The sequence below is a fragment of the Meles meles genome, chromosome 6, assembly GCF_922984935.1.
Source record: "Meles meles chromosome 6, mMelMel3.1 paternal haplotype, whole genome shotgun sequence".
Lineage (NCBI taxonomy): Eukaryota > Metazoa > Chordata > Mammalia > Carnivora > Mustelidae > Meles > Meles meles.
In genome coordinates, this window is record NC_060071.1 from 16,055,395 (window position 1) to 16,343,752 (window position 288,358).

General features: G+C 37.9%; 1 pseudogene; it reads right to left on the bottom strand.

Moving 5' to 3' along the window:
• Positions 1 to 161,121: 161,121 nt before the first annotated feature.
• LOC123945279 lies at positions 161,122 to 161,204 on the bottom strand (annotated as a pseudogene).
• Between the last annotated feature and the right edge of the window lie 127,154 nt (positions 161,205 to 288,358).

Consider the following 288,358-nt stretch of genomic DNA (forward strand, 5'->3'; position numbering starts at 1 on the left):
TCTTTTTATTTAAGATTTATTTATTTATTTTAGAGAGAGTTCACACGCCAGTGGGGGAAGGACAGAGGAAAAGAGAGAGAATCTCCAAACAGACCCCTCACCGAGTATGGAGGCTGACACAGGGCTTGATCCCAGGACCCAGAGATCATAACCTGAGCCAAAATCAAGAGTAAGGTGCCCAACCAACTGAGCCACCATGGTGCCCCTGTATCTATTATTTTTATTCATCTGGGAAAACTGGCCACCTCTCCTTCTTGTTTCTCAACCCTTGTGGTAGAAGATAACTAACCTACAAGTTTACATTGCATAGGTTTCTCAACACCAGCCATACGCCGAACTAACTAGTTTTCTCTTCCTTCCATTCACAAAATCTGGAAAGCTCATCTGATAAACCAACCCAGGAAATCCCTGAACTCAACAGTTTTGTCCTGGGACATGGATAATAAGGCTGTATCACAAAAATATGGCTGCAAGTTTACCCAGATGGAGGAGAGGCAGAGAGAGTAGGGTAGCTACAGATCTGGAGAGACAACTTGAAAAATATCAACTAAAAAATCATTGTCTAAAATTCTTTGGTTCTTTGGATGATACTAGGGCAATGATTAAAAGTACATTTTCTTTTTTTGCCAAAGCCCTACTCCGTATAAAAATCAATGGGTTGGCTCGCCTCCCCTTCCAATTTCCCTCAAAAGAGACTATGGACTCTGAAAAACAACCTGAGGATTTTGAAGGGGCAGGGGTGGGAGGTTGGGGGAACCAGGTGGAGCACTGGGTGTTGTGCAAAAACAATGCATACTGTTATGCTGAAAAAAATAAATTAATTAATTAAAACTGCAAAAAAGAAAAAATCAATGGGTTGTTCAGTGTTGGTGGTTACCACAGATTTTGATAGCAGGCAGGTCTGGATGCCATTTTGGCTCTGTCATTTTGGGCTCGGTCATTACGTTTTTGACCAAGATCTTTATACCCTTCCAGTATCCTTTTCCCTGTGTGTAAGATGAAGAAAATCATGCCAACCATGCAGTGTTGGAGCATGCATAAAATAAGAAAATACAAATAAAATAATCAAAATAAAATACACAGTGTAATATCTGATACCAAGTGGATGTTCGATACTGGCTAATGAAAGAATTATTTATTAAGCATATTCCATTATGACAGTAAGTTACTAGACCAAACACATATTAGCACTGGCCTATGTTGTCATTTCCACGGCCAACATTTTGGGTTCATATATTGGAATAAGATAGGATTTTAACAATATCCTGATAGGTCAGGGATTCCAATGATAGTGATGGGATCAAGCTAATTCCATTTCCCAACTTATACATCCTCACCATAAAACAAAACAAAACAAAATAAAATAAGGAAAAACTACAATGAAATGGAACAGTGACCTTGCCAGGTACACAGAAGGTAGGGTCCGTGTTGCCTGGTTATATATTGTAAGAAAAGTTAAAAGTAGGTTGTCAAAATTTAACTAAGAAACCAGAATCCCCAATTCACTATATTGACTTGCTGACATTATCACAAAGAGGACGTGTGATGACCTTTTACCAGATGAGCTCACCCAAAAGCATGACGGAGATAACACTAAGTAAGCATTTTTTAAAGAGAAAATGTCTTTTATACCTGATAAGTTTTGAGTTCGCTCTCTCTCTCTCTCTCTCACACACACACACACACACTCACACACACAAGGTAAAATATGGGAAAGCACAGGTATAAATAGTGGTTTCTGTTTTCTTTGTGCTACAGGATGCAATGCCAGGACAAATCATCAGGTCTCAGAGTGAATTTTCTAGTTACCGTGGATGATGTATTCAGTTGGCCATGGTGACAGATTGTTGGTATTAGTGGTCCTGAGTGTGATTAATAAGGCTGCTCTGTCTCTGACAGAGTGGGTATAGGACCACTAAAACTGAATGGAGGTGATCCTACTAAAATCTATTAGGGATGCTGCTTGGGTGGGTGAGGGGTGGGGGGAGGATGGTACAAAGGAAGTACCAGAAGTAGAAGTCAGTTCACCAGCTGTAGCCATAGAGATCAAAGCAAGATGGCAACATCCCATTAACCAGAAGGCCCTTTTGCCTCTCAATTGGACTTCCTCACAGTGAACAAGCCCACATTCCACCCCTCCCTCTACAGCTATCTTTAAGTCGTACCATGTATATATACTTGTGTGAACTCTTACCTATATAGATAAGAGGAAAAAATCAAAATGAGAATATTTTGCTATTGAGTACATTTTTAGAATTGACTACATTTTTGTTTTAAAATGTGTTAACTATCAGGTTTGATAAGAGAGAGAGAGTGCAACAGAGGGGGTCGATCTTTGGTCTATTAACAGATGTGTTCAGGGGCGCCTGGGTGGCTCAGTCAGTTAAGTGTCTGCCTTCGGCTCAGGTCATGATCTCAGGGTCCTGGGATCGAGCCCCACATCGGGCTCCCTACTCAGCGGGAAGCCTGCTTCTCCCTCTCTCACTCCCCCTGCTTGTGTTCCCTCTCTCACTGTGTCTTTAAAAAAAAAAAAAAAAACCAGATGTGTTCAATATACAGAGTTGAGCCAGGGTTTTTATGACGCAAAATGAAAATATATTCTCTTATGACAGTGTATCTCTCGTCACCATTGCAACACAATAAACCTGTATGTAGGAAGAAAGGAAATATTTGAAAAGTTGGGCGAAGCTATGTCATATTTTAAGAGTTAGTATAAAAAGGTTCTGTTTTTAGTTAAGCTGCATCAGGAGACATAGAGTAAAATATACATTTGTCCATCTCTCAGAGCTTCAGAAATCAGGACGCCTGCTTCTGAAATCAAAGACAACTGTTCTTATTGATAATCTCTCTAGAAGGACTGACAGTGCAGAGCTTGCTACTTTGCTCCTGGGCAGAGTAGCAAGGGCTTACAAGGTGCTGTTACTGATCAATTGCCCCATACGATCAATGAAGACTTTTCAATACTATACTGAGAAATGTCAATAATACCTCAACATAATTGCTGCTTAAGGGTGGTGGAGTCTTGTAGAACAAAACCTTTAGTGACAACATGATCAACATAACGACGATCTACAAGATGCTAGTTGAGCTTCTATTTGTTCTAGATGAAATTCTCTGCCTACAATAAATACAACCCCAGCAGTCTGGAGCCTTGCTTGCAAGCAGACACTGTGGGAACATTCCTTTTATAAACGATGATTATTTTACTGTGTTCACTTCTTCTCTCTCTCTCTTTTTTTTTTTTTTTCCTAGTTGCAACCAGGATAATTTAACAATGGGAATAATCTATACATTTGTGACACCTTATAGTTGGAAAATATATTCTCTATTTGTGGTTTCATTTGAGCATTGCAACTTTTTGAAATATGCTGGGCTTCCCCGTATATGTTCCCCCTTCATTTTTTTTTTTTTTTTCCGTACATAGTATTCAAGTCTGGGAGAAGGAAGAGGGAAACATGGAGGCTTCTCATGCCCAGCAGATGCAGAGATGGTCTGAGATTTGGAAGTTGTTCACAGGTAGGTTAACTGAGGAGCAAGTAAGGTGTTAAGTTGACATGTTTTCACCTAATGACTGATTATTCCAGCATCTTACAGATGCATCTCCTATTTTGCTTAAATGATGGAGTTAAGATGTTAACTCATTATACTCAGGGTAAGAGCTATTTTCTTAAAGATCTGGAGCGCATTTAACAATATTCTTAGACACATTTTCATTTGTGTGTGCATTTCTTTACAAACATAATTAAACCCCCCATCCTTGTCAGCTACAACTCTCCCTAAGACAGATCAGGTCCACAAGAGAGAACTATGCAGGTGGCTTTTATTAAATACTAGTTTCCAAAGGTGGAAGCAGATTCTGCCAAAAAGCTGTCCCTGCAGCAAACTCAGGAAAACACTCGGTTCTTATAAACACATGTATGTGCTTTATTAAGTTCAAAATAGTTGACCTATATTTAATGTTTCAAGTGATAGAAATATAAAGGTTTACTTTAAAGTGTTTCAGTAAATACAAGGGTTCATGAATGCATGTGATTCGAAAAAACCAGTAACTACCTACCACATATCAATCAGGGTCTCTATTTATAAATTAAATGTCTTGGCTTCCATGTGATCAACAAATGTGAATGTGTTCTCTTGCTGCACTTACCAACCAAGGCACCCTGCCCCTGTGGACACTTGGGGAAACATCCCTCAGAGTTTTCTTATACATGGAAGTAGGACATAGATAGTGGATTTCAGGGCATGCCAGGCAATCTCATTCTGACACTGTTCCATGGACACAACATGGGTGGGCCAGGCATGACAAGGCAGACGTCACGTGTGACAGTGAGGCTGGAGGGGACTTGATCCAGGTGTACCAGGAGGTCAGAATGTTCGGTTCCATCTAGCTAGGTCTGTCTGTGTTGTCCAGGTTCACCACAGTATCGGGCATCTGTATCTCTAGCATCTCTTGGAGAAAGTACTAATCCTCAAACAAGGAGGAGGATTTTAGGGTTGTGTTGGCCCACATGGAGGTAGGGAAGATAGTGGGCAACAGGCTTTTACAGAAACTGGGTTTCCCACTGCCTCAGTGAGTTGCCACCACCAAGCAATTGGCACTTTCAAGGAACTGCCCTCAGTATGGGGAATATGCCACTGGTCCTGCCCAAGGTCCTGCCCAAGGTCCATGTTACCACTTTTAACTCAGCTTCTCTAAAGCAAGAAGTGAGAACAGAGCCTAGTCTTGGAAGGCTCCTTCTCCCCTCCCCCAATGGCTGCCAAAGCTTCTGTCACAACCTTCTCCGCTCATGGTCCTGTGGGTCATAAGAGCCCTATGACACAACTTAGGGCTAGTTGCCCATAGAAGTCAGCACTGAAGCTCTAGCACTGACTACATACCAGGGCAAGTCACCTAGACACTTTGGACCTCCTTCATCATCTATAAATAAAACAGAGATAATAGTAATACGGAGGTAATTTTGTCAGAGCAAAGAACTAAAGTGCTTTGAAATGAGTAAGCTCTCAAGAAACGGAAGCTATTAACTTCCTAAGTCATTATTAGCATGAATCTATAAAATAGGTACACCGATTGCTCCAAAGGCTACTCTAGTATGTTTTCCCTCCTGGAAATTTGATGTTTAGTGAGTGGAGCTAACACTTTCTCATTTTATTCTCACTGACTGCCATTTTTACCAAGGTTTACTTATTTTTCTTTTTGAATGTCACCGTTGTACTAATTATGTTGCCACTATTTGTTGGACTTTCTTGTTTCAACGTTGAGATTATGAGACCCACTCTGGGTAATATGGAAGTCTCTATAAGGTGTTAGTTTTGTCACACATGGAAAAAAATCTTAGCAGCTTTGAAAGGACTATAATAATCCTGTTGAAATAGAGTTTTGAGTCCTCTGTGTCATGGCTCTCCTCCATAAATGTTGGCAGTAGAATGGCCAGGTTGTATCTTTTTAATCTGTCCAGACTGGGGCAGAATCGGGATGAGGATGTATAAGTCCTGGCATTTTAGTCCCTTAAAACTACCCAGCTGTCCTACCATAACAGTTAAAGGATTTTCAGGAAGAGCCATAATGAGGTCACTATAACTCATCTCAAATGTCATATATGGCAATCTGTGGCATGCCACAGAATTAATTTTCTTCTCTAAGAGTTACCATTGGTTTTCCTCTTTGCACACTGAGACTTGGTTACATTTTTATTTGAAATGGTAATGGTACCTTCTCACAGTCTCACTGGAAAGGAATGTTTATAAGCAACAATACGTGGCCTTATTTCCAGGCCTGTGGACTGTATTTGTCAAGTTCCCTCCAAGTGCTCACTTTGTTCAAAGTAAAGAGATCACTTTTCATCTTCTCAGAGATGATCAGGTCACCTCTCACTTTGAACCAACTTTGTTTATTGTTCATTCTTGGTATTACCCAGTATCAGGAATTGTCAGCAAAAGGGAAAAAAAATAACTGTAATTAACACTGACTAAAGAAAAAAATCTGTCAAAAATGTCTGAATGGACATGAATCATTCCTGAAGGATTAGCTACCGTGAGTCTTGGGCCAAAAGAAATTGAATTAAAAAGGGAAGGAGGAGGCCCTGAAATGACCATACTTTGGTTAAGGCAAAGACATATAGGAAACGGTGGGGAGAAAATTTGTTGTATCCATGACCTGCAGATAGTCAAAGTGAACAAGAAGAGAGGAATACTATGACACTTTCTCAGGTATGATCACAGAGTGTCAAAAAAATTCTATGGAATAATCCATCAGGCAGATAAACACCAAAAGACATTTTGGCAAACCTGTTATTTTGTAAGCTTCCCTTAGGAGATGGGGGCCACTTGCGAAAACTCCACATAAAATGATTGCAGATGTGCAGACATAGTCAGAGGTCAATACTTGTGTCTGTGTCCAGAGCATAAGTATTGAAAGCTGAGTGATCTTAGAATTTCTGTCATCATGTTTCTCAGATCACTGAGAAACTAGGAAGGTAGAGTTGGGTTAGCTTCATGGACACAAACCCAATGGTTTGCACTAACCTGGGCTGCCAGTTGAGTTGAACACTAACCTTTGTATCCCAGTAGACTCCCAAAACATCTGAAACAGACAACAGAGAACTATCAGAAACAAAGAGTTGAGACTGAGAGAGACAAAGAAAGGAACAAGTGAGATAAGGTGAGCCAAGAGCAAAGTGGGAAAGAGGGAGTGACTGGGGACAACCTCTGTTGTTACTAGTGAGAACAAAGAAACAAAACATTGAGAAAGTTGATCCAAGTCTAGCAGGGGCATACCTTCTGTGTAATGGAATCATTTGTTCAAACTGCTCATCTAATGTAGAGGAAGGCATTCAATGAAGAGTTATTTCCTTATGGCTTTTTTGAATCACCCAGTTTTACCTGCATTGAAGTGCAAGTGTAAACACAAAACAGTGAATTGTAGTGGATTACAGCTTTCCTCTTACTGCTTCTGGGCTTCTCCTCAGAATTTGGCATTAACGGAGCTGCTGGTGTTCTACTTAAAAGAACATCATCTTATAGTGTCAAGAGATTCCATGATACACAAAACACCGGTGGACATTTTTTTTTTTTTCAAACAATGGTGCTAAAGAATAGCAGGACAATGTCCAACCAGCTTTTGACACAGAGAATTTTCTGAAATAAAAGCAAAGACAAGATTGTGTCTTTCATCTCCTTTTTTGAGGAGGATGCATGAGCTGTGGTTGTTTTATGATGTAATCCAAAGCTGAATCTTGAACAGGGCAAAAGCCGTTGTGTATTTATTAGAAATGCTTTATTTCTAAAACCTGTTGGGGAAACCTGTTGCAAAGTTATTTGAGTATTTATAAATTTCCAGCCCAGGAATAACTAACATTTATTGAGATCTTACACTAGCTCATGACCTAGCTCATGCTAAGGACTTGACTTTGATAATGTCATTAAATCATCATAACATCTTTGCGAGTTCATTTTTAGCCTCATTTTACAGACTTGCTATGTAAAATAATCGGCATTTCCACACATACCCATACATATGAAATCTTTAAAATAATATTCCAAGTCTATACAACTGGTAAGTACAATATCATGATGCTTTTCTCTATTAGATGTCAAGAAATGCTTTTTTTTTTCAGATGTTTAAAAAAGATTTTATTTATTTATTTATTTATTTTAATTTTTATTTAAATTGTACAACACCCAGTGCTCCATGCAAAACGTGCCCTCCCTATTACCCACCACCTGTTCCCCCAACCTCCCATCCCTGACCCTTCAAAACCCTCAGGTTGTTTTTCAGAGTCCATAGTCTCTTATGGTTCGCCTCCCCTTCCAATTTTTTTTTTTATAAACATATAATGTATTTTTATCCCCAGGGGTACAGGTCTGTGAATCGCCAGGTTTACACACTTCACAGAACTGCTTTTTAAAGATTTCATTGATAAGCTTTATTTTTTAGGGAAGTTGTAGGTATACAGAAAAATTGAGCAGAAAGTACAGAGTTCCTACATACTCCCTCTTTAACACATAACTCCCCTGTTATTACTATGATGCATTAGTGCTGTACATTTTTTACAATTGATGGAGCAATATTGACACATTGTTATTAACTAATGTCCAAAGTTTACATTGGGGTTTACTCTTTGTGTTGTATATAGTTCTGTGGATTTTCTCAAATGTATAATGACCTGTATCCACCATTATCATATTATACAGAATAGTTTCACAGCCCTAAAGATACCCTGTACTCCGCCTAATTATTCCTCTGTGCCTACTCCCTAATCTTTATTGCTGTTTTCATAGTTTTGCCTTTTCCAGAATGTGATGTAGTTGAAACCATACAGACCATCTTATACTTTAGATATCTTTCATTTTCAATAAAATATGCACTTAAGTTTCTCCACATCTTTTCCTTGCTTCCTCTTATTTCTTTTTCATACTGAATAATATTCCATTGTATGGATGCACCATGGTTTACTTACCCATTCAGTCTACTGAAGGACACCTTGGTTGCTTCCAAATTTTGGCAATTTATGGATTATAAAAGAACTGCTTTTTACCTGGTGAGTCCATGATCTGCATTATCAAGCATTTATCATATCATCTCATAAAAAACCATCATACTATTTTATTAAATAATTGATCAAATACATAATTTCAAAATCAGTGATATGACTCATCATTCCAGATTTTTCAGCCTAAAGTATAAGGAATTAGACTGAGATATGCTAAAATTAGATGGCCAAATAAAGGGAGTCGACTAGTTCTTACATTTTCAATAAATATACAACTTAAAAGTAAACGGGCAATTATCTGTTCATAATGGAGTAGACCTACATTAAAAGTATTTGATGTAATAGTATAATACCATAAAATAACAACCAAAAAAGGTTTATTTATTTATTGTAGTCATGAGACTCATATAGAGAATAAGAATCAGGGGAAATAGGCACTTTTTTCCAAGGAATATTTAGATATTCATGGAGCTGTAACTTGCCAAGTTCAGGAAAAGATGAGGAAATTTGAAGTAGAAAGAAAGGATGTTGTACATACATGAAATAATTCATACTTTTAATGTCAGAATAATTTTAAAAGTCTGACTTTTGGGTATGGCATCTTTAATGTATTAGAGACTAGACACCTCACAAACAGCACTTCTTTTACCCAATGAGACAAGGGTCTCATCTTATTAATTAAAGATAAACTGGTGCATAGGGAATACGTGTTCTTGGAAAAAATATTTTTCTGATGATGCTGGTTTTGACTTTGGAAAAAGTATTTTTCTGATGATGCTGGTTTTTCTGGCAATCAAAAGCCAAATCAACCAAACCAAACAAAAATAATCACACAGGCAAAAATGGGGAGACTGGATGTCCAGTGATTTGCACAGAATAGTATCAGGTTACTCGCAAAATGATTGGAAATGTTTGTCTTTGGATAATCTATTTTTTTTTATAATAAAAGGAACAAATTTCCAGTGTCTATAGAAATAAGAGAAGAGCATATAGATACATATACTCAAAATAGAATCAGAAGGAAAAACTATTAAACCAAATCCCGAATATACTCAGAGTATTTCCTTCACATACAAGTCAGTAAAGCCATTATCTGGAGATATCAGCCAAATCATGTTTCCATATGATCAGATTACAATTGTGAAGTAAAATGGTCGTTTTTTGTACCCACTCCTCATTTACCAGAAAAATAATGCTCTATGCTTTGTTCATCACCATATTCCTTGTGCCTAGATTAGAGCTTGGAATGAAATAGGTTCTCACTTAACAATTAATTAATTGATTGGTTCTCTTCTAGTACAACTCTGGGGGGAAACTGTAAGCCAAATCTCAGAATAGTGGAAACGAAGAGGGAAACAGTGTTTCCTCAGCCTATTAGATACCCAGCAGCCTGCTCAGAGGCTTGAAATTAGGAGTATCATATAGTGTCACAGGGTATGGGCTTACAAAGTCATTGGTAAATATTCAATCTGCCCCAGCTATCTCAGCTGTGAATAAATGATGTGCAGCTTGTCTAAGCTGGTAAAAAAAAAAAAAAATCCAAAATTATAGACTAATGGATATTGTCCTTGTTGCTCACTGCTTTCCAAATGCAGATCTTGGCTAAAGCCCATGTGTACATATGATAATCATATGCCCACACAAAAATGACATCCAATTTCTAGTATAAGCACTCACACAGTAGCATCTGTCATTAGAGGACGTAGCGTCGGGGGAGGGGGAAACACAATGTAGCCACACCGGAGTGGATGGGGACCTTTGACCCAGTGTCCTATGGCTGTGTTATCATGCTTTCCATTTCTCTCTCTCTCTCTTACACTCACTGTCTCTAGGGATCGAGACCAATTCACAGAGTGGTACTGGCTTTGGGAAAAAAAAATCAATGACCTATTCTCTTGGTCAGAGCACGAAGTGTTGTGAAGGCAGCCAGCCCAGCAGGAGATGGAGAGGAAAATGAAATAAAAGGATGCAATATCAAAGCATGGGGGATATAATTATGCTTGCAGAAAAGTACGCTCAATAAGCAGATTGCTGGGGAGTGGCAGAGACTGGCTTTTCATAAATATGAAACTGGAATTGGGTTGAAACATTAGGACACTGGAGCTCTTTCTCTGAGTAAGGAAGGCATGATAATAGAGGTTATTTCCATGTCATTGCTACCTGCCATTTGTCAATCACCTAATTACACTTGGTAGAGGGGGCTACTACTAAAGTTCTCCATTGTGTTAAAAACCTGGGTGAGGGGGCTGGTTTACTTTGTTTTATATTTGTTTTTGTTTTTGTTTTTTTATGTTGAACTGTTTTGGGGGAAACTGAGGGAAAAGGGAAAAGAAAAAGAAAAGGAAGGAAGGAAAGGAGAGAGGAAGGAAGAAAAAAAAGGAGGGATGAAAAGGAGGGACAGGGGAGGAAGGAAAGACAGGAGGAAGAGGGGAAGGAAAGAAGGACAAGAAGGAGAAAGAAAATGCAAGGGAGTGACCAGAACAGGCTGTTCAGGTCTGTGAGGAAAAGTACATCTGGCTCAGACCAAGCTTTGGGAACTCAGCCACTCCCCTTTAGTCATTACAGAAAGAGAGCTGCCAAGATGAGAAATTACCACAGGAGGGGTTGGATATTAGGATTAATTGTCTTGAACCAGAGCACTGGAGCAGGTATGCAAGGCGGGTAGAGATAATGATGCCAATGAGCAGTCCTCACTGCATTTTTTTCTTCCTTTTTCCTAAAGAAAAGTAAAAATTTAAGGAATGACTCCTCCACGTTCACCAGAAGTAACAAAGTTTGGAAATATTAAGTAAGACAAGATAATGGTTTGTCAGTTTGTTACTAATTTGCATTAAAAGAAGACACTTCCTTGAGCAGCCTGAAATGTGTGTAAATCTATTATAGCCCATGATTTCTTGTTCTCTCCCCCTTGGCCCCTATGAAATTGGTTTTACTTTTCTATATTTATATTGACCACTGACCTCTTCCTTTACAAGTTTAGGTTCCTTTAAATTATTCTAACCAACACTTTCAGGATATTACTCATGGACCAAGAGATACTTTGGAGTCATTTATATTAAGGCTAGGGAATGAGCCTGGAGGGGTTCGTCTGTAAAATATTAGTTGCTTTTGCTTACAAATGCGAATGCTCCCTTGTAACAGAACGATACAAAGGGTTTCAGGTGATGTGTGTATTTTGTTGAGGTATCTACTTTCACAAAAATAATTTAAAAATTCTATGTAGCCACTGTCTTAATGTGGGGCTGTCCTGAAAATCCCTTTGCTCTTTTCCTGATGTTTTCTTGCCTGGGGTCCAGAGTAACAGTTGAGACCATTGAGCCATTGTTGTGCTGTTTTCTGTCTATTTTGTTCACATTATTTGTGGATAACCTGGATACTCCAAATTCAGATGAGCTGTAGATTTTCTCCTTTGCATGAACTATCAGCAATGTGTTCCTATTCAGTGAATACTGATAATTCATCCCAGGAAGTCTAATGGAAATTAAATATTTGTTGATAAAACTCTTTGTGTACCTGTTTTTCTCTTGCTGCTATAGGAAATATCACACTTAGTGGTTTAAAACAAAAAAGTTTATTATCCTACAGTTTAGAGCAGAAGTCTAAAAAAATTGGCAGGACTATGTCCTTCTCCTAAGGGTTCTCCTAGGGGAGAACGCATTCCTTGTTTGTTTTTTTGTTTTTTTGGTTTTTTTTTTTTGCATTCCTTGTTTTTTCCCACTTCTAGAAGTGACCCACATTCCTCCGCTCATGGCCCCCACCACTCAAACTTCTACTTCCATCATCATACCTTCTTATCTCTGACCCTGACCCTGACCCTCCAGCCTCCATGCATAAGGACGCTCGTGATTGCATTGGACCTACCCAAATAATCCAGGGCAATATCATATCCAACAAGAATTAATTTAATCATATCTATAAAATCTCTTTTGCCATGTAACACATCCCAAGTCTAGCACATGAATACCTTTAGAGGGCCAATATACTGCCTAGCACGGCACTCAAAATTAAAATAAATGAGTTCATTTTTCTTATTTTAGCACATCTGTTGAGAGACTCTACTTTCCTTTGAAGTGCATTTAAAAACATATTTTAGTTTAGTTTGGTTGTGTGTATTAGAAATAAGAATGTGACTTTTTGAAGACATAACTTTCAGTACATCAAAAGTCATTCATTCACTGCCTATGATGTACCCTGAGGAGCTCAGGACTGGGGATAGGGCCTGGTTTGTTCCCCAAATGTCTTTGTGGATTCCTAGAGCTTTGATTTTTTAAACTAATATTAAGGCTTATTAACATGTAAATATATGCAAGGGAAAATACACTTTATCGTATTCTAGGTGCTCTTTTAGGAACTGACTTTTTACTGCTGAATTTCTAGTATTTAGTGCAATAACTGTCATGTAGTAGATTTGCAACCAGTGTTCTCATTGGTGTCTTGGCTTTCCCTTATGCTCACCCATTAAAATTCCTTTTTAATGATCAGGTAAAAAGAAATATGGCAAGGCTATAGAATTATTGGTGTCCATTGATTGATCCTTGGGGTGGTAGAGTCCTGGGGAATGCAGGAATGCAAGCTTTGGTAAAGGCAGCTCTGGTGAGTGGAAACTCCCCAAAAAAGGGGGACTTTGCCAGTTGGTGAGTTCATTCACAAGATAAACTCAGTACCTGGGTTTGGATCTTAAGAAGAAGGAGCTGCCGAAATCAGGGTGGAAACTGAATAGGATTGGGCTCTAGCTTTGAATTTACTTTAGTAAATTCAAACAGTGAGGCTGGAGCTCAGCAGAATTGATGGAAATATTACTGGAGAGGAATGACAAGATGAGCCAGGTGGCAACAGGGATCTTATGTATCCTGGGAGGGCCTAGAGGTCAAGGTGGGGCTGAGCGTGAAGGTTGAACTACTACATCTCATTCAGATAAGCTGTGGAAGGCAGAAGTTGACATGACCATTCAGGAAGTATTTTTAAATTACTACTATGATCCTCAGAGAAAGTATGTCTTCACCTCATTGGTAATTTAGAAATGAATAATGTTGAAACAGGTGATGAAGCTGGTGGGTATTCATGCTATCATCAATGAACAGACTGTCAAGAGTCTGACTGAGTACACATTCAGATCTTAAAATTTTTTGTTTCCTTAGGTGAGGGGCGGGGGTTGGAAAAAATGATTTGTTCATATCCTCAAAGTATCTTTCTTAGACTTTTAGTCCCTATTTTTTTGAATAGGCAACATTGGCTTGTGCTGTGTCCAACAGAGATCAGAGGCCCTGTCTAATTTGGAAGAGTGCAGCCGTCCTTGTCAAAGCCAGGAGAAGCTCCAATCGGATTCTCTGTCAGAGCCTGACCCTGTCGATCAGAGTGGTCGGAGGTCACAATTTTCTGGGAAACATAGAGAATCAGCATCTACAGTAAATCTGTTGCCTACACTGTCTTCATACCATCTACATTTTATTTAAAATTTGGGTGTTAGTCTTCTATTGCTTTTGTGTCTTTAAACTTTGAATAACAACATCTAATTGAAGAGTAGCCAAGCCAACTACAGCTGAAAAATTCTGATAATAATTTGCACGTTTTAACTTTTTGGTTATTTTGAATAAAAATGCTTGCAGTAAATCAACATCTCATAATTATCAAAAAACTTTCCATGTGCAAGACACTATTAAGACAAGGGCAGGCATGGAGATATAGTCCTGGCCTCAAGTGTCTCGATATTGCTGGAAACAGTCATGTTTTTAAATTCACTGCTAGGCTTTGACAAGAAGACCAATCCTGAGGACTGAGGGAAGAAAAGGAACTTTCTAGGCATATATCACGCATGAGTGGAAGTGTGGAGGTTAAAGAAGATATGGCCCCTTTAGATGGGACAAGTAACCTGGTGTGGTTACTGTCAGGAAGGCCAGTTAGCAGGAAGAATCATATGAGTTGGGATGCCTGGGTGGCTCAGTGGGTTAAGCCTCTGCCTTCAGCTCAGGTCACAGTCTCAGGGTCCTGGGATTGAGCCCCACATTGGGCTGTCTGCTCAGCGGGAAGCCTGCTTCTCTTCTCTCTCTGTCTGCTGTTCTGCCTACTTGTGATCTATCTCTCTGTCAAATAAATAAATAAATAAATAAATCTTAAAAGAAGAAGAAGAAAAAGAATCATATGAGCCTGGGAAAGTAAGTTGGCACCAGATTGCAAAGGTTTTAGATTGACTTGGTGCTAGAGGAGAGAGGGCTAAGTGACAAAGGAATTTGGGGGTAAACTAAACAATGAGGAACTCATGATGCCCTGTGACTTCTGTCTCAATGGACTTGGTAGAACACTTACCCCTGAAAGTAAAAACACAGTCATTGTTTTAAAGATATGTAATGCATACACACATTAGAACAGATTCTTAGGATAAGACAGCTCCTTAGAATATCAAATAATGCAATTCACTTTACTATTATTCAGACCGATCTCTCCATAGTGTACTGACAAAATAGTCAGCCAGCCTTTGTCTTAAGATGGACCTCATGGTCTGTTGATGACCAAGTTCTCTAGTATGCTCAACCAAATCTGCCGGTAGATTTTCCCTAGCCAGTTCAGTCTTGCTCTCTAAAATCACATGAATAGTTCTCAACTTCTTCATACATTATAGATCTGCAATTATTTTTAAAAAACGGCTTGTCCCTTAGACATATTCTTTCCTCCAAGCTACTTCCCACAAGACATAACCCTTTTTTATCATACATCAAGTTCTGTTTTCTTAAAGAATGGATCCTAAAAATGAGCATGTATATATCTCCTTGTGCCCTGATGAAAGAAAGTAGGATGTAACTAATTCTCCCTGCCCCCTGCCCCCCAGTGATCTTTATTTCTGTAAGAATTCAACAGTTGTACATTATTGAGCCAACACCCTACCAAAAGCCTAGTATCACTCACTGACAATATTAGTATCTCTGAATTGAGTGCCAGGGAGGCCACATAACTGGCCTAGGCTCATGCACAGAGCAAATGATGGAGTAAAAATTTAAATCTAAGCCAGACTCACTTCAAGGTCTACCTCTTTTCATCATGCCATGATGTCTTTGATTTGCTGGCCACAGTACATCAGCAGGTCTCTGTGAAATGAATGTGGGCACATCTAGGAATGCACTATTCAACTACAAATATAAAGGAATAATCAAAGCCTCTCAGTCTAGTTCAGCTTCTTACTATAGGGTGAATTGTAAATAGTCCTCAGGTGTAAGTAGCCTTGGTAAATGAAATAGACTAATGGTCTTTAGTATATGGTAATGTCAAGGAAAGCATTGGGTTTAAATGGATTGAATTGAGATGTTGTAAGAGGAAATGGGGCACTGGGAGGTGTGTTCTTGCCAATTAAGGCACTAAAGTGGTTTAATTTTCATTTCCAGAAATATTCAGAAAATGTGGGCTGTTTTCCCAGACAATTTTCCTTGAGTTCAATGGCCGCAAATAGGGGCAGGTGTCCCTTGACAAGGTCAATGTGATTCGCAATACACCATCCTGCAAGCCATGTACATTTTGTTCTTGTAAATTTGACCTTAGAAGCTATTGTTAGCAAATAAGGAGATGATACTTTCACTACTCAGTAGCAATATAAGGTAAACTTATTCCTTAATATGCTAAGAACTAAGAAAAAATTTAAAATAAGAAATCATTTTGGCATGGCATGAGCAAGCAGAGGCATCGTCAGTGTTTTAAGCAAATTATGGGAACCATTTATGGAACATATTTATTTAAGATATTTTGGAAAATGTCCTTTGATCTGTGACCAATCTAAACCTTTAGGGTAATGAGTTGTGCTATGATACATTCTATTCAGCCAAGAAAGCATTTTTCTTATCTACTTGCAATAAAAAGACCAAAGTTTTATTTGTCTTTTTTTTTCCACTTCCATTTATAATTTCAGAAGACACTATTTTCCATATTCTCAGTATTGCACATATTTGTGGTTTTAGCCTCTATGTTAGTGAATATCTGTGACAAAAATAATTTCCACTGATTCATTTTGGCCTAAGAACAATAACATAATTGGTTATAGCAGAAGAAAATTTAGTTAATAGATAATACAATCTTATATTGGACCTGGGGTTCTAATATTCTGGCTATTCATTGCCAATAACACAAAACTCAATTTCAAATAAATTTTAGAAAATTTTAAAAATTAGCATATGATTTCTAACTGTCATTCTAAATGTCACTTTGAAATCTAATGTTTAAAAAATATGGTAAGTCTTTGGGGCTTAGTCACTATAGAGAAACGTGAGAATTAGAACTTTTGTTGAATTGATCATAACTCTTGCTTAATTTTTAGCCAGTGTATGAGAAAAAGAAAATACAATTCTAAGATAGACTTTTTGACTTTTTAAATTTTAGATATACATATTTATTCTAATAAACACAAGCATAGTTTAATCAATAAATGGATGTTCAATGTGGTGGTGTCTCATTGCTGCTTTTAACTGGTGTGTTTATTGATAATCAACAGAATTTTTATGTCATGAAAATACATAATACAAAATTCATAAAATACATGGATAAGTGAGGGACAGTTTTGAACAAGGTGGTCTTGCTAATTGTGAGGCCTATTGGAATTTTTTTCTCCTTATGTATTTAAACTAGATCTGAATATTAATATTTACTCTTCTGAGAAGTATGTTTTTGTGTTTCTAACAGTTACTGACTGACTTGACAGAATAATGAGGTATATACTTAGGTCCCTTGTGAGAAAAAGATGTCATTAGAGATCTACCACCATGGGACACTATCAACTTGGGAAAATGTACTGCTCATGTAGAATAACTAATGTTTGTGCTATGTGAAGGGGCCATCTCAAAGGAAAGGTAGCCAGAGGTGGATCCTGGCCCCTGCTTCTAAATAATCACATGAGTTCAAATGACCCCACCAGAGCAGTTTGGGTTCTGAAAACATCCTTGCCATACAATAAGGACAACCTTCAGATGAATCTTGAAACTTCAGTAATATTATTAGGGATCCCGAGAAGATACATTGTTCAAGAGTAGATGTTTCAGACAAAGGAAAATAAGGGAGGGTATCTATATAGTTTTGTTTAATTCACCAGAATGGCCCAACACTCAAGTATGCCTTAGTAGCTGCTAAGAGGGTGTTGACCTTGGAAAATAATATCTGCCAACACCATCTGACATGAATTTTTTTAAAGAATGTTAGCTAACTTTTCATAGAAAGAGAAAAATCAAGCATATATGACTCAGAATTCCCTCAAAAGATACTCTGCATATCCGTATCAGCCTTGCAAAACTACTTCCTGATTTCTGAATTTCTCATGGTATTTCTCTTTCTTTTATTTACATATAGCCATTTCCAGAATATATTTCCTTAAATTCTGTCCAACCAGCTTTTAATGGTTAAGATGTTGCCAAATATCATCTTCTGTATGATCCTGTCCCAGACCTTCTGAAAAAGAAACCCCTTCCTCTTTGCTTCTCTCCTAGCCCCTGTGCCGTCTCTTATCTAACAATAAGTATTTCCTTATATGCATAGTTTCTTCTGATATCATGAGTAGATAAACCATATGTTAATAATTTTTGCATCCTTCAAGCCTATGTTTGTAGTTGTCATTGGCATTTGGTAAATGTTTATGAATAAGTAAATGAACACATGCCTAAACATGGGTCACCTTCAAAATATTAGAAGAACACATGGAATGGTAGACATATAAGTGGCCACCTGTGGAAATACAATCTGCCACACACTTAGATTTCTTAAGGTGATAACGATAAACTCACTAGCTCCTTCCTTCATACCTTCCTTCCTAAATACTTGTTTTCCAAATCTTTATTGGATAGTTATTCTATGTCAGGCCCTATCAGAGAGTGAGAAAAGAGAGGATTTAAAAGTGGTGTCTTAGAGGGATGCCTGTGTGGCTCAGTCAATAAATGCTTGCCTTAGGCTCAAGTCATGATCCCAGGGTCCCTCATTGGGATCCTTGCTCAGCAGGAGGTCTGCTTCTCCCTCTGCCTGCCATTCCCCCAGCTTGTGCGCTGTCTCTTTCTGTCTCTCTCTCGCTCTCTTTCTCTCTCTCTATCTCTCTCTCTCTCTCTCACACACACACACACACACACACACACACACACACAGAAATAAATAAATAAATAAATTCTTATACAAAGAAGTGGTATCTTAGAGCAACCACAATCTAGCAGGTTTGGGCTGAGATATAAAGAGATCATCATAAAATGTTATTGGAAGTATGGAAAGTATTGAAAAGTATAGAGGATGGGCCCATTGTGGAGATGATACACAATTAGATATTGCTTCCATGGAGGACATGACACATGCAATGTATCTTAAAAGATGAATAAGCCTGTATTAGAATAAAACAAGGAAAAAGAACAACCAGGAAGATAGTACAGAGATTTAAAAAAAAAATGTGGAAGATGAAAAACAAATAATTGAAGAGTATTATGTAGGCACAGGAAAATATAAGTTGTTTATTGGGTTGAAATATAAGCAGTGAGTCATGGAGTGATAAAATGTAATGAATGTTCGCAAGGTTGAAAGGGAAAACATTGTGAGGAATATTTTATACTATATTGAAGACTTTGATCTATTCCCTCATTCGATAATGTCTAAGCAATGATTGAACATAATAAATTTATTTATGCACAGTGAATGGTTAACTTCATGTGTAGGACAATGGTGGTTACAATCATTCACAAGAGAAAGGAGGATGTAGATTGGAAGAATTAGGAATAGAGCATCCAACTCTTGATCTTCTGGGTGTAAGTTTGAACCCCATTTGGGGCATGGAAGTTACTTTAAAAAAGGGAATTAAAATTCAGATTTAAAATATTATATATTTTTGTATAATATAATATATAATATGAATATTAAAATATTCAGAACATAAATGAGGACTAGTTGTTTTATTAGATGAAAGGAAAGAGAGTCGAATCAAGAATGATCTCTAATGTTTTAGCTTGAACGACAGTAGGCTTTGGTGGTGCCATAATTAAGTTAGGAAAAGAAAGAAGAGTTGATTTTGAAAAGGTGAGATGTTAAGATGGCCATGCTGAACTTGAACGTCTGTGGTCTCTCTAAACGGAGAAATGTAGAAGCAGGGAAATGTATATAGGTCTGATGATTAGGGGAATAGTTTAGACTACAGTGACAGGTTTAATTAGACCTTTGAAAGTGGATAAAATTAGCTAGATAAATAGAGGAGTGAGAAAAGCAATGAAATAAACTATAGAGAATACCAACGTTTTGATCTAATACACAAAGAGGGGATGGAGAAAATTTTGTCAACGATTCAAATAGTACAAGTAGAAATTCAAGAGGTCCAGAAGGTTAATCAAAATAAATATTCACTACATTTGACAGTTTACTATAACATAGGGTTCAAGGGAGTTGAGATATTATGGTTCTTAATTGTTTTTTTTTCATTGCTTTATCCCTAGTGGTATTTAGAACAATGCCAGGAATGTAGTCAGCTCTCAGTATTTATTAGGAAGTTGCTCATAGTCTTAGGATTGAGAATTTCAATACAGCAATGGGGTCAAATGCCAGATGGGTCAGAAAGTAAGTAGTAAAGCAATCAACACTCTAGCAGTAAAGACTCTTCTTCCAGGAATTTTAGGTGATTGGAAGAGAGAGAACATTGAGAGGGCATGAAACAAAGTAATTATTTTCATTTTAGAAAGTGGGAGCCTTAGAATTACAGTTGTCCCCTCACCTTATCCATGAAGTATAGGTTCCAAGATCACGTGAATGCCTGAAACCAGGGATAGCACCAAACCCAACATTTTCCCCTATAAATCCACACCTATGATAAAGTTTAATTTATAAAGCAGGTACAGTAAGAAACTAGTAACAATAAACTAATAATAAAATGGAACAATTCTAACAAAACACTGTAACAAAATTTATTTGAAAGCAGTCTCTGTCACCCTCAAAATATCTTTTTAAAAAAATGTATGTATTTATTTATTTTGGGAAGAAGGAGAGAAAGAGACAGGAAGTTGGAGGAAGGGCAAAGGGAGAAGGAGAGAGACTCCTCAAGCACGTCGCCCCTCCCCCCGCACTGAGTGCAGAGCCTGATGCAGGGCTTGATCTCAGGACCCTGAGAGGATGACCTGAGCCAAAATCAAAATTTGGCTGCTCAACTGACTGAACCACCCAGGTGCCCCTCAAAATATTCTATCATACTGTATGTACCCTTCTTCTCATGATGATATGATAAAATGCTCATGTGATGAGATGATGTGAAATGAAAGTCATGTTAGGATACTACTGAGCTTCTGGCTATATGTCAGACAGAGAAACATCTGCTTTCAAACCACAGTAGACCACAGGGTAACTGGAACCACAGAAAGTAAAACTGTGGTTAAGAAGGTACCACTGTATTTATAGACCGAGGTAAATCTGATTTATAGGAAGTCTTATAGACTTATAGGAAGTCTATAAATTCCAACTTCCTTCCATTCTGGAAGAAGACAGCCTGGATACAAGAGCACAGTCGCTGAAAAGGCAGGGAATAAAATCAAGAGCTCAAACAAGTGAATTTTTATTTTTTATTATTTTTTAAAGATCTTATTTATTTATTTTACATATATGGAGAGAGATCACAAGTAGGCAGAGAGGCAGGTAGAGAGAGAGGGAGAAGCAGGCTTCCTGCTGAGCAGAGAGCCTGGTGTGGGATCACCACCTGAGCAGAGGCTTAACCCACTGAGCCACCCAGGTGCCTCACAAGTGAATTTTTAATAGGGAGGAAAGAACATTGCATTGCTTGAGATATTAAAAGGGAAGGACATGATAAAGGCAAATTTGTTGATGGATGAACGCAGTACCGTATTGAGAACTCTTGGGAGAGCATCTCTCTTTTAATGAATAAATTGAGAAAAAGGGGAATAAAGTCAAGGACAATGCCTCAGCAGAGTGGTCAAGTTTTGTGGTAGACTTTGAGGGAGTTGCCCCATAAATGGGACTATTAGTGAAGCCAACTGTCAGAGCCATACATATTTATAGGGTTCCAAGCTGCGAAGTTTGCTTTAATGACCCAGGGCATTCATTCCAGGCAAAGTGCATAAAGGCATATTTTAAGAGCATTTCTTGTTTGAGGTTTGGCGGGTTATACTGGACATAAAGAAAGGAATGGACAGAGATAGAACATTCTGAGCACCTATGTGGACCAAACAAGAATGGGTAAAAATAAGGACAAAGTATCCTGAGGCCAACAAGAACACTTAGTCGAAATGAGGTTACAAGAAAAATGACATTCATCCTTCATCATGCAATTGGCTATTGAAATTTAAAGGTCCAAGGTGAATCTGCTAGAGAAGATAACAAGTTTTACGATGTGGCTTAGGTAGTGGAACAGATGGGGTATGAAGTAAAATGGTGGTTGAGGTGTTTGGAGTTAGCCAGCCCCATTAAAAGTATAAATTAGACAAATGATAAGTGTAGTGTGTAGACATGTTTGGCTAATTTAGTAGATTACTGGAGAATATATCAATCGATTTGAAAGAAGACAGCACAGAGAATGACAAGAAGACTAAATCTGAGGAAAAACCAAAACAACTTGTTTTCTCCAACAAACCAGAAGTGAGTTTCTAGCTCTTTGTGTCTGCACAGGTGGATAAAAATATTAGTGATGGGGTCTGAGTGGTGGAAGCCATCATCTGGAGAGCACTTGCCTCTAAGTAGACTTGTGCCCCCAAAAGAGATGGTATAACATCATTAGTAACCCTCATGTCCATTTGTAGACCCTGGGCATACTGTGGATTTAAGAAAATGGTGACTTTTTTATATGAAGATATTAGCTAACCTCTAGAGTCCTTAATATTTTTGCACAATGACAGGAGCCTTCCTTGTTCACCTCAGTTTTATCTTTCTGAGGCAATTTATATGGAACAGCCTCGTAGCATTAGGAATCCTTCCAGATTTCTTGAGGCACTGAGGTCTATGAAGCATTCAAAATTAGTCTGTGATGGGAGCTATTTTAACCCCATAAGATATGCCCTTAGATTTTTACTCCACATTTTTTTCCCCTTTAAAAAACACTGGCCATAAAAATGTTTAATTGGCCGGAAGTCTCTCTAGAGGCACGGTGTTTCATTAACTCAAGGAGACATCAGAGACATTTTAAGAGATAAATCTGACCTGATGAACGCTAACATTTCGTAAGATTAGAAGCCTAGACTATAAAAGCAGTTTGCCAGGACATACATTTATAGCTTTTACTTGATAGACTTCTATCTTCTCCTTCTTTGGGTGAAGTCTCTTCCTGCCCTCATACAAGCGACATGAAAAATGTAAATAATTAAAAGTGTAGAGAGATCCCATCCCATGTTTCTGAGAAATCAGTTGAAGGAGTTGCTGTGCTTGCCATTTTATCTTAAGGATGCCCTGAAATCTAACACTGTCTTTAATGTCAGCGGCATGTGAGGGTCTCTGTAGAAAGGTGATCAAAAGGACTCTCCTGGCTTAGGTGCCCTTTGTCTCAGAGGAAGGTGATCCTCAGCATCTGGAGATGATGGAACGCATGATTAACATTACCACAGAGAATGATTAATATCTTCTTAAAGCACCTACTTCCAGATTATCCATCATTTCATTAGAGTGAAAAAAGTTCCCTGTGAAAAGGGGCTGGCCCTCTGAACCATGAATAACTCACCCACCCCTTGACATGTTTACTAATTGAGTAGCAGAGCGGGCTTAATACTTTAATATATTTATACTAAGCAAATTATGACTTTTTTTTTTGCAAGACTCAGGGTGAGTTCAGAATTGTAGTGAAATAACAAAGTGCTTTTTGTTTGGCAATTAAAGGTCATTTTATGATTAATACTAAACTTAACCCTTATTCTTGACAGAAAGCATTAATTTTTTTGTCATAAACCATTGACCAGATTTCTTCTGAGGGATTTTCGCAATGCAATATTGGTTAATTTGCACTGTAGATGTGACATTTAAAAGATTCCTCATTAACCAGAGCCTTTGAAAGCATCTAGTTTTAGCGTGGGTCCCGAGTCCATGAATTTATTTAGTGTTTTACTTAAAGAGAGATTATGTATTCAGGTGAAGAAAGTGCAGGGATGATGTCAGATTTTCTGTATTTTCCTCATTCCCACTGGAGAATGAAATATATCCTTAATGGAGTGGCAGTGCCTCCATATAAGGAACCCCCTCCGAGGGTCTTAAAAATATAATATTTATACTATAGGGAAAGCCATTTCAATGCATGTAGCTCTTTTTGGTCGAGAATCAAGGAAATTATTTGTGCAAGTTAAACAACCAATTCTTTTTTTATTTGCTGAACTCAGAGTATTTATTTCTATTTCTGTTTCAATAACTTGATAATGGTCAAGTTATTGTCAACTTTTTACTTTTGACTAGGTAAAAATTCTAGAAAAATGCCAAGTTCGTGTTTGTTGTCAGGGACCATGTCTATCCTGCCGAATTTCCAAACCACGGACTGGCTTAAGATTTTGCTTTTCCACCAGTACTTTTGGATCATAAGAATATGTCACAGCTCCTGGAGACACATTCTTTTTTGTTTTTTTCTTTTTTTAAAATTAACATATAATGTATTATTAGCCCCAGGGGTACAGGTCTGTGAATCGCCAAGTTTACACAGTTCACAACACGGAGACACATTCTTATTAAGACAACTTTGAGGAGCTTCAGGAACCAGTCAGTATGGACAGTGTTACGTTCTTGGAGCCTAAGGGTGGGTCACCAAGGTGAGGGTTTAGACTACTGTTGCTCTGCTCATCAGCTGTTTAAATTCACTTCTAGTCTCTTAGTACACTGTAAACTGAAAGCCTGGACTAAATGATCACTTGGTTAATGATACAGATTCACTGACCGAGAGTCTGATAACTTTTACATTACTCTCTTACGTTAAATTTTATTTCACAGTAAATAAATTCTTCTTATGTTTCCAACAGGATAACTCATTTTGGTGTCATGCTAAACAAATATTACATATTATTTGTGTAATGTCCACATGGATATATACGTCTTATAAAGCCTCAATTCTTAGAAATTAAATTGCATTACCCTTTAATTAAAGTGTCACTTATACATTTTATATACATTTTGTGAAATGAACCAATTGATTAGAAATGCTTTTATTTCAGGGGAGGGTCAAAAGAGAAAATGTGAGAGGACACATTTTATCTCTCATTTCTACAAATAAAATGTTTTGTTGCTGCAATAATCTAAAAGACCATGCATTATTTAAACCAAATTCAAATGTGTCTACTACGCTGCTCAGTTCCCGCCAAAACTTGGAAATAGAGCCAATGACATAAGACCCATTTCCTAAGTAATTGTAAAGCACTATTCTGTGGACTTTTGGAAACACAAATTAAAAAAACGAACAAACAAATGTACTCAAGTGCTTGTTAGAAATGCCAAGCTACACACAGTTTAATCAATTTCTTTATGATAAGAGTTTTCAGGTCCTTGTGAATTTTCAAGAAGGTGACATGGTTCATAATACTTCCCAAACTAATTTGGCAATACAATGGATGGATGGATTGATTTATTTATATCTAGTTTTCAGACCAATAGTAAGTGGAAATAATTGCATATACACAGATATGCATAAATGTGTATGTAACTATACCGTTCTTTACCTGTTTCTTTCTATAAACAAAGTCATAGTGATGATTGATACATTTAAAGATTATGCCTAGAATAGAGAGTCAGAAAATATTTTTCTTGTAAGTGTGAAGAAATGAATGACCCAATTATAGACATGAAATCAAGAATGACAAGCATGGGGGCACCTGGGTGGCTCAGTTGGCTAAGCGACTGCCTTCAGCTCAGGTCATGATCCCAGAGTCCTGGTATCGAGTTCCCCATTGGGCTCCCTGCTCCTTGGAGAGTCTGCTTCTCCCTCTGACTTTCTCCCCTCTCATGCTCTCTCTCACTGTCTCTCTCTCAAATAAATAAAATCTTTAAAAAAAAATGACAAGAATGGCTGTGAGACAAAATGTAAACGTAATGTAGGGTTGGTAGACATAATTGTAGCATTGGTTGAATGATTCATTGTTTACAGCTACATCCTTTGACAGTCTACTGTATACAAATGTATCTGACTGAGTCTAGGATAAGAAAGTGAGGTGAGACTTTCGGCATTGGCTTTATCTTTAGTGAGCAAATTCCAATGACCTGGGTGGAGTGGTGTCTTTAAGGTCACGTCGAGTGGCACCTGGATGGTTCAGTTGGTTATGCAACAACACGGTTTCGGCTCGGGTCATGATGTCAACATAGCCTTCTTTCCATGTTTTGGCCAAGCTTCAGAAGATTGCAGGAGGAGGTGCTATGAAACCTTTAGAAGAAAGTGATATGGACAATTAGACTCTGTCAGATCAGGTGGTCTTGGCACAGTATTCTCAACTGTGCCAATAAATGCTTCTACTCTAAACATCTGTCTCTGTGGCCAGGAGAGACCACCCTGCTACTCAGGTGGTTGGTCCTACGTGGCTGGCTCTGTCTATAACCAGGCTATTTCATTTAAACAAATTATGTCTGTGAATACTTCAAGAATTACTCCTTTCATCCTACTATGGCCCCAAATCTCTGAAGAGGCAGACTGACTCCTTAACTCAGGGACACTGAAGACCATAAGAAGAGCCCAGTCTGCCCCTGAGATGAAGTGTCATTTCAGAGACTTAGTTTTTTACTTCTGTGAAGACCTTCACAGATCTTTGGAGACAGAGTGCCACGTACTCATGTGACAGACCCCGAAGTATAGGGGATGCATCAGTTTTGTGGCTAAGCATCCCTGAGTTCAAAACCTGGCTCTGCCCCCCACTACTTCTGTATTTGGTAAACGTTACCACCTAAGAGATATGGCTGAGCCTTGGTACTCAAAATTGGGTCTATGAATGAGCAGCATTGAAATCGGCAAGGAGCTTGTCACAAATGCAGGATCTCAGCCCCTACCCAAGACCTGCTAAACAAGAATGGGCATTTTGACAAGATATCAAGTGATTCGTGTATATGTCAGAGTTTGGGAAGCCCTTTAGACGATGATAATGTTGAAAATATTCTAGAAGTCCTATGTGAAAGGCTCTGGCAAAGCACAAAAGAAATACATTGTTATAATGGTTTTATTACTGAGGTCAAATCATCAAAAGTCCTTGGACTGGACTATTAGATAATGTCATGTCTCCATTGTGTTTTCATTTGCTCAGAACAGGATACCCTCACCACCTCCTGTTGGAATCTACAGTCAACTTTATATCTCAGCATTTTGCTTCTCCTTCTTACCTTCTGATGTTACCTTGGGATTTTTCCTTGGATGTTTCCTTGAGATTCATCACCTCCCCACAGAGTATAGTATAGGTAACAGTGCTGATTAAAGTTACTTCAGGGGCGCCTGGGTGGCTCAGTGGGTTAAAACCTCTGCCTTCAGCTCAGGTCATGATCTCAGGGTCCTGGGATCGAGCCCTGCATCAGGCTCTCTGCTCAGCAGGAAGCCTGCTTCCTCTTCTCTCTCTCTCTCTCTGCCTGCCTCTCTGCCTACTTGTGATCTCTGTCTGTCAAATAAATAAATAAAAATCTTTAATAAAAATAAGTTATTTGGCCTTCAAGATATTTTTCAAATTTACATGTTTTCCTTCACTTTTTTTTTCAGTTCTAGAATTTTAATGTGAAGTCAAGTTTTATACAAATGGCTTTCAGTCCACCATATTTAAAATCATTATCCAATAAACCAATAACTATAGGTTTGGATAAACCTTCCTTCCTTCTGTAATTCTTTCGCTTAGCATCATTTCAGTGCTGCGGCATGCTAGGGAGACATTTTTGTTGGCCGTATGAACATTGTAATGAGGGAAGGAATCACCTGATAAAGAAAATGTGACAGTTATATTTGTCCCAGGGCAAAAGTCCCCCGGCCTTCTGTTGGTGAAATAGGAGACATTAGAACATATCAGCTTGCCTTTCGCTATAGGCAGTCAGTGTGTGTGTGTGTGTGTGTGTGTGTGTGTGTAACAGAACTACGGCTGGAAATGTTTGAAAATCCTTTGCTGATATCCTTGTATTAAGAGAGAATCAGAAAAGAAAAAAGAAAGAAAGAAAAGAAATATCTGGCCAAAATCTTTTGAAAAGAAGGACACAAGAGTTACTGAATGGAAACTACAGCAAATAGCAGGAGTTGGTTAGCAAACTCTTAGCAGAAGTTGTTTCTTCGTTTTTGTTTCTTTTTTTTTTTTTTAAGATTTTGTTTATTTATTGGAGAGAGAGCTTATGAGGTGGGGAGGGGCAGCAGAAGGAAGAGGGAGAAGGAGACTCCTTGCTGAGCCCGGAGCCCCATAAGGGACTCAATCCCAGGACCCTGAGATCATGACCTGAGCTGAAGGCAGTCACTTAACCAACTGAACCACCCAGGGGTCACTGTTTTTTGTTTGTTTGTTTGTCTGTTTTAATCACTGAGGAATCAGTTTGGTTTGGTAGAAGAGTGGAGGTTTGTGAGTCCTAGACCCCTGTAGTACCTATTAGTTATGTAACTTTGAGCAAGTTACCGACTTCCCTGGACCCCAGTCTTCCCCTATGAAGAAGAGGAAATTAACCCCCATTACCTCAGGCTGAATAAAGTTCTATGTTAATCACACAGCAGTCATACCGTAAATACCACAATTCTTCAAGATCGCTTGCTGTCTCTGGAGTGGCCTCTATATAACCCTCAAAGATTCAACTCTAGCTTCTTTCTACCCCTCAGGATCACAGCCACTGGGGCTCAGGTGCATGTGTGTGGACGGCCCTAAGCGTTACTTAAGGGGCAGTTTAAGAAGACCTCTGGCCGGTTCAAACTCCTCCCCGGGCGTTCCCTGCCTCAAGTACTCCCCCTCGGGTGGCTCCTCGTCCTCCTCTTTGCCCTCTCTGCCCCGTTGCAATCATCCCAGATTTTCCCTCTCTGCAACTGCTGTCCAGACCAGCTGCACCCACTACATCTTCAGCAGTGGACCGAGAAGGGTATTAATCATATTTTTGAGGAGGACACTCTGCTATTTATCTCCCTGACACCTCCAGCGATGGGCCGCCAGGCCTGCCCACAGCCCATTGACTGGTGAGATTACACATTACCTTGCTTCATTGCCTCTCCCTACCCTCTCCATTGACTGGCTGTTCAACAGTGGAGTTGTGTTTGTTCAATCAGACATAATTTATACCTTTTTTGTTCTTTCTGGAGAGTGCATGTTAATTTTTAGTTGAAGTGCAGCCTTTTTTGGTCTCGTTTCAGGTTAAGCAAAATTGAGACGAAGGATGTTAAAAATGCTTCCTTGGGCCTCTTCTACTGCCATCCAGCTACCGTGGGAATTAGGGGGACATGCGGGCTCCCACCGGCAGCTGCATTCACTGAATGTATGATTGGGTTTCCCAGCTACCATGTTTGGTTGTAAATTGGGTACAGATGTGCATTTCTACGTAGCCTCTGCCTCGGAGTTGCGATCTCAGCAGAGAAGTAGCCGGTCCTTCACTGGCTCGCGTACTGCCGTGTAATTCCTTGCTTCCTTTATGCGTAATCTCTCGTTACAAGGCCTTCTGGTTTGTTTGGCTTATGCCTCTTGCAGCTTGATTTGCCACTTATCTTCTCACTTCTTAACTGTCTTATTTTATTTTACAATGCAAAGGAAGGGGGAGGATAGCCGGGTTGTTTAATAGCCACAATAATCCAAATATGTAAATAGCATTAATAATTAAAGTAATTACTGATTAGCTAATCACAAAGTTCAAGAATAAACTGGCTGCAGGGGGACAAAAGGCTCTGCCACTATACACCAACGCGACTGGGTTCTTTGTTTTCAAAAGCATTGTTCTCCTGAACGCATTCCCGTTTCCATCCTTAATAATGGGCTCAAATCTGCCCCATCATGCTGACGAGGCTGGTTAAAGAAAAGAAAAGAAACATTCCATCAAGAGTTCTCTGAATTGTTCTTACATTTACTCAGCAAGAAATTATGATGTCCCTACTATGTGCCAAGTGCTGTGGAGCAGCCGAATTTATTTTGGCTTTGCATACCCAAGCACGCAATCACACACACACACACACACAGAGTTTGATTTCGTTTTTTGCTGAGTTGTTGTAGAATGACACGATGGTTTTCAATCTTAATCTACATGTGGAAATGCAAAACTTCCAAATGCTATGCATGCATTCCAAATGCATGGCTTGTATGCCGTACAATCAGAAGGTGGACAATTCCATCATTTGGCTAGTGCTTAGTAGCACTGAACATGGCGGAGGACCAGTGCACAGAACACTGGATTGAGAGCTGGATTCGATCACGTCAGAATACTGCTTCTGTGTAATAGACACTTGCTTTTGGTTCCCTAATCCCTATGAACCTCAGTTCTCACTTCTAAAAACTAGGGATAATACCAATACCTTAGTGGATTGTAATGAGAGCAAATTAAAATAAATGCTCTAAGGGGCACCTGGGTGGCTTTCTCGGTTAATATTTTGACTTTGGCTCAGGTCATGATCTCAGGATACTGGGATCCAGTATCCCAGTGGGCTTCCCTGCTCATCTCAAAGGAAGTTCTGCTTCTCCTTTTCCCTTTGCCCTTCTCTACCATCCCCTTCCTGATGGTACTCTCTCTCTCTCCCAAATAAATAAATAAAATCTTTTAAATAAATAAATAAATAAATAAATGCTTAAAGAGTTGGGCATATAGAAAATTCATTCATTCGGGGCGCCTGGTTGGCTCAGTGGGTTAAAGCCTCTGCCTTCAGCTCAGGTCATGATCTCAGGGTCCTGGGATCAAGCCCCGCATCGGGCTCTCTGCTCAGCAGGGAGCCTGTTTCCCCCTCTCTCTCTGCCTGCCTCTCTGCCTACTTGTGATCTCTGTCAAATAAACAAATAAAATATTTTTAAAAAGAAAGAAAATTCATTCATTCAACTCATGTCATATTGAGGTCTTTATGATCTTTATAAAACAGACCTATTTCATAAAACATTTGATTATACATATAATAGCAAGCATGCCCATTTTACAGAAAGCCTTGGGAAATGCATTGTGTCACATAGACGTGCTGAGCAAATTTTATATTAGTCTCTGATGTGTTGCCCTTCTCTGTATTGAAGCTTCTTGAGGGGTTCAGCTAGGTAGACTGGCTCCTTGTCCATGGCTTTCCCCTCTGGGCATAATCATTGGCATTCTCCACTGTTTGCGAATCAACCCTTTTCCCTCGCTTTCAGGGTCCAGAGTGTATCAATTTTTTTTTTCTGATGGTGCCTCCTATCTCACATTTTATTTGTGATTATATCTATACAATAACCTACATACTCTTACACACACACCCACATCATTATGTATCTCATTGGCTATCATTCTTGACGTATTAGGAGAAAATTGGAAGCAAGGGCTGAATGCACATTCTTGAATCAAAATCCGTCATTCTGGATCTTCGTAGCTACACTGTCATCCACGTCCTACCTCATTACAGGCGATAACCTACTGGGGTGGATAGTCTTGCAGGACAAAATCACTTTCCCTGGAAGGTGATGCTTTGAAATTGATCTGGTTTCACATAAAGTCTGGCTCCACCCCTTTTGCTATGTCACCATGATGACTTTCCTAAGATTCAGGTTTTTCTCATATGCAGAAAAAATAAAAATGCCAGTTCTGCTTTTCACTGTTATGGGGACTGAATGAAGTCACTGTAAAAGCACCTGGCAGATCATAGGGCCCCACTAAGTGCCCTTTCCTTTCTTTCCTTCCTCCCTCCATTCTCCTTTCCCTCCCTTCCTGCTCCTCTCACTTCCTCCCTCCCTTTCTTTCTTTCTTTCTTTCTTTCTTTCTTTCTTTCTTTCTGCCTTGCCATGGTTAGTGTAGTTAAACAACACCATATACTGAAAAGGCTATGAGATTTGGAATTGAAATTTCTTTCTTTAAATCTTATATTCCCCAATTACTTTGGACAAATTGTTGGATACTTCTGATCTCAGTTTTCCTATCTCTAAAATGGGTATAATTGTGCCTATTTTCGAGGCAAAGTGAAAATTAAATTTGATGAGGGTATGACACCCATCCTGTTCCCCATAAGGAATTCATGTGTTGTCTCTGCTTTCCTTCTTCATTTCTTGGGAGGAAATGGGAACAGAGTTTCCATTCCCATTATATTTCCTAGTGACTCAGTTAAGTAGTCAAACATGTTAAAAACAGAAGTTCTGTTCAACAAGCTCACATGAGAAAGAGAAAAAGAGTATTATAAGAGCATCTGCATTGTCTCTTTAGAGAGCTTAGTGAATGGAAGGACTTACAGTAAAGAACTGATGGGCCTTCCACGCAACATAACTGGAAAGACAAAAATTGTTGCCCTGCTCTGGCCTTCAGGATCATTCACACCTCTGGATTTCTCCCACAAAGGCCTATTTTTTTTTTCCTTCTGTATGGTGACTATCATACCTAGTTCTACATAAGGACTGCTCAGCTACTCCCACATCGGTCTTCTTCCTTTTGCATCTGTAATTGAAACTTAAAAAAAAAGAGAGAGAGAGAAAAAGAAGATCTGATTGACATCCTTCATCATCTTTAAGGAAGGATTCTACATGTCCTGGGCCTTTTACCAGCTTATTCATGAGTCCCTGATGGGGGTGGGTCATGCTATCAGCAGTCATTCCCTTAGCAGAGACCAATCCAGAAGATTCCCTGTCCAGGGGTGAGTGGGAGAGTTTAAACCAGAAGTAGAACTCCAGATTGACAGGCAAACTGACATCCAGCTACTCCAGGCACTTGACTATCTTTTACTAATAAAATAAATTGGCCTACCTTCTGTTAGTACCCAGTCTCTATAGGTGGGATCAAGGTAGATAAAGAAAACTGAGAGAGAAAAAAGGAGAATTTTTAAAAAATTATTCCAAGAGAAGCCCAAAGAAAAATCTTTCAACAGTGTTTCATAATTTTCTTTAGAACCAGCAGATTCTCTGCCAATTAACTTTAGTTTAGAAGAGATTTTCCAGACTGGGTTGTAGGCAATTTCTCTGCTGGCAGAGATAATATCTAAATAACACAGTGAAGCTTTTCCACCCTAATTGTAATAAGGCTTTGACCTCAACAAAAGAGCTTGACAGAGGTGAGAAGATAGGCCCCCTGCAAGCATGCTCAAGGGGTGACCATGTGGCTCAGGCGATTTCCGGGAGGTTGGCATGTCAGTACCACCCTCATTAGGGGACTTCAGCTACTGAAGCAAGGCCTGGACCACACGTTCCCCACGGACAGGCAGGGACTTCAGAAGGATGCAATAAAGGAGGAGGGAAGATTCCAGAAGGCAGTAGGGATGTTTGAAGAAATGAGTAAGAACCAAAGTCTCCCGTCCAGTCAGGAGCTGAATTATGTTTATCCTCTTGTCCACTTCAAAGTAGAGATTTCACAGCCTAATCTCCCCACATTCAGCAGGTAATTTCAAATTACAAGTTCTTTAGATGCTATGAATTATCAGCGACATTCAAAAAATACCCATAATTAAGGCAGACTTTTCTCCCTTGTGGCATTCTTGGGAGACTTCTCCTTTCTCAAGACTTGGTGATTGAAAGTTGCAAGCAGAGGGGTCTAAATAGCCCTTTAAAGTTAAAGGTTTTAGGGGCACCTGGGTGGCTCAGTTGATTAAAGCCTCTGCCTTCGGCTCAGGTCATGATCCCAGGGTCCTGGGATCGAACCCCACGCCGGGCTCTCTGCTCGGCAGGGAGCCTGCTTCCTCCTCTCTCTCTGCCTGCTTCTCTGCCTACTTGTGATCTCTGTCTGTCAAATAAATAAATAAAATCTTAAAAAAAAAAGTTAAAGGTTTTAGGTTTTCAGCAGGCAAAAAAGACGGAGGAATCACAAAAAAAATTTTTCGTTGATGATGAGAATTATACCTGACTAAATTCACGACGGCTCACATCAGACTCCCTTGGAGTGTGTAAAAGCTGTGTGTGGTTCCTTTTAATAAAGTCTCATCAGTGTTTGTCCATAATGCCTCTTAAATAAAGGGAATTTCTTTTCATCTGTTTGCAAATTTGGAGATCAGAGATTGCCTGGCTCAGGTGAGGGTAAAGTCAATTGCAGATAATTGGCCTTAAAATGTTCCTGCCACATGATTTTATAAGATCCTTTCTCTTAGATGGCTTTCAGTTCCAGAATTATGCACTGTGATTGTAGACCAGATTCTTGTGTATTCAATTTCTAGACTCGGCCAGATAGGAAAATAGCAGTGCATTGATAACTTTCCCCAGGATTGTCTGACGGCGTCTGTATCTATGATTAAAATCTCACAACAGATCCAATGCTTCTACTTGTCCTGGGCCTTGAATTCAGTGTTTGCAAACAGGTAATAGAGAGATGGAAAGATTGGAGTTGAGTTTATTACTTAACCCACCTGATTTGGAACATTTTATGTAAAGGCATCAGGATAAACCTTTTCCTAAGAATAACTGAGTCTTCCTGTGTTTTAGCAAGTGTAGCACACCAAGGAACTGACTTCAAAGGCGGCCCCTGAGATTTCATTTGAGAAAAACCAGCTTGAAACTTATGAACAGGTCTGGCTACATCCTTTGTGGAACCTGGTGCAAAATGAAAGGGCAGAGCTCCTTGTTCAAAAAATAGGAAGAATTTCGATATGGGAAGTGCCAATCATTAGACCAAGCATGGGATCTTAATGAACTTGGGGCCCCCTTGAGCTGCCTTGCTACTGACCCATTGTGGCGTGACTGAATGTAGCAATTTCTCTTCTGCATTTTCTGAAGATCCAACTAAGAATAGTAAGAGGCTGATTAATAAAAGTAAGTAGCAGAGTTAAAATTTCAGAATCCACTAAGTAAGGGCACCTCATCTTGCCGTTTGTGTACCCCCAGGCATTAGGTGAAGGCCTCAGGGGTGTGGGCGGTGGGGAATGCAAGGGAGCATTATGAGCTCTTTCCTTTAGGAATAAGACCATGCTTATGCGCCATTGTAGGTACCCTGTCCCACTGGGGATACAGTGCAGTGTTAACAAGGTCACATGGCTCATGCCAGGAATCCCAGCAGATGTACCTTTGAGTAGTGCCATAGCCTTCTCCACCTGGCCATTCAGTCCAAAGGAAGTAGGAAGAACCCTACAGGCATAGAGTCGAATCAAAGCTGGACCATCCTAGGGGCAAGCATGTCACCAGCCAGAATGGTTTTCTCATATGGGGCAATTGGAATCTTCACAGTGGAGGTTTCTAAGAGCTTCCAAAAGCTAACCCATGGGAAGAGGGCGACACAGAACTGCCATATAATAAGGCTCCGTGAATGTCAGTTCTTCTCATTCTTCTAAAACAGGAATCCTATTTTCATTTACATTTTCAAGAAAAAAAGCAGACAAGATGTCAAAACTGCCTTAGTGACCCTGATTTTTTTTTTGGGGGGCCATTCTGTCTCATCTGAAAAGTCTTTGAACACCAAAAAGAATAGGATATTGACTTGTTTGGAGGTTTTGCTCTTCAAGGGTCCCTGGAAGTTGAGATAGTTTTATGACCATGACTTTAGGGCTGAAAGGAACATTTTTTTTTTTAAATCAACATTTAAATTGTAAAAGTTGTTGATTTAAAGAAAAATTGCTAAGATAGTAGAGGTAGTTTCCATATACCCCACATCCAGTGTCCTCTATTATTAAAATACTAAATTAGTAATGCCACAGTATAAAAATTAATGAACTGACATTGACACATTATTATGAACTGAATAAATAAATGAACTAAAATAAAGACCATAGTTTCTTCAGATTTCTTTAGTTTTTCCCTGCTGTTGTTGTTGCTTTCTCTGTTTTAGTTTCACATTTAGGATTTCACATTGCATTTCATCGTCACATCCCCGTAGGTCCCTATTGGCTGTGATGGTTCATCAGACTTCTCTTGTTTTGGATGACTATTAACAACTTTGAAGAATCCTTGGGAGGGAATTTGTAGAAAGTCCTTCGATTGGGACTTGTCTGATCATTGTCTTGTGATCAAAATGGAACTACGGGCTTTGGGGAAGAGGGGCACAAATAAATAAATAAAAACTTTTAAAAATATTTTATTTATTTATTTGAGAGAAAAAGAATGAGAAGGAAAGAGCATGAGAGAGGAGAGGTCAGAGGGAGAAGCAGATTCCCCGCCGAACAGGAAGCCTAATGTGTGACTCGATCCTGGGACTCCAGGATTGTGACCTGAGCCAAAGGCTGTTGCTTAACCAATTGAGCCACCCAGGCAACCCAATAAATAAAATCTTAAAAAAAAAAAGTTAAGAGTTCCAGATTCCAGAAGAAGAGCATAACACAATAGCATTCCTGAGTATCAGGTCCTTGCCAATCTATAGGTGAGTAAATCTGCCTCATCTTTCATGGACTCTAGCATCTGGAAGGCACTCCATGAGTGTCTGATGGGTCCATGAGGGAGTAGTGGCCTAGGAATATCACTATCTGGTGAACTCTGCTATCATTTTTCATACTCACGTGGCACAGGTATCAGACTGTGTCCACAGAGGTTAAATAAGTCCACCCAAGTTGCAAACTAACCAATCAGAATTCAAATCCAAGCAGTCTGGGTCCAGAGTCAAAGTTCGTAGACTTGCAGTATTTCCAAAGCTCTTATTGAAGGTAGGAACATGCTGCTTGAACTGATCTTGTTAGGAAAGATTTTAAATTTTAGATCATCCTAGGAGAAGTCCTTTTATGAGAGAGTGTTCTTTACTACACAAAAGATGTGAAAAACAGAAGTAAAGCCTGGCTTTTAATAAGTGCTGACACTCTCTGGATTGCTAAATAATCATGTGGATATATTTACTTCAAAATATTTTAGCAAGGGCTTCCCTCAGTGAAGCCTCTGCTTCTATCTGCTTTTAAAAGAGCTGTGAGAGTGTCCATTCAAGGGTAAATCTGACTAGAATGTAACGAAAATGGGATCAAGTAAGCCAAATAAAATAAAATAAAATAAAATAAAGAAGAAGAAATATCACTATTAAGAACATTATTTAAGAAATAGGATTTCAAGTCACATTTTAATTTAAACTTGAATTTAATTTAAAAATATTTAAATTTAATTTAAAAATACACATTTTTTTTACACCTTTGGCTCCAAGTTCACATCTATAAATATTAATTTTCCACAACATGAATTCTGTCATCAAATAGTTGCAGTTTTTCTTAGGTTGCCTTTTTAAAAAAAAAATTCTGTAAATTATCAGACACGAAAGGTATCTTATGGAGATGCCATACCACACACACACACACACACACACACACACACACACACGCATGCACACACATGCCTCAAAGATATCATACATACCATAAGCAACCCTCATGCAGTGATAAGCCCTGGATTGCCTTAGCTTCAGGTAAAACTGATACTTCTCTCCATGGTGTTGGCAGGTTCTGTATATATTAGCACATTTTGACATTTTCCTTCTTCAGCTTTATGAGTCAATCAAGTTGTATTAAATCCTAATCAGAAATTACTATTCCTTTTCAAGCTTATAAAACTCAAACACAACTAATGGCACTTACCTACATATTTGAAGAACAGATTTTGCTTTCAAACATGCACTTGTAGTTATTATTTAGGGACAAAATGATTGGCCAGAACATATTTAGCAAACTAAAAATGTCTTAGTCTTAATATTTGTACACATGAAATATACAGTTTGAAATTTTATACAAACTTCTACCTTTCCTTTTTTCATTTATTTATGTATTTTTCCACAAAAACTGTATATATTTAAGGTATGCAATTGATGATTTGATATACATATAGTGAGATGATTATTACAATTAAGCCTATTAACATATAATTTCCTCATATAGTTATCACTTTTGGTGTGTAATGAACACATCTGAAATCTCCTCTCTTAGCATATTTCCAGTGTTCAATAGAGTATTATTAAATATTAGTCATCATGCCTATACTTTATATATCTAGACGAATTTGTTCTATGTAATTTTAACTTTGCAACTTTTACCAATATCTTCCCCATTTCTCCACTCTCCACCCCCACAGCTGCTGGTCACCACCATTCAACTCTCTGTCTCTATGAGTTTAACTTTTGTTTTCTAATTACACATATAAGTGAGATCATACAAATTTGTTTTCTCCATCTGTTTTATTTCGCTTAGTAAAATGTCCTCAAGTTTCAACCACTTTGTCACAAAAGGCAGGATTTCCTTTTTTCTCATGGCTGAATATTCTGTTCCATATATATGTATATATTAATATAATATAAATATAAATATATAATATAATATAAATATAAATTATGATTTATAATATATGAATTTATAATATAAATACTATATATAATATAGTATGTATTATATAATATAGTATATATACTATATATACTATATAGTATATATACTATATTATATAGTATATATATACTATATATAGTATATAATATAATACTATATATAATATACACTTATATTCATTCATAATATGCAAATATTATAAATGACTATCTCATATAAATATATTTATATATTAAATGTAATGCATTATGTAAATAAATGGTATGATATATGGTTTGTATAATATATAATTATAATTTTATATGTATATATTGTATACATACATTATATACACACACAGACATACATATATATCCTTCTTATCAATTCTTTCTTATCCATTCATTTGTCAATAGACATTTGAGTTATTTCCATATTTTGACTATTATAAATAATGTTGCAATAAGCATGAGAATGCAAGTATCTCTTTGAGATAGCAGTTTCATTTCCTTTGGATATTTATCCAGAGTGGCATTGCTGGGTCGTATGTTCTATTTTTAATTTTTTTGAGGAACCTCTATACTATATTCTATAATCAGTGTACCAATTGACATTTCCACCTAAGAGTGGACAAGGATTCCCTTTTCTTCACATCCTCACCATTCTTTTTGACTATAGTCATTCTAACAGAGATGAGGTGATATCTCATCATGATTTTGATTTGTATCTCCATTATGATTAGTGAGAGATGGGAGCCATGTCAATGTTTTCTTTGAGAAATGGCTAGTCAGGTGCTTTGCCCATTTTTAATTGGGTTTTTGTTTTGTTTTCTTGAATTTTTTGTTTGCTTGAATTTCTTATATACTTTGGATATTAACTTAGATCATATATAGGGCTTGCAAATATTTTCTCCCATTTCATAGGTTATCTCTTTGTTGATTGTTTCTTTTAATTTTTTTTCATTTAAATTCAATTAATCAAGGTATAAGTACATCATTGCTTTTTGTTATAATGTTCAGTGATTCATTAGTTGAGTATATCACCCAGTGCTCATCATATATTCTCTTTAATGCCCATCACTCACTTACCCCACCCCCTTCCCTTTCTGCAACCCTTAGTTTGTTTCCCAGAATGAAGAGTCTCATATGGTTTGTCTCTGGCTCTGATTTCTTCCCATTCACTTTTCTCCCCCACCCTTATTGTCCTTAAGTTCCAAATATGAATGAAACCATATGATAATTGTGTTTCTCTGATTGGCTTATTTCACTTAGTATAATATCTTTCAGTTCCATCCTTGTCAATGTAAATGGTAGATATTTATCCTTTCTCATGGCTAAGTAATATTTCATTGTATATATGAACCACACCTTCTTTATCCATTTGTCCATTGAAGAACATCTCAGCTCCTTTCACGTTTTTACTGTTGGGAACATTCCTGCTATGAACATTGGGGTGCATGTGCTCCTTCTTTTCACTACATCTGTATCTTTGGGGTAAATACCCAGTAGTTCAATTGCTGGGTCATAGGGTAGCTCTACTTTTAACATTCTGAGGAATCTCCATACTGTTTTCCAGAGTGGTTGTACCAGCTTGCATTCCCGCCAACAGTGTAAGAGGGTTCCCCTTTCTCCACATTATTGCCAACATTTGTTGTTGCCAGTCTTGTTGATTGTTCCTTTTGCTGTACAGAGTTATCTTGGTTTCATGCAGTCCCATTTGTCTACTTTTGCTTTTGTTTACTGTGCTTTGGGGTTATATCTGAAATTGATTGTCCACAACAATATCAAAATCTTTTCCTCTGTGTTTTATTCTAACAATTCTATGGTTTCAGATCTTATATTTAAATCTTTAATTCAATTTGAGTTGATTTTGTATGTGTGGAGTAAAATAAGAGTCTTATTTTATTAAAATAAAGACTTCAAGTTTGTTTTTCAAAAACAAAGTTCAATGAAATTAAGGGTTGATTTTTTTTAAAGATTTTATTTATTTGAGAGTGATAGAGATAGCAAGAGAAAGCATGAACAGGGAGGAGAGGGAGAAGCAAGTTCCCTGCAAGCAGGGAGCCTGATGTGGGGCCTGACCCCAGGACCCTGGGACCATGACCTGAGCTGAAGTTAGACTTTTAACTGACTGAGCCACCCAGGTGCCCCAAGAGTTGATTTTTTGAAAAGATAAACAAAATTGACAAAACCTTAGCTAGAATAATTAGCTAAGAAAAAGAGCAAAGACTTAAATAAATAAAATTATAAATGAAAGGAGACATTATAACTGATACCACAGAAATACATAGATCATAACAGACTACTGTATTCAACTGTAAACCAAAAAAATTAAAAAAAAATTGTATAACCTAGAAGAAAAGGTTAAATTCCTAGAAATATAAATAAACCAAGACTGCTTCATGAAGAAATAGAAATTCTGAACAGATCAATAATGAGTAAGGAAATTGAAATAATAATAAAAAACAGATTGATATCAATCTCTCTTAAACTCTTCCAAAAGTTTTCAGAGAAGGAAAAATGTCTACACTAATTTTATGAGGCCAAGATTGCCCTTATTCCAAAGCTAGATAAGGACATTACAAGAAAAGAAAATTATAGGACAATATCCTTGATGAACACAAATACAGAATTCCTCAACAAAATACTGGCAAATGGGATTCATCAGCACATCGAAAGGATCATAAATCATGATCAAGTGGGATTTATCCCTAAATGAAAGGATAATTCAACACACAAAATCAATAAATGGGATATTCCATATTAACAGAATGAAGGTTAAAATTGTGTGACCATCTCAAAAGATATAGAGAAAACATTCAACAAAATTCAATACTCTTTCATGACAAAAACTTTTCACTAATCAGGTATAGAATAAATGTAACTCAACATAACGAAGACCATATATGATCATGTATCATTCTCAATGGCAAAAAACTGAGAGATTTTTCTCTAAGATTTAGAGGAAAAACATGGGAAAGCCCGCTCTCACCACTGTAATTCAATGCAGTGCTAAAAGTCATAGCCAGAGCATTTAGACAAGAAAAAGAAATTAAAGGCCCTCAAATCAGAAAAGAAGAAATAAAATTGTCTCCGTTTGCAGATGACATTATCTTTATATAGAACACACTAAAGATTCCACCAAAAAACTGCTAGAGCATAAGAGATAGCTTAGTGAAGTTGCAGGATACAAAATCAACATGTAATTATCAGTTGCATTTTATATACACTAACAACAAACTGTCCAAAAAAGAAATTAAGAAAAAAATCCCATTTACAATAACATCAAAAAGGAAAAAAAAAAACTTAATGTTAAATGTAACAAAAGAGGTGAAAGACCTGTAAACTGCAAGCTATAAAACACTAATGAAAGAAAATGAAGAAGACACAAACAAATGGAACAATGTCCCGTGTTCATGGACTAGAAGAATTAATAATTTTAAATGTCCATACTATCCAAAATAATTTAAAAAGTCAATAGAATCTTCATTAAAATTACCTTGGTATTTTTCACAGAAATAGAAGCGACAACCCTAAAATTCATATGAAATCAGAAAAGACCACAAATAGCCAAAGCAATCTTGAGCAAAAAGAACAAAGTTCAAGGCATCACACTACTCACTTTCAAAATTTACTACAAAGATATAGTAATGGAAACAGCATGGTGTTGGCATAAAAATAGGCATATCAAACAATGGAACAGAATAAATAACCCAGAAATAAATGTATACATTTATGGTCAATTCATCTTTGACAAAAGTATCAAGAACACACAATGCAGAAATGACAGTCTCTTCAAAAAATGACACCAGAAAAAGTGATTTTCCATTTGCAAACCTCTACCTCTTACACATGTGGGTACCATGTGAGACAAAAAATGTCAGTGTTCAGATGCCATCCTACATTGTCTGCTCAAGCCTTCCCCCAAATTACTCACTGGGGGAATAAAAGACAAATCACTGAACCAGTCACCTGCTTTAGCGGAACTTAGTTTAAAAACTAGGTACCGGTTGCATGTCACAAGTTTGAAGTCAAAACTTTTTTCCTTTAAAGATTTTACTTATTTATGGGGTGCCTGGGTGGCTCAGAGTGTTAAAGCCTCTGCCTTCAGCTCAGGTCATGATCCCAGGGTCCTGGGATCGAGCCCCACATCGGGCTCTCTGCTCAGCAGGGAGCCTGCTTACTCCTCTCTCTCTCTGCCTGCCTCTCTCCCTACTTGTGATCTCTATCTGTCAAATAAATAAAATCTTTAAAATAAATTAAAAAAAAATAAAATTAAAGATTTTACTTATTTACTTAGAAAGAGAGAGAGAGAGAGAGCGCGAGCAAGAAGGGGAAAGGGCAGGGGGAGAGGGAGAAGCAGACTCCCTGCTGAGCTGGGAACCTGACAGGCCTCAATCCCAGAACCCTGAAATCATCACCTGAGCTAAAGGCAGACACTTAACCAACTGAGCAGCCCAGGTACCCCAAAGATTTCTGGCTTCATTCCATACAACATACAATATATTTTCTTACTCTTGGTTACCATTTAATGTTTGTCCTTTGATTTCTTTTCTTTTTTTTTTCTGGTTTAAACATTTTATTTTATTTTGTTTTATATATTTTTAATTAATTAATTAATTTTTATTTTTAACATATGATGTGTTATTTGTTTCAGGGGTACATGTCTGCGATTCATCAGTCTTATACAACACATAACACTCACCACAATTTCTTAGCAGTAATAGTTTACAAATGTAAGCCACCATTTGGAGCATCAACTGTAGAAATAAGATATCTAGAGTAGGAAGCATTTGATCACTGAGAACAAATAATATGTGACTTGGCATAGAGCATGGTAGCAGATAAAATGGTGCTTTCTGCTCAAGTCTGATTCGGTGAAGGCCAGTACTTCAATAAAAATATTCCAATATCATAAAGTCATTTCAGTGTGATTTAAAATATCACTTTTGACTCTTGATGAAGAGCTAGACAAATCTTGTCTTGCCACTAGCCATGTGCTCCCAGCTTGACCTTCCCCATCTGTAGAATGCTTGAAGGATTTGATAAAGAGTACTTAAGTAAGTACTTAGTAAAATAACTAGGAGGGTGTAAGCAGTCAACAACTAGTAGTAAGCAGATTATAAATTATCATTCCATCAGATAATCAGATGTGTATTAGAATACATTTTGTACAATGCCCTTGACACAATGCACAAAGGAATTACTGACTCTGATCATTTGGGGAAAATGCTGGAGCAGCTTCCTGGAAATTTCCAAACCATACTGTCTATACTATAGAAAGCCATTTAAAGTTTTTTAACCCAAATTTCCCAAATACATTTTGCCAAGGCACTCTTTCTAAAGTGACCGCCACAGTCATCCAAATTATTCATGTGTTCTTTGCACCATATTTTGAAAAATCATGATAGTGCAATTTTAACAATCTGTTGATATTTAAGAAGAGAAAACCTCTGATTTGAATATAGAAAAAAATTAATCAAAATTTATGTTTTTTTTTCAAATTCTAATTTTGAACTTAAAGTGTTTTTGTTAATGAGAGACTAGACCTCTTTGGAAATCAGAATAATTGAATTTTTAATGGCAGAGGAACTTCCACACTGAATCATTCCCAGCACATTTATATACAACACAAAATTTTTCTGGAACAGGGTGGGAATGAGGAAAGATCATTGGGTTCTGAAAGGCTGGGAGGCCCCAGTCCATGGGGCAGGAGCCATGTCTCTTGCAATACCTTTGCCCACGGAGTGCTCAATTTGCACAATAGGGCTCAATTTGCACATCTTTCAACATGTTAGGCAGTTGAATCAAAAGCACACAGGACTTTATCAATAAATACACATTTAGAAATCAAGAGGGAATTAGTGGTAACATTTTCATTTGCAATTCTCTTGAAAACGTTGTGATAAGAAAGGATAATGCAGTCTTTCCAAATGTGTAGTTTATTGGTACATCCAGATACCACTATTTCATCCAATTACTCTGATTATGTAGTTTAGCATATTTACATAGTGTATACAGTCGCACATTTCCTATATATCAGTGAATGTATGCATACATATATAGAGTGTGTATACATTTACATGTAATACAGTATGTTACTGTGTTCTCAAATCCCACCATCATTCAATGTCTTGCCAAATAGCATTACAGGCAAAGCGCCAGATCTTTTCACTTCCCCACTGAAGTCACTTGGAACATATCTGAACGTGGCAAAATACATTTGCCACGTTATGTGCATAAAAACATCCTTTGATCTTTCAGAGTCATAAATATGTAATAAACTACATGATTGCCCTACTGATCTGCCCAACATCAATCTTACCTTCCCTTTTTATGGGTTCATCAAAATAAGATATGATCAAGGTACAAAAGAGTTAAAGAAGCTATTTATTTTAATGTTTCCTTGGAGAGCGTGCTTGTTATTGTGAGTACAAATTATATATATAATATTTCATGAATGATGTTGAAGCATTAAAAATCACCTCTGCTCTTGAAGTTAACACAAAACTCTGGCTCTCTGCCAATACTCCCCTCGTCCCCTTATGGCCTACTACAAGATGCAGTGTCATTTTTCCAGGATGATACTGAAGTGCCTCTCAAAATTCTATTTTTAAGTCAGAGACCAGATTCTTAACATAATCCCTTTATTTTTAACGTCCAGAAAATTGCACGCTAAGCAACTGTTTGGTTTGAGTGAGAGTATTAATCAAAATTAGGAATTATTCAAATATTAACAGATGTCAAAATAAGTTTTGTGGAGAAAAACAAGGGGAGACGAGATGATGAACAGAGATGATGCCAGCAAAGGACAAGACATTTTGTTGTTGTTGTTTAATCTTTAAAAGTGCACATCTCTGGCTTCTGTGCCCACTAGTGGTTTATTGAGTGTTTTTAACACCAAGCTGCATACGTAGGTTACATCAAGTGAGGAGATCTTTAAATTGACCATTGTGAAATATTGTAGGAAAGCAGAAAAATTATGCAAGCCATAAACTGAGTGAATGATGGAGTGAGTGGTAAAATCCACATTTTTTTTTCTCACAAGGGACAAATAAGATTGAACTAAGTGTTTTAGTCATTAGAAGGATGTAAGTTTTAGCTCATAGCAAAACAAAATAATTATCTGAGTTATTCTGATCAATTTAGGCAGTGAAAAAGGATGACTTAGGTCAACAGAAACATTTTCACAAGTGTGAGCTGTATACGTTATTCATGGTAACATAAAATGGACTGGGGTTAGTGTATGATTAGTCATAAACCAGGAAGTTTTCTCCAATGCACATAATTCTTCTATCGGAGAAGGAAGAAAAGACTCTAAAACAATTCAATGGAACTGAATAGCATGGACTTATATCACAAGATTTTAATCTCACTATTCATTAGGCAACTTATTAAAAATATGAATTTAATTGAATTTAAAAAAAAAAAAGAATGTCTCACTCTATTCAAGATGACTTTAAGCTCTGCCCAGAACTCTGTTCAGGGCACCCCTGCACAAGAGGTTTATGCTGTTCTGCTTTTATGCCCATCTTTCATCTCACATTTTCCTCTAATTAAGATCTGGTTTCCCTCTGCCTTGGTTGTTTTAAACACATTTGAGCTCCAAACCCAGCCTTTCCATGTTTACTGAGAACTCATGAAATAACTACCTTGACTAAAAAAAAAAAATGAACACCAATATCTTGAATTTCATAAAACATGGATTTTCACCATTTTTCTCTTATTCTATTGGAATAAGAAAATATTACTTCTATTACTTCTCTGCAATGGAAAATACTTTCATTTCTTTATTCCATTCCTTCAATGAAACAAGTTTTATTACTTGTTTCATGAAACAAACACTCAGTGATACTTTTCCAGCACAAGGATCTGAATTAGACTCATTTTGGGAGAGGAACATGTGCACTGCCCTAAAGGGGGTACTACCTTAATATGGGGAATATACTCTCCATAGAAGAAATTAATAATAGAGGAGTCTCTAAGGAATTTCAATGTGGTGTGATAGAAGGCTATCTAGGTTTATAGAAGAGAATAGTTTCTAGAGAAAAAAGAATACTGAGTTGTCTTCACTCCTGCCTGCTTCAAGATGAGAGACAAGGATTTAAAAGGCCAGTGTCAAAGAGATGAGCCATGAACGTAGGCTGGGGAGTATAGATCTAATTTGTCAGGCAATAGGAAAATCTTGTCTAGGGATCTTTATGTTATGCTGTATTTTAAGGTTTCTTTTTTAAACAATAACAATTTTCTCCTCTTGAGCAATTCCCAGTGTGACAGAATGAGAAGGTGAACAAATCCTGTCCTAAACGGTAATTATAAATCTGGATGAGACTGTCAAAAACAACCTTTTTAGCAATCTGGAATTCGACTAAAGATATGGAATGAACAGAGAAATATTTATTCATGGAAACTACTGAAATTCTTATAAGAAGAGTGAAGAGTCTGATACATTTTTGGCTGGGACTGCTCCCACTCTCCATCCCACCTTACTGGTTCTGCAGTTTAACCAGGGTGGACCAGGTTATGAAAATGGTAAATGTACCCCCACTGGCAAAGGGAGGCTGTGGTCAGTTAAAGTAGTAATCTTCATGGCAAACAAATGAGAAGAGCCAGAGACTCCATTTCCCTGAGATTGCAGGATGATTTGAGTTAAGCAACAGAAGACAGGACTAGTCAAGGAGTTAGCAGGTAGTTCTAAAAGACAGCAAAACTGCCCTCCATATGGTTTGGCTGAGGGCTCATACCTGCAAAGCAGATCAAGCCAGATATATTTCGCCAATAGCATCTGAACAGAGGATACAGGAGAGAACTTGGTAAAAAATTAAAAGCCAGCACACACTGGAAAAAGACCTGAAATCTGAATAATTCTTTAAAAAATATAGCTAACTAACTTCTCACTAGACACAATGAAGGCTGGAGGCAGTGGAATGATATATTCAAAATGCTAAGTGGAAAAAAAAAGTCAACCATAGATTCTATTTCTAGCAAAACTATCCTTTGAAAATAAAGGCCAAATAAATACATTTTCAGATAAATAAAAATTAAGATAATTCTTGACTAAGTGACCTGCCCACAAAGGAACACAAAAGACAAGCCTATTTATTGAATGGAAATGCCAGGGTCACTTAGATCCACATTAAAAAAATGAAGACTCCAGAAATGATAAATATGTAACTTAACATCAAAGACTCTATAAGTATATATTTTCTTATTTCTTCTCCTGATTTTTTTTTTAAGATTTTATTTATTTATTTGACAGACAGAGCTCACAAGTAGGCAGAGAGGCAGGCAGAGAGAGAGGAGGAAGCAGGCTTCCGGCAGAGCAGAGAGCCCGATGTGGAGCTCGATCCCAGGACCCTGGGATCATGACCCGAGCTGAAGGCAGAGGCCTAACCCACTGAGCCACGCAGGCGCCCCCCCTCTTCTCCTGATTTTTAAAAACTACACAGGTTGATATAAAATGATAATTATGAGCACTGTTTTACTGCATGTATAATAAAATAAGGGGAAGGAAAATGAGACATAGGAGGAGCAAAGGTATTATATTTTATTATATGTAAATAAGTATGATTCCAAGTAGATTTTGATGCATATTATAATCATAGAGAAACCATAAAATATGATTCAAAATAACATATATATATATCAACAGAGATAAAAGTAATGTGTTTATACAATCTATAAGAAGCCAGGAAAGGAGAAATGAAAGGATTAAAAACTGCCATTCAAATGGAAAACAAAGAAAAGTTGCATATAAAAATTCCACCAAATAGAAAATGATAATAAATGCAAATGGACCCTTTACTCAACAAGCAGAGATCACCATATTAAATTTTTAAAAAATCAGAAAAAGGGCTCCTGGGTGGCTCAGTGGGCTAAAGCCTCTCCCTTCAGCTCAGGTCATGATCCCAGGATCCTGGGATCGAGCCCCACATCGGGCTCTCTGCTCTGCGGGGAGCCTGCTTCCTCCTCTCTCTCTGCCTGCCTCTCTGCCTAGTTGTGATTTCTCGCTGTCAAATAAATTTTTAAAAATAAATAAATAAATAAATAAATAAATAAAAATAAAAAATCAGAAAGACCTAATTCTATAGTTCCTATAAAATGCACACTTTACATTCAAAGTATAATTGAAATTTTAGAAAATTGTCTTTTTTTAAAAAGATTTTATTTATTCATTTGACAGAGACAGAGAGATCACAAGTAGGCAGAGAGGCAGGCAGAGGGAGAGGGGGAAGCAGGATATCTGCTGAGCAGAGAGCCCAATGCGGGGATTGATCCCAGGACCCAGAAATCATGACCTGAGCCAAAGGCAGAAGCTTAACCCACTGAGCCACCCAGGTGCCCCAGAAAATTGTCTTAAGACAGAGGAAAAATATAGTACATCAAAAATTTATAACAACTGTAAGTATATATATATACATCTACCAATAGAACCCCAAACATGAAATAAGAAACTAACAGATTAAAAGGAAGTAACAAGCATTTAGTAATTGCCAAAGATATCAATTGTTCACATTCAGTTATTAATAAGACAGATAAACGGAAGTCAGGAAGTTTATAGAAAAATTGAGCAAGACCATCAAACAATTTGACCTTATTGACATGTACCAACATTTCACTCAACTACTATAGAATGGACATTCCTTTTAAGCATACATGAGGCATTCTTCATGACAGAGAATATGATGGGCCACTAGTCATCTCAATAAATTAAATATGTATATAGTTATCATACAAATATGTTCCCTTATCACAGTAGAAATAAATTAGAAATTGTTAACAAATAAAAATCTTAGAAAGCCACCTCCCCCAATATTTGGACACTAAATAACACATTTACAAATAACCTATGTGTGAAGAGAAATGCTAAAAGGAATTTTTTAAAATATTGAAATCAATGATAATGAAATCACAATATATCAGATGTTATTTATACATTTAAAACAGTACTTAGAGAAAAATTCATAGCACTAGACATCAATACCAGAAAATCATAAAGTTCTAAAAACAGTAACTTAAACTTTACTCTTAAAACAGTAGAAAAAGAAGTAAAAACTAAACCCAGCATGACTAGAAGGAAAAAAATGCTAAATATTAAAGAAGTTAAAAAAAATTGAAAATCCAGAAAAAAATTAAAAATTGATGAAATCAAAAGTTGCTTTTTTGAGATCAGAAATTAAAATTAAATAAGTTTTTGCTAGACTAACAAATAATAAGACCAAAATTACCAAAATCATGAATAAAAGAGGAAATATTACCACCAGGAAATTAAAAGTATTGTAATATAATGTTATGCAAAACTATATGCCAACACATTAGATAATTTAGATGAAATGAAGCTGAGACCTAACTGACCCAAACTGACTCAAAGAGAATTAGAAAGTCTAAATATTAATCTAACAATTAAAAATTAACACTAGGAATTAAAAATCTTTTTATGAAGAAAAGTCCAGACACATATGGTTCCCATAAAATATGCAAAGGAACAATATTACAAATCCTCCATAAACTCTTTCAGAAAAGAGAGAGACACTTTACAGCTCTTTCTATACATCAAGGGTTTGTTCCTACTACTAAAGCCAGAGAAAAACATCATAAGAAAATAAAACCATAAACCAATATCCCTGATGAATATAAAAGCAAAACAATTCATTAACTTTTCACAAATTGAATTTAACAACACTTAAACCATTGTGTGCTTTTGTTCTACAGCACTTATATCAACTAACAAAATAAAGAATGAAAAAAATATATGTTCTTCTTGGACACCAAAAAAGCATTTGACAAAATACAACACCTCTTTATGATAATAAATCTCATAACACTAAAAATAGAAAGGAATTTACTTAACTTGATGAAGAGAACCTGGGACTCCTGTGTGGCTCAGTTGATTGAGTGTCTGCCTTTGGCTCAAGTCATGATCTCAGGGTCCTGGGATTAAGCCATGCCTCCGGCTCCTTGCTCAGTAGGGAGTCTGCTTCTCCCTCTCTGTCTCTCTCAGATGAATAAATAAAATCTTAAAAGAAGAAAACCTATTTTAAAAAAACCTAGAGTTTATACTAAATAGTGGAAGATGCATACTTTCCCCCTAAAACTGGGAATAAGTCAAGAATGTCCACTCTCACATTTCTATTCAATATTGTAATGGTGGCTATAAGAAAAGTAAAATTATTGAAAGGAATCTAGATTGGTAAAGAGGAAGGAAAACTGTTTTTCTTGTTTATAAATGACATGATTCTATATTTACAAAATCTTAAAGAATACACTCTTAAATTAGTAGAAGTATAACAAGCATAACAAGGTCAGAAGATCAAAAGTATGTTGATAGACAAAAATCAATTATATATATATATATAATTCTGCATAATCCATGTACAACCAATGGATAATTTGAAATTGAAATTAAGAAGTAATTCAATCATACAGCATCACAAATAAAAAACTTAGGAATAAATAAAATAATAAATACTAATAAAAAATAAAATATTTAATATTGTTTCCAGCAATTAAAAGGATTGAAACAAATGAAAAGAATCCCATGCTCATAGATTGGAAGAATAGATATTGGTTGAATGGCAATTCTTTTCCAAATTGTTCTATAAATCCAATACAATCCCTATAAAAATCCTACCAAGATATTTTGGGTGGAAATTGATAAACTGATCAATATTTATGTGGAAATAGAAATATCTCAAGACAGCCTAACAATTTTGAGAGAAGAAAATGTAGAAGGACTCACACTACTTGATTTTAAATCTTATCATGAAGCTACAGTAATCAAGAGAGTGTAGTTTTATTATGGTGAGATAGACAAATGGAAGAAAACTGAGAGATCAGGAATCAGTTCTTATGTTTATAGTAGATAAATTTTGGAGTCGAGTGCCATAACAATTCATTGGTGAAAGGAGAGTCTTTTCATTAAATGGTGCTGGAACAAGTAGAATATTCAGTGGAAACAGTTCTAAAGTACTTCAACTGATAAATGGATGAACAGAATATGGTATATCTATACACTGAAATGACTACTCAGGAAAACATCCTGAGACCCGCCATAATATGGATGAGCCTTGAAAGCTTATGCAAATTGGCAGAAGCTAGACAAAAATGACAACATATTGTGATTCCTTTTCAATGAAATGTTCAGAAGAGACAAGTTTATGAAGACAAAGAGCAAATAATCGATTTCTTGAGCCTGAGTTTTGAAAGAGGGATTGACTGCAGATGAGATCCTGCAGATTTATAGAGTGATGGAAGTGTTCTAAAAATGGATTGCCAGATAACATACTTTTATGGCTTAATTATTTTAATTTGGGAAGTTGTGTTTGATGATGTAGGGTATGTTCCATGTGTACCTAAAAAGAAAATGCCTTCCATTGGGGGGGGGGTTATCTATTAATGTCAGCTCCAGTTCACTGACGAGTTGTTTATTGTTTACCTCTTCCATACTCCTGCTGATTTTCTGTCTACTGATTCTGCTACTGAGAAAGGATGTTTGAAGTCACCAACTACGATTGTGTATTTGTTTATTTCTCCTTTTAGTTCTATCATAATTTGCTTCTTGTATTTTTTTAAATTTTTAAATATATTATTTTTTTATTTGAGAGAGACAGAGATAAAGCAAGAGTAGGGGAGACGGGCAGAGGGAGAGGGACAAGTAGACTCCCCACTGAGCCTGACAAGGACTCAATCCCAGGACCCTGGGATCATAACCTGAGCTGAAGGCAAATGCTTAACTGACTGAACCACCGAGGTGTCCTGCTTCATGTATTTTAAAGCTGAGCTGATCGATTCATGGACATTCAAGATTGTTGTACTTTCTTGATTAATTCGCCATTTTAGCAATATGTAGTATCCCTTTATATCCCTGGCATTTTTTTTTTTTTTTTACTATGAAGTCTACTTTTCCTGTTCAGTTTTCTTTTGATTAGTGTTGACCAGGTACATATATTTCCACCCTTTTACTTTTTATCAATTCATATAATGATACTGGAAGTGAGTTTCCTGTAGACAACATTAGTTTGTTCATGTTATTTTACCCACCCTAATAATCTCTGTGTTTTTGTTCTGTTTTTTTTTCTTCTTATAAAGATTTATTCATTTAATTTAGAGAGAGAGAGAGCATGCGTGCAAGTGGGGAGAGTAGTAGGAGGAGAAGTAAATTGAGAGAATATCAAGCAGACTCCCTACTGAGAGTGCAGCTTTATGTGGGACTTGATCTCAAGACCCTGAGGTCATGACTTGAGCTGAAATTAAGAGTCCAATGATTAATTGACTAAGCTACAAGGTCCCCCTAAACTCTATGTTTGAAGTGGCGTGTTTAGATCCTTGAATGTGATTATCAATATGTTTCGAATTCAGTATATTTTCTTATTTATTTTTTTATTTCCCCTGCCTTTGTTTTCTCTTTCTCTTTTCCTTTAGTCGGGCTGCAATAACAAAATACGGTAGACTGGGTGTCTTGTGCACAACAAAAATTTATTTCTCCCAGTTCTAGAGGCTGGAAACTCAGGATCCGGGTGCCAACACCATCTGTTTCAGATGAGGGTGCTCTTCTAGGTTTTAGATTGCTGACTTCCGGCTTTATCCTCACCTGGAGAAAAGGATCAGAGAGCTTTCTGAGGTGCTTTCTTTCAGGGGACTAAGCCATTTCATGAGGGTTCTGCCCCCTTATTCTAATCAGTTTCCATGGGACCCCTCTTCTAATATCATCACCATAGGCATTAGGTTTTCAACATTGAATTTGAGGGGGACACAAACATTCAGGCCATGGAACTACCCCATTGTAGAGGGATTATTTGAACCATTTTTAGTGTTCAGTTGTAACTTAGCTATTGTAATTATCATTTGGGTGCTGTATCTATTACAACATGCATAATTAATTTTCACGGGCTACTCAGAATCAATATTTTACCACTTCAAGGGGAAACAGAAAATTTATCATAATCAAAGTCTGTTTACACTCCCCTTTTATGTTTTGGGGTGATAGAACTATTCTGATTCTTGATTCAGTGATTTTTAAAAATATTTTATTCATTTATTTGACAGAGAGAAAACACAAGTAGGCAGAGCAGCAGGCAGAGGGAGAGGAAGAAACAGACTCCCCGCTGAGCAGGAAGTCCAATACAGGACACCATCCCAGGACCCTGGGATCATGACCTGAGCCAAAGGCAGATGTTTAACCAACTTAGCCACCCAGGTGCCCCATGATCCAGTGATGGTTACACAACCCTATACTTGTGTTTAAATAGATGAAACTGTATGCCAAAATTTGATAAATTTTACTCTATGAAAATTAAAAAGAAAATAATGTCACTAAAAGAAGGAAAAAATTAAAGATATACAGTGATGGTTGAACAACTTTAAAATCATTGAATTGTACATTTACAATGAGCTACATTTATAGTATGTTATACCTCAATAAAGATATTAAAAATGTTTCTCAATCAGAGCTCTCGTTCCTGGAGTTTATCCCTCCTGGATAACTGAATGGAGTGGGTCTACTGCATAAGCATGGTGCCCCAAAATGTGTCCTAAGTAGATCAATGATTGGAGAGAAAATGTAAAACCATATAAACACCAGAAGAGAAAACAGAAGAATTCTCTTACAGATATCTCCATGTGGACAGGCAACATAACACAGAATAAACTGTAAATGGATCAATAATTTAAATGTAAAAAAAAAAACAAAACAAGAGTGCTCTAAGTCAATATGGAGCAATTGTGTTCTATCTCTGGAATACAGAATGAGTTTCTTGACTATGATTTCAAATCCAATAGTCATAAAATAAAAACAAATCTTCTGTATGTATTTTCATTTATATAATTGATAAGGTTAATCTTAACATATAAACAACTCACAGATATTGATAAGATAAAGATCCACAACCCAGTAAAAAATGGTCAAAGGATACAAAACAAATAAGTAGAAGGACACAAATGGCTCTACCTTACAGTAATGAGAGAAATACTAATTATGGCTATGTAAAATACAGGTGTGTGAGCAAATCTGACAATCCAGGCAGCAGAAACTAATGGAGAATTTCTCTTGGACTCCACAGAATAAATCCCTTTCAAAGCACTTCAGTGGAGTAAAAGTAACAGAAACCTGGGCACCTGGGTGGCTCAGTCCATTAAACATCCGACTCTTGATTTTAGCTCAGGTCATGAACTCAGGGGTCCTGGGATGGGGCCCGGCTTTGGACTCCCCACTCAGCGGGAGTCTGCTTATCTTCCTGGCCCTCTGCCCCTCCCCTGCTCTTGCACAAACTCTCTCTGAAATAAATAAATAAATAAATAAATAAATAAATATTTTATATATATATCTATATATATATATACACGTACATATATATGTACATATATACATACACACACACACATATATATATATATATATATAAAAGTAACAGAAACCCTCAGAAAAGAAGTTCTATTAGGTACCAATTATTAGATACCTATTAGGTATCTAATAGGTACCAAGATCTTAAAAATATTTTATTTATGTTATCCAGCAATCTCATTTCAAGGAATCTACCCTAGAGAATAACAGATTCGTGTACCAGGGTAATTGTGACATTGAGCCTTATTAGCAGTGAGCCTGACTGGGTTTGGCTTCGGTTCAGTGCTACTCCTTGGCCAAGGGAATGAGTGAGAGTCCTATGATACCGGCATCCAAGAGACAGAGGCTGTCTATTAATTTAGCAGGTCATGCATAAAATTTATGATGTGTCAGAGATTGTCCTCATCGCTTTGGCAATTAGAGTAACTGCTCAGCTAACTCTCAAAATATCTCCATAATATTGGAACTACCATTATCCCCATTTTAGAGATGATTACCTATAAGCACAAGAGATGTTAACTAACTTGTCCTGTGTCACACAGCAAGTGCCAGAGTTAAGATTCAGAAAAGTCACTGTGACTCCAAAGCCCATGCATGACATACTCCTCCCAAAGAGTATCAAGGTGCAATTTCCAGACGAAGGGGGATGGTTTGTGTTCAGGCAAAACCATAACATCTACCATAGTCAGTGGTGTTTACTGTCCAAAGCAGATCCCCCTTTCATGGATTTCCTTATGTTCCAGAGGCTCTGCCACTCAAAATGCTTACAGCACTGCACTTAATTGTCTTGAATATATCCATCCACTCTAAAAGACCTGAGTTGGGTCCATAGCACAATGTGCCCAGGGCTGACTGAAAACTTAAGAAAAGGTACTATTGAATAGTATTGAATAGCATTGAAGAGAATTTGGAGAAAAGTATCCTTCCCGGATTTTCACCTTGAAGTTTGAGGTAGGCTGAATATTGCTTTTAAAAAATTTTATTTACTTATTTATTTTAGAGAGAGAGAACACGAACGGGGGTGGGGAGGAGAAAGGAAGAGTCAGAGAAAGAATCTCAAGCAGACTCCCTGCCTAGTGCAGAGCCCCATGAAGCCTGGATGGATCGCAAGACCTTGAAATCATGACCTGAGCCGAAACCAAGAGCCCTAAGTTTAACCCACGGAGCCACCCAGGTGCGCCGTGTGACAGGCTGAATCTTTGAAGGAAAACAGAAACCCATGAATAAATATGGTTCAAACACTATGCAAAGTTTCAACTTTGTGTCTCATTCATTTATATTCCATTGTACAGCCGTCCCCCTCCATTACCTTTAGTTTTGCCTTCTGTGGTTTCAGTTATCGAGGTCAGCAGCAGTGGGGAAGCTGAGGACCCTCCTTCCGACATGTCGTCAGCAGGTGAACAGTAGCAGGATGCCACTTCACAGTGCTTATCTCATTCTCCTCCCTTCGTCTCCTCACCTCATTGCAAGAAGAAGAAAAGTGAGTCCAGCACCATAGGCTATCTTGAGAGAGAAAGGCAGACCACATTCACATAACGGCTATTATGGTATATTGTTATAATTTTTATTTTATTATTAGTTGTTAAATTCTTACTGTGCCCAATTTATAAATTAAACTTTATCATAGGTATGTTTCCATAGATTTCAACATCCACTGGGGGTCTTGAATGTGGATGACGGGGACTACTGTAATAGCCGATTGGTGTGAATTTATTGCACATTATGAAATAATAGCAGCAGAGACCAACGAATTTTAGTGCACTGGAGGTACTTGTTTCAAGGTTGAATTAGTAAAAATGTGATAAATATTTGATATATAGTAATAAATCCCTGAAATTTATTTATTCAACAAATATCTGTTAGGACCAAGAATGAGCCAGCTCTGGGACTAGGCTCTGGGCACCAGTATGCTAAGCAAGACTGCTTTCTATAATTCGGTCACTGAAGAAAAGCACTTGTCTTTGGTGATACCTGTTGCTTTAGCCACTTGAGTCAAATAGTTTGCAATATATTTTGTAAATAAATATGGTAAATTTTGTGCTTGACTTAAATAGGAGTGAGTTCAGTCAAAAATAATCAAACCAGTGGCGCAGACATATCATGCCAATATACATCTCATTTACATGTAGATGCTCAGCGTAGTAAAAATCTGATGCGACATCATGTTGCTGGCTGTTCTTACACAGGTGCAGTAAATAAATAGAAGTTATACACCAGATTTGATTCATGTTGATCAACAATCAGCACAGTTCTGACATCAAATTTGTTTGTTTCAGCTCTCAGGAAGTGAATGAATTTTAATTCATCTTTTTATTTTAGAAATACACAAGATTAGTAAATTTCATACCAACTTTTCTATTCATAAGGATATGATTAATTGTGTAGACTTTAGAATTCTGACAAAGGTTTCAAGAAGAAAGCAAAGAACCATTATCATTCTGCCAAAAATTCTGTATCCAATTTCCTCAGATGTTGAAATTGTTTTCAGAATTGTTTTAAACAATATGATATTCTCCACCTCAGTTTCACATTATTAATAATCATCACTATCACAATTATTTTGGTAAATATCTAATTATGATTCCTAGAGTAGACTCCTTTGAATGGAATTGCCAGGACAAAGGATATAAAAATTTTAAACATCTTGGTACATATTGTCAACATGCTTTCCAGAGTTTCTGTTGCTCTTTCTTTTTTTGTACTTATAAAAATGATTAATATGGTAAATTTTTATTATGTATGTTTTTTCATTTCATTTTATTTTATTTTATTTCTTTTCAGTGTTTCAAAATTCATTGTTTAGGTTACTCTTTTTTTGTGATTTATTTATTTTTTCAGCGTAACAGTATTCATTGTTTTTGCACAACACCCAGTGCTCCATGCAATACGTGCCCTCCCCATTACCCACCACCTGTTCCCCCAACCTCCCACCCCTGACCCTTCAAAACCCTCAGGTTGATTTTCAGAGTCCATAGTCTCTTATGGTTCGCCTCCCCTTCCAATTTTTTTTTTTATAAACATATAATGTATTTTTATCCCCAGGGGTACAGGTCTGTGAATCGCCAGGTTTACACACTTCACAGCACTCACGATAGCACATACCCTCCCCAATGTCCATAACCCCCTCCCCCTCTCCCAACCCCACCTCCTCCCCGCAACCCCCAGTTTGTTTTGTGAGATTAAGGGTCTACTCTTAACAGAAAGCTTAACTGAGGTGAACGGAAGCATCAGATTTGTGACATTTTTCTCACTTTTATTACCTCTTATCTTTTAAACCATTACCATGCTTCAGTAAATGGGAGAAAAAGTACAGCTTCCTCTTTGAATCTGCATGTTTTCAAAAACTATTTAAATTAAACCTTACCATGTTCCAGGCACTGTGCTAGATACACTGGCATCAAGAAGGTTAACAAATATTCTCACGTCATTATAAAGAACAACATCAGCACGTGAAATTAGGAGGCAGAAACCAGGAAGAAGAAATTCTTTATGTAAAACACAAAATACGGGATTTTTAAGGGATGAGACAGACATTCTCTTAAGCAATAAGGGTTTTGAAGGCTTTCAACAGAAATGTGGGATATCAAACAAAAAAACATTAAAAAAATGCTTGCTCATGTTATCCTTTTAAATTTCTAAATCCATACATTTTCCAAATGAACTTTTATCCCTGAACATGTTACTGACAACATAGTCACAGCATACACCTCCCAGAGTGCCCTGCGAGGTAATTTAATAGAATACTGTAGTTTCTGTGCCTTTAGTCATACTGAGAACCTTACATCTTAACGGAAAGAATTACAAACAAAAAAATGTGTCTTTCCAATTCACTTGTCTTAGCTTCCCACTGCTATTGTAACGAATTATCATAAACACAGCGATTTAAAGCAACACACGTGTTTTTTTATCTGACAGTTCTGGATGTCAGAGGTCTGAAATGGGTTTCGTTAGGTCAAAGTCAAGGTGTTGTTAAAGCTGCCTTCCTTCTGGAGGCTCAAAAGGAGAATTCCCTTGCCCTTTCCAGTTTCTGGAGGCTTCTCGTGGCTGTTGCCTATGGCTACTGTTCCTTCTCCAAAGCCAGATGCTTCTTTTTTTTTTTTTTTTTTTTAAAGATTTTTTATTTATTTATTTATTTGATAGAGAGAGATCACAAGTAGGCAGAGAGACAGGCAGAGAGAGAGGAGGAAGCAGGCTCCCTGCTGAGCAAAGCGCCTGATGTGGGGCTTGATCCCAGGACCCTGAGATCATGACCTGAGCTGAAGGCAGAGGCTTTAACTCACTGAGCTACTCCGGTGCCCCCAAAGCCAGATGCTTCTTAAAAACTCTGTTTCCATTGTCAGATCTTTTCCGACTCTTCGAAGGACCTTTATGATGACATTGGGCACACCAAGGCAATCCAGGATAGTCACCCCATCTCCATGTCCTTGATCAGGCCTGTACATTCCCTTAGGTTCATGAATCAGGATCTGAATCTTTGGGGCTTACTCCTCTGCTTACGTCACCTATATTCTATGAAAAATGTAAGGTTTAGTGACAAATGGTATTTAAGTTGTGATAAATGCCGGTGTGTTCACTTTGTAAACATTCACTGAATTTTGTTATGGTTCCTGATAAAGTCAAAATACACGGAATCTTTTGTGAAGAACTGCGGGGGGAATTTTTTTCCTTTCCTTAATCACTTGTTACACTCATTTTTCTCATTTCAGACTAAGGTTAGTGCTTTAACAAAAACATACTTATTAGCTAATGAGAATAATGAAGTTAGGCTATTTTGTATATTAATAATTTTGCATTATGCATAATGCATTCTATGCCACGGGGCGAAAGGGACTTCACAAATGGGAAAACTAAGTACTAATGCTCAATACACATCTAATAAATTAGATGACTGGATTGCTATGTACAAGAAAACACACATTTTAACAATCTCATTTTCCCTTCTTACTATGTGACTTTAATAACAACATGGGAGAGGGGGAGCGGGCTATGGACATTGGGGAGGGGAGGTGAACCATAAGAGACTATGGACTCTGAAAAACAACCTGAGGGTTTTGAAGGGTCAGGGGTGGGAGGTTGGGGGAACAGGTGGTGGGTGATGGGGAGGGCACGTTTTGCATGGAGCACTGGGTGTTGTGCAAAAAGAATGAATACTGTTACGCTGAAAAAATTAATAAAAAGGGAAAAAAAAAATAACAACATGGGATAATGAAAGCCAAAGGCTTTAGAATCCGAACAAACAGAGTTCGAATTCTGACTTTCCTACTTACCAGATATTTGCATTCAGGCAACTTATTTAATGTTTCTGAGCTTTTATAAAATGGGTATTATAAATCTTAACACACTGGGATATTGTAAAGATTAGGTAGAAACAATTGGAAAAAATAAAACAATGCATGAGAATGATTTAGCATGTAATATCCCCTCAAAACTCAGCTTTCTTTGCTTTTAAAACATTCTACTTACTTTTATAGATTTGTCTTTAGACTAATATCTAAACGATTTAAAAATATTTTATTCTATCAACTGGAAAGAAGACAACTGGTTTTCCCTTTTACTAAAAATCTGATTTCCCTGCATGTTGGAAAAATAAATACAGCATTGCATTAATTTAGATAAGGAAAATAGATCCTATTACAGTTAATGTATGTTCTTCTATATCCTATTTGTCTTCAGGTAACTTTGAGGTATACTGATTTGTTTCAGATTATATTCTGACTGAATAAAGAGTGGAACTGATAGGCTCTCACTTGTAAGAGCTTGGCAGTGTAAAGTTTATTGGGTCAGTAGAGCAAGAAATCATTGATAAAGGATGTACGTTCTACATGGAACTGTGTGCTCTACATATATAGGCAACAGATCACCCTAATTTTGAATGCTACTAGAACTTTCCAAAGTGAGACAAGCTACCTGCTATAGGTTAATTTTTCTGGAAAAGCAGACTTGCCCCTTCAAGTTCGCTTCCCCAGACTTCTTCCTTGCTCCCTCCTCAGCAAGTTCAGCTCCTGCTGAAAATGTCCTCCTGGGGTGGGAGTCAAGATGGCGGAGAAGTAGCAGCCTGAGACTACATCAGGTAACAGGAGATCAGCTCGATAGCTTATCTAAACATTGCAAACACCTACAAATCCAACGGGAGAGCGAAGAGAAGAAGAACAGCAACTCTAGAAACAGAAAATCAACCACTTTCTGAAAGGTAGGACTGGCGGAGAAGTGAATCTAAAACGACGGGAAGATAGACCGCGGGGGGAGGGGCTGGCTCCCGGCAAGCGGCGGAGGAACGGAGCACAATATCAGGACTTTTAAAAGTCTGTTCCACTGAGGGACATTGCTCCAGGGGCTAAACCGGGGTGAAGCCCACGCGGGGCCAGCGTGGCCCCAGGCCCCGCAAGGTCACAGAAGGATCGGGGGTGTCAGAGTGTCGGAGAGCTTGCAGGTATTAGAACAGAGAAGCCGGCTGCAGAGACAGAGCCGAGGACTGAACTCTCAGCTCGGGGTTACCTTGAATTGGTCGCGGGCTGGGTGAGCTCGGAGCGCGGCTAGAGGCTGGGGATACGGGAGTGATTGGGTGCTGTCCTCTGGGGGCGCACTGAGGAGTGGGGCCCCAGGCTCTCGGCTCCTCCGGGCCGGAGACTGGGAGGCCGCCATTTTCATTCCCGTCCTCCGGAACTCTACGGAAAGCATTCAGGGAACAGAAGCTCCCGAAAGCGAACCCGAGCTGATTACGTAGTCCGGCCGCCGGTAAGGGCGGTGCAATCCCGCCTCGGGCAAAGACACTTGAGAATCACTACAACAGGCCCCTCCCCCAGAAGATCAACAAAATATCCAACCAGGACGAAGTTCATCTATCAAGGAGAAAGCAGATTCAATTCCTAAGACAGCAGAGCAATTCCAGAGGAGGAGAAAGCAAAGCACGGAACTCATGGCTTTCTCCCCATGATTCTTTAGTCTTGCGGCTACTTAAATTTTTTTTTCTTTTTTCAATTTTTTTTTTCTTTTTTCAATTTTTTTTTCTTTTTTCTTTTTTCTTCTTCTGCTAAATTTTTTTAAAACTTTTACCCTTTTCTTTTTTAACGTTTTTTGACTAGTTCATCTAAATATATATATTTTTTCTTTCTTTTTTATATTTTTTTATTTGTTTTATTTTTTAAATTTTTTTCTTTTCTTTTTTTTTTTTTTCTTTTTCTTTCAGAACCTGTTTTTTATCCCCTTTCTCCCCCCCACAATTTGGGGTCTCTTCTGATTTGGTTACAGCGCATTTTTCCGGGGTCTTTGCCACCCTATTAGTAGTTTATTTGCTCCTTCATATCCTCTTATCTGGACAAAATGACAAGGCAGAAAAAATCACCACAAACAAAAGAACAAGAGACAGTACCGAAGGCTAGGGACCTAATCAACACAGACATTGGTACTATGTCAGATCAAGAGTTCAGAATGACGATTCTGAACATTCTAGCCGGGCTCGAAAAAGGCATGGAAGATATTAGAGAAACCCTTTCTGGAGATATTAAAGCCCTTTCTGGAGAAATTAAAGAACTAAAATCTAACCAAGTTGAAATCAAAAAAGCTATTAATGAGGTGCAATCAAAAATGGAGGCTCTCACTGCTAGGATAAATGAGGCAGAAGAAAGAATTAGTGATATAGAAGACCAAATGACAGAGAATAAGGAAGCCGAGCACAAGAGGGACAAACAGCTACTGGACCATGAGGGGAGAATTCGAGAGATAAGTGACACCATAAGACGAAACAACATTAGAATAATTGGGATTCCAGAAGAAGAAGAAACAGAGAGGGGAGCAGAAGGTCTATTGGAGAGAATCATTGGAGAGAATTTCCCTAATATGGCAAAGGGAACAAGCATCAAAATCCAGGAGATGCAGAGAACCCCCCTCAAAGTCAACAAGAATAGGTCCACACCCCGTCACCTAATAGTAAAATTGACAAGTCTTAGTGACAAAGAGAAAATCCTGAAAGCAGCCCGAGAAAAGAAGTCTGTAACATATAATGGTAAAAATATTAGATTGGCAGCAGACTTATCCACAGAGACCTGGCAGGCCAGGAAGAGCTGGCATGATATATTCAGAGCACTCAACGAGAAAAACATGCAGCCAAGAATACTCTATCCAGCTAGGCTATCATTGAAAATAGAAGGAGAGATCAAAATCTTCCAGGACAAACAAAAACTGAAAGAATTTGCAAACACCAAACCAGGTCTCCAGGAAATATTGAAAGGGGTCCTCTAAGCAAAGAGAGAGCCTAAAAGTAGTAGATCAGAAAGGTACAGAGACAATATACAGTAACAGTCACCTTACAGGCTAATAATGGCACTAAATTCATATCTCTCAATAGTTACCCTGAATGATAATGGGCTAAATACCCCAATCAAAAGACACAGGGTATCAGAATGGATAAAAAAACAAAACCCATCAGTATGTTGCCTACAAGAAACTCATTTTAGACGCGAAGACACCTCCAGATTGAAAGTGAGGGGGTGGAAAACAATTTACCATGCTAATGGGCATCAGAAGAAAGCTGGGGTGGCAATCCTTCTATCAGATCAATTAGATTTCAAGCCAAAGACTATAATAAGAGATGAGGAAGGACACTATATCCTACTCAAAGGGTCTGTCCAACAAGAAGATCTAACCATTTTAAATATCTATGCCCCTAACGTGGGAGCAGCCAACTATATCAACCAATTAATAACAAAATCAAAGAAACACATCAATAATAATACAATAATAGTAGGGGACTTTAACACTCCCCTCACTGAAATGGACAGATCATCCAAGCAAAAGATCAACAAGGAAATAAAGGCCTTAAATGACACACTGGACGAGATGGACATCACAGATCTATTCAGAACATTTCATCCCAAAGCAACAGAATACACATTCTTCTCTAGTGCACATGGAACCTTCTCCAGAATAGATCACATCCTGGGTCACAAATCAGGTCTCAACCGGTATCAAAAGATTAGGATTATTCCCTGCATATTTTCAGACCACAATGCTCTGAAGCTAGAACTCAATCACAAGAAGAAAGCTGGAAAGAACCCAAATACATGGAGACTAAACAGCATCCTTCTAAAGAATGAATGGGCTAACCAGGAAATTAAAGAAGAATTGAAAAAATTCATGGAAACAAATGATAATGAAAACACAACAGTTCAAAATCTGTGGGACACAGCAAAGGCAGTCCTGAGAGGAAAATATATAGCGGTACAAGCCTTTCTCAAGAAACAAGAAAGGTCTCAAGTACACAACCTAACCCTACGCGTAAAGGAGCTGGAGAAAGAACAAGAAAGAAACCCTAAACCCAGCAGGAGAAGAGAAATCATAAAGATCAGAGCAGAAATCAATGAAATAGAAACCAAAAAAACAATAGAAAAAATCAATGAAACTAGGAGCTGGTTCATTGAAAGAATCAATAGGATTGATAAACCCCTGGCCAGACTCATCAAAAAGAAAAGAGAAAGGACCCAAATCAATAAAATCATGAATGAAAGAGGAGAGATCACAACTAACACCAAAGAAATACAGACAATTATAAGAACATACTATGAGCAACTCTACGCCAACAAATTGGACAATCTGGAAGAAATGGATGCATTCCTAGAGACATATAAACTACCACAACTGAACCAGGAAGAAATAGAAAACCTGAACAGGCCCATAACCAGTAAGGAGATTGAAACAGTCATCAAACATCTCCAAACAAACAAAAGCCCAGGGCCAGATGGCTTCCCAGGGGAATTCTACCAAACATTTAAAGAAGAACTCATTCCTATTCTCCTGAAACTGTTCCAAAAAATAGAAATGGAAGGAAAACTTCCAAACTCATTCTATGAGGCCAGCATCACCTTGATCCCAAAACCAGACAAGGATCCCACCAAAAAAGAGAACTACAGACCAATATCCTTGATGAACACAGACGCAAAAATTCTCGCCAAAATACTAGCCAATAGGATTCAACAGTACATTAAAAGGATTATTCACCACGATCAAGTGGGATTTATTCCAGGGCTGCAGGGTTGGTTCAACATCTGCAAATCAATCAATGTGATAGAACACATTAATAAAAGAAAGAACAAGAACCATATGATACCCTCAATAGATGCTGAAAAAGCATTTGACAAAGTACAGCATCCCTTCCTGATCAAAACTCTTCAAAGTGTAGGGATAGAGGGCACATACCTCAATATTATCAAAGCCATCTATGAAAAACCCACCGCAAATATCATTCTCAATGGAGAAAAACTGAAAGCTTTTCCGCTAAGGTCAGGAACACGGCAGGGATGTCCATTATCACCACTGCTATTCAACATAGTATTAGAAGTCCTAGCCTCAGCAATCAGACAACAAAAAGAAATTAAAGGCATCCAAATTGGTAAAGAAGAAGTCAAACTATCACTCTTCGCAGATGATATGATACTATATGTGGAAAACCCAAAAGACTCCACTCCAAAACTGCTAGAACTTGTACAGGAATTCAGTAAAGTGTCAGGATATAAAATCAATGCACAGAAATCAGTTGCATTTCTGTACACCAACAACAAGACTGAAGAAAGAGAAATTAAGGAGTCAATCCCATTCACAATTGTACCCAAAACTATAAGATACCTAGGAATAAACCTAACCAAAGAGACTAAGAATCTATACACAGAAAATTATAAAGTACTCATGAAAGAAATTGAGGAAGACACAAAAAAATGGAAAAATGTTCCATGCTCCTGGATTGGAAGAATAAATATTGTGAAAATGTCTATGCTACCTAAAGCAATCTACACATTTAATGCAATCCCTATCAAAATACCATCCATTTTTTTCAAAGAAATGGAACAAATAATCCTAAAATTTATATGGAACCAGAAAAGACCTCGAATAGCCAAAGGAATATTGAAGAACAAAGCCAAAGTTGGTGGCATCACAATTCCGGACTTCAAGCTCTATTACAAAGCTGTCATCATCAAGACAGCATGGTACTGGCACAAAAACAGACACATAGATCAGTGGAACAGAATAGAGAGCCCAGAAATCGACCCTCAACTCTATGGCCAACTCATCTTCGACAAAGCAGGAAAGAATGTCCAATGGAAAAAAGACAGCCTCTTCAATAAATGGTGCTGGGAAAATTGGACAGCCACATGCAGAAAAATGAAATTGGACCACTTCCTTACACCACACACGAAAATAGACTCCAAATGGATGAAGGACCTCAATCTGAGAAAGGAATCCATCAAAATCCTTGAGGAGAATGCAGGCAGCAACCTCTTCGACCTCAGCCGCAGCAACATCTTCCTAGGAACAACGGCAAAGGCAAGGGAAGCAAGGGCAAAAATGAACTATTGGGATTTCATCAAGATCAAAAGCTTTTGCACAGCAAAGGAAACAGTTAACAAAACCAAAAGACAGCTGACAGAATGGGAGAAGATATTTGCAAACGACATGTCAGATAAAGGGCTAGTATCCAAAATCTATAAGGAACTTAGCAAACTCAACACCCAAAGAACAAACAATCCAATCAAGAAATGGGCAGAGGACATGAACAGACATTTCTGCAAAGAAGACATCCAGATGGCCAACAGACACATGAAAAAGTGCTCCACGTCACTCGGCATCAGGGAAATACAAATCAAAACCACAATGAGATATCACCTCACACCAGTCAGAATGGCTAAAATTAACAAGTCAGGAAATGACAGATGCTGGAGAGGATGTGGAGAAAGGGGAACCCTCCTCCACTGTTGGTGGGAATGCAAGCTGGTGCAACCACTCTGGAAAACAGCATGGAGGTTCCTCAAAATGTTGAAAATAGAACTACCCTATGACCCAGCAATTGCACTACTGGGTATTTACCCTAAAGATACAAACATAGTGATCCGAAGGGGCACGTGTACCCGAATGTTTATAGCAGCAATGTCTACAATAGCCAGACTATGGAAAGAACCTAGATGTCCATCAACAGATGAATGGATAAAGAAGATGTGGTATATATACACAATGGAATACTATGCAGCCATCAAAAGAAATGAAATCTTGCCATTTGTGACGATGTGGATGGAACTAGAGCGTATCATGCTTAGTGAAATAAGTCAATCGGAGAAAGACAACTATCATATGATCTCCCTGATATGAGGACATGGAGAAGCAACATGGGGGGGTAGGGGGATAGGAGAAGAATAAATGAAACCAGATGGGATTGGGAGGGAGACAAACCATAAATGACTCTTAATCTCACAAAACAAACTGGGGGTTGCTGGGGGGAGGTGGGATTGGGAGAGGGGGAGCGGGCTATGGACATTGGGGAGGAGAGGTGAACCATAAGAGACTATGGACTCTGAAAAACAACCTGAGGGTTTTGAAGGGTCAGGGGTGGGAGGTTGGGGGAACAGGTGGTGGGTAATGGGGAGGGCACGTTTTGCATGGAGCACTGGGTGTTGTGCAAAAAGAATGAATACTGTTACGCTGAAAAAATAAATAAAATGGAAAAAAAAAATATTATACCTGTTACCTGATTGGGGTCAAGTTGCAGGTATATTTTGGCAGTTAGAATATCTCAAGATTTCTCACCCTAAGTATTAGGTTTTCTTTTTCTGTTTAATGTTTCATCTAAATAAAATGTCAAATAATTTAAAAAAAAAAAAAGAAAAAAAAAAAAAAAGAAAATGTCCTCCTAAAGGACTTTCAGAGAAGTTTATATATTAACTGATTGCTTCATACGTATCAAAAATTTAAAGATGTGTTAGTGTTTTACTTTATTTTAACAATATAAGATGGATTTCCAGGAATATAACCTTGATGCACAACACTGAGTCTTTTGTATACAAGATTTGACTTGAGTGACTATATAATTATCATTCAGGTGGCAAGCAGATAATCAACAAACATGAATCACCTAAACACCTAAACTTTAGGAATTCATAGGGCATAGAAGTCATTACAGTCTGTGCACTGGAATGGGCAGCAAGATTTTTTAATGGAAATGAACCTAGTCATATAGTACTAGATTGTAAAATTTTTGAAAAAGCTTCAGGGTCACCTCATTCTAAGCATGGACTTCCTATAAAATGGAACAGCCAAGTAAAAACTGAGGAACTACCAGAGGGTTTTGAAGGGGCAGGGGGGGTGGGAGGTTGAGGAACCAGGTGGTGGTAATAGGGAGGGCACGTACTGCATGGAGCACTGGGTGTGATGTCAGAACAATGAACACTGTTATGCTGTAAATAAACAAAGTAAAAAAAAAAAAAAAAACCATAAAATTCAGAAAAAAAAAACAAAACTGAGGAACTGTAAAGCAATCGCTGAAACACATTTCATTTTTCCCAGGGTTCCATTTTGAGTTGTCAGCAGATGTCTGAGTGGATTTTTTTTATTTGAATGTGTTTTCTTATCATTTAAATCAACCAGAACTAGGAATCAATTATCTATAGTCCCAAAACATACCATTTTCTTTCATCTGTTTTTAAATGTCACAGGAAGAATAAAAAGAAATAGAAATCAATTACCAAATATATATATATATATATACATATATATATATGTATGTATATACGTATGTATGTGTATATATACACATACATACATATATCATTGGTCATTTTTAAATCAAAAAGGTGACTGAATGAATGAATGAATGACACCTCAGTTGTCAGCAGATTACCACACTTTCCAGAGTCTGCTGGGAGTAGATGATTAGATATTTGCACCCGATCCTTCATTTGAAGTATACTCCTATTTAGGTATCTGAACATTTTCTTCACAGTTAAAATTATTTCTGTTGCAAGTTATTCTGATGGTTTGTTATCAATGGATTTGTAAGGAAAGTATTGCACAGAATCAGAGGAAAATTTCCAAAAATTTCCACCATCTTGTAGATAAACCACAGGGCCAGAACAAATTGCAGGAAGTTCAGTGACAGGCCTGCATAGCTGTTCTTGCTCTCTGCCAGGGACAGCTGGTTGACCCTCTTGTTCCCTATTGAGGATTTGACTGGTGCAGTTTAAGTTGTGTGTTTAGGTTCTCGCCCTTGACACATCTGCCAGGCATCAAGGCCTTCTAACAACAAATGGCTTCTAAAAGCCTACTTTGTTGGGGAAGTTTGCAGTATCAGAGACATTATGTTGTTAAGCCAACCCACAAGGTGTCTTTTAATTGGTACTATTTGGAATATGAATGTGTCTTTCTTTCAAATATGCTCAATTATTCTTGTAACCAAGAACTTACTGCTGTATTTTTCACATTTTTGAGTTACAAAAGGGACTATTTCCCATAGGTTTTAATAAACTGGTGGCTAATTACAATAACTGTAGTGGTAAAATCAGATAACTTAGATCCCAGATGATAATAGAGAAAAAGTAATCTGCTTTTCACAGAAAGAGGAAAAAAGAAAAGCTGAGAGAGAGAGAGAGAGATTTTCTAAAAAATTTGAGAGATGGTTTTCAAATATTGAGAATTCAGAAGCCGACCTGGAAGATCATTGTGCCCATTCCAATTAAATTTATATCTGGGCTGGGCTGGAACTGCAAAAAATGACCAATGCATAATATCATATGTTGTCTTTTTGTTGTGTGCTAAGGACCCTTCTTAAATATCAAGAAGGGCTTGAATATATACATTTGGTATAAGGAAATAAGGGCATTGGTTCCTTGTTTTATTTTTTACTTTTTTAAAGATTTTATTTATTTATTTATTTATTTATTTATTTGAGAGAGAGAGAGAGAGAAAGCACAAGCAGGGGGAGCAGCAGAGGGAGAGGGAGAAGCAGACTCCCCACCCAGCAGGGAGCCAGATGCGGGACTGTATCCCAGGACCCCGGGATCATGACCTGAGCCAAAGGCAAACGCTTAACCATCTGAGCCACCCAGGCACCAGGGCTCCTTGTTTTAAACCAAGGTCATTAATGAGTTTCATGCTAAGGATAACACTTCCTAATCATTGTTCGAACCAACAAATCCTATAAATGTTCCATTAAGAAAAACACATTTGAAACTTTACAAAACTTTTCATGCTGAATCCTTTTGGTTTCTTCTCTCACAGTGAGCTCAACATGTCTTTACTGGAACGGAAGCTTCCAAAGTTCCCGCGTGGCCTTGGAGCTCCGCGCAGACTTCAGAGAACGCGCGGAGGAAGTTGTAATTGGGGGAGACAGTGCTGTCAGTATGTGCATCCACAGAGTTCGAAAGCCCAAGAGTGGAGCATCCATCACTATGATTCCTCCTGACACTTGACTGAAAGCATTTTGCACTAATTTGCTTCATGCCTGTCCAGACAATCTAAAAAGAAAGGATGAGGGGGCAATAGGGGTCTATTAAACAGAATAAACAGCTCCTGGAAAATGAATGCATTTACACACTTGTGGATTTTGGAGGGTAGGAGATCACAATGAAAGGAAGGGAAAATGGAGGAGGAGGGGAGGATTTGCATTCTCCCCTGCAGCCATGGTCTGCTTTTCTGGGTCTCAGGTCTGCTGGTTCTGGATGGCCCACACCACAGGACCCTGGAGATTCCCAGCCGCAGCGCAGAAGCGGACTGCACCCAGTGCTTACCAGCAGGCATGTCATTCTTACCCTGAATGTGTTTAAAATTTACTTCCAAATCTCCAGTGAAATTGACTTGAGTCTCCTTTCCCAGACCATATTTTGATATTTTATCTCTACATAAACATAACCGCTCTGGGGTGGTTTTAAGCCTCTGCTCATGGTCCAGTTAAAAACAAACCAAAAAAAAAAAAAAAAAAAAAAAAAAAGCCTTGAGCTTGTTGTCACAGTTGTCCAGATTTGCTGATAGAATGCAGGAAAGACTAAGGCAGAGGTGCAAGGAGACAAAGAACTCACTCTGGGCCCTGTAATTGGCTCCTGTTTTCAACTGAAGAGTCAGGAGGAAGGCCAAGGAGTGAGAGCATGGCTTCAGAAGAAACACATGGTTTTCTGAAAGCTAAACACAGCTGGGCCCCAAACCATGTTCTACTCACTGTCCTAGCCTGGGGCCTCTTTGGGGTCACAATATCATTGCTGGTATGTGTGATTATCTGTTTGGATGATCATTAGGAAATGTACAATATTCAAGAAAGAATAGATGTGAATCCAATTTCTAGGGCTGTAGTTAATCAGAAAAGTCAATCATGTTTTCAAAGGCCAGAACAATGGGTTTTATTAATAAGCCTCAGTTTCTTTAGACATCTTAAGTCACTGAATATTTTTTAAGGTGCTTGCTGTTTGACATTTACTCATTTGACTTTCTAAATAAATAACATGATTCGAGGATCTTGGGGTCTCATGGAAAAAGGGAAGATTATAATATTGGGTCTTCAATGAATGTCCCAACTCCTTCTCTTGTTGTTGGCAAAAGGGAGGTGGGATATAAGCATATTCATATCCATAAATACTTTCCTCATTTGCTGTGTAGCATTGTTCACTCCTTTGAGTGAACAATGAAGTTCTAACAAAACTGTTTTCTGAAGGTGTAGCATAACATGAAATTCGGTTAGATAGTAATGCCTTGGCAAAAATATCTTAACAGAGAAGCACAGAATAGATCGAGAGAGAAACATTTTTATCCTAGAGAATGTGTGGAAAACCACAGAAGCCTACTGCCCCAGGTGGGCTTCTTATGTTAATACTTTCAAAAAAATCTATCCTATTCCCAGGTTCAGAGTCATCACATAAGAGAAAGAACTCAAACAGGAGAGGTGGTTGTTGTCAGCTGTACAATTTCACCTAAGCCAGATAAGTCTACTGTATTTTGTTTCAGAATTATTTTTCTTCCTTTAGTTCAGAATTCTGCTTGTAAGTGTTATGATGGATCTTTCAGCATTTTTGTATTTTCATATATATAATCCAAATGTTCTCAGGGCTTATGAATAATGACTTAATTCATATTTTTGTTTGAATAATGACTTCACTTGTCCATTATTATAACAAAGGCAATAAGGAAACATATAACCAAACACAGAAAAAGAAAATAAAAATTTTAAAAAACTGTCTACATCAATACAGTTGTTGTTGACATTAGGATGTCACTCCACACATTTTAGTTTATGTGAATACTTCTAAATATAAATACAGATTCTTAAATATAAATATGAATATAAAACAACAAAGAGAGAGAGAGACTAAATGGGTACGAAAATAGATGGATGTTTGTGGATGGATAAATAAAAATACTGTCATAAATTATATTTCTGCAATTCTTAAGTTTGAGGGCATTTAATTTTATTGAAGTTCATAAAGTAAATAGAAATTGTGATGTAACAGATGGAATCACTCAACCTTCAATAACGTCTTATCACCTCAAGAGCTGTGAGTTCCCACAAGATATTAAGGATCACAGAAATAAATAACCATTAAAAATTAAATACACTGGAGTTGTTACTTTTTTCTGAAGCAAAAGACTTCAATTTTAGTCACTATCTACTGATCCCAAACCATGAAAAATTAGACTGTTTGCATACTTTCTTCCACATCTTTTTTTTTTAAAGATTTTATTTTTTATTTTTTTTTTATTTATTTGACAGAGAGAGATTACAAGTAGGCAGAGAGGCAGGCATAGAGAGAGAGAGGAGGAAGCAGGCTCCCTGCCAAGCAGAGAGCCCGATGCAGGGCTTGATCCCAGGACCCTGGGATCATGACCTGAGTGAAAGGCAGAGGCTTTAACCCACTGAGCCACCCAGGCGCCCCTCTCTGTGGGTTCTTGACTGATTAGATGGTGGCGGTGTTTTTTCATTACTGAAGTATTTATTTATTTTTACTTTGTTTCCTGGACAAGATAGCTCCTAGATTCTTGCATGTTTGAGAATGTGTCATGCCTCTCTGCTAACAGGATAACTCATGTATAAGAATATCACCCACATTCCCTTTTCTTCGATGCCCTGGAAACACCATTCTGTTCTCTTCTGGTATTTACTGCTGTGCTCATCTTTGTATGAGGACTTGTTCATTCTTCCTTTGAATGATTACATTTCATTTAAGTTTGTATAAGTGTGGGGGTTAGGAAGTCCCAGGAGGTCTTACAGTCTGTCAGTTCTTTCATGAATTAGACAATCTGTCACCCCCACTCCCATAATTGAAGGACATTTTGGTTAAGGATCACATTATTGATGTTAGTTATTATTTCCTTGTCTGGCATTGAAAGTTGTAGAAACTTTTGAGACTATTTCAGTTCTCCCCCCCCCCCCATTATAAATGGCTTGTCTTTTCTTCTACATCATGGAAGTTTGAGAAATTAAATAAGACACCTCTTCCTCTGTTTCAGGTTTTCCTGGAATATGGCATATTCATGTAAGCTGACCACATTATTTCTTCCTTTATATCAAGAAAAATTTCCATACTATGTATTTTGTTCTCTACTGTACGAATAGTAAATACCCTTGTCATCAGAACATCTTTGTATGTTTTCCACAACTGTTTGTTTTTCTTTATTTTTTAAAACCCTTCCCCCCTATTACTGCAATCATCATGGTGATCTCAAGCCTTTTGTCTTTGCCAACAATTTGATTTTCCACCATATCTATTCATCTCTGGTTCTTTGAAACTCATTTAGTGGTACTATAAAGTGATACTATAGAGATGACTTTGTTAAGTTTTGTTTTATAATCTCTAATCATTTCCTTAACGCTGCAGTTTTCACGTTCATCCCTTTAGGTTAGTTTATTATCTTGTCTCTGAAATGTTTACTTAATTCATACTCTCCTCAGCAAATTTTATGATATGAGGCACTATTTTTATATTTTCTTCAGTTATGTGTTCTTCCAAAGTGGGTTTTATGGTTCTTTTCTTCTTTGTGTTTACATAGATAACCATGTCATTTCCCCCACATCTGATTCGTACTTAATAGAAATGTCTCTATTTAGACTTTCAGTATATTCTATAATTAAGTTAGTAAAATTTCCTTGACACTATCCATCTTATCTCATAATGATTTTCTTTGTCGGGAAACCTCAACTCATTCATTTTGTTTAAGACAGTGTGGGCAAACTTTCTCTGCAAAGAGCCAGACAGTAAATATTTTAAGTTTTGTGAACCTATGGCCTTTGTTGCAATGCTTACTCTGTTCTTGTAGCATGAAAGCAGCCATAGACAATACAAAAACATACGGCATAGTGGTGTTTGAATAAAACTTTATTTGCAAATCAGGGGACAGGCCCACTCTCTAAAGTTTGGCTGACCCCAGATTTAAGAGACAAGTTAATGTCTTCTAACAGAGTTCACTCCACTCGGTGTGGCCTTACCTGGAGGTATGCCTGCAGAATTCAGATCAAATGTCTAATTCTCCACAGATCTGGAAAAAGGATGAATCCCTTCAATCTCCACCAATATCTTATGGATGGAAGTAGGTGGGTTGTCTACCACAACCAAAATCATTCCTTGCTTTACCTAGGGTTAAATGCCCATTCTTAATTTGATTTTTCCCTCATTGTGGGATTATTAATAAGAACTCTCAGAATTTTGTTTACTCATCCTTTTTTCCCCCAGTGCCATTTCTTTGGAAGGGGGTATATAATTAAGGGCTTTAAGATTTTATTTTTATTCCCCTTGGCTATATCTTTTAGAAGTTTATGACAGGAGCCATAACCTTTTACTTAATTAGTTCTTGCTGGCAAATGTTTTCCTTATTTATTTTATTATGTTTGTGGCATCCAGACAGGGAGATTCAGGGAACTGGTTTGTTCTGCAAGTTTCATCTGAAAGTTTTCCTGTTTGTGGAGTATTGATCATATTCATCTGGAGAGTGAACACATTTGATCATTCTCCTCCTCCCTTGTTTTCCGGCCATTTCTGAGAACTCCCTAGAAGACTGTCAATTACAGGCTCCCCAAGGCTCCTCTAATTTGGCTCTTTACTGTGCCATGATACATTTACAGTGCAACTCCCCAGATGTTTTTCCATGGAGCAGAGTTCTCTACACATTTCCATCATCCCCACCAAGCTGGGGTACAAGTGAAGAGTAGGCAGTCATGATGGTGTAGGGGATCTCTGTTCCCCAAACTTCTTCCATTGTTAGGACAAGACCTTCAGAAGGTAGAGACAGCCTCCACGTACTCAGCCAGCAGTACCAGAATAATCTGAGCTGTCATATGAGGTAAGCCTTACCTTGCCCACCACCACTTGTAGAGTTTTGAAAGTCTCAGTGCTTCAGCATACAACCCCAAATATATAGAAAGAACTTTTTTCCTTAAACCTAACTCCTATCTATGCATCAAGGTCTGACACACTGACACTGAGTTTTCTCACAACTCTCAGAGAAAACACTACCTAGAACAAAGGAATCTTGACAAGGGTAGCCCATAGTAAGTTGCCTGGGACATATCCTGTCAAATAATCCCACGGGTAGATCATCAGTAGAAGCCCAGGTCACCCTGTCTCAGTCCCAACTCATGTCTTTTTCTCACATTCTCCTACCATAGTACCTTTTTCCTGAAGTCCCAGCCACAGCCGTACACACGTAACTCAACTCTCAAAATACGCATCTGACTTAGCTCTTAAAGAGGAAGTGCAAAATGTGATGAAAAAGCCAAATTACACATCATATTTTCCCCCAGAAACAACCTGTAAAAATCCAAGGCTGCCAGAAGAAGCATCCAATTCACTTGACAATGCAAAACACTTCACTTGTGTTCCAAATACGAGCATTCAGGTTTCCTCCAGAAAAATCAAAATCAAAAGTATAATCAAGTGTGCAAGTCAGAAAATTCTGGGAAGAGACAAGAAATTTAATAGCTTCATGGAACGTGTCGGCATTGAGTGTATGCCAAAACATCTGCTTTCATAGGGTGTTTGCTCAACATCCACATTTCCTGGTTCAAATTATCATCAGCCTGTTCAAGAAGCAGAACTTGCCTATTGACTCTGTACTGGAGAAGAAGGTGTTCATCCGGGGGTGTGGAGGGGTCAATGCTGAGAAAAAGGACTTCGTGTATGGTTTGCCCTCACAGGACTGAAGCTACAAATGTTAAAGTTGTCTTCTGCTGAAGGAAATTTTTGTTTTTATTGTACGCTTTTCCTTCTTTTAATTTTTTAAATAACTATCCAGGATATCTTATGATTCTCCTGCCTAACAGTGGGGAAAAAAATGGCCTCAACACATTTTCATCCTGTTCCTTAGCCCTTTCTGTCTAGAAGTAAAAAGAGTTTGTTCTTTGGGATATCTGGAGCTTAATCTGTGTCTTAGACCTGCATTTCAATGAACCAAGGCAACTTTGAGTGACTGTCTTTTAAATTAATTGTACGGAGCTCTAATTGCCATGAATTAAGTTAGAATAAAGAAAAACTTCGTGGTAGCTTACTGCTTACAAAGCAAAGCAACGAAACTACATGTATATACCAGGACCAGATATATAAAAATGATGTTTCTCTTTCAAGCATGGAAGAGAGTAGCAGATTCCTACATGAAAGGTTTTCCCTCACTCTCCACCAATCCTGTCAGAAAAGGAAGCAGAAATAGCTAATGGTACTATTAAGAGGGTTTCAGCATCAAGAGGTGGGCAGAGGGGACTTCAAAAGCTAGAGCAGCTGTGGTCCTAAAGCATTTGCTACGAAACCTGGACTCCAAGTCACATTTTCTCTGCTTTGAAGAGTTCTAATTGGGGGAAGAAAAAATCAAGCATTTTTGACAAGACCTCTGCCAAAGAAAATTATGGGAGGCAAAGATGAAAAGGAACGTGTGCTGATTGTCCTGTTATTTAAAAGTCCCCACAGTAAGAGTATCATTGTAATCACTGATGCCAAGAAGGTTTGTTGGGGATGATTCCCATGGGAGACAGGCTGAACCTGGAGGCTAATAGGGCGTCAGTGTATTTTCTTCCTCAAGAATAATGGAGCAGGTGCTTATGGGAGATTATATTCTAAGTTAAAAAAAAAAGTTTCAAAAGAACTGAAAATAAATGTGTTGCCAAACAACCTAAACAGTTCCTTTTTAAAATGATTTTATTTCCTTATTTGAGAGAAAGAGGGAGAGAGAACAGGACGTGGAGGTGGGAGGGGCAGAAGGAGAGGGACAAGCTGACTTCCTGACAAGCACAGAGCCTAAGCCAGGGTTCCATCCCAGGACCTTGAGATCATGACTTGAGACAAAGTCAGACGCTTCACTGACTGAGCGCTTCACTGACTGAGCCACCGAAGCACCCCCAAACTGCTACTTTTTTGATACTAGATTAGTCCAGGAATCCTAGGGTTTGTGAAATCTTTGAAGTAGAACATCTAGGAAGGGGGATGTGTGCTCCATTTTTCCTGAAATCATCTTATTGCCTTAAATTTCACTTGCTAGATTAGTTTAGAGAGGAGAAAGTTTAATTTTCCAAACAAACAGAAAACAAGAAAATTATTAATAGTAAATAACAAACAAATAAAAACAAAAATAAGACCAACAAATATCACATGCCGTTGTGAAGACAAATATCACCATGTTGAACCTAGTCTTACACAAAACTTGAAAAGTACGGTATAGTTTGAAAATCAGTACACATGTCATTTATAAAGAAGTTCTTGGTTAAGGGCCACTTTATAAACTTTATAAACATAATCCTATTCTTATCTTCTATTATATTCAATAATGCCATTAAAGGGGAGCCTCTATAGACATAACGCTTTGATTTGATCAGATATCCGTCCAAAAATGAAAAATTCAATTACATACATACATACTTTTAAAAGTGCAATTAAATTGGGATATTTTTCCCTAAATGGCAGAAAAATCACAACCAGTTAAAATATAACTTTTCTTATTATTTTTTTCCATATTTGTAGTGGTTTGACAAGGACTATATGGGGACTACTTCAGACTTGACTGGAAAAACCTGAAGCTGCTTCAAACAGAAAACAAAAGTGTTTAGGCTAAAAGCACATTTTCAAAATTATACCTATTTGGAAAGAAGCTCTACCCGATGGCATCATGGTGCCTTGCTTGATAAATGTGTATTAATTGATTGTCAGATGCGGTCTTCTGAAGAGTTGATTATGTAAGCAAGGAAATAGAGTTTGTAGAAACCTTCTTCTTCAGGGGTCTGAGACATTCCACCCTGGTTCTTTCTTAGCCTATGTAGGCTTTTCTTACCACTTCCCATCTGCACCTTTCAGCATCTGAAGGGCAGCATTGAAAGAAGAATGAACATGTTATTATTCTTGCTAACTTGGAAATACAGGATTTTCTACTTCGAGATTTAGCCAAAAGGTTCACTTCTGGCAACATGATTTTAAACTGGCCCCTGGATATCATACCTCATTCAAAAGCTATTACCTTCCTCAGGTGGGAGCCATCTTTAAAATTCAAAATCACAGAATTCTTAGAACCATGAAGAAATTTATTTTAATCTAGCTCCTACCCCCTCTATTACTTCAAGACTCTTACTAAGATCACAACTAAGTTCCATGTTGTTAAATCCAATGGACACTTTTGGCCCCATTGTATTTTACCTCTAAGAAGTACTCAAGATTATGGAAATGTTTGATATTTTCTTCCCTTAGACTCTGGGACCCCATCCTTTCCTATTTTCCTCACTAACTCTGACCACTCTTCTCCAATCACGCAGTTGTGACATCCTTCATGGCTCTGTCCTAGTACTCTGTCCTATCCCTTTGTACCTTCAACTAGGTATCATCACATGTTAACGTGATCTTTAGTCACCATCTATATATTGATGACTCCTAAATCTAAGCCTTAGATTAGACCTCTTACTAAACCTTAGTCCCAATTAACTATGAAACACTGATGTCTACAGTTAGATGTTTTCAACATTCAAAAGGACAGAATCTAGAACCAAATGGCCTGGATTCCAGTCCTGAATCCATACCTTGCTAGCTGTGGAATTCTCAGTGATCTTTCATGTCACCCAGCCTCAGGATTTTTTAGCTCTGAAATGAAGTATATTAGCACTGCCACTCCCCATGCAGTACTATTACAAGGATTAAATGAGGTACCATACAAAAATCCTTTCCAAAATGCAATCTGATCAGGTCACTGCCCTGCTAAAATATCTTCAATGGCTTTCCTTAACTCTGAATAAAGCCATAAAACCTTAATCAGCCCACAGGGTCCCTGTGATTGGAGCTTATCCCCCCATCATCTCTTGCCCTATTGAGCACAATAAAGTTAGAGGTGTCCACTATCAGCTGTTCAACTGTACACAGAAAATCACAGGAAGAAGTAAGGAGAAAAAGATGGAATATATCCTGTAAAGATGATGGACAATATGCAAGGAGGAGTGATTGTAGGACTGAGTGGTGGTGTCTTGTGATGCTGTGTGTGGTGCCCAGTGGGGAGGGCTGTAGCGATTTGAGAAGACAGAATACGTTTTGAAATAATCATGTCAAAATGAAAATTAATTTACAAGGAAATTATAGAATTTCCATGCAGTGTTGAATGACCTTTGATCATGAATTCAAAGTAAAACTCTGAATCTGATCAGGTATGAAATAGAAATAGTGAACAGGTGAATATACTGGAGATTTTAATGTATGTGCCTGTGATCATGTAGACAGGCAAAGATGGAGTCTGACCTTCTAAATTTATTTCTACAATGGCCTGCCTCCCTCTGCATTTTCTAGGCCATGTGTGCTTCAGCCTCCCTGAGATGTCTACTACATTAAGGTCTTTATGAGCTGACTTCTTTAACAGATTGATTTTTGAGTTTGTATCATGTGCTTGGTATCAGGAATACAAAAATAAGTTTCTCCGCAAATATATGCTGGCATGCTGTGGTCAGAATGACTTTGGGGGTGGCTGGGTGGTTCAGTCAGTTCAGTGTCTGACTCTTGATTTCAACTCAAGTCTTGATCTCACGGTCATGAGTTCAAGCCCCACACTGGGCTCCATTCTGGGTGTGGAGCCTACTTAAAAAAATAAAATAAAATAAAATGACTTTTAAATTTGTTGATTTGTGTTAATCTGAGAAAAAAGAGATAATGTCTTTTAGATTAAATTTTAAGTTTTTTAAAACAAAATAATAAAGATTCTAGATCTACAAAGTCAAATGCTTGCTGTACTAACTCTGTTTAAATGTTAACATTCCGCTACAGTGCCCCCCCTTATCTGTAGGGGATTCATTCCAAGACCCCCCTGAATGCCCAAAACCACCATAGTACTGAATCCTTATGTGCTCTATGTTTTTTCCAATGCATACATATCTATAGCAAAGTTTAATTTATCAATTAGACACAGTAAGAGTTTAACAATAATAATAATATTTTAGAATAATTATAGAAATATACTCTAATAAAAGTTATACAAATGTAGTCTCTCTTTCACTCTCAAAATACCTTATTGTACTGTGCTCACCCTCTTCTTATTGTGATGATGTTAGATGATGAAATGCCCACGAGATAAGATGAAGTGAGGTGAATGGCCTAGGCACTGTCATGTAACATTAGACTACTATTGACCCGAGAATACATCAGATGGAAAAGCAGCTGCTCCTGGACCACGGTTGACCATAGGTAACTGAAACCATGGGAAGGGAAACTACAGATAAGAGGGGTCTACTGTATTTGGTTGATGGCTTATTTTATATATGTCATATCAGTTACATTAGGAATCTGAATTTTATAGCATATTAACACTCCTATGTGTTTCTCACAACTATTTGAGATGGACACTGTTCTCCTTTTTCTTTTCAAAAGCAACTAAAAAACATTTCTAAAACAAGCATTGGACCATTTCTTCCCATCACCAAGAGTAAATACCAAAAGCCTTGAGTCAATAGGAAGAATTTTTTGCCATTGATATTCCAAAACTGTAAAATCAATAAATAAATGTAAGACCTAAGGACGAAATATCATTCTGAAGTAACTTTGCTTGAAGTCTCTTATATTCCGGTGATAATTGAGGATTAAGAAACTCAAGAATGATTTCTGCAAATCTAAGTCAGAAGTCTATCATGAAGGTGAGAAAAAGTGCTGGTTCTGACTTGATTTAGGAGTTTTAGGAACTTTAAGCAAATTAAAGCTTGCAAGAATCGATCTTGATTTACAAAACTCCCTCACACTCTCTAATGAGTGCCTTTGATCTAAGTGACATCCATCAGATTTCTTTATCTGTTTTTTCTCCTTATCAAAGTCAACTTCCCTGAAGCAAAAATTGCCTTTCCATTCCTTCAGGGCAATTTGTTACACAGACATCTGAGAGAAGTCACCCTCTTTTTCTGGTTGGTCTTCTCATTTCTCCCCTACTAGAGTCTTCTTCCATACCCAATGGCTCAGTGGAGATTCCCCAGGGGCTGAGGGAGACAGTAGCTAGATTAAGAACACCAAGACCAAGCCCTGTCAAAAGAGGACACAAGTTTCTTTGCTTTTGAGAGAAATGTAAAGAAAAATCTGGATTTCTCTATTGTTGGCAACTTGCAGACATGAAAATTGCAAATAGGCTTACCACTGAGGAGGTTTGGCATTCCAGTCAAGATACGTGAAGATTGGTACAGACTACAGATCCTCATGGCTTTGACCAAGGTAAATACAAGCTAACCAAATGTTTAAAAAGCAAATAAGCAAACAATCAAACAAATAAATAAGTAATAAAACAAACAAACAAACCGAAAGAAGTGAACAATCTTTGGCCTCACAGAAGAAAGTGTGAGGAACACTGCTGTGGACTGTAGTCTCTCAACTTCTACCTGATGAGGTAGGCAGTTCTGGTTGAAAATTTCATGCACAGAAATGCACAAACCAACCCCACCCTTCCTAGGTCTTTGAGGAAGTGAATTATGTCTACTTAGCAGATTGTTTCTACTTAGTGTTAGGATTCAGGTTAGTTCCAAATCTTTGACAAATAATAATAATAATAATAGTAACAACAACAACAATAATAATAATGCATTCAACCTACACCAGGTACTCTGCAAAATGTTTCAGTCATTGGCACTGAATGAAACTTTCCGTGGACCAACAACAGACAGTGCCCCCATCACTAACCATCATGTGGCCAACCCAGAGTAAAACCCTAAGTGCCAGGTCAGGTGAGGAATAAGACAGGAACCCCTGTCCCCCCCACCCCAGAACCACCAGACTGAGGAGCTGTTATGGTTCTTCAAACAAAAGATACTGTGCTTTTACCAGAAACTGGTAGACAAAGAATTACCTTTCTGAACTTGCAAATGTCCACTACACAGAGTCACAAAACAAATTAGTTTTTGGACATTCTGTCTTTGTAACTCATTCTGCCTATTCTTCCTAGTACTGTTTTTTTCTTTTTTTAATTATGTTAGCATATGAATACATTTTATTTCCAAGGAGAGGAATAAATTTTGAATACAAATGGCTTGAGTATCTATAGGAACATACCATCAAAGAGTAGAGAAAAAAGTAACATTTCATCTCTTGAATTATTTAAAGGGTAGACTTTATCAAGCATCACGCTGCTATGATTTTAATTATATCTCCACAAACTTAAACTACCTTTTGCAAGCTCATCAGTAAAGTTCTACTGAGCTCTCCTGGCTCACCAAGTTCAAAGCCACACTCTAGGTCGATTATATTTAAAGTCTACTGACAGCATGCAGTGGGGAAACATTAAGTACCACTTAAATCTGTTACTGAATACCTCATCAGAAATATCCTGGAAAAAAAAAAACTCCAACTCTGACTTCATCATGATCCATTACAAACTCCCTTTGGCCCTGTTTTCACACAGGTGCCTAGCTGTAACATGAAAAGTCCCTAGCTCTTAAGAAGATGAACAGTAATTCTTCTTTCAGACCCCCGTCAATTAGCATTCAAATCTAAAATCAACAGAATATTAACTTCTATTAAGGCCACCTTAGGAAGCTTGACTCTCCCTGGCTCCTTGGCATGAATGTGGAAGACACGGCTCAAGGAAATCCAAGGGGACTTCTAGAACAGAATGTTCCCATGGAAGGATATAAACATTGAAGGATTATTTGGTATGAGGTCAGTTTAAGAAAAAGATTTTAGGGGTGCCTGGGTGGCTCAGTGGGTAAAGCCTCTGCCTTTGGCTTGCGTTAAGATCCCAGGACCTGGCAAGGAGCCCTGCATCAGGCTCTCTGCTCAGCAGGGAGCCTGCTTCCTCTTCTTGCTCTTTCTCTGCCTGCCTCTCTGTCTGCTTGTGATCTCTAGCTGTCAAATAAATAAATAAAATCTTTAAAAAAAAAAAAAAAAAGATTTAAGTATCCAAGTGGTAATTCCTTTAGGTTTAGTTAAAAAATGAAGACTTCTAGGAAAACTCCTCCCCATGGGAGTTTCCATATTCACCAACTGATCTTCTTCTTTTTCTTTTTTAAAAAAGGAGTTCATTTATTTATTTGAGAGAGAGAGAGCATGATTGGAGAGGAGGGGCAGAGGGGGAGAGAGAAGAAGAGTCCCTGATGAACAGGGAGCACAACATGGGGCTCTATCGCAGGACCCCCAGACCATGACCTGAGCCAAAGGCAGATGCTTAAGGAACTGAGCCACCCAAGCATCCCCACCAACAGATTTTGATTCAGTCTTCACTTTGTAGCAAACATTCTAATATACCCAAATGATGTGGTGAGCAAAACCTCCCAATTAGTCCCCTCTGTCTCACCATGGTTAGGAGTTTGAGCTCTGGTCTTGTCAATCCTTGGTTTTAAATCCCAGCTCAACCAAGGAGTTTTTTTTTTTTCAACTTTCCAACTCTCAGTTTTGCTTAGCAGAATGGGATTAAAATGATACCATCCCAAAGGTTCATTGCAAGAATTGAATGAGAAGCTGTCATTAAAGCATTCATTACACAGCCCGATGCTGTTCAAGTTCTCAATAAATCAAAGTGATATTAAAGATGAAAGAGATTGAAGAATGAGCATGCATTACAAGATAGTTATGCATGCAATGTTTGCTGTGACCATTCTTCCTTAGGAGATGTGGAGATGTGGAGCTTAATGTATGCCTACTAAGCAGAAAGGAAATCTCTCGCCTCTTGGTGTATGCTGACTCAACCATAGCCGAAGTATCTCTTTTGGTGTCTTTGTCTCATTTTTGAAGCCATTTTTTTTCTTCCCCTGAGCTACTTCTGGGCAATTAAGTATTTTATCTGAAGGTCTATAAAAGTTTTATTTCAATCACCACAAAATAACATCCCTATTTTTGCTCTGCACAGAAACTAGAGCCACCCTCTTATTGGGAAAAGCACACTGGCAGTGACTATGCTCTAAATTATATCGTAAAGCATTATTTCTTGGTATGACACCGTGTGCGCAAAAGCATTGATTAAACCAGGTCAATGTATGTAACCCAGATTAACAAGACTAAAACCAGCAGGCAACAGGACAGGTAACTATGGTGAAGGAGGAGCTTAAAAAAAAAAAAGGTTTTGTGATCAGCAGCTAAAGAACAAATGCACTTGTTTTGTTTTATGTTAGTGGGGTTTTTTTTGTTGTTGTTTGGTTTTTTGGTTTTTTGTTTTGTTTTGTTTTGTTTTGTTTTTAAATGTATAAGACTGAATCAGTTGACCTATGGGAGTCTTTTCAGGCTGGAGATATTTGTTTTCTTAATATGCTTCAGACTTTTTCACCAGCACAATCCCCAAAAGACATCCTATGCAGAGCAGAAGGATTGCAAAAGATGCATTACATGCAAACCATGATACTTTCTTCAATGAATCATCAACTTGGCTAGTGGTATCAACCGGTTTTGCCAATAGTCCACGTTTTGGGGGAGAATATTTTATATATGGGATGCCAACACTGCTAACATGATCAAGAAATTAGAGAGCTACCCTGGGCTATAGAGGTTACATTACGTTACTTACAAAGAAACATTATCTTATTATCAGAAAAGAAAAATATCAATTGTGATGAATAAATATAAATGACAAAGAATAGATAATAATTTTTTAACTTAATGCAGAGGTATATCCTGGAATAAAAAGTAGCAAAAATCTAATGCCTTGTATGTTCCACATTCTGGAGCCTGAGGACATATATACAAGGAAAAGCAATTCCTACCAAATTGTTATCCAAGTGTGAAAATCCTGCTAGCCTCAAGCAATAGCTCTTCACAATCACACAGCCAGAGCAATACCCCAACACGAAACTTCCATCCTGCATCCCTCCATAAGCCTAATTCCGTGTGTTACTATGGTCTCCTTGACAAATGGGTCTTTCCCCTAAATGGCTGATACTCAAAGGCCAGCATTTGAAATCTGCTACATGTTTTTGGCTCAGACCCAAGTCCTCCCTTAGTCAATAGGCAGAATTCATTCAAATGAATTTCCCGCATCCAAGTAAAGGAAAGGTGAGAAAATTCAGAAAGGCCAGGGATTGAAATAAAAGAAACCCTATCCCAGAGAATGGTTTCATAATTATAATAGCTCGTTTTAATCACTGTGATTGTTTAATATATCATGAACATAGAGCTATAAGGATAATAATTGTCTTATCAGTCACAATCTCTTTGTTATAACCACTGCTCATTTGGGATTTAGCATCTCACAACTCCCTCCACTCCCTCCACTCCCCCCACATATCAAGTGGCCTTAATTATGTGGGCAGTCAGACGCTCTCCAGAGACAAAGATGGGGATGAGTAAACATCAGGTAAGGAGAGAGGCTCGTTCCTTCCTTCTTTGTTTCTGCTCAGTGCCCTGTAGCTAATACTGCAAATGCTGCTTTCTTCATCTTGGAGATACTTGAAATGTGAAACAAGTAATTCAGCTGAAAATTTTCAGTTATTTTTTTTTTCTTGCATGCTTCATATGCTGGGTTAAAACCATTAGCATATAACAAAAATCTGAGCAGATGCAATGCAACAGATTCCTTAAGGGAATCCATATTTTTACATATTTTGTAATAAGGAAACTGTCACTCCCAGATGGTATCAAGCTAATACCGGTGGTTTGCTTGCTGATAACATACTAAAAAATAAAATTAATTGTATTCTATTTGATGACAATGAAGTCATTATCATATATACTGCACTCTTAAAGGAAACGGATCCAAAAGATGGGCTTCCTGGATGATTAAGTTTATTTAGTTTGTTGGCCTGGCCAGAAAAAAATAAAATAAAATAAATCCAACTTGGATCTCAGAGTTGGAATTCCCTCACACCTGGCACCCAAATGTACTACGGTTTATAAATGTGGTGAAATAGAAAAAAAAAAAAAAAGCTAGGCTGCATCGCTAACAATATTAGTGTGAAGCCTGGTGGTATAAACACACATCAGATACTTCCAATTCTACCTCCCTCCTCAAAAGCAACACGTGAACTATTGAAATCATTCTTTGCTAATTCATGGTGAAGCCATCTTCCACATTTCAAGTCCTGCTTGGTAGTGTTGACCAATTATTACGAGTCATTCTTACCTGGAAACATGTATGATAAGCCTTGAATATAAAATCTAAAATTGGCATGTATTTTGGTACATTTGCACAGTTTTGTTTTGGTTTTGGTTTTGGTTTTTGTTTTTTTCAAAATAAAGCAGTTCATTTTCTTGACGTATCCTCTTATCTGCAATCAACTTAGAATAGTTCCTTTCATATATAACTTTATCATTTAAGACTTAGGATAATGTTTGCATTCTCCTATATTAACCACAACTCCTTCAAATACTTCATTGGAAATCATTTTTTTTTTCATTGGAAATCATTTTTACAGGTAATATGTTCTTATCTTGTATTATAGGCTTCATCCTTTAATCCCCAAACAAAACAAAAGGGAAAAGAAAGCCCACATGAATCTATACCACCTATCTGTTTATGTAACTATATATTTATTTATCTATCTACTTTACTATGTATGAATTTGGTTGTGCCCCAAATCAGTGTATTATGCTGAGATATTTCTGTTGATAGTGAGCTGAGATTATAATACCATTTGCTATGAAATACTGGTTATGGTATTATTTTCCACATTAATATTGATTCTTTGTGTAATGGCATAAAGTGTGTGTCCCCTCCCCCATTGGACAGGACATTCTATAGCAGAATGTAGAAAAATAACCATACTAAATATGGTTCATTCTCTAGATGGTCTGAAAGTCTGGACATCAACTGAATAGGTCTTCAGAGATCATGAGCAAAATTTAAAAAGAAAAAAAAATTAGAGAAAAAATCTATGAACAGCACAAAGTATGTAAATAATAGAATGGATTCATATACATTGAATCTATATATCATAAATGTTTTAACAGAAAGACAATTTTTAACCCTGAATCAATACCACTTTTAATAGGCAGAGGTTACTTAGTTAACGACCAGCTATTTAGCTTGTCACAAGCTAAATTGCAGCAGATGATAATGGCTGTATAAATATCTGTATGTCTGTATGGCATATATGCAAGTTAGAATTTATTGGAAAGTTATCTGTGGTAACATAAAGAGAGCTGACTATGTTCTTTCAAATCACATAGGTGTTAGATGTCGTCTCTTAAACAACATTCCGTGAATGACTTACACTTGGCATTGTGTGACTTGATATATACTAAGTGTGCTGGTCTGTAAAATAGTTAGCCATGGTACTCTATGGTAGAGCACTGCTGTCAGACAAAGTCACAACCACCGTCATGGAAAGATTACAGAGACCTTAGAGACCATTCAGGTTTTTCCCTTTGTAGATAAGACCCTCAAGCCACAGGGTCATGCCACGATATAGAACTAGGACAAGGGGGTTCTAACGGTCTGATTTAAATTGTTGAAATTTATACACGTTTGATTTTCAATAGGTGATAGTCAAAGTCTGATAAGGTGTGACAACCAGATCAAAATGGATCTCAAAATGTCAACTGATTTTGACTTGCCTCAGCCATAACAGGGAGGCTATTTTAGGAATGTTAATTTCAAGGTAATTTCTCTCCATTACCAAGGGGCTTATTAGAATGCTTTTTGGCTTTGTTTTCTCAAAATCATCAACAGATACAAGAGGAGAAGAGGAAGTAGACAAAACAGAAGCATCATAATTATCATCACCACTAATACCATAATCAATCATGCAATTTTATATATAAATTTATATATATATGTAATATATACCTATGTTATATAAGTATTATGCAAAGGTTACTCTAATATAAAATACTTGGAAATTTTTTATGATATTACAATGATTCAAATCCAAGCTAGGTCTCAAGGTATCTTATACAAACTAATTCAAATTTAAAGTGAGAAGCAGTGTGGTCTAATGGAATGGTTCAGGATTTGGAACCCAGTATCATAGCTTGGGTTTTAGATCAGCTTTAATGGGCAAGACTGTCAGTGTCCATGAGACTTAGCGTTTTTCAGCTCTGAAATGGAGATTAAAATATCTGTTTTACTTACCTTGGCTGTGTGGTTGAAGGGCTCCAATGACATAATTTACCTGGCAGTGATTAGGACGTTGTTAACACCCTACAGATGTGGTAGGGCTTATGAAAATTACAAGTAGGCAAGGTCTGATAGGAGGACTTTGGAGTCCAAGCAGACAGCATGCAATTTCAGCCAGGACCCAGAATGCGGCTCTTTCTCCTTGGACATGGGAAGCAGCTGCTTGCCTGCTCCAGCTTGGAATACACAGACTTGTAAAGCAAGATTTTAACAGACTGTTTGGCACTCAGTAGAATTCTCCCAAAGACCTGGCAGGGGAATTAGTTTAAGTAATAGTATGTCAAATACTCATCAAGACAAGCACCAATTGAAGTTTCAAACAAATTAGGATTTGCCTGTGCAAGGTTAGAAAGATAACAAGTGTATCTTCTGAATTTGATTTGCTAGAGGTCTGCCTTGCCTTTCTGAAACATAAGTATCATACCTCCTTTCAGAATCCACACTTGCACACAGACTCGAAAAGCTCCTATGACCCTTAAAGCACTTTCATGGGTAGGAATATATGACATGAGAAGCAGTAAACATCTTGAAGGTCATTCCACGTCATAATTAAATTTAATTCAGTGGCATTACGTTCCAGTGCTGTAGTTTTATTAAGAATAGTCTTAATGAGGGACACTGTTCCAGACTTCATCATTTCTATTTACCTATGAATCCCCCAAGACCTACTTCACAGTGCTTAGTAGGTACTCAAAATCCATTAAATAAGCCAGCAAGGAACTAAATGCATTTGTTCACATGGTGAATATTCAGTATCCATTACATAGCAGGTGCTGGGTAAGTTCAGGAAGAACCCATTTTTGCATTTAATTATTTCCCTTCTTGTGCAAATACCAAGTTTTCAAACATATCCTCAGGCTTTCATTCCAGTTCGGACTTTGTAAAACCTGAGCTTCTTTGTAGAAAAGTAATTTTCAAGGGCTCCAGTGTATCACCAAAAAAAAAAAAAAAAGGCAAGGAAAGAAAGAAATGTTACAATTCTGGACTATTTTTTACAAAGCTTGAGCATCCATTGGACCACAGCTCAGCAGGGAAACACCTGCTCTCTCACCCAGAAGGAACATATACCTGCTTTAACTCCCAGTTCACAGGCATTCATAGGGAAAGGGAGGAAGGAGAAAAGTGGTTAAAAGTGGCAGAATGTGGGGGGGAGTCAAGATGGTGGGGAAGTAGGAGGAGGCACCATTTCAACCTGTACCCTAAAGTGAGCTGATTACCTACCAAAGAACTCCGACCACCCATGAAATCAGCCTGAGATCAGAATTATACACGCCTGGATCTCTACAGGAGCAGAAGACGCCAGTGGCAGGTAAAGCAGACTGGGAGCGTCGGACTGATATCGGAAGATAAACAAAAGGGGGAGGGAGCCACCAGAGGTGACCGATCGGAAAGTAACACCCCAACACGAGAGTGCTCTGCGTCTGGGGACCAGCATTAACTTGGAGTCTGGTTGAAAGCACTCAAAAAACAAACAGCAAAGGATCGCGGGGGGTAACAGTGGGAACCTGGGCAGTTAGGGTCAGGGACCTAAGTCCCAGGACCCAGGACAGCCTCCCCTGGCACGGAGCCAGAGAGAGTGCGGCGGAGAAATCAGGTCTCCGTCCCTGAGCCGCCAGTGCGCCTGAACGCCAGCGCACCCGAGAACGAGTGGGGTCTGGCTCCCGTGAGGGGCTGGGAGCCTGGCCAGACGGCAATCCTGAAACGCGCGCGTCCCACACCCTCCCTTGGGATAGGTGCTCATAGGCGCTAGCCTGGAGCTCTGGCAGCCGGAAAAAACAGACATTCCCAGCCCGGGACAGCGGGAAAATCTCAGTGTGCGATCTCGGCTCGGAACCTCTCTGGCGGTCTGGAGCTGCCTAGACAGCCACCGTGGCCCTGGTTTTGGGTACAACGAGGAGCTCCTTCATCCCCAGGGACAGTGACTCAGAACCGACTCTGCCAGCAGCTTTTGCAAAACAGTCTGAGGCTTCTCTCTGAGAGGGAGGTTGGGGTGCTGTTTGCTCTCCTCTAAACCTCCAAAAAACATCAAAAGCTGTCAAGACGAGAGAAAGCAGATGAAAGAACATAAAAACCCCCAGAGAACAAAAGGCTGAAAAAAACAGTTTCCTGAAAAAAAAAGAGCTCACCCCCTTGAGGGGAGAGGGAGGACCTAACTCAGGGAACATCATTGTCTGAAAACCCACGTGGCAGGCCCCTCCCCCAGAAAACCAACCAGGAAGGAAGAAAAAAAAAAAAAAAGACTACAAGAGAACAATCACCACTACTTCATAAATACAACTTTTATTTTTAACACTTTACCAATATTCTGGTTCTTTTTTTTTATACATACAGATAATTTTTTAACCTATTTACCCTCACACTGAGATGTCCAGTACATCAAATTCTTTAATAACCTTCTAACCTGAACTTTTTGATACATATACCCGTGTTTTTCTTTTGTTTTTCTATTTTTTTAATTCTTTTTTAATTTTAACTTAGTTTAGTCTAGTTTATTCTTTTTTAATTTTTATTTTCTACTATACATATAGAGTTAAACTTCAAGGTAATCCCCTTTCCCCAATCAATGCTACCCCTATAAGCAAACCAGTTTCTAATCCCCCTGTAACTTAGGAAAGTTGAGTCCCTTAACAAAAACATCAAGATACCTTCAGGAAGAATCAAAATAACCTTCCTCACCCACACTGAGAATCTATAACCATTCTCCCAATTTTTCCTTCTGTCAGTGTTTCTGTGAATTTGTGTTTGTCCTGATAATATATAAACCTTATACTTGGGGTTCTTTCTGATGAGGTTCTTCCCTTTTTTTTTTGCTTATATATACATATTTTTTTCTCTTGTCATATACTTTTATCACTCTTTTTGTCTGTCTGTTTTTGTTTGTACACTCCACAAATTTTACCTTGTGGCCCATTTGGGCTGAGCCTTCTCTTTTATCTTCCCTTTTTTTCCCTATCTCTCTCTCTCTTTTTTTTTCCTTTTTTCTTTCCCCCTTTCTTTTTTCTTTCTTCTTCTCTATTTCTTTTTCTTTTCTTTTTTCTCTCATTTGGGTGGGGAATCCTGATTGCACAGAAGCGTTCCAGGGTGCACATTGACTGCACCACAATCGATAAGTCCAGCTGCATCTGTTTAGTCATCTCTTACCAAAATGACTAGGAGGAGGAATACCCAACAGAAGAAAAATACAGAGGATGGGCCTTCTGCAACAGAGCTAATGGCTATCCACATAGACAATATGTCAGAAAAGGAATTCAGACTAACAATTATCCAGGCAATAGCTAGGTTGGAGAAAGCCATGGATGACCAAACAGAATTGATTAGGGCAGAACTGAAAGCCACCAGGGATGATGTTCACAATGTTAGGGCAGAACTGAAAGCCACCAGGGATGATGTTCAAAATGCTCTCAATGAGTTCCAATCCAATCTAAATTCTCTAAAAGCTAGGGTAACTGAGACAGAAGATAGAATTAGTGATCTGGAGGACAAACAGATAGAGAGAAAGGATCAGGAGGAAGCCTGGAACAAACAGCTCAGAAGCCACGAAAACAGAATCAGGGAAATAAACGATGCCATGAAACGTTCCAACATCAGAATTATTGGAATCCCTGAAGGGGAAGAAAAAGAAAGAAGTCTAGAAGATATAGTGGAAGAAGTTGTCTATGAAAATTTTCCCAATCTCACGAATGGAAACAACGTTCATGTACTAGAGGCAGAAAGATTTCCTCCCAAGATTTTAGATTCTCGAAAGTCCTCACGGCACCTTATCATTAGAATGGGGAATTTTGTTTCAAGAGAGACCCTCTTAAAAGCAGCTAGGATAAAGAAGCTTCTTACATACAGAGGAAAGCCCATTAGAATAACGTCAGACCTTTCCACAGAGACCTGGAAAGCCAGGAAGGGCTGGCAAAATATATTCAGAGTACTAAATGAGAAGAACATGCAACCAAGAATACTCTATCCAGCAAGACTGACATTTAAAATGGAAGGAGAGATAAAGAGTTTCCAAGACCGGCAAGGCTTAAAAGACTATGCAACCACCAAACCGACACTGCAGGAAATATTAAGGGGGGGGTCCTATAAAAGAGAAAAAATCCTAAGAATATCATTGAACAGAAATATAGAAACAATCTATAGACAGAAAGACTTCAAAGGCAACACGATGTCAATAAAAACCTATCTCTCAATAATCACTCTCAATGTGAATGGCCTAAATGCACCCATAAAACAACACAGGGTTGCAGATTGGATAAAACGACAGGACCCATCCATATGTTGTATACAAGAGACCCATTTTGAACCTAAGGATACACCCAGACTGAAAGTGAAGGGATGGAGAAGCATCTTTCATGCCAATGGGCCTCAAAAGAAGGCGGAGTAGCGATTCTCATATCAGATAAATTAGATTTTAAACTAAAGACTGTAGTCAGAGATACAGAAGGACACTACATAATTCTTAAAGGGACTATCCGACAAGACAATCTAACAATTGTGAATATCTATGCCCCCAATATGGGAGGACCCAATTACATAAGAAAACTATTAATCAAGATAAAGAGTCATATTGATATGAATACAATAATAGTAGGAGATCTTAATACGCCTCTCTCAGAAATAGATCATCGAAGCAGAAAATTAATAAAGAAATAAGAGCATTGAATGAAACATTGGACCAGATGGACCTCATCGACGTATACAGAACATTCCACCCTAAAACAACAGAATACTCATTCTTCTCAAGTGCACATGGAACCTTCTCCAGAATAGACCACATACTGGGTCACAAAGCAGGACTCAACCGATACCAAAAGACTGACATTATTCCCTGCATATTCTCCGATCACAATGCTTTGAAACTGGAGCTCAATCACAAGGAAAAGTTCAGAAGGAACTCAAACACCCGGAAGCTAAAGACCACCTTGCTTAAGAATGCTTGGATCAACCAGGAGATCAAAGACGAACTTAAACAATTCATGGAAACCAATGAGAATGTAGACACTTCGGTCCAAAACCTATGAGACACAGCAAAGGCGGTTCTAAGGGGGAAATACATAGCCATCTAAGCCTCCCTCAAAAACATTGAAAAATCCAGAATACACCAGCTGTCTCTACACCTTAAAAAACTGGAGAATCAACAACAAATCAAACCAACTCCACATGCAAGAAGGGAAATAATCAAGATTAGAGCAGAGATCAATGAGGTAGAAACGAGAGATACAGTAGAACGTATCAATGAAACTAGAAGCTGGTTTTTTGAAAGAATCAATAAGATCGATAAACCATTGGCCACACTAATCCAAAAGAAAAGAGAGAAAGCCCAAATTAATAAAATTATGAATGAAAAGGGAGAGATCACAACTAACACCAAGGAAATAGAAACAATCATCAGAAATTATTACCAACAGTTATATGCCAATAAGCTAAGCAACCTAGATGAAATGGATGCATTCCTGGAAAGCTAGAAACTCCCAAAATTGAACCAGGAAGAAATTGACAACCTGAATAGACTGATATCTAGTAATGAGATTGAAGCAGTGATCAAAAACCTCCCAAAAAACAAGAGCCCAGGACCTGACAGATTCCCTGGGGAATTCTACCAAACTTTCAAAGAAGAAATAACACCAATTCTCCTGAAGCTGTTCCAAAAAATTGAAGCAGAAGGAAAACTTCCAGACTCTTTTTATGAAGCCAGCATTACCCTGATCCCCAAACCAGGCAAAGACCCTACCAAAAAGGATAATTTCAGACCAATATCACTGATGAATATGGATGCAAAGATTCTCAACAAGATCCTAGCAAAGAGGATCCAGCAGCACATTAAAAAGATTATCCACCATGACCAGTGGGATTCATCCCTGGGTTGCAAGGTTGGTTCAACATTCGCAAATCAATCAGTGTGATAGAACACATCAATAAGAGAAGAGAGAAGAACCACATGGTCCTCTCAATTGATGCAGAAAAAGCATTTGACAAAATCCAGCATCCGTTCCTGATGAAAACGCTTCAAAGTATAGGGATAGAGGGAACATTCCTGAACTTCATAAAATCTATCTATGAAAGACCCACAGCAAATATCATCCTCAATGGGAAAAAGCTTGCAGCCTTCCTGTTGAGATCAGGAACACGACAAGGATGCCCACTCTCACCACTCTTGTTCAACATAGTATTAGAAGTTCTAGCAACAGCAATCAGACAACAAAGAGAAATAAAAGGTATCCAAATTGGCAAGGAAGAAGTCAAACTCTCTCTCTTCGCAGATGACATGATTCTTTATATGGAAAACCCCAAAGACTCCACCCCCAAACTACTAGAACTCATACAGCAATTCAGTAATGTGGCAGGATACAAAGTCAATGTACAGAAATCAGTGGCTTTCTTATACACCAACAATGAAAATACAGAAAGGGAAATTAGAGAATCGATTCCATTTACTATAGCACCAAGAACCATAAGATACCTGGGCATAAACCTAACCAAAGAAGTAAAGGACCTATACTCGAGGAACTACAGAACACTCATGAAAGAAATTGAAGAAGACACAAAAAGATGGAAGACTGTTCCATGCTCTTGGATTGGAAGAATAAACATTGTTAAAATGTCTATACTGCCTAGAGCAATCTATACTTTTAATGCCATTCCGATCAAAATACCACCGATATTTTTCAAAGAGCTGGAGCAAATAATCCTAAAATTTGTATGGAGCCAGAAGAGACCCCGAATTGCTAAGGAAATGTTGAAAAACAAAAACAAAACTGGCGGCATCACGTTACCCAATTTCAAGCTTTACTACAAAGCTTTGATCACCAAGACAGCATGGTACTGGCATAAAAACAGACACATAGACCAGTGGAACAGAGTGGAGAGCCCAGATATGGACCCTCAACTCTATGGTCAAATAATCTTCGACAAAACAGGAAAAAATATTCAATGGAAAAAAGACAGTCTCTTCAATAAATGGTGCTGGGAAAACTGGACAGCGATATGTAGAAGAATGAAACTCGACCATTCTCTTACACCGTACACAAAGATAAACTCGAAATGGATAAAGACCTCAACGTGAGACAGGAATCTATCAGAATCCTAGAGGAGAACATAGGCAGTAACCTCTTCGATATCAGCCACAGCAAATTTTTTCAAGATATGTCTCCAAAGGCCAAGGAAACAAAAGCAAAAATGAACTTTTGGGACTTCATCAAGATCAAAAGCTTCTGCACAGCAAAGGAAACAGTCAACAAAACAAAAAGGCAATCCACGGAATGGGAGAAGATATTTGCAAATGACAGTACAGACAAAAGATTGATATCCAGGATCTATCAAGAACTTCTCAAACTCAACACACACAAAACAGATAATCATATCAAAAAATGGGCAGAAGATATGAACAGACACTTCTCCAACGAAGACTTACAAATGGCTATCAGACACATGAAAAAATGTTCATCATCACTAGCCATCAGGGAGATTCAAATTAAAACAACATTGAGATACCACCTAACACCAGTTAGAATGGCCAAAATTAGCAAGACAGGAAACAACGTGTGTTGGAGAGGATGTGGAGAAAGGGGAACCCTCTTACACTGTTGGTGGGAATGCAAGTTGGTGCAGCCACTTTGGAGAACAGTGTGGAGATTCCTGAAGAAATTAAAAATAGAGCTTCCCTATGACCCTGCAATTGCACTGCTGGGTATTTACCCCAAAGATACAGATGTAGTGAAAAGAAGGGCCATCTGTACCCCAATGTTTATTGCAGCAATGGCTACGGTCGCCAAACTGTGGAAAGAACCAAGATGCCCTTCAACGGATGAATGGATAAGGAAGATGTGGTCCATATACACAATGGAGTATTATGCCTCCATCAGAAAGGACGAATACCCAACTTTTGTAGCAACATGGACGGGACTGGAAGAAATTATGCTGAGCGAAATAAGTCAAGCAGAGAGAGTCAAGTATCATATGGTCTCACTTATTTGGGGAGCATAACAAATAACATGGAGGACATGGGGAGATGGAGAGGAGAGGGAGTTGAGGGAAACAGGAAGGGGAGATGAACCATGAGAGACTATGGACTCTGAAAAACAACTAGAGGGTTATGAAGGGGCGGCGGGGTGGGGTGGGGGGGTTGGGAGGTTGAGGAACCAGGTGGTGGGTAATAGGGAGGGCACGTACTGCATGGAGCACTGGGTGTGATGCCAAAACAATGAACACTGTTATGCTGTAAATAAACAAATAAAAATAAATAAATTTAAAAAAAAGTAGACGAGAAAGAATAAAACAAACTGCACTCCAAAAAAAAAAAAAAAAAAAAGTGGCAGAATGTACCCTATTGAATACCTCCGCCACCCCGTAATTGCTCTTGTCTAGGTACTTACTCTTTTAATGGGATTTTAAGACCCTAAATTGGTGGGTGATATGTTTGGTAGTGTTTTGTGAAAGGAAGTATTAGTGTTCTTATAAAATTGGGTGAGTGATTTAGAGCTTTAAAGTATATGCTTTGTCCTAAGAAAACTTAATTTGGAAAGGATATTTTCTTGTTCATGCTAGTGACTTATGCAATTTGTCTAAGAAAAAAGAATGTTCGCTTCTGCAGTTTTGAGTTGGCATAAAAACGGTTCTATGAGGATTTGCCAAGACCCCATAAATAAACATTAAACATGGTATGGGTATGCAACCACAATCCTCAAGGCAGATTCCTTTCCAATATAAATGCACAGCTGGAGTTAAAAAGATACCCCATCATAAGAGGGCTCCGGCTTGCTATAACCAGTAAGTTAAAAAATAAAAAAAAAATTAAGTACCTCTTTCCTTTTATAAATCTTTCCTCTAGTGGGTGCATTTACAGGCTCAACCCATAGCTGAATTAAAGTAGCAGATTTCAGTAGGAAAAGGACTTTGGAAGAAAGATCCTGGATTCAAAATAAGGTGATCTCCTTCTATACTCCTGTTTTTCTAGGAAATTTGATAGGCACTGTAACACTTCAGGATTCACAAAAAACTTTTAAATCAGAGAGTACTTTCCCGGGTGGTAAGGCAGGACAAGTAAACTGACAGGTATTTCTTTCAGACAGGATCTAGTCTTATGGTTTTAAGACTTCTGCTTTATTGGGGCGCCTGGGTGGCTCAGTGGATTAAGCCGCTGCCTTCGGCTCAGGTCATGATCTCAGGGTCCTGGGATCGAGCCCCGCATCGGGCTCTCTGCTCTGCAGGGAGACTGCTTCCTCCTCTCTCTCTGCCTGCCTCTCTGCCTACTTGTGATCTCTCTCTCTGTCAAATAAATAAATAAAATCTTTAAAAAAAAAAAAAAGCTGACTGAGGAGGACTCTTCTCAGCTTGACCCTAAAAAAAAAAAAAAAAAGACTTCTGCTTTATTAGCACAGTGTAGCGTTGAGCCGTGCCCATATGAGCAGTGGTTTGGATTAAAAAATTCTTTCTGCTTAACCTCTCTACTGTCCTGGCTCTCCTCTCTTCCTTCAGCAACTCAGGCATGTGTAGTATTTTCAATATGGGGTGTGGTTTTTCCCTTTGCAGGAGCAGATCAGCCTGACAGGTGGTGAGGCTTTTCAAAAAAAATCATTATTAATATGATTAATACTTACTTGAAAGACATCATCACGAGTCATTTCAAGGAGATGAGGAACATATTTATCCCTGACTTGTTCACTGCTGAATCTGCAGCACAGAGACAGATCTCAGCACTTCGTTGTGAACCATCAATAAAATGTTCCTGAAAGAAAAAAATTAGAGACTGAATCCTGCATAGGCTCTGAACCTGACGTGGAAATGATGGTTCTCTGAACCGAGTTCTCTCCTTCAAATCGTCAGACTTCTTTTCCCTGCTTATTTACAATGTTGGCGCTGAACCAAGAGAGTTTATCAATAAATAATTTGCATTTATCTTGTTTTCTATAGTTGAATTACTGTGTAAATCTTCTTTCCATTTGATGTTTTACTTTGGAGTGGTGATAATTCATTCTCATCAGCCTTCTGATCTTCTAACAACTATAGCTACCCCAAAATGTGGAAAAGACACAAGGTAATTAATTTAGTAGATGGAACTCTCTCTGATGAGTTTCCTGGGTCACATTCAAAGTAGTTCGTGTCTTTGATTAGCCATATCTTTGCCATATCTTTGCTTTCTCACCCAAAAATGTGAGGTGCAAATAAGAATACTCTGGGCAGGGATATTGTACGGACTGCCATAGCTTTATACTCTGTCAAATAAATAAATAAAATCTAAGGAGTCAGTTCTTTATTTATAGCAATGCATTATTTGAAGAGCCAATTTGTTGTTATGAACTCACACAATATTACCTGACCTTCCATTAAAAAATAATTTTTTATTAACCCCATGGCTTTAGTTTATTTGTATTTCTCTTAATCACAATATGTGATTCATCTCTCCACAAATAATACGTGAATACAAACTCTTGGCAAAAATAAACAATTACAAATGAAGCCCAAATACCCTTTACATAATCCCCACAACCACGTTCCCCCAGCCACCAGTCACCACTGTTCCCTCAAGAAAATCAACCACTCACACTAATGGAGTATGGGTATCCTTCAGGCCCTTTTCTGTATGTCTACACACAATAAATCTGGACTCATGAAAAATATACAATATTGTTCCACAGCTGAGTTTTATTTTTAATTTGCTTTTTTCTTTAAAAATGTCTTGGGGAGGGGCACCTGGGTGGCTCAGTGGGTTAAAGCCTCTGCCTTCAGCTCAGGTCATGAACCCAGGGTCCTGGGATCGAGCCCCACATCGGGCTCTCTGCTCCGTGGGGACCCTGTTTCCTCCTCTCTCTCTGCCTGCCTCTCTGCCTAGTTGTGATTTCTCTCTGTCAAATTAAAAAAAAAATGTCTTGGGGAGCACCTGGCTGGCTCAGTTAAAGGAGCATGTGACTCTTGATCTCAAGGTTGTGAGTTCAAGTCCCAAGGTTATGAGTTCAAGTCCCATGTTCTTTAAATAAAACTTTAAGAAAAAAACTTGAAGATTTTGTCTGTGGTAGTATCTATAGTACAAACTTTATCTTCTTAATAGCTTCAAAGTATTTCTTGGTATGGATACACCATCTATGCAATGTAATTATCCTGTTGCTGGCAAACATTTAGAATATTATCTATTCTTTCCATGAGTCCCACTAATGTTTCCATGAATGCCCATAGAAAGCATCCTTATGGTTACCAGATTTATCAAATCAAAATATAGCAAGGAATATACTTGTGCTAAGAAATGATTGTTTATCTGAAATTCACATGTAATGAGCACCCTGTATTTTAGCTGGGGACCTTAGTTTTTAATGCAGATGTGCAAATGCATTTTAGATTAGATATCAAGAAATGGAATGGCTGGGAAAATGCTAATGGACACGTTTTCCTTTCATTGTAATAGTAATAGTTTGTCATTATAATAATTTTTGCCTTCCATTCTCCCAAATCATAACATCAGTTGATACTTTGGTGGTGTATTTTTCCCAGCCTCATGAGTTGAAAGTTGAGTTGAAAGCAAATGAAATTACTTTTTGGCAATGTCTATATATGAGCAAGGTGTCTTAAGAGCACAGCTTGATTACACTTCACAACTGAACATTCCTGTGAAACCAACTCCCAGAAGGAAAAAAAAATTTTTTACCAGACTCCAGGCCTGGTTCCTTCTTCCAACACACCCTGTGCAAAGCAGAACCAGTATTCTGACTTCTAACAGCTTAGAGTACATGCAACGGTTTTCTTGTGTCAGATCGTTGCATGAATGGAATCATGGCACACATCTCATGTCTGGCTTTTTCTGCTCAATGTTTTGTTTGTGAGATTCAGCCATGCATGCAATTTTCAACCATGCATTTTTACTGCTGTATGGGATTCACCTAATTTTGAGACTATGACTCTTCCTCTGAGTACCACTTTGGCCTCATTCCAAAGGACTGAGTCAGGTAGTGTTCACATTCATTTCTGAAGCAGTTCTAAATTGTGTTTTACTTATCATTATCAATCCAATGATTACTTAGAACTGAATGTCTTGTAGCAAATGGGCTTTACATTCCCTTTTTTCTCCTTTATGTTGATCAATACTTAATTTTTCTTGACACATTGTTCTTTCCACCAGTTGAAAATATTATTTCTTTTCCCTTTTGAAACTTTGAAGTCTAATTTTTTATGAATAAATATCACTACTCTTATGCTACTTGCTTGATTGGTATATATCCCTCCCCTCACCCCCATTGCTTTGTTTAGGGGAACAGTAAAGAGCTGTTTGGTTTATAGCTGGATTTTGTTTCATGACTCAGTCTTAAACCCTGCTTTCAAATAGGTGAATTTAGCTCATTCTCTCATTTTATAAGGACTGATTTTGAATTATTTTATTTCTATTTTTATTTACTACCCAGAAATTTAAGAAACAAATATATTTTGCATGATTATTTTAGAGTTAGTCCAGCAAAATCTTCTCCCTGAATCAATCAAGACTCAGCCTGATTTAATCTGCTGAATTAGTATTTCTACTCACCTACCCTATTGTTATTCTCTTTTTAGTTTCAGATCATTACCTCCTCTTCAAATATGAATATTTATTTTACTTAGATTTCTTTGATATCCATTGCTTTCTATATGTCATCCATTCTTTGGGCCCCATTTAGGTTCTTATTGATTATGTCCTCCAATATTCCTTTCAAAGAGAGACTATGAGTATATTATCCTGGACACTCATATCCTGGTATTGTCTCATATTACTTTGTACTCATATTTGAGAAAAATCTGGGATGATATAGAATAATATACTCTAAATTATAGTCCCTAAGGACTTTGAAGATACTCATCAATTCTTTTACTGTATTTAGTGATGCCAATTTAAGTCTGATGTCAAGCAAATTCTCTTTCACTTTAAGACACTTTGCTTTATATTTGTGTTTGACTTTTTGAAACTTTTAGCTTTTTTTCTCTTTTTGGTTAGCTCTCTGAAATTTCACCTAAATACATTTAGGTGCATAGCTGTTTTTGTTTATTTGGAAGAAAAATTACTTGTTCTTTTGACTTGGCACTCAATGCCCCTTTTCAAACTGGGGATTTATGTATTATGCCTGTTCTGGATCAATTTTTCTGTCATTATCTTATCATCTCCTTACTTCCATTCTCCCTAGATTATCTCTCTTTTTTTTTTTAAGATTTTTTTATTTATTTACTTGTCAGAGAGAGAGAGCAAGAGAGCACAGGCAGGCAGAGAGGCAGCAGAGGCAGAGGGAGAAGCAGGCTCCCTGCCAAGCAAGGAGCCTGATGTGGGACTCGATCCCAGGACGCTGGGATCATGACCTGAGCTAAAGACAGCTGCTTAACCAACTGAGCCACCCACGCTTCCTACTCCCTAGATTCTCTTACTGCAATTCCTATTAGATGGATGTCAGAAATACTAGAACTATCCTCCATAGCTCTTAACTTGTCTTTTGCATTTCTCACCTTTTCACATTTTGTTTGCTGCTTTTTAAAGAAAGATTTTATTTATGTGAGAGAGAGAGGAGGAGGAGCAGAGGGAGAGTGACAGGCAGACTATGCTTATTACAGAGCCTGACATGGAGCTCGAGTTCCTGACCTTGAGATCACCACCCAAGCTGAAGACTAGAGTCTGGTGCTTAACTAGTTGATCCATCCACCATCCCTTGTTTGCCGCTTTTAGAGAGGTTTAAAGGGATAGAGGCACCCTGATGTTTAAAGCAGCATTATCAACAATAGCCAAATTATGGAAAGAGCTCAAACGCCCATCAACTGATTAAAAAATATATATAAATAGAATATATTAAAAAGAATACATATATGTATGAATATTACTAACCCATAAAAAAAGAATGGAATCTTGCCATTTGCAATGACATGGATGGAGTTAGACAGTATAATGCTAAGCAAAATAAGCCAGTCAGAGACAGAAAAATACCATATGATTTCACTCATATGTGGACTATAAGAAACCAAACAAATGAACGGGGTGGAGGTGTGTGTAGAGAGAGGCAAACCAAGAAACAAACTCTTAACTATAGAGAACAAACTGATGGCTTCCAGAAGGGGGAGTTGGGGGGATGGTGAGTGAAACAGGTGCTGGGGATTAAGGAGGGTACTTATGAGCACTGGGTAATGTATGCAAGTGATGAATCACTAAATTCTACATCTGAAACTAATATTACACTGTATGTTAATACCTGAAATTTAAATAAAAACTTGGAGAGAAGAAAATAAAGAGAATTAGTTCAGTTCTGTCTTTTAACTACATATTCTCATTTTTTATATACATTGTTGTGAGTTTAGAGGTATGCATTTTACATATCTTGATATATTTCTACTCTATTTCCCCTGCTCCTTGCTTTCCTGAAACTCTATTCTCTTAAGTTCTTCCACTTGCTGAATTATTTTCTTTTTTCTCTACACATGTGATATAATTTTTTTTTAAACCAATGGGTGTCCTTATTCTGGTTTTTGCCAGCTTTTGAAGGCAGCAGTAAGGTGTGGGACTTGCTGAACTGGTCCATTTTAAATTAATAATCATTTTATGATAATTCTATCATTGTGTTTGTTGAGCTTAGAGTTTCAAGATCTGCAACCTAATGAGCCAAATGTCTATATTTGAATGATTATCCTACCCATTTAAAAGAATGCCATGTGGGGTGCTTGGGTGACTCAGTCAGTTAAGCATTTGCCTCCAGCTCAGGTCATGATCCCAGATCAAGCCCCATGTTGGGCTGCCTGCTCAGAGAGGAGTCTGCTTCTCACTCTCCCTCTGCCTAGCTCCTGCTTATGCGCTCTTGCTCTCGCGCACGCTCTCTCTCTCCCTCTTTCCCTCTCTGTCAAATAAATAAATAAAATCTAGAAAAAATAAAATAAAAAGATGCCATGTTTTCGATTTTCAAAAATAAAGCTAATGATGCTCTTTCCCACCTTAACTTTCATTTTTCAGGCTATCGTTTAAAGCCCTGTCTTTTTGTTAGGATTGGATGAGTATTAAGTCATTCTGTATCCTCTGGTTAAGAATCCTTTGACAGGGCGCCTGGGTGGCTCAGTGGGTTAAGCCTCTGCCTTCCGCTCATGTCATGATCCCAGGGTCCTGGGATTGCCCCTCATCGGGCTCTCTGCTCACCCGGGAGTCTGCTTCCTCCTCTCTCTCTCTCTGCCTGCCTCTCTGCCTACTTGTGATCTCTCTCTGTCAAATAAATAAATAAAATCTTAAAAAAAAAATCCTTTGACAGTGTATGTTTTTATTGTCTGTGGCCAATTTTCCTAAATGTTTCTTCTGGGTCCCTTGGAAAAGACACTGATTCCCTGGCACATCTCCTGGAGAGCCTTGCACGGGTAGTTCAGGAGATGATTTTCATTAACAGCTGTTTCAGGTAAATCTCACGATCTGACAAACTTGGGGTAAGCAATACCTTTGAAACAGAGGTAGAAATCCACAGAACCTGAACACTCACTCCGAGTGGTGGGGGAGGGGGTGGGTAGGGAGGAGACACTAATTTCATTTCACCAGAGTGATGAGATTAAATTGAAGTTTAATCTCAGGTAAAGTCCTGGGCCCTTGTTGGGTAAACGCTCAAACATCTGCTAAATGTGATATTTTAATCCTTAATTGGTGACGTTTACTGTGCTTTGTGGCACTTGTGATTCCAAATCATTTTTCTGACACTTGACAGAGAAAGTATGCTGTGCTAAACCGCTTCCACCTGCTAAAATAGGTTGCATTTTAAGCAGGGTTAACTGGGGTGCACCATTTGGAAATAGTTTGCAAAAATGCCTCAATTCTCTCGGGGAGGCAGCCTGCATGCCTTGTGGTTTCTGAGTGCTTCAAGGCTTAAACCTGATCTCCACGTCAATCACCCAGGAATCAAAAAGAAGACCGGATAACAGTTTGACTAATCTGAACAATTTTGGAACATGGCAGAGTTTTGTTGCCATTTGATATCACTGCACACTGGTTCTAGTGTAGAATTTTCTGACACACTGTGTAACACTGTGTCATTCTCAGAGGCTGATTGCCTTGACTTCACAGCGAGCACTAATAGTTAATTTCAGCTAAAGCTGATAAAGATAGTTCTAGAAATGGTTTGAATCACTGTAGTCAAATCCTGGGGTAAAAAGCTTGTTTCCCACAGTTTATCCTTATCAAGATGGGAGATAGACAAATGTCAAACAGTTTGAAGGTTTAATTTGTTTATAGCAGGAATCAAAACGTGAAGAGTTTGGTGCAGGTTATTTACTTATTTGATTATTTCCTTGTGGGGCTGGGATAGAAGGGAAGGGGAGGAGAGAATACTTAAATCCTTGGTTATGCATGCTGTAGTGGAAATGTTGGGACTATGTTACACTCTAATCAGTACATGTATTTGTTTAGCATTAATTAATTGATTTTCAGAGTTATTACATATGAGTAATTATTATGGTGGCTTGTTAAATGTTTTCCATATTTCATGGAGTCAAAGAAAAAAGGGGAGTAGTTATGAGGGGGCGAGAAAATGCTAGTTTAAAGGGAAAAGAAGATGGGGAATCTCGGTGGTGCCATCAGTTAAGTGTCAGACTCTTGGTTTTGGCTCAGGTCATGATCTTGTGGTCCTGGGATAGAGCCCCATGTCAGGCTCTGTGCTCAGCTGAAAGTCTGCTTGGGATTCTCTCTCCCTTTCCCTCTGTCCCTCCTGCTCATGCTCTCACTTTCTCTCTAAAATAAATAAATAAGTCTTTTAAATAAAATAAAGGAAAAGAAGATCAATTTAAACTAACTTTAATTTAGATCCAAGGTTTGTCTTTTTCCTAGAGGCATTATCTATTCAACACATGTTTATGTAGATCAGACCTAAAATGGGGGGAAAGCCCATTAGGTAATCCTAGGGCCCAGAAGAGGGGCTTCAGAAACAAAGTTCTTGAGATTGTGACAGAAAAGAAAGGACACCTGAGTAGCTCCATTGGTTAAGTGTCTGCCCTCAGCTTAGGTCATGATCCTGGGATCAGGGAACCCACATCATTCTCCCGGCTCAGCAAGGAGTCTGCTTCTCCCTCTCCCTATGCCCTAGCACTCGGTTTTGTTTGTTTTTTTTCTTCCTCTCTCTCTCTCTCTCTTTTTTTTTTTTTTAAGATTTTATTTTTTTATTTATTTGACAGACAGAGATCACAAGTAGGCAGAGAGGGAGGGGGAAGCAGGCTCCCTGCCGAGCAGAGAGCCCGATGAGGGACTCTATCCCAGGACCCTGAGATCATGACCTGAGCCGAAAGGCAGAGGCTTTAACCCACTAAGCCACCCAGGCGCCCCCTCTCTCTCTCTTTCTAATAAATAAATAAAATCTTTAAAAAAAGAAATCAATGACAAAGTTGAATAATTATACCATAGTAATTATATTGATTATTAATAATATAAAATAAAATAATTATGATCACAATAATATAATCATATATAATTAATATAATATCAATAAAATAAATATAAAAAATATAATGTAATACTATAATATAATATATTAAATAAATAATATTAAATAAAATAATTGTAATGATAATAAAATTAATATGTGATTAATATAATAATTATGTGGTTATATATAATATATTAAAATAATTACAATTATATTTATAAGATGTTCCTATGTATTAAGAAATTGAATAGCTAAGGCCAAATAGAAAAATCCTCTCTGTCAGTAACTTTGGGGATCTGGCTGGTATATTTATTACTTTGCAGTGTGTCTCCTGTGCACATTTCTGTTTTTTCTTCCAAATATCAGAAGAGTTGTCACTAACTGACATTGACATAGGTGCCCCCTGCATAAGGAGAAAGAAAATGGGAAGGGGACGTAGAGCTTGATTCAGGGCTTAGATCAAATGACTAAGACCCAATTTTCTCTCTGATCCCTCTGCTTCCTCAGGAATTCCTGAAGTCTCACACAGAAACAACCCCCACCCCCCACCCAACCCACACCACCACCGGTTAAACCAACATGGCTGCCAAGTTCAAAGAGCTTTCTGCTTTTAGGAGGACTTTAGAGTGGTGACATATTTGGGAAATACTTAAAACAGTTTGTTGTTGTTGTTGTTGTTTGTATTTTTTAAAGGTGAGAGGGAAAAAAAAATCTATATGAATTCTTCTTTACACATACATAAGAAGTATCTTCTCTTACCAGAACATTCCATAGGTGGGAGTGCTCCATGAGACCATGAGTCACAGCTGTTGCAATTAATTGCTTTTTAAATTTTAGTTGTCACATCAGGATGCTCCTGGGCAGGAGGAATCTTATATCTAGGGCAGCATTAGCTGTTCGCCTCCAAGAATAATCATAATAGACATGGTGATGAAAGCCATGAATCATTCCTATAGTTTTAAAGAGTTTCTTCTTAGCCTGAGCCTTCCACAAAAATTGAGAGCTAGGGAACTCTGAAATTTGACCTCATGAGCATTACTTTCTTGAAGCGCAAACGGGGATGATGGCCAGGGCTGTGCTGGAGGTTGAAATATGCTGACTCAGTGAATATGCAAGTGCATTTGCACGGTTCAAGTGCCATAAAAATTTATAAAATCACTTCGTAAAATCCCAAGTACATCCACTAATCTTAGGTATAAAGATTTTTTTTCTGACCATAATAGGTAGCCATTTTTTAATACATTTTAGTCCGTAACCCCAACAAAATTTCATTAAGTTTCATTACAGATCACAAAATATAAATTCCACTGGGAAACTTGGGCTGCTGCTTATCTTTCTGGGTTCATAGTCAAGAGCTCAATCATAGTGTGTTTATGGTGCTTTTCCCCAGCATAGCATGCCTGGTGTGATGGAAATATGCTGGGCCAGAAGTCATGAGCCAAAACTACTGGTGTGGTCGGTCACTATTTTTTTTTTAAGATTTTATTTATTTGATACAGAAAGAAAGAGATAGAAAGCATAAGCAGGGGGAGCAGCAGGCAGAGGGAGAAGGAGAAGCAGACTCCCCGCTGAGTAGGGAGCCTGACATGGGGCTCAATCCCAGGCCCTTGGGATCCTGAGCTTAACCAACTGAGCCACCCAGGCACCCATGGTCACTATTATGAAACATTTCTGGGGCTCATTTTCCTCATCTGTAAAATGTGAGGGTGACATTATAGGATCTTTTACATCATTTCTACTTTTAGAGTTCTCTTATTCTACACTATTACCAAATTTGGTCAAGATCAGAGAAAAGTTTTAAAGAACAAAGAGGCGGATGGGAACATATCGATCATTTAATGGGAAGTGAGACCCAATTCCAGCAAAAAGAATCTCAGTTGGGAATATAAAACTAAATTTTGAAAATCACAGCTACTTAACATTTGGAAATTTACATCCTTATGATCTAAAAATGTCAAAATACTCTGCTCTCAAATGCAAATTATACCTATACAATTGCCCAGAATTGTGCATAATGCAAATAAAAATCATATAATTAAATGATATTACATGGAGTATTTTATCAGAGATAGCCTATAATAACTTCCCCAGTCAGATGATAAGGGGACATGTTATTGAATTTAATTCAACACTTAGACCTCTTATTATGCTATTTTTGATAAAGTATGGTGGCTCTGAAACCACCAGACAATTCTTACTAAACAACAGTTAAATGTTAAACATTGAGGAGAATTATGGCTATAATATCCCTAATCCCTATTTAATTCCAAGCACATGGCATTATAGAATTAAAAAAAAAAAAATCTTTCCCAGAGCACCTCGGTGGCTCAGTGGGTTAAACATCAGACTCTTGATTTTGGCTCAAAGTCATGGTCATGGTCTCAGGGTTATAAGATGGAGCCCTGCATGGCCTCTGTGCTGGAGGTGGAGACTGCTTAAGATTCTCTCTCTCCTTCTCCCTCTGCCCCTCCCCTCTGCTAGCACATGCACCCAAGCACACACAAGCTTGCATTAATTAATTAATTATTGCATTAATTAATTATCACATTAACTATTATATTAATTAATTAGCTAGTTAATTGATTAATTAATTAAGACTCTTTCCCAACTCTTATTACTACCATTGCCATTATTATTATTGCTTCTAGGTAGCATTTATTGAGTACTGTGTGCTATACTCTCCCTAAGTACCTTATTTCATCTAATCCTTGTGATGCATCCTGTAAACACTACTATTTTTAGCCTCAATCCATGGCTTGGGAAACTGAAGATCAGAGAGTGGAGATAACATACCCTAAACTGTAGAACCATTAAACTGCTCCCGAGGAATCAAACCCAGTATTTATTACTACCAGACTTGAGTTCGCATTTCCAAGCTTTTGGAAGTTTAAAGAAACCAACCTGCCTGGAGTGTTAATACATACCAGGAATTTCACATTCAATATCATTTACTGGATAAAAATTATATAACGCTGTCTTAGTCTTTTTGGGCTGCCATAACAAAATTAGCAGAGACTTGGTAGCTTATAAACAACAGAAATTTATTTCCCAATTTTGGAGGCTAATAAGTCCAAGATCAAGGCACTGGCACACTCAGTGTCTGGGAAGAGCCTGCTTCTGGTTCATAGATGACCATCTTCTCCCTGTGTCGTCACATGGAAAAATGAAAGAAGGGGGTCTCTCTCTCTCTCTTTTTATTTTGCTTTTTTTTTTTTAGAAGTAGAGAGAAGGAGAGAGATTGAGTGTGCAAGTAGAGGGAGGAGCAAAGGGAGAAGGATAAGCTGACACCCCAATGAGCTCAGAGCCCCACGTGGAGCTCATTCTCATGACTCTGAGATCATGACCTGAGGCAAAATTGACTGAGACACCCAGACACCCTTCTGTGAGTCTTTCTTATAAGCGCACTGATTTCATTTATGGAGGCTCCACCTTCATGACCTGGTCACTTCTCAAAGGCCCCATATCCTCATACCATCATATTAGGGATTAGGTTTCAATATATAAATTTAGGTAAACATAAATATTCAGTCTATGGCATATACTAAATAAGTTTGGAAAAAGTATATATAAAAAGCACCTATGAAAAAGAAAGAAAAAGCCCCTATGATTCACCAAACAGTAGAAATACTGGTATTACTTTTTTGCACTCTCTCAGTCCTAAATGTACACATAAATTCATACAATTATTATTATACTGACTATATTATTTTGTATTTTGGTTTTTCTACATTTAATGTCATACTGCAAACATTTGTTGTGGTGACATGGTTGTTATTATTTGTAAAAGGCAAAAATAAGTTCATTAAATAATTTATGCAACCATTCATTTATTGTTGGACATTAGATAACAGATACAGTTTCAATATAAAATACACTGAAATTTTCACTGTAAGTTTCTTATCACAGGTTACATGTAAAAATGTATGACTTACTTTGATCTATAGCTGCTTAAATTATTTTCAGAAAAATATAAATGAATTATTAAATTTCCTTTGAAACCTATTACTTAGATCACATTGTTTTCTATTTTGAACATTCGATTTATGAACAGTTTCTAAAACCTATGGTTTTAACTTATTTTTTTTAAACTAGGACAATTGATAGTCTCCAACCAATGGAAAAATGTAGTTCTTGGATCTGTAATCCATGGACTATATACACTTGCACTTAACAAAAGAGGTCAATGATTTAAAAAGTGCCAAAATGCTAAAACGTGTATTTTGACCAAAATGATTTTAGCTGTGTGTGTATAATCTAACTACTTAGTTCAGGTCAATGTCATTGGGAGGCAGAACTTAACCCATGAATTTTACCAACATTTGCTAAAGTGTAAGAATGTGTTCTTTCTAACAAACATTTTTGAAGGTCAACTTACGCACAGGAAAATGCATCCATTTTAAATACAGAGTTCAATGAGTATTAATGAATGTATACTCTTACATAGTTACCACCTAATCAGGATATAGAATATTTCCACTGCTCTAAAGAGTTCTCTCGGGACCTTTTGTAGTCCTTTCCCCCAAAACTATGAGCCCTATGGTAACCCTGGTCTGACATCTGTTTCTATGGATTAGGTTTTCTTTTTAACAATCACATAATTGGAATCATACGGAATGATTTTGCATCTTTTTCGTCTAGTTTCTTTTGCTTAGCACCCGTATTTGAGATTCTCCCATGATGTTCTGTGCATTAGTCATTTGTTACTTTTTATCACTGAATATTATTTCACTTTATGGCTATATATTGTTTTATGTGTTGATGGACATGTGGGTTGTTTTCAGTTTTTTGAGGTTCATGAACAAATGTTATTGTGAATATTGATGTGCAAGTCTTCACGTGGACATTCATTTTATTTCTCTTGAATAAATAGTTAAGAGTGGTGGACCATGGATGTGTTTATGTTTGAATTTATTTACAAGTTCCCAACCTGTTTTTCTAAAAGTGGTTTTAGCATTTTACATACCCATAAGAAATGCATAGGTGTTCCAGTTGCTCCATATCCTCACCAACACTTGATTCTGTCACTCTTTATTGTTAGCCATTTGCGTGTACATGTAGTGATATCTCACTGTGGTTTTACTGTGTGCGACCTTGATGACTCATAATGTCAAGCATTTTTCCATGTCTTTATTACCAATTTATGCCTTCTTTTATGAACTGTCTGTTCAATATATTTTGCCTTTGTTTTGGGTTGTCTGTTTTCTCGTTTTTTAGTTGAAGAAGTATGTATTCTGAATACATGTTATTCTCACTTATAAGAACTGTGAATATTTTCATCCAGTCTGTAGCTTACATCTTCCTTTCTTTAATAGTTCATTTCAAAAAGCAAATCATTTTTTAAGATTTATTTATTTATTTGAGGAGGGGGAGGGACAGCAAGAGAAGGAGTGAAAGAATCCCAAGCAGACTCCATGCTGAGTGCAGACCCCAGTTCAGGGCTTGATCTCACAAACCTGATATCATGATCTGAGCCAAAACTAAGAGTTGGACCCTTAACTGACTAAGTCACCTAGGTGCCCCCAAAAGTACACAATTTTAATTTGAAAGAACTGTAATTATATATTTTTTTCTTTTATGGTTTATGTCTTTGGTGCCCTATGAATCATTTACCTTAAGTTTCCTTTCTAGAGGTTTTACTGTTTTAGCATTTGCATTTAGGTCAATGATCCATTTAGAGTGTATTTTTTAATATGGTGTGAGGAAAGGGTCAAGATTAATTATTTTACTTAATGGCCATCCAGTTGTTCTAGCACCATTTGTTAAAAAAGACTATTCTCTCCCCCATTAAATTACCTTGGCACATTTCCCAAAAAAAACAATTGCTCATATATGTGAGCTTGTTTCTAATCTCTGTTGTGTCCCATTGATCTGTGTATCAATCATTATATCATTACCAGGACTTAGAACATCATCTGGTAAGTAATCTCTATACAAAATATATAGATTGATTTTTTAAAAAGCCTAATAAGTAGAAATTAATTTATGCATATTTTAAATAGTAAGAGATAGAGGTACACCAAGCTCACTTACACCAAGCTCACTGGTCCCTGCATCCATTGGAACAGTATCTCTCACCCACCAAGTGGTAGGATCTTATCACTTCACTACTCTTTCTAGGAGTCTCCAAGGAAGAGGATGAGGATATGCATATGACCACCTGTGCTTCCCCTGTTTTTTGCTCTCGCTAATGCCTTCTGCCTCCACTGCCATGAACTGCTCATGTCTTCCCTGGAACGGCTGACCCTCCCCTAACCTCTGATATTCCAAGGCATTTGTTTTCTCTACTGCTGTTCTCTGGTCTTCTTTTCCATGCATCCTTCCCTTAAACCACTTGATGCTTCAATCCTACCAACAAAGATGTTCTATTTAACCTGTCCTCAGTGATATTGACCTGACCTTGATTTCTGGTGCCCCTAAAAATCTCTCTTCTCCCTCCTTTTTTCTCAAGTTCTGTCCACGTTCTCCTGGGAAGATCTTCTCATCTTCTCTATTAATGTAAGAGTCTTTGGTTTTATAGTGTAACTTATGTGAATGTGTATGTGTATATGTGTTTGTGTGCACTTGACAGTGGAGGCTAGGCTGTGGCAGGGTAACTCTCATCAACAGTGTCTTTTAACACCACTGACTTTTCTTCCTGGGGAGTACATTGCCTTTACCTATAAAGTTGGATTTCCTCAGACCTCCCTCACTCTAGTTTGTCAGTTGTCTTATACATTCAAACCCTACTCACAGACACATTTTTAATGGAGTAATCCTGTCCCAGTTGAACATCATTTTTATTGAAGGAAATACAAATAACAAATAAATATATGAAAAATATTCAGCTTCATCTTTCTTTTTAAAGATTTTATTTATTTATTTGAGCGAGAGAGAGGATGAGAGAGAAACCATGAGGAGAGGGAGGGTCAGAGGGAGAAACAGACTCCCTGTCTAGCAGGGAGCCTGATGTGGGACTGGATCCCAAGACTCCAGGATCACCTGAGCGGAAGGCAAATGCCCAACAAAGTGAGCCACCCAGGTGCCCCTCAGCTTCATCTTTTGAGAGTAAGTTTAACTTTTTCACTTAGGTCTCTGTTTAAAAAAAATGTCCAAAGATACCACTCAAGGAAATTCAGCAAAACCACATAACACATTACCTGGAGTGTACTGACATTTAAGCTTATAAGACACTGATTGAAATTTAAGCAAGTACTTCCTGATGTGCACTCAGCTACCAAACTAGGGAAGGGTATTTTTTGTTTTGTTTTGTTTTTAATTGAATTTAATGCTTTGGCTTAGCATTTTCACTTTGGACAATATATTTCATGTTCCCACCCTCAAACTATGAGAGTGACTATTTACCCAGAGCCTCTCCAGCAAAGCATGTTGTCAAACTTCTGGATTTTTGCCTGAGTATGGATGAAAACTGGTATCTCAATTTAGATTTCATTTACAATTCTTCTCATATGGTAAGGGCTACTTGAATTTCTTAATCTGTTCATATTTCTTGTCCCTTTTTATGACTAATCATTTTCCCTTCATTTTTTACAAGTTATTTATGTAATAAGGAGATGAACTCTGAGAAATAAATTGTTCATGTTCCCTGTTTTTGTCTTTTTACTTTGCTTATGGATATTTTACAGCACATATTTATAATATATAATATGTATTATTGATATGTTTTATGTATATAATACCTATTATATGTTATGACATATTATATAATATATTCTAAATTATCTGTATATGGTATATTATAACATTTGTGTTTGTATGTATAGGTATATGTACATATTAAATAATCAAATTTATCAATAACTTTTCCTCATTGCTTTGTGATTTAAAGCCATAGTAATAGGGGGACCTGAGCTTCTAAGTCAGGTAAGGGGCCAGTTCTTGATTTCTGCTCAGGTCATGATCTCAGAATCATGAGATCAAGAGCCCTGTGTTGTCAGCCCCATGCTCAGTGGGGAATCTTCATGACATTGTCTCGCTCCCTCTCCCTCTACCTTTCCCACCCCCTCTCTCTCTAAGATAAATAAATCAATTGTTTTAAAAAGTCGTAGTGACAAAAATTCCCCCCTCTTCCATATTATAAAGTAATTTACCCATAATTTCCACTAGCACATTATTCACATAGAATTTATCCTGCCATAATTCTGAGAAATAAATTGAATTCAAAAAGTTCTCCAGATATCCCAAGACATCTTATAAAAAAGTCTGTTTTTTTCCCTAAGTTTAATGCCATGTTTTATTGTACAAAAACTTTCATGCACAATTAGTTCTGTCCTGATTTTCTATTCTCTTTCTTTGGTTACCTATCAGTATAACAATTTCACATTACTTTATTTGTAAGGGGGTTATAATATATTTTGATGCCTCAGAAGGCATGTCTCTCTTTAACATGAAATTTACAACAAATCTATCATTAGACATTTTTTTTGACTTTTTAATTGAGATCAGGTTAAACTGAATTGACATCTTTATGAATATCCTTTGTAATGGGTAGTTAAATATTTTATCTAGAATTTTGGTTAATTGAGGTGAATAAGCTCTAGAGATCTGCTATTCAACATTGTACCTATGACCAAAAATAAGGTATTGTACACTTAAAAATTTTTTTAAGAGAGAAGATCTCGTATTAAGTGCTCTTGTTAAGTAAAATAAAATTATATATATATGGGTGTGTGGAGGGGTGGGTGTGTGTGTATACATACACGCATTTATATCTTTAAAGGAATTTTTGAAACTCCTTAATGTAGATTTTGGACATAAAAAAAAAATTCTTTTTTTTTAAAGACTTTATTTATTTGTCAGAGAGAGAAAGAGAAAAAGTGAGCACAAGCAGGGGGAGTGGCAGGGAGAAAGAGAAGCAGACTCCCCAGTGAGCAGAGAGCTTGAGGTGGGATCATGACCTGAGCCTAAGGCAGACACTTAACCAGCTGAGTCACCCAGGCATCCCAAAGCAAAAATTGTTTAAATACAAGAATCATATAGAAAACGTTTGTAATGGATAATAGCTCTATGTAAGGTGATGTGAACTATGAATGGCTTTATAACTGTCATAAGATTAACCTCATCAGACACACACACACACACACACACACACACACTTGCACATGCGCACGCGTGAGCACACACACACACACACTCCCTAAGCAGGCAACATTATCTGCACTTTTAGATTATAAATGCGGTATCTTAAAATTTGCTTTCTTTTGTGAATTCCTGGGTCTTTAAGCAGTATTGGGATGTAATTTAATAAATCCCACCATATGTAATATTCTTAGGTATCTAATGACTTTGCTAATTATTTATTTGCTGAATAGCCTAAAACGTCTCCCTCTGGTGTAGCCAATTTTAAGGCTGTAAATCAATCAACCAATACAAGCAAACTTACTTTTAAACTTGATTTAACTGAGGAGAGGGGAAAAACACCTTAAAAAATGCACCTTCTAATAAGTTGTAATATAAAACGGCATTAGTTTATATGCTAGTATCATTAATTATCTTTTTTTAACAATAGCAAATTGGTTGGAGAATCATAGATCTTCATTTATAAGACAGAGTGGTATAACAATATTATATGAAATAGCATGATTTATTGAACCTGGGAATTTCAGTAAAAGGCTGAATGCCTTTCAAATCCAGTAAGAACTGTCTCTTTGATTATCACATTTGATCTAGTGGGAACTGTCACTGTTCCCTGCCAAGAAAATATGTAATATAACTTTTGCAAAACCTCCATGACTTCCTGTCTATCACTGAGCTTTGTGAATCATTTATTCCCACTCTTTGAAAATGTGTGTGAACCAGGATGCCTCCCCATATTTCCCGACTGACTGCCTTGTGAAGCAAAACAAAGAAAGACTCAAACTTCACAATTGCCAATAATGAGCAATCATTACTCAAATTACTCCAAGCACTGATTAGGTTTAAAGTAATGAAGAAACCACCATAATCAATCATCATCAACCCAAAGAAAGTCAATCTGCGTGGAGAGACCCTAGGAATTAGCACAGGGCTCCACCTACAGGGTTCCAGGGGCAGAAGGATAGCAGGCTGGCTTCTGGCCACATGTACCCTTCACTGTGCATTTCTTCCTCATGCTGGCCACCCCAACTGCCTGCCCAGAACTCTAATAAGAGAAAAGCTAAATTCGTGGTCTCTTTTTAATGAGGTCTCTTTCCAGACAAATAGTCTTGATGGAAGCATGGTATAAACGTGTCATTATTAAAAAAGAAAAAAGAAAAAAACGGCAAGTCTTTAGGCAATCATATCTATACACAGTAGAGATTAGATCGACAGATTGACAGAATGATAGACAGATTGATTGACTGATAGAGAATAAAACTTCCAAGTATGCTATGGAGAATGACCAGTCACTTTAGTTTACCAGGATTAAGGGTTCCTGGAATATGGAATCCTGTTTTGAAAATGGGACAGTCCTGGCAAACCATGTTGAATTGGTTACCCTACTGTGTTACCAGTTTTCAAAGATGATAATGCTTTTAATTTCAATTTATATCAATTATGGTACCCATATTGTGCAGAAGGCCCTGGATTATCTTTAAGCAGCAATTTAAAGGAAATCTCTTTTGTCTACTTATTACTACGGGGAACAACTTCTAACTGAGCATAAAATTTTACTGAGAAGTACCTGTGCAACATTTGGTTTCCACAATTTCAGCAGGAAAATTGCAGTGCCAAGAAACTCATCCCTGCCATGTGTTTTAAGTTTTGCCACACTTGTCAATTTATTGGGATTCTGCGTATCTGGAAAACAATTATAATGACACATTTAAATACAAGAATGAGTTAGTTTAACAGACCCCAAAAAGGTCATATAAAAAAATTACAGCTCTCAAACACACCTAGAAAATTTGCGATCCCAGATGAATACACACACATAGAAACTCTGGGGGAAAACAGGCACAATATTAAATAGAGGTCTTTGTTAGTCCATATGGAAGCCAACTTGTTGTTTCCTGGCTAATACCATTTTATTGTTTACTAAGAAAATACTATTTAAAAGAGAAATTGCCTGTTTACCTAATTTAAATGTGTACGTATATGTGTGTGTGTGAGTGTTTGTGTTTACAGTCTAATTTATAGTGTATAGTGAAAATAAGGTATGAATATGTGAGATCCAGTTTTTTTGCGATATTAGCATGTCGAGAAGAGTAATAGAAAACCAGAAAGTTTCAAAAAGATGGATTATTTTAAAAAATATTCTTGAAAATATTTATGAAAACGTTATGCTAATAATGCCCATAATTGAACTGCATTGTCACAGGCCGGTTCTTAGAGCTAGGTACTCAGAGACAATGACAGAACTAGTCTTTTTATATGAAAAGTTTCCACATTACCCTTATTTAAAATGTATGCGGACCGTCCATCTTTGACAACAATAATAAATTATTTCCATGGTAACCCAGAGAAAGAACCAAGTACTTGTCATCTCAGCCTAGCAACAAAGGGGCTACAGAGGAAGTTCCTTGTCAGTGTTTTGGTCAAGATACTGCACCGTAAACATTTTTAAAACTAAATTATCATGACGGGGACTGAGACTTTATCAGACTATTAAAAAATGAATTGTCAGGGGAGAGGTAAATTATATTTTTGACAAAATTAGAAACAACAAGGGTGGAAAAGAAAATATCACTATGTGAGTTTTGTGCATTAGGACCAGACACTGATTTGGTCTCTGAACAGTAAATTAAGAATAAAAGCAAACTGATAAGAAAATTAATAATAATCCTTTGTCAAAACGTCAAACCCCAATGAGGATTTTGTGCTGAAAGATGTAGCTGAGCCATAGATTTGATTTCCACCTACAGAGATCAGCAATGACATTATGGCAACAATTGATCTGTCATGCTCTTTGGTAATTTTGTTCAAGTTGACTTTCAAAATATTTCATTCTTTGGTAGATCCACTCTCTTTAAATTAAGCATACCTACTCTTGACTGGACAATAGATTCTGAATCTGAATTCCAGTTATTTCAAATGTTTAGCCCCCAAAAGGGTGATTTAACACTTCCCAACACTTAAAGTGGCTCTTCAGTCTTGGAGATGTTACTAGCATTGTTATGGTAAGAAGACACTCTTTCTCCTATAGAAACTAAACTGTCATTCCCATTCAGACACTTCACTCCCTGTTAATAAATATAAATAATGGTAAATTGCAAAAGGATTGTATATACTAATAAGCTGGTATTGGGACTCCGAAAAAGACAGCACAAGTCAGAACTATTTTCCAAATTTACTAGTTCTTCTCCTATTGATTGATTGTCCAAATGAACTGAATCCGAATCTCTGAATCATTGGGGATAATGAGTCAGTGAGAAAAGATGAAGACGCATTTAACACAAAATCACAGTTAAGATAACAATATTAGTCGCAATTATCATACTATGACAACAGCACTGACTGAAATCCTACCAGAACTGATCACTCTTCTCTGTGTTTTGCATACATTATCTTATTCACTCTTCACAAAGCCATTCGAGGGTAGTTACTCTTATTCTCTGTTTTCTGAGTAAGGACACAGAATAACTTGGCTAAGGTGAAAGCAAGGATTCAAATGGGACAACAGAGGTAAACTATCTCTTGTGGGTTATCTGGACCCAAGTTGTTGAGGAGCAGCTCCCTGTGGGACCCGCATGCTTCCCCCACATCAGGGCATCCCAGAGGAGTCAGGGAGGTCTCAGAACCCAAACCCAGCCCTCTCCTGAAACCACAAAGGTTGGTGAACAGACTCATTTCTCTGTTTACGGGGGGGTGGGGGGTGGGGTGGGTGGTGGGTTGGAAATTCTGACGTCACAGAGGATTTTGCATGTCAAGAAGGCAGTTACAGATTGCTTGTTCACACCTAGAACTGAAAAAGAATCGAACACTCGTAAATATAATGCGATGGTACCAGTGCAGGTTTACTTAGGAAAGGAAACAGACTGGGGCAGGGAGAGAACTAAACCTACACATCACTTTTCATTGTTTCCCCAAATACAGCCAAACCTGCCAAATCCTGTAGCGTAATAAAATTTGATTTCATGGAGATTTGGTTGCAGTTTTACTACTTTTTATAAAAAGATCTTTGAACCACATATTTGAACCAAATACACAATAAAACAGAAAAACAAAACAAACAAAAAAAGAAAAAAAAAGAAAAGAAACAAGAGTTTCCCAGAACATGGAGGTATTATTATCGAGAACTCTCTGGCACAGGCCTCACACAACCAAGCTGTGTGTAATTTTAATTCTTTTTCCCTATTATTCTTTTTTTCTGTCACAATGTTGATATGTTATAGTCTCTGATCTGCCGTATTAGTAGCCCTACTATAAATGACACTAGACCTGTTGTATAATTTTATATCTCTAATTGCACCAATGTAAGACATAATAAGTACAACTTAACAGACAATGTTGAGGGCTAACATTTAACACTCCTTAACAAGCAAAGTCTCCAAAGAGAGAAGAAAAAGTAATCCACCCTCATTTAATATAGTAAAAGTAAAATTATTTATCATAAAATGCCTTAAATCTAAACTTTATGTTTTGAAATTTTCTGTTCAACAATAATCCCAAATTCCACTTAGATATAAAAAGCTCATACAAATCAATAGAAAGAAAAAAAAAAATGACTTCTTCCCCTACAACTATAAAATAAAAAGCCAAGACCATGAAAAGACAATGCAGAAAAGTGGCTAAAAACAGAAATTCCTAATTATCATTAATGAAAGGAAAAAAATAAACTAAAGCAACAATCAGGTAATTTATTTGTTGTTTGTTTTGCCTATTAGCAAATTTTTAAGGATGATGGGATACAATTAAGCAGGTATACCTTCTTGAAAAGCAATTTGCTGGGTGCCTGGGTGGCTCAGTTCTTAAGCTTCTGCCTTTAGCTCAGGTCATGATCCCAGGGTCCTGACTGAGTCCCACACTGTGCTTCCTGCTCAATGGGAAGGCTGCTTCTCCCTCTCCCACTCCCCCTGCTTGTGTTCCTTCTCTCGCTGTGTCTCTCTTGTCAAATAAAAAAATAAGATCTTTTTTTAAAGTAATTTGCTTTGATATATTACAATTTCTTTCTTTCTTATTTTTAAAGATTTTATTTATTTTTCCTCATAAAAATATTTATACATGAGAACAAATTTTACTACAAAGATGTTCCTGTAGAATTATTCTCATAGTGAAAAACCGGAGGAAAATAGTAGGCAATAAATATTATCATAGGTTAATATAATAATAATAGCTCTCACTTATTTATCAAATCATTCTTAGGTTTCTGGGAATGTGCCAAACGGTTTACTTATATGATCTCAATGCTCTTAAAAAGCCTATGAAATAGATGTCATTTCCCCCATTTTCCAGAGGAAGAAATGGACCTCAGAGAAAGAATGGAAATTTCCCAAGACACCCAGGAAATACATGGCTGATTCAGGATTCAAATCAGACTCATACTATTACAGACTCTGTGTTCTTACCAATACCCAGTATTGCCTCTCATATAATAGAAAAGTACATGTAGTTAATTAAAGTGAAGCTTAGAGAGGGTCTTCAAAGACCTGATGGGAGCATGATGGGGGATTGAGACATAAAATGTGAAATGACATATGCATTGAACTAATGGTCATTGAACACATATTATGTTCAAGGTACTTGTGACCTCAGTTCCAAAGAAGACCATAGGATCGACTATTTAAAAAAAACAAACAAAACAAAACAAAAATGGAAGAAAACATAAAAAACATTAATAAAGATTTTTTGCTGGGTAACAAAAATCATGAGGTTTTTTTATATTTCCTGATTCTTCTATTTTCCGAGTCTGCAAAATGAGACACAGCTTTGCGGAATCCCAAGGAGTATGATTACATTTCTCTCCCACCTCAGTCCCTCAGTAAGCCAGGCAGCTAAAGATCAAGAAATTTTGTTAGATTGATTTGTACACCAAATTTATTCTTGTTTTGCTATTCGATGCCAGGTGATATATTTGTTTTTGGCAACTGGTAACAGTATCAGCTCCGCTAAAATGAGACACTCATTTTCTCGTGGCCCCCACTAATCCATGGTATTTTCACACCAGATCCCCACAATTCAGCTCCCTTTTAGTGTATCTTTCCATGTGGGTTCCTCCCCCCAATGCTTTCCTTGACACGTTCCCTTGAGAAAGACAATAAGCTCCCTTGAAAACCAACCAAAACCTTTTCACACCAATCTCCCCAAAAAACAATTTGAGGAATACCAAGAGTTCCAGTGTAGTGAATGCTAGTAAATATGCAATGCCCATCTAGTTCATTGACATTTCTAATAATTAAAAAATATGCTTATGTGTGTATGTCCTCCTTTCCCAACATAGCCTGAGATTTATTCCTGCCCATCTTAGATCAATGTATCAACCAGATTGAAATTCTCTGTCTTAATTTCTCGCCTCTCTACCACCAAAAGCCAAAGTTGTTAAGATCCAAAAGATTCTGACCTGCTCTAATCCTTCCCCCGGACACACCCACCTTGTTGAGCTCATGCCCCCCTCCACCCCAGGGCAAGGCTCCACCAGCTTCCTCCAATGCCCCTAGCCCACTCCCAGATCAACTCGGTGCTTTTGTTCCCTCTGCCTGTCATGCTTGTTTTCTATCTTGACTAAATTCTGTGACTTCTTGGAGCTTCCATGGCGCCTGTCTTAACTACCCTAACTACCCTGTTTAAATTTTCCACCCCACCACCCTGCACCTCAAACTCCACATCCATGTTCCCTTAACCCCACTGTATAGTTTTTCCCCCTTTTTCCAATAAGGAGTACTTACTTATGACCTTAAAACATTTCATATTTTACTCATATATTATCTTCCTTGTTTATTGTTTCTTTCCCACCATTAGAAAGTAAGCTCCTCGTGGGGAGACATATTTTTATCTCTATTTTAAACTGATATGTGTATCAACAACAGTCCAAATATGCACAGATACCAGAACAGCCTGTGGCATATACAGGGACCTAATACATACTGCTTGGATGAATGAATGTTATTGCTGGCTGGTGTAATACGGCCATATCACATTCAAGCCCAATGCCAACTTCTGCCAGTCATTTCATAGCTATTGCTCTATCTTGCCCCAGCTAGGTTTTTGTTTTGTTTTGTTTTGTTTTGTTTTTAAAGAAAACAGATACCCACATCCCTAATTCTGTATGGCTACCTCCTATGTTATAACTGTGAAATATTCACAGCATTCCTTCAAACATGCGTTTCCACCTAATTTTTTTTTTTTTAAGATTTTACTTATTTATGAGAGAGAGAGAGAAAGAGAGCAGGGGGGTGGGTAGCAGAGGGAGAAGGACAAGCAGACTCTGTGCTAAATGCAGAGCCCGACGTGGGGCTCGATCTCAGAATCTTGAGATCATGATCTGAGCTGAAACCAGATAGCCTGCTGTTACCATTTAACCAACTGAGCCATCCAGGTTCCCCTAAATGTGTATTTCCATCTTATATAAACTTCACACACAACCAGAAATTTGACAAAGCTCCCTCAGTTTTGTAAGAAACTGAGCCCCCAAATCAATCTTTAGTCCATCACTCATTCCACTCTCACCCAGGCTTCTGTGTTCCTAAGCTCTGGTCCATTTTAGGAAAATCGTGGTCATAGTAGAGGAACTTCTTCCTCCATCTGCTCATTGTCAATTAATGATGCCTCATTAGACAAATCACTCAGAACACTGATGAGGTTTTCCTGAACACAAAGGCCAGCTCAATTGATCTTCTTCACACCTGTGGCTCTTGAGTGAACAGCCAGAGGTTAGTCCAGTTCTTAGGAGCCTCCATTGTGTCAGCAAAAATTAGCAAGAAGGTGGCTAAGTTGTCAATAGAGCACAGAGACAATTAGTTAATGATTAGAGAGCCAGCAGTTGAGGAAATTGATAATAAAATGAGCCATCTTGGATATGTTTCTATACATCTTGAAAATCTACATAGCACAGTAAAAAGTTGATTACCACAGAGAGAAAAATGATGTTCCCTGAAACCAAATTAAACAAGAGAATTTAATGGTGGGGGGAAATTTTCCCAAATGGTAGAAGGGCATGGCTATGTCCGAATAACGCAGGGGTTCCTATTAAATAGGTTAATTATTCACCCCCCAATCGTGCTAATTTCTTTACATGCAATGTAAGACCTTCCCTCTGAATTTGGATTTATTGACTAATTCATACATTCAACTTTTATTTATTGAGCACCAATTGTGGGCCAGCAAAACAACGTCAAATAAGGGAACCGTGTGCTCTGCCCTTCGAGAGATAAAATTTGGGTAGAAAAGTCACATTTTAAAAAGGAAGAATCTATGAAAATATTAAATTGTGGTAATTGTATTAAACATACCCTCAATACATTCGGGACTAGGAGAAGGGAAGGGCTCTTCCCATTGTTCCGATATGATATTAATAATGGAAATTTAAAATTGATGTTATATTTTTTCTCCTTTGAACATGACAGTTCTTGGGTGCCCCTCTGCAGGTACTGTGGTGTTTCTAACAAAACAGGGACTGCAATGAGGCAGAGGCTTCCTTGACTGTTGGAAGTGTCAGAAGTGGGGAAGTTAGCTTGGATTTATCGTGCTTTATTGAGAATTCTGCTGGGGCTTTAGTCTAAGCGTGTATCTACAGTCACTGAAAAGGATGGGGGTGTCTGAGGTCATTTTTCTGACAGTTTGCAAATCACTTGAACCTGCTGTTATCATTTAAACTGCAGCAGTGGGAAATCGTGCAAATTCAAAGCAACACCTCACTAGCAACAGGCAAAGATTTTCCAATGTTAGAAGGATCTCACCAAGCAGAGGTACCACGGCAACTTCAGGTCACCTTGGACAAAATGCTTCTATCCTACGCCAAGTACTGAGTAAATTGTCAGAAAATTCAAGTCATGAAGTCACAGAGGTAGAGAATCCTAGAACGAGAATGAGCTTTATTGAAATCATTCACTCTCTCGTCATTTCACAGCATAGTCTTGAAGGCCAGGTTCCTTGGGGGAAGATCTGGCCTAAAACCCCCTCCCATCTCCAGGCCTGATCAGATCTATGCCAAAGAGTCAAAGGCCAGGTATCGCATGGCCAAAGAATATGAAATTTCAAGTTCCAGCTAAATGGAAACCTGTTACATCCACAGACATAAGTATGTGCAATTTCACTTCAAGCCAACATTGTTCCTCTAACTCACATTCCCAAACCCCAGAGTAAAATATATTTCTTCCAAATTTATTTTTACTTCCCTACAGGCCCATTTATGTACAATTAAATTGATTATCCAGCCATTTCTCCCCATATGAAAGCAGAAAACTGATTTAGCTGGTGGTTTTCATCTGTTAATTGGATTCTTAGTGCAAAGACATCTTACTTTTATTTTTCTTTTTTTATTTGGAGGAAATACGTGAGAAAGTAATTTTTCAATTTCAGATCTCAACTCATTCTCCTAAAAATAAAGCTTTTTATTATGACTACAAAGTTGATGTTTCTAGCTATGGAATTATCCTGATTTTTCTTCACAATTTTTCTAAATTTCTCTGCTGTTGAGGTTACTATAGACATAAATAAAGCCATATACTACATGGATTATTAATAAAGTTATAGAATTCTATTTGGACTCATTCTTTACAATGACAAATCAACGGATGATTCAATATTTCAGTTAAATCAGCCCATTGATCAAAGAGTAATTTGGTTTCATAGAGATAAAGCTATACCTCTCTTTGCAATGACTATTTGTTATAATTCCACTGAAATATTTGACTCCAGTCAGCTGGTGGTAGCAGAGATAGAATGGAAGTATATTAGCAGCTTAGAGTTTTCTTTTTCTTTTCTTTTAATTTTTTATTATTGTTTTTTATTATGTTAGTCACCATACAATACATCATTAGTTTTTGATGCAATGTTCCAAGATTCATTGTTTACGTATAACACCCAGTGCTCCATGCAATATGTCATGCCCTCTTTAATACCCATCACTGGGTCAGTGCATCCCCCCACCGCCTTCCCCTCTAAAACCCTCAGATTGGGGCTGCCTGTGTGGCTCAATGGGTTAAGCCTCTGCCTTCGGCTCAGGTCATGATCCTGGGGTCCTGGGATCAAGCCCCTGCATCGAGCTCTCTGCTCAGTGGGGAGCCTGCTTCCCCCTCCCTCTCTCCCTGTCACTCTGCCTACTTGTGATCTCTCTCTGTGTCAAATAAATAAATAAATAAAATCTTAAATAAATAAATAAATAAAACCCTCAGTCTGTTTCTCAGAGTCCACAGTCTCTCACAGTCCATCTCTCCCTCCGATTTCCCTTCCTCCATTTTTCCTTCCTTCTCCTAATGTCCTCCATGCTATTCTAAGAGTTTTCCACCTTATCTACTCTCTATTCTTCCATAGCAATTAAAATAAAACTTAAAAAAAAAATCTCGTTTCTAACTGGGCATGTGACCACATGGATAAAGACTACATTTCCCAGCTCTCGACACATTTATGTATAAAAAAGATATATATATGTATATAAAGAGGTTTATGATATGGATTTGGCTCACCCAACTGTGGAGGCTGAGAAATCTCACAATTGGCTGGACTCAGCTGGTGGTGGAGTTAGAGCCTCTGTCCGATGGACCGCCTGAAAACTGGGAAGCTAACAGCCCAAGTCCCAGTCTAAGGGCAGGATAAAACCTACAGCTCAGCTTGCAGTCAGGCAGAGATAGAAATTCTTCCTTCCTCTAGCATTCTGTGGTATTCAGACCCTCAGTGGATTGAAGGAGGCTCACCCACACAGGGAGGGTAATCTGCTTTACTCAGTCTATCCATTCAAATGCTAATATTATTGCAAAACACCCTCAAAACACACCCAGAAATAATGTTTAATCAAGCATATGGACACTTCTGGACCACATTAAGTTGACCTCTAAAATTAGCCATCACTGCAGCCTTGCCACTAAATGTCCTATCCAATGGGGATTAAAATAGGTGTGTTAGAGGTAGTCAGTGAGGTTCTAATAGGGACTCTGGAAGCTAAGCAAAGAGGAAGTCATGGCCAGCTATCAGTGAAGTCAGAGGCGTGTCTCAGCAGCATTCCAGAATAAATTCAGGAGAAGCCAGGTCAAACCAGACAGGCCCAAGATGGCTGACATAATAGGCTGGAAATTCCTAACCAAATAAAGAAAAGGCATGATGGGGCCACTGGGTGGTACAGTCAGTTAAGCACAGACTCTTGGTTTTGGCTCAGGTCATGATCTAAGGGTCATAAGATTGAGACCTGTGTCAGGCTCTGCACTCTGTGTGGAGCCTGCTTGTCCCTCTTCACCCCCAACTCTCTCTCTTTCAAACAAATAAATAAAATATTTAAGAAAAAAGAATATGGAAGGAAGGAAGCTGGAAGGAAGGAAGGAAGGAAGGACAGGCAAGCCTTGAAATCTTGCTTCCAAAAAGTCCCATCCCCAAGTAATGAATATTCCACACCCTTGTTAACAACCATAACAGGAAGAAACCTCAACCCTGAGGACACAGCACTCTTTTCTTGAGCCTACCCACTCTCATATCTCTGGAGTGTACTCCCACTTTAATAAACTTTCCTAATCCAGTGGCTTGCCCACGTGCTGCATCTGTCCTTAAATTATTTCTTGTGAGGAAACCAAGAGCCTTCTGCCACATCTTTGAGATAAGCTGCCTTGAGATCTCAGGGCTCGGCATCTCCTCAGTTCACCAGACAACAGATGCACTGAGTCTGAATTCTAAGTAGTGACCCTGAGGTAAAGACATGAAGTTGTCTCCCACCCTTTTTCCCTCTGATATTTCTGTGATAAATTGGAGAGCTCTACTGAACCATGAGCTGGTGATCACAGAACCATCATGGTAGCTCTAGGTTGCCTACATTTTCAGAAGAGGAAAATAAACTTCTGTCTTTAAGCTACTATTATTTTGGGTTTTCAGTCACTTGCCTTTAAATCTAATCTTAGTCCTTTTATGATGGAAATAAGAGAAGAATAGTAGGAGAGAAAACTACACAAATGTATGTTGAGCATCTACGATTGCATTTGATGGGTTATTGGGTTTGAGAACCACAGCAAATATGTAACAGCATTGTGATACCCATTTTAGGAAGCAGGAGACTGACACTCAGAAAGATTAAATATCTTTCCTGAATTCACAGAACTAGGATGTGAACAAGCTAGATGTTGACCAAGGTCACTGATTACAGACCATGCTCTAGAAGTTATAGCCTGATTCCCAGAACTTTGTTAGAAGTTGGTTATTTCCAAAGTGGGGTGTAGAATCATTTTTTTAGTCCCCAGGATCTGTAATGTTTCATACCAGACTTTAGTGTCATCAAAAACGGAATGAAATTGAAAACTCTTAATAGAAAATATATTCATCCCTTGAGGATTTCCCAAGTCTGAACACTAAACTGCAGTCAAAATATACAGAATGTTAATTTAAAAATAACTAAATTCCATGTCAAGAAATGATGTACCTCTTATTTCAGTATCTTTTGGGGATAAATCTTGAGTGTGATTTAGTGGGGTCTTTTTTTTTTTTTAATTCCTCTTCCGTGAGAATTACATGCACAAATTTGTAATTTAATTACCACATCAAAGTGACTGATTTGTGCTTTTCCAATTATTGTCTTCATCTTTTTATTAACTTAGAAAAGTTCCTTATACTCAGATACTTGGTTTAGGAATATTTCCAAATATTTTCTTTTTAGTATAGGTATTTGCCAAGGTTTATTTTAGATTCTTACATTCTCTCAAGCCTTTAAAGATGACTCCTTTCCATTCCAGGGGTCTGAATTGTCCAGAGCTATTAACATACTATAATAAGAGGCTTTGACTTCATTGGGTTATGAGGGAACATCAAGAATCCAAAACGAAACTTAAGAAGGTAGAAATATAGAGGGACACAGGAGATACAGGTTATCTTCTGACCCTCTTGCCTTTCCATTGATGTTCAGATACTTGGCTTTATGTGCCTCAGGGCCTTGACACAGAAGCATCCAATTATTTTCAACTTAGATACAGTTGTCAGCACCTTCGCTTTCAACCTCGAACACGGCTGTCCTACGTTTCAAAAGGAAATTGATGTTGAAAAGAATAAGCCCAGGTTTATAGACGCTTGACTCTTTCCTTCTTCTTCCTCAAGTTACAGTAGCTTAGATTCTTACCAGGCAAGTCAATCTGACCAGAAAGAAAGTTTGCCATGGAAGCACAGCAGGGGTGCTACAAGATCCTGGAGAATGACGAAAGCAGTGATATCATGCCCATTTCCTTCCTCTCCCTGGTATTCCACACCCATCTAACATGGCATCCTATTAGCTCCATTGGAGAAATGAAATTCTCGTTTCCTCTTACCTCTTCCATGACATTGACTTTGTCCAGAAATGTCAATTTTATATATATATATATATATTCTATTTGATCCTCAGTCCAGTTAGTTGGTATTTAGATAGTTCATAGCAGATTTGGCTGGACCTGACAAATCAATCATATCTGACCAGCCAGCAAGTTCACTGCCTGGCTGGATATGCTGATGTGCTTAGCTCTACAGAGTATGATGTAAAAAAGCGTTCAATTCCGGTGATCAAACTTGAGCCTATTCAACGAATAGTTCAAATTTTATCGAAACCTATATTTTAATGGTCCAATTAGCAAAAATCATAATGTTTTCACAGAAGTAGCTTGCATACCATGGTGCTGCATCTTGAGTCTTCCCCAAGGAGTATTGGAAAGTTCAAGTGTGCTTAAGGGAGAGATTTAGTAGTCCTTTACAGGATTGTGTTACCATCTCAAAAATGCTCTTTGATTTAGAACTGACAGTTCAAGTGTGATTATAAATTATAGAGTAAATCATGATGGGCGAGGGGAATAAATATTATACCTGAGGGTTTGTAAGACAGTCTCTAGACACTGGAGAGCTTTTAAATCAGCTAGTCTTGCTTATTTTCTTTCCTCTATAGAATATTAGCCAAAACCATGGGGTTTTGATGGAGCACTTCTATATATTTGATGGAGCACTGTATGTATTGCTGTGTAGGAAAACTATTTGCTATGGTTATACAAAGTCTTGGATAAGGGATTAGATTCCATCACTCTTTCCATTAAAAAAAAAATCACTTCAATTTTAATGAGTTCGAAATGCTTGGGATTATTTAAGGTAAATCGATTTTCCAAACTTTTGATGGGTTAAGAGATGCAGATTAGTTGTATCCAGTCATTAACATTTGAAGAATGCACTGTGCAAAAGAAGATGTCTTAGGTTCAGTCAGGAAGTAGAGTAAATAAGTGCTTATTTTCACCCTCTGTGGGCCAGCTCAGTGCTCAGCAGTAACTACTGATATCTTGAACTTGGTGAATGGAAACCCATGTTGATGAAGCCACAGAAAACCACCATTACCACAGCAAGCGTCATAAGACTATGAGCCAAAAACCTAGAAGGAAGACTGAATGACATTTACAGAACAGGTTATCAGTTTATTTATTTGTTTGTTTAGTGTTTACTTTTTTATTTTATGTTTTTTCTTCTACTCCAGCTTTAAATAAATACAATTCACACATAATATTGTATAAATTTAAGGTATACAATGTGCTGATTTGATACTCTAATTTGATACTGATTTGATACTCTAATGTATGGCAAAATGATTAACACTTCAATCTTATCGTATAAATATCATTTCGTTTTTGTGATGAGAACATTTAAGATCTATTTTCTTAGTGACTTTCATATATACATTACAGTATTATTAACTAAAATCACCATGCTGTATTGTAGATCCCCAGAAGTTATTCATCTTAAAACTGGAAATATATATGCTTTGACCAATATCTCCCCATTCCTTCTAACCCCAGCTCCTGGTACACACTACTCTGTCCTGAGTTCAGCCTTTTATATTCCACGCATAAGTGATATCATACAATATTTGTTTTTCTTGTGTCTAATTTCACTTAGCATAATGTCTTGAGTTTCATCCACACTATTGCAAATGGCAAGATTTCCTTCTTTCTCTTGATTGAATACTATTGACAAAGGTAGTGATGTCATCTATATATATATTTACACACACACACACACACACACACACACACACACACACCTCATCTCCTTTATCCATTCATCCGTTGGCAAACCCTTAGGCTGTTTCCATATCTTGGATAATTGTGATAAAGCTGAAATGAACTTGGAAGTGCAGACATTTCTTTAGTGAGATCCTGTTTTCATTTCCTTTGGGTATATACCCAGAAATGGAATTGCTGGATCATATGGTAGTTCTATTTTTAGTTTTTTGAGGAACATCTATACTGTTTTCCATAATGGTTCTTCCAATTCACATTCCCACCAACAGTGCACAAGAGTTATTTTTTTTTCTCCATATCCTCATCAACACTTATTTCCTGTCTTTTTGATGAGGGCCATTCTGAGGTGATATCTCATTGTGATTTTGATTTGCACTTTCCTAAGGATTATTGAAACCAAGCACCTTTTTTTCATGTACTTGTTGGCCATTAGTATGTCTATTCTGGGAAAGAAGTTGAGTTGTGTGAGTTCTTCATGTATTTTGGATATTAACTCCATTAGATATATGACATGCAGATATTTTCTCCCATCCCATAGGTCGTCTTTCATTTTGTTGACTGTTTCTTTTGCTTTATGGAAGATGTTGTAGTTTTATTCAGTCTCATGTATTTATTTTTACCTCTGTTGATTATGCTTTTGGTGTCATAGCCAAAAAATCATTACTTAAACCTATATCAAGGAGATTTTTCCTTAAGTTTTCTTCTAGGATTTTCACAGTTTCTGTTCATATGTATAAGTCTAAACCATCTCGAGTTAATTTTTGTAAATGGTGTAAGATAGGATGACAATTTCATTCTTCTGCCTGTGATTATCCAGCTCCAAACACCACTAATTGAATAGACTATCCTTTCCCTATTGAGTATTCTTGGCTTCCTTGCCAAACGATAGTTGACTACATATGCAGGGATTTATTTGGTTTATTTCTGGGCTCTTGATTCTGTTCCATTGGCTTATGGTCTCTTTTTATGCCAATACCATACCTTTTTGATTACTTTAGCTTTTGCAATATAGTTTGAAATCAGATAGTGTGATGCCTGAGGTTTGGTCTTTGTTCTCAGGATTGCTTTGACTCTTTAAGGTTTTTTCCAGTTCCACACAAATGTTAGGATAGTTTTTTCATCTCAGTGAAAAATGCCATTGGAGTTTCACGGGGATTACATTGAATGATGATTCTGGATTATGTGGACATTTTAACAATACTAATTTTTTCAGTCTCCAAACACAGGATATATTTGCATTTATTTGTGTGTTCTTCAGTTTCTTTTGTGACAGTCTTATAATTTTTAGGGTACAGATTTTTTACCTCCTTGGTTAAATTTATTCCTAAGTTTTGTTTTGTTTTGTTTTGATGGTATTGTGAGTGAGATTGTTTCATTTCTTTTTCAGATGTTTCTTTTTTAGTGCATGAAGGATGTCTCTGGTGATTTTACATTAAACAACTTTACAGAATTAGTTTATCAATTCTAACAGTTCTTCGGTGGAGTCTTCAGAATTTTTTATATATGAGATCATACCATCAGCAAATAATGACAATTTTATGTTTCCTCTTCTAATTTAGGTGACTTTTTTTTTTTCCCTTTGCCTAATTCCTCTGGCTAGAACTTCCAGGACTATGTTGAAGAAGAGTGGTATGAATTGGGTCTTCACCTTGTTCCTGATCTTAGAGGAAAAGCTTTCAGCTTTTTGTCACTGAGTATGCTGTTAGTCTTGAACTAGTCATATAGAACTTTTATTATGTATAAGTACATTCTGTCCTTCAGAACCTGCCAGGTTATAACACTGTAGTTGTCGATTTTCAAGTGGTTCCAGTATTTTGTGCAGAACTCTCTATAATCAGGTCTTATTTTTTCCTCTCAGTCATGAGGAACTCCCCATACTGCCATAGGAGGGGAAGAGAGAGAAATAAATGTACCAGGATTATGAGCCTTAGGACATACTCAAGCTGAGTCTCATATATATGTGTGTGTATATATATATATATATATATATATGTATATATATATCAATATGTATGTATATACATACATATTGAGTTGTGTGAGTTCTTCATGTATTTTGGATATTAACTCCATTAGATATATGACATGCAGATATTTTCTCCCATCCCATTGGTCGTCTTTCATTTTGTTGACTGTTTTTTTTTTGCTTTATGGAAGATTTTGTAGTTTTTGTAGTTGCTTTATGGAAGATTTTGTAGTTACATATATATATGTATATATGTGTATATATATGTATATATGTGTATATATATGTATATATGTGTATATATATGTATATATATATACACATACACACACACACACACACACTTCTGTTTGATAATGGAGTACTTTTGTGCATGACCAATTTTACAGCCATGTGGATCAGAAGATACTCAGTTAATAAACAGTAGGTCAGGTCACATGACTTGAAAGTACATTGTGGTCCATAATTAAGTGTTTCATTTCTACTAGTGCCTAATAGCAAACCAGGAACTGTTTTGCAAAAGGAAAATAAATATATATGAAAAAGCTTTGTTTCAAAACCTTAATGAACTACATTGTGATTCACCTATGAAAGCCCATTGAAAGCTCTACACAACATGCCTTTTGCCAGTGACTCTTCAAAACATCATAGGATTTACTCTGTTATAATATGATCCAAGATCCAGAGCATCTTGAGATCAGAGAATTATCTATAAATCTGGGCCCCACTCAAAATGGCAATCTTAGGTGTTATCTGATAAATGGGTTGGATTAGCATGCCAAAATGAAGTATCTGTTACCTCCAAAATGCAAGGAAACTCTTGTGGGAAAAAGGACCCAAATGCAACAGTTTTTCCTTACTTTAGAAAGGTTATGTTAATACGCAAACACCAGTAGATCTCTGTAGATCACCATGGAAGCAGTACTAAATTTTTCTGGGATTTATCTCCCACCTTCTCATACTCTTGTGCCTTACTAAAGTCACTAGGATAATTGCAACTTCCTACTCACCAGGTCCAATCAACATAATATTATCAACAAGATGGGTCAATAAGAGGTCCTATGCAATGGAGATATAACAAAGGTCCCTTTGGATTATTAGATCAGGGGTCAGCAAACTATGAACCATGGGTCAAATCTGGGCCATGCCCTGTTTTTATATCGTCCATGAGCTAAAAATGATTTTTACATTTTTTTTTAATATTTTATTTATTTGACAGACAAAGATCACAAGCAGGCAGAGAGGCAGGCAGAGAGAGGGGAGGAAGCAGGCTCCCTGCCGAGCAGAGAACCTGATGCGGGGCTCGATCCCAGGACCCTGGGATCATGACCTGAGCCGAAGGCAGAGGCTTTAACCCACTGAGCCAACCAGGCGCCCCGATTTTTACATTTTTAAAAGGTTTTTAAGAAACCTGATTATAAACATTCTCCTTGGAAATGTAAAATATTGACTGTTTGGTCCTTTCCTTGTTGAGTCTTGGACAACTTTACAGAGGGCTGGAGAATTGAAGCAGACAGTAAAGGTGTATTGTTGGTCCTGCCAGATGAAAGCAAGCTGCTCTGACAGTCTCATTTAACAGGTATACAGAAAAGACATTAAACAGATCAGTAACTACCTACTAGATGCTAGATGCTGCTAGAACAGAAACTAACATTTGAATCAACAATAAATTAACATGAGATAACCTATCATTCTCCAAGCTCTATATTTCTTCTGCACAGATGAAATGGGCAAGTTGAAAGGGAATATGATAGAAATCATCTTCTTCAATTGATAGTGACACTATTTCTGAAATTTTTCTATAAATGCACTATAGTTCTTAGATTACCTTTTGGGTGGGTAGCAGCAACACTAGGGGCTTCCATAATAATCCTCATTATCAAGATCATAGAAATCTTATAAAGATTCCAATAGTTATTAAATATATCTCTTTCTACTATTCATTCTGGAACTGAGAAAATAACCACAGGCCAGATGGAAGGGTCAATTTGGCTCATTGTGAAATTGACCTGAATCAAAATTCCATTAATTAATTTCCTGGCTGCTGTAAGTCCTGACTGTGACTGCTTGACAACCGTAGTGTCTGGGGACTCCAGAATTAATGTCAGTCAGAAGCAGTATCCAGTAATCTCTGAAAACTCTGAATAATTTCCCTTTCTTAATGTATAGTTAATCTGTTCAGTGACGACAGGGCTCTTGAGGGGACACGAGACAGAATATTATAGTATATATTGTTGGCAGAGTTGCTCATTTCTTCCCTATTAGGGATGGGACTTCTTACCCATTTAAATGACACAAGTAAGGGACTGTGACTCTTTACGTGTGGTGATAGGAGTCATACTTCTGTTAACAAACCTAAAGCTTTGCCGTTCACACAAAGAAGTGAGACTTTTGAAGACTTCTCAATTATTTCACTTCTAGAGATGTCACAATAGGCCAAACCAAGGATTTCTGAAGGTTAAACCATTCTTTTTTTTTTTTTTAAAGATTTTATTTATGTATTTGACAGAGAAAGAGAGAGAGAGATCACAAGTAGGTAGAGAGGCAGGCAGAGAGAGGGGGCAGCAGGCTTCCTGCTAAGCAGAGAGCCTGATGTGGGGCTCGATCCCAGGACCCTGAGACCATGACCTGAGCCGCAGGCAGATAGAGGGGGCAGCAGGCTTCCTGCTAAGCAGAGAGCCTGATGTGGGGCTCGATCCCAGGACCCTGAGACCATGACCTGAGCCGAAGGCAGAGGCTTAACCCACTGAACCGCCCAGGCGTCCCTGAAGGTTAAACCATTCTAATCACTGCTCTGATTCTGTTGCCTGTGAGAATTACCACTTCCAGCTTGTCTCTGGTAGTTAACTGGCCCCCTCAGCCTCTTGTCATTCAAGAATTCATCCACAATGGCCTGGTTCTATAATAGCATTTCTCACTCATAATCATGTCCTAAGGAGAAGAGCCACCACAGAACTCTTCAGGTGTGGCAATGTTTCCCTTACCAATGTATCTCTCAGTACATTGAGAGAACAGCAAAGGTGGTGTTTTCTGGACCCTCCCAGGGCAACATAGCAATACAGTTAGTGGTAAGTGATGATAAGTGAGGAAATCATGTGTAAGCAATGTTAAGACAGTCCTATCATCCTAAGCCTTCAGGAACCTTCTGCTTCAGTATACAAAGGAAGTTCTGAACTCTCTGCTTCATTTAGTGTAGACCATTATTTTGTTCAGGTTGCAAACAAATAATTATGGAAACTGCTAACAGTCATTCCAAGCCTCCTTTCCAGATACCAGAATCTAGAATCTCTACTTAGTACATTTCTACTAATACATTTTCTCTAACTCAACATTTTTTTCCCTCTAGCTAATCCAACACTTTTATGGCCCAATAACATAATTTATTCCCAGGTTTCTGTCAGTACAAATTGACATCTTACAAATCTGCTGGTATCTGGACTCCATACCCCTGAGAACAGTATGGGTTGGGTGGTTATTGATCTACAATCAATGAGAGAAAGTAGGGTAAAACCTGAAGAGGATCAGCAGTGCAAACACAATGACTATGGCAAGTTACTCAGGAAAGGGAAGGGGTATCTCTTTGGACAGAGGAAGAAAGTTTCCCTCAACTGGCAAAGGCTTAGCACAATTTTAAATTGCAGGCATTAGCTTCATTGGTATTTGCCCATATGTCTCCAACCATAGTTTCATTGGTATTTGTCCATCTGTCTCCATCTTAATTTTGAAAGCCCCCCTTCTTCCCTGTAATGGTCCTAATCTTAAAAGACTTTGAAAATTTGTTAATTCAACTTTTATTTTTATTCGGTCTCCTTCAGAACTAGCTTTGCTGTTTGTCTTGACCTTGAGGCTATCAGAGATAAGGGTTTATTTTAGGGTAGTCATAAAAGGTTTCAGGTTCTTTATCCAGATCATAAGTTAAGAATTTAAAAACTTGAACTTATCATTTTCTTTACTCAAGTTCTCCTTTGTAGTCAACAAGTCCAAGTTTCATTACATTCATTATTTTTATTAAAATATTCTTTGTTTCCACTACTTGCCCAAGGCCTTAACTTCTGGGGGCATTTGACTCCAGACAATGGTAGATAATAATCTAAATGATGATTGTCCACTGCATCCCACGAACCACTCCCATCATTTATTGGTGACCTCAAAGTCCTGAATAATTTTGAATCCAAAGTGAGAACTAATTTAATCTTTAAGGTTCAGTAATTGTAGAATCACTTCTAGGAGCAGTAACTCTACTAGTCAGAATTTGCCAGGGCACTAAAGCCACTTATGAATATTAGAAGAATAGGGATTGATTAAAGGAACTAAACTTACACAAATGAGGGGGGAATGGGAAAAAATATGTCCAAAAGGTATAGTTAGAGGTCAGAGCATCAAAAATCAGGGGTGTGGGTGAAAAACCGGAGTTTGAGGGGAAATATGAAATGCCAAGCATGGAACCATGCTGGAGACAATCCCAAAAAGACTATAGGGAAGCTGTTGCCTCTTTGTAGCTGTCTTTGTGGGTCTGCAGTCAAGCATCCGGTGATAGGTCTAGGGTTGCTAATCTTCAAAGCCAGTAGTTAAGATGAGCTTCACAGTAAAGTGGCAACGAACAAGGAGAGCTGGTACGAAGTTCCAGCAACTATCCTCATTTCTTTATCACCATACCCCATTGTAATAACCTCTGCTTTATTGTAATAACCTTCTGCCTTCTACAGCTCAGCAAGATCCTTCTTTGGTCTACTCTAGCTCAGAACCATACAGGGAAAGTAATCCTGGGATATGTGCTCCCACCCTAAGCAAGTAGAGGATGGCATAATCCAACATTGCATGTTCAATAGAAAAAGTGGGGGGGGGAAAGGAAAAAAAAAAGCAGATAGCATTTCTGTGTGTGTAAAATTCTTATTTCTTTTTGTTCTGTTTTTATTTTTTTGGTAATCTATACACCTAATTCATGTTCTGGAGATCAAAAGTCGCATGCTCTTCTGACTGAGACACCAGGCACCCCTAATTATATGATCTGAAGCAAGGCATATCGTCTCATTGGTCCTTATCTTCTTCTTTGATATATTAGGAACAGTACAATAGTTCTGTTTCTAGTGTGGAGAGTAAAATAAGATGTTTTTTGGAAATAAAATGCAAATTAACTTGAACATAGGGAGGAAAATATTTTTCTCCTTTAATTACATTATATTAATTTCTGCAGGATGAAAGGTCCATCCAAACTACTCAACTCCTAAAAGATATTTCACAGTGATAGATGGCATGATATTTATAGAACTAGCAAAGAAAATAAATGGCCTTTGAAGATAGATTCAGTTATAAATGCTGACTCACAAACTTAATATTCATATAACCTTGAGCTAGTTACTAAATATCTCTAAGTTTTCAAAACTGTAAAATTGTGTGATAACACCTGTTCCCTAGAATTATTCTGGGTATTAGAAATTACAGAGTAGATATTTAACCATTGTTACCATTTAATAAGTGTTTATTATTATTTTTGTTATTATCATAACTCAGTCTGCAGATTATAGAATACAAAATTGAAACTTACTCCTAAACCATTTACCTGAGCTCTCAGAAAGTAAATTGAATATGTCCACATGTGTGTGTTTCCACCACCAAGCACAGGCCTCAGACAATTCATAAATTAGTCACTTGGGTTTTTTGGTTTTGGTTTTGTTTTTTAGTCTCTAATGCCTAGTACAGGGCCTGGCTCATAGTAGGCCCTCAATAATGATCTATAAAACAAGACACTTGAAGCCTTGGCAAATATGAATGAACTGTCATCTTTCTCACTCCAAAATAAACCCAAAAGAAATCCCCCTCTGATTGAATGTTTGGAAAATCTGCATTTTCCTTCTTAGAATTTAGATGTGAGGTTTAGGAAGAAAAATCTGCAAGACTTAGAAGTGAAAAAATGATGGTTCCCCACAAGTCAGTACCAGGTCACCTGGTTCTCAAAAAAAAAAAAAAAAGTGTTGGTTCATCAATACTCATAGTTTTATATACTTTAATTCTGGAAAAGGCATCCTCCTCTTAAAAACATATGTGTTTTGGGGAGCACCTGGGTAGCTCAGTTGGTTAAACATCTGACCCCAGGTTTTGGCCCAGGTTGTAATCTCAAGGTTGTGTGATTGACCCCTGCACTGGGCTCCACACTCAGTGCAAAGTCTGCTTGGAATTCTCTCCCTCTCCCTCCTTCTCTGACCCTTCCCCCACTCACATGTGTACTCTCTCACTCTTGCTCCCTCTCTCTAAAATAAATAAAATTTAAAGATTTACTTATTTATTTATTTGAAAGAAGAGAGAGAGCATGCACAAGTAGAGGGAGGGGCAGAGGAACAGAGTTTTCAAGTAGACTCCCTGCTGAACACAGAGCTCCCTGTGGGGCTTGATTATGGGATGACTCATGAGATCATGACCTCAGCTGAAATCAAGAGTCAGAGGCTTAACCGACTGAACCACCCAGCCTCCCCTATATACATATTTTTGTGTATTTTGTATGTGTCTTCGTAATAAGAACATTTTTTTTTAAACTAGTATCAATTCAAAGAGCTGTCACGTTATGAATAACTCATTCAGCTTGTCCATGGATAATATAGACTGGGTGAGGGGAGGAGTCAAAAAAAGATACCTTGAAACCAAAGTTACTAAACTGATTTTTTTTTTAATCAGAAGGAATTCCTAGGACTTGAGACATACCACAAATATTATAAGTTATGAAAACCATTCTTTCTCACATATTCTTTTAATTTTTTAAAATATTTTCTTTATTTATTTGAGAGAGAGAGGGAGAGAGAACATGAGAAGGGGGAGGGTCAGAGGGAAAAGCAGACTCCCTACCTAGCAGGGAGCCCGATGGGGGATTCTATCCAGGAGCTCCAGGACCATGACCTGAGCTGAAGGCAGTTGCTTAACCAACTGAGCCACCCAGGCGCCCTCACATATTCTTTTAAAGTTTATAAGAAACATTTTCGAAGGCATGGTGTATTCCCCCAAAGTATCATTTGTCTAGTAATGCATTTTGCCCAAGATACCCTAACTAAGAGTCCAAAGGTCTGTGATAAGATTTTACTCATTGGCTATGACATGACATTGATTTGATTTCTATTAAAGGTTTTTCTTCTTAAGACATTCTCTAACATTAAAGAACTTGGCAAAGATCAGCCTTATAAAGGTTGCTGTTTGTTAGCTGTGATGATCTTGTGAAAGATACTATGTATTGCACTATAGAAGCCTTTTTAGAAGAATACACAAATGAGCATATGCCATGGTCTCAGTACTAGTGATAGCTATACTTTCTTGATCAAAGGGTTTACATTTTCTTAGAGGCAAACTGAAAATATAAATTTTGGAGTTCTTTTTAGAGACATAAGCACTAGCACGTGAATAACAATTATGTTATATTCCTTGGGTGTTCTGTTAATTAAGCATTTACTTTTAAAATATATTTAATTTTTCAATAGCATTTCAAAGACCATTTTATTTTCTCTATTTTACATAAGATAATACCAAAACATGGAGAGGACCATTAAACTGTCCAAGAAATTCAATTAGTAAAATAAGAGAGGTAAAAACCATCTAACTTTTCTGACCCTGAGAGTCCTCGGGGGCCCTTCTAAGTTTATCATTTTAAAAACCAGTGAAGTCATTGCTCACAACTAAATCCTTTGTCTTCTTTGACATTTAAGTCAGAACCAAACTAAAACATGAAATCTGTGGATGTGAATTGAAGGTTGGCCCTTGTTCATTCTACTATAGGGCCCTCTTGTGCTCTGTTGGCATCCATTATTCTGAGTCGAGTGCTGGAAATTAATTCAGAAGTTTGTATCTCCAACGTAAGCAGTGCATTCCCTCTTACTTATTAAATTAAATTATCTGACCCAGAGGCAACAACCCGATTAAGTTATTCAGTTACGAAAAATTGGCCATGACTTTTTTCCCCTCTGTTCTGGATGTTATGAGTTGCTGAGATTCCATATAATGGACATAAAAGTCAACAACAACAGAAATGACTGCTTTCTGCCAACACAAACACTATCTCTAATGCAGCAATGATAGATGCTCTTATCAGCATCAGAACAGACAGATATAAAATCCAATTACAGAAGGAATCTATACTAGAGAGGAGAAATTGCAACACTGGTGACTCATGGTCTTATGATCTGGATGTGAAATGACAAAGTGACTCATAGCTCTGGGTATATCATGTTCCAAACTGGTTTTAACATGACTGACCTCCATGTTTGAAACATCTGCTGCACATCAATGGAGATCTCAGTCTGCTAGAACTTCAGTACCTCTGAAAACAAAACCACGTTTATTTTGTCTTCTGCCCCCACAGTTAATGCTTTGTAGTACCCAGAAAGTTCGTTTAAAACACAAATAAATATATGCCACTCTCTGCCCACAGTCCTCCAATGCTTCCCATCATAAGCGGAACACATTCTAAACTTGGTCTGATCTGGCCCTGGCTTCTCTGACCTCAAATCTCTGACTCCCCTTGTGCACAACATTCTAGGTCAGTGGCCTTCTCTCTGGTCTGCAACAAGCCAAGCTTGTTCCCATCCCACAGCCTGTCCACTCAAATATTTCCTCTGGCAGGAATAATTTGTCACCTCTCCCACTCCTTTCTTTCTTTCAACCTCAGTGTCAAGTTACATATCAACTCTCCAGACAGAATTCTTCTAACCATTCTATCAAAAATATTCTCCAACTAATATTTCAATTTACTTTATAGACATACCACATTTTATTGAACTCTGCCTTATTGCACTTCTAATATTCCTTTTTTTTTCCCCCAAATCAAAGGCTTGTGGCAACCTTAGGTCCAGGAAATCTAAAGACACTATTTTTTCAATGGCATTTGCTTACTTAGATCTGTGTCACATGTCTACGGCCATACCACCCTGAACGCGCCCGATCTCGTCTGATCTCGGAAGCTAAGCAGGGTCGGGCCTGGTTAGTACTTGGATGGGAGATCTGTGTCACATTTTGGTAATTCATGCACTCTTTCAAACTTCTCATTATGATTATATTTGTATGGTCACCCATATCAGTGCCTGTTCACACGCCATTCATTCTGTAGCCATGAATAAAGGAGTAATTTAAACTTTCAGGTCTTATTCTTTAAGAAATACATTTTGTAAGGCTATAGCTGCTGTAGATAGTGATTTCTCTGATGAATCTGGGCCAAATGAATTGAAAACCTTCTGGAAAGAATGCACCATCCTCCATACCGTTAAGAACACCTGTGATTCATGGGAAGAGGTCAAAATATCAACATAGAGAAGAGTTTGAAAGACGTTGATTCCAACCCTCATGGATGACTTTGAGGGGTTCAAGATCTCGGTGGAGAAGTAATTGCCTGTGTGGCAGAAACAGCAAGAGAACTAGAATTAGAAGTGGAGCCTGAAGATGGGACTTCATGGCTGCCTTCTCATGATCAAATCTGAACGGAGGAGGAGTTGCTTATGTTTGAACAAAGAAAGTGGATTCTTGAGATGCCATCAAAGATACTGTGGAGATTGTTGAAATAACAACAAAGGGTTTTCAATATTCCATGAACTTCGTTGGTAAAACAGCAGCAAGATTTGAGCAGATTGACTCCAATTTTAAAAGAAGTTCTACTATGAGAAAAATGCTATGAACAGAATTATATGCTACAGAGAAATGGTTTGTGAAAGGAAACTTCATTGTTTTCTTATTTTAGGAAGTTGCCACAGCCATCCCAGCCTTCAGCAATCACTACCCTGATCAGTCAGCAGTGAGTAACATCAGAATAGGACCTTCCACCAGCAAAAACATTGCCATTTACTGAAAGCTCAGATGATGGTTAACACTTTTTAAGCAAGAAAGAATTTTTAAATTAAGTTATGTAAATTGTTTTGCTAGATGTAATGCTGTTGTACACCCAGTAGAACATAATGTAGTATAGATATAACTTTTATAAACCCTGAGCAACAACAAACAAAAAATTCTTGATTTGCTTTATTGTGATATTCAATGTATAGTTGGTCCAGAACCAAACCTATCAGGTTTCTGATTCATGTCTGTATAAGATTTTCATCATAGGATTTATCATTCTTTGAAATTACTTTTTGATGAACTTATATACTTATTTCCTTACTTATTTTTCCGTTCTCCATCATTCTATGCAAGTTTTGTCTGAAAAGAACACATCTATTTGTTTTCTGCCTGTGCTCCCTGTCTCCGGAACAATGCCTGGCACTAAGAAGGGGGTATGATGGACAGGGAAAGGTGGTAAGATTGATGCATTGTAGGAGTCTGTGGGTTATTACAAATGAAAAGGGAGGATTAGAAGCACTCAAGAACCCTGACAGGATTGGAAAGACCTCATGTCTCCCTAACATGGGACAATTCACCATGCACACATATCATGACTTCTACTTATGCTATTATTCATTAAGAAGCCAAAACTCCCAGGTGACCCATCAGTGCCCAAGTCTAATTCATAAAGAGAATAGACATTATCTCATCTGACTCATGTATCTACCCCTCCCCCTTTAATATTCATTCAGATCCTTTCTCTGAGACTTTTGGAATATATTACCCATCATTAGCAAAACTCTTCTGATCTATACATATGTGACTGTTTCCTTCAATTTCTTACTCTTACTGAAGCCTGATGGGCCCTTGAGAATACTTTTTCCCATCTCATTGACCCTTTCCAATGTTGTCCATTTTCACTACGATATCCCTCTTACCATTTGACTGTAGGAGGCACAGGCAGACTCTCTGTACTTACCAGCTCACTGTTACTCTCTCACACACTACTACTATCAAAATTCTTGGTAACGTCAATATCTAAATACCATGTCAGCATACCTTAGCCTCATAGTTCCTTAAACAGTTCATCTCCGGGTTATTTTGCTTCACATCTTATACCTCAGTCTCCCACTTAAGAGGTTATACCAGAGAATATCTCATTAGCAACATTTTATACGGTCTCCATATTCTCTATCCAATGCCTCCGACTCTTCCCTCTCCCTTCTCCTAAATCCAGAGGCTCTCACAATGCATCAAACTGTCTATCCTTACTTATTCCTCATGTCCTTACTTATCTAGCTCAGACTGTGCAGTCCAAAACAGTGGTTCTCAAAGTGTGGCAGCATTAATATTAATATCACTGGTGAGCTTAGGGAAAATGAAAATCATAGGCCCTATCATCATCTATTAATTCAGAGTCTCCATAGAGGATGATGGGATACTGCGTTTTGACAAGCTCCCCAGGTGATTCTTCTGTACATTTGAGTTTGGGGATCATTGCTATAAAACAAGCACTTCCATATATATACTTAACTCCATGCTCTTCTTCCCTTTATCATATTCACCAGGAAAATCTCCAACCACAATAAATCCAACTCTGACATACTCTAGAGCTCTTCCCCATGACTGGAAGAATCACAAATCATGATGAGTAGTTGCATTTGGTATTCATCACTTTTTGTGAGCTCATGAAGCTGCCCAGCTACTAGATATTCCTGATGTGGTGATTTTCCAACTTGCCTCATGACGATCTCATCTATTTTCTTGTTTCCACAAACCTCCAACCCAACCCTTCCAGCCCTCTTCTTCACTGTCAACCAATGATTATGTTTCTTTTTTTTTAAGATTTTATTTATTTATTTGACACAGAGAGAAAGATCACAGTAGGCAGAGAGGCAGGCAGAGAGAGAGGGGGAAGCAGACTCCCCGCTGAGCAGAGAGCCTGATGCAGGACTCAATCCCAGGATCCCGAGATCATGACCCCAGCCAAAGACAGAGGTCCAACCCACTGAGCCACCCAGGTGTCCCCCCCCCCCATGATTTTGTTTCTTATATCAATGAGGAAATGAAAACAATCAGAATATCCATAACTATAGCCCACATTTACCACCTACTAACACACACATATATACACATGTAGGTATATGTATAATTTGCTCATCTACCTTTCTTTACTGGATGAACCATCCCTCTGATTTCCTCTGGAGTCTATTCCTTTTCAAGACCAATTCCAAAGGCATGGTTCTCTTGATTGTCCCTTCACTCCCCAGTAGTTTCTTTATTCACTCTTCCCGGTTAATTCCAATTACCATGCAAATATTCTGTATTTTTTTCCATTTTAACAATAAGTCTTTCTTGCTCCCACAGCTCCCTCAAGATACCACCATTTGTCTTCCCAGTTTAGAGCAGAGAGTTAGCAAGCTCTTCTATAAAGGGCAAGTAGCAAATAATTAAGTCTTTGCTGGCCAGATAGTCTCTATTGCAACAGCTCGAGCCTGTCATTGCAACAAAAAAAGAAGCCATTGACAATCTATAAAGGAATGAGTAAAATTATCTTCCAATAAAACTTTATTTATAAAATCAGGTCATGGGCCATAGATTGTCAAACCCTGCTTTCAAGCAAAACTCCTTGAAAGACCTGCTTCTAATCACTGCATTCGTGTCATAGGCTCCCACTTCATTTCCATTCCATTCAGGTTTTCTTCTCCAGATATCTAGGGAAGCACCTGTTATCAAGGTAAGTGATAATTTCCATGCTGCTAATTTTATTGGTCACTGTTAGCAATGCCTCCCTTTCTACTGTCTTTACTAAATCTTTCTCTCCTCCCCAACATCTAAATGTTGGCATGTCCCAGAATCAGGCTTTATACACCTCCTTTCAATTTTCATTTTCCTTAAACACCATCTATTTTTTTTTTCACTCTCAAGTTTATATTCCGACCTGTGCTTTTCCCCCAGTGCTCATTTTCCAACACTTGTAGCTTCAAAAAATATGTAGAATCCAACCACTTCATCTTATCACCATTGCTACTATCCAGACTGAGCTCGATTTTTCGGATGGATTACTCTAATAATTCACGATTGATCTGCCTTCTTTCAACCTTGTCCTCCTCCCAGTTGTAAGCAGTTCAGCATAGCAGTGAACCTTTCAAAACATCAACAGATTCATGTCATTTGTTTTCTTGATATCTTCCAAATATTTTCCCTCTCATATAGACAAAAGACCAAAATCCATATATTGTCCTTCAGGGTCCTGGTGGACCTTGGCTGCTGCCTCTACTCTGACTCCATCTCCTACTAATGTCCCCTTGTGCTCCACTCTTGCTCACTGCCCTGAAACTAGGTTCCCTGCTATTTCCCAAACATATCAAGGCCCCCTCTGTCTCAGGTATTTTGCCAATTTACCCTCATGTATCTTCATGCCTCTGCCCAAGAGAAATATTAGTGGGGTCTACTGTGAGCGTCCTATAAAAACAATACTCATCTCATCACTGCCATCTCTCTCACTGTGCTTTGTTTTATGCTTTGTACTTATTACTAGTTTGTGTATGTTTAACAATTTAATGACTTTTTATTGTCTATATTTCCCCAACTAGAGTGTATAAGTTTGGTGAGGGAAAGGACTTTGGCTTTTTAAAAAGATTTTATTTATTTATCTGGCAGAGAGAGAACACAATCAGGGGAAGGGGAGAGGGAGGAACAGGGAGCCTAATGTGAGGTTCAATCCCAGGACGCTGGGATCATGACCTGAGACAAAGGCAGATGCTTAACCAACTGAGCCACCCAGCGCTCCAAGGGCTTTGACTTTTTATTCACTGCTATCTTACTAGTGCCTAGAACAGTGTATTGGTACTCCTTGGGTACTAAAATATTTGTTGAGTGAATATTGAACAACTGAATCTTCTTGTTTGTTCACCAATCTAATCCTCTGGTCATTCGTTGCTGCTATATACCATCCAGCTGGAAAATTTTAAAACTTCATGATAAACCATGACTCCTTCTCTCATTGCCTTAGAAACTTCTCAGTGTCCAAAATCTTAGATTTCTTTCCCATAAAAACATAATACCACTCAAAAAATTCCTTTGGCAATATTTGCATTTTGTAACTCTAAGCTAGCAGGCCTTTACCTCTATCTAGTTCATTCAGTTTCTATTATATGGTTTTTCAGACAATTAGCCCTTCTATCAATCTGTTCTCCCCTAACCTATTAAAGGATATTCTAACCACGTGTCTCCTTGACTTGAGAATTTTACGTAGTTCTCCATGACAGATAATGCTTCTCAAACCATTTGCAGTAAAGCACTAGTTTTTATCCAATTTATTTCAGATTAAAATTTTTGTAAAACATAATTTAAAGGAAATGAAAAAAAAAAAACCAAGAACCTACAAAATATAAATCCAGTATTTATTATTAGCCTTACCAGATATAAAGTTACATTTTGGTAAATATAATCAGAATGAAATAGGGGAAGTGAAAAATTTCAAAAACTGTACCACTCAGCCATTGAAAAAAATATGTAAGTATGAAAAATACAGAGAGAAAATCTATTACACTTGTAACTTTCTGTGGTTCTGCAGTCAGAAATAAAATAATAAAGGAAATTGCATGTCCCTGTATATAATATTTGTAAGTATACTTTCAACCAATACCCATGTATGTCAATACCTGAATTTGCTAGTGTGAAAAATGAGTTTGCTCCTTGCTTGTTAGTTCATCTCATCTAGGTTACATTGATAGCAAACCTACCTGCAGGGGATAATGTATAAATAGCATTTAAGAGTTTCATTTTAACAATACTCATAACAGTATGAAGAATTCTCAGGTCTCATAGGTATGTTGATGGGAACAGAAGAAGAGATTTCTGATTATAAAGCAGTTTCAGGAATCTTAGAATATTCATTTTTTTTCCTTTTATTCAAAGCAAACAAGCGGTGCTTTATTTTCAAAGATAATTTTCAATTCTTTGCCAGTAACAATTTCTAATAATTTATCCTGGCATGTTATAGATAAATTTAAATAATCTATTAATGAAAAAAGGTGAATTCTAGATCTTTGAATTTCGAAATATCAGTTGCTTTTGTTGGAAAGTGAAAAATTTTAAACTTTCTATCAACTTGAAAGTTGTTCTCTCATAACCTTGCACAAAACCGTCACAAGATCATCCGTCTTTGCTAAAATCATTGTTAATTATAAACACAATAAAACAATCTGTAAAACTGTTCTCCCAATTTCTTAAGTTTTGTTTTTTCTATTTGATCTTACTTTCCACCTGCATGAAAAAATATTTTCATTAATTTAAAATATCAAAGACATGGGAGAAATCAACATATCTTGTTTTTCACATCTTTACAAAGTTGGGACCAAACTGGTTGTTTCTTCTGCAGAAACTCAAAGCATTCATTCTACAGTTCTAGCTTTTGCAACACAATGTTTTTCTCTCCATAACCATCATACGTCCGCACATTATACTACTCACATTCAGCTGCTATATCATCACATAATAATGAGTACATTTAAGTTTAATGATTGTGTAACTCACAATTTTTATGATGTCACTAAGCCACTATTTATTTCAGCTCAGAGGATTTTTTGTTCACAGCAAAACATTCTCAATTAAGGGAACAGTGTACTGATTTAGATTCCCATGCAAGCTCTATAATCTAGTTAACACCTCAATTAATATTTTGTCTGACATCACAGTCAGGCGATCAAAAGAATATATTCCTACACAAAGTAAGCACAAAACCATATTTGCTGATATGGATTATGGGCTTGGATGTTGAGATAACATGAATATGCTATCAAACTGTACAGCTAGTTATTCTCATGGTTCTGCTTCCTTCATCACAGACTCTGCTGACCCACAGTCCACACTGCATGCACACTTATGGAGCCACTATCCTAAACACGATTGCACTCATTCTCTCTTTTTTCTCCCCAGTACATTTTCTCCCTCTCTCCTGACTCTCAATTGATTACCTTGCTTTGTGTTTCACTGGAGAGACGGAAGCAATCAAGAGAATTTCACAGTCTTTCCACTCTCACGTCTACCACCTGCCACCATCGGTCCCAACACACTTTGTTTTTTTCTAGCACCTCCCTCTCAGCTAAGTCAGTCTTTGGACTTGCATATTAGACAACAACCTTTCTCATCGACTCAGAGACATCATCCCTACAATTCTCCCCTTTGTCATACACCAACTTTTTGCTTTCTACTGGATTTTCCCGTCATATTCAACTTGTTATTTCTCTCATTTGAAAGATTACACACACACACACACACACACACACACATACATATTCTCCCTTCCTCCTCCAGCCATTAGCTTCATTTCTTTGCTCCTTTTGACAATAAAACTTCTTAAAAGCATTGTCTATATATAGTGCCTTCAAATTATTCTCTTTTCCTTCTCTTTTAAGCCCTCTTCACCCTTCCACTTCTCCAGCAGAGCTGCTCTCAGCTAAGTTACTGATGACTCCCCATATTGTAAGATCCTGTCTCAGGCTTCATCTACTTTTTCACTCTTCTCTATCCATTGTCACTGCCTTCATTGTCTCATCCAATGTCAAGGTTTCAAATACTTTGTGCATGATAGTGACTTGAATTGTTCTAAGCTTTGCTCAGATCTCCTTCCTGGGTCCCAGGCTTGTATATCCCCACCCCACCTGCTGCTTCCGCTATGACATCTAATATAAAAAACTGATACAGGTCCCAGGACAATCCATGCATCTAATTCCTCAAGCAGAAGTCTTCCTTGAAGTCTTCTTCTCAGACATCATATCCAATTCCTCAGCAAATTCTGTTGGATCAATATGCAACAATATCCAGAATTTAACCACTGCTCCTTACTTCTACTGAAAAGTATTGCTTTGTAGGATCTGCTCCCTCACATTTTATAATACCCCAATCCCTAATAGTGTCATAAAAGAATACCTATTACATTCATCTCTCTATGATATTTCTACCAAAGCATCATCTACAAGTCTACACAAATTACTAGGCAACACCTCAAAATCCAGAAACTTCTTTCAAAAATATTAATATTAAACAAAGGAAAAAACTAATCTCAATAGGAAAAAGCCTAACCCAAATACCTGATAGTTCCAAAAATGATTCCATATATCCTGTTCATCGAAACACACTGAGCCATTCAAGAGGGTCAGTACAGGTGAAACAATCAGGGAATTTAGTCAACTTAGTGGGAAAAAACTCAGTTGACTGAATGAGGGACCCATACACAAGTCCAGGTAAAAATCACTAAATTCAAATGTTAGAAAGATTACAATCAGACTCTTTGCCTTCCTTTTCTTTTAGTTGTTGTTGTTATTTACTTCCCTTTTTCTTAACCCTCCCCAAATTAGTAGCCAGCTCTGAAATCAACAATAAATTTCTGAAATAGCAATATTGTGGGTTTATTGTTACTCTAAGATTCATTATAAAATTACCCAAATCAATTTTGTTATTGAGTATAGTTAATCAAGTCATGCTTGAGAAGTTAAGCAAGGTAAGGGTGCCTAGGTGGCTCTGTCGGTTAACCCTCTGCTTTCTCCTCAGGTCATGATCCCCGGGTCCTGGGATGAGATCCCGTATCAATCTTCCTATTCAATGGGGAGCCTGCTTCTCCCTCTCCCTCTGTCTGCCATTCTGCCTGCTTGTGCTCTCTATCTCTTGTCAAATAAATCTTAAAAAAAGAAAAAAGAAGCCAAGCAATGTAAATATGTTCATTGACAACTAAACACCAACTTTATGAGAGTTTACGTAAAATGTTGGCAGTTCGTGTTCATGAGATACAAGCCATTTCTCTTTTTCTGAGTCTCATACTGCGTGAGATTTGTTGAGTTTCTGATGATCCCTAGGGTTTCTTGTGTTGACCTCCCTGAGGTATTGCAGGAGAGAGGAACCCCACTTCCCCATCAGTTCTCAAAACAAATCACCCCAAATTTTCCACATCTTGTGGGAAAATGAGTGAAGAGATATAAAGAGTAAAACTTACTTTAAGAATGGCAGTAACCTCGTTAACGTGATCAAGATGACCATCAGGTTAGGGCCTTTCAATATGTTCAACGTCAACAAGATCGCTTTGCCAGAGATTAAGAGTTTGTTGGTGAATAAATCAGAACAGGCATTATATGTGTTTTGTAAGTAAATGTTTACCTCTCTATGAGCCAGAGGTCGTAGAAGGTTCATTTGACATTTCAAAAATAAGCTTAGTTTTATGTCCATGGAAGTCTCATCTGTATCAAAACCAAATCCATTTCCAGAAAGCATGTGGAGCATTTTAACTGAAGTCATCAAAATGTTTCAGAGGTGTAGAGATGCTATTTTGGAGTCTTCCTTAGCAATGGTATCATTAGGTGAGCCCATTTTAACAAATATTGGAGAAAGTTGAAGAAACACTACTTCCAATTACAGAGAAAAGGTATTCTGGGGATGCTGGGTCCTATCTAGCTATAGACAGCTGCATCCTTGAAATATACACATGTATACATCAGGTTGGAGATGAGTGAGCTATCTTAAGAAGGCTTTGCCAGCACATACCACCAGCCACGGGCTGCCGCTGACCCCAGGAATTCAGGCTCCTTTTCCAGACAATAAGGTGTCAGGCAACTACCTCCCCTGCTCCAAGGGTGGTGGCCCCACCTTGTACAATTGGAGGAGATGGTTTGCAGCTGCAGTTACTTGCGTAGCTGACTGGGGTTTTGGGATTTTGTTTTGGTTTGGTTTGGTTTGTTTTGGTGGGAGAGAGGTAGGGGACAACCAGCTGAGGAGTTTTTCATTTTTAACTCATCATGGTAAGGAGTGAAAACTGATACAGTCACTTTTGCACCCTGAGAGATCAGGACCCAAATTAATCAGAGGTACAACAGGGGCATATTTACGGGGGCAGAAAACAATGCAGGGCGAGGATGTCCGCACACTTACATTTAAGGGAGCATAGCACAGTGCAAATTGGGTCATCTCAGGAAATATAAAAGCATTATTCCTCCGAGATTTGAAAAAAAAAATGTAATTACTTCTTCCACCAAGCATGATTCTTTTCAATAACCTTCATTTTTGTCCCCTGGAAATGAAAAGAGGTTTACATTAAAAAGGCATTTCCTCTGACTCCGTGTCCTTGAGCAGCACAAAATGTAAACCATTCCCTCCCTCCCTCTTTTGAAGGAAAAGGGGGTTTCAATCTTTCCTTCTGAACACGGTCCATTTAAATAAGGAGATGGAGTCCCATCTTTTCTATCAGCCCCATTGTTTGACTTGTCAGTAATAACACTTGAGCTGAAATTGTACAGGCGTCCCACTAATTTAGTAATTATTGACATGGTGCTGAGCAGGAAATGATAGCAAACAGAAGGAACTGTTAAGGAGAAATGAAATAAAAGATGTTCATATCATTGTTGAATAATGGCTGAGATCATTTTGTGCTTTAAGTAGGCCCAAGACACCTTTTTCCATTTTCCTGACACATTTATAATTTATGCTTTGTAATAGTTCCAAATATTTTTAGGACACTGGACTTTGTTTGAGAATCTTGCCAAACTGAATGAGAATCACGGAGCACACACACAGACGAGTGGGCCATGTGACCCCGCAGCAGCTTCCCAGTTAAGCGACAGCCCCTTTCTCCCCAGACTGCCTCTTTTCCTAAGGCTTCTTCTCCCCTCCCCTTTTTCCCCCCTTTTCCTTTTTAAATTTGCATTTCTATTTAGTGTCATCTTAACTCTTGCTAGGATCTTCGTTGCTAGGATAGGCAATGCCACCTGGGTTGCTGTATGTGTCCATGGCATTTTCATTTATTTATTGACTTTTAGATCTGGGGACTTTACTTAGTTATAAGAACTTCCCTAAAGTTTGGTGAGCATGGATGTGAAGGGCTCTTTTTTTTTTTTTTAATTTTTTTTTATTTGTGAATTTGTGTAACTGTGCCAGCATTAGGCGTGTATGTATCTAGTAAGGCACAGGTGTGATGACAAGCCGGTCGTCAAAATGCTAAGACCAGAGTGTACAAATTTGTAAAAGATTTGCTGAAAGGATATAAATATTGACTGGGAAAATTCAGCATATCTTTTTATAACCCCGATATTGAAGGTTAGGCATGGTACCTTTCCTATGGAGTGAACATGTTATGTGGCATCTACGATGACATAATGATTCCATATCAGGACTTAATTTGTCAGTATTAGAGGACAATGACTTCTCACATAAGACTATGGGTAAATAAATAAATAAATAAAATCGTACAATGTTACATTTTCTTTAATGTATCCTGCAATCAAATTGCCACCATTTTAATAAAAACTGGAAACTTTTATTATAAAAAGTCAATATTATTCGATTTTAAGGGCTCCTGGGTAGCTCAGTTGGCTAAGCATCTGCCTTCAACTCAGGTCATGATTCCAGGGTCCTGGGATCAAGGTCCTAGTAGGGCTCCCTGTTCAGCAGGGAACCTGCTTCTCTCACTCCCTTGGCTGCTAGTTCTGCTTATGCTCGCTCACTCTCTCACTGTCAAAGAAATAAATAAGATCTTTAAAAATAAATTAATTAAAATTTAAATTAAAAAATATAGATTTTTAAATGTTTCCCCCAGAAAGGTACGGATATAAAAGCAGATCAAAATATGTAAGACAGGGGCGCCTGGGTGGCTCAGTGGATTAAGCTGCTGCCTTCGGCTCGGGTCATGATCTCAGGGTCCTGGGATCGAGCCCCGCATCGGGCTCTCTGCTCCGCGGGGAGCCTGCTTCCTCCTCCTTCTCTCTGCCTGCCTCTCTGCCTACTTGTGATCTCTCTCTCTGTCAAATAAATAAATAAAATCTTTAAAAAAAAATATGTAAGACAAAGGAGCAAAGAAGAAAGGATGAAAAGGACGTAAACCTCCATGTCTTGAGGCCTGAGTTGTTGGAGATTGTGTTGTAGAGCTATTCACCAATAAAACAGCACCTAAGATAGGTTGACCACTCTTAGCTCCTAGGGTTCATCCATAGCACATAACATGCAGCAACTTATCTGTTTCTTCAAACAAATCATGCTTTTCACATTTTACCAAGAAGTCAACTGATGCTCAAGAAGATGTTCGTAATATTATCCAAAGGCATGATTATGGTGCTAGCAAGGTTTGGCTCCTGCTCCCTGAGCCAGAGCTCTCCAACACCACACTATTTTGCTCCTTCTAATTTCCCTCCTTCTTTATGTTCCTGTTGTTCTCTAGTTGACATTATTACTATAAGGATTAAGCAAAACACCATTAAAAAGTGAACTCAGCATAGCATGAATTTAGATAACAGGTCACCTCTTGTGTTATAGTTCTCCTCTATTGTCCACTTGCACAAGAACGTATCAATTTTCCTGTGACCTTCACGTTTTCTAAGATGCCATTGTGTGTCTAAATATGAAAATATCGCAGAAATGGCTCAAGTGCTAAAATGAAAAATAAATGGGGAGATGCCATGGATGAACTTACAGAAGACTTAACTCATGTACAGCTGAGAATAACAAATGCCCATTAGAAACACAAAAAGTGACGGAGCCAAAGAAGTATGGAAAGAATCACATCATCTGGGTCGACAAATCATCTTTGGGTGCTTACATTCTGGTGAAAAAGACAGAAGTTCCTTTTTGGTTGTGGCACAAAATCGCCCCTTTCATGATGTTCTCCTGAGTTGTGACATGGTGCAGTCACGATCAGCACAAATGGAGAGTACTCCTGGTCCCATTCGTCTATGCTCCAACGTCAGTAATTTCTCAGCTCATTTTGTGTTCTAGTTGTGGTCGGAGAGTCTTAATAAACACAGCGATGTTTAGTCAAGAACTCCAAAACCCAGCTGATGTGTGATGATCCCACTCCCCAAGCTGTCCCAACATTTCTACCTCTCTCCATGAACCGTGTTACACACGTAGGCAAGCTGCATACAAACCATTCCTGGTTATTTGGGGACTATCCACATATCTATATTTTTACTCTCATCCTCTAGATAAAGTCAGTTATGTCAGCTTATTTCATTATGTGGTTGAATCTCAAAATAGTTGATTCTAGCTGCAGTATACTGGGATCTAGGAATGAATGAATTATAATATATCACAATCCCAAGCAACTGCTGACATGTGACATAAGGAAGGGGTCCAGGGAGCCATAATAGTGATAAATCCAAAACCTTTCAATCATGCCAGGACCAGAACCCTATTGGGTTGCTTAAATAAGCTCAGGGATGGAGGTTAGGGTTCCTTGATCTGTGAATTCCAATCTATTCATTGTTGCATTTTAACAGTAGTGCTTCAACTGAAGGTGTCTTAGAACTGTCCTCACTCTAAAAGTACATAAAAATTAATATGCACATTTAATCAAGAGTTGAAAGATTACAATAAGTGGACACTTACAGAAGAAAAACAGTTATCAATTTGAAAGATACTCTCTTATTGGGTGGAACGCACTATTCATGCCATTTCTTGGGAAAACAAAAAAAATTAAACTTGATACACCTGTTATCACAGTAAAACTAGTATGTCTGTCCCCCCACCCCCCACCTCAGTGTTTAAAAGATACACTCATCACCCTACCTCCCGCTATCCTCTCAGTTGAGAAGTCAAATGAACTGGGAAAACCTGTCTAAAGGTTGCCTCTGACCCAATGAGTGTGCTCTCCCCATGTGACTCTATAGCATTTTGCACGTTTGTAGAGCACACATGCCCTGAGGGTGTCTGTCTTATGCAAGGAATTCTGAACAGAACCTGTGGTGTGTGCCACCCAGCTTTGTACCTTCAGCACCAAATATGGAGCTTGGATGCTGATGCCCCCTTCCTCACTGGGAAATCCTGAAGGACAGAACAAAGAGCACATTTCTTGTGTGAATATGTGAGTCAACAAAAGACTATCTTCTTCTTTTTTATTTTTTTTAAGATTTTATTTATTTATTTCAGGGAGAGAATAAGAGACAGCAACATGAGAAGGGTGAGGCAGAGAGGGAGAAGCAGTCTCCCTGCCGAGCACAGAGTCCATGCGGGGCTCCATCCCCAGATCCGGGGATCATGACTTGAGCCAAAGGCAAACGAGCCACCCAGGTGCCCCAGGAGTATCTTCTTCTTCAGAAGAAGAAGAGTCGTTCTGTAAGAAAGACAGACATTGAAGATGCCTGCAATAATGCTCCATTTAGAATTCTGGCTCATGCCATTTTAACTCTGAATCCGCCTTGAAAAGGTAGCAACCCTGGCGGGAGATTCAGTGGTTAACACTGACTCCTTTCTGTACACTTTCGAGCTCTGAAGAACTGACTTCAGAAAGCCTGCTTTCTGCTGGAAGCTCATTCCAGGGGTGGAAGTGGAGTGTTTCCTGTGGTCCCTGCTGCACTCATTCTCTAACCCCGTGGCCCTTACACTAACATCCCGCAGGCAAAGCCACAGTGTGGGACACCCCACAATGTCCAGAGCCGATCAGACCGAGCTGACGTATGGAAACCATGAGCTGGCCGGTTAGGCAGGTAGGGGTGGGGAACAGATGTGCTGGAGGAATGAGTGGCAGGAGGCAGGAAGAGAAGTCGTGTTATGAGGCTCAGGATCGTGTCTATTAGTTCACTCTGCATAGGAAGCAATAACAAAAAACGCTTTCAATGCCCCAAACAGAAGGGAAGCTTATTTTCACTCATGTGAGAGTCCATCTTAGGTTTGATGCTTCTGGTACGTAGTGACTTCCCTCAAGCTATGGTTGGGGTACCCACGATTCTTCCTCTGTGAGTTTTACCGTCCTTTAGGGCCTTGTGGCTTTGCCATCCCCCCAGGGTGAAAGGGCGGGTGCATGAAGGAAATCTACGCCTCTTAAAAGCCTGAGCTTGAAACCATGGCTGCTCTTCAGATGCCATTGGTGGAGATGAGTCACGTGACCTCCCTTCCCTGCAAGGGACGCTGGGAAGTAGGTGGAGCCACCTGTGTCGGAACAGTAGGAGGCAGGTTTTCAATGACCAGCTACAGCTACACGCAGAAAGATGTGAGTCGGTGCCGGACGAAGGACTTGTACCAAGCAGCACAGTTACAGGAGGAGACAGATTTTTTTTTTTTTAAAGATTTATTTATTTACTTAACAGAGAGAGGGGCAGAGAGGTAGGCAGAGGGAGAGGGGCAAGCAGGCTCCCTGCTAAGCAGAGAGCCCGATGTGGGGCTCGATCACAGGACTCTGGGATCATGACCCCAGCCAAAGGCAGAGGCTTAACCCACTCAGCCACCCAGACACCCGAGGAGGAGACAGATTTGACAGAAATAATATTAATAGATTTATTCCATAAATGGACCGTTATTTATAAAAGGTCTATTTTGTAAATTTCATAAATCAATTGGTGCAATCTGCACCCTTCCTCCATTTGTGAACTAGAATGAAGAAAACGGAGACCAGCCTCCTATGGAAACATGAATTCTTCGCACGGGTCCTCTCAGTAGAATGCCGTGAAGTGAAACGCTAACTTCCCAAGTGATGCTTAATTCCTTAATCTTTGATTTCAATTATCCTTTTCCTCCAAATGAAGATTTCCCAAGAACCACTTCACTTAGAAGCTCTGTAAGTTACAGAAATATTAGCAGTTGTGCTTTGGTCTTCTCATGGGTTCCTGCAGCAATAGTATCATTGGAAAGGAACCTAATCTCACTAAAACTAGAAAGGGAAAGTGCTGGATTCTGAAACGTTTCTCTCCTTTCTTTCAAGCTGGAGAGGAACATTTTCACTCAAAGAACAGCTCCACTTGCCTTATTACATCTCCCACATACCATGTGAGCAGCACAGAGGACTCAATCACATTTTCCCCAGAGGCTGGAAACAATTAAAAACTAGCTGCCATAGGCGAGTATTTACAGAGCTTTACAAAACACACAAATTGGTGCTTTTCACTGAGATAGGCAATGCATGCCCCACATACCATGGGTCTCAATACAACTGTCCCCTTCGACATCTCCCTGCTTTGAACCGAGCAAGACGGTTGATAGGAGTAATGCCTTCAATGCCATTGTCAGTTTCACTTTTTCACAGTTTTTCTGTTTTCCTTCCAGCCACCGCCAGTCAGCTGGATCTCTTGATCAGTTTGGTAGAAGTTTGGGAATATGCGATGTTTGGGGAGAGAAAATATCATTTGCAAAAAAAAAAAAAAAAAAAAGCCTGGGAGGAAAGAGAGGCTGTCTATGCCTTGCCATTTGCAAACATTTTCCTGCTCTCTCTCTTTTTTGGATAAATTCCCTTCCCTCATCTCACCCCCCCTTCCCCCACCCCATCACTAGAACATCGCATCAGATACTTTAAAATGTTTTGTCTCGATGCCACCTGATTTTATCTTTTCTCTATCTGTTGTCTAACTGATCTGATATTTCAAGGCAACAAATAGAAAATGGCTTTGTTGTTGAACTGGGAACAAAAGATACAGTGGAGCATATTAAAATGTTCAGAAACTACTAAACCGAAATCTGTTTACTAAGCCACCAGCTGTCACTTCCTCTTCTGGCCACCATGCACCACCTATCTGCAAGTGCTTCCTCGCTCTTATTGTCCTTCCTTTTCTATCTGCTCTGAGGTCTTTTTTTTCTTATTTATTTACTTAAAAGTCTACTAAAAAGAGATTGCTATTTAACCATACTGTACATTTGCTTTCATTAACAACTAAACTCAATATGCCCCTTTGAAGCGGACTTTAAAAATGGACATTTGTAAGGGAATGGTGCGATACGCAGTCGACTTAGCAGCCAAAGTAGAGAGTTAAACTGAACATCCGGTTTGAATTTGTAGTCCAGCCAATGACAATAGGCATCATCAATATGGAACTGAGAATATTGATGAGTACCCAAAGAGTTCAATCATGAATTTAAAATAGGTAAAAATCGGGGTTTGGTGTTAGGAGTTCAGTTCCAAATTGTAAGTAGCTATTTCTGGCACGTTAGAATTCTTTTCTCTTGTTAAGGAAATGTTAAAGTTGAGGTTTCTCAGGAGACAAAAACGTGCTTTTAGGAAATCACTGCTAGTCCTCATAAGCCGGACCTACACCCCGTCACCACCACTTCAATGTCACCAACACCTGATATCCTTTTTGGTATAATCAGGAGAGGAGCCAAAGGGCTGTGGAGACCAGACTCCCTATTCTCCCCACTCTCAGGGCGTGGAAGTGAACGGCGCTTTGTATATTTCTCTGTCTGTGGAAGGACGCCTAGGGTCTGCGGTGGGGCAGCTCGCTGAGTCCATATTGAACTGAGTCCATATTGCACTCACAATATGGACAAAGAGAAGCATGCCTGTCTCCAAAACTACAAGCTTGCTTCCTCCAGGACAACTAGGCTCTGTCCTATTCACTGTGTGCGTGGGATTCCTATGAAAATCCTGTTTTCTGAAAGCAATAAGGTCTCAGCATTGGGATGCAGATATCCAACCTTGGGAACCCCTGAGCTCCCGTGGTTAGGTATGTGCCCTGTGTCACCCACCAGCAAGCAAATCGACACTATTGGCAAAGAAGAGAGACGTGCAAACTTGATGCAGCATTAATCAAACCTGAAATGTTATTTTTAAGGTGTCACGAAATCCACATTGACTGACTGGTCCTTTTAATCTTAATTTTGAACAGTTGCTACTCCAATTAAATTCTACCACCTAGCATTTTCAAACAGCTCCTGGTTGTTTCCACAAACTCCGTTAATGGACAGCTGTTTCTGACAGCCCCCTGATCTGCCAGTGCTGTGTCGGCTGCCAGAGCAGGAGGCCTTGTTCTGTATTCCGCTGCTGGCACCGGGGGATATGCAAATGAACACATGAATCAGTTGTCACCACCACAGACATAGTGCGGGGAGATGATCAGAATGTGGGGGAGCTTGGTTGGCTGCAAGTGAAGGGGGGGAGGACAAAAAAGAAGCAGAGATTTCTTGAAGTGAGTTTTCTTTTGCTTTTTTTTTTTTTTTCTCTTCTTTTTTTCAAGTGTCTCTAGTTTATTTTCACTTTGTGGCATTCATTAGATTTCAGTTCAGGAAAGTGCAATCTGTTCCTCGCCAATCACCAACAGAAACCTGAAAGTTTGGGAATGATAGAAACATTTCAGGTAAACACTGCTGGAACTTCAGTAATACAAGCAGAATATTATATACACTTCTGGGTTATGAATATTTTTCCATTCAAGAAGGCGGGGAGGGGGGGCACAAAACTTCTCTTTCCCATAAGAATGCACTAAAGAAAATTTTGCTAGGAGGGGCACCTGGGTGGCTCAGTGGGTTAAGCATCTGCCTTCAGCTCAGGTCATAATCTCAGAGTCCTGGGATCGAGCCCCGCATCCAGCTCCTTGCTCAACAGGGACTCTGCTTCTCCCTCTCTCTTTGTCCCTTCCCCTGCTTGTATTCTCTCTCTCTCAAATAAAAAAAAAAAAAATAAAATCAAGAAAGAAAGATAAAAGAAAGAAAGAATTAGTTAATTTTGCTGGAGTCCAAAGCTAGGTTGTGAGTGTCCTTAATTATTTCCAATAAGGAATTCTCTGAGTTGCTCCATGAATTGAGTCAAATGCTTTTATACACAAGGAGAATTACTTCAGTAGGTAATGGGGCAGCACCAGTCCCATAGCCACTCCTGTGCGGTGCTTGGACCTTCCTGATTTACCAAATATTGGAGAGATGCCTTTGTTATTGCCTTCTGTAGGGTTCAGTAAGGAAATTAGAACCATTATGAGCAATTTAGGGTAAGAAAGTATCACAGGGATTGGACCTTACAGAATTGTGGAACCTGGTGATGAGCATGGAGTTCAAGGTGGGTCAGCAGAGCCAACAGTTGGGAAGAAAAGCTGGTCATAAAGGAGGGGAGAGCAAAGGCCTGTTGAAATTGATGAGGACAAACTGGAACCCATGAGGACAAAGGGGTATCCATGAGGACAAATCGATTTCGTTCCAGTGTTTCACTAACTGCAGCCTGTGCAGCATGAGTGACCTGTGGAAGGGGCTGAAATCCTTGGCCACATACTGTTACATGGACTTGACTTAAGACTTGCAGAACCTGAAGGAAGGACAGTGCATGTTTGAGTGGATGGGGTCTACTGCTGTCTCGAGCTGAGCAGGTGAGCCCGCAGAGCAGGGACAGCATGCACAAATGACGGTGGTGTCTAGACTCCCAGCCCAACTTTCTGAGCACAATGATGACTGTTCACTTAACCTTCCCAATCCTGACAAATTGTTCTGTAGCCAACCTGAATGCAAACCATCGCCAGAAGGCAATTCTGGGAATCTGATTTCCAGCTCTGCTAGGTTGACCCATGGAAAACCATCACAACTCTATATCCAGTCCCACTCTGCCTTGAGAATACACTGTGATGCATCATTCACACGGGTTCTATCAGGGCTGATGCCGGATGCCTTAGCTGGAGGATGGAGGAAGAGGAGGGGAAGAGCTAAAGTTAGGGGTGGAGTCAAGTGGTTAAATTTCAGGAGACACTGGAGAGAAGTTGATTGGAAAATGGGCAGCTGTTTGGGGATGAGGGAGCAAATCAATATCATGTACTGATAGAAAGAATAAGAAGGATAAAATATTATGATCTCAACCATACCCAGCTACCACATATTATTGGGGACTCTTTTTGCCTTGGATCTAAAAAGATATGAATTTAAAATCCATTTATAAACTGATTACACATTACTCTGTCCAAGTTGATTGAAAATTGCAAATGTTTGAGAATGTCTTGATACATGAAGGAAACTTACACATGAAATTACCAAGAGAGCAATAGCCAGAAGAAATCCTATACAGTCATTAGAGTTAATTCAAAACACTTCTAGGTCTCATGTTATTACTCATTACCAGGAAATAATTTCCTTAAATCAAAAATGAGTTTAGAGTTCATAGCAGTTACTTATGATTTTTTTTTTACTTATGATTTCATATCAAAACACCCAAATTTAAAAGTATTCTATTATACAATTAATTGAAAGATAACTGACTCTGGTGGTTTTCTGGAAGCAGACATACACACAAACACACACACACACAGATACTAAATGAGCAATTCTCTGTCCACTAGAGCCATCCCTTCACTTAAGAGATCTGGTGCTCCTGACTTGTTCCCATGTGTTTATAGACATCTCTATATACTTATAGATAATGTGTATGTGCTTGTGTATTTTTTATAGAGGAGAATTATGTTGTCCTTGTCCATTAGCAATTGTCTGAACACATGTCCATATCAGTAAGAATATAAATATCTCATTCTTGATATACATTTCACTTTGTCTCTTTGCCATAATCTAACCATTCCTTTATTGATGGGCCTTCAGGTTACCCTTCTCCCCCTCTTTTAAAAAATAACAAGCTCTCCTAGAAGCTGGTGTCATCTTGTTTTTGTTGGTCATTCACAACTAAGTGCAGTGGGTTCCAGGGCAGGAGGAAGAAGCTCTGTCCTTTTACTTCTCTGAAAGCCATTGAGAATACTAACTCACACACTTTTCTCATGACACAAGTGTTTGTCTCTTTCTCCTTCCTTAGACCAAGATGGTACCACATATGCCAAGTTCTGCCTTCCCAGTCTCCATCCATTGCTGAGTCCACTGTACCTGAAGAAGCAGAACATTGTATTCAGCTTTATATGGCATTGTCAAAACAGATTCCCCAGTTTCCAAAACATATTACGAATTTGGTTCATGGCCATAATGAAATTTTCAGAAATAGCTAATTACCTAAATAGCTTGGTGTGGATCTAATAATTAATATAGTTCTGCAATAAAGAACACTCAGCTCTACATTTATAAAAATGCTATTCTGGGGGTGCCTGCGTAGCTTAATTTGGCTCAGGCCATGATCCCAGGGTCTTGGGATGGAGTCCCACATACAGCTCCCTGCTCAGTGAGGAGTCTGCTTCTCACCCCACCCTCATGTTCTCTCTCTCTCTCTCAAGTAAATAAATAAAAATCTTAAAAACAATGCTATTCTGTATTTCTCATGTCTACATTCCTTACATGAGTCTCTCTCTACACTAGAGAGTCCATAGCTCCTGGCCAGAATAGCCCTTCCTGAGAAGCATCTTGTAGAACAAGATTAAAGCAGACATTTTGCCACCATCAGTCAATGTGTCTCTTGTCTGAACTGATTGTGTAGGTTTGCACTTACTCTCTTTTTCGTCAATTAACAATCAATGCTAATGGCAGAATCATTTGTTTCTCATCAGCAAGTCTTCCTTTAGCTTTAGCACTTTATCGTGTCCTGGTCATGTTCTTTGTAAGAGGCTTGAGAAATCAGAACTTTGGATCAATAGGTGGCTTAGCATAACTCAGCCCACCGACCAGTCAGTTCTGCCTGGAAAGCTGGAGATCTTAGGTCAGATCATCATTCCCTCCATTCTGTTACTGAAGACCACTATTCTCTTAGAAACTTTGTTTCTTATCAGAACCAATGGACTACTGAATGTAAAAATATGGTAACCGGGGTTGTCCGGGTAGCTCAGTCATTAGGCATCGGCTGTCAGCTCAGGTCATGATCCCAGGGTCCTGGGATTGAACCCCAGATCAGCTCCCTGCTCTGTGGAAAACCTGTTTCTCCATCTCCCACTCCCTCTGCTTGTCTTCCCTTTCTGTCTCTCTGTCAAATAAGTAAAATCTTAAAAAATATATATATGATAGCCAACCAAGTATTGCCTGCAGACCTCATATAAAAACAAGCCTACCAAATCTCAAGATTATAGCTTTGATCAGACTGACTTTTTCTAACTCCTTATCCTTATCTTCTGTTTTCAATTAGCAATAATCATCAATTAGCAATAATCGCACCTCGGATAAACCTCATTGGCTACGATACTGCCACTGCGCAAAGCTTCTCGGTTTTCTTAACTTCCTGTAATTCTGGAACAATAGCATGTGATCACATCAGTGTTGTTATTGTTTGTTTGCCTCTCTGAACTGTAAACTGCTGGCTTAGCATATGTGTTCTAGACAGCAATAAAACAAACAAACAAAGGGGAAAAAAAGAAGGAGGAAGAGAGAGAAGAAAAAGAAGAAAAAAGGAAGGAAAAAACACTTTTGAGGGATACTTGGATGACTCAGTTGGCTAAGCGTCAGACTCTTGATCTTGGCTCAGGTCACGATCTCAGGGTCATGAGATCAAGCCCCACATCAGGCTGTTTGTTCAGAGTGGAGTCTGCTTGAGATCCTCTCCCTCTGCCCCTCCCCCTGCTCTTGCTTGCTCTCTCTCTCTCTCTCACTCAAATAAATAAATCTAAAAAGAAAGAAGGAAAGGAAGGAAGGAAGAAAGGAAGAAAGAAAAAACACTTTCGAGTCAATACGCTATGGAAAGCTTGAATAAGATCAAATGAGATAAATATGTATTTGAGTATACTAATCATTCCAACGATATGCAAGCTATTAATATTATGTCCTGTTTGTCAAATAAAATGGTTGTGCAGAAGACCTAGGCATGACTTGAGATATACTGCATGGTTTGTAATATTTAAAAATAGGAGCATTTCATCAATTCACCTGGTGTGTCCTTGAAGGGAACTGTTGGACACAGCTGATCTTTGGCAAGAAGGCTCAGATTGACCCAACTACGGAGGCATCTTCTTAATCTAGACCTAATTTGGGGCCTGTACTTAGTAGACTCTCAGTAAATATTTAGGAAGAAGTGCTTAAGTCAGTGAATTCTTAGGTCAAGGCTTATATTTTTCTGCCCACTGTTATTAACAGTATGCACAACTAATCACAATAAAAGAAAAAGTTACAGAAACAAAAAAGTAGAAATACTTAAATACTTAAAATCCTATAACATTAATATATTATAGAGAATCAGAAGTGGGTAAGAAATGGCACAATGCTCACACGATTTTTGCATGAATAGACAGTCAAGGGGTATAACACTGGGAGAGATTAGACAAGTCCAAAAGAAACTTTACATCATGGCCCCTTGAATTTATTGACATTTTATTATTTTAGTTTGCCTTTTTCTTTTTAGACTTACTTGCTTTATTTAATAATCCTGTAGCTTTTTCCATTTTTCTTTTAATGTCCTTTAAAATATCAGCATGTTACATAACAGTGAATAAAGCATCACTTTATCTTCCTATGTCCCATCTACCTCAGGACAAGAAACATAGCAGATACTCAGAAAACATGAGTTTGTTTATGAATAAGTGGTTAGTAAATATTATTGGCTAATTTGTATAAAAAGTTGGTGTTTGCAGAGCAATGATTAAAAAATAATCCAATCGATAACATCTGGTTATTCACATAGGATTATGTACATGTCACATGTTGCTTTCCCATAATTAATGTGTTTTGCATAATGAATTAGAGTGTTATAAGCATACCTTTATTTCTTGGTGATTTGGAAGAACATGTTACAATAATGTCATTTTCCATGAATGTAAAGGAAAAAATCACCTGGCTTTTGGAAGTTTAATGGGGGGGGGCATTTTCTATGTTTTTATTCCATTTCTGTTATTTCCATTTGAAATCACTGATGTTATTCCTATGTTTCTCAAAGAGGAATTTGGAAAAAGCCTAAGAACTTGATAAATAGTGATTACAATGAAAAGCACTGTATTTTCTAAACCTTCAGAGGCTCCCTGCATCCATTCTGTTCTTCTCTATGAGATAGAAAATAAGACAGCAAGTCCTAGATAAAACCCTGGTCTGTGAGAATCTTTCAAAGCACAATGAAAGGGAAACCTGGGTGGCTCCATGAGTGAAGTGTCTGCCTTCAGCTCAGGTCATGGTGCTAGGACCCTGGGATCGAGCCCAACCTTGAGCTCCCTGCTCTGCAAGGAGTCTGCTTCTCCCTTTCCCTCTTTTGCCCCCCCTGCTTGTACTCTCTCTCTCTCTCATTCTGAAAAATAAATAAACGAAATCTTTTAAAAACAAAACAACACACACACGATAAAAACAAATGAAAAAGAGCACAATGAAACACTCCAACCAGTAGTGACCTAGAGGGGACCAGAGAGACCAAAGAGGGAAGAGGGATTGCTTGTCAACAGCAATTTCCCTTAATACCCCCCACACACCTCCTTCTGGTCTTTGATTAAATACTCTGAAATGTATTTCTCCAATGCTCAAATGAAGATGATAATTTCTTAGAATTGTGTGAAGATTAAATGAAATAATATTTTATAGCAATGAATTAGTAGCATGATATCAGGTATATTAAATCATAAATTTTAATCATAAATCATAAATGTTGCTTGTTCCCCTTATTATAAATATATCAAATATTAAAACAAAAATTGTTCCTATGTTTTTTTAAGGCTGGGTGAGCAAAGTAGAATGGGTAATGAATGTAGCTGTAGGCCAAGCCTGGTATTCACTGACAGAAACCCAAAACAGAAGAGTTAACTGCCAATCTTTCACAAGCAAAATGGTCCAAAGGTGACAGAAGTGCAAGCCATAACCTGCCATGAAAACATCTCTTATTTTACCTGGTCATTTTTTAGATTTAAAAAATGCGAAGAGGGGCACCTGGGTGGCTTAGTTGGATAAGCGCCTGCCTTTGGCTCAGGTCATGATCCCAGAGTCCTGGGATCGAGTCCCTCATCAGGCTCCCTGCTCAGCGGAGAGTCTGCTTCTCCCTCTGCCTGCTGCTCCCCCTGCTTGTGTTCTCTCTCTCTCTCTCTCTCTGTGTGTGTCAAATACATAAATAAAATATTTTAAAAATTTTTTAAATAAAAATTAGAAATGAGACAAGAAGCATTAGGTGTTTTGCCAAAGTTCTTTTAATACTCGTTTCAGTTAGGGTGAATTTATTCTCATTTTCCAGAACCTGAAGTCAGAAAGTTTGATTAAACCTCCCCAAAACACAAATGAAGAAAGTAGAGTGTTGATTGTTATCTTGCACTTTATGTGGGCTTCTGTTTTCTTTCTTTAGATGAGAAAACTGAGGCTCAGGGCACGTAGGCAAGGACTGGGAGGAATAAGGATTGGCCTTTGAGTCAGACAGCCCTGTGTTTCCAATCCCGCCTCTGTCCTTTGCTGGCAGTGTGAGCTCTGACAAAAACAATTAACCTCTCTAAACCTCCAGAGATTCTAAACAGTATATTTTTAATTGGCTTGTTTAGTGTTGCCTAAAATATATCCCTTTGGAACACTTGTTCCATCAGATGTTTAAAAGTGTTAAATAAAAAAAAAAATTGTTTCAGCGGTCCAGCAAGTCTTAGAAAAGCTGGTTTAAAACAAAGTTAAGCAAGTTCCTATATTGCAAAACCCTCAGAGCCTCTGAAATGCTAATTACTTCAAAATCTCTGGGGAAGAGAGAGTGACAGGAAGCATCAATGTTTCACAGAAAATAGTTTCCAAAGTTCAATTCTTTGTGTTCCTTAACATTGTATTATGTCTCCTAAGGTTGCAAAAAGTTCTTCATTTTTCAACTGTCATTTAAACATCATATCAAGTTTTTCACATAAATATGAAACAGATCAAGACAGAATATTCTGCCCTGAAAAGTTTCCCACCTGTCCCACCCCAGTCATCCCTCCCACCCCCAGAAGAAGGCACTGCTATTCTGAGGGCTATCATGTTGGATTAGTCTTGTCTCCTCAAGAACCCCATGTAAAGGAAATCACAGAGAGTATGCTTCTGTGTGCCTGGCTAGCTTAGCGCCATGTTTGTTGTTTATTTTACTATTGTTATCATTCCTGGTCTTTTTAATAGCTTTATTGAGAGGCATAATTAACACACAACAAATTACACATATTGAAAGTGTACCAATGTATAAGTGTTGTTATATACATACAGCTGTGAAATGATAAAATGATCACCTGTGATATGTGAAATGATCACCACAACGAAAACAAGGAACCTGATCATTAGCCAAGAGATCCCTTCGGTCCCTTGCCAATCCATGTGACCTCTGATCTGCATTCCGACACTGTAGGTTGGTTTGCACTTTCTAGAGATTTATATAAATTAAATGATACAAGAAACATTCTTGTCGGGTTTCTTTCATTCAGCAAAATTATTTTGAGAGTCATCCATGTCATTGCATGGAACCATAGCCCATTCCTTTTGATTGCTGTGTAGTCTTCTATTGTAGGGATATATCACCTTTTTAAATATCTGCACTATTAATGGACTTTTGAGTTGCTTCCAGCTATTAGCTATAACAAATAATACGGGTATGAACATCGATGTAAAAGTGTTGGATGAATGGATGCCTTCATTACACTTCGGTTATACCAAGAGAAGATCGGTTGAATCATAAGGTAAAATATATGGTGTTTTACTTTTTTAAAAAAGTTCTGATGTGACTTTCCAAGTATTTTTAACATTTTACATCCCCGTTGATGGCATAGAGAATTCCAGTTGCTACACATCATCTCCAAGATACGCGTATCTCCAAGATACACACCATCTCCAAGCTGGGTAGTCTTTTGGAAAAGCAGAAGCTTTGAATTTTGATGAAGTTCAATTTATCAGTTTAGTTTTTTATACATCATGCTTTTGATGCCATAGCTAAGAAAACTTTGTCTAACTCAGGTTCATAAAGATTTCTCCAGTATTCTTGGAATTTCATTGTACTAGTTTCTACGTTTAAGTGTATGACCCATCTTGAGTTGAGTTTTTATATAGTGTGAGGTATGAAGAGGATTTCAATTTTTGCTTATGGGTATTCAAATATTATAGTACCATTTATTTTTATTTTTTAAATATTCTATTTATTTATTTGAGAGAGAGTACAAGCAGCAGGAGGGGCAAAGGGACAAACAGACTTCCTGCTGAGACAAGAGCCCAACGTGGGGCCTGATCCCAGGACCCTGGGATCATGACCTGAGCCAAAAGCAGAGGGTTTAACCCACTGAGCCATCCACGCGCCCCCTCATTTGTCTTTCTAGTAGATTCCACTGAATTTTACACATAAGTGATAATGTCTTCTGTGAATAAAGACAGTTCCATTCTCCACTTTTTAATCTGGAAAAGAAATGAACTAGTATTACAACAACATGGATGAATCTCAAAATAATTGCACAGAGTGAAAGAAGACGGACAAAAAAAAAAACATAAAAATAAAAACCCAGCATGATGTACTATATTACTCCATGTATATAAAATATAAGAAAATAAGAAAATGCAAACTTATCTGTAGAAAACAGATCATTGGTTGCCTGGGCCCAGAGAGTAGAGGGTTAGAAAGAGATAGGACAGAGGAATTGAAAAGGACACAAGGAAATTTTGGGTGAGGATGATGTTTATTGTAGTCCTGGCTCCACAAGTGCATGCATATGGCAAAACTTACCAAATTTGAAAGAATTAAATATGTGCTATTTCTTATATGCCACTTAGATCTTCATTTTTTTAAGACAAAACAATGTTTATTAGAGCACAGAAAATTTGTGTTTTTCTTTCCAGGCACTTAGAACACTACCAGTATGGACCCCTTGTACTTAAACCAAGTCTCCCATTTGGCTTGAATACAATCAGAGATTAACTGAATTCTGTGTTAAAGGTACATGTTTGCAAACTTGCTTTTATAAACACTCACAGTAAGGATGCATGGGGGACTCAGTCGTTTGGGTGTCTACCTTTGGCTCAGGTCATGATCTTGGGGTCCTGGGATAGAGCCCCATGTTGGTCTCCCTGCTCAGTGGAGAATCTACTTCTCCCTCTGCCTCTGCCCTTTCTCCCCACTCCCAGATAACACTCTCTATGTATCTCACTCTGGCTTTTTATCTCAATATAAATAAAATCTTAAAAAAATCATAAACAGTCACAGGAGAGCGTTTTCCTGTTGCCACTCAGATACAGAGTTCAAGCTGACAGATGCTATCTACCATTTCGAGGTCCCAGGTTTATCTCTCTATTCCCTGCCCCTTCCCTTGTTCCTAACCCTTATTTCCCAGGCACTGGCTTTGCAAAGCCAAGGATGCTTTATGTGTCTGTATTGCTAAGATCACTACTGGAAATGAAGCTCAGAGACCGTGAGAACTCTTTATTCAACCAAGCATGTTGTGCTGTTCCTTTGGTTTGTTTTTCCTCCTACCTTTTATTGGTTGAGTTACAAGATGAGCTATCATAAATATCTGACCATCTGTTCTCACCTTTTGAATAACACTTGACTTCAAGCCCTCAACCACTAAGGTAGGAAGAAAACACGGCACAACTTTCTAAAATCACTAAGTAGCAAGTGACGAAGGCAGGGATCCACGGTTCATCTAGGCATTTTTTGTGTTTATTTTTTGATGTTATTTGCAATGATCATTGTGTCTTTGATGTCAGAGCCCTCATTACTCTCCAGTCATCCTTTCGTGATAATGTGCCTTAATTCAAAACTGTATTTTTACATACATTCTCTCTTAAGCATAAAGAATAATTCTCAGATGAAATGCGAGAGATTGAAAGAAGGAAATCAACCCTTGGCTTGTCTTAAAGAGTACCAGCTACCATCATCATGTTCTTCCCCATTAGATATAAACAACTATAAGTGAAAACAAGGACATCTTTTATTTCAAATCATGAGCCTTTCTTTTGGCATCTCCAAAATGCTTTCATGATAGATTAATATTAAAATGGAAGTTCTGGTCACTGTCTGTAGAAAGTGCTTGGCAGTCAGAAGTAATCAATAAATACTTTTTTTTAATGAATGAATGGATAAACAACAACTGTGTTTTTAAAAAGACAGAAAGACTCGATGGTGAAATGGACACTAGGTGGGACGCATCTGATCTTCATAGGAAAATGTGAAGATTTCACGTTTTTGTCTTCACATAACCTGTGCTAGATACTGGGGATAAACAGATGTGAGCAAAACTGTTCCTAACCTAGAAATGCTTTAGATACTGTAATGATGGGGATAGCATATTTGTGAATCAAGAGCTTGGTTGATGGTTTAAGAAATTGGCCATGAGTAAGGTAATCTATCACTTTGCTCCCTAGCTGGAAGGGTGGCTGGTAGTCTGATGCACAGAGATAGTCCAAAATTCCCTTCCCTTCCAGGTTAGAGAGTGGAAGTCCAACCATTAAGTGGTTAGCCTGGGGTAGGAATTCCAGTTGACTTGGGTTAACTCTGGGACATCAAAGCTCTCATTGGAAGTCCAAATTCTCCTAAGATGGTTCATTTAAATTCTTCAGGTAAACCCCCTGAGTGGAAAATGCCTAAAGGTCTATAGCTCATGAATACAGGGTATGTGCAAAAGATGAATTGCAGCACGCCTAGCCCAGCTCTTCTGTGGTCAGCTTTTAATTTCTGTTTTTAGACCAACCTCTAATCCCTGTGTAAGGTATCCCTCAACCCTGAGGTTAGTGGTTCTCCCTAGGTTTGGCTGAAAGGACAAGTTCCTTGTGCAGCTGCAGGACTTTGTGCACAAATTCTCAAACTTGGATACCTCTGTAGCTTTCATCCTTCTGCATATGCCATCGGCTTTCCATTTTCTGGAAATCTGTTACAATCCCCCACCTGCAGTAAATTCTCCTCCTGCTCACTCTCTTCACTGTCACTGGACTTCCATTTGTCCAACCCACCATACTGAGCCAGGATTCAGATCTTCCTCCCCTGACTTTTCTCACTGCCCCTTTTGTTTCTCTTTGATCTTTTAAAATCTTAAACTGGGGCGCAATTTTATTTTTTTAACTGTGAGTGTGCATTACCTTGGTTAAAAAGAGAAACTCAGATATGTAGAGAGCAAACAAACGCTATACATATAGGATGAGACATTTGGAAGCAGGTGAAGCATGGGCATCAAGCCCCTGTTTCATCCGGTCTGAGATGATCACTACCATGATAGAAGGTAAAGAGGAGAAGTGGTTTCTTATATTCAAAAGTTGCTTTTCCTTTAAAAAAAAAATGTTTATTTATTTATCTAGAAACAGAGAAAGAGAAAGTATGATCTGGGGAAGAGACACAGGGAGAGGGAGGGAAAACTCAGACTGTACTGCATGTGGAGCCTGACATGGAGCTCAATCTCACCACACTGAGATCATGACCTGAACCAAAAATCAAGAGTCAGAAGCTTAAATGACTGAGCCACTAAGGTGCCCCTGAAAGTTGCTTTTTTTTTTTTTTTTTTTTAATGTGTGAATGAGGGTATTTGATAGGTCAACTTGACTGAACAACACTTCAGGGAGGCTAGCAACTTTGTTCCATGCCCACATTACAGCCTATTCGTTATCATCTCCTACTGATTGCCTGCCCCAGGAATTTCAGACATGTTTATCCCACACCCCCACCCATAATCACATAAACCATTTTTGTGGAAGTCTATCTGTCTGTCTATCCTCTTATCTAATTTCCTTGGGGTTCTAGCTTGGAGCATACGTTACTGAGCACCTACCAAATGGCAGGCACTCTACAAAGTTCTTTACCTGTATCTTCTCCATCTTCACAATGGAGCCACCATGTTACAGAGAAACTTGTAGTTCAGGAAGGTTAAACCACTTCCAAGTCCCTAGAGCAAATTGGTGGCAGAAACAGAATTTGAAACTAACGACAAAGTGCATGTTTGTTTGTTTCTATGTACTTGGAACCTTCAAAATTAAGAATATTGTCATAGGGCCAGTTTCCAAAGTGACTCTTAAACCACCTGGGATAGTTAGACTTTTTTTTTTTTTTTTTTTTTGGTCAAATCTACCTTACCCGTTAGTCTTCTCACTTATCATACATTTGTACAAAAAGCATTATATATTGTGTGCTTATAATTATGATGGACTTTGGGAAGAAAGGGGAAGAAACACAGAATGAAAATTCATGATCTTCTCTTTCCCAAAGTGATCTATTTGGAAACAGATCTGTTTGAAATATGATCTATTTAGAAAGATGTGCTCAATCAACAAAGAAATTAAGGAAATGCTCTCAGACATTGGATATCAAATTGAGGGAGTACAAATATTTTCTGACTTTGAAGAAAAAGTAGAAAAATTCTACTGTGCACTTTGTGTGAGGCACCAGACTACATATTTTATGTCTCTCTGAGTCTTCACACAAACTCTAAAACATATTTTCCAGTATGTATTTGGTTTATAGATAAGGAAACTGAAGTTGCAAAGCATGCCTTGGTATTTATGTGGGAGATTTCTTTGGAGTGGTAATTTTGTGGAACCTAATGTTGAGTTAAATTAAATGAGGGGCAAGAAGGAAGCAAAACCTTCTAAGAAATATTTGCAGAAGTACTGAGTTCCCAAAATCTAGCCTTCAATTACTGAACTGAGCATTTGGCATGCATATCTTAAACACATACCTCTTTTTTTTTTTTCTTGTTAGCTTTCTGTATTTTTTAAAATTTTTTAAAATTTTTATTGACATATAATGTATTAATAGCCCCAGAGGTACAGGTCTGTGAATCGCCAGGTTTACACACTTCACAGCACTCACCATAGCACATACCCTCCCCAATGTCCATAACCCAACCACCATCTCCCTACGCCCCTCCCGCTGGCAACCCTCTGTTTTGTTAGATTAAGAGTCTCTTATGGTTTGTCTCCCTCCCGATCCCATCTTATTTCATTTATTCTTTTCCTACCCCCTCAACCCCCTGTGTTGCCTCTTAACTTCCTCATATCAGGGAGATCATATGATAGCTGTATTTCTCCAATTGACTTACTTCACTTAGCATAATACCCTCTAGTTCCATCCACATTGTCACAAATGACAAGATTTCATTTCTTTTGATGGCTGCATGGTATTCCATTGTATGTATACACCACATCTTCTTTATCCATTCATCTGTTGATGGACATCTGGGTTCTTTCCACAGTTTGGCTATTGTGGACATTGCCACTATGAATATTCGGGTGCACATGCCCCTTCAGATCACTACATTTGTAACTTTAGGGTAAATAGCCAGTAGTGAAATTGCTGGGTCATAGGGTAGATCTATTTTCAACATTTTGAGGAACCTCCATGCTGTTTCCCAAAGTGGTTGCACCAGCTTACATTCCCACCAACAGTGTAGGAGGGTTCCCTTTCTCCGCATCCTCGCCAGCATCTGTCATTTCCTGACTTGTTAATTTTAGCCATTCTCACTGGCACACACCTCTTTCTTTCTGGAACAGTTAATGTTCAATTATCAAATTTCTCATGGTTTTTGAATGATTATCACAAACTAAGTGGCTAAGACATAGCGTGTATTCTTTTGCAGTTCTAGAGACCAGAAGTCCAAAATCCTGGCATCAGGAGGATTGGTTCCCTCTGAGGGTTGTGAAGAAGAACGTGCTCCATGCATCTCTTCTAGCTTCTGGTGGCTTTCTGGCCATCTCTGCAATTCCTTGGCTTGTAGATGCATCACCTTTCTCTCTGGCCTCTATGTCTGTATCCAAATTTTCCCCTTTTATAAGGTCATTGTTCACATTGGATTATCCCAACCTTCTCTGATATGATCTCTATTAATTAATTACATCTGCAATGGTCTCATTTCCAAATAAGGTCTCAGTCTGAAGTAATGGAGGTGAGGACTACATTTTATGATTTTTTTTTTGAAGGGGGGACACAAGTCAACCCATGATACTGTGCTTCACAAAAGGGTTGTTGACCTTGTTTCCAAGTGGACACATAACACCTAAGCAATGAATATCCTCAACTAGGTCCTTAGCATTATTACTAATTAAAAAAATATAAATCAACCATATTTGTTTAGGACTGCATTATTCTTGTCATTATTTATATTGAATCCTTAACAGTGAAGGTTTTTCTTCCTTCTGACCATCAGTTTTGCCTCCAAAGGGATAGGCTCTATGGTTCTAGGGAAGCATAGCATTACCAAATAGTACAACTGGAAAAGGACTTCATGGATCAACTCTTTGTAAAATACCAAGTGGCCTTCAGAAAAGCACATTTTTAAGCAGAAAGTTCAGATGGCTTGCTAGTCTAGGACTCTATGAAGCTATTGGAATAAACTGGGAAATAAAGCTGAGAATTGGCCATTCACTATTTTGATGCTTATAGACCCACAATCATCCTCCTACAACAACTGACCCCTTTCAAATGCCCTGTCTATAGTACTAGACGATGAATCCATTTCTTTGTCTCCAGATGCTATACCTTCCTGGGCCAAGGGCAAAGACCACTCAAGATCCAGAGGAGAAATCAGATTCTCTCAACTAGGATTTTGGCATGATGATTCAATGCTCTGAGCAATGTCTTTCTAGTATGTGTCTGCATTAGAATGTTCTGTAAAACTGTGGCTAGGACATGCTTGAGCACATTTAAACCTGGTAGAGAAGAGTGAAACATGCAAAGAGAAGCAGAGACAAGAGAGCATGTAATCCTAGACAGATGGAGGAAAGAGACTTGATTTTCCCCATGCTCTCTGGCACAGGCTTTCATAGACTAATAATCCATGCCTTTGGTGCCCACGATGACCAGATTTTCTCATAGGTCATGCCCCTTTCAGTACATTAGTTCAGTACTATGTTCTTTCTGTGATTGCCAACCAGAGGAGCTTATTAAGGGTAGATGTGGAGTGCAAATCCTTCCTTTAACATTCAAAAATATTGAGTGTCTTCTACGCACCTATTCTCACTAGGGAGTCAAAGCTAGAGCAGCACCGGGGAGCTTCCAGCATCAATCAACAGAGAACTGTGGTCAATTCTGTGAAGACCTAGTTGACGCTGCTCTGAAACCCTAGAAAAGGAGCACTTCGTCGCACTCAGAAATCTAGCTGAGACCCCGAAGAAAACAATATTTTATTAGAGACTGTGTTTTGTGCTTGATCGCTCGCTCCATTATCTTTGCTTGTTTTACTGTTGAGAATTAGTAGGAAATTGCTCAATGAGAAAGAGAAAAAGGGCATTCTTGGCCAGGGGACCAGCACATGTTAAAGTTCAGATAAGTAAAATGTCGGAATGAACGAAGGAGCTGCAGACAGTTCCTACTTCTACAGGGTCATGTGTCTGTGAGAGGAGCTAGAGACAGGCCTGGGAGGCCCAGAGGAGAAACGGTCATCTCATAAGTTTCATCCTGCAACTAACAGGGGCTGTCCAGCAGTTTGAGGAATGCAAGGGCAGGATCAGATTTGCAGTTCACAAAGCTTATTTTGGCCAAGTATGTGGGATCACTCCCAGGGCCATGCTGGAGGAAATGAGACAAGTTGGGAGGTTAGCCCCACTCATCCAGGTGAGGAATGATGCAAGCCTGAACTGGGAAAATGGCAAACGGAAGAGGGAAGGTGATGGATATGAGATGTTCAGGGAAGAGAAGCTGGGAAATTTGTTGATCGATTATACATGTGACTTACATAAGAAAGGGGAATATAACATTATGCCCAGATGTTCTGCCTGAATGATAATGATACAATCATCTTCAGCAACAACAGAAGACACAAAACAAAACAAAACAATCAAACAAAAACTACTCTCTGTCCTCTTCCCCCACATTGGGGAGTCCAGATACCCACTTGTCCTCCTCTACAGACCATGGCATCCAGAAATCGAGGGATGATTTATGATAGATCCTAATCCTGACTGGCTTATTCCCCTGTAAGCCATGGTTTGGGAAGAGACTCTCAATTTAAGAAATCAGGATTTCACTTTGTTTGGCTCTAATAACTTTGTAAAGAAATCCATGCATGAGAGTCCCAATACTGTTTTTCTTTTCTTTTTTTTTTCCTCCATGAAATCTGTTTTAAGGAAGTTTTTGAGTCTATAAAAATGAAGCAGTGAAATCCTATATTCAAGATGTAGACATTTATACTTCCTGTGTTTAATACATGTATTGAAAAAGTGTTGAAGTCATTCATCCTGTGCTTCTTAATTTTTTGGAGGGTGGTTGGGAGAAGTTAGTATATATCACATGGCTTCCACAGCTATTCAAGATCTGGGAGGAAAACACACACACACACACACACACACACACACACACACACACACACCAAAACCTTCTGAATGTGCTAATTCTCTCCAGGCATGGCTACTCTTTAAAAATGCCAGGTGGCTGGTGATGTGTTAGCCCAAGATGGGATCGTGGGAGTAATTATAAGAGGGCAGAAGAGAAGTAGAAGGAACCAAGGATCAGCCTCTACTGGGAAGATCCAGGTAGATAAATTAAGGTTTACTGTCTTTGACTTTTCATATTTTCCCTTGCAATAAAAACAAAACAAAACAAAAGAATGTTTCCACCAGACAGAAAGATGCATTTACATTCATAGAAACATACTCTAAATGTCAAGAAATGGCAAATAAGGGGTACCAGGCCCCCTACCCTCCTTGTACAGAAAGATAATCAGCTATTCCCACCTGGCCTTGGTAAAAGCAGCAAGTTTTCATTTTGAAAGACTGTGAAAGATCGAAATGCATTCTTGTTCTTGCAGGAGCTCATTTACGTTATGTTTCCGCATTGTGTGGTGAAGAGCCATCGGCCTGTCCTCCCAGTGCAGCTCAAAGTGGGGAGAAGCTGCTGTCCCTGAAGATATCTGTGGCACCCAGAATGATGGGGGAAAGAAGTGAAATTCAAGGTATTGAAGTTGAAACTACAAAGAGGTATAAAAGAAAAGGCAGGCATTAGAAAACTCACTGCAGGGGGTTGAAAGCAAAAAGAGGGAGACAAAAATCTATTACAACAAAATAATAAAGTCTTTTTTTAAAGTTTAAGGGGAAAATCATCTTGTTTTGTGAAAAGATGGCGAGACATGTTCATTGATCTTTTTAAGAGACAACAAAAAATTGGCCGTCAACTGAATAAAAGAAAATGAAGTTCCATTAATACAATCTGTCGAAAGACAACTCGGATAAATTGATCAATGCAGTACAAATCATTTCTAACCTTTCCCCCTATTTGGAGAGGATGTTTTTTCAAGAGAGTAAACAACATACATCATCAACTTCAAGTGCTTTTTAGATGGCTTTTCCAGCAATAATGGAAATGGAGAATTTCTGGAACTAAGCATGTAATGCTTTCTTTATTATTATCAGTCCAAAGAATATCAATACATTTGGAGAGATTGGGACATGACTTTTTTTTTTCTCCCCTTGGCAACTTTCATGTTGTAGTTTCTCCCTTGATTTCTTTTTTAATCTGCTTATTAGAAAATATTAATGTGTAAGCTGTGGTGGCTCTATTGTTGAGTCCAGGGCCCAAATCCAAGGGGCCACCAAGGTGGAAAGATAGTCACACTCTTTATAGATCACTGTACTAAGACTTCCTGAAAAAGCTGTTTTCCTTCCCAACATTTTTCTCTTCAATTTGAAGGAAGAGAAAAAGGAAAGGAAATACTTTCATTTTTTTCGTTTTTCCCCCTCCTTCCCTCCTACACCCTGCGATTTTAAAAACAACCTATACAAAATATATAGTACAGGAGCGCCTGGGTGGCTCAGTGGGTTAAAACCTCTGCCTTTGACTCAGGTCATGATCCCAGGGTCCTGGGATCGAGTCCCGCATCGGGCTCTCTGCTCAGCAGAGAACTTGCTTCTTCCTCTCTCTCTCTGCCTGCCTCTCTGCTTACTTGTGATCTCTGTCTGTCAAATAAATAAATAAAATCTTAAAAAAAAAAAACTTCAGAATATATACTATAGAGTCTCTAAGATAACTTTCTAATATTTTATAGTAAATTGTTTTTTTGTTGTAACACATATCATTAATGATGTATACTTTGTTGTGAGCTAGAATATTTAGGTAGTTCCATGATGATATGGAAATCTGTTTGGTAGAATGCATCATAAATAAGTGATAAGGGTAGGGGTTTCAAATTTGGGGACTAATATTAAAACTAACCTAGGGACTAACATTAACACTATATTTAGAAAATACTAACTCTACTAACAAATATGTAACAAAAAACAGACATCTTTTTAAGATGGAGGGGGCAGAAAAGCAGAAGGAAAGGGAGAGAATCTCAAGCAGACACCATAGCCAGAAAGGAGCCAAGGAAGGGCTCAATGCCGTGGGCGGGTGTGGGGGGTGCTAAATCTCACCACCCTGACATCATGACCTGAGCTAAAATCAAGTGAGACATTTAACCAACTGAGCTATCCAGGCGTCCCAAACTCAATTTTTTTTTTTTAAAGAATGTATAATCACTGACATGTTTTCAAGTAAGCAGGAGTTTATAATGTTCACCGTATTTCCACAGGGAAATAATGATATTGATGTTACTTCTGGGTGTTTGGCTTCTAACCAATCACAAAATGTGCAAAACATGGTTTTGAGTACTGTTGTTGTTGTTGTTGTTTTGCTGTTGTTTAATGGGTTTGGGGTTATTTATAAAAGGCCCATAAAAGATTACATATTAAATCTATAGAAATTTCTCCCAGAGAGGAATTTTCTCAATCTGAAGCCAAAAAAAATTTTCCAAGTAAATGAACATACCTGCACACAGACACAGGGGAAGGGGGAAAGTTAAGGCTTCAGCCACTGATCCTGAGATACTGCTCTTTAGGCCCTAATAAAATTACTCATTAGGGTCTATCTCTTAATCCTTGCAGGGAAGAGAGTCCAGTTCATGGACATTTCACTGAATTCGGGACCCTCCATCTGTCAAGCCGGCATTGCTGTAGAAATCAAATGATCCCCTCCCCTCCCTGGGAGCAGATTCATCTTTGGGATGAATTTGGCTTTACCTAAAGTCAAAGAACAGGGGTGTTATTAAGCTTCTAAGTAGTGCATTTTTAGGAACATGCTAAATGCTTCCAGCCTATTTATTTATTTATTTATTTATTTATTTATTTATTTATTTTGCCTGCAGGGGTAATGCGTGGAAAAGCAGAGAAGAGACATAGAGATGTACAGTTTCCTAGAGAAATCAGAAAACAAAACAAAGCAAAACACGGTTTACAAAAACTTCTTGGAATGACAGGAAATATATTCCATGAAACTGAAGAGTCACCCTTTCTATATACAGAGTCATTTTCTCAGCCCGGTTAAGTCTTTTGAAGATCTTTGTCCAAGATAAAGTCTGGCCAGTGTTTCAGTCGATGACATTTATTATTATTATTATTTTTAAATCTGGGTCCAGGAGACCGTTAGAATATATTCTAGATGCACCAGCATGTTGGAGCCTTTATGAATTACTGTCTTGTCTTTACTTTGCGGAGGTGTTTTAGACCCAGGAAGGGGCTGAAAATCCCTCCTTCCCATTTGTTAAAGAAAAGAGGGAAATGAGAGATCATTTAAATTTTTGTCTATACTATGAAAAGTGTTAGGCTAAACACACTTGAGGCTTTCCGTAAGTAAACCAGAATGAAACGGTATGATAGGATAGATATTAAATTTAAAGAATTTCCTGATTTTTTTTTCCCCACCGTAGACTACGGCTAAAGTTCCATCCAGGCTAGCATCTGGATCCTGCCTAGCAGACCACAATTCACGCTCTGTCAGAACTTCTGCCCCCTTCTCTGTCCTCTTGAAAGTTTCACATCACGACAGCATCCTGAAGGCATTTCCGTCTGGACAAAATTCATATACTGCAACACGTGCACCCCTGGTTACTTACCTGGGAAGCACCCACTGCTCCACTCGATATTGTTTTTAGATTCTCTTTGAAAACCTAATACACTATTTCTACCAGAAATAGATTGCGTGAGGATTTCCATCATTTATCCCATTTCTCTTTATTTATTTTGTTCGGAGGGACCAGCTTACCAAATTTATGGACCTGTCATATCCCAGGTAAATTTATAGTACTTGGGGGGAAGTCTGCGAGAAGAAATGGGGCTCTGGAAGATTCGAAGTCAATGACCATGTGTCTTATAAAGCCGAGAAAGATTTAAAAAGAGAAGAATCGAAGCCTGAAAGGCTCTGCGGGGAAAACGATGAATTCTTATTTATTGAGCACGTCCATTGTCCAAGGCACTGTGCCCAGCACTTAACAGTCACTATTGCATTTATCCTTCACACCTTTCCTGTGAATTAGGCTTGATCCCCAGTCTAAAGAGGAGCCAATTCAGTCTTACTGACGTCGAATAACCTGTTGAAACAGTTCGGAAATGGTGGGGCCCAGGTTTGGACCAGGCGTATCTGATTCCACAATGGGGGCTAAGCATGTCTTCATTGTGTGTGTGTGTGTGTATGTGTGTGTGTGTGTATGACTATAAATATATGTGTGTACATATATGTATACAACTTCATATCTACATATATGCACATAGGTAATCTACTAAAGCACCTTTTGAGGGTCTTTTTGTAATAGTTTTAAGTTTAGAGTTTTTTGTTTTCTATGTTTCTCGAGGATAAAAACAGTAGTGAAATGGACCTGATTTCATAATAAATAGAATAGCACTTATATTATGCAGTCAAATGCTCTGCCACAGAATACCGTTTATATTACGGAACCTCTTGTTCCTCTACCAGAATCTTTTCTCTGGGAATTTCTTAACCCAACAGTCAAGGCTATTTCAATCCCTGAGATATTTTCTCATTTTAAGGTTCACTGATCCCAGGTTTTCATGCCATTCATTAAAAACATAAGTGGCCAGGGAGGAGTCAAGATGGCGGAGAAGTAGCAGCCTGAGACTACATCAGGTAGCAGGAGATCAGCTCGATAGCTTATCTAAACATTGCAAACACCTACAAATCCAACGGGAGAGCGAAGAGAAGAAGAACAGCAACTCTAGAAACAGAAAATCAACCACTTTCTGAAAGGTAGGACTGGCGGAGAAGTGAATCTAAAACGACGGGAAGATAGACCGTGGGGGGAGGGGCCGGCTCCCGGCAAGCGGCGGAGCAACGGAGCACAAAATCAGGACTTTTAAAAGTCTGTTCCACTGAGGGACATTGCTCCAGAGGCTAAACCAGGGTGAAGCCCACGCGGGGTCAGCGTGGCCCCAGGCCCCGCAGGGTCACAGAAGGATTGGGGGTGTCAGAGTGTCGGAGAGCTCGCAGGTATTAGAACGGAGAAGCCAGCTGCAGAGACAGAGCCGAGGACTAAACTCTCAGCTCGGGGTTACCTTGAACCGGTCACGGGCTGGGTGAGCTCGGAGCGCGGCTAGAGGCTGGGGATACGGGAGTGATTGGGTGCTGTCCTCTGGGGGCGCACTGAGGAGTGGGGCCCCAGGCTCTCGGCTCCTTCGGGCCGGAGACTACGAGGCCGCCATTTTCATTCCCGTCCTCCGGAAATCTACAGAAAGCGTTCAGGGAACAGAAGTTCCCCAAAGCGAACACGAGCCGATTACTTAGTCCGGCCCCGGTAAGGGCGGTGCAATCCCGCCTCGGGCAAAGACACTTGAGAGTCACTACAACAGGCCCCTCCCCCAGAAGATCAACAAAATATCCAGCCAGGACGAAGTTCATCTATCAAGGAGAAAGCAGGTTCAATTCCTAAGACAGCAGAGCAATTCCAGAGGAGGAGAAAGCAAAGCACGGAACTCATGGCTTTCTCCCCATGATTCTTTAGTCTTGCGGCTACTTCAATTTTTTTTTTCTTTTTTCAATTTTTTTTTCTTTTTTCTTTTTCTTCTTCTGCTAAATTTTTTTAAAACTTTTACCCTTTTCTTTTTTAACGTTTTTTGACTAGTTCATCTAAATATATATATTTTTTCTTTCTTTTTTATTTTTTTTATTTGTTTTATTTTTTAATTTTTTTTCCTTTTTTTTCCTTTTTTTATTCTTTTTTCTTTTTTTTTTCAGAACCTGTTTTTATCCCCTTTCTCCCCCCCACAATTAGGGGTCTCTTCTGATTTGGTCACAGCGCATTTTTCTGGGGTCTTTGCCACCCTTTTAGTAGTTTATTTGCTCCTTCATATCCTCTCATCTGGACAAAATGACAAGGCGGAAAAAATCACCACAAACAAAAGAACAAGAGACAGTACCGAAGGCTAGGGACCTAATCAACACAGACATGGGTAATATGTCAGATCAAGAGTTCAGAATGACGATTCTGAACATTCTAGCCGGGCTCGAAAAAGGCATGGAAGATATTAGAGAAACCCTCTCTGGAGATATTAAAGCCCTTTCTGGAGAAATAAAAGAACTAAAATCTAACCAAGTTGAAATCAAAAAAGCTATTAATGAGGTGCAATCAAAAATGGAGGCTCTCACTGCTAGGATCAATGAGGCAGAAGAAAGAATTAGTGATATAGAAGACCAAATGACAGAGAATAAGGAAGCCGAGCAAAAGAGGGACAAACAGTTACTGGACCATGAGGGGAGAATTTGAGAGATAAGTTACACCATAAGACGAAACAACATTAGAATAATTGGGATTCCAGAAGAAGAAGAAACAGAGAGGGGAACAGAAGGTCTATTGGAGAGAATTATTAGAGAGAATTTCCCTAATATGGCAAAGGGAACAAGCATCAAAATCCAGGAGATGCAGAGAACCCCCCTCAAAGTCAACAAGAATAGGTCCACACCCCGTCACCTAATAGTAAAATTTACAAGTCTTAGTGACAAAGAGAAAATCCTGAAAGCAGCACGAGAAAAGAAGTCTGTAACATACAATGGTAAAAATATTAGATTGGCGGCAGACTTATCCACAGAGACCTGGCAGGCCAGAAAGAGCTGGCATGATATATTCAGAGCACTCAACGAGAAAAACATGCAGCCAAGAATACTCTATCCAGCTAGGCTATCATTGAAAATAGAAGGAGAGATAAAAAGCTTCCAGGACAAACAAAAACTGAAAGAATTTGCAAACACCAAACCAGCTCTACAGGAAATATTGAAAGGGGTCCTCTAAGCAAAGAGAGAGCCTGAAAGTAGTAGATCAGAAAGGTACAGAAACAATATACAGTAACAGTCACCTTACAGGCTAATAATGGTACTAAATTCATATCTCTCAATAGTTACCCTGAATGTTAATGGGCTAAATGCCCCAATCAAAAGACACAGGGTATCAGAATGGATAAAAAAACAAAACCCATCAGTATGTTGCCTACAAGAAACTCATTTTAGACGCGAAGACACCTCCAGATTTAAAGTGAGGGGGTGGAAAACAATTTACCATGCTAATGGGCATCAGAAGAAAGCTGGGGTGGCAATCCTTATATCAGATCAATTAGATTTCAAGCCAAAGACTATAATAAGAGATGAGGAAGGACACTATATCCTACTCCAAGGGTCTGTCCAACAAGAAGATCTAACAATTTTAAATATCTATGCCCATAACGTGGGAGCAGCCAACTATATAAAACAATTCATAACAAAATCAAAGAAACACATCAATAATAATACAATAATAGTAGGGGACTTTAACACTCCCCTCACTGAAATGGACAGATCATCCAAGCCAAAGATCAACAAGGAAATAAAGGCCTTAAATGACACACTGGACCAGATGGACATCACAGATATATTCAGAACATTTCATCCCAAAGCAACAGAATACACATTCTTCTCTAGTGCACATGGAACCTTCTCCAGAATAGATCACATCCTGGGTCACAAATCAGGTCTCAACTGGTATCTTTTGATAAAGATTAGGATCATTCCCTGCATATTTTCAGACCACAATGCTCTGAAGCTAGAATTCAATCACAAGAGGAAAGCTGGAAAGAACCCAAATACATGGAGACTAAACAGCATCCTTCTAAAGAATGAATGGGTCAACCAGGAAATTAAAGAAGAATTGAAAAAATTCATGGAAACAAATGATAATGAAAACACAAGAGTTCAAAATCTGTGGGACACAGCAAAGGCAGTCCTGAGAGGAAAATATATAGCGGTACAAGCCTTTCTCAAGAAACAAGAAAGGTCTCAAGTACACAACCTAACCCTACACGTAAAGGAGCTGGAGAAAGAACAAGAAAGAAACCCTAAACCCAGCAGGAGAAGAGAAATCATAAAGATCAGAGCAGAAATCAATGAAAAAGAAACCAAAAAAAACAATAGAAAAAATCAATAAAACTAGGAGCTGGTTCTTTGAAAGAATCAATAAGATTGATAAACCCCTGGCCAGACTCATCAAAAAGAAAAGAGAAAGGACCCAAATAAATAAAATCATGAATGAAAGAGGAGAGATCACAACTAACACCAAAGAAATACAGACAATTATAAGAACATACTATGAGCAACTCTACGCCAACAAATTGGACAATCTGGAAGAAATGGATGCATTCCTAGAGACATATAAACTACCACAACTGAACCAGGAAGAAATAGAAAACCTGAACAGGCCCATAACCAGTAAGGAGATTGAAACAGTCATCAAACATCTCCAAACAAACAAAAGCCCAGGGCCAGACGGCTTCCCAGAGGAATTCTACCAAACATTTAAAGAAGAACTCATTCCTATTCTCCTGAAACTGTTCCAAAAAATAGAAATGGAAGGAAAACTTCCAAACTCATTTTATGAGGCCAGCATCACCTTGATCCCAAAACCAGACAAGGATCCCACCAAAAAAGAGAACTACAGACCAATATCCTTGATGAACACAGACGCAAAAATTCTCGCCAAAATACTAGCCAATAGGATTCAACAGTACATTAAAAGGATTATTCACCACGATCAAGTGGGATTTATTCCAGGGCTGCAGGGTTGGTTCAACATCTGCAAATCAATCAATGTGATAGAACACATTAATAAAAGAAAGAACAAGAACCATATGATACTCTCAATAGATGCTGAAAAAGCATTTGACAAAGTACAGCATCCCTTCCGGATCAAAACTCTTCAAAGTGTGGGGATAGAGGGCACATAGCTCAATATTATCAAAGCCATCTGTGAAAAACCCACCACAAATATCATTCTCAATGGAGAAAAACTGAAAGCTTTTCCGTTAAGGTCAGGAACACGGCAGGGATGTCCATTATCACCACTGCTATTCAACATCGTACTAGAAGTCCTAGCCTTAGCAATCAGACAACAAAAAGAAATTAAAGGCATCCAAATTGGTAAAGAAGAAGTCAAACTATCACTCTTCGCAGATGATATGATACTATATGTGGAAAACCCAAAAGACTCCACTCCAAAACTGCTAGAACTTGTCCAGGAATTCAGTAAAGTGTCAGGATATAAAATCAATGCACAGAAATCAGTTGCATTTCTGTACACCAACAACAAGACTGAAGAAAGAGAAATTAAGGAGTCAATCCCATTTACAATTGTACCCAAAACTATAAGATACCTAGGAATAAACCTAACCAAAGAGACTAAGAATCTATACACAGAAAATTATAAAGTACTCATGAAAGAAATTGAGGAAGACACAAAAAAATGGAAAAATGTTCCATGCTCCTGGATTGGAAGAATAAATATTGTGAAAATGTCCATGCTACCTAAAGCAATCTACACATTTAATGCAATCCCTATCAAAATACCATCCATTTTTTTCAAAGAAATGGAACAAATAATCCTAAAATTTATATGGAACCAGAAAAGACCTCGAATAGCCAAAGGAATATTGAAGAACAAAGCCAAAGTTGGTGGCATCACAATTCCGGACTTCAAGCTCTATTACAAAGCTGTCATCATCAAGACAGCACGGTACTGGCACAAAAACAGATACATAGATCAATGGAACAGAATAGAGAGCCCAGAAATCGACCCTCAACTCTATGGTCAACTAATCTTCGACAAAGCAGGAAAGAATGTCCAATGGAAAAAAGACAGCCTCTTCAATAAATGGTGATGGGAAAATTGGACAGCCACATGCAGAAAAATGAAATTGGACCACTTCCTTACACCACACACGAAAATAGACTCCAAATGGATGAAGGACCTCAATGTGAGAAAGGAATCCATCAAAATCCTTGAGGAGAACACAGGCAGCAACCTCTTCGACCTCAGCCACAGCAAAATCTTCCTAGGAACAACGGCAAAGGCAAGGGAAGCAAGGGCAAAAATGAACTATTGGGATTTCATCAAGATCCAAAGCTTTTGCACAGCAAAGGAAACAGTTAACAAAACCAAAAGACAACTGACAGAATGGGAGAAGATATTTGCAAACGACGTATCAGATAAAGGGCTAGTATCCAAAATCTATAAGGAACTTAGCAAACTCAACACCCAAAGAACAAACAATCCAATCAAGAAATGGGCAGAGGACATGAACAGACATTTCTGCAAAGAAGACATCCAGATGGCCAACAGACACATGAAAAAGTGCTCCACGTCACTCGGCATCAGGGAAATACAAATCAAAACCACAATGAGATATCACCTCACACCAGTCAGAATGGCTAAAATTAACAAGTCAGGAAATGACAGATGCTGGAGAGGATGTGGAGAAAGGGGAACCCTCCTCCACTGTTGGTGGGAATGCAAGCTGGTGCAACCACTCTGGAAAACAGCATGGAGGTTCCTCAAAATGTTGAAAATAGAACTACCCTATGACCCAGCAATTGCACTACTGGGTATTTACCCTAAAGATACAAACATAGTGATCCGAAGGGGCACGTGTACCCGAATGTTTATAGCAGCAATGTCTACAATAGCCAAACTATGGAAAGAACCTAAATGTCCATCAACAGATGAATGGATAAAGAAGATGTGGTATATATACACAATGGAATACTATGCAGCCATCAAAAGAAATGAAATCATGCCATTTGCGACGACGTGGATGGAACTAGAGCGTATCATGCTTAGTGAAATAAGTCAATCGGAGAAAGACAACTATCATATGATCTCCCTGATATGAGGACGTGGAGAAGCAACATGGGGGGGTAGGGGGATAGGAGAAGAATAAATGAAACAAGATGGGATTGGGAGGGAGACAAACCATAAATGACTCTTAATCTCACAAAACAAACTGGGGGTTGCTGGGGGGAGGTGGGATTGGGAGAGGGGGAGGGGGCTATGGACATTGGGGAGGGTAAGTGCTATCGTGGGTGCTGTGAAGTGTGTAAACCTGGCGATTCACAGACCTGTACCCCTGGGGATAAAAATACATTATATGTTTATTAAAAAAAAAAAAATTTGGAAGGGGAGGCGAACCATAAGAGACTATGGACTCTGAAAAACAACCTGAAGGTTTTGAAGGGTCAGGGGTGGGAGGTTGGGGGAACAGGTGGTGGGTAATGGGGAGGGCACGTTTTGCATGGAGCACTGGGTGTTGTGCAAAAAGAATGAATACTGTTACGCTGAAAAAATAAATAAAATGGAAAAAACAAAAAACAAAAAAACAAACAAACAAAAAAAAACATAAGTGGCCAAATTTAAAAAAAAACAAACAAACCCAGAACTGTTAACATTTTGAATTCTTCACTCAAATGCAGTAGACGGCACAGGACGATCCCAATTTAATCCATTCACTGAATATTTATTGGATATCTGTTTTGTACCTGGGATTCCACTAGGTCTGAAGTGTAAACAAAATAGAAAAACCTACACCCTCAAGGAGATGACGTTCTAGTGGGGGGAGCGAGAAAATGAGTAATCAAATAACTAAATACACAAGCTTATGTAGCACATAATTTCAGGGAGTGGTAAGTCCATTGAAGGAAAGGAAATCGGGTAGAGGACATCGAAGTGAGTTGGGGTGGGGGTTATTTCAGGTCAATAGTGAGGACAGCCATGCCTAAGCAAGGACCTCGGTGAGAGAACCACAGGAGGTCTTTCCAAGGACTACTCCAGGCAGTGGGAAGAGCAAGGGCAAAACCCCAAGGAGAGAACGAGCGGTGAGTATCAGCAACTGGGAGAGGGCCAGCAAGACTGAACACATTGATCCAGAAAACAAAGAAGAGCTGAATCTTGGAGGAGTTGATTATAGGTGCCTTTAGAAGTTTCACCTTTAACTCAAGTGTGATGAGAAGCCATTGAATGTTTGGAAGTAGTGGAAGGGTATGACTTGATTTGCAGTTCTTAAAAATGGCTCTCTGCCCTATGTACCAATCACTGTGATGACAAATTCTCCTATCTATTAAGAGAATGACCATCCCGCCATTGTATTCCCACCTGGTAACCAAATCTGTTTTTTTTTTTTTTTTTTTTACCAACTCTGAGACCATTCTAAATGTACAGGAGTTGTCTTTTAAAACATGGTTCCATTAAATATCTGGGGAATGGAATATATTCTCCAGATTACTATCCTAAATTAAGGCCTAACCCCCAAAAGATCTGTGGATCAGTTTGGGTTCTAAACTTCCAAATTTATACACAAATTTTCTCAGACATATTAGAATAGCTATACTCTGTCTAAACTCGAGTTTCTCATTTAACATAATGCAAGACCAGGTACCTATTTACCCATAACTTTCATTAGTATGTTGATAGTTTTCTAATAAACCTTTTATGTACAGGTCACTGTATCTTAATTTTATTTTCAGTGTTCAATGCAACTGTATAGAAATACAATTAATTTTTATATATTAATTGTGTCTCCTGCAAACTTGCTGGACTCATTTATTAGTTCTAATATTACTTCTGTGAATTTCTTACATTTTTCTATGTACAAGATCATGTCATCAGCTAATAGAGAAGTCTCACTTCTTCTTTTCTAATATGGATGACTTTTATTACTTTATTTTCTTGTTTTTTTTTCTCTCCTGATGCCCTGGCTAGAATCTTCAGTACATACTAAATGGGAAAGGTGAGAGTGGGTGTCCTTGTTTTGTTCCTGATCTCAGGGGGCAAGCACTCTGTCTTTCACCATTAATTTTCACATTAATTTTCACATTAATTAGGCTGGTCATGGGTGTCCTTTATCAGTGTGAGGAAGTTTCATTCTCTTCCTATTCATCGAACCTTTTCATTATGAAAGTCTGTTGGATCTTGTTGAATGCTTTTTCTGCAACTATTTAGATAACTTGCTTTTGTCTTTTGTTCTACTAATATGGTATATACACCACATTAAGTGATTTATGATCATTTTTATATGTTTCTGGATTTAGTTTGCTAGTATTTTGTTGAAGATTTTACATCTATATGTATTAAAAAATGACCTATAAATTTTTTTCTTCTGATGTCTTTGTTTGATTTTGGTATCAGAGTAATACTGGCCTCCTAGAATTATTTGGGAAGATTTCTTTCTTTTCCTGTTTCCATGAAATTTCGTAAGTATTGGTGTTAATGCTTATTTAAATGTTTGGTGGGATTCACAGTGAATTCATCTGGGCCTGGGCTCTGTGTGCATTTAGGGGGATCTTTTGGTTACAAATTCAATATATTTACATAGTACAATCTATTTATATTCCCTATTTTTTTTTTCGTCAACTTAAGTAAGTAATATCTTTTTAGGCATTTGTCCATTTCCATCTATGTAACTGATTTCTCATCCTATAATCATTCATACCATTCCCTTTGAATCATTTTTATATTTGCAAGATTGTCAGTAAGGACCCCTTTACCATGTCTGATTTTAACAGTCTGATTCTGTTTTTCTCTTTGTCCCTCCAGCTAACATTTTGTTAGTCTTATTGATCTCTTGTAAGAATTAGTAACATTAGAATTAGAATTAGAACATTAGAATTAGAACAAACATAATGTTTGTTGATTTTTATTATTATTTCATTTATTTTATTTGTTTTTTTCCTATTGTTTTATTTTCTCTTTTATTTTTATTTTCTGCCTTCTATTTGCTATGTGTTTAGTTTGTTCTTTTCCTATTTTCTCTAGGTAGAAGTTTAGATTATTAATTTGAGATCTTTCTTCTTTTTCTTCCTTATGGGTATTAATAGTGATACATTTCCCTCTCTTTTTTTTTAAGATTTTACTTATTTATTTGAGAGAGCATAAGAGCACAGTGGGGGGAGGGGCAGAGGGAGAGGGAGAAGCAGACTCCCCACTGAGTGGGAAGCCTGATGTGGGGCTCAATCCCAGGACCCTGGAATGATGATATGACCCAAAGGCAGATACTTAACTGACTGAGTCACCCAGGCACCCCTATAAATTTCCCTCTTAACACTGTAACTAAAAGTTACATCCTACTCATTTTGGTATGTATTGTTTCCAGTTCATATCACAGCATTTGCTATATTCCCTTGTGATATTTTTTCTCTGACTAATGGTTAATTAGCTGTGCTCTTTAGTTTCCATATATTCATTAATTTCCCAAATATCCTTCTATTAATAATTTTGATTTTCATTTTATGGTGAGCTGAACAAATACTTTTTGTATTAATTTAGATTTTTTTTAAGATTTTATTTATTTATTTGACAGATAGAGATCACAAGTAGGGAGACAGGCAGGCAGAGAGAGAGAGGAAGGGAAGTAGGCTCCCTGCTGAGCAGAGAGCCAGATGTGGGACTCGATCCCAGGACCCTGGGATCATGACCTCAGCTGAAGGCAGAGGCTTTAACCCACTGAGCCACCCAGGCACCCCTAGATTTTTTTTTTAATACTGAGGCTTACTTTATGGCATAACATTTGTTATGTCTTGGAGAATGTTCCATGGGCATTTGAAAAGAATGTATATATTAACTCTTGGTGGGAGTAGGTCTCTATGAAGATTTAACTGTTGATTTAAACTGTTGATTTAAACTGTTGCTCAAACCTTTTATTTTCCTGTTGATACTCTACTGTAACTACTGTATCCATTATTGAAAGTGGGGATTGAAATCTCTAAGTATTAGTCTTGAATTGACTGTGTTTTCCTTTAATTCTGTCAGTATTGATTCCAGTATTCCAGTATCTCTCTCTCTGTTACTAGGTGCATACGTGTTTATATTTGTTATATCTTTCTGATGGATTTACCCTTTTAGTACTGTACAATATCCATCTTTATCTCTAGTAATATTTTGTGCTTGATGCCCATCTTTTCTGATATTAGCGTAGCCATTCCAGTCTCTTCTGGTTATAGTCTGCAAGTTGTTTCAGATTGTTTGCATCTTTGAATCTGAAGTGTGTCTCCAATTTTCCCAACAATATTTGTTGAAGAGACTGTCTCTTTTTCCATTGGACATTCTTCCTGCTTTGTTGAAGGTTAGTTAACCATAGAGTTGAGGGTCCATTTCTGGGCTGTTCCATTGATCTATGTGTCTGTTTTTTGTGCCAGTACCATACTGTCTTGATGATGACAGCTTTGTAATAGAGCTTGAAGTCCAGAATTGCAATGCCACCAGCTTTGGTTTTCTTTTTCAACATTCTTTTGGATATTCAGGGTCTTTTCTGTTTTCACACAAATTTTAGGATGATTTGTTCGTTTTTTGGTATTTTTGGTATTTTGATAGGGATCGCATTGAATGTGTAGATTGCTCTATGTAACATAGACATTTAACAATATTTGTTCTTCCAATCTGTGAGCATGGAACGTTTTTCTATTTCTTTGTGTCTTCCTCAATTTCTTTCATGAGTACTCTATAGTTTTCTGAGTATAGATTCCTTGCTGCTTTGGTTGGGTTTATTCCTAGGTATCTCGTGGTTTTGGATGCAATTTTAAGTGGGAGTGACTTCATTTCCTCTTTCTTCTGTCTCATTGTTCATGTACAGAAATGCAATTGATGTGCATTGATTTTATATCCTGACACTTTACTGATTTCCTGTATGAGTTCTAACAGTTTGGGGGTAGAGACTTTTGGGTTTTCCACATACAGTATCATGTCATCTGCAAAGAGTGACAGTTGGAGGGAGAGAGAGAATCTCAAGTGGATTCCTCTCTGAGTGTGGAGCAGATGTAGGGCTTGATCTCACAACCCTGAGATCACAGCTTGAGCTGACATCAAGAGCAGGATATTTAAGCAAGTGAGCCACCCAGGTGCCCCATTTGCTAATTACTTTTGAATGAGTTAAGAGAAGAAAGGAGAAGAAATGGGCAATTACCTTGTCTTTTGTAATTGCCTACATATTTATCTTTTGAATACTCTTTGTTTTTACCACCTGGGTTTGAGATACTGTAGTGCTACATGCTTTCAGTCCAAAGTACGTTCTTTAGTACTTATTAAGCAGGTCCACTAGAAAAAATTACCTTGGGTTTTATTTGGCCTAGAAAGTATTTACTTTACCTTCATTTTTTAGAAAAAAAGTTTTGTTGTATATATGACACTCGGTTGACAGTTATTTTCACTTTCACCACTTTGAATATGCTACCCCACTGTTTCTGACCTCCAGTTGTTTCTGATGGAAATAATCATTAATCATAGTGGGGAATCTGTACATGAGTCCTCTATCTCTCATTGTGTTTGAATTTTTATCTTTATCTTTGACTCTTAACATTTTGACTATTATGTGTCTGGATGTTGATGGATCTCCTTGCTTTTATCCAACTGAGAGTTCATTGGTCTCTTTTGGATATTTACATTAATGTCCTCATCAAATTTTGGAAGTTTTCATCCATTATTTTTGAATAGTTTCCCTGTCCTTTCTCTCTCTCCTCTACTTCTGGCACTTCCATCATGTGTATGTGAGTGCGTTTATTATTGTCCTGAATTTTTCAGAGGCCCTATTTTTGTTGTTGTTATTTTCATTCCTCTCCCTTTTCTTCAGATTGCATGATGTCTTTTGAATCTGTCTTCAAGTTTACTGATTCTTTTTCTCCCTGCTCATATTTACTGTTGAGCCCTGCTAATAACCTTTTTATTTTGATTATTACAATTTTAGTGCTAGAATTTCCATTTGATTATTTTTAAACATTTCTGTATCTTTACCGATATATGCTATTTGATAATATATTGTCATTATATCATCCTTTAATTATTAGAGAATAGTTTCCTTTAGTCTTTGAATATATTTATAACAATTGCTTTGAAATATTTGTCTAAGTCCACAAAATGGACCTCTTTAAAAGCATTTCCTATTATCTATTTTTTTTTTTCCTTTGCGATTGACACTTTCCTGTATCTTTGCATGCTTCAGTTTTTGGTTGTTGCTGAAAACAAAAAAAAATTAAATTATATATTCTGGCAACTCTATATACTGATTCCCCTCACCCACACATTGGTTTTTGCTAGGTTGTTTGCTTCTTTGTTAAGTGATTTTGCTGAACTAATTTTGCCAAATCTATTTCCCATACAGTATGAAGTTTCTGATATCCTGACTCAGATTTTAACCCTGTTTTTTTCTTGCCACCTGGCTTTGCTCCTGAGGCAGCATAAACCACTATTCATCAAAGACCACATTTACATCCACTGCACCTACTTAGTCAGATGAATTTTACCTTTTACCACTGGACATGTGTGTGGCTTGGAGGCTGCTATCACAGTTCAGATTGTTTACTCGTTTACTTATCTACTTATTTACTTACTCAAGTTATATGTGTAGCTGGAGGTTAATAGTTTGGAGTTACCCTCCGATTTCTGCTGAAAGGGCATGACCTTGAGCATGCACACAGTCTTCCAGATTACCAGGAAGTTTTATGCCTGGATTCCTAGGAGCTACCCCCGGGTCAGATATCATAGAGGCAGTTTGCTCAAAAGTTGTACTCAAGCCTTTTGTGTCAGTGATCATTCTGTAGGTGGTATGAGGAATGCATTCAAGGACTCCCTTGTCTTCTGCACTGACACAGAGTAGAGCCCCTGGGGTTAAACCTTCTAATATGGGGCACAAGGAAGGAAGCAGCATGAAGGGAGCAGGTGGAGGCTCCACCATCACAGACTTTCACTGTTCTTACTGACTTTGAGTTGATTTTCTTGAATGAAAATTTACCCATTTGCTATATGCCCCTAGGACACATTTCATAAACTACAAATAATTGTTTCCTCAGAATTTTCACCAATTCAATTGTTATTTTACTGGGGAGAAGGTCCAGTGAGCTTTCAGACCACCATTCAGGAAGTACGAAGTACCAATACTGTTTTTTTAGTATAGCATGGGTATCTGCAGCTAGCTTCAGGTGATACTCATGAGCTCTATTTGAAGGTATGTGCACTGAATCCTTGCTTTATGCATTTTGATCCATTATTAATTTATTGAATATGCTGCAAGAAGACTCCAGGAGAACTGTTTCAACTATGGCTATTGCTAACTTCTAAAAAAAACCCAAACCATTACTTCACTGAATTGGTCACCAACTTCTTAAACTCCATGTGTCAGGAGAATCCAAACCTTCCATCTAGAGACTGGTACGTGAGTACCTTGAGCTGAGGTGCTCTGAAAGTCTTAATGATGGGAATTCTCCTTTTTGGATGGTGGCAAAGCTATCAAGCAAATCAGCTATTTGGAGGAAGTAAAAATGTTGATTAATGGGAGAGAAGATCATTTGAGCTAGTTTTTAATCCAAAAGACACTGAGCTATTTTTACACTAAATTGTCTTCCCATTTCCTGATGCCTGCAGGACCTCTGATTCTTTGAAGCAGTGAAACCCAGAGGAGCTACGAGAGAACATTTCTTGCTAAATTACATTCTAGTGTATCCTTGCAATAAACACCTATTACCAAAGGCAATCCATGTGTGTCTCTTTCTTGGAACCTTAAAGAGCCTGCCTATATATTTCTCATTTCCTACAGAGAATTATCCCCAAACATCTACATTGGTTTGAACAAGATGAAGTTTCCATTCTAACTACAAATGAATTTGCATTGTTCAGGTTGTATAGCTAACTTATGGTTCCATGACTCTCGCTTTTGAAGGTTTTTTTTGGTTTAATTTAATAGAAAATCCAATTATTATGTAAATATAAACATAGCGTAATTGCCACAAACAAGTGAGCATAACGATGAACTGGTGGAACTTCTGGAGTTAAAGGAACCTGTGATTTATGAGTGTCTCTCAGGGATGATTGATAGACAATTCACAGAAATGTTTTTAACCATTTCCACCCAACACAATGTTCATGCTTTCACTTTCTGATCTTCTAATTTGATGCATGTCAGTGAAGAAAAGTTGCTTTGGGAGGGAATGTATCACAAATTCATTTTCATTATTTTCCTAGCTTATTAAAGGCATGAAACTACAAACATCATTATTTAAAATGCCTCCCTTTAAAATTTTTCCAGCAGATGTTTATGTAGAGAGAACGCTGGATCTCTCTTGGCAAGACACAGAAGTGACATTTCTTGGGGGTTCCAGTTGAAAAATTCGTCTTTGGCATTATGTCTTTAAACATCTGCAAAAGCAAAATCATCTTTATTATCCTGCTAACTTGGAGAAAAAGCAAAGTACACAGCCCCATAATCTTTGGAATACTCTTCAAAGGAGGGAAACGTTTCCAACATTATTTTTTCTCCAATAGAGTTTCTCTCTGTGACTTCTAAATTCCAGAGACAGAGTTTTTAAACATTTAAACATTAATAGCTTACTTAATTAATAAGAAAGAACCTGGCAAGCATAAACTAAAATTCTGTTTTCTCCCCAAATTGGCAATTATCTATATTTTCCCTGTATGGTTACTATCATTTGAAGAGTCCAACAGCCACTGGGAAATTTAAAATATAATGAAACAAAGTCTACAAAACTATTTGAGGGAAACATGCCATATTTTCTAATATCCAGAATATTCTTCATTCTTCCTAAATTTAAAGGTTTTTTTCTTATTTTGTCTTATTTTTTCTCATTCTTGTTTCTTATTTCTTAAATGAATAATATAATTCATTTTCTGATATCTCAGCTGAGTTTAACTGAGCGTTAACTAAAAATGAACTGGGCAATGTTCACTGATCAAAACTCAGAATGATTTGTTGCTTCTTATAAAATAGCCTTTAAACAAATAATTCCAAATTTTAAGAAGGTCTTATTTACTTTTCTTTGTTTTTCTCATTCAACCGTTACATTCAAAAATTTGTCAAGTTTCCACAACACCCTCCTTTTTCTTCCATGATTTCCTCTGGGAAGAATTTTCTCTACTGACACCTAACCAGTGCAACAATTCATAGCTGTGATTTTGACCCAAATATCACAGTGCTTTTTTGTTATGGTCAACTGAGATCCGAGGTTTCTTTTTCTTTTTTTTTTTTTTAAGATTTTATTTATTTATTTGACAGAGCAGACTCCCTGCTGAGCAGAGAGCCCAATGCGGGGCTCAATCCCAGGACCTTGAGTCATGACCTGAGCTGAAGGCAGAGGTTTAATCCACTGAGCCACCCAGGCGCCCCAATCCAAAGTTTCTTTATGCAATTGGTGTCTCCCTACTCTTTTAAAAGTTGCCTTGGTTGCAGAGACCTATAAGCAAGTGAAAAGTTTACTAGAACCACAAATTAATAGTGCAAGATTCAGTTTATAAATCCTTTTACTATCCTATTTAAATCTATTTTTTGTGATCTATTTTTGGATGCTGCAATTGTTTTGTTTTGTATTTTTTTTTTTGGAGTGTGTACCAAAATAAAATTTAAAATTTTTGATTCATTATCTCAATGGGCAACATTAATAATAAATATTTTCAGTATTTTCTTTTAAAAAATGTGTGTGTGCTTTACTTATAAAATTAATGTAAAAAACATTACATTAAATTTAGAAAATAGAGAAAGATAAAGAATATTTTTTTCTCTCATCAAACAGATGGTTATTTTTAATAGGTTAACCTACCTCCTAACATTTCAAAACATATATATGATATATATCTGTGTGTATTATATATATTATATATATAATTATACATAAAATTGAGATCATAATGCTTTTTTAAAATTGTGTTAAGAGAATTTCTGTCAGAAAATGTTTCGCAAAACATGCATTTTATTTGTTGTATAATATCTGTTGTACTTTTGTACATGTAAATTGTTAATAATATTTTGTTATTTCAAGAATGATACCATAATAAACATCCTATGTACAAAGCTTATAAGCATAGTGCTTATCTGTGGATGGTAAATTCATAGAAAAGGAATTTCTAAATCACAATTCTTATATATTCCTGACTTGTGACAATAGTCTGACAAATTGCTTTCAAGATATTTTTGATAATTTACATTTTCACCCGTAGAAAATGATACAATTTATCACAATCAAATCTGGTCAAATAGTATTGAAATGTTTTGTGTATATTGCCCAGTTGTTAGAAAAGTAAAGCCATATTCTTTAACTTACTTAAGTTCTTTTAAATTGTTCAAAGTAATTCTTTTAACTTTTTTTATTCTTTTAACTTTTCTTTCTAATTCTTTTAACTTGTTTTCTTTCTAATTGACTGTTAGATTGGAAATATCTTTATTTAATATTTGCTTATAGAAGATTTATGGCTCTTCATATGTGAATTTTGTGGAAATGTCTTTTGCAAATTCAGTTGAAATGTTGAGTATTTTCTTCTTTGGTTTTTAGTAATTCCCTAAATAGAAATGATATTAGTTATTGGTCTTTTTCTATTCATCAAATATATATTCCCCATTTTTGTCATTTTTATCTTCCTCAGAGTTAAGTGATATAGAAATTTCATATATTACTATCTATGTGTACTTTTACTTTTAGACTTTAGTGATTCCTTTTCCACCCTGACATTAAGTCACCTAATTGTTCATAATTGTCCTCAGTTTAATAAAGTTGTTTAATGTATGGCTATAATACAAATATTTAACTTACTTTTGAAAAAAAAAATAGTCAAAATTTGCATGACAATTCATTGAGTGATTGGTCATGTTCCACATCTTTCAAGTGTTTTTACTGTTACATCATAGATCGAAACACACTCAAAGAAGGACATCTACTTTATGGGCATAAACATTATTTTAATAATTTTGTAAGTGTATTCCCTAGTATCTAATAATTTAATTATTTTAACTTTATGTTTTAATATATTATAAAATAACTATGCCTCTATTGCTATACTTTTTCAAATATGTCTTGCCTCTTCTCATCTATTCTTCTAGATTAACTCTAGAAGGATTTTGTAACAAGTTGTATGCCACTTCATTGGAAATCTCCTTAGTTTTATAAATCAATGTGTTGTTTCCAGTCATGATAGTCATTCTAGGAACAAGGGGTTAGAGGAATATGGGATAGCCATATATGTAAATATATTTATATATTTTATATATATTTATTGAAACCTTCTTTTATCTTTGTAAGTTTCTGTGGATTAATTATAAGCTTACAGTGTTTCTGCTTAAGCTATTTCTAAGAATTTTGTGTTTTGAACAGTTGTGGACTCATTCTTTCCTTTTTTAGTATGTTCTGGATTTTTACTGGTAACTTAAAGGAAATCTATTGATTTTTCTATACTTAGCTATCCCGCCACTTTACAAAATGTTATTATTTCTGTATTTCAGTTGATTTCTATAGAATTACTAGGTGTATTATTACATTATGTTCAAATAACAAGGGTGGTTTTTTTTGTCTCTTTCTAACTAATAAACATTATTTCTGTTTAATGTATTATTACAATATTATCCTTGAATATGGCTTTGGTGGTATCCCATAATTGTATTTTGCCAAATCTTTCTAGCTATGCAGCTGGTTGAGGCCTTATCTTCTTTTTTTTTAAATTTAATTTTATTTTTTTAGTGTTCCAAGGTTCATTGTTTATATACCACACCCAGTGCTCCATGCAATACCAGCCCTCCTTAATACCCACCTTCTTTTTTTTTTTACTAAAGATTTTACTTATTTATTTGATAGACAGAGATCACAAGCAGGCAGAGAGGCAGACAGGGGGTCGGGGAAGCAGGCTCCCTGCTGAGCAGAGAGCCCGATGCGGGACTCATTCCCAGGACCCTGAGATCATGACCTGAGCCGAAGGCAGAGGCTTAACCCACTGAGCCACCAGGTGCCCTTATACCCACCTTCTTAATAACAATTTTGTAAATGAATCACTAGGGCTCACATAGAACAAAGCATCGAAGCCACTGATGAGAAAATTTTTATTTAGTCTTTTGACACCCGTATTTGAGCCATAGCCCATACTCTCAGGTAGTCTATCTGTAAGGAGAATATTTATTAATGCACAGATTTAAACATACAGTGAGAATTTCCACTTTACTCTCTATCTTCTTTATCTGTTCTGAATCAGAAATTATTATGTAGTGTGATAGATCCTGGGGCTGCAGGAGTGAAAGATACCTACCTTTGGGGGACATCTGGGTGCCTCAGTCAGTTAAGCATCTGCCTTTGGCTCAGGTCATGATCCCAGGGTCCTGGTTCAAGTCCTGTGTCAGGTTGCTCAGCAGGGAGTTTGCTACTCCTTCAATCTGCCATTCCTCCTGCTTGTGCTCTCTCTCTTTGACAAATAAATAAATAAAATATTTAAAAAGAAAGAGGAAGAAAGAGAAAGGCCACCTTCTGGCCTTAGGGAGCTCACAGTCTAGTAAAGGAAGCATACTAGTAAACACTTTTAAATGTTGTTTCTCCTTATCAGGTGCATCAGGTTCCTATCACTGCTTTGACAAATTATCACAAATTTCATAGCTTAAAACAACATAAATTTATTATCTTAGAGTTCTGGAGGTCAGAAGTCTGATTAGATCTCACTGTCCAAAATCCACGTGGGTGAATTATAGAGAAGAATCTCTTTCCTTGCCTTTCCAGCTTCTAGAAGCTGCCCTCATTTCTTGGTTATGGACCCCTACAATCTCCAATCCAGAACTAGATGCCAAATTTTTTTTTAATTTATTTATTTTTTTCAGCATAACAGTATTCATTGTTTGTGCACAACACCCAGTGTTCCATGCAATAAGTGCCCTCCCTATAACCCACCACCTGGTTCCCCCAACCTCCCACCCCTGCCCCTTCAAAACCCTCAGGTTGTTTTTCAGAATCCATAGTCTCTTATGGTTTGCCTCCCCTTCCAATTTTTTTTTTTTTTATAAACATATAATGTATTTTTATCCCCAGGGGTACAGGTCTGTGAATCATCAGGTTTACACACTTCACAGCACTCATGATAGCACATACCCTCCCCAATGTCCATAACCCACCCTTCAACCCCACCTCCCCCAGCAACCCCCAGTTTGTTTTGTGAGATTAAGAGTCATTTATGGTTTGTCTCCCTCCCAATCCCATCTTGTTTCCTTTATTCTTCTCCTATCCCCCTAATCCCCCATGTTGCATCTCCATGTCCTCATATCAGGGAGATCATATGATAGTTGTCTTTTTCCGATTGACTTATTTCACTAAGCATGATACGCTCTAGTTCCATCCACGTCGTCGCAAATGCCAAGATTTCATTTCTTTTGATGGCTGCATAGTATTCCATTGTGTATATATACCACCTCTTCTTTATCCATTCATCTGTTGATGGACATCTAGGCTCTTTCCATAGTTTGGCTATTGTAGATATTGCTGCTATAAACATTCGGGTACATGTGCCTCTTCGGATCACTGTGTTTGTATCTTTAGGGTAAATACCCAGTAGTGCAATTGCTGGGTCATAGGGTAGTTCTATTTTCAACATTTTGAGGAACCTCCATGCTGTTTTCCAGAGTGGTTGCACCAGCTTGCATTCCTACCAACAGTGGAGGAGGGTTCCCCTTTCTCCGCATCCTCGCCAGCATCTGTCATTTCCAGACTTGTTAATTTTAGCCATTCTGACTGGTGTGAGGTGATATCTCATTGTGGTCTTGATTTGTATTTCCCTGATGCCGAGTGATTTGGAGCACTTTTTCATGTGTCTGTTGGCCATCTGGATGTCTTCTTTGCAGAAATGTCTGTTCATGTCCTCTGCCCATTTCTTGATTGGACTGTTTGTTCTTTGGGTGTTGAGTTTGCTCTGTTCCTTATAGATTTTAGACACTAGCCCTTTATCTGATATGTCGTTTGCAAATATCTTCTCCCATTCTGTCAGTTGTCTTTTGGTTTTGTTAACTGTTTCATTGGCTGTGCAAAAGCTTTTGATCTTGATGAAATCCCAATAGTTCATTTTTGCCCTTGCTTCCCTTGCCTTTGCCGATGTTCCTAGGAAGATGTTGCTGTGGCTGAGGTCGAAGAGGTTGCTGCCTGCATTCTCCTCAAGGATTTGGATGGATTCCTTTCTCACATTGAGGTCCTTCATCCATTTGGAGTCTATTTTCGTGTGTGGTGTAAGGAAGTGTTCCAATTTCATTTTTCTGCATGTGGCTGTCCAATTTCCCAAGCACCATTTATTGAAGAGGCTGTCTTTTTTCCATTGGACATTCTTTCCTGCTTTGTCGAAGATTAGTTGACCATAGAGTTGAGGGTCAATTTCTGGGCTCTCTATTCTGTTCCATTGATCTATGTGTCTGTTTTTGTGCCAGTACCATACTGTCTTGATGATGACAGCTTTGTAATAGAGCTTGAAGTCCGGAATTGTGATGTCACCAACTTTGTCTCTCTTTTTCAATATTCCTTTGGCTATTCGAGGTCTTTTCTGGTTCCATATAAATTTTAGGATTATTTGTTCCATTTCTTTGAAAAAAATGGATGGTATTTTGATAGGGATTGCATTAAATGTGTAGATTGCTTTAGGTAGCATAGACATTTTCACAATATTTCTTCTTCCAATCCAGGAGCATGGAATATTTTTCCATTTCTTTGTGTCTTCCTCAATTTCTTTCATGAGTACTTTATAGTTTTCTGCATATAGATTCTTAGCCTCTTTGGTTAGGTTTATTCCTAGGTATCTTATAGTTTTGGGTGCAATTGTAAATGAGATTGACTCCTTAATTTCTCTTTCTTCTGTCTTGTTGTTGGTGTACAGAAATGCACCTGATTTCTGTGCATTGATTTTATATCCTGACACTTTACTGAATTCCTGTACAAGTTCTAGCAGTTTTGGAGTGGAGTCTTTCGGGTTTTCCACATATAGTATCATATCATCTGCGAAGAGTGATAGTTTGACTTCTTCTTTGCCGATTTGGATGCCTTTAATTTCTTTTTGTTGTCTGATTGCTGAGGCTAGGACTTCTAGTACTATGTTGAATAGCAGTGGTGATAATGGACATCCCTGCCATGTTCCTGACCTTAGAGGAAAAGCTTTCAGTTTTTCTCCATTGAGAATGATATTTGCGGTGGGTTTTTCATAGATGGCTTTAATAATATTAAGGTATGTGCCCTCTATCCCTACACTTTGGAGAGTTTTGATCAGGAAGGGATGCTGTACTTTGTCAAATGCTTTTTCAGCATCTATTGAGAGTGTCATATGGTTCTTGTTCTTTCTTTTATTAATGTGTTCTATCACATTGATTGATTTGCAGATGTTGAACCAACCCTGCAGCCCTGGAATAAATCCCACTTGATCGTGGTGAATAATCCTTTTAATGTACTGTTGAATCCTATTGGCTAGTATTTTGGCAAGAATTTTTGCATCTGTATTCATCAAGGATATTGGTCTGTAGTTCTCTTTTTTGGTGGGATCCTTGTCTGGTTTTGGGATCAAGGTGATGCTGGCCTCATAAAATGAGTATGAAAGTTTTCCTTCCATTTCTATTTTTTGGAACAGTTTCAGGAGAATAGGAATGAGTTCTTCTTTAAATGTTTGGTAGAATTCCTCTGGGAAGCCATCAGGCCCTGGGCTTTTGTTTGTTTGGAGATTTTTGATGACTGTTTCAATCTCCTTACTGGTTATGGGCCTGTTCAGGTTTTCTATTTCTTCCTGGTTCAGTTGTGGTAGTTTATATGTCTCTAGGAATGCATCCATTTCTTCTAGATTGTCCAATTTGTTGGCGTAGAGTTGCTCATAGTATGTTCTTATAATTGTCTGTATTTCTTTGGTGTTAGTTGTGATCTCTCCTCTTTCATTCATGATTTTATTTATTTGGGTCCTTTCTCTTTTCTTTTTGATGAGTCTGGCCAGGGGTTTATCAATCTTATTGATTCTTTCAAAGAACCAGCTCCTAGTTTCGTTGATTTTTTTCTATTGTTTTTTTGGTTTCTATTTCATTGATTTCTGCTCTGATCTTTATGATTTCTCTTCTCCTGCTGGGTTTAGGGTTTCTTGCTTGTTCTTTCTCCAGCTCCTTTAGGTGTAGGGTTAGGTTGCGTACTTGAGACCTTTCTTGTTTCTTGAGAAAGGCTTGTACCACTATATATTTTCCTCTCAGGACTGCCTTTGCTGTGTCCCACAGATTTTGAACTGTTGTGTTTTCATTATCACTTGTTTCCATGAATTTTTTCAATTCTTCTTTAATTTCCTGGTTGACCCATTCATTCTTTAGAAGGATGCTGTTTAGTCTCCATGTATTTGGGTTCTTTCCAGCTTTCCTCTTGTGATTGAGTTCTAGCTTCAGAGCATTATGGTCTGAAAATATGCAGGGAATGATCCTAATCTTTATCAAAAGATACCAGTTGAGACCTGATTTGTGACCCAGGATGTGATCTATTCTGGAGAATGTTCCATGTGCACTAGAGAAGAATGTGTATTCTGTTGCTTTGGGATGAAATGTTCTGAATATATCTGTGATGTCCATCTGGTCCAGTGTGTCATTTAAGGCCTTTATTTCCTTGTTGATCTTTTGCTTGGATGATCTGTCCACTTCAGTGAGGGGAGTGTTAAAGTTCCCTACTATTATTGTATTATTATTGATGTGTTTCTTTGATTTTGTTATGAATTGTTTTATATAGTTGGCTGCTCCCACGTTAGGGGCATAGATATCTAAAATGGTTAGATCTTCTTGTTGGACAGACCCTTTGAGTAGGATATAGTGTCCTTCCTCATCTCTTATTATAGTCTTTGGCTTGAAATCTAATTGATCTGATATAAGGATTGCCACCCCAGCTTTCTTCTGATGCCCATTAGCATGGTAAATTGTTTTCCACCCCCTCACTTTAAATCTGGAGGTGTCTTCGCGTCTAAAATGAGTTTCTTGTAGGCAACATACTGATGGGTTTTGTTTTTTTATCCATTCTGATACCCTGTGTCTTTTGATTGGGGTATTTAGCCCATTAACATTCAGGGTAACTATTGAGAGATATGAATTTAGTGCCATTATTAGCCTGTAAGGTGACTGTTACTGTATATTGTTTCTGTACCTTTCTGATCTACTACTTTCAGGCTCTCTCTTTGCTTAGAGGACCCCTTTCAATATTTCCTGTAGAGCTGGTTTGGTGTTTGCAAATTCTTTCAGTTTTTGTTTGTCCTGGAAGCTTTTGATCTCTCCTTCTATTTTCAATGATAGCCTAGCTGGATAGAGTATTCTTGGCTGCATGTTTTTCTCGTTTAGTGCTCCAAATATATCATGCCAGCTCTTTCTGGCCTGCCAGGTCTCTGTGGATAAGTCTGCTGCCAATCTAATATTTTTACCATTGTATGTTATAGACTTCTTTTCCCGGGCTGCTTTCAGGATTTTCTCTTTGTCACTAAGACTTGTAAATTTTACTATTAGGTGACAGGGTGTGGACCTATTCTTGTTGACTTTGTGGGGGGTTCTCTGCATCTCCTGGATTTTGATGCTTGTTCCCTTTGCCATACTAGGGAAATTCTCTCCAATAATTCTCTCCAATAAACCTTCTGTTCCCCTCTCTCTTTCTTCTTCTTCTGGAATCCCAGTTATTCTAATGTTGTTTCGTCTTATGGTGTCACTTATCTCTCGAATTCTCCCCTTGTGGTCCAGTAGCTGTTTTGCCCTCTTTTGCTTGGCTTCTTTATTCTCTGTCATTTGGTCTTCTAGATCACTAATTCTTTCTTCTGCCTCATTGATCCTAGCAGTGAGAGCCTCCATTTTTGAACCTCATTAATAGCTTTTTTGATTTCAAGTTGGTTAGATTTTAGTTCTCTAATTTCTCCAGAAAGGGCTTTTATATCTCCAGAGAGGGTTTCTCTAATATCTTCCATGCCTTTTTCGAGCCTGGCTACAACGTTCAGAATCGTCATTCTGAACTCTTGATCTGACATATTACCAATGTCTGTGTTGATTAGGTCCCTAGCCTTAGTACTGCCTCTTGTTCTTTTGTTTGTGGTGATTTTTTCCACCTTGTCATTTTGTCCAGATAAGAGAATATGAAGGATCAAATAAAATACTAAAAGGGTGGCAAAAACCCCAGAAAAATGCGCTGTAACCAAATCAGAAGAGACCCCAAATTGTGGGGGGGAGAAAAGGGATAAAAAGAGGTTCAGAAAAAAAAAAGAAAAAAATTTAAAAAAAAAGAAAAAATATAAAAAAGAAAGAAAAATATATATATTAGATAAATTAGTCACAAAACATTAAAAAAGTAAAGGGTAAAAGTTTATAAAATTTAGCATAAGAAGAAAAAAGAAAGAAAAAAAAATTGAATTAACCGCAAGACTAAAGAATCATGGGGAGAAAGCCATGAGTTCCGTGCTTTGCTTTCTTCTCCTCTGGAATTCCGCTGCTGCCTTAGGAATTGAACCTGCTTTCCTTGATAGATGAACTTCGTCCTGGCTGGATATTTTGTTGATCTTCTGGGGGAGGGGCCTGTTGTAGTGACTCTCAAGTGTCTTTGCCCGAGGCAGAATTGCACCGCTCTTACTGGGGGCTGGACTAAGAAATCCGCTCGGGTTCGCTTTTGGGAGCTTCTGTTCCCTGAACGCTTTCCATAGAGTTCTGGAGGATGGGAATGAAAATGGCGGCCTCCTAGTTTCCGGCCTGGAGGAGCCGAGAGCCCGGCGCCCCACTCCTCAATGCACCCCCAGAGGATAGCACCCAATCACTCCCGTATCCCCAGCCTCCAGCCGTGCTCCAAGCTTAGCCAGCCCGTGACCAGTTCAAGGTAACCCCGAGCTGAGAGTTCAGTCCTCGGCTCTGTCTCTGTAGCCGGATTCTCCGTTCTAATACCTGCGAGCTCTGCGACACTCCGACACCCTGGATCCTTCTGTGACCCTGCAGGTCCTGGGGCCACGCTGACCCCGCATGGGCTTCACCCCAGTTTAGCCTCTGGAGCAATGTCCCTCAGTAGAGATTTTGTGCTCCGTTGCTCCGCCGCTTGCTGGGGCCGGCCCCTCCCCCACGGTCTATCTTCCTGTCGTTTTGGATTCACTTCTCCGCCAGTCCTACCTTTCAGAAAGTGGTTGATTTTCTGTTTCTAGAATTGCTGTTCTTCTTCTCTTCGATCTCCCTTTGGATTTGTAGGTGTTTGCAATGTTTAGATAAGCTATTGAGCTGATCTCCTGCTACCTGATGTAGTCTCAGCCTGCTACTTCTCTGCCATCTTGACTCCTCCCCCTACCTGCCAAATTTTTCTCATACTCTTCTGTCTCCGACTTTCCCATTTCAGGGCCCATCTGATTATATTGGGCTCACATGAAAAATCCAGGATAATAATTTAAGGTCAACCAATTAGCAATTGTAATTCCATCTGCTGCCTTAATTCCCTCTTGCAATGTAACATAACATAGGCACATGTTCCACAGAGAGGGACATGGACATCTTTTGGGGGTGAGGGAGCATTATCCTGCCTACCCCACATAGGTAGAGCCAAGCAACCAACTAGCCGTTGTTGAACACAAGGAAGAACATTCACAAGGGTCATATGTGAAATAAGTCTAAGAATGAAGTTAATCAGGTAAAGAAGGCATGAAAGAAGACTTCTCTAACAGTATATTCGAAGGAATTAAATGAAGTGAGGATAACAAATCTGGGTTACTTGACTTAGTGTGGAATAATTTTACAGCTCTGATGTAACATTGTTCTAGTAGCAAGGTCCTCCAGAAGTTGGCTTGTGAACTCATGGATTTATCCTTGGTACTGCTTAGGGCCCTAAGTTGCGTTCCATTATCTTGCCTTCCCATCACCTGGGAACTTCTCAATTAGTGTCATAAGGGGATGGGCCCTAGGGTTTCACATACTGGAAATAAGCCATATAAGAAAAAAGGCTTAAGATGGCACTCTTGACCTTGGGGAGTTTCTGTCACCTCGACAGAGGCTAGGGTGTATATATTCTTGTCACATGTCCACACTACGTAAAAGCAGTGATGACAGAAAATAATGAGTACAAAAGGAAGCCATTGAGGTGGCAATAAAATGACACATGCACACACACACACACACGGATGGATCTAGGGAATCAATAAGAGCTTATGACAAAGCATACATATCTACTGGGAGATTTTCAAATCCGTGGAAGATTTTAACGCCTGTGTGTTTCCCTGTCACCTCAGTAGGCTAAGAAACTCTCACTTACATCATCAAGTTTCCATTGCACATAATCTTAAACTTGACTTGTAAGATTATAATACCCAGCAGCACATTTACTCTAAGAATTCTCAGAATAAAGAACAATGTACAACCAGACCATCTGAAAATTTAGAGAAGTAAGAAATGCTTTTATTTCTCACACTTGTAATAGTAGTTGGGAGAAGCAAAACTAGCTGTGTCATATATTAATACCTGAAACAAAAATTAAGTGGTACAGGGATGTGGGCCCCTGAGAATAAAACTTCTTATCTCAGATGGGTTTGCTCCTTATTTTCCATGATTATGAGTTTTCTTTGTTCATCAAGCCTTGAGTTACCTTTTTCTTGAATTCAGTCTTTGTGACAACTTGCCACTACCCCTCACCCACCTGAGTCATTTCTAACTTCCTATCCATGATCAAATCCAAAATATTCACCATGCAGTGACTTTATTCCCTGCCCTTATCATTCCAGTCCCGTGAGTGAACTGCTTAGTTCTAGCCTATGAGACTCTGTTTGAACCAAGTGCCAAAGATTCCAGATAAAAATAGAACTTTCTGGCATTTAATTGACCTTCTAACAATTCTCTGTTATTTGGTAATCAACTGTGTTTGACCATCCATTTAACCACATGATTAACTGAAAAATACTTTGGTCCATGTTAATGTTTTGCTACCGTGTATAATAATCCGGAAGGTAGAAACTCGTCATGTGTAAGATTTTTCTTGTAAAATTTCCATCCGAAGATGTTTGAAAAAAATTCATAAACTAACACAGCTTTTCTTCTCACTTGCTCTAGGCTCTCTGTCTCTCCATCTCCCCTCCTGGCCCCTTGGTCAAAGGTCCATTTTGTCCGTGGCACTATGCTATGCATGGGGGATCTATAGAAAGCTTGATGAGACACAGAATATTATTATCAGGGTTCTGCTCTTTAAACTTTTATAATGTAGAATCCAAAGACCAAAGAAGGCGAAAAACCAAAGTCACTGGGGAAAGGTGAGGAAAGCACATAGGACTGTAAGCCACAACATAATAAGAGTTGTAGGAATAAGGAATATAGAGAAGAGAAGTTATGCTGGATGGGGAGAGGTGAAGAGAGAAGGAAGAAAATTTTGTGCTAGAGTAACTCTGAAGTTTAAGGCACTTGAATAGCAGAGGAAAGGGGATTTTAAAAACTATTTCCAAATACTTCATATGTGGCTCCCCTGTGAATAAAATAGTTTATTTTTCATTAGGTTGGGCTATTAAGCTTTACCTCTTGCACATGACCCTTGTGCTCTGAGATTGAATATACAGATCTATGAAAACACAGAAGATAGATCTCAAAAAAAAAAAAAAAAAAAAAGTACTGGGATGGTCTACAAGATCTCTGATTTGTTATATTTTACAAATCTCTTTAAACAGATAAAGTTATACCAAATAATACACTTTTATTGTCATTAAGTGCTTGAAATATTTATAAGATCTGACTTCATTTATTTTTAACAAAATGATTATAAATTGTTTTGCTCTGTTGTACCAGACATGCACAGCATAATTGCTGAGTTATATTCCCCACAAACATGTATGTGGGGGGAGGGAATGCATAAGAGGGAAAGAGAGAGAGAGTAATTATGGTCTCAGAAACAAGAATTGGCTTGAGTATTTAACTAACTCAGCATCTAAGATTATATGGACTCAGTTCTATGCATCATAATTTCACGATGTGTACTTTGCATCCAGCCTGGATAGTCTTCTCTGTCTTAGCTCCCTTCCAAAGACACAATAGTATTAAAATCCAAGTTTTTCCCCCACAGTGTTATTTGTCCTGAGGCTTCTCTTGAAAGAACAAAACAAAATGAAACAAAAACAAAAATATCCAGAACCGCCTCAGCCAGCTACTTCCCTGCTCCTTCCTTTGTTTGCAATTTTCACTTTTCTTCTCTACTCACAACCAACAGGAATGGACGTATGAGTGAAATCCTTAGGGGCAAAGGCAAGACATACAAAAACAAACCCACACGAGATGTGTGTCCAATGTCTCCTGAGCATGGGCAATAAGACTGTCCCTAACATGCCACTTCTGCCTCCTCTGGGTAACAAGGACCCACGTTCATTTCAGGGCATTTATTTCTGTCCAGCGTCATTAAAGATGGAGTCTGCTCTGCCGGGATGGGATTCAACACAACCTCAGAGCGTGGACGAGCTTTCCTTCACGGGTGCAGCTTCACACAGAAAACTGACACCCTCCTTCCTGGGAGGAGGGGTGGGGAGCACTTGCCTGAAACAAATGTGCTTTTCAAAGGTGCAAAGGTCTGGCCTGGGGAGAAAATGTGGGGGGTGGGGGAAGGGAAGGGGCGGGTGATATTGAAAACAATGTATTTTTCCTTCCCTGTCAATCACATTGCCCTGAGGTTTCTCACCCTTTGGATCAATGGCATTAATTGTTTGGGGGTGAGGGGCAGCAAATGCCATCTAGGACAAAGAAGTCATTGCTCAGCTTGAATTTCACACTAACTTTCTTTTTTTCTTAAGTCTGTGGTCTTAAAAGCCTAGCTTTGTGGAGTGAATAAAAGATTTCTAAATTCCAAAAACATTCCTTCTGCATATCCTTAGCAGAGCTTGGGGGTCTGATCACAGAGGTTTACTGTAAGTCCTGGAAACCTAGAGGAAGTTCCTGATAAATGGAAAGGGACAGGCTTCTGGGCAGGGAGGAACTTGGAATAATTAAGAAAGTACAAGTCGAAGGTTTAAATGATGCTTGAGTCCTTTTGGGGAACAGGAATCCCTTGTCCCAGGTGTTGGGTCCAGAGTCTATGGAGGCAAGAAAAAAAAAAATCCTCGTGTGATGATGAGGCAGCCAAAGGCAGAAGTGACAGGTAATTCACTTCCTGTTTGGAGCCTCAGACCTAGTCATTGTGCCTCTAGTCCAAGAGAAGCTTTAGGTGACCCTAAACTAGGACAAGGCAAGGAAAATGGATCAAAGAGGCACATCTTAGATTTTGATGTCTATATGTAGAGGTTGAGGGAGAGTTAAGAGCCTTGTTTGCTCCTCCACAATGTTGGATACAACAATAGTCACCCAATGGATGCATGGCGGGGAAGAAAACCGCTTTGGGTGTGTTGTCTGTGAAAGTCCCAGTGACATTCAGATATAAACATCTTTCTGGCAGTTAGATAGTCTTGCCTCAGGCTGAAGGGAACCACCACCACAACAGATACAGATCATTCCAGTCTTTGGGTAACTTCCAGGATGCCAGGTTCCGGGACGTTGTAACATAGGCTCCCAAATCTAAGTCACCTGAAAAAGGTCATGAAAGCCCAGATTCCTGGGTCCAGCCCCTAGCGATTCTCCCTCTGCAGGTCAGGGATGGGGGCCAGGAATCTGCATGAGCAATTATTCTGGACCATGTTTCCTTTTTGAAACCACTAGATCAGACTATCTTGGGGACAGTGTGGAAAGTGAGATCAGTATGCAGCCAAGCGCTGATCTTTGTGGAACCCAGCGGGAAGGAGGGGGCCTGGAGAGAGAGGCACCTGGGAAGGAGTTTATAAAGGAATGATCAGGCAGGTTGACAGGGAAGCAACAGAGAGAGAGATGTCAGACAATGAGCCTTTTTCTCCCCCTTTTGTACCATGAGTCACTACAACTACATTATCATTCTCCCAGTATTATTTTCTCAAAGACAGAAATGTTCTTTTTCTATAGATATTTCTCTATAGACTATTTTTTACAGTATCCTATTGAGTGAAAAAAGAAAGCATTTTATTAAAAGCAGTAATTTGTTACTGCCCTAAATGATCTTTTATAGTTTCTAAAACACAGTGTCTTCTTGATAAAGCTGGTCTGAGAGTGAATTATTAGGCTGCTGGAAGTCCTTGCCAATGAACAAAGACATAAAACATACTGTGCCTAAGTCGGCTAATGCGAAGTGGCTAGGGCGTAGTTGCTAATTAGCATGCTGCTGTTAGTGCCTTTCACCTTTCTTTGTTTCTTTTGGAGGTTTCTTCTTGGGGGAAAAAAAAGATAAAATACTTGCAAAAAAATTTTTTTTGAGATTCAAAACGAAGTGCATACCTTTGTGGAGGCAGAATCTACACAATTGTGTGTTGAGCTGTCTTCCTTCCTCTCCATCGAGGTGATGCTCATTGAATGACCCCGAGGCTAAAGTCTTAGGAGGAACCTGAATGCATGAAGGATGAGGCATTTTATTTTTGCTTCTCTCCCACTTTCTCAAGTCATGCCTAGGCTCTCCCAGCTAATGTGATCTGAAGGAGAGGAAATGAGAGCCGTTGGCCATCAACCCACAGCCGCCTCTGCACCTGGATTTGCACACACCTGAGTGAGGCTCTCACATCCCGCTGTCCTTCCTGTTACAGACATCTGAGAGGGACCTTGGAAGACCACAAAAGCCAGCAGTATGTTGTCACTGAAAAGCTGTTAGGAATTTCACAGCTGACAGTGGTGTATCTAATTACTGAATTATTAAACAGAAGGCTCCTGCCTAAAAAAGCCATGTTCTGTCATTCAAGAAGATAAATTCATGCAAAAAGCAGAGGAGCAATTAGGTCACCTGGCTCATTTCTGCAGATAAGTTTGGGATAGTCCAACTCAAGAAACAAGGAAACTGAATTGCCTCTGGTACCTGCTTAAAGTCGAGCCTGTAATATTAAGTCAAATGGGCTTTCATTTCCTTTGCTAGTCGCTGGAAGGACAAGTCCCAACCTTCTGCTATTTTGCATTTTTGGTTCCAGCCCAAAGATTCTTTTCTGAACTTAGACTGTCAGACTGTCACCCTGCAGAAATGTTATCTGAGAGTTTGCCGTGGATGACATAAATAAGGCAGACAAAGTATGTGTTAGGGGCCAAAGATGACTACCTTTTGAGACATTCGTTTGGTGCACGAGTCTTTTTTTTTTTTTCCTTGAAGTTTTGGAACCAGAATGCAGAAATCCTCTTGCCCTGCTCAGCCTGCTCAGGGAGAGGGCCAATAGCTGGCCCGTTTTCCACTTTTGTATTTAGGTCCGCAAAAGGCATTTCCACTTGATTATAATAATAATCATCATAGGATAATAAATAAAAGTTATTGAACTTTCACTGTTTTTTAGGCACTATACTTTAAAGGCTTTATATTTTCTCCTGTTTTATCCCCCATAATATATCCATGAGTTAGACATCATCCTTAATACCATCAATATCTCCACTCCTGAGAAGGAAAAACAGCCAGGGAGATGGTAAATAATATACGTGCTCAAAATAATACGGCTAGAAAGTCGATGGGCCAGGATATAAACTAAGAAATACATCTATCCTGAAAGTGTGTGTGTGTGTGTGTGTGTGTGTTTGTTTCCTAACTAACCATTTTATTCTTTTAGAGGATTTTACAACAGGAAGTAAAGAGGGTAGTAACTCGTTCTGCCTTGTTCTACTTTGTAATTCAAGAGAATGTCCATTCTGTTAAATGAATGGAATAAGAAAATTGACTTTTGGTTATCATCTCCTTATCAGGTGCCTTCATTTAGCCCCTGAGCCTCCCTCTGCAGAGCATTCCACCTTAACCATGTTACCTGCACGTACCTTTGCCCCTCCGACCCAAGGAGGCAGCTAAAGGGCAAGGGTCCTTTTAGATTTGCTCTTGTATTCCCAGTCTATTAGGTTTCTCCAGAGAAACAGAAATAGCACAATGTTGAAGGACATTTATTATGAGAAATTGGCTCATGAAATTATGGAGGCTGAGAAGTCCCACAATCTGTCATCTCCAAGGACGGGACCCATGAAAGCCATGGTGTACTTTAAGTCCATGTCCAAAGGCCTGGGAGCCAGAGGACCCAATGATGTAAATCCCAGTCTAAGGGCTGGAGAAGATGGCATGAAATATCCCACCCAAGCACTGGGGCAGGAAAAGGGGCAAATTCCTCCTTTCTCCACCTTTTGTTCTACTCAGGCCTTCAACCAATTTGGTGAAGCCCACCCACACTGGGGATAGTGATTGACTTTATTGAATTCCACTGATTCAAATGCTAATCTCAGCTACAAAAATCTGCAGAGACACACACAGAAATAATTTCATCTGGGCACCCTGTGGCTCACTCCACTTGACACATAAAGTTGATCATTACACTCAGACTGACATTTTTTTTTCCAGATTGCTATTTTTACAGTTTCTACTCAATAAAAGTTTTTGAAGCTAAGTGAATCCAATTTCATCAACTGCAAATAATGAATCTGAATAATATTTGAACTCTGTTGTATGGCTCTTGCTATTGGCCAAAGACTTTTACTCATGTGATTACCAGGAGCAGGTCTCCATGTCGATCAGGAAAACCAGTCCTGAAGAATGTTCATGACGGGGACCCAGATCTAGCAGAAACAATTCAGAAGCACCAGTTTATTTAGTTCTTACTTTGCCATGTGAAAATTAATTTTGAGAATAACCTTCCTTAAGGTGATAGGGATCACTGGTTCAGGTTAAGGCAATGGAGCTCTTTGTATACCATTGAATTCTACCTTAAATGTGTGTGTGTGTGTCCACACATGTTCAATGTTCCCATTTTTTCAAAGTGACATTTGACATTCTTCTCTGTTTAAACCAAGCAACCAACTCAGACTCCAGATCCAGGATGACTGAATGGTTAGGAATAACCGTTATGGGTTATACTTCCTAGGGTCAAACTTCCTAGGTGTAGGGAGATATCAGTTCTGCCTCATACCAGCTGCGGGACATTTGTGCCTCATTTCCCTATATGTTCAATAATAATGTTTACATCCAAAAGCCACGTACCCACTAATCCATAGAGCTCGGGTTCAAATCGTGTGTCTCATAGTAAATGTCAATTTAATTTTTGCTAGTGAATCTGCTTGAGTCACCTGGACGTGGCCCTATTTTTCTTTTAATCCCCAGCACCTAGTGCCTAGTAGATGCTCAGTAAATTCATGTTGAATGGATTTTGGTTATTGTCAAAAGTCTGACCTGTCATGGAAAATACCAGAGTTTTAAAGAAATAATAGTTTATGGTCTTGTAGGCAAAGTAGTTTCCAACAAAAAGCAACGGTCAAAGCTCAGCTATTGAAAAATTATATTTTCTTCCAATATAACTACAGAAAAGTATTCAACCGTATGCTGAGGATAACTTGAAGCTTACAAACATGTGAAAAATGTTAACATCGCATTTTTAGGCTTATTAGAAACAGTCTAAATAATTACACTGGCCAAATTACTGGTGGCTTTTGGCTCATGCCCAGGATGAAGGTCATGACCCGACATACCAGCACCCTGCATGGCATAAGTGATTGACAGGAAAAGGAAATAGATTGATACCTTTCACGTGGGAATCACAGCTAGTTGCAAATATAAGCAAAATACATATTTGGATTTTGTGGGAAAAGCTAACTGTATTCTGATTCAAATTCTTTGTTCCCAAAGTCATTTAATTATGATTTATTTGTGTGTGTGTGTGTGTGTGTGTGTGTGTATGATAAAAACAGCTGCATACCATAATAAAATACAGGTCACTCACTGCTGTTTAAACCCTTACTGGATATGTCTCTGCTTTCTTTTCATTACAGTATCTATTGGATATTTGGCTCCAGGCAGAGAGGAAGCTGTTTCTCAAATGGCTTTTTTTTTCAGTCACTGTATAGGAAATTATTAATGTTTGAGTTTCCAGATAATTATCTACAGTCCATCCGTAAAGAATATAGAAGGTATTTCATAAGGAAATTATGCAAAGGGGTAAGCTACCACATGTTCTTGTAATAATGAGCTATCTCATGTTTCTGTAATAATGAGCATGAAGGTTCCATGTTGGATCTCCAATTCTGTGCTTTAGATTCATTGGTGTGCCAAAGACCCTAACGCAGAGAATAAGAAAAGGTTTTATTTTATATAGGTTTGTGTTTCTGCTTTTTTGGTTTTAATGCAGAGGCCGATAACACACTTCTCAGCTTCAATTCCATGACTCATGAAAAGATTAAAGCATTCATCAGAAGCTAAGAGCTAATTCTTCACCAAGGGCCATCTTGCTTCCAGGTTTGTCCATAGGACATTTGGAAGCTTTTTTAGTTGTAAGGCAGAAGTTATCAACCTCAGCCACTATACATTGCCGCCAACTGGGTGAGGCCCAACTGGTATTTTTATACAGCATCAGTATTTTCATACAGCTCTCGGGTGATTTCCAAGTGTGCTTACACTGAGGTCCACTGTTATGTCATACACATTTAGATATACAGAATAACACTATGTAAGCATACATTCTTATGCTCTTTATTGTTGTGTTTAGACATTTTGAAAAACAAAAAATTATATTTTTCCATTCACTATCAAACATCGAAGAGGTTCATTTTACCTTAAGTGTACAATCTGAGTCAATTTCCATTTCAAGTCTCCTTCAAGTACAGAAAAAAACCTTGATCATATTCATGTCCGTATTGTAAAATATTTTTGTTCAGCATATTCTAATACTATAGGAGAGAAAACCTGTTAAGGAGCCAACCATAATATAAGAAACTGGGTGTTTTCCTTCACTTTTATCAAATAAACATTTTTGAGTACTTATTACATTCCTCGTGATAAGGATGCCTGAACCGTGTCCATACAACCAAAAAATTTACAGTCAATGGGAAAGCCAGTTGCGTGTACAAATAACTATAATACTTTGAGATAACTGCACAAAATTAGCTGTTTATTAAGTACTATGAGATATAGTCAAGGAGTGATTGGAAGTTTCAGGGAGGAATCAGCCTTGTGCTAGAACAAAGCAGATGTTAGGAGGATAGCATGTGGGCAAGAGGAAGATGGGCGTTCTGAACAAGGACAAGGGCAAGTTCTTAGACCAATGAAATATACATGGTTTCCTGAGGGTTGGAAAGCAGTCTGATAGGGCTAGATTGGTGAGGTTTTATACCACTAGCCCTACTGCAGGAGAAGGGTTTTTCTTCTCAGTGGCTCAAAAGAAGTGGGGATGAGGGGTGCCTTCGGCTCAGGTCATGGTCTCAGGGTCCTGGGATCGAGCCCCACATCGGGCTCTCTGCTCTGCAGGGAGCCTGCTTCCCCCTCTCTCTCTGCCAGCTGCTCTACTTGTGATCTTTCTCTCTCTCTCTGTGTCAAATAAATAAATAAAATATTTAAAAAAAAAAAGAAGTGGGGATGAGTAAATAAAATCTTTAAAAAAAGTGGGGATGAGTCATTAATATTCTTTTTAAATGAAGTATAGTTGATACATAATGATAAGCTAGCTTCAGGTGCACAACATAGGAACTCAGCAACTGCATACATTATGAAATGCTCACCACAGTAAGTGTAGTACACCATTGTTGACTATATTCTCTATGCTGTACTTTCCATCCCCATGATTTATTTATTTTATAACTGGTTTGTATCTCTTAATCCCCTTCACCCATTTCACCATCCTCCCACCCACCTCCCCGTTGGCACCCACCAATTCAGTCTCTCCATCTACAAGTCTGTTTCTCTCTTTGTCGTCCTCATTTGTTAGCTCATTTTGATTGTTTAAGAATCATTTCTGGTTATTTATATATTTTCTTTATTTTATATAATATGACAGCAACTTCTTTGAATCATGATTCTTCGGGGTATTTTTCTGTAACTTTATGACAATATAACAATACTTATTATTGTTAGATTTTCTTGAATTATTATATTATGCAAGGGTTAATAGTCCCAGAGGACATGTACTAATACAGTACTCATTAGATCATAAAGAAACAATTGCTTTCATAAGTTTATACTTAATTACATGCACAGGTGTTTTTGTTTTGAAGAGGAATTTTTAGGTAAAAGGTATGATTAATACTCATGCCAACCCAGAAAAGTTTTCCTCAGTTTTAGAGAGACTAGAGTGCACAGATGTTTAGGTCATGGTGATAGAAAGAAAGTGTTCTTGACCTGCACTATGTTACTTTTCTCCAAACTGCCAAAATGGCTTCTCGGTGGATTCCACTGTGTCACCAATCCAGAGCATTCCTCTGTGTTTATTTACAGATCTAGTCCTATAGACAGATTCTGTATTCTCTGTTATTTTGTCACAGAAAATCCTGTCCCAACTAAGCTACTAAAAATACCCCTGGGATTATTCAGAGTGTTTAACTGAAACCCAAAGGGGGGATTCACATTCCACCAACCCCCTCCCCCACCCAGGCAAATGGACAATGAAGTCTTTAAGCAGAGAATTGCACACTTCATACAAAGGAAAGAAACATCTTGATGAGTGAGTGAACATTGAATTAGAAACCAAGAAACAAGAATTGAGGTCCTACCACATACTAGCTGGAGGACCTCAAAGTTATTGACTTAGTTAAACCTCATGTCCCTAATTCAGATTGGAAAAAACAATACTTCCTTTTTTTTTTTTTTTGTATTTATAGGATTGGGATAACCATCAATGCAGAAGGGTTTTAAAGCCTATAATATTTTCACAAAGTTGAACCACAGATATGTCGTTGCTCTTGTTATCGCTTAGATTTCACAGTTTGTCAAAGTAAACTCTCCTTCAGATAAGAACATTGGAACCAGCAGAAAAATATAAGAAAACAAGTAGAAATCCCTAGAGAGAAGTCATGCAAATTTTTGGATTAATCCCCTGAATTATCTTTTACATAATAAGGCGATGCTTCGGAAATTAGTAGATATCCGGATTTTTTGCTTACTGCTTATCAAAAGGATTTTTCTGTGCCTTTAAGAAGTCTCCATAAACATACAGACGCATATTATTCTAATGTATAAATGGCTCTTGTTTTGTAATTTGAGCTTTATGCACAAACTTTATCTGGATTTCAAATTTTCTAATGAAAGGTACACGAGAAGGACATCATTGAGTCAAAATATATAAGCTACTAATATACATATAAGATGTATATGTATCTTATATATATATAAGATACTAATCAAGTCTTGTGATTCATAATTCCAAACTGATTTCTTAAAAGTTGCACCAGTTTGTAACAACATCATCAATATGTGTGCCTCGATATCCCCTTGCCTGCATTGCATATTTCAATGCTTGAAAGTACACGTTGCCATTGTTTTGATATGCATCTTCAGCAAGTTGTGAATCTCATTTTTACCTTAGTTATCTATATTCTTCTCCTTTGGTTAGTCTCCTTATTTTTAAGGAGACTTATTTTTATTATTTCTAAGGATTTATATCATGTCTAGAAATATTAAGACTATAAACTTTTAAATATTTCCACAAAATATTCTCTACCAGATTTTTTCTTAATCTTCTAATTTGCTTTATGTTACTTCTTACTGCAGAGAACACTTTTCTCCTCATTTTATCAAAATGCTAACACTTTCACTTTGGACCTCTCTCATTGGAAAGCAATGCTATTATTATTGTTGTTGGAGCTGAGACAAAGCCTACGCTATCCACACATAAAGTTCTGCCCTAACTTCATTCAGTCAGCAGACGTTCATTGAAAGAATCTTCTATAAACCAGGTATAGAAGTTTGATCCTAGCTGACCCAAACACAAATAATGTATCTCTTCTTCTCCAGTAGAGTTTTGAGGCACATGTACCTCCTCATTGGAAAAGGAGGAAGATTTAAGACTGGAGTTAGTTTTCTTCTTCTTTTTTTTTTTTTTTTTAAGATTTTATTTATCCATTGAGAGTGAGAGAGAGCATGAGAGGGGAGAAGTTCAGAGGGAGAAGCAAACTCCCCATGGAGCTGGGAGCCAGATGGGGGACTCAATCCTGGGACTCTGGGATCATGAGCTGAGCTGAAGGCAGTTGCTGAACCAACTGAGCCACCCAGGCACCTGGTTTTCTTTATTTTTGAAGTCTGCATTTCTTCCCTTAGAAGTGCAAGTTTTTCTTTTCACTGTTATTGTCATATAAAGCTAAGGAGCTTTCTGTTATTATTTGTGATCATAAATGTGAAGCCATTTTGATTTTATAAATCAAAGATTTTAATAAACTAGATAAACTGTACAATATGTCAGATGATTTACTTGTTTTTACAAAGTCCACATACCCCCCTTTTCCTTAGGAACACATTTATAATATACTTTGGGATTATAATTGCCCAGACCCAACAGATGAGGTTGACCTGGCCCAATCATGAAAAATCTCATTCTCTTTTGGCAGATAATGTTCATTTTTCACTTTCCCTTGAAGGAGTGCACACACTATCATATTTCTGGTCAGTGAGGTATGAAAGAAAGTGTGGGAGAAGGTTTCTGTGAAGGAAAATCCTGTTTGTTCCACTTCGAGCTTACCTAATTGGATGTTGGTGGAAAGGTGGAATACCTAGATTGCGGAAGCCATGCTGGCATCATGAGAAAAAAGCCATGAGAGTCTCAGAAGCACATACACTCTGCAGATATTGGATCAATGGTGGAATCACCTACCACCAAGCCAATATCCAGCTTTTTATGGTTTTAAAATAGTAAGAGTTGATTTGTGAAATAAGTAAGGAAGATATGAAAAAGATATGTAAATTAACTAATAAGCTATGTAAAAAATTAATAATATGTACATTTGAAAAGCTATGAGGAACTCACAGTGAACACAAGAGAGGATGGTAAAATAAGAGACGGGGATTAAGGAGCGCACTTGTGATGAGCACTGGGTGATGCATGGAGCTGTCAAATCACTATATCGTTCACCTGAAACTAATATATCACTGTATGTTAACTACACTGGAATTTAAAATTACATTAAATAGGGGTGCTTTGATGGCTCAGTCAGTTAGGCATCCATCCCAGATGATCAGAACAAAACCAGGATGCACCAAACGTTTGAGACAAGCCCTTTGCATGAAAAAGAAATAGCAAGTCCGAAGAGGAGAAAATGTTAGACCCAGGATATTGAAAGCAATAGAGCAAGTAAATGAACGAAAACCAAGCAACCAACTGAACAAACAAAAACACTTTAAAATAGAAGGTAATACCTGGTGGGGTGATAGTCATTAGGAGAAAGAAAGAAAAAGAAAGAAAAAAATGTATGTGGTGAAACAAATACAGGTAATAAGAAAAAGAACAAAAGAGAGATTGTGCAAAGAAAAATATGTCCTGTTGGGGCACCTGGGTGGCTCAGTAGGTTAAAGCCTCTGCCTTCGGCTCGGGTCATGGTCCCAGGGTCCTGGGATCGAGCCCCGCATCGGGCTCTCTGCTCAGCAGGGAGCCTGTTTCCCTTCCTCTCTCTCTCTCTGCCTGCCTCTCTGCCTACTTGTGATCTCTGTCTGTCAAATGAATAAATAAAATCTTTTAAAAAAGAGAGAAATATGTCCTGTAATGATTATTACACTTGTATAAATGAACTTGTATAAATAAGTATGGGTCCTGAAGAATAAGTTCCATAGTATTGAACGGCAAACTGAAAAGATAGAAAGTTATGTTAAGAAACATTTACAGTCACAGAACAAAGAGAAAAACAGAAACAAAAGTTGAAATAAAAATCTAAATATTTTGAAGATAAAACCAAAATTTCTACCATCCATCTGAAAACATTTATACAGAGAGTAAAGAGAGGATGAGGGAGAACTATTTGAAAAAAACTACAGAAGAAATATCCAAGAACTGTTACTTAAATAATAAATAAATGCATATATATGTACATATATATGCATTCATATGACATTTGGCTTCAAATTGAACGCGTACACAGAGCTGAATAAATTTAATCAAAAACTCACATTGAGAGACAAGAAATGAAGTTTCATAATATCAATACTGAAAAAAGAAATATTCCTAAAAGATGTCAGTAGAAAAAGAATAATTATTTACAAGAGTATGGAAATCAGATTGACTCCAGATTTCTCATCAGCAGTGGTGAATACAAGAAGGCCAAGTAGCATCACCAAAATTCTGAAAATTCTGAAAAATAGGATATGGAACCTAGCATATTATCCTAAGCTCAATTAACCCAGCAATAATTTAAGATGGAATAAAGCCTTTTTTCAGACATAGAAACTCTACAATTTATAGGACTTTCTTAAAAGAATCACAGGAGACTTTATTGAAAGATCAAAATGGAAAAGAAGGTTATTCAGGAATTATTTTTAACAAACATATAAAGCCCTGCCAAGTTTTTATCAATTTGTAAGTTTATTCCATGATATTAAGCTAAGGTAAAGTACATATGAAAAAATGGGGTGAGAAAAGAGAAGACAAGTTTGCTTAGATATAAGATGTACATACTGAGAAAGAAAGATACACATAGTGGTAAATTCTGGGCTGAAAATTATGTTTAAGATTCCAAATGTACCTAAATACTTATGCAATATAAGGAAAAGGTTAGAGAGATTACTTTCCAAACCCACATTATGAGTTATAGGAAGGAGTCTGGAATATACTTTGAAGCAGGATTGGCAATACTGATCACATTAAATTTAATGACAGTGTTTAAATAACTAAAAGAGAGATAGAGGGGTGTCTGGGTGGCTCAGTGGTTTAAGCATCTGCCTTTGGCTCAGGTCGTGATTGCAGGGTCCTGGGATCGAGACCTGCATCTGTCTCAGTGGCAAATCTGCTTTCCCTCTCCCTCTCCCTCTGTAATCTCTCTCACTCTCACTCTCTCTCAAATAAATAAATAAAAATCTTTTTAACAATTTAAATAAACAAATGGGAGATAGAAGTGTGCATTTTAATAAAAATCAAAAGCAGTGTGTATGCATGATAAGATATATATACAAAAAACAAAGAATAATTTTTTTAAGATTTTACTTATTTATTTGACAGACAGAGATCACAAGTAGGCAGAGAGGCAGATGGGAGCGGGGGGAGAAAGCCCCCGCTGAGCAGAGAGCCTGATGAGGGGCTCAATCCCAGGACCCTGAGATCATGACCCAAGCTGAAGGCAGAGGCTTTAACCCACTGAGCCACCCAGGTGCCCCAAAGAATAAATTTTTTAACATCATCTGTAATCTCACCATAAAATTTAAAAAAACACCACTGATACTTAGGAAGTATTTTCTTCCACGATTTTTATCTTTGCATATTTTCATTTAATTGTGATCAGATCAGACCAACTAAAAAAATGTGGTCAAATTTTCTACTTATTGTAATATTAATTTGTATTTCCAAACCATCTATTTTTAGCATAGAAAATTTCCATTTTATGATAGGCCTCATTTCCTGGTTCCCCTTTGGTCTCAAAGTTCCTCAGTTTAAATTTCTATACTAGGGGCTCCTGGGTAGCTCAGTCGGTTAAGCAGCTGCCTTCAGCTCAGGTCATGATCCCAATGTTCTGGGATCAAGCCCCACATCAGGCTTCTTGCTCAGCGGAGATCCCGCTTCTCCCTCTCCCTTTGCCTGATGCTCTGCCTACTTGTGCACACACACTCTCTCTCTATCAAATAAATAAAATCTTTTAAAATAATAATAATATAAATATGTACATACATACATACATATAAATGTCTATACTAGCTGTTTCTACTCTAGATTTTCTCCAGAAGTCTGTAGGGCTTCTGTTCTCCAAAACAGAAGTCTATGCCCACCGTTTCAGTTCAAACACATATCTGTCACCAAAAACACACATGGTCAACTCCAAGTGCTAAGCCCCTACCTTACCAAATGACCTTATAACATTTGGTATATACACCAATGACTCCAAATTTTGTTCTCCAGCCCCATCTTTAAACTGGACTTGCATATCTAGATTTCTCCTCCCAATCTCTGCTTGGACATCTGTTCATCATCTCGGTCTTCATCTATCTGATACCAACCTCTTGATTTCCACCCCCATAAACCAGTCCACCCATAAATTCAGTAAATGGCGACTTCTTTCACCAAGTCACTTGGAACAAGAGTTTTAGTTCTGATTACTCATTTCTCTCACACCCCTATCCTGAATTTAATTTTTCTAGGATGTCATGACGAACATGCCTCTGCCATCACTCCTCTGGTAGGCTGCAGGCTTTAACCTTGTGTCCCTGCTTCTATTGCTGTCTCCTAGCAATCTATATTCCACACAGTGCCAAGGTTGTGCTAATATGAAAATGTTATCATATAACCCTCACCCTCGACTAAAAATCCTCTAATGACTTTAAATACCCCAGTCCAATATCTTCCTCTTGGCTCTAAGCCCATGTAGGACATGGTCTCAGATCACCTCCCCCCTCACTCGTGGACTTGGTGCCATATCTGTTGGTTCACTGTCCCTTGAGCTTAGCATGCCAGCTCCTCATAACTAAGTTGGGTGCTTCTGCTCTCCTCTGTGCCTGGGATGTTCTTTCCCCAAATAATTTCATGGTTTGCTCAGTCGTTCTTTTTGGCCTCCTGTTAAAGTGCCATATCCTCAGAGAGCCTTTCTCTCATCCTTAGATCTAAAACGAACCACCCATACTCCCTATCCCCTTATCTTTATTTTGATTTATGGTGTTTAGTGCTCTTAACATTATCTCACCACTTCTTCCCTCAAACATAAACTATTCTTTATTTTACAGGTGAAGAAACTGAAGCTTTGACATGACAATTGGGACCATCAGGTGTGGGGCTGAAACCTAAGGTTTCGAAGTCAATGAATGCTCTTACATTGGACTGCGATGCCATGATTCCACTGGTAGGGAGGAAAAGAAAAAGAGAGACAAAGAGGGAGGGAGAGAGAGGGAGAGGTAGGGGAGAGGGAGAGAGAGAGAAGAGAGAAGAGTATTAACATGTAATTTCTTTTTATTTTTTGAGAGTGGAGGACAAAGAACTCTTTTAATTATAAATCATGACTCTGTCCAGTAAGGAATAAAAGATTTGAATGCTGCTTAACAGCTGTTGCCAGGAATTGACCGCAGCTTGGTGACACCATTTTAAATAACTGCAGGTGTGGCTGAAAGGCACCAGAGAATCCAGGACAGAATGGGGGTCACCCTTTAGATGCCATAGGCTATTAAGGTAATTTGGGAGTTGAGTTAAGGAAGATGTGGTTTGTTGAACCACAAATCCAAAGGGAAAGGGAAAGCCTTTGAAAATGGGTGAGGGTAAGTATTCCTTTGTCCTATTCAGGGAAAGGGCAAAGTACACCCAGCTGGACACAATTAAGTCTGCACAAAGTCCAGAGGGTCAGGGGCAAGAAAGAGGAACAGGTAAAAACTGACCTCTACGCCAACTCTGACACAAACCAGTGAGGGCAAAGAATGTGCTGTCAATTTGCATATTTCCAGAAGAGGAGAAGGCAGCTATCCACACCAGTGTTAATTGGGCCATATGTTGAAAGTATCATCTGAAATACAATCTGAACCTCATTGAGGGTGCTCTGAATGGGCTGGTATTACCTATAGGACATAGACTTCAGTTTCTACCAGGCCCACCAGAACCAACACCTAAGTTTGAGCTGTACACCATGTCACACTGCTCATGTGTCCTTCAGACCAATCACTGCATCCCTCACCTCTACTAATATTTCCTTTCCCCCAGCCCTATTATGAATTCCTTCTTTCTGGGGCAGAAATTTGCATCTCTCATCTCTATATCTCCCTGATCTTTGCATGGTTTTTGATATATAAAGTATTCAAAAAATTCAGTCAAGAGATTGTGAATGTTATTTGTGGAGCATAACAAATAACATGGAGGACATGGGGAGATGGAGAGGATAAGGGAATTGAGGGAAATTGGAAGGGGAGATGAACCATGAGAGACTATGGACTCTGAAAAACAACCTGAGGGTTTTGAAGGGGCGGGGGTGGGAGGTTGGGGAACCAGGTGGTGGGTAATAGGGAGGGCACGTATTGCATGGAGCACTGGGTGTTGTGCAAAAACAATGAATACTGTTACTCTGAAAAGAAATTAAAAAAAAATTATAAAAAAAAGAGAGATTGTGAATGAATAAGAGTCTCAATTTCCATTCTTAGAATTATGTATTTGGGTCCCATTTGAGCAAAACCTAAATGCAGTCCATAGAGTAACAACGTGCCTATGACCACATTCCATCTGTCTGTGACGAATCTCCATCGTACAGATAATTTGGTTAACCGTGCCTCACATATGCAAGATTGGCTGACACATGTGTCCACAAACCAGGATATGCAAGAGGAAATAGTCCAAGCATCTTTGTTTCCCAAGTAGCTCCTTCTCAATCTACTAATGAGATAGAGAAGCATAATGCAATAATGCATGGTCACTATGGGAAAAGTAGGAGAGGAAAACCATTTTTACAATTAGTCACCTATCTTCCTCTCCTCCAAAGATGAGAACTGTGAAAAGGTTATGTTCCCATAAACTATTACGGACAACAGGAAGATATCATATTTGACTTGTGTATGTGTGTGTACACACAAAGCTCTATCTATCCATCTGTCTCTTCCTAGAGTTTCAAAGTGTATACTTAGAAGTCAGGCAAAACCTGGTTTTGGATCCTTGAATAAAGAAAGTTACTTTTATTCAATCACTCTCTACCTGGGTGACTGCCAATTCTATAACGAATACAGTAATAGTATCCATTTTATTTTGTGCTTATAATAATTAAGCAAGTTAATTGATTTAAAAGATTTAGCACAGTGTTTGCAAAGGTAATCTCTCAAATATTAGCTATGTTCAGTATAAAATTTGGAACACATTGCAAATTGCTTTTTAACCTATATTTCCCCACAAAATCCCTTGCCCTCAAACATACTTCAAAACATGAAACTTAATTTTAATGATAATATCAGATTTCATTATATAGGTATGCTATAGTGCTTACAACCACGTTTAGATCTTTGAGAAGGTACACTATTTTCAATGTTTTACTATTGCAAATAACATTTGAATGGAGGACTTCTACTCAGCGTATGTTGGTGGAACGTTTATCGTGCATGGAGTGAGGTACAGGGCACTGGAATAAATGCTGTAAATACAATCACTACACTCATAGCATTAAAGGAAGTTAAGCAAGCAATCTGGATAAAGCATAATGTGGTAGCATATGAAGGAGGTATGACAGGACCACCTACTCAGAACTGGGAGTAAAAAAGTCTTCTGGAAGGGAGTAATGTCTAAATGGAAACATAGAGGATGAGTAGAAATCTCTCAAATGGACAGGGAGTAAGAGGGAAGAGCTTGTGGCATTCCAGCAAAGAAAACATCACACAGGAAGTCCTGGAGGTACAAGAGAGTATGGGCTGTTCTGGAGTTGACAGTGGTTCCCGTGGACAAGGCACATGGTGCATTGAGCTGGTAGCAGGCAAGGTGACAAGATGCCTGGTTTGTTTAAACTCATCCTAAGGGGAATCTATGGGCAAGACTCATGAAGTGAATTGACATAATTGCATTTGTATTTTAGAAAGAGCCCCTGTCTAGCCCCAAACTTCACTGTACGGCAAGAAGAAAGAGAAAGTGATGCTGAAAGCAGGAGGGGAAACAAGCAAAGGGACCCTAAAGGATGCTGAGGAAGACAGGATAATAGAAGTGGCAAAGGGATGGAGCAATAAGAAGTGGATGGATTTCACTGATATTTAGAAGGTTGAGTCGATAGGACAGATGTGGATGGATGGTGGATGAATAAAGAATAGCAGTGGTCAAATGTGATATCCAGAGTTTTGTTTGAGCAGTTGGGTGGAAGGTGATGCCATTCACTGATTGTGACCCTCAAGAGAGGAACACATTTGGCTATGGGATGTAGAATATTATAGAGTTTATGATTTGAACTATGTGTTTGATTATTTTAGGACAAAAAATTGAGATGTCAATGAAGCAATCGGAAATACAGATCTTCATTTCAAGGAAGGTGTGGAGAAATTCGGTCTGGAAAGGTGCAGTATCGAAGGTTGGTATTTGAAGTCATAAGAAGAAAAAACAAAGAAAAAATTGAGTTCACTTGGGCTGAGGGTAAAGAGTAAGAGAGCAGAACAGATCCGTAAGAAGCTCAGATACCAGAGGAAAAAACAAAGATGTGGAGCTCTCACTGGAGAATAGTCAACATCTACATTTCTAATTTATTTAGGGTAAATGCCTAGATATGATAATATCTGCTCATTAGGTTTAAACAAGTTTTATTTTTTTATTTTTCTTTTTGTTTCAAGTTTTTATTTCAATTATTGTTAGTTAACATATAGTGTGATATTTGTTTCAGGAGAAGAGTTTGTGATTCATCACTTACATACACTATCCAGTACCCATCATAACAAGGGCTCTAAAAAAAACAAAAACAAAAACAAGCAAAAAAACAAATGCTCTCTTTAATACCCATCACCCATTTAGCCTATCCCCCACCATCCTCCCTCCATCAACCCCCGGTTTGTTCTCTATAGTTAAGAGTCTCTCATGGTTTGCTTCCCTTTCTTTCTTTCTTTCTTTTTTTTTTTTTTTGTTCCTTCCTTCTCTATGTTCATCATTTTGTTCCTTAAATTCCACATATGAGTGAAATCATGTGGTATCTGTCTTTCTCTAACTGACTTATTTCACTCCATGCATATCATTTCAAATCGCAAGAGTCCATTCTTTTTAATGGCTTGGTAATATTCCATTGTTCGTATATATACCACATTTTATTCATTCCTCAGTCATTGGACATTGGGGTTCTTTCATAATTTGGCTATTGTAGGTAATGCTGCCATAAACATCGAGTGCATGTGCCCCTTCAAATCAGTATTTTTGTATCTGTTGTGTAAATTCCTAGTAGTGCAATTGCTGGGAGATAGGGTAGTTCTAGTTTTAATTTTTTGAGGAATCTTCATATTGTTTTTTTTCTTTTTTTCAGATTTTTTTAAATTTTAATTTTTTAATTTAAATTCAATTAATGAATAGTGCATTATTAGTTTCAGAGGTAGAGTTCAGTGCTTTATCAGCCTTATATAGTACCCAGCACTCATTACATCACGTGCCCTCCTTAATGTCCATCACCATGTTACCCATTCCTCTACCCCTCTCCGCTCCAGCAACCCTCAGTTTGGAACCTCCATGCTGTTTTCCAGATTGGCTAAACCAGTTTGCATTCTCACCTTAACTATTTTTAAACTGTTGTTGGGAATTGCAAAACTGACCTTTAGAAATTTTATAACAATCTTCATTCTCAAGTGCAGTGTATGGGAGTACTCGTTTCTGAAATGTACGCAACATTTGATATTAACCACTTTGAAAGCCTCTGCCCGTAAGTCAGAGACTGATTTTGAATCCTAGCTTTATTAGATAACAGGCCTGTTCTGGTCATTAAGTGACATGTAGAAGAAAAACATGGACTCAATTCCTAGATCTAACTCTTGCTAGTTGAATTTCATATGTCTGAGTCAGAGTTATCTCATTTGCAATATATGTATAATTCTCACATGCTAGGTTTGTGGTTGCATAAAAAGGGAGAACATTCAGAAAGTTGTCACACACAAAATGCTTTTTCCCTCTACTTCTTACTGATGTCTCTAGTGTATCTTGGAAAAAACATAAAAGGAATCATGTTCAGCAGATATTTTCCATCTGTAGAAATTTAAATCAGGAAACATATTTTGAAAACCTACACTATCCAAGATGCTCTACTAGAATGCTGTGATTAGGTAAACACTGTTCTTGCTCTCATAGAAGGATGAAAGAAACTAATATTAGTTGATGACTGTGGTAAATATTTTGCCAGGCAATTTATGCATACTTAGTCAAATCAATTTATTCTTTGCAGAAACCCCATTTTCTACCTGTGAAAACTAACTCCAATAAGTTCTATGTCCACAGTGAAAGATCTGGTAAGTATCAGAATCGAGATTCTACCATAGGGATATCATTGATCCCAGCCAGGCTCTCTCTACAATGTTAAGCAACCGGTAATCTAGAATGTGTCCTGTTTGGTAGTTAATCTGCAAATCTTTGCAGGGCATATCAGGCAAAAACACTCTACCAATCTTCAAAATAAAGAATGAATTGGTAGAATTTAGAAAGAATGTTTCAATTTATGGGCTTATAAGTAATGTTTTCAATTGATTTTTTTCATCTGTATGACTTTATAAAAATGATGTTGAAGGATGTAGCCCATGCAACTAGATAAGTGAAAGCATTTATAAACAAAATAATTGGAATAAGAGAGGTAAATAATCTTTATTTGGGTTGATTGCATATCTGGAAAAATCAATATAAGTATTGTTATATAAAATAATGGAACCAAATACCATATTTATAAACAAACAAAAATGATAAATTTATTCAGGAAAAATTTGAACAGATATATGTAAAGGCATGAAACTTGATTAAAACAAATTGAAAAATGTATCATGCAGTGAGATAAAAAGACTCACTGTCATAAACACTCCCCCCAAGATAATTTATAAATTTAATACAATCTCAATAAAAATATTAGTAGATATTGTCCTCTTGGAGTTAAAACACTGGTTACAAAATTAAAGTTAAAACAGTAAACAAATAAAAATGGCCAGCTTAACACTTAAAAAGGGAGATGTGGGTATAAAACCAATTTAATCAAATCAGTGAATACTGGTACTTGTATAGACAAGATAGTCCAATGGAACAGAATAAAAAGTCTAGAAATACATCCAAGTGTCTATGAAAATTTAGTATATGATAAAGATGGCACCTCAAAGTAGATGGATTTTTTTAGTAAGTTGTGTTGGGACAACTAGGTAGCCATATGATCCCTATTTATATATAAAAATGTAATGGGTCTCATTCACATAGTAAACCAGTATAAAACCCATATATATCAGAGATCTCAGTATAAAAATATGAAATTAGACAAGTAGAAGAAAACAAAGGTGAATTCATTTCTATTTTGTTAGAGGAGGAAAAATGCCTTCCTAAGAATTACTCAAAATCAAGAAGCCATTAAAAACATTAACAAATTCATCTACATTTTTTAATAAAGTGTTTATATGAAAAACAAACAAAATCAAAGTTGGAAGAAAAATGACACAGGAAAAGCATATTTGCAACTTATATCAGACAGAGAGACAGAGATCAACAAAGTCCCAAAACAAGATCAAGCAGCTGTTACAAAATTAGAAAGATTATATGAAAAGATATTTCAAAGTAGAAGTATCAATGGCCAACAAACATATGACAAATGCTCAATCTCATTTATATGATGAGAAAAGCAGATTTAAACTAGATTGACTTTTCACCAAAGCTTTGACATCATACTCAATTGGAAGAGCAATGGATCAACTGACACTTTCATGGATGGCTGGTGGAAATGCAAAATGGTGCATATGTGGAAAAATACTGGCCGTGTCTAGCAAAATGACATATACAGTTTCTTTTTGACTGAATAAACTCAATTTTAGAAACTTATTTCACTGGAAGAAATAAGAAATTACTTAGACACCAGATTATTCTTTGTGACATTATTTTTTTTTTAATTTTTATTTATTTATTTTTTCAGCGTAACAGTATTCATTTTTGCACAACACCCAGTGCTCCATGCAATACGTGCCCTCCCTATTACCCACCACCTGGTTCCCCCAACCTCCCACCCCCTGCCCCTTCAAAACCCTCAGGTTGTTTTTCAGAGTCCATAGTCTCTCATGGTTCATCTCCCCTTCCAATTTCCCTCAACTTCCTTCTCCTCTCCATCTCCCCATGTCCTCCATGTCATTTGTTATGCTCCACAAATAAGTGAAACCATATGATACTTGACTCTCTCTGCTTGACTTATTTCACTCAGCATAATTAAGAGACATGGAGCACCTGCCTGACTTAGGTGGCGTACCATGCGACTCTTAATCTCAGGATTTTTAGCTCAAGCCCCACATTGGGGATAAAAATTACATAAAAATAAATTTTCTAAATAAATAAAAATAAAAGCAAGAGATTCAATACAATCCAAATATCCTTTACAAGGGCACGGATTGAATAAACTATAGGACATTAATATAATATCAATTAATATAATACTTTTAAGAAAAATCTATGGTCTTCAAATATAGCCTGGGTAATAGATGCTATCAATGAATTGTTGATAATTCTGTAAGATTATAACCGGCATCATTGCTATATAAGAAAATATCCTTTTTTTAAGCAGGTGATGCATATTGATATATGTATGGATGAAATCACACAAGGTTTGTGATGTGCTTAAAAAATTATTATGGTAAGTCAAAACTTTAACAATAGTTGTATACAAGAGTCATGATAACTGATGACCTACCTACATGTGGGTAGTATAAGAATATGTTTAAAAGTGTACAACAGTTGGGGCACCTGGGTGGCTCAGTCAGTCAAGCGTCCAACTCTTGATTTTGGTTCATGTCATGACCTCAAGGTTGTGAGATCCAACCCCACATCAAGCTCTGCACTGGGTGTGGAGCCTGCTTAAGATTCCCTCCCTCTCTCTCTCTCTCCCTCTCTCTCCTTTCCCCCGGCCCTCTCAAACCCTGTCTCTTCTCACTCTAAAATACATACATACATACAAACATACATACATACATACATACATCTCACAATGATTTAGTAAAAACAACATTACAGCTATTTGCAAAATATATAATCATTATATACTAGTGTGGAATATAATGTTAAAGAGCATTCTATCACTTGAAGTTTTAAAATGCTAAGGCATACATTGACAGAGATAGCACAATAATCAGCCATGTAGCGAGACTCACAGAAGTCCATCCAAGAAAATCTTTCACCATTTGTTCTCATGCACGCTCCCTTCTGATGTCTGAGTTATATCCAGCCTCTATGTATACATCGCTAGCAACAGGAATTGCTGTCTTAAGACGTGGCTCCACCCAGAAGCACCTCTTTAAGACAATAACTTCCTTTTGGAGGTCCAAAGAGCCTTTTCATGATTTTAAGTTTTAGAGTAACCTCTTGTGTCCCTAGAGACACAAGTACAGTCCATAAGGGGAGGGAATAAGAGCTTGAGAAAGGAAGAGGCAAAAGTGAGTACTGGTGAACCCAAAACAGGTCCCATCCCAGGGACCCAGTCCATAGGGGCTAGACACTTTCAATTCCAGCAAAATGACTGATTCCAGTCACAAAATTCCCATGCCAGTGGTATATTTCTGATGACACTGGCTTGCCTCCAAACACAGATCAACCACCTGGTTTCTTTTTCTTCCTCTCTCTTCCCACAGACTCAGGTAAGAGTGTGGGTGTGAGGGAGAAGGGAATAGGATGGAGTATGACCACACTCAACGTGTTATTGGTGACATCAAGGCAGATTGAGAGCCCTCTCTGGGGGCTCTAGTTTGAACTCCCACCCCATGCTAACATGTAAATTTGAAGGAAATATTATGACTCTTGAATCATATTTCCACTAACATTTTTTGGCTGTTTATTGTGTGTTAAGAGCATTAACAACATTCATAAGGACATTATGGATGGTGTCTTATTTTTCTTATTTTACAGATAAGGAGACAAAGAAAACTTTAGTTATTTGCCCAAGAAAACATATTAGTGAAGAGTCAGAACTCAAGTCCTGGTTTTTAAGACTTCCAAGTCTATAAGCGTGTTCCATGACTTAAAAAGTTGGGTATAAAAATGAAGTCCAAATTCTAGATATGATAGAACTATTTCATATGTCCAATTGGCTATCCCTTTTTTTTTTTTTAAAGATTTTATTCATTTACTTGACAGAGATCACAAGTAGACAGAGAGGCAGGCAGGGAGAGAGGATGTGAAGCAGGCTCCATGCTGAGCAGAGAGCCCGATGCGGGGCTCGATCCCAGGACCCTGAGATCATGACCTGAGCCAAAGGCAGAGGCCTTAACCCACTGAGCCACCCAGGCGCCCCCAAATGGCTCTCCTATTACTTATAATAGATTTTATATTTATTTGAAACAGCTCAAGTCCAAATCAGAACGCTGGCATGCAGAACACTGTCTTGACTTCTCATGCATGAACTTAGGGTCAGCTTAGTAGGGTTCTATACAATCACATCTTCTCCCTCCTGGGCATGTGCTATCAACCTTTTGGTGCCAAGTTTTAGTACTACATTGATTCCCATTAAATTTTTGTCTAATTTTACTCAGCCCACTGATTAGTTGACCATGACCTCTAAGGTTTTGGATCTATTATGAAATGTTTTCTAATTTGCCCCCATTTGTGAACTCTGCAGTTTTGATTTCGCCCAAATTTTCAATATTTCCCTTCAATGTCAAATGGCATATATGGAGCTGAGGACAGATCCCTGTAACGTACCACTGGATATCACATTACAGTTGGACCTCAGCTTCCCATCCGCAAGCTGTGAGGACAATACTCAGTCTCCTAACTGTAGGAACATCATACATGCTCCTCTCTTGTTTTACAGACACTTCCAGAAAGGACTTGTGTAAGGATGTGTACCTCCCCGAAACCCGTCTATATTATGACTGCCACAGTAGCTCGGGGTAGAGGGAGCAGAGGCCCTCTGTCACTATGCTTAGAAAATTTGTATTGATTCTACAACTAGTTCCAGAACCTTTGTCACTATCAGTAGCAGTTTTCTTGTTTGTGAAGTTCTCCTCCCTACTTTCAGGGGAAGAAGGACAGGGGTCCTTTTGCTTCTTCCTGTTTCTTGATCCCCTATTCCTCAAAGACCAGGGACCACTGCACCACAGAATCAGTTTCAACTTGTCTCAAAGCTCTTCACGTCACGACAACTTCTTTTCATCCTCCTGGAATCACAGTAGCTGTTTTTCCTTCGATGAGGAAATTGTTCTCCTTCCACTTCACTTATGTCACACCAGGTGACTCCGAAGCCCTTCACAGAAAGTGCAGGTATGAAACAGATGCTGACAATGGCTGTGTGTCCTTTGTGTCTACTGAAGCCACCACCATGTGAGTTGTAGCTCCATCTTCTAGCTGTGGATGGAACCAAGCTGGGCATCCAGGAACACAGTCTGTTTGATCATCCTTGTCCTCTACTCTTCTTCCTCATTTAGAGGAAGCTCATTTAGAATTTCAGCCAACCAGACATTTTTTTCTGCCAGATTTTTGTCACCCCATTTTTTGAAGAATTCTACCTGAAAACCTACACTTGTCAGACGGATTCCTCTATTAGTCTCCTTTAGGACGGTGCCCCATCTTTCCTTCACAAGAGAGTGTATTTCTCTTGCCTCCCTGTCGATAGGACCAAAACAAGTTATGTATTACCAGATAAAGATCATATTTATATCTTTATTGATATCCTGGTTTACTATAAAAAGGTGGCTCATGCCATGCACATCATATTCAGTCATTTTTTAAGCCTTAAATACGATCCAGACACATTGATAGCGCTGGAGATGCATAATGAACAAAACAGGTTCTGTCCCCAACGAGTGACACCTCCCAATCCACGTGTGCACATTGCTAAGGATGGAGAAAGACTGAATACAAATAATAATAATAATAACCAACAGATACTGGAAATATAGAGGATCAAAACTAGCATAGTAGAAATATTTCTGTTGATTAAAAATGTTCAGTTGATTTTTTTAATTCTTTTGTTAGAAAGCCAGGATAGGGTTGTGATTCAGATCTTCAGCTTTGAAATTACTTGCTACTCAAATGCTTCCACTTACTACCTCTGTGACCTTGAGGAAGCTAATTAGCTCTCTGAAACTCAGTCCCCTAAACTATAAACACCACATAAGAGTACTGTGAGGCCTTAAGAGGGTGACGCATGTGCAGTGAGTACCCAGGGAAACAGCAGTATTCACCACACTGGTTTCCATGGACTGAGCACTTACCTGGGACACGTCCAACACCATTCTAAGATCTTTACATGTATCTATTCATGTGACCCTCACAATTACCCTTGAAGTTAGTGCTCACATGCTCCTCCTGTTCCAGATCACTCTGTTGTGATTACTATCTCAGGTTAAGTGGTGATGTCAGGGCACTATCTCAAGCTGACTGACTCCTGAGTCCTTGGATTAACCCCACAGCTCCGTGGACAGTAGCTTCAGTCGGTTATGGTAAAAACAAAACAACAAAGTGGTGTGAGTCCCGCTACTCCTCTTCATCCATTCCTCTCATAAACAACTTTAACCCAGTGGCTAATAGAGAGTTTCTGCCTCACAGGTAGATGGCTTCAGTTCCTTTGTTGTGTGGATGAACGTTTGTATGGCCTCATTCCCCCAAGACCCCAAACAATCATTGTCCTTGCTGATAGCCGGAGCACAGGACTGTTGGGTATAACAAAGTTCAGAGAGCATTTTCCCATCTCTCCAGCTAGAACCTCGCAGAGCAATTGTTGTCCAAAACCTCAGGATGGTTAACCAGTCTGCGTAGAGTCCCATGGTCTACCTCCCAAGTAATTAGATTAAAAAAAAAAAAGCGAATTCTTTCTACCCCTGATACATAATCAGACTGAGCTGATGACAGACACACAGCTTGATGACATTCTGGTCAGTGAACCTCAGAATATCTATGGTTGATATGCTGGGTTTTTTTATTATTATGCTCAGTTAGCCAGCATACAGTACATCATCAGTTCTTCGTGTAACGTTCAATGATTCATTAGTTGCATATGACACCCAGTTCTCATCACAACACGTGCCCCCTTTAATACCATCACCCAGTTACCCCATCCCCTTACCCCCCTCCCTTCTGTAATAACCCTCAGTTTGTTTCTGGGAGTCCAGAATCTCCCATAGTTAGTTTTGAGTGTCATCCTGGCTAGGTTATGGTATACAGGTTTGCTATTGAACACTAAACTAGTTGTGCTGTGATTAACAGTAAAATCACTTAATTTTTTAAGACTTTATGTATTTATTTGAGAGAGAGTATAAGTGGGAGAGAGATTCTAAAGCAGACTCTTCTGTGAGCACAGAGCCCAGTGCAAGGCTCGCTGCCACAACTGTGAGATCATGATCTGAACTGAAACCAAGAGTTGGACGCTTAACTAACTGAGCCACCCGGACACCCCCATAATCAATTAATTTTATTTTTTTTTTGGTACACATTTTTTAATAACATGGAATCAATTAATTTTAAATAAAGGAGATTATCCTCAATAATCAGGGTGGGCCTCATGCTGTCAATTGAAAGTCCTTAAGAGCAAAACTCTGGTTTCCCTAAGAAAGAAGAAGAGCAGCCTGTAAATTTCTGCCATGGGCTCCTGCCTGAGAATTTCTAGATTGCTGGCCTGCTCTACTGTGTCAGATTTGCCCAGCCAGCTCCCACAATCAGATGCTCCAGTTCCTGGCACTAAAGATTTACTCTGCCTCTCTCTTTTCTGTCTGTCCATCTATCTATCATCTACCTGTCTATCTATCTATCATCTATCTACCTGGCCATCTATCTCTCTATATATCTATATTGGTATCTATCTGTCTGTTGTATATCTATCATTTATCTATCTATCTGTCACCTATCTATCTATGTATCTTTATCTATCTATCTATCTATCTATTTATATTGGTATCTATCGATCTATTTATATTGGTATCTATCTATCATCTATCTATATTGGTATCTGTCTGTCTGTATAGCTATCAATCTATTAATATAGGTATCTATCTATCTGTCTACCTATATCAGTATCTATCTATCTTTCACCTATCTAACTTCTATATCTATCTATCTGATATATAGGTTCCTTTCTCTGGTAGAACCCCTAGATCAGACAGTGGGTATCTAGAAGCACCAAACACACTCTCACCAAGGGTACATACGTGCCTGTCCCAGTCTGCAAGATGTCTCTCCCACTCAGACCTTGCACAATTAATTCATGCCTCAGAACAGAAAAGTGATCTTTCAAAATAGAATTCTGGAGTCTGAGGCACCCCATCACCTTCCACTTGTGGATTAGACTGTTGCCATGGAAACCTGCTGTAGGTCCCCAACAACCTGCAGCTGCAGGTCCCCAAACCCTGATTCCATCACAATAGGTAGGCAGATGGGAGCCTGCATTGTATGCGCTCCTGCAGGTGCAGATTGGCAAGGCTGGGAGAAACTGAAAAGTGACACTAAATGGCAGAAGATGGTCGGGAATGGAGGAAATGAGGAGTTGCTGATGTCTATAAAATATTTATGAAAGTATAGACACCACTTTTGTTTTCAGCATTGTTTTCATTTTGTTGTTTTCTGGTGTGCTGCTAAGACAGGACTAGAGGACAGAATAAAACCATGACTGTGTAACTCTTGGCATGGCCTGCTATCAGCTAAATGCGCTTCTGATGTCCTCCTGAGTGTTCATATCTCCTCAAGACTGTTCTTTATCTCGCCCATTTATATGCATAGCAATATTTCAAATTTCTAATCAGATTTGAAAGCTATTCTGAGAAATCTGACCTGAGATATTTTATTAATGATTGGAGGTGGTCCCTTTGTCCATTCTTTAATTTTCACCAGCAATTACCTAAATTGGTCCCCACCTCCCAAAAGAAAAATAAATTTCTGCCTGTGCCTTTGTGTAACGATGTATTGCAAATATAAAAACATGTACAATGATTGCACAATTACAAATGTATTTCACTACACATGGAGTGTATATGTTAATGTAATGTATTACGTAGATATATATTCACATTGGATTATTGGACATTTAGGTAGTTTTGCATATGTCTTTCTAATGTTTGAATTCCCTTGAAATATTTCTCCAGTTTAGCCTGGAAAAATCCAAGAGAAAAAAAATCACAACCAGATTTGTGAGTGCTAAGTGAAATGAATATACTCATTTATAAATTTAATACACAGTTGGTAGAGGTGCATGGAATTAAGAAAAGAAACTTGATTTATTTTTAAAGTTTATTTTGGATGAGGTCTAAATCTCAAGATATACTGTGACTGCCATTAAAAGGGAACCAGAGCACTGAAATCATTTTTATTCCTGTGTACTTCATCATCTATTTTGCTCAGTTACTTTAAATTTCTATTTTTAAAGGCCAATGTTTTATACCTAATGGTCTAAAAATATCTGAGAATCACACTTTATTTTTTTAAGGTTTTTTAAATTTATTTGAGAGAGAGCACAAGCAGGGAAGGGGCAGAGGGGAAGGGAGAAGTAGACTCCCCACTGAGCAGAGAACGCAATGCAGGGGCTCAATCCCAGGACCGCAGAATCATGACCTGAGCTCTAGGCAGATGTTTAAGGGATTGAGCCACCTAGGTGTCCTGAGATTCACACTTTAAAACCTCACTTAAATAGTTTCCTTTCTGGAACACAAACACAATTTTCCATAACGAAAATATAAATCTCCTTTCCATTAGCATGTTTTTTCGCCGTTTAAAACCGTACCTGGAATATAATGGGATTCCATACTTTTAAAAACATGACTCAGCCATTTCTAAAGTTATAAGCCTTCTCAAGATAAAAATGACTATATTGGAATGCCTGGGTGGCTCATTCCTTTAAGTGTCTGCCTTTGGCTCGGGTCATGATCTCAGGGTCCTGAGGTGGAGCCCTGCAACAGGCTCCCCACTCAGCTTGTCTCTCTGCCCTTCCCTTCCCTCGTGCTCTCTCTCTCCCTCTCTCAAATAAATAAAATCTTGAAGAAATATATATATATATATATTTTAAAATGACTATATAATGTAACATTGTTGTGTCCCAGATGCAGAACCAAATATTTTGTATGTTTGATCTAAATCCAGAATATTTAGAAGTCTTCAAATATTGAGTTAATATTGGATTTTTTCTGATTGGGGAGCTTTAAAATTGCTTTCAGTGATATACAAAATGGGCCCAAATAGCCAATTAAGAAGTAGGGACTTAATTCAGCACTCATATATTATTTACAAGTTAGACCACATATGTTAGATCACAAATACTATTTTAATATTATTTAAACCTTACAAGAAATTATAACTGCAAGGTTTATTTGTTTATGTTTCATCACGTTATTTCAGATGGAATTCAAGTTGGGTTATGGTATTGTTGACTTTACTTCCCAGTTCACAAAACATATCCCAGTTTAGCTTGCTGTCCAGAAGTAATGATCACTCCCACTTTTACCCCACAGAAGTGTGCCTATTAAGAATGCAAATTGGGAGTCACGGAATGGGGGAGGGGAGGGTGGAGCGCAAAAAGAAAAAGAATGCAAATTGGTGCAGCCACTGTGGAAAATACTCTGGAGTTTCTTCAAAAAATTAAAAACAGAAATACTATGGGATACAGTTATTTCCACTACTGAATATTTATCCAAGAAAATGAAAACACTAGTTCAAAGAGATATATGTACCTCTATGCATATTTCAGCATTATTTTTAATAGCCAAGGGACACCTGAGTGGCTCAGTGGGTTAAGCCTCTGCCTTCAACTCAGGTAGAGATCCCAGGGTCCTGGGATCAAGCCCCACACCGGGCTCTCTGTACAGCGGGAGCCTGCTTCCCCTGCTCCCCGCCCCCTGCCTGCCTCTCTGCCTACTTGTGATCTCTGTCAAATAAATAAATTTTTAAAAATTTTAAAAATATATAAGAGTCAAGATATGGAAGCAACCCAAGTATCCACTGATAGCCAAATGGATAAGGAAGAAGGCTCTCTCTCTCTCTCTCTCACACACACACACACACACACACACACACACCATGGACTATTACTCAGACATAAAAAATGAAATCTTGCCATTCACAAAAACGTGGGACCTAGACAGTATTATGCTAACGGAAATAAATGCGACAAAGACAACTACCAGATGATTTCACTTATATGTGGAATCTAAAGGGAAAAAAAGAATAAACAAACAAAAAGCAAGAATGCACCTATAAATATGGAGAACAACATGATGGTTGCCATGGTGCAGGGGCCGGGAGTACACAGCAAAATTGGGGAAAGAGAGTGGGAGATACAGGCTTCTAGTTATGGAATGAATAAATCACAGGGATGAAAGGTACAGCACAGAAAATATAACCAATGATATTTTATTAGTGTTCTATGGTGACAGATGGTAGCTACACTTGTGGTGAGCATAGTACAGCATCTACACTTGTCAAATCCTTATGTTGTACACCTAAAACTAATGTAGCATTGTATGTCAACTATACTTCAATTTTTTTTAAAGTCCTACTAAAGAATTTAAGAGTGTGCCCATTGGGATGATAAATTAACTGACTTTCCAGTCAAAGGACATAATAACATATGCTAAAATTATACAAGTAGATGTGGTAGGAAGGAGAGCTTGAATTTCCATTGCTTCTGTGGTTAATTCTATTGGTGCTTTATAGAACTGATGGGATATTCAGAAAGACTGCTGTAGTCCAAAAATAAAGTCTTTACAATTTTTTCCAAAGTAGAGCATGCACTAGTCATATTCACTGAACACGATAACAAGAAACTAATATCAAAATTTTGAATAAAAGACTCATGTGCTAGATATTAGAAAGTATTTTTTAATTTTTTAAAAATATTTCCTTTTTACCCACCACCTGTTATGGTTCGCCTCCCCTTCCAATTTTTTTTTTTAATAAACATATAATGTATTTTTATCCCCAGGGGTACAGGTTTGTGAATCGCCAGGTTTACACACTTCACAGCACTCACGATAGCACGGTGGGTAATAGGGAGGGCACGTTTTGCGTGGAGCACTGGGTGTTGTGCAAAAACAATGAATACTGTTACGCTGAAAAAATAAATAAAATGGAAAAAAAAAAAAAAAGAAGGGATTTAAGGGTCACATGGATGAGGTCTTGGAGATCTCTCCCTCCCCAGTGGCAACCAGCCTGCTCAGTGACTATCTTTTGAGTAAGTTTAATTCCGTCTTTTCAGAACTTTATTGAAATATGTTTGACCTATAATAAAGTGTACATAGGTAAAGTGTAAAAAAAAAAAAATTTCCTTTTTAAATTTTTAAGTAGACTTCACAACATCTAACGTGGAGCTCAAACTCATGACCCTGAGATCAAGAGTCACATGCTCTACTGACTAAGCCAGCCAGGTGCTCCAGAAAGTAAATTTTAAAAAATAATAATTTCCAGATCATAGTGGAATTCAAACTAGCAATTAGGGAATAACGATAACATGCATAGTAATAAACAGATTATTAAGAGATGCAATCTCCCCCCACATTTAGAGTGAATTTCGTATCCTAAATGTTTTCATTATTATATAAACAAATAGATGATTTGGTTATAATACTATACTGAGAACAACGAGGTGTCCAAGGAAAGCAAGAGGAAATTTATAATAACACTAAAAAATGAATTAAAAAAAACATTTTAAATGACAAATTCAGGAAATAGTTTGTTTTTTCTTTTAAAATACCAACCAAAGGAGATATTGTGGTCAGAAAAAGTAAGAGAAAGGATATAATATACAAAAGTAATAACAAAAAATGGAAAATAATCCCACGTACTAAAACCATTTTATAGTAAGAGACAACCATGCGTAATTCTCTCTTAAAACAAAATGGAAATGTTGGGACACCTGGCTGGCTCAGTCAATTAAGCGTCTGCCTTCCACTCAGGTCATGATCTCAAGGTCCTAGGGTCCAACCCCACGTCAGGCTCCCTACTCAGCAGAGAGTCAACTTCTCCTTCTCACTCTGCCCCTCTGCCTGTTTGTGCTTTCTCTCTCTCTCAAACAAATAAATAAAGTCTTTTAAAAAATATGAAAATGTGAACATCATAATAAGTTATATGGGGAAAAATAAATGTCAAAATTTGACTAAAAAGGATAAAACAGAAACATAAATATACCAATAACATTTTTTTAAAAATCAGAAAGTCAAAACTCCATCTCTAAAGCTCAAATTACATTTTTTTGTTTTGTCTCCTTACTTTTTGTTTTGTTTTGGTTTGATTTGGTTTTTGTGGGTTGTCCCCCCCCCCACCCCTTCAAACCTTCAGGCCCTCAGACTTCACATTATGGTCTTGCTCCTGAATTTGTCTAGAGCATAAGAAAATGAAAATCTCCCTCTTCTTTTTTCAAAGCAAACACAGCCCTGATATCAAAGACAGCAGTAGTCCTCCACATGAAAATTCTAAAATAGGTCAGTCCTTCTAATCAGTACACCAGGATTGATTAGGACTCATTAGATAAATGTAGAGATGAGTCAAAATTAGAGACCTCTGTTAAAAAATTCATTATATTAAAGAAGAAATCTCATGTGGGAATTTTGACATATGCCAGTAGGTTATTTTGTAAAATTCCTCATTCCATTTCCAATTTGAGAAAGAAAAACTATTAATTACCAACATTAAACACATATATTACAAAATATCCTACAGAATTTCTCTCTGTTACCACCCACAATCTTTATGCCTAATGGTAACACATGAAGAACACTCTCATTAAAATCAAGAACCTGTGGAAGATGTATGTCCATGAAGGGAGGACCAAAAAAATAAAACACACACATACACACACACACACACAAAATGGTGCCACGAAGTTGATGGTTATTTCAGAGGTGAGATTTTTAGGTGATATTCAATTTTTTATCCTCCTTATTATATTTTCCAAATATGCTGTAGCAACCAAGATTTACTCTTATAATGACATAATAAGCAAATTTTAATAATTTTCTAACATTTTATTTTATTATTTTTTTAGAAAGAATCTTTTTTAAAGATTTTAAAGATTTTTATTTATTTATTTGACAGACAGAGATCACATATAGGCAGAGAAGAGGCAGAGAGAGAGGAGGAAGCAGGCTCCCCGCGGAGCAGAGAGCCCGATGCGGGGCTTGATCGCAGGACCCTGGGATCATGACCTGAGCTGAAGGCAGAGGCTTTAACCCACTGAGCCACCCAGGCGCTCCTAATTTTCAAATATTTTAAAAGAAGGACGCAAAGTTAAGAATATATACTAAAAGCTAATATAAAGATGTGTGCCAAAGAATTAACTACAGAAAAGTTTTGTCTTTTCCTCAAGGCAGAGCAGGTGGTTATTGGGTACCTACCAGCACAACCAGACAGGCTGTGAAAATAGTGAAATGTTTTTGTATTATGGAAAAGATCTGTTTCCCATTCCCCTGAGTGCTCCTGACCAGTGCTCAAGCAACTGGTCCACTTTTCTAGACCACCAGCCTACACCAGCAGTTTAGGATTCTTGCCCAGACACTGCTATCCATCCCCATCCTTTACTGCCTGTTAAATACTTAGAACATCATCCCTGTCCATGAACATGACACAAAATTGGTTGTGAATTCCGTAACAGTCTTGCAATTGCATGGCATGAAAAGTGGGGTGTGCCCAGGATTTTTAGATAAAGTGCAAGCCAATTGTTCAGCACAAACTATATTCCTGAAATGAAAAAAGAAATTATCACTGCAGTCTTGGTCCTCACCAAGACTCATCGCACAGACACATAGTGATATAATCAGCAAAGAACTCAACAGCATCCCTGCTCTACGTTCATGGGAATTATCAGGGGCCTGTGACTTCCAGCAAGTTATAACATTAACAAGTCAGTGCACCCCATCTTGATGGTCTGTCTTATGTCAGGGGACCCTGAAATCATCACGCATGAGGAAATCAGGCTCTGAAAGATCACAGAGTATCTTATTTCCGGCCCATGCTACTATTTATCATGTAAGACTTATTGAGCATTTGACCTGTTCTTTATATACCTCATCTTGATCCTCCAACCATACTGTGAGACAGGAATTATCAGGAACTATGTTATCCTTTGCATAGAAGACATTATATAGCTCATTCATCCTCGGACAACTACCAAAGGTCAGGAGCAACACTCAGAACAAATTTGGGTCTGACGGCCAAGCTTTTAATGCTTTACTACTCCAGACTCCCATTTTCTTGGTCATTCAGCTACCTGCTTGTCTATGATTTAAATCTTGACCTAGGTCCTTGTCAAACCCCAGCCATCCCCACCCAGCTCCTGCTGCCTTCTCAAGCATGATGTGGGGGTGTACTGCATGGAAAACATCTCCAACCATAAGTCAAGGTCTTAGAACTCCCCAGGTCATACCCAGAGCCTTGAACTTTCATCTCAGTTGTAAGACAGACCCCTGGGCCAATCTGTTCCCATTCAACGCTCTTCATCAAGCCTCCACTTGGTGAATTTTGAGGCCCCTATAAATTGCGAGGTAAAGTAGAAAAGCCAACCCTTCTGGGAGGGCAGTGGCCTGCACGTCCCCCAGTCATGAATTAGTAAAGCATCTTCAGGAGAGGGTCTCCTGGTCTCCTGCCCATTTGACCTCAGCCACACCAGCCGAGCTCCCAGTGCAAAGAACAAACCTTGCCTTATGTTCTCCTTTTATCGGCAGTGTTTTCCTTTACGTTGACGTCAGCTCCCAGATTGCTTGCTGTGATGTGCTACACCTTTCATATTTTCTTTCCAGTCATAATATTGCTTCAGTCATAACCTCGGCACTTTGAGGAATAATTGTCCCTGACAAGAGGGTGAATCACTGACAGAGAGTTGATAAGCATTACATACAGATGACAGAAGTCAGGACATATCGGATTACTGCTGTGAATATAATAAAAGAGAGACTAACCACTTTGGCAGCTCAAAGACAAGCCATTTCATAACTCTCTAGTGGGGCTATTATCTTCCATTTACTGCCACTGATAACCAGCTTGTGACTGTCTCTCCACAATCTAGTTTCAATTCACTTAACACGTTGCTGACCAGACATGGCGGGGGAGGCAGAGGTGATAATCAGGACTTTTTTTTTGGCATTTATTTTTAAAGTTTATCTTCTGCATCCCTCCTCCTGCCTGATAAGGCCCCTGAGTGAGGGAGCCTTAAGCCTCCTTGGAGAAGGCTGAGAGCGGCCACACCCCCTTTAATCTGTGACTCCTTGCTTCTTTTGAAGTAGCTCTATCCAGCCCAGCAAGTGACAATCCACTTTCTCCACTCCTGATATACCTAGGCCTAAAAGCCTGGTGCAATAAACAGCCAGGCTATTTCTGTATTTCAGGTCTCTGAGAAGATAAGATTATGATTCTTTTTTTCTTTTTCTTAGCTAGTCTGAGCCACCTGAAGAGGCTGATCAAGAACTGTGCTGTCTGTCAGTATAGACAGTCAGCCAGCAGCTGTGAGGGTGCCAAGTACACCTTCAGAAACGGGATGCAGAAGGCATTTAAGGAACTGTGAGCGATCTTGTTTCTAAATATGTAGGAAATAAATTTAATATGTTGGAATTTCGGACATAAAAGAAAAAAAAGACAATCAAAAGAAAAAAAGAAAAGAAAGAGAAAGAGAGAGAAAGAAACTCTTAATCGGGACAGATTCTATTCCTGCAGGAAACTCTGCTGGTGTGAGTCAGAATTGAATAAAAAACTCTATTCTGCAACATGCTCCTTCTTAAATAAGGTTGCCTCCCAGCTTGTTCCAGAAATCTTAGATCTCCTCTTCTTTGAAGGGATACCCCTTTGCGTGATACTTTTATTGTCCTGATACTGACATGAAACCAACTGTTTGTTGGTAACCCACATTGTCAGATCATCTAGATAAATCCAGGAGAGGGGGTCTCATGGCAGGAGCAGGCTCAGGAGTGAGCCAAGCTAACATTACAGGAAAGCAGACCTCGAAGAAATAGGATGCTATCCAAAACATTAGAAAACCAGAGTTGGCATATGAAACAGTGTGCAGAGTGTTTGAAAAATCAGGTAGTTTAAGAAAACATTGTTATCAGGAACTCAGTATGTGAAGCTTGATCAGGAAGTGGAGCATCATTCAACAATTCCTTGAAAACAACCACCTGTGTTGGATACCAAACACTGGGTTAGAATCCAATGGATTCATGTACCATTGAGCAGGTTGTGCACAGCCCAACTCCGGGGAGCACCACTCACGGAAGAGTCTATCTGAGCAGACATCCTTGTGTTGCAGAGTGATGATCTATCCACACAACTGGACTCATTGGCTCTGGATGGAAGGGCCACAAGCAAAAGCCACACTTTTGCCTCCCACACTCTCCAGGCTCTCTTAGGGAATTCATATAGCCTACAAATTTAGAGAATCGGAGCCAAAGCCCAGTTGAAAAGTAGCCTCCAGGAGCACCTGGGGGCTTAGTCAGTTAAGAGTCTGCCTTCAGCTCTGCTTCTGAGCTCAGGGTCCTGGGTTTGAGCCTTATGTGGGCTCCCTGTTCAGCAGGGCATCTGTTTTTCCCCCTCTCTCTGTGCCTTCCCACTGCTCACACTCTCTCTTTCTCTCTCAAAAAAATAAATAAAATCTAAAGAAAAAATAGCCTCCAGGGTTAAAAAGGGTTAAGCTGCAGCATGGATGTTTCAGCTCAGCTTTTGCAAGACACTCACCATTTTGCACCCTGAGACCCCAAAAATGGTGATACTGAGTTTGCTGATAAACTTCCCACTCCTACTTCCCACTCCCCACTGCTGGTGGATGAAATTTTCTCAGTAGGTACACCTGGGGGCAAGATAAATTAGACCAAGTCTGACAACAATCACTTCCAACTGGAGTGTGGTGGGAGACTTTCTGTTCCGTAACCACAGAACATCCTCCCTAAATTTGCTCTTGGGTCTCCTAGAAACCAGAATCAATGGAAGTTGGCCACTGCATAGTCAACACCATGTTTTTCCCACACAGTGCTTTGGGCTTCAGTGCAGGCAACAGCATATGGAACAGAGGAATGTCTATGAAATACTTGTTTCTTTCACTTATGGGCTTCCATATTGATAGCTGCATTCAAGTGAGCATTATAAACAAGTTGTATGGTACAAACAATTAAATCTCACGCATCTAGATTCAAAATCCCAGGGACAGGTTGCCATTAGCTCAGAATCATTCATCTCTGTAGTGGAGTTACAGTCTACAGCAGCATCTGGGAGCTCAGTCACCAGTAGTTGGGTTCAGACCAGGAGAACAAGAAAACTGGAGGAAAAAAATAGGGACCACCAGGATGGGCATACCCAGCCTATGTCAATCACCAGATATGTCAACCTCAAACCAGAGCCTCACAAGTAAGAAAGATTATCTTTGTTTTAGGGATAAAGTCATTTAGACTTCAGAATTGGCCAAGATCCCTCCATAAGTAAGTGGCAGATTCAGGATTGAGCCTGAATGCATCTGACCAAAATCAAGTGTGTTTGACTCCTACAGGAATGGGAGTCCATCCCCTCCCCCTCTCCCATTCTGCCACCTTCTAGGGAAGGTCCATTCAGAGCAGGATATAGGACCAGGAACACAGAGCAGAAATAGACATATAATTATCATCACCATCACCTCTTCGGACATTTTGCCAACATTTGTGCAAGCAGGCCAGAAGCAGCAACCAGACACATTTGGGATGGGCCAGGAGTTCTTGGGTCCCAGATCCAGTAGCTGAGCACGATTTCTCTGGAGGAGAAAGAACTACACTTTTGTATGAACAGAATTCCAGGAAAGCCCTCCAGATAGCAACTTGACATTCAGGGATATATAAGTCTGTTTCTTCTCCCTTAGGGGACGGGGTGGATTGAGAACGGGTCCCCATTGAGGTCAGAGTAAGATTTCCAAGAAGTAGATATTTATTCCAGGAAGTAAACTTAATGCTTGAACCATCTAAATAATTGACTTTGTACACAGCCACAACTGTGTTGTACCTGAAGTTGACAGCCCTTTGAAAGCAAAACAGTTATGTAGACACCAAGTGCCAGTAAGGCTGATAGAACTTGTTTCTGGAGATCTGCCCCTGGCTTTCCCTAACTCAGAGCACATTTCACTCCTTAGAGAGAATCAACTGGCCAACTAATATTCAGAGATGTTACGAATTTCCTGCCAAGAAAGCCATTTCTGTTAACTTCAGGTAGTAGAACCTTATTTAAAACACTAAAAAAAGGGGGGGGGGACAAAAACCCCACATTTATATGGGGAAGTTAATGAAGGCTTCTGAAAGGATAGTAGTGTGAGGGGTAGTCCAGGAACACCAACACTAGAATGGTTTCATGCCTTCACAGATGACTCTGCCCACATATTACTAAGGAGCTTTGGTGCAGTAATTTAATTTCTCCTTCTTCCAGTTTCCTTGCAGATGAAATGGAGCTAATGATAGAGTTCTTATGGAGTTAAATTAATTTTAATGTCATTTCAAGTTGGGCTTATAGTAAATTCAGTAAACCTAAGCTGTTTTGATGACCATTATCATGATCATAGTTTGAATGCTCAAACATCGAATTTCCAGAGCATTTCCCATGGATTTTAGAGTCAATGAGATGAGTTTTTAGAATAGATTCAAGAAAAAGAAGGAGGAAAGGAAGGAAGGGAGGGAGGAAGGAGAGAAAGAAAGAGAAAAAAGGAAGGGAGGGAAGAAGGAAGAAAGGGACAGGATGAAATTCTAGGAACTAGATCTCAAGTTTTCCCATACTTTTATAAAATGTACTTTTTTAAAAAAAGATTTTATTGATTCATTTGACAGAGAGAGAGAGAGAGAGAAAGAGAGAACAAGCCAGGGGAGCAACAGAGGGAGAAAGAGAAACAGGTTCTCTGCTGAGCAGGAAGTCCCGTGCAGGGCTCCATCCCAGGACCCTGGGATCATGACCGGAGCTAAAGGTGGATACTTAACCAACTGAACCACCCAGGAGCCCCTAAAATGTACTTTTAAATCAAGCATAAAACTATTGCTCTATGAAATGGTGTGTGCTTTATGGATTAGTCCCTTAATGTACCCTTATTTCTGTATACTGTGAAGCAAGTTATCAGAAGAAATATTCCTGACTTAAGTTACCCTAATTTAAGTCACCCAATAAATTTGTTTTATTTTTGATCATTAGGAAAACATTTGTTTGGGGATGATTCAAGAAAGATACTAGTTGTGAAATTAGTTTCAGACCTATTAAACCATAGAGCTAGGATTTTCCAAAATAATTTTATGGTCAAACAAATTACTGGCTCTTCTGTTTTGGAAAATAATTCGTTTGTATATATACTTTAAAGTTAGGAATTGGTTCTGTTTGGACTAAAGAAAGCCAAGAGTGAATTAAAATGGCTCCTGGGGTTATTTTTAGAAATGCTTACCTTACAAACTTTGGAATCAAATTGCATCAATCAAACATAAATGGATCAGGATGGAAATAGTTAATAGGATGGTCATTATGCCCATAATTGTGAAAGATTTCTGCACTCTGAAAACCATTTTCTTAATTATTTTAAGTTAACACTTGTGTCCATAACAGGGGGAGGAGGAAAGGGGACATGTGTAATCTGAAACCCCAGATATGGTGCCTGGCCTGAATTGAGATAACATTAAAGATTTTATTGCTGATACATTATAAATTATTTCTATTACTGTGGTCCTGTGGGTATTACATTGTCGGTGCACTTTGCCTATTACCTCACTTAATGTTATTAACACACTTTGGGGTATAAAATTACAGTTTTATCATGGCAACCTTAAACACTTACATCCAAAGTACTGAATCGAGTTATTATCTTTACTGACCAGACCCGTTTTATTGTCATTTTATCACTCATAAAATCTGAGATTCAATTTGATGTAACTATTAAGTAAAGCTTGGTCTACGTGAGTTTAAACCCAGCTGTAATATTAATATATTAATATATAAGATGACTTCATTTTATTAAAGGTGAGGTAACTTAGAAAACCTCTTTTAATGTCTTTCTGCTGCTAAGAAATTTAACCTGACCCGTTTGCACTTCTGTTTCACCAACATCGACAAAAATTTAAGATTATCTTCCTGGAGGATGTTGAGCGCTCCCTCTAACCTGCTTCTGGCCTTTATTAAATTCCTGGGACACATTAATCAGCCACAAAATGGCATCGCTCATCAAAGTGTCAAGAGGCGATGTCCAATATTAAAACAAAAAGCATTAAGAATCCACCATGTTAAAGAACCATGGTCCACACTTAAGAAATTTGAAGTGGAAGCATGCAAGTACATTTCAATAGCTCTAAGACAAAAGAATGGGGATTGGTCCCCCAAAGCAAGCTATCATTCAAAAAACAGAAAACAACAGGTAAGATGCTCTGACCTGTTTTTCTATACATATGGTTTCTATATGTTTTTCTATATATATGGTTTTTCTATAGGGACCCCTTCTAGTCTTGGTTCTGTGCCTTTAGGTTAGAAGGAGTTTTTGTCAGGCTGATTTCATTAGGGAAGAAAAAAGCAGCACTTGTTATGTTAAATGTCATCTTGATATTGGTCAAAAACTCTTTTTAAAAGTCATAATATGCTATATCCGTGGTAAAAAACCATACATGAGAAACATGTTTTATGTTAAATCCAAAACTCTGCTGTTCCCCCAATGCGTCACTCCTAAGTGTTGAGCCCCACTACTGGGAATTACCAGTATGAGGACACACTGTAATTTTGTAGCCCTGAAGAGGCAGGATAGAGTAGAGCTTTTGGTTGGCCAAATGTCTAGCATTCTGACCTTTAATTTCAGTACCCATAAAGTAGAAATAACACCTACCTCCCACAATGGCTGAGGGCTTTCATTTTGAATTGTCTGGCCCATAGAAGGTGATCTGTAAGCAATCATTCAATCATTTTTTTTTCGATTCCTGTGATATCCTATCAACATGAAATATGGTCCTTAGAAGATAGCAGGCCATTATAACTCTACACCTGGAATCCTAAATAGATGGAAAGGTAGCCAAAGGGTGAAGGGGTCCCTAATGCATAGTTCCTTTAATAAAAGAAAGCAATGGGCTTGCTTCATAAGCATCCAAAAAGCATCCCATACTGGAAGCTGTATTTTTTTTTTTTTAATACAAATCTCCTGCCAGTGGAGAAATCCTCTTGTTACATGAGTTAAGGACTTTTGGTCAACACAGAATCTTGCAGAAAAAGCTTGACATTTATCTAACAAGAGTCAGCCACAAACAGCACGGATTGTCCAGTAAAGTAAGAAAACAGAAAATTCCTTGAAATTGGAAGGAAGCATGATGCCAGCCACATCAAGCAGCTTCATAAGTGAGGAAATTGTTCTGGAAAGAAACACTGGAGAAGTGGATGAGCTTCATTGGACATGGATTAATAAAGGTAGAATGGTCTTCAGGGACCAACAAACTCAGCTCTGCCTTTCTACACAAGGAACTGGCTGGGAGATTAGAAAGTTTTGGGAATTTGCCCAAAGTCATATAGCACTTTGCTAAGAAGGCCAAACCTACCACCCAGGCTGATCCCCTATGTGATATCTTCCCCTGCACTGTGATGGTATCTATCTGGGAGGAGGTCCTTGGTCCCAAGGCAAGCTGTGAATCAATGGAGGTTGTCTTCAGAGCTTCAGCCTTTTGACTTTATGCCCATTGGTTGCAGTCAACATTGGCTGCTGGATGATGGGTGGTATGTTGAGCCCAACGACCAAGACTTGCTTTCTTAGTTTGTCTTGTAGGAATGGCCAGGTGCAAACAGTGGCTCCTTTTGCTTTGTGCATTCTGTTGTGTATGAGAAAATGTGTGGTTGTATGTTTGTGCATATGCGTGTGTGTGTGTTCTTCTTGAAAAAGTCTAATCTCCAAGTTCTAAAATTTCATTGTGATATATTTAATATCAAATAAATAAGATCTTTTAAAAAAGAGTATTTACAGTGAGTAAGTCAGCATGGTTTTACATTGGTGTCTTTTTTTTTTTTTTGTGCCATCATTGAGAAATTTCATGATTAGTTTTACAAAAATCACTCCACTTGGCAAAGCACTCTCTTAGGGTGATCAGTTATGAGATCTCGGAGGCCCCTAATCTCCAGAAGGGTAATTCTATCCCTAGCTTAGAGTTGATGGGGAATTTAAACTAAATGGGTAAATCCAAACATCTCTCTCTCTCTCTCTCTCTCTCTCTCTTGTATACACACACACACACACATACACACACACAAATAAATGAATTTAATACAAAGATATAAAAGATAATAATAGAGGAATTTTGGATAATAACTTTTATTTACCTCTAGTTTGGTACCAAAATATTTTAAACCAACCACTGTTCATAATGTTTACATACTTGATAAGCAAGAATAGAAGTAAACACAAAATGATATAGAAATCACTATAGAAAGGTACAAAAAACATTATGAATAAACAAAAAATGGTGTGATTAAAAGAAAGTTGTATCAGTCAGGAAAAACTATAGGTTATGCTTCAGTAACAAACAACCCCATAAACGTGCCTGGTGACAAGAAAGATTGATTTCTTACTCACCTGCCTGCTGCACATTCAGGAAACCTGAGTCTTAGCCATGGCTCTATCAATAACCAGGTTGGGGAAAGCCATATGTTCATAAAACATGTATAGGCACAAGAACTAATCTGAGGATAAAATTACATTAGTTCTTCAACTGTTTTGAAACAGAAAAAAAGCATGGGGGCTATCTTTAAATGGCTAAGGTAAAGGATAAGAAGCTTGGAGCAGTATTAGCCACAGAAAAATGTAAGGCAGTGTGAGAAGGTCTGGTACAGCCTCTTCTCTAGTCTCACAGAATTAGTGCATTTATTGAGCATTTATTGTATGCAGAACACCATGGGACATTTAAAAGAGAGAAGACATAATTCTTGTTCTCAAAGTGATGGTGACCCAGTCACAATATGATGTCAAGTATGAAGTCTATCATGTTCTTATTTCCCATTAGTTTGTTCAGAGTTTTACTTTAGTTGGCTTGTTCAGCTGAAGGACAAAACAGACCAGGTCACAGATATTAAAAGTGTAATATCCAAGTAGCACCCTCAAAGCCCAGGAGGACTCCGTTCCCTGTAGGATAGGCAAGAGAGACCCATCTGGCAACTTTGAAATATGCTATGGAACTTGAGTATCTCAAAACAAAACAAAACCCAGGTCAAAGGAAGAAGTCCATTTTCTCACAAAAGTTGCAATTTTCTATTTTGAAATTTACAAGTCTAGATGAGGGGACAAGAGCTTCAGGGTGAGGAAAAATTACTATACTCACATTTCAAAGAAGCTGAAAGTTTGGGTTATAATATAATGTTCATTGAATAATTTTGTTCATTCAGCAAAAATCTCTTCCAAGACTTCTGGTATACCAGACTTTGGGCCAAGAGCTGGATCTGGGAGGTTTAGCTCTCAAATTTTGGTGGCTCTTTGGGAGGTTCCTTGCTGTAGGGCAGACCTTCATGCACCAAGTGCCAGCTTTCACAAACCATATGCAGAAAGACAAGCTCTCACTTGACTTCAGTTACCTTCAGATGATGCTGAGCTTAGTTACACTGGGGAGACCAAGGAAGCATTGCAGACAATGACTCTCAAAACAACAACGAGATTCTTCAGTCTTGGATTTTCCTTGTCTGGTTCATCTCTTCGGCCCCTTGGGAATCTTGATGAGCTTCCGATTAAGAAATCTTGAGCTCTCTACTATGGAAGATTTAACAGAGAAGACAGCACCCCGTTTTCAACTCTTAAGTTAACAATATTAACAGAGATGTCATACAACAGCCCTAGCAATAGGATTAGTATATGAAAGTAACCAGTCCTGCACTGGCACACACACAAAACCCCCATAGCAACAGAGATGACAGCTTGGTAACAGCAGCTGCTGCTTAATTGAAAACATTAGAAAAATATTACATTATATCTGTATTCCCTGTTTTTATGTTTATTTTCATCACAAGTGAGAAAATAACCCAGGAAAAAAATACAAAAGAAACACGAAACAAAGATTCAGGACTGGTAATGGGTGTTAATGGTAATGGATGAACTGTTGCTTGCAATTTAATTTTCTGGAGATGCATTCCATTTTTCTTGTGAATGAGCAGTCTTTTTTGTGTGTTCCAAGGGCCAGAAATTCCCCCATGGTGTTGAATTTAGTTCGTAGTCAACCCTTTAAATTTGATTAACTGGGAGGAGAAATGGCATATGTGTGGGTCTTTGTGTGTGTCTGTATTTGTGTTGGGGAAGCCAAGCTCAGACTGTAACATGCCTCTACGTATAGACAATTAGATATGAGAACCATAGTCACACTAATGGGAAGCTGGGAGTATGTTTTTCAACAACAGCACAAGTCTAGTTCTGGGAGAGTGGCCCATTCACACCAAAGCCAACACCAATGTTTGGGGCCCAATTAGAAGAGGGTTAGATTAAAAAAAAAAAAAAAAAAAAAACATACATATGTGGTTTTATGCAAGCAAATTACATTAAACAATAAACAAGTACAGAGGCATTCAGATGTCAAAATAGGAATAAGGAACCTTAGTGTTCATCTGGTCTCCCTATTTATTCAGATCAAACACTTAAAACTTTACCTTGCTGACCCAGAAAGCCAGATAAAAGGCAAGAGATGAAGTTTCTTCTTGAGCAAAGATTTTTTCCTCTTAAATCATGCCAGAGGTAATAGTCCTAATGAATTTCATGGGCCCTAAACATTACTTGGCAAGTAGTCAGGAAACCAGGCAGCCACATTTGCAAATGAGATTTTCAAATAGAGGCAATGCATTGAAGATTCTCTCTGCAAAATAAATATGGACTGTTCTGTTTGATAGCAATGAACTCACAAAAGAGGCATGTTGCAAACCCATAGGTGCAGAGGCTCTACCTTACAATTACAGTTGCTGTTTTCTTGCAGTAGAATTCAAATCTTTTCAAGGTTGACTACATCCGACAAAAGAAAAAAATTGCTATTCTGTCAGCTCCTTGAGGTCAAGAACTCAGTCTTATTTATTCTTACATCCACTCTGGCACATAGTGAAAAGCCTTTCATGTTGTAGATACTCTACAAATAAGCATGGCCTTGAATCAGAAGTCAAACTGATATAGTCCTGAAAGATAAACTGAAATGGTAGGGAAGACATTTCTCAATTAATCAGGAATTCCAATACCTTCTTTCATTGATTAATTTATTTCTTTATTCAATTAATGTGTAATGAGCACCTACTGTGGGTCAACCAAAGTGCTAGGATTACCCTGTGATTTTTCCACCCAATTTACATTGTTCTTTTAGGTGAAAGAGGTTGAGAAATCATTTTCCTATATTAGGGATTCTAGAGCTCAGGTTATTTTTCAATAAACAAGTTAGTTATTATGCCACAGGTTTTAGTAAACCTGAACAATGTCAGCAAACAGCATTTGAAAGGAAAAACGAATGTGTATTCTACACCTGAGGTTTTTCTTTTATCTTCCAAATTAACACTGACTTTACTCCTTGAGTCTGTGAAGAGAGTAGAGATAAAAAGACCTTTCTCTTCCAATCCATGAGCATGGAATATTTTTCCATTTCTTTGCAGCTTCCTCAATTTCTTTCCTAAGTGTTCTATAGTTTCAGAGTACAGATCCTTTACCTCTTCCATTAGTTTACTCTTAGCATCTAATGGGTTTTGGTGCAACTGTAAATGGGATGGATTCCTTGATTTCTCTTTCTTCTGCCTCATTGTTAGTGCATGGTGGGGGGATGGGGTAACTGGGTGACCAGCATTAAGGAGGGCACTTGAAGTAATGAGCACTGGGTGTTGTATGCAACAGATGAACCACTAAATTCTATCTCTGAAATTAATAGCCCAGTATATGTTAATAAAATTGAATTTAAATAAAAAATAAAAAGATTTTTAAAAATGAAAGAAAATTAGAAGAAAAAAAAGAAATTTCTCAACCTTTGCTAGCTAGGCAAAATTATCATTAGAATCTCAACCTTTTTTTTTTTAAAGATTTTATTTATTTCTTTGACAGACAGAGATCACAAGTAGGCAGAGAAGCAGGCAGAGAGTTCAGGCTCACTGCTGAGCAGAGAGCCCAATTCGATGTGGGGCTTGATCCCAGGACCCCGGGATCATGATCTGAGCCAAAGGCAGAGGCTTTAACTCACTGAGCCACCCAGGGGCCCCAGAATCTCAAACTTTTAAATCACCTTAGAACCATCAATGCAGTGATAGTATCAATATAGTTGATGTGCAGTAACTTGCTAAAGAGACTATAACCCTTCCCCCAATCATTAATGTCATCTTAACATATATATATATATTTTAATATTTTCTCATAGTTTTTAATGAGTGCTTTCTGAATAAGAAAATACCTTTTTTTTTTAATTGAAAGAGGTAGATTCCCAATTTGGTTTTTCAAATTGAAACAAAATGCCCAAGTTTCAGAAAATGGATTGCATAAGTAACTTCCAAGAAAATGGAACAACGGAATTACAAAATGACTAGTTAAAACCCACTAATGAAGGCAGTTGATAAGCAGGTGTTACTAGGCTGATGATAACTCAAGGGTATATTGAAGGAGTACCTAATACTTGCCTTGTTGTTGGTCACTGGTCACTGAATTGACATATGCCCTTTCTAAGATACAAAGACAGTCATCAAATAGCAAATCTCAGAATTAAACTAAAGATGCACAGGGAAAAAAATCTTTTTAAAAACTTTATTACTGATTTACTATAAGAGAAGTTCGTTCCACCTTCATTCAGCTGACTCAGTGCTTCTGAGACCAGTATAGGAATTCCTGCCCTCCAAAGTTTGCATTATGCCACTTTGCTTTTGTGAACGACCTACACTGGTATCTGTTTTCTCTAACAGAAAGAATTTAAAGAGGATTTTTGCAAAAAGCGAAAATAATGCTCAGCATTTGTTTTGCAGTGAGCTGTTACAGACAGCACACACCACCTAGCAGGGACAGTGGCCCTGCCACACTCTGTCCCCACTCCTTTCCAGAGAAACAACACTCCCTGTCTCAGCATCAAACTACCAGAGCTTTGAACTGTGTCTTTGAGCATCTTATCTTGATTTATTTTGTGCATCCATCAGCAAGATAAGCCCTGAGCTCTCAGAAAATCCTATGCAAGGTTAGTTTTGGGAAGTGGGAATGCTCAAAATTTTTCCATATAAACTAATGGTAATTACTTTTTTGTTTCGCACCATTTCAGCTTCAGAAAAGTTTCATAGAGACACCTTACTTTCAGATGGGTGTGGGAGGATCCTGTAAAAGGAGACAAAATATTTTCAGTGTCCAAACATCTATTGAAAAATCCAAGTCAGTAGAATAAAAACTCAAGTGAGTCCACAGAAAACAGTTTAAGTAATACATAAATACAGGTTTCATTAAAGCATTAATGAAGGGGGGACACTTGGCTGTTTCAGTGGGTAGACCATGCAACTCTTGATCTCATGCTCCTGAGTTCTAGCCTCAGGTTGAGTGTGGAGCCAAGAAAGCTGGTAGGAGAGAGGGAGGGAGGGAGGAAGGTAGGGAAGGAGGGAGGAGAGAAAAGGAGAGAAGAAGAAAGGAAAGAGAAAGAAGAAAGAAAGAAAGAAAGAGAAAGAAAGAAAGAAAGAAAGAAAGAAAGAAAGAAAGAAAGAAAGAAAGAAAAAGAGGGAGGGAGGGTGGAAGGAAAGAAGAAAAAAAGAAAGAAACGGAAAGGGGAGGGAGGGAGAGAAGGAAGGAGGGAGGGAGAAAGGAAAAAAGAAATAAATGAATGGAAGGAAGGAAGAAGAAGGAGGAGAGAAAGGGAGGAAGGAAGTAAAGAAAGAAATGAAAGGAAGGAAAGAAGGAGGGGGAAAGGGAAGACAATTAATAGATTAATGAAGTTTTAAGTAGAACTTTCTATAGACTTGCAACCTCAGAGCTGTAAGGATCTAAGGAACTATCTAAATCTAAAATAGTCACCTTTTTCTCTGAGCGAGAGTATCTTCCCTGGTATTCCTAATAGAGAGTCATATAACTTTTGATCATATATGTCCAAGAACAAGGAATAACTTTCAATAAGCCAGCTATAGCAGCATTATAAAAAGTTTATGTCCATGTCCTACATCCTCAGGGCTCTAGCTAGAAACTATATCCCAGAGCCATCAAAGCCCCAAGAACAAAATCCTGAAGGGATAAAAATTATACAGTCTTAATCCAAGTAGTCTGCATACTATATGATTACAACTATATGACATTTTAGAAAAGGCAAAACTATAGAGACAGTAAAATGATCATAGTTGCCAGAGGTTAGGGGAAGGATGAATGAATAGTGGAGCATAGAGAAAATTTAAGACAGTGAAAATACTTTCTATGATACTATAATGGTTAACACAGGTCACCATGTTTGTCTAAATCCAAGAGTGAACCATAATGTAAACTATGGACTTTGGGTGAATATGACATGTCAATGTAGATTCAACAGTTGCACAAGTGTACCAGTCTGGTGGGGGGTGCTGATCGTGGGGAAGGTTGTCCACATGTGTAAGGAGGGGCCTGTCGGAAATCTCCGTACTCTCATCCCCAACACCAAACAAAAAATTGCTCTAAAATTTTTTTTTTAAAAAGTAAAGATTTTATTTATTTATTTGACAGAGAGAGACACAGAGAGAGAGGGAACACAAGCAGGGGGAGGGGGAGGAGCAGGCCTCCCTCAGAGCGGGGAGCCCAAGGACCTATCCCAGGACCGGATCCCAGGACCGATCCCAGGACCGGATCCCAGGACCGATCCCAGGACCGGATCCCAGGACCCCAGGACCGATCTAAATGGAAGGCAGAGAGCCAACAACTAGGCCACCTAGGCACCCCAAATTAAATATTTTTAAATATTAAAAATTAAAAATTGAATTAATATGAAATATTAAATTAATATAAAATTATAAATATTAAACATTATAGTTATATATTATATATAATATAATATATTATATATAAATCATATATTACTGGTTTAATATTATTAAAAATAAAATAAATTAAAAATAAAATAAAAATATTGAATTGATATAAAATTAAATTAATATAAAATGTTAAAATTTTTAAAATTTTTAAATGTTTTTTAAAAATTATATGAGCTTTAGAAATCCTCCAACATGACCCAAAGTTAAATATATATATATGTAAGATTTAGAATTGCTGGAGCTCTGGATTATTGTCAACACAGTAATAATGGCCAAGTATCTGAAAGAAAATGATAAACGAGCTATGTTGAAAAGCCTAAATATATAGGGGTGGTGATCAGGAGGACCAGGCCCCATGTCCCCTCCCAGCCACCCATATGCACAGTTGTCTTTGGAGGCAAGTTTCTTAAAATCTCTGAAGTTGAGTTTAAACATCTGAACCATGGGACTTGAAGCACTTACTTTCCAGCAGAATGATCGTGAAGAATACATGAGATAAAATTTGTGACATTGCTTAACATTGCCCAAAGACTGTCATATGATTGAAATGCCAAAATCTACCAATTGAATGTAACTGAATAGCTGGGCTCCTATTTTGCTATCGAGTATGGATAGAATTAGCAGAAAGGAAATTACCTGTTAGTATGGAAATTTTAATTGAATATGATAAAATATCTCTATAAACAATAAGATATGTGAAAATTAATTAATATTTATGAACTTTTCTTTTCCATTGATGTTCATAATTTTTATCTGCAGAGCATAGTTGAATTCTATTTCTGAGATCAAATAAAAGGCTCCTTAAGTTTCTATTAATTGCTCACTCTAAATTCATCATTGTTCAATAGGTGTCAAAATATAATTAAAATATATCATAGCCCATAAAATTTATAATCATATGAAATAAAAATTGTAAAGATTTTAAAAGGAAGAAATTTTAAAATGTATTTAGCAAGGTTTATATAAGCTTATATTAAACACATGTTAATCATATTATATAAATACTAAAATTCTTATGTAGCACATGAAAAAAATTCTAGTGGATATCAAGCCAGCACAGAATATGTTTCATATTATTTTATAATATTATAGAATACAATAGTACAGTATATGTCCTATGTACCTACTATGTACCTATACATTATACATAAAGTATAATATCACATTACATTATATAGCATCAGTCATATTGTTTTTGGCACAACTTTGCATTGAAAATCATAAATGGCAAGACACCACCGTTTGGTACACAGATCCAAACTACATTTGTTTTTGTAATGCAACTTTGCCATTCTCATATCACCTGGTGAGACAATTTATTCACTAAGCACTAGATTAAAAAATCTTTCAAATGACAATAGTTTGAAATATTGTAAACATTTGCAGCAAAATAAATAAACATTTGCAGTAAAATAAACAAATTAAGGGTTTCGTATGTTAGATTATATTATTTACGGTCATTAAAAATCGACCAAGATTACCCTGAAAATTAGAATTTCTCTTAATCCTACTGATTAAAATTTCTCCAATCCAGATATATAAAAAATAATCCTACATTAAGATATTAAACCTCTTTCAGCTAAATTATGCATGGAAAATATGATCAGATACATTAGGAGCTGCGAATGTTTGATTATCCTGTAATCTCTATATATTCATTTCTAATAAAGGGTAATTCCATTTAATGTAGTGATCCTTTTCCAGTTGGAGATTTGAGTTTCATATCTCAGTGCTTACAGTAATCCCAACATTTATGTGCAAGCACATTGATTCCTTTGTGTCGCCGCAGTCCTGGCTGCTGCAGGGGGCTCTTCCACCAATCCTAAAAAAAACAGGCTATGGAAATTGTAATAAATATTGTTACTAACTTTGTCATTAAAACATGCTGTTCCCTTTTCTGTTAGAGGTTAGAGTCAAAGAGGCCTTTAGAAAGACAATATCCGTTCCTATAAGCATATTAACATTCTGAGATCCCTCCTGGAGCTTATAGGAGATTTCGTGTGAAGAGGAGGTTAAATTAATTTGAAAGGCTTTGACAAACTTTTGATTGTAATTCTCTGCAATTTTGGCAAGTCCAATAACTGTTTTTGGAGTTGCCATCATAACACCTCTGACAAATTCGCTGTCTTTAGAGTTTTAGAAGTATGACTCCGGCCTTTCCCAAAGGAGGTGGAGAGGGAAGGAAAGGGGGGAAGGTCAAGGAGGGGTAGGTTGGTGGGGGTAGGGGTGGGGTCGGAGGAGACAGGAGAGGCACCAGGAGGAGGAAACATCCCTGTGCTAATCGCATATCACAAGCAATGAAAGTCCTCAGGCTAGGAGCCCGCCAGGTGCATTTCAAAGAGAAGCACGGGGGCGGGGGGAGTAAGTGTCACTCAACGCAGATATTTATGAAAGATGACAGTTTGCAAATATCTCAATCTTGGACAAGCCTGCACCGGTGACACGGAGAAGTGCAGCAAAATTGGACGAGTCAGCAGCCAACATTTATTTCATCAGGACCTGTCCAATCTCCACTGATGGTTTGATCGTCTGGGGAGAATGGGCAACAGTGGGCCTCGTTCTGCTGGTTACTTTCAGTCAGTTTGTATGAAGAGTCCAAAACAGTCTAATAAATATGTAAAGAAGGCTAAAAAGAAGAATGGAGAAAGGCTTTGTTTACTGAGCTTGCACGAGACTGGATTTTAGCTATGCCGAAGAGGAAGCGAGGTAATGACAGAAATATCGATTGCTGCCCCAGTCCGTTGACAGTGAGATAGCGCCGTCTTGCCATTGTGGAGACCTTCGCCTTGGTACAAACAGCCTGTTGGTCCAGAGGATTCCATTAGATGCCCTTCCCCATGACAGCTGCCCCGCCACCTCCCTTACACTGAGCATCGGGGAGTTTATTAGAAATAGAACTCTGTTTTCCCCAAGGGATAAAACACTAGACATTGGCCTGAACAAATGTTAAGCTAATACCTGGGGGGAGTTTCCACAGTGTTTCTCTCACGCTGGCAGACAGCATGGGTGTCAGGAAGGGTGACATTACAATGGGTCACAGGTGACTACCTGGACAAAAACAGGCAGACTTTATGTTTAATTAGTATCCAAAATGCTTTTTAATATTCATCATTTCAAGGCTAATATTAAAAATCAGGGGATTTTATGCAAAATCTTAATTTTAGGCTTCCCTGGGAGGAGAAAATAAAAATCAGGTTATTGGACAACCTTGGGTACAAAATACCGTTGACCACAAATGAAAGAGCTGAAAACAGCAACTACCTCTAGAAGATGCATTGTTTTCCCCAATCTCTACTTTTCCCCCAAATCAATGTTGAAAATCAGCTGCCTTTTGCATCAAATTTGTACTTCTTGTCTTTTACACTTTTATTTCACTCATTCATATTACCCGAGTGGCTTCTTTCAGCATTTCCATTTTGACCTCAGAAAAGAAAGAAGCTAGTTTTGTCATTTGAGTATGTTGAAATCACTTGGTTTCCTGGTCCTTAGGATAAGATTAATGCTGATCAATTAGTAGGGTTGTGGCTAAGGAGTAAAGATACTGAAATCAAAAGCCTCAGGACAAATCTGAGCACATCCCGGACGTTGAATCAGTGCAAGTTTTATTCACTCTTCCCCTATGTTTTGCAATTCTTGTAGGAGAAGAAAAAATTCCATCTCATTCTGAAGGATTAGTGTAGATCAGCATTTTATTTACATAGATGCAGTCTTTTGAAAGCTATCCATTCATTTTAGTGAGTGTCAGATTACCATGGCTTTTTTTTTTTTTAAGATTGTATTTATTTATTTTTCGGAGAGAGGACTAGAGAGAGTACAAGTAGAGACAGCAGCGGGCAGCGGGAGAAGCAGGTTCCCCACCTTGAGCAGGGAGCCCGATGCAGGATTTAATCCCAGGACACCAAGATCGTGACCTGAGCCAAAGGCAGCCGCTTAACCGACTGAGCCCTCAGGTGCCCTATCATAGTTTTTTTCCATTAAGCATCATGCTAGAGCACAATTTCTCAACTGTGAGTATCAGAGTCACCTGGAGGACTTATCACAATGCAGAAATGTCCCTAGAGTTTCTGATTAAGTAGATCTGACCTGGGGCTTCAGAACATGCTCATTTGATGGGTTTCCAAGTAAGGCTGATGCTTTGAGAAGCACCACACTGCTTTATTAGGACCGAAATCATAGATGCTAGAGAGAAGTTTCTTGTTGTATCCATCATCTCCCCTCAAAAGAAATAGGGGACAATACTTTTGTTTGTTTATAACATTTGTAACAAAGTCAAATTACTTGATCCTCCCCCAATTGTTCTTTCTAGACCAGAAAGTTCCTAAAGTTTATAAAATGAGATAATGTGAATTAGATATATAAATGTAGATCTAGGACTAGAGACTACCATGAGCAGATACACCAGACTCTGTTGAGTTAATAGCATGATGATCAACATTCTGGAGAACTAACACAGTGGACACACACTCAAATGTCAGACAATGGGCTCCTCTTGTTAGTATCAGTATTGTTAGTATTTTGATTGAGATGATCATTAGTTTCTCTATGTAGGTAACTGTTTCTCTGCCATTGTTCGCATTAGCCATCTGAACTGTGTTTTTTCAGAGATTCCAGTATGATTAGCGATTCAGCTAACCACGGTGTCAAAGTGGCCCATTGCTCCCATCTGACAGGCTGCAGATGCCAGCCATCTCTGCCTATCACTCACAGCAGTCAGTTGCAAATGGAGGTAGGTTACCTTTGCAGAATACACAAAGCCCTGCTGTGACTTAGGTTTTCTGCAGCCTTGTTGAAATAAATGTTGAGTTCAATTAAGTACCATGTTCTTCATTTGTACTTTGCATTTCTCAGAATCCTGAAAAATTCAAAATAAATGTGCTGCAATGCCATTCTTGTTTCAATTATGCAAACTTTGGTTTCATTTTTCATCCTTTTTGAACAATTCGTGGGCATCTCTGAATGCATGCAATTAAGTGGGAAGTGGGTTAAGAGGTCTCCTAGGGGCTCCCAGACAGGAACAGAGACCCAGACAGGTGCGAGAGATCCACGGCTCTGCATCTCTCCTCAAGCAACCTAGAGCAAGGAGCAATCTCGGCCACTCCTTTTTTAAAAGATTTTGCCTTCCACCTGGCCTTGCTCTAGCACAACCCTGCCCCCCATGAAATAAACATGGCTAGGGACAAAACACCAGGCTAGGGACAATGGTGAAATATGCAGAAATCTGGCCATTGTACCAAAATAGAATTGTAATTGCTTTGCATTGTTTAATGAGGAGAAAAATAACCCTAAAATGCTCAAAAATCTAAAAGAGAACATCGAATCTTAACATTAATGGGGCTAACAGACTTGAGGAGTGTCTGTATATAATATACTTCTTTTTCTTTTCACAGTTACAAGTTTAACCAAACTCCCCTCTTCCTGCAGACCCTCACCCTGATCAAGTCTTCAAAATCAATTACTTAGTGCTTATGACTTTTGGTATACGTAACTTTAAAACCCTAAAACTCAGTTTTCTAACTCACGAATAGGGTAATACTGGATACCTGCATGACGCCATTATCAGAAGAAATCTCTGAAATAATGCAGACCAAATCTGGCCCAAAGTAAGTCATGTTTGTATGCTATAATATTAGTACATCAGTAGTGGTAATGGTGTTTATTATCAGGTATCTCCTCTTGCTTCCATGAGAGCAATTATCACATCATATAATGATGTGTCTCATCGAACTGGACCATAAGCTTTTTGAAGGCAGGGCCATGTTTCAGTTAGCTCTCAAGCCCCATTTCCTAACACATGTCCTGGAACATGACTAAAGTCGACTATATACTTGTTGAATCCACTAATGAATTCCAATAAGTCCATTCTTCCATATAAAGTTTCTTAAACATCCCTTGCTTGGCCCCGGCTGTTACTCTATTGCTCCAAAGCTCTCCTATTCAGCTGATTTGTCATTTCCATACTTCATCTGGTGGCCGTCAACATCTGGCATTTGAAATGTTCATTGGCTGCTGATAGACCTTGAATTACCAGTCCAGTTCCATAATTAATATGGGTGGTTATTTCCAACTGAGATGGAATTGTAAGTAAAATTTTCGAACTGATGTATTGTTTTGGCCTTCTTTGGATATGGACATTATATCACATTGCTTCTTCAGATCCAGTAAATTCGACCTAGCATTAGCGAGTGCTACCCCATTGAACTAACATATTTACCAAGGGAGTAATGAGTGAGGAACCAAGGGAGGAAAGAGAGATGTCAGCATAGATAGTACCCACCTAGTGGTAAACTAGACCGTATAACTTGTCATCCCAAACTGAGTTCTTGGTTAGAGTGAAAGGGATGTTATTAATGATTACATGAGGAAAACAAATTAAAATGAGATTTTTTTCCCCCCGGGGGCAACCAGTATCTATAGTCCCCCTATTTATAGGAAGGAAGAGGATGAAGTGAGAATCTGAACTGAGTGACTGATAGTCAGAAGCTCTATTCTTGAATATGGAACACCATTCCCTCAGGAAACTCCAGGAGAAAAGAGAATTAGTGCCAAGATCAACAAATGTGGGAAACACCCTATAATATCTCTCTCTCTCAGGATCCCCAATGTGGGTCAGTATAGACTCTGAGAAGCCCACAGCAAAGGAATCTCAGATTCCCAAAGAACATGTATGACATGTTTACACACATCACACCTATGAGTGGGTCTCGCTTACTGGATTCAATGCTGGGAAGGTCCATTTAAACAGAATTTTTCCAAAGAGGCATAATAATTAAATAAAATATCCTACAAATAACGTTCTCCCTGTCGACCAGTTGCATATGTACCTATATTTCTTACTCTGTGAACGGAGCTTCATTTCCTTTGTCACCACAATGTTTCTGTATTAAAAGAAGATGGCATATTAACTTGGCTGAAGCCTGGCTAATGAAACAAAGAGGCTAACACTAGGGCAGAGCTTTAGGAAAGTTTATCCTGTCTCACATGTCATTCGCATGTCAGCATTCCAGCCAAGCACATGGAGCTGCTCCCTCGGAACCTCAAATCACTTTCCATGGCAAATAGTTGATGGCTTCATCGACTACACAGGAAGCTCGGAAGTGTCAACTAATGGAGAAGCCATGTGCATGACCAGAAGGGTAGTTCCATGGAAGAAGGGGAAATGAATTTTGTGAGGAGCTGGCTGTTTCTTCTTCACAAATGGCTAGACTACAGAAAAAGTGAACATTTGACAACCCAACTGAGATAGGACAATATTATAGAGATGATTCTAGTCTTGGCAGTAAATCTTGGGAATCCTGCCTGACTCTTAAAGATAGATATCAACAAAAAAGCAGCAAAGAGCTCTTCAAGTGTTATGATCTGAGGCATTTTTACTTTTTCTACTAACTTGCCTGATTTTTGAGAATTCTTTCCATTCTTTTCGATTCTCACTGCCGTCTGATTCTCACTGCCATCCTATTCTCTGGGGCCTGAATGCCTCATGCATTGACTTTTCCAATGTCCAGTATCTCCAACACTTCTTTCAGTATTTCCTGCTTACCACCAGTGTGTAAAAATGTGAAAAGTGATGATACATACCATCATTTTAAAGTCTTGTTTTTATCTTGTCTACATCTTACTCAAAATGCCCCAATAGACTGATGTTTACAAAAAAGGAGCCAAAGTTTACATCTCTGCCTTTAAAGACAAGAAAAAAATCTACATTTAGGGAACTTTTCAGGCTCACCCCTCATCTTTCTAGAATATTAATACTACTTCTTAGCAGTTATATCCTTGGGAAATGTATAACTTTTCTTGGCCTCATTCCCCCCATTGAGAAAGAAAGATAATCATGGTAACTGTCTCACAAGGGAGGCATAGGGAATCAGTGGATCCAATGCCCAAATCCTTGATAAGCAATAAACATTTGATAAATTTGGCTATTGTCATAATCTCATGAATCACACATGTATATTATATGTACATTTACATTTGATTGAGGAAGTAGCTTGTTCTTTTGTTTTTATCTTACTGCATGAAATGGGACCTTAAACATTTTTTATGAAAATGAACTCAATACCAGGATATCCTCTACAAAGTCAGCCAGTGGAGCAAACACCATCCAGAGGAGGAGGATTCTTTTTAGTTTTTTAAAATATTTTATTTATTTGACAGAGAGAAATCACAACTAGGCAGAGACGCAGGCAGAGAGAGAGGGGGAAGCAGGTTCCCCGCGGAGCAGAGAGCCCGATGTGGGGCTCGATCCCAGGACCCTGAGATCATGACCTGAACTGAAGGCAGAGGCTTTAACCCACTGAGCCACCCAGGCGCCCCCAGATGAGGAGGACTCTTAAGGAAACTTATCTTTCCATTTTATGGTGTCAGTAGGGAGGCATTTTTATATTTAAGTTTGCCTCTCTGGCCTTAATCCTTATCCCTGAAGTTACCCATAAGAAATACGACATCCTTCCATGTTGCAGTCATTGAAATCTTGAACTATGATCACGCTAACATTTCTTTTACTCAGGCTCAATTACCTTTTATCTTTCACATAAGGCATATTTTTCAAGTCAATTCACCACTGTAATTGTACCCACTGGAGAAATACAAGCTCATTGTTATTTTCCAAAATACCAAAACAAAACAGAACACAACCTAATGTTTCAAATGCACACAGGCGTTTGCAAAATACGCACTGATGTTCCATTGCTGTGAATGCTCTTATTTCTGGTTTTAAGTCATTTAAAACCTCATTACTAAGTACAAGACTTCATTATATACGTGTGTGTGTGTGTGTGTGTGTGTGTGTGTATTAGTCTATAGTTAATGCTAGTAAAAATCCCAAATAAATCAAAAACCAGTCCTATAAAGTACAACTAAGCATAGTGGTTAAGAGAGCAGAATATTTTTTCATACTTTCTTAATGGTCATTTTAATACTTTAAACTTCAAATTGTTCTTCTGTAAAATTAAATGATATTACCTACATCGAATTACTAATAAAATCCTTAAAAGATGTATGTGTATTTAGTAGAAGTTCCAGGATTTTTCTATATATCAACTCAGTTTCATTTTGTTCACAGATTTTTCCAATTCTTTTATTCTGATAAATACATATAAAATTTGGCATTTTAACTCTTTAAGTATACATATATTTCAGTGATATTTAATACATTCATAATGTTATGCAACCATCACCACCATCCATATCCAGAAATCATTTCCTCTTATAAAGTGAAAACTCTATACCCATTAAGCTATGACTCCCCATTCTCCACTCCCACCAGCTCCTGGTACCACCATTCTATTTTCTAAGTCTGCAAAATGTCCCTAAGATTCATCCATGTAGCATATGTCAGAATTTTCTTCCTTACTAAGAATACACACACACACACATACATATATATGAATTTTATTCAGTATTAGTAAGGAATGGAATATATATATAGAATGGAATGTATATATATAATGGAATATTATTCAGTCTTAGTAAGGAAGAAAAAAATATATATATGAATATATATATAGGAATTTGTTTATCTATTTATCCAACAATGAATGAATAATATTTTGTTACAATTGTTACAATGAATAGATAACATTTTGTTAAGCAATTTGTTTATCCATTCATCCAACAATGGATAAATGTGTTGCTTCCACATTTGGCTATTGTGAATAATGCTGTTTCTTGATCCTGCTTTTTTTTTTTTTAAAGATTTTTTATTTATTTATTTGACAGAGAGAGATCACAAGTAGATAGAGAGGCAGGCACAGAGAGAGAGAGAGAGGGAAGCAGACTCCCTGCTGAGCAGAGAGCCCGATGCGGGACTCGATCCCAGGACCCCGAGATCATGACCTGAGCCTAAGGCAGCGGCTTAACCCACTGAGCCACCCAGGCGCCCTTGATCCTGCTTTTAATTCTTGTAGGTATACATCCAGAAATGGAAAATTTAGATCACATGGTAATCCTATGGATCCATTGAATCCACCAATGATGCACAAGGATTTCAATGTCTCCATGTCCTTGCAACAAGTATTACTTTCTGATTTTTTTTTTTAATATTCATCATCCTCATGAATGTGAGCTGATATTTCATGATTTTGGCTTGCATTTCCCTAATGATTTAGGATGTTGAGTATCTTTTCATGTGCTTATGGGTTATTTGTATATTTTCTTTGGAGAAATGTCTATTAATGTCCTTTGTCCATTTTCTAATTGGGCTGTATGCTTTTTGTTGTTGAGTTGTAGGAGTTTTTTTTAATATATCCTGAATATTAATCCTTTATCAGATATATTATTTGCAAATAGTTTCTTCCATTGGGTGAGTTGTCTTTTTATCTTTGATAATCTTTCATTGTACAATCTTTTTTTAATTTTTAGAAAGTCCAATTTATTGCTTTATTCTTTTGCTGTCTATATTTTTCAAGTCATATCCAAGAAATCATTGCCAAATCCACTTTCCTGAAGCTTCTGTTCTGTGTGTTCTTCTAAGATTTTTATATATTTAATTCTTATATTTAAGTCCTTGATCCATTTTGAGTTAATTTTTGTGTACAGTGCTAGTTAAAGACCCAACTTAATTGTTTAGTGTGTGGATATCCAATTTTCTCAGCACTGTTTGTTGAAAATGCTGTCCCTTCACTCTTGCATGGTCTTGGCGCCCTTTTCAAAAATAATCTGACCATACATGCAATGGTTTATTTCTGGGCTCTCTATTCTCTTCCATTGTCTACATGTCTGTCTTTATTCTAGTACCACACTGTTTCGATTACTGTAGCTTTGTAATAACTTTTGAAATCAGGATATATTAGTCCATCAACTTTGTTCTTCTTTTTCAAAATTCCACTGGCTATTCTGGGTTCATTAATACTCTATTTGAATTTTAAGGTGGTTTTTCTATTTCTGAAAAAAAATGGGATTTTTGACAGGGATTGATTCTAATCTGTAGGCTGCTTTGGATGACATTTACATCTTAACAATACTGTTTTCCAATCCATGAACATGGAACATGTTTCCATTCATTGATGTTGTCTGTAATTATTTTCAGCAAAGTTTTGTAGTTTTAACTGTACAAGTGTTTGACCACCTTAGTTAATTCCTTAGTATTTTATTCTATATTTTTGTCTTTTCAACTTTTTATTTTGAAATTATTTTAAATTTATAGAAAAAGTACAAAAGAATAGTTTTTGTATAACTTATATCTAGCTTCCCCTAAAATTGACACCTTACACCACCACAGTACAATTGTGGAAGTGGGAACTCATAAAATAACACTGATACAATAAAATTAATTATATTATACTTATTCAAATATATCAGCTTTCCTACTAATGTTCTTATTCTGATCCAGAATTCAATTCAGAATATTTTCTTTTTAATGCTACTGTAAATGGAATTGTTTTCATAATTTCCATTTCAGATAGTTCAATGTTAGTGCATAGAAATGCAGCTGAATTTTATATGTTGAATTTATATCCTGTAACTTTGACTGAATTTATTTATCAGTTCTATCAGGATAGGGGGAGCATCTTTAAAATGTTCTCCATATAAAATCATATAATCTGTGAACAGAGATAATTTATTTTTTTCCATTCCAATTTGGATGTCTTTTTTTTTTCTTATCTTTTTCAGTATTATGTTGGATAGGTGAGGCAAAAACAAATATTCTTGCCTTGTTCCTGATCTTATAGGAAGACCCATTGTTTTTTTACTATTGAATATGATGTTCCTGTAGGTTTTTTATGTATTTCTTTTATTATGTTGAGGTTGATTATTTCTATTACCAATATTAATATTACCTGTTGAGTTTTTTTTCAATCATGAAAGAATGTTGAAATTTATCAAAAACTTTTTCTGCCTCAATTAAAATGATCACATTGTGTTTTTCCCCCCCTTCATTCTAGTAAACAATTTTTTTATATTAGGCCATCCTTACATTCCAGAAATAAATCCCACATGGTCATGGTATATAATCTCTTTAATATGTTGTTAAATTTTTTTTGTTAGTATTTTGGTGAGTATTTCTACTCAAGGTTCATAAAGGATATTGGGCTACAGTTTTCTTTTATAGTATCTGTGTCTGGTCTTGGTGTTAAGGTAACACTAGCCTCACAGAATGAGTTAGGAAATGTCTTCTCTTCAGTTGTTTGGAAAACTTTGAGAAGGATTAGTGTTAGTTCTTTACATATTTGGTAGAGGGGTGCCTGGGTGTCTCAGTTAATTATCTGCCTTCGGTTCAGATCATGATCCAGAGGTTCTGGGGTAGAAGGCTGTGTCAGGCTCCTGGCTCAGCAGGGAGTCTGCTTCTCCCTCTCCCTCTGTCTACCCACTCCCCACCCCAGCTCATGCTCTTGTTCTCTCTCTCTCTCTCCCTCCCTCTCTCTCTTTTCCCCTCTCCCACTCTCTCAAGTAAATAAATAAAGTCTTAAAAAATAATAAAAATAAATGTTTAGTAGAATTCAGTAATGAAACCATCATGTCCAGGGCATTTTGTTGTTGTTGTTGGGAGATTTTTCATTACTGTTCAGTCTCCTACTAGTGAGAGGTCTAATCACGTTTCTCTTGTTTCATGACTTAATCTTGGTCAGTTTTGTGTCTTTAGGAATTTTTCCATTTCATCTAGACTATTCAATTTATTGGGATACAATATATTTTTAGTACTCTTTTATTTTTTTAATTCTATAGAATCAGGAGCAATGATGCCACTTTAATTTCTGATTTTAGTACTTTGAATCTTCTCTTTTTTTGTTTTCTCTAGTTAGAGTTTGTCAACTTTGTTGATCTTTTCAAAGAACCAACTTTCATAAGTTGGTTTCATTGATTTTCTTTTTTATTTTTCTATTTTCTATTTCAGTTATCTCTGCTTCAATACTTTTTATTACCTTTCTTATGCTAGCTTTGGGTTCATTTAGCTCTTCTTTTTCTAATTCCTTAAATTGTAAAGTTAGTTTGTTAATTTGAGATATTTTCTTGTTTCTTAATGTAAGAATTCACACCTACAAATTTCTCCCTTAATTGAGTTCAGCTTACTTGGGGTTTGTCCAAAGAATTTTAGCAACAATAAATGTCAGTTTTTGTTAAATACTTCTCTGTATCAACTGAGATGTACTTCATATTAGTTTGTTAATAAGACAAATTACATTAATTGAGTTTTGAAGGTTAAAACAAATTTGCATACCTGAAATAAACCCCACTTATCATCATATATTATCTTTTTATTTGATGTACACAAATTAAATAAAATTAGTTAATGTGTTTTGAATCTTGATTTGTGTTTCTGTAACATTTTTTTCCCTTAGTTCTCTTTCTGGGTTTTATTTATTGTTAGTTACTTAGTTTGCTTATTTATTTATAATGTTTTTGTGTAGATTTTATATCAAGGATATGCTGACCTCATTGGATAAATTGGCAAATGTTCCCTCCTCTCTCATACGTTAGAGGAATTTGTGTAGAATTGCTATTATTTTTTCTCTAAAAGTTTGACTTTGCCAAATTTTTTAAGTCACCTGGGCCTGGAGTTGTTTTTTTGAGGAAGTGTTTTGGTTTTGGTTTTGGTTTTTTGTTTTACCACAAATTCAATTTACTTAACAGATTTCAGGAGATTCAGATTATTCATTTCTGCCTGAATAACCGTTGTTTCTTTGGTGTGTGTATTTCAAAAATCCGTCCATTCCATCAAGTCTTCACTTTGTTGACATAAAGTTATTCATAACATTCTCTTATCATTCTTTTTTTTTAATTTTTAATTTATTTATTTGACAGAGAGAGATCACAAGTAAGCGGAGAGGCAGGCAGAGAGAGAGGAGGAAGCAGGCTCCCTGCTGAGCAGAGAGCCCAATGGGGGGCTGGATCCCAGGACCCTGAGACCATGACCTGAGCCAAAGGCAGAGGCTTTAACCCACTGAGCCACCCAGGCGCCCCTTATCATTCTTTTTTATCTGTAAACTCCATAGTATCTGTGACCTCTCTCACTTCTAATAATGTTATTTGTGTCTTCTTGCTATTTTCCTAATAAGTCTAAGTAGAGATTAATTGAAACAGCTTTTGATTATACTTAATTTTTCTACTCTGATCCATATTATTTTCTTTCTTCCACTTTTTTATGTTTCAGTTGATCTTTTTTTTAGCTTGTTTTCTTTTCTTTCTTTTTTTTTTTTTTTTTGAGAGAGTGAGTGAGTGGATGGTGGGGGAGGGGGAAGAGGGGAAAAGAAATTTTAAGTAGGTTCCATGCTCAGCATGGAGCCCAATACAAGCCTCAGTCTCAGAACCTGGAGATCATGACCTGAGCTGAAATCTAGTCGGTTGCTTAAGTGACTGAGCCACCCAGGAGCCCTTATTTTTCTAGTTTCTTAATGTTAAAGCTGATGTTATTGATTTGAGATCTTTCTCTTTTATTCTAATAAATGTGTTCAGGACTATAAACTTCTAAGTATTTCTTTAGCACCAGCCCACAAATATTTTTTATTTTCTGTTTTTATTTTCATTCTGATAACAAAATTCTCTAATTTTCTTCTTAATTTTTTCTTTAAAAGTGTACTAGTTAGCTTCCAAAAATTCGAGGGTTTTTTTTAATCATTCTGTTATCTTTTTTTGTGTTTGTCTTTATGTATAAAATATAATGAATTAACCATGTTTATGTGTGTGATACTGTAGCACTCTTACATAGTTGATTATTTTACATTTTATAAAGGATATTACATGGTTGACCTATGCAGGAGAGTTGACATGCTGACTGGTATCCAAGCAATCACTTAAGACTTATTTTCTGCTCTTGACTTCTTCTCATATGTTAATGAGGTTTAAATTCTCTCTTTGTGTATAGCAGATAAAGTATCTGAGATGCTTATAAACATTGGGGCCATTTGTATTGTATTAATATGTCACAAAACCTTAAAAAAATAAATAATTTTCCTTAGTCACTTGTAACCTATGTTTTTGAGACAGAAGAGAAGTTAGCTATGTTATTAAATGTTTGTACTTTCCAAAAGGGATAAAAGAAGTTGATAAAAGAGGTCCCAAGATCTTGAGTAACTTGCCCAAAAGCACTAAGGCAGTTCATTTGAGAGCTAGGTATGTTTGAGCTCAAAAAAGTAAAATGCAAGAAGAATACACATCTTCAGTATATATTTCAGTATAATTTCAACCAGTCATTCGAAAGTGTTCATAACTGGGTAGGCAAAGAAAAAGACTGAAACATTTAAGTGTTCATTAATATGTTAAACTACTTTAAAAGGAAAATACATATCTGTAAATAAGATGCATTTCCCTCAAAATAATGTATCATTTCAAAGTTGAAGCAATTGGTTCTCTAAACTATGAGTCAATCTTCAGAAAGGGAGGGTCATCCATCAGGCATAAGGTTGAAAACTACAATATCCGACCACTCCTGAGTCAACTGTTGAAACAGCTGCACAGCCTCCCTAGAGCTAACCAATAAAAAAAATTTTTTTTGAAAAGGACATACTCTCAAAGTAAAGATGTGGCATATTCTGCAAAATTGCTCTAATTATCAGAAAACTAAATAATGTAAGAGAAATCTTTGGAACTGTAATAAATGTAACATTCTGCCTGCTGTTTCATTGGCATTTTTACCTGATTAGCCACAGAGATGTTTGTTTTGTTGTGTGGGGTCATCAAGCTTAGAAACTGAGCTGAGTATCTGGCCAACAGAGGAAGGTTAACATGGCAACCTTCCAGAGTACTCTGCCTATGGAAGAAACTGCAACCAAATTTACAAGCTTAATATATACATTTAAGCATTAATATTTGAGAGGGTGATGGAAAGTTAGTTTACAGTTTTTGCTTAAATGGGATGCTACTACACTCTTTATCTCTGAAACATACTTATTTATTAATTTTAAGATGTCCTTTGGTTTATAATGTCCATAGCTCCCTAATACTGTTAGACCACTACCGAGAATTCCATGATTCCAGTATGCCATTGTTTATTAAAGAATTCTCCTATTGATTTCTCTTAGATTGTTTGTAAATGCTATTACAAAAAAAAAAAACCAAAACTACATGGACATATGCATCTAGGACATCTATAGTATGAGGAAAAATCAGTTATATATCAGCACTTAATAATACCTAATATTTAGTTTTATTATTATTATTACTATTACTATTAGTAATAGTAGTAATTTTTCTATCCCAAAACGGGGAGTATATATCCATTTTTTAACTATTTCGTAAATTGTTACCGTTATTTTCACACCTAGGTCTTGAACATTTTTTTTTAGTTTGATTCATAGATACTTTATTGTTTTTATTATTAACATGGATAGAATTGTTCTTCACATTTCCTTATTGGCCATTCCTACTATATAGAGCAGCTATTGATGTGTTTAATGTGTACAAAGCTACCAAACTCTTATTTTTTTTTAAGACTTTACATTTTTAGAGAAGTTTTAGGTTCACGGTAAAATTAGGACAAAGGTACAGCGATTTCCTATATAACCCATGTCCCAGAATATGCATGGCTTCTGGCACCATCAGTAGTCCCCATCACACTGGTGCATTTGTTACAATTGCTGAACCTACTTTGACATGATGTAATCACCCATAGTCTGTAATTTACATTAAGGTTTCATCTTGGTGTACATTCTATTTGTTTGGACAAATGTATAATGACATGAATGTTTATCTTTTTATTTCTGCTATTGTATTAAATATGGTTCCATTTTCTAAACAGACATAAGATAATCTGCCAAGATTCTTTCTTCTCTCAGTATATAAATATCATCTTTCTGTTGCTTTTCTTGTTTTACTGGCTAAGGTATCCATAAGAGCGTTGAATAAGACTAGAGGAAACAAATGTCTTACCTCATCCCTGTTTCTAGGGGCTAAATTCATGTATTTATTAAATCTTTACAAAAAAAGTTTTGCATCCCTATCATTAATTCATAAATGTGCCTGTCTGATTGCACTTCCTCAAAATGCAGATTTTTATTTTAATTGCCAAATTAATAGTTGCAATAATTCTATTTTTATTCGTATTTCTTTATTCTGAGATTGAATACTTCATTATTGTGTTTGTTACCAATATGACTTTACTAATCTGTGTTCACATTCTTTGGCTAGTTAATAGGCTTTAAATATGTTTGTATTGATTAAGTGATTTGAAGACTAAATACATTAACCTTTTATATAATTGGCAGAAGTTTATTTTTTCCAATTCTTTTACCTACCCATTAAAATGTGATCACATTTATATATTAGGAAAAGTTTCTCTTCAAGCGCTTTTAAACTTCATTAGTTTGCCCACATAAAGATGTTTACTCCCATGTCACAATAGGGAAAAAGATATATGGTATATCAAAGATCAGCACATTACCATGTATATTATGATAGTATATATTTATTAACTACAAATGATAGTCAAAACATTTTAAGGTTGAGAAAATATATAATTAAATCCCATATTTGTTTAAAAATATGTTTTTATGTATTATATATACACATATAGAAAGATAAAATGTTAAGTAGATACAAAAATTCTGTTCTGATTCTAAGATATTGGAGTCACAAATTATGTTTTACTGTGTTTTCTCTTTTCATATGTAATGAACATAAATTATTTTTATAAGTTTAATTTGGTTTGTTTTTTTAAGATTTGATTTATTAATTTGACTGAGATCACAAGTAGGCAGAGAGACAGGGGGAAGCAGGCTCCCCACTGAGCAGGGAGCCGATGCAGGGCTCAATCTCAGGACCCTGGGATCATGACCTGAGCCGAAGGCAGAGGCTTAATCCACTGAGCCACCCAGGCACCCCGTATAAAGTGTTTTTAAAAGTCCTTCCAGAGGAACCTGCTTTCATTATATATCAGAATACGTTTCCAGCAAACCAACCCTCCCATAGATAAAACATAAAGTCTGAAGAAAGCAGAAAAAGTGGAAAAAGCAGCCACCAGGTGATTCTGGAGAGTGAAAAAAAAAGAGTAAGCATGTTTTGGAAGGGAGTTAAAACTTGGAAGAAGGGAAGTCCTGGGTGGCTCAGTTGGTTAAGAGGTCAACTCTTGATTTTGGCTCAGGTTCCACTCAGGTCATGATCTTGGGGTCCTGGGATGGAGCCCCACTTTGGGCTCTGCACTCAGTGGGGCATCTGCTAGCATTCTCTCTCTCCCTCTTCCTCTGCCCCTCCCTCTGTTCACTCTCTGTCTCTTAAAATAAATAAATAAGTCTTTAAAAAATGATAAGAAGAAGGAAGAGCACAGGATGAGTTTTCCATCTTTAGGGCTTTGGCCTTCATGAAGACCATTTTCAAAGTGTGATGCAGGGCAACAGAGCTCTGAAAAAGTGCCCACCAGATCTCAGACCTAAAAAAGATAGAAATCCTTGGGCACCACAACTGCTGTAAGATAAGGGGCGAGTCTGGAAAGAGGAAAGGCTGAGAAGGAGAGCCCCTGGTCCTGTGTTTATGAACTCTGCTCAGACCTCAGGAGGACCACAGAACAATAAATGTGTGGGGCAGGCTCCAAACAACACAGTTAGGGCTGAAATTATTGAGGTGAGGTCCAAGTGGCTGTAACTGCAGATGAGGGGGAAAAATCAGCACTTTGTGTCTAATCAATCTAATTGCATGCTAAAACAAAACAATGGAACTCTCATGAAGAGTGTGTGTGTATATGTGTGTGTGTGTGTGTATATTATTTTATATGCATATATAAATCTCCAGGACAAGATAGTCACAATGTCCTGAAGACAATAGAAAATACTCAATGACATAAAGGAAAGCACACTCATAATAATGAAAAGTTGGGAAACGCAACAGAAAGAGAAACAGAAAATATAAAGATCCACATTGATATTGGAGGTCAGAAAAATGTAATATCTAAAGTGTAGGGGCACCTGGGTGGCTCAGCAGGTTAAGCCTCTGTCTTTGGCTCAGGTCATGATCCCAGGGTCCTGGGATCAAGCCCCACATTGAGCTCTCTGCTCAGCTAGGAGCCTGCTTCCCCCACCCCCCCCCCCCCCGTCCTCTCTGCCTTCCTCTCTGTCTCCTTGTGATCTCTCTCTCTCTCTCTCAAATAAATAAATAAAATCTTTTAAAAAAATGAAGTGTAAAAATCATGGAATGGGCTTAATAGCAGAATGGAGATAATGGAGAAGAAAATCAATCGACCTAAAGATAAATCAATAGAAATGATACGATCTGAAGAAAGAGAAAAAAGCTCTAAAGTAATGAACTGAGCCTCAGACACATATAGATCAAGATTAATTTTATCTAAAATGCATGCACTTTGAGTTGAAGAAGGAAAGATGAGAGAGAAAGGAGACAGGAGAGTGATACTTAAAGAAGTAATCATCAAAGTTGCTCAATTTTGGTGAATGGTGTAAATTTACAGACTCAAGAATCTCGATAAATAAATTCCAAAGATGACAAATATGGTGAAAAGCATACCAAGGCACATCAGTATCATATGGCTGAAAACTAAGAACAAAGATAATATCTTGAAAGCAGCCAGAGAAAAATGACACTTTATGGCAGGTGCACAGTAATTTCAGTGACACGTACTCTTCTTCAGAAATAGTAAGTTTGAAAACAACAAAAGCACAAATAAGATGCCAAGAGGAAAAACAAAAATAAAAACAAAGCCCTAATCCAGAATTCTATATGTAATGAAAATATCCTTTACAAAACATTTTTTAATAAAATAAGATTAAAAGAACTTCTAAGCAACATACCCTACTATAAGAAAAGGTAGGTAAATTTCTTTAGGTTGAAGAGAAAGGATACCAAAGTGAAACTCAGATCTTCAGTAGAAATGGTATGAATCACAAATAGTAAATATCTAAATAAATATAAATGATAATATTTTTTCATATTTGTAAAATGCATGACCTTAATATACTGTGTATAGTATAATGATTAAGTATAATGCTTAATATATATATATATATTTTTTTTTGTCATATGGGGCATGTTATTCTGTTGATACACTTCACATGAAATCTATAGCATAGAATTCCTTTTGTTGATAAATTAACAAAAGCAAAAATTAGTTTTTTAAAGGTAAACCAATGGATAAACCCTTAACCAGACTGAGCAAGGAAAAAAAAGAAAACATATGACTAATATTAGGAGTGTTAGGAATGTAATTAATGCAAATCAGCAGACATTAGAAGAGCAATAAAATAAGATAATGAACACATCAAAACAAACTTTACAATTTACATGAAGTGGACAAATTCATTGAAAGATGCAAGAAAAAAGAAAGCTACAAGAAAAATGACACAAGATGAAACTGAAAATCTGAATACTGCAATACCTATTAAATAAATTAAACTTGTCATCAAGCTTTTCCACCAGGAAAACTTCTGACTCATATGTCTTAATGGTAAATTCTGTCAAACAATCAAGGTAGTTATAACCAATATTAATTACATGAACGCTTTCAGAAAACAAATGAAGAGGGAATAGTTTCTAACTGGATGAGGCCAACATAACCCTGGTACTAAAATCTGAGGTTTTATCAAAATGGATAAAATCATTCATGATCATGGATGCAAAAACTATTACCAACTGAATCCAAAATTATTTATAAATGTATAATAAAAGGGCTTATCCAGGTATGCAAGATTGTTTTCAGAATCAAAAATTAACTAATGAAATAATGTAGCATTCTTTAATTTCAGCTAGTCTAGATTTATCCCCAGAGCTGCTGATTCTAAGCCAATGCTTTGGAATCTATTAATTAAAGATCAATGATGTTCTGGAACTATCTGTACCTGCAGCATTTCAGAGAAGGCTTTCTTGGCTTGCCAACATTGTTTATTAATAATTTTAGATTTATAAATTGCTCCAGGTTTCAGTGGAGCCTAGATGGGTTGGGGAAAAATGTAAGGGCTCAAAGATTAAACCTGATCAAATAGCAGGAATATATGTGACCATGAGCAGACTTTGGGGTCTCCTTTTACAGAAGTGCTTCAAATAATGCCAGTAGTGGTACAAGACTTAGAGGCAAAGTGCTTTAGTGCAAGCACTAAAGTGTGGGGGCAGGGAGCCTGTGCCTGAAATTCCTAGACTCATATCAACATCTTCCTTCCTCCTCTTGTTCTTCTTCTTCTTCCTCTTCTTTTTCTTTCTCTTAATCTTCTTCTCCTTATAGAGAAAAAGTATTTCACCCAACTCAACACAAATTTATGATTAACAAGTTCATACTTTTTTAAGATTTTATTTATTTGACAGAAAGAAACACAACAAGAGAGGGGAACACAAGCAGGGAGAGTGGGAGAGGGAGAAATAGGCTTCCCGCCAAGCAAGGAGTCTGATGTGGGACTTGATCCCATGACCCGAGCTGAAGGTGGATGCTTAATGACTGAGCCACCCAGGTGCCCCAAGTTCATACATTTTTAATATAAAACATGTTCCTCAGTCTAATAAAAATCATCTACAAATAACTCACAATAATGTCATGTTTAAAGGTGAAATATTTAATGTTTTAATGTAGTGGGAAGAATAAAATAAGCATTCCCACCCATTTTTATTAAGCCTTATACTAAAGGTTGCAACTATTGTAAAAAGGTAAAAAGAAGAGACAAAAAGTATATAAAGACCAAAAAGAGAAAAACAAAAGTCTCTCTATTTAAAGATGGCATGATTGCTTACTTTTAAAAAATCTAAGAAATTTACAAAATGACTCTTAGAACTAAGAAAGTGAATTTAGAAAGAGCTCAGATTCATGGTAAATATACAAAAATAAAAAAAAATACTAAAACCAAAAATTAGAAACAGAAATGAACCATTTACAGTAGCATGAAAATTCACAAATATGTGAAGATTGAACAACATGCTACTGAACAAGAAATTAAAAGAGAAATTGTGAAGTATAAAATTAGTAGAAGGAAGAAAATACCAAAGATTAGAGCAGCAAAAAAGTAAGATAGAGACTGATAGACTTTGGCTGATAAGGACAAGTACAACAATTGTAACAAATGTAGCTCCCTAATGCAGGATGTTGAAGGGGATGCATTATGTACATACAGGGGCTAAGGGTGTTGGAAATGGTATGTCCTGCTCAGGTTTGCTATGACTTAAAACTCTATAAAAAAAACAAAGTCAAATTTTGGGATGCCCTGGTGACTCAGTCAGTTAATCATCTGTCTTCAGCTCAGGTCATGATCTCAGTGTCCTGGGATTGAGCCCTGTGTCAGGCTCCTTGCTCAGCAGGGAGTCTGCTTCTCCCTCTCCCTCTGCCCCTTCTCCCTGCTTGTGCTCTTGCTTGTATGCTTTCTCTTTCAAATAAACAAATAAAATCTTAAAAAAAAAAAAAGAATTATATATCATGACAAGTGAAATTTATTCCAGGAATGCAGGGATGGTTCAACATCCACAAATCAGTTAGCAAGATATACCACATTAGCAAAATGAAGGATAAAAATCATATGGTTATATCAATAGATGCAGAAAAAGCATTTGAAAAAATTCAACAGCCATTTAGGATAAGAACTCTCAAAAAAGTGGATATAGTAGGAACATACCACAACATAATAAAATTCAGGATTAAAAAGCCCACACTTAACATCATAGTCAATGGTGAGAAGCTGAAAGCTTTTCCTTTAATATCAGAAAAACAGAAGGAAATCCACTCTCACTACTTTTACTCAACATACTATTGGAAGACGTAGTCACAGCAATTAGACAAGAAAAAGAAAAGGCATCCAAGTTAAAAAAAATAAAATTAAAAAAAAAAGTAAAATTCACTATGCAGAATACATTGCATGTTATTTATAGAAAACCCTGAAGACCCTATCAAAAAAACTCTTAGAACTAATAAATGTAGTAAAGTTGTAGGATAAAAAATCAATGCACAAAAAAATCTGCTGCATTTATATACGCTAAAAAGGAATTATCAGAGAGAGTAATTTAGAAAACAACCCCCAGGGTGCCCGAGTTGGCTCATTCATTAAGCATCTGCCTTCGGCTCAGGTCATGATCCTGGGGTCCTGCGATCAAGCCCTGCATTTGGGCTCCCTGCTTCACAGAAAGCCTGCTTCTCCCTTTCTCACTCCCCATGCTTGTATCCCTCCCTCACTGTCTCTCTGTCACATAAATAAATAAAATCTTTAAAAAGGAAGCCTGGCAGGCAGGCAGGCAGGCAGGAGAAGAAGAAGAAAGAAAAGAAAGAAAAGAAAAGAAAGAAAGAAAGAAAGAAAGAAAGAAAGAAAGAAAGAAAGAAAGAAAGAGAAAGAGAGAGAGAGAGAAAGAAAGAAAGAAAGAAATTCCCTTTACAATTACATCAAAAAATAAAATAAAATATTTAGGAATTGGGGCACCTGGGTGGCTCAGTGGGTTAAAGCCTCTGCCTTCAGCTCAGGTCATGAACCCAGGGTCCTGGGATCGAGCCCCGCATTGGGCTCTCTGCTCAGTGGGGAGCCTGCTTTCTTCTCTCTCTCTCTGCCTGCCTCTCTGTCTACTTGTGATCTGTCAAATAAATAAATAAAATCTAAAAAATTTAAAAATTTTAAAAAATACTCAGGAATTAATTTAACCAAGGAGAAGACCAAGATCTGTATATTGAGAACTATAAGACATTAAGGATAGAAACTGAAAAAGACACCAAAAATAGAAAGATATTCCATGCTTATAGATTGTAAGAATTAGTACTGTTAAGATGTTCATACTACCCAAAGCAATATGCAGATTCCATGCAATCTATGTCAAAATTCCAATGCCATTTTTTACAGAGTTGGAACAAAAATTATAAAATTTGTGTGGAAACAGCAAAAACATTCTTCGGAAAGAAGAACAAAGCTGAAGTCATCACGATCTTTGATTTCAAATTCTATTATAAAGCTATAGTAATTAAAACAGTATGATATTATTAAAAGTATGATAAACAGCATAAAAACAGAGAGATTAATGGGAAAAGAGGACGCCCAGAAATAAATCCACACACATATGATCAATTAATTTATGACAAATGTTTTAATAATATAAAATGGGGAAAGGACATTCTCTTCAATGAATGGTTTTCAGAAACATGGACAATGGCATGCAAAAAAAATGAAACTGGGTCATTATATCACACACAAAAATTAATTCAAAATAGATTAAAGGCTTGAATTTAACACCCAAAGCCATAAAACTCCTAGAAGAACACATAGGCTTTAAGTTCATGGACATAGGTCTTGATGATTTTTTAATCTGACACCAAAGGCAAAAGCTAGAAAATCAAAAACAAACAAGTAAGACTACATCAAACTAAAAAGATTATAGACAGCAAAGAAAGCCATCAACAAAATGAAAAAGCAACCTACAGAATAAGAAAAAATACCAGAAAATCATGTATCTGATAAGGGGCTAATATCCAAAATGTATAAAAACCTCATATAATTGAACAGCAAAAACACAATCCAATGGAAAAATTGGGCAGAAGAACCGAATAGACATTTTTCTAAAGAAGGCATACAGATGGCCAATAGACACATGAAAAGATGCTCTACTTCATTAATAATCATGGAAATGCAAATCAAATTTACAATGAGTTATCACCTCACATCTATTAGAATGGCTATTATCAAAAATACCAGATACTACAAGTGTTGGCAAGGATGTGGAGAAAAAGGAACCTCATTCACTGTTTCTGGGAATATAAATTGGTGCATCCACTCTGGAAAACAGCATGGAGTTCCCTCAAAAATACTAAAAATAAAACTACCATCTGATCCAGCAATTCCACTACTGGGTATTTATCCAACAAAAATAAAAACACTAATTCAAAAAGATATCTGTACTCCCATGTCCATTGCGGCATTACTTGGCTATTTACAATAGCCAAGATACGGAAACAACCTAAGTGTCCACTGATGGATAAATAAAGAAAATGTGGCATATATATTTGTATATTTATGTATTTGTGTATGTGTGGGTGTGCGTTTATGTGTGTGTGTTTGTATATTTGTGCATTTGTGTATATGTACATGTAGGTATTTATATGTGTATAACATGATATATAATTTATACACATAGAAGCAGACACATACACACACAAAGGAAATTTTTTTTAAAGATTTTATTTATTTATTTGACAGACAGAAATCACAAGTAGGCAGAGAGAGAGGAGGAAGCAGGCTCTCTGCTGAGCAGAGAGCCCGATGCGGGGCTCTATCCCAAGACCCTGGGATCATGACCTGAGCGGAAGACAGAGGTTTTAACCCACTGAGCCACCCAGGCGCCCCACAAAGGAATTTTTTATGGTGAAAAAATTTATACATAGATTTAGCCAGCTCAACTCAGATTTGATGATCCCAATTTTGTTGGCAACATCCAAAGCATCATAGTCAGGAGCTAGTCAAATATATGCTTTCTTGAGGCACCAGGGTAGCTCAGTGGATTAAGCCTCTCCCTTCAGCTCAGGTCATGATCTCAGGATCCTGGGATCCAACCCTGCATCAGGATTTCTGCTCACTGGGGAGCCTGCTTCCCCCTCTCTCTCTGCCTGCCTCTCTGCCTACTTGTGATCTCTCTCTCTGTCAAATAAAAAAAAAAAAAAAAAAAAATATATATATATATATATATATATATATGCTTTCTTCTGTCCATCAGGGCCTGAACAGGTTGTTGACCTTGGTTATATCAATGTCATAGAGCTTCTTCACAGCCTGTTCCACTTGGTACTTGTTGGCCTTCACATCCACAATGAAACAAGTGTGGTGTTGTCTTCTGTCTTTTTCATGGCTGACTCAGTAGTCAGGGGGAACTTGATGAAGGTATAGTGGGTCAGCTTGTTTCTTCTGAGGGCATGCTTTTTTTGAGACTATTTAGGCTGCCTTCAGAGATGCAGTATCTTGGGCCGTGGGAAGGTAGGTGATGTGCAGACCTTTTTTTTTTTTTTTAAAGATTTTATTTATTTATTTGACAGAGAGAAATCACAACTAGGCAGAGAGGCAGGCAGAGAGAGAGGAGGAAGCAGGCTCCCTGCCGAGCAGAGAGCCCGATGCGGGACTCGATCCCAGGACCCTGAGATCATGACCTGAGCTGAAGGCAGCGGGTTAACCCACTGAGCCACCCAGACGCCCTGTGCAGACCTTTTTTGTGTGTGTCTGTGGATGCGTTTCAGCACCGCTTTTTCTTGGCTTTCAAAGCCTTTGTTTCAGCTTCAGTTTTGGGAGGGGCAAGGGCTTCCTTCTTGGCTTTTGGGGACATCTTCATGAAGGGCCCCTGATGGAATATGAAACAGCCATAAAAAGAAATAAAATCTTAAAATTTGTGGCAACATATATAACTCTCAAGGGCTGTATGCTAAGCAAAATAAGTCAGACAGAGAAAGGCACCTAATATATGGTCTCTCTTATATGCGAAATCTAAAACCTATGTTCATAGATACAGAAAACAAATTGATGGTTGCCAGAGGTAGGGAGTAGGGTGAAATAAATTGGTGAGCCATTTTGAGGGGTTTTATTAGTGTAAATAAATTGAGCTTAAAAAATAAATAATTAGAAAATTTTTTAAACCATCTGTAAGTCATTTACACTGAAAAGTGTAAAATATTGCTGAAGAGTATTAAAAAGGACCTACATAAATGCAGAGATATATTATTTTTCTTAATTATAAAACTCTAAGTTTTCCTCTGAAGTGGTCTAAATATTCAATCTAATCCTAACCAATTCTACCAGATGTTCTTTTCTCTGAAAAGAAAGTTCAAACTTGGACAGGCTGGTACTAAAATTTATATGGAAGCTCAAACCAACTAAAAGAGTTGTATTTTAAAAAGAAGAATAAAGGGACTCCTGGGTGGCTCAGTGGTTTAAGCCACTGCCTTCAGCTCAGGTCATGATCTCAGGGTCCTGGGATTGAGTCCCACATCAGGCTCTCTGCTCAGCGGGGAGCCTGCTTCCCTCTCACTCTCTCTGCCTGCCTCTCTGCCTACTTGTGCTCTCTCTCTGTCAAATAAATAAATAAAATCTAAAAAAAAAAAAAAAGAAGAAGAAGAAGAAGAAAGATGTAAAATTTTACACTACTGTATTTCAAGACCATGTGGTATTGATGAGAAAACAATGAGGTAAGTAGAACAGAATAAAGAATGTGAAAAAAAGACTCACACAACTGATACTTGACCTTGGTGAATTCTTTACAACAAATCACGCAGAAATAGCTAGACATCTCTGTAGGGGAAGGAAAGTGAGCTTTTACCCTTACATCACACAATACAGCATTTACGGAAAATGGACCATGGATATACTGTGAAAGGTAAAAGAATAAAAGAGAGGGGAACCTTTTCAACTTTGGGGTAGACAAAGATCTTTTAACAACAACAACAACAAAAAAAACATTAAAAATGATAAATATGGCTATTTTGAAATAAAAAGTATGTGTGTTTCTTTAAAAAAGTAAAAAACAGGGACACCTTGGGGGCTCAGTCAGTTAAGCAGCTGCCTTTGGCTTGGGTCACAATCCTGGGATCCTGGGATCACGTCCCACAATAGGATCCTTGCTCAGTGGGGAAAACATATATTTGATGAACAACTTGTACCCCAGAATATACAAAGAACTCCTTTGATTTAATAATATTGAGAAAAGATACAATGTTTTAAAAAGGAAAAAAAAAGTTTAACAGACTCTTCACAAAAGTAGATATATCACCAAAAAATAGCAATATATATCCATTATAAAAATATAAATTAAAAGACTACCAACACCAAGTGTTGATGAAGATACAGAACAGTAGGATTCCTGTGGAGTAAAATGGTACAGTTACTTTGGAATATTCTTTGCAGTTTCTTTAAAAATTCAACATACACCAATTTCTAAGTATTATATAAGAAAATACTTATACTCCCAAGTATTTATCTAGTAACAATGAAAGCATATGCCTACACAAACATTTACATAGAAAATTTAATTTTATTTTGAAGAGCCAAGGAGACGGGAAGTAACACAAATATCTATCAATAGGTGAAATGGATAAAGAAAATACAGCTTATGCATAATAGGAAATTCTACTTATAAGAAAAAAGAACAAACCACTGACCCACATTATGCATCTTAAAATGATTATGTTGAGCAAAAGGAATGAGATATAAAAGAGTAAATATGGCATGTTTCCATTTCCAGTAAATTATAAAAAATGCAAACTATCTACGTTGATAAAAAAGCAGATCCCTGGTTTTCCAGGAACAGAGGAAGGAACCAACTGCAAAGGTGCAACAGGAAACTGCTGGTGTTGGAAATTATTGGCATCCTGACTGTAGCAGTGGTTTTCACAGTTTGATATTTTTGTCAAAATGCAGTGTATTGTCAGTTTAAATGGATGAATTTTCTTGCACATAAATTATATCTCGAAAATTGAAAGGAATTTTTTTCTTGTGCAGGGGGAACATATTTTCCCACATATTGAAATATTATAAATTATCTGTAAAGGAAATGGTGTTTTGGGTGCATGCATAAATTAACAGATGAATACAATAAAATACAAAATGCAGAAAGAGTCCAAATGGAAATTTGGCATATATAAAAGTGACATCTCAAAAATGAGTGGAAAAAAGTAGACTTTTTAATAAATGATGTTGGGATCATGGATCACCATATGGAATACAATAAAATTCGATCTGTTTTCACACTTTACAGCATGATACATTCCAAATGGATCAGAGATTTCAAAAAGAAGTGTATGAATTCTTCTACAATCCCAGAAGGGGAAAATTTTCTAACTATGACTCAAAATCAATACCTAATAAGGGAAAGAACTATCAAACTGAGCTAATAAAGAAAATTTAACATAATAAAGGAAAAACACCAAGAGTAAAGTAATAAAAGACAAATATCATACTTGGGGAAATACTTGCAATTTATATCACTGATGAAAGATTTACATCTTTAGTATATATAACCTTGTTGAATAGAGACCAAAAAAAGACCTAGAACCTGAATGAAATATGGGCTTGAGATATGAATTGCCAGTTCACGGAAATAGAAAACCCAGTGACTCTTAAATATATAAAAACATACCAACCTCGCTCCTAAAATGAGAGATGTAAATTAAAACTATCCTGAAATATAATTTGTCGCCTATTAGACTGGCAAAATCCTAGTTTGGCAAACTGCTTTGTTAAGGAGGCTATGCAAAAAGCAGGCATTTCTATAATGACTGATGAGACATACAATTAAAATAAATAAAATTTTAAAAGTAAGCTAGTTCAGCCATTTTTTGGAAGACAGTTTGCTGTTTCTTACAAAGCTACCCATAGTCTTAGCATACAATTCAGCAATCATGTTCCTAGGTTGTTGTTGTTTTGTTTTGTTTTTTTAAGATTCATTTATTTATTTTAGAGAAGGAGCGAGAGCACATGTGAGCTGGGAGAGGTGCAGAAGGAAAGGGAGAGAATCCTCATGCAGACTCCCCACGGAGTGTGGAGCCCAACCAGGGGTCCGGTCTCACGACCTTGAGATCATGACCTGAGCCAACACCAAGACTCAGACACTCAACCAGCTGAGCCACCCAGGCACCCCAGGCTCCTAGGTATTTTCTCAAATGAGTTGAGAACTCATGTCCTTTAGAAAACCTGCCCATGAATGTTTATAGAAACTTATTCATAATTGCTAAAACTTAGAAGCAATCAAGTTACAATTCAGTAGATAAACGGATACACAGTAGTACATGCAGACAATGGGATGTTAATCAGTGATGAAAAGAAATGAGGGGTACTTGGATGGCTCAGTCGGTTAAGCGTCTGGCTTTGACTCAGGTCATGGGACTCCCTGGTCAGCAGGGAGCCTTCTTCTCCCTCTCCTCCCTGCTCACGCTCTCTTTTGCTATCTCTGTCACTATCTCTGTCTCTCTCTCTCAAATAAATACACAAATTTTTTAAAAAAGAAAAGAAAAGAAATGAACTATCAGTTCATAGAAAGACATGGAGGAACCTTAAATGTGTATTGCTAACTGAAAGACCCCAATTGGAAAAGGCTACCTACTGTATGAATTCCAGCTATGTGGCATTTGGGAAAAGAGAGTAATAAGATCAGTGATTGCCAAGAATTGTACATAAGGGAGGTATAGATGAAAAGGTAGAGCAAAGGGGATTTTTAGGCCAGTGAGACTCTAGAGTATTAATCTGCAATGGTAGATATATGTCATGATACATTGGTCAAAACCCATCTAACTGCAGGACACAGAGTCAGCCCTAATGTAAACTATGGACATGAGTTAATAATAATGTATCATTACTGGCTCATCAATTATAACAAACATATCACACTAATGCAAGATGCTATTAAAAAGAAAAGCAAGGGAGGTAAAGGAGCTATATAGGAACTCTATTGTCTGCACGATTTTCTGTTTAAAAATGTTCTAAAAATAATGTATTTTTAGGTAAATTAGGCTAAACAATGATAAATGCTTTGGAATGAACACAGGGTGAAGTGGGGAATGGGGGGCAGAGCACTGTGGTGCTAGTAAAGGGGCAGGAAGGCGGTGTTAGCGTGCTTGGGGTCAACATGGCCTCATAAGGAAGGTGAGGAGGCCATGGTCACAGGGGCAGCCCATTGTATGGACCTAGAGGGAACTGATTTGTCGGAGATCCCACAACTTACTTCCTTCAGCTTGGCCAGCGAGAAAGAGGAGAGTTCTCCTGTTGAGCAGTCCTGGGTCTGGGAGGGAAGCCCTCAGTATCCACCGTGCGATGGGACAATGGGGACACAAAGCGGCAGGATCCATGGACCCCTTTGTTGTCCTGAACCATCTTTCCTTACACACCAATAGGAGTATTTGTCTTCCTCCTCCAACCTGCCGGCCATATGGCTTCATTTTCTTTCTTACCAACTCAGAAATGTACCCCCAACTCCCTGTGATTAAACTAAAGGAGATAAATTGTTTTTGACCAGAAACCTCTTGTTAAGAAAAACAGGGGTAAAAACTGTAGTTCTGGCGTGGATGTCAGACAGCAGGGGAAAGAACTGTTTCCATCTACAGGGTGGTTGGAGTCACAGCAGGAACAGAACAAGACAGAGTTAAGAAGAAAAATATAGTCTTCTTCAGTGTTTCACTTAAATGTCTCCTGAATATTCTAGATGATAAGCCTCGGAGCCCCTTCCCTCTGACAGGGGAAGGTACACCTTGGAAGGCACTTGGATTGGCAAATCCCATGGTGTGGGCCAAGATTTTAAAATATAAAACACCAGGGCTGGCTCTGAGTGGCTCAGTCAGTAAAGTGTCTACCTTGAGCTCAGGTCATGATCTCGAGGTCTTGGATCCAGCTTTGTGTCAGGCTCCCTCCCTGCTCAGCAGGGAGCCTGCTTCTCTCCCTCTCCCTCTACTATTCCCCGTGATTTTGCTTGAGCACACTCACTCTCTCTCTGAGTCAAAAAATTTAATAAATAAAATCTTTTAAAAATAAATAAAATCTTAAAAAAATAAAATACAAAACATCAAAATAGGTCTGCCTTCTTAAAAATGGCATCAACCCAATTTCTGTATATACGCCAGCTCCACTATTTCAGTGATATAACTCAGGAGATTTATCTGATTTCTTTTCCACCCTAGAAAATAATCATTATTTCCTATTGGGTTCAGGGGAAGATCCAGTAAGTTAGTGCATGCAAAATGTTTAACATAGTGTCTGGTATGGGATAAGGGCTCACTGAAAGTTCGCTTACATATAACTTGTGGACAATGACCTGGGCATCTGCTTCTCTTTACTGTCACCAACCAAGTAATGATGGAACACGGAGAAATACTTTTGTAGAGCCAAGAGAAGCTTTATAGCACTTTCTGAACAGTGATTCCCAAATTACTACCCTTGTAAATACAGAGTCCCATGGAATAGTCACAGCTGTTCCATGGTCAAGTGTACTCGAGCAACAAGCAGTAAAAATAAATAAATAAATAATACAAAAACAAGCAAACCAACCTGCCTTCTTGTGGTGAGCACAGCATGATGTATGGATTTGTCCAATCACTGCATTGTAACCCCAAACCAATGTAACATTGTGTATAAGCTATACCTCCATTAAAAATAGGCTTCTTAGTTTTTTGAAGATTTAAACACATTAGCATTGAGGATATAACATGGACTGGCATGGCTTGGTCTGAGTTTCAGAAGGATAACTCTGGCAGCATTAGGACAGATGGCTGGAAGGTCAAGAGACTGGACACAGATAAGAAATTATGTCGGCCGCAAGGATGAACACAGTGTCACGGGCATCGGTGACACCAAAAAGGCAGATTAGACAGTATCTGGTGCCCAGTGAAATGTCAGGGGTTCAAGCAAGGGAGCAATCAGAGAGTTTCTATTTTCTCTGGAATGTGGTGGCAAAACCTAAAATAAAAACAGGTAAGAAAGGAAAAAGATAATGAAAGAAAAGAAGAAAGACAAA